The 227,279-nt window shown below is 39.4% G+C and overlaps 7 protein-coding genes across 9 annotated transcripts; 1 reads left to right on the top strand and 6 right to left on the bottom strand.

Moving 5' to 3' along the window:
• Window positions 1–19,077: 19,077 nt before the first annotated feature.
• Window positions 19,078–26,012, bottom strand: and3 (actinodin3). The gene is made up of 3 exons (XM_057856524.1): window positions 25,958–26,012; window positions 24,595–24,734; window positions 19,078–19,713 (listed from the first exon to the last, which is right to left on the bottom strand). Exons 1-3 carry the CDS (start codon window positions 26,010–26,012, stop codon window positions 19,078–19,080), a joined length of 831 nt encoding a protein of 276 aa, XP_057712507.1.
• A 12,545-nt stretch (window positions 26,013–38,557) lies between these two features.
• On the top strand, window positions 38,558–64,822 carry pcyt1aa (phosphate cytidylyltransferase 1A, choline a). 2 transcript variants are annotated; one of them, XM_057857691.1, is made up of 9 exons: window positions 38,558–38,869; window positions 45,926–46,033; window positions 47,941–48,040; window positions 48,128–48,244; window positions 53,331–53,482; window positions 53,575–53,653; window positions 60,828–60,970; window positions 61,034–61,222; window positions 62,410–64,822. In XM_057857691.1, the coding sequence occupies exons 2-9, from the start codon at window positions 45,926–45,928 to the stop codon at window positions 62,638–62,640; spliced, it is 1,119 nt and encodes a 372-aa protein (XP_057713674.1). In that variant the 5' UTR covers window positions 38,558–38,869; the 3' UTR covers window positions 62,641–64,822. The 2 variants fall into 2 exon arrangements, with proteins under 2 accessions (XP_057713674.1, XP_057713675.1); XM_057857692.1 differs by lacking the exon at window positions 38,558–38,869 and adding an exon at window positions 38,886–40,360.
• A 4,786-nt stretch (window positions 64,823–69,608) lies between these two features.
• Window positions 69,609–107,629, bottom strand: LOC130929790 (AP-2 complex subunit mu-A-like). Its single transcript, XM_057857292.1, has 13 exons — window positions 107,397–107,629; window positions 101,646–101,767; window positions 89,140–89,405; window positions 88,946–89,028; window positions 85,885–85,890; window positions 85,676–85,811; window positions 82,613–82,757; window positions 82,427–82,444; window positions 78,422–78,541; window positions 74,294–74,429; window positions 74,133–74,230; window positions 73,948–74,059; window positions 69,609–70,429 (listed from the first exon to the last, which is right to left on the bottom strand). Exons 2-13 carry the CDS (start codon window positions 101,717–101,719, stop codon window positions 70,295–70,297), a joined length of 1,329 nt encoding a protein of 442 aa, XP_057713275.1. The 5' UTR covers window positions 101,720–101,767; window positions 107,397–107,629; the 3' UTR covers window positions 69,609–70,294.
• Window positions 107,630–117,706: 10,077 nt separating this feature from the next.
• On the bottom strand, window positions 117,707–172,243 carry LOC130929563 (segment polarity protein dishevelled homolog DVL-3-like). The gene is made up of 14 exons (XM_057856802.1): window positions 171,703–172,243; window positions 162,456–162,525; window positions 153,941–154,053; window positions 152,887–152,996; window positions 152,541–152,767; window positions 152,366–152,435; window positions 148,074–148,213; window positions 146,378–146,454; window positions 146,226–146,293; window positions 145,996–146,145; window positions 128,025–128,156; window positions 127,784–127,951; window positions 127,350–127,547; window positions 117,707–123,797 (listed from the first exon to the last, which is right to left on the bottom strand). The coding sequence occupies exons 1-14, from the start codon at window positions 171,861–171,863 to the stop codon at window positions 123,445–123,447; spliced, it is 2,037 nt and encodes a 678-aa protein (XP_057712785.1). The 5' UTR covers window positions 171,864–172,243; the 3' UTR covers window positions 117,707–123,444.
• Window positions 172,244–173,651: 1,408 nt separating this feature from the next.
• Window positions 173,652–199,690, bottom strand: copb2 (COPI coat complex subunit beta 2). 2 transcript variants are annotated; one of them, XM_057856801.1, is made up of 22 exons: window positions 199,551–199,690; window positions 199,050–199,187; window positions 198,892–198,978; window positions 195,019–195,145; window positions 187,694–187,842; window positions 187,479–187,625; window positions 187,297–187,396; window positions 187,078–187,220; window positions 184,440–184,639; window positions 184,252–184,362; window positions 182,601–182,689; window positions 182,414–182,520; window positions 182,184–182,327; window positions 180,424–180,554; window positions 180,155–180,362; window positions 179,946–180,056; window positions 178,162–178,376; window positions 177,952–178,090; window positions 177,349–177,486; window positions 177,163–177,240; window positions 174,072–174,212; window positions 173,652–173,997 (listed from the first exon to the last, which is right to left on the bottom strand). In XM_057856801.1, exons 1-22 carry the CDS (start codon window positions 199,551–199,553, stop codon window positions 173,902–173,904), a joined length of 2,802 nt encoding a protein of 933 aa, XP_057712784.1. In that variant the 5' UTR covers window positions 199,554–199,690; the 3' UTR covers window positions 173,652–173,901. The 2 variants fall into 2 exon arrangements, with proteins under 2 accessions (XP_057712784.1, XP_057712783.1); XM_057856800.1 differs by having other exon boundaries at window positions 174,072–174,215.
• A 1,466-nt stretch (window positions 199,691–201,156) lies between these two features.
• rbp2b (retinol binding protein 2b, cellular) lies at window positions 201,157–208,283 on the bottom strand. Its single transcript, XM_057857633.1, has 4 exons — window positions 208,130–208,283; window positions 207,868–208,046; window positions 202,593–202,694; window positions 201,157–202,512 (listed from the first exon to the last, which is right to left on the bottom strand). Exons 1-4 carry the CDS (start codon window positions 208,200–208,202, stop codon window positions 202,459–202,461), a joined length of 408 nt encoding a protein of 135 aa, XP_057713616.1. The 5' UTR covers window positions 208,203–208,283; the 3' UTR covers window positions 201,157–202,458.
• A 4,172-nt stretch (window positions 208,284–212,455) lies between these two features.
• rbp1.1 (retinol binding protein 1, cellular, tandem duplicate 1) lies at window positions 212,456–223,280 on the bottom strand. Its single transcript, XM_057857634.1, has 4 exons — window positions 223,117–223,280; window positions 222,814–222,992; window positions 217,143–217,244; window positions 212,456–212,865 (listed from the first exon to the last, which is right to left on the bottom strand). The coding sequence occupies exons 1-4, from the start codon at window positions 223,187–223,189 to the stop codon at window positions 212,815–212,817; spliced, it is 405 nt and encodes a 134-aa protein (XP_057713617.1). The 5' UTR covers window positions 223,190–223,280; the 3' UTR covers window positions 212,456–212,814.
• Window positions 223,281–227,279: the final 3,999 nt, after the last annotated feature.

Raw genomic sequence — 227,279 nt, forward strand, 5'->3', positions numbered from 1 at the left:
ATCCATTTTATGTTGCATTGCCCTTTTTTCTGTCGCATCAATTCAACAAGTTTTTTTTTTTTGCTGTTCCAGAAAACATGCACATTTGAACTAATCAGAGCTAACCATCTCTGCTGATTACATGTCAGTAAGTCAGCCAATTGAACGGATAAATGAGTTCAGGCGTTTTGCATTCACACGTTGACGTGACTCATCATTGTCCGATAACTACAGCAGCTGGGGAAACCTCCATGCCGTCCGTGAAATAAAATCAATAATAAATATTGGTGGAAACGGATTACGCTACACAAGCACTTTATTATGCTTGTTGTTAACACTTGTGTATGTAAATCTGATGTTGGTAAATTATTTTCTTCTTGGAACTGAAATTCATGTGTGGCAGCTTAGCATATACAGTATATATAAATATATATATATTTTTTTTTACATAGCGTTTTGACAGTTGCTGTCATATTTTTTGGAATCAAAGCACTGTGTACCGGAACAGCATCTGAATCTTACACCGGAACTGCGTTCTGGCCCTGAATCTTATACCGGAACATCGTTCCTGACCGTTCTGGCCCACTTTCACCCCTGGTCCTAACCCCATTGATAAAGCAATAAATTCCTATAATTAACCCTGGAAAGGCATACCTGTAAAGCCAAAAACCATTTTAGGCGACTCCCTCTTATAACTCATCAAGAGAATGGCAAAAGTGTGTAAAAAAGTAATCAGAGCAAAGGGTGGCGGCTTTGAAGATACTAGAAATATTGTACGTTTTTAGCTATTTCATCTTTTTTTGCTAAGTACATAATTCCACACATTCATCCAGTTTTATTACCTTCAGCGAGAATCTACAACGCATATAGTCATGAAAATAAAGAAAACGCTTGAATGAAAAGGTCTGACCAAACTGTTGGCCCTTAGGTTTTCGATGACATACTAATACCAGAGCAAAGATAAAAATAAATCAGTATCAAGTTACAAAAATGAATGAATTTAACATTTTAAAATGAGAATTACTTCTCGGCCTGCACTATATTTCGTTTGAACATCGCCATCGCAATATGTGCATGCACAAATCGCAGGACGTGCAATTGCTTTTTTTTTTTAAACACGTTTTGCTTCATAAAAGCAGCAAGTGTGCAGAGACATGGCCTCCTGGATCCCTTTTACATACTGTACATCAATCTTCATAATTCACTGATTCAGCCCCTTACAGTAAACTGTATTATATGAATACAATGTGGTCATGGTGAGTCAACCCATGTCTTCCCAAACAAAGCTATTCAAGTCATCTGGTGGAGAACCAAAGTCTTTCCAAACAAAGCTATTCAAGTCATCTGGTGAAATTTTTTCTAGTTTTAGTATTGCAATATCTCTCGCAATCAGAGGTGAAAGTGGGCCGGAACGCACCTCATCAAAGCACCGTATGCCGGAACGGCGTTCCGCCATCGTATTTCTTGGCGGAACGCCGTTCCGGCATACGGTGCTTTGATCCCGAAAATATGACGGCAACTGTCAAAACCCAATGTTTAAAAAAAAAAAAAAAAAAAACTGCCACGCTGCCACACACGCATCTCCAATAAGAATAATCTACTAATGTCAGATTTACGTACACAAGTGTTAACAATACAAGCCTAATAAAGAGCTTGCTTAGCGTCATCCGTTTTCACAGATTTTTATTATTCATTTATTCTACGTAGTTCTCCACAGCGTCTCTCTCTATCTAACAAGTCGCATTGCCTGTAGCCCTTTTCACACATATTACCAGGGAATTTCCCGTATAAGGTAACGCAGGATTCACTCTCGTCATTGCTTTCGTGCATGAAAAGATTCCGAGAATGAAGCCGGTTGGACGCTTTCACAGACTTGACCTGTGTTGCCCACTGGAACTCTCTGTGCGTGGAAGGCTGCTGGGCGATTTTATAACCTGAACATTACGTCATTTTTGGTCAGCATTGTCACAATGTTGGTCAAATCCTGTCGTGTTTTTTTCCGGAGGGAGCGTTCCCCGACGTGTAACTGCAACCAATTTAAGGTCATCAAGAGGTAAGATCAGGCCTAAAAAAATCCAGCCCGACCCGACCCGGGTCCGTTGGTATTAATGCCCGACCCGCCCGAGCCCGATCAATTAATTTGATTTGCAGGCCCGAAAAAAACCCAAAATGTTATGTTTTATTTGTAGGCCCGAGCCCGGAAAAAAAAAACGAAATTGTATATTTTATTTGTAGGCCCAAGCCCGAGAAAAAAAAACCCTAAAAATTCTATGTATTATTTGTGAGGAGGCGAGGGAAGGAGGTGTGCATCGGCACTGCCCTCACGATTCGATTCGATTACGATTCGGAGGGCCACGATTCGATTCCATCCGATTCGATTCGATTCAGAGGGTCACGATTCGATTCGGTTCGATTCGGCAATGCATCGCGATGCATTAAAGCCTGGGATGCATTAAAATTCTAAAGCAAAGCATATTTTTCGTGAATCATGAGGCAACACAAGCGGTCAGACATTAAACAAATTTTTATTGGCTCTTGTGTCACTCCTGATTGAAGTCAGATGAAAATAGTATACTTTCAGATATATATATATATATATATATATATATATATATATATATATATATATATATATATATATATATATATATATATATATAAAGATCACAGCATTTAATTAGTGCTTTCTCTTTTTTTTTACACACAGTAGCAGCCTTTCACACAGTGCAACATCTGAACTCCTGTGCAAAATCAGTAATAACAGTCACTGTATTTTAGTCACAACGACCCATCAATAAAAATATTCAAGTAAATATTAAAGAAAACGAAAATATTGTAGTGCCACAGCATCTTTATCACAATAACAATCCAGGGAATTGATTGATATTTGAATGTAAAGTAGCTCCCTCTAAAGTTGAGCCTAGATCTTGAGCCCGAACCTGAACCCGACCCGAACGAATTTCGGGCCAGGTCGGGCCCAAAATGTCAATTTACGTTCGGGTCAGGTCGGATCGGGCCGGACTTCGCTCCCGCTAACGTTTTTTTAAATAAATATATATTTGTATACTAAAAGAATATATGGATGTTAAACTAAGGAATACTTGTTATAAAATAAATAAATCGGATGAAACAGAGAGAAGGCGCTTTTGTAATCACAAACAGGAGCCAGTGCGTTGTTTGCGCCGTGGCCCTGCCCTCCTTTTAATCTTCCCCACCCGCTCTTGGCGCTCTCCGCGAGTCTGCAACGCTGCATCCAGGTATTTCCTTTTTGAATTTCAATATAGAGCCGCAAGAGGTGAAAAGCAAACTAAAGACGGTGGGATTGAAAAGGCAAGAATCCACGAGTGGTGTGTGGAAAGGATTCAAATTGATAGTGGAAGATGTTACAGAAAACTGTCGGCCTTGCCGAATGCAACAAATGTGGCGCTTTGCTCTCGTACGAGAGCAGAAAGACTGGCACATTGACGCTGAGCAGGCATTTTAAAAACTGTACTGGCCTAAAAGATATTAGTAAAACATCGTTATTATCATTTATTTCAAGGGCTGCACCTCTTCGTCCTAAGCGGGACATCGTGGAGTTCGTGGTGTTCCTTAAAACGTCTTTATTTTGTTTCAGTGCTCCTTAAGGCAGGTTGTTCTTTTGTGTGTTCTGATGCGAGTCATTAAAATAAAGAATGTTATTTAAAAGTATTTTAGTTTATTTTTGAATATGCTGCTGTTCCTCTCCTTGTCAGAGAGGCGCGTATAGTGAGCACAATATCCCACACAGAAATATATTTAACAAACCTTTCCAGCGTTATTTCGTTGTGTAAATGCATTTATAATTATAATAAAAATATGTTGATTATTTAAACATCAAGAAAACTTGCGTTTTTTTCTGCCAACTCGAAGAAATTGAAATAAATGTCTATTGCATTTTGCCGAGGAATGACGCATGAACTATCCACCTGATAGAACAGACACACAAATATAAACGATATAAATATTTATTGAATATGCATCTTACAGTCTTGTTTATCTGGGAGAATTTGTTACAAAAGTCCTCACAAATAAAACGGCTCGAGCCTACAAATAAAACGTAAAATTTCGGGCTCTCGGCCTTTAATACACGGGGCCGGGTCGGGTCGGGTCGGGCTGGATTTTTTTAGGCCCGAACTAAGCTCTAATCGAGAGAGCAGAGAGATAGGACATAACATAACAATGGATGAAGCGGAGAAAGTGGGAGCGAGAAAGATTATTGATGCACCTAACACATTAAAAGCAGACATCTGGAGACATTTTGGCTTCTACGAGGTTGGTGGGAAACTTGACCAGAGTTATGCGGTGTGTAAAAAATTAAACATGAGAATAATAATACAAATGGGGAAACCAAATCCATTGCATCACCGGAATTGCGCAGGGCAGATTTTTGAAAGTACTTATATATTTTAAAATGTGCTGAATCGATTCGGCTTGTTGCCCGCATCGAATCGAATCGTCCATGCCCCGCATCGGGATGCATCGCCGCATCGATTATTGTTGACACCCTTACTTTCACCCCTGATCGCAATATATCGCAAACCCCCAAAAAGTCGCAGTGTAAGTTTTTCCCAATATCATTCAGCCCTAATTTACTACGTGTCATATCTGTATGCCTTCTCAGTTGTTTTCTCTTTCCAGCATCTGATTCAGCTGGATGGGCGGGGCCGTGGCCGCACACCTGTGGCGCATTAGGAGCGCTCATTATTTAAGGACTCCTGTCACCGTCTGCGAGTGTCGGACTATTGCATTTGCTTGTTACGGCTTTGCTTACTTCTGTGTGCTCATTGTCACCCTTGGTGCTTCCCGACATTCTTCGATCGTGTTCTGGTTTGATCTCATTTACTTTTGTGTTTTATTGGGATTTTGTAATTGTAATTTTGTACTGTTGTATTCACGCCGTTTTAGCGTGCTCTCTCAGTTATATTTTCTTACCCGCGTTACTTAGCGTGCTCTCTCAGTTGTATTTTCTTACTCGCGTTTTAGCGTGCTCTCTCAGTTGTATTTTCTTACCCGCGTTACTTAGCGTGCTCTCTCAGTTGTATTTTCTTACCCGCGTTACTTAGCGTGCTCTCTCAGTTGTATTTTCTTACTCGCGTTACTTAGCGTGCTCCCTTTGTTGTACTCATTAAATACTAAATTCGCTCTCTGATCTCCTAGTCTGTGTTTTGGATCCACATTAACGGCTTGCCGTTCGTAACAGAATAGTCCGACCATGGATCCCGCAGACTCCGAGGCTATTCGCCATGCGCTTGCCGGTCATGGCCATATGATCAGCAAGCATGAACAATCATTAAATGAATTACTGACCGTGATCACCGCGCTAACCACTAGAATCGAAAATATGGTCCCACCTGCTCAGTCCGGTGGTGTTGATAACGCAGCCGCGGCACCCGATCACTCCGCCCCGCCTCCGGTTGTTCCACCGTCTTCTTTTCGGGAGCCGGTGTTGCCACACCCAGATCGTTATGAGGGAGAACCCGGCGCTTGCCAACAATTTTTGCACAAGTGTTCCCTTGTATTTGACCAACAGCCGTATACATTCGCGAGTGACAGGTCCCGTGTAGCGTATACTATGAGTCTCCTCGCCGGTAAAGCGGCAACTTGGGCAATGGCGGTAAGCAACGCTAATCCCGCAATCCGTCAGTCATTCGAGACTTTTAAAACAGAGTTTGTGAGGGTTTTTGATCACCCGGTTAGAGGCAAGGAGGCAGGCAGCCGCCTGCTGGATTTTTTTCAAGGCGATCTTAGCGTGGCGGACTACTCCATTCGTTTTCGAATTTTGGCCGCGGAGTGCGGTTACGACGAAGCTGCGCTGTGTGGAATTTTTCGACGGGGGCTGTCGTCTGCGGTGAAAGACGAGCTGGCGGCCCGGGAGGATTCTTCGGGCTTGGAAGAACTGATTTCTTTGTCCGTGAAATTGGACAATCGACTGAAGGAGCGCGAGCGGGAACGAGCCTTGGAGCAGCGGGGTCGTCGTGGGTCGTCGTTGCGGAACGGCCCAGCAGCGCTGCGTGCGGACGGCTTCGTCGGATCACCATCTGCCTCTACGCCGACGTGGAGCCCGGTCCTGACGGCGGAGGAGCCAATGCAACTCTGTGGCGGTCGTCTTTCTGCGGAGGAGCGACGGAGACGGATGAAGGCAGGCTTATGTCTTTACTGCAGCTTGCCGGGGCACCACGTCGCCACCTGTGACGCGATCCCTTCACGTCGTCCTGGATCTTCGGCTCCTGGGGTTCCCCTCGCCCGAGGGGGGGCCAGGTTCGTACATAATGGCAATCAGTCGAATGAATTGCCTCGCAGCGAGTTGAATGAACTAAAACAAACTCGAGCTGAAATGAGACTGCAATTGCCGGGAGAAGTTTCGCATGGTGGGGTTCAAGTTAAGTTTACTGCTCTAATTGACTCGGGGGCAGATGACTGTTTTATGGACCAGAGTGTTGTTGACGCTCTTAAATGTCCATTAATAAGACTTGCTAGACCTAAAAGGGTTTTAGATCTCGATGGGCGACCCCTGGCGGACGTGAAATTTATTACGCCCCCGCTCAAAATAAAGTTGTCCGGGAATCATTTTGAGGCCCGTAGCTTTTTGGTTATGCTGTGCAAATCTGCTCCCGTCGTGCTGGGGATCTCTTGGTTAAAAGTGCATAATCCTAATATCGATTGGGCAAAGACTCAAATAATTGCTTGGAGTACGTTTTGTTATGCACATTGTTTACGTTCGGCGTGTCTACTTCCCGGTGAAGCAAAAATGGCTACCGAGCCAGTTAATTTGAAGAATGTTCCCGTCGAGTATCATGACCTCCAGCGTGTATTTAGTAAAGAGCATGCTAGTACCCTGCCACCGCACCGACCTTATGACTGTACCATTGAATTGCTGCCCAATGCCCCACTACCCAGCTCGCGCTTATACCAAGTCTCTAAACCGGAGCAGGAAGCTATGAGGGAATACATCTCCTCTTCCTTGGCTTCAGGCCTCATTCGCCCTTCGTCTTCTCCTTTGGGGGCGGGGTTTTTCTTCATTGGCAAGAAGGATGGGGGTCTTAGACCGTGCATCGACTATCGGGGTCTCAACGATATTACTGTTAAAAATAAATACCCGCTACCGTTGTTGGATTCGGCTTTCGCGCCGTTAAAATCAGCCACCATTTTCACCAAATTAGACTTGCGTAGCGCTTACCACTTGGTCAGGATTCGTGAAGGAGACGAGTGGAAAACCGCCTTTAAAACCCCACTTGGGCATTTTGAATACTTGGTCATGCCTTTCGGTCTAACAAATGCACCTGCAGTGTTCCAAAGCCTCATCAATGATGTATTGCGTGACATGCTAAATGTGTTCTGTTTTGTTTATTTGGACGACATCTTAATTTTCTCCAGAAGCTTGCAGGAACATCGCCAACATGTCCGCATAGTTCTGCAAAGACTTTTGGAAAACCGGTTGTTCGTTAAGGCCGAGAAATGTGAGTTTCACTGTGAGTCAATGCAGTTTCTTGGCTTTATCGTGGAGAGAGGGCAGCTAAGGCCTGATCCGGCAAAAATTCAGGCGGTGGCAGAGTGGCCCACCCCCACTTCACGTAAGCACTTACAACGTTTCCTCGGGTTTGCTAACTTTTACAGACGTTTTATCCGCAATTATAGTATGAGGGCCGAGCCCCTCACCAGGTTAACCTCTAACAAGCGGCCATTTGTTTGGTCCTCGGCGGCAGAGGCCGCATTTTTAAGCCTTAAACGAGCGTTTACGAGCTCACCTGTCCTTGTTCATGCCGACTCCGATCTTCCTTTTGTTGTCGAGGTAGATGCGTCGAGTTCCGGAGTGGGGGCCATCCTGTCCCAGAGGTCTACAGTCGACCAGAGGCTGCACCCCTGTGCTTTCTACTCCCGCCGCCTCAGCCCTGCCGAGGCAAATTATGATGTCGGCAACCGGGAGCTGCTCGCTATAGTCCAGGCATTGCAGGAATGGAGGCACTGGTTGGAGGGCACCGAGGTACCGTTCCAGATACTAACAGACCATAAGAACTTGGAATACCTTCGTGCTGCCAAGCGCCTCAACTCACGCCAGGCCCGCTGGGCATTGTTCCTGACCCGTTTCAACTTCCTGATTACTTACCGTCCAGGGTCAAGGAACGGGAAGCCCGATGCACTGTCAAGGATCCATGAGCCGGTTGAGGAAGGGCCATCAGAGGAGTCTGTTGTTCCTGGGAATCTGATCGTTGGCGCCCTACGATGGGAAGTTGAACGTCTTGTGGAGGAAGCCCTACGAGGTGTTAGGGTGCCTGGGGGCTGCCCTGCCAGCAAGTTATTCGTCCCAGTTGCTCAACGTGCAGGAGTGCTGAAGTGGGGCCACTCCTCAAAGTTTGCCTGCCACCCGGGGGTGTCCCGCACATTCTTCCTCGTGTCCCAGAGGTTTTGGTGGCCAGGCATGCGCAAGGACGTCATGGACTATGTCTCCGCTTGTTCCATCTGCGCTCGGGGCAAGCCAGTCCATCGTGCTCCAGCGGGCTTACTCCATCCATTGCCTGTTCCAGCTCGCCCCTGGTCACATGTGGCGCTCGATTTTGTCACTGGTCTTCCACGATCCAGGGGTTATTCGGTCATCTTGACGGTGGTGGACCGGTTCTCCAAGATGGCACATTTCATCGCACTCCCCAAGTTGCCTTCAGCCCTGGAAACCGCCGACCTGCTGGTAACCCATGTATTTCGTGCTCATGGCATCCCGTGTGACCTTGTCTCAGATAGAGGGCCCCAGTTTGTCTCACGAGTCTGGGGAGCGTTCTGCAAAGCTTTGGGGGCCACGTCAAGCAAGTCTTCAGGTTACCACCCACAATCCAATGGACAGACGGAACGGGCCAACCAGGAGCTGGAGGCCGCCCTCCGTTGTGTTTGTGAACTGCATCCGGCTTCCTGGTCGTCACACCTCCCGTGGGTGGAGTATGCACATAACACCCTCGTTTGCTCTGCCACTGGGAGGTCACCATTCATGACTGCATACGGGTTCCAGCCTCCACTGTTTCCTTCCCAAGAAGCCGAGGTCGTCGTGCCGTCTGTACAGGTGCACCTGCGGAGGGCGCATAGGGTCTGGAGAGACGCAAGGGCTGCACTAGTCCGAACGGCGGCCCGCAACCGGCGGATAGCTGATCGCCACCGACGGCCCGCTCCAGTCTATCGCCCAGGCCAGATGGTCTGGCTTTCGACGCGGGATTTGCACCTGGCTGGGACTTCAAGAAAACTGGGCCCTCGGTTCGTGGGTCCTTTTGCGGTTGACGCGGTGGTGAACCCTGTGACTGTCAGGCTGAAGCTTCCCGGCTCGATGAAGGTTCATCCAGTTTTCCACGTCTCTCTGCTCAAGCCGGTCTCCACCTGTCCCCTGAACCCTCCATCAGTGCCTCCTCCTGCTCCTCGCGTGATCGACGGTGGGCCGGTGTACACGGTGCGTGCCATTCTTGATTCTAGGAGGAGGGGTAGGGGGGTGCAGTACCTGGTCGACTGGGAAGGTTATGGCCCTGAGGAGCGCCAATGGGTCCCCCGCTCCTGGATCCTCGATCCGTCGCTTCTGCGGGATTTCCACTCCCTTCATCCCTCGAAACCAGGTGGTCCGCCAGGGGGCGTCCGTTGAGGGGGGGGTTCTGTCATATCTGTATGCCTTCTCAGTTGTTTTCTCTTTCCAGCATCTGATTCAGCTGGATGGGCGGGGCCGTGGCCGCACACCTGTGGCGCATTAGGAGCGCTCATTATTTAAGGACTCCTGTCACCGTCTGCGAGTGTCGGACTATTGCATTTGCTTGTTACGGCTTTGCTTACTTCTGTGTGCTCATTGTCACCCTTGGTGCTTCCCGACATTCTTCGATCGTGTTCTGGTTTGATCTCATTTACTTTTGTGTTTTATTGGGATTTTGTAATTGTAATTTTGTACTGTTGTATTCACGCCGTTTTAGCGTGCTCTCTCAGTTATATTTTCTTACCCGCGTTACTTAGCGTGCTCTCTCAGTTGTATTTTCTTACTCGCGTTTTAGCGTGCTCTCTCAGTTGTATTTTCTTACCCGCGTTACTTAGCGTGCTCTCTCAGTTGTATTTTCTTACCCGCGTTACTTAGCGTGCTCTCTCAGTTGTATTTTCTTACTCGCGTTACTTAGCGTGCTCCCTTTGTTGTACTCATTAAATACTAAATTCGCTCTCTGATCTCCTAGTCTGTGTTTTGGATCCACATTAACGGCTTGCCGTTCGTAACACTACGTTTTTGACATGGTAAGTTCCACTTTAAAAAGTTGGGGAAAAACAAAATAACGACAACTTTCGGTTCCAGTCACTGGCAGCGCATTAACTAGGTAATTTATGTTTTCATTTTAAATCTTTAATCTTTTTAAACAATAGATTTTTTTTGTTAAAATATCACCATCCTCATCCTCCTGGACCTCACTGCTGCTTTTGACACAATCAACCACACCACTACTCTCCCGACTAGAGTCTCTCTACACATTACTGGCAGTGCACTTTCCTGGTTCCACTCCTACCACACCGGCCGACAACAATTCATCAGCATTAACAACTGCACATCCCCTGCTGTTTCCCTACCACAAGGTGTCCCCCAAGGTTCAGTTCTTGGCCCCCTCCTCTTCATTCTTTACATCCTCCCCCTTGGTCAGATCATCCGTAAATTTGGACTGCAATTTCCCTGCTACGCCGATGACATCCAAATATACATCTGCACAAAAACCATCTCACACAGCACCAAATCTACACTTCACAACGTCCTCAGCGAAATTAAATCCTGGATGCAACTTAACTATCTTCAACTCAACAGCAACAAATCGGACATAATCATCATCGACCCTACAGCTCACATCAAAAACGTTGAATTCACCCTTACCATCGACAACTGCACCCTCCCTCTCTCAACACACTCCCGCAACCTAGGTATCATTTTCGACAATAAACTAAGATTCGACCAGCACATCGACCACATCACCAGAACTGCCTTCTTCCACCTCTAGAACATAGCCCGCTTCCGCCCCTCCCTCACCTGCTATGCTGCAGAAACCCTCATACATGCATTCGTCACCCCCAGACTCGATTATTGTAACAGCATTCTTTTCGGATCTCCCGCCAAACTCCTCAATAAACTACAATATATCCAGAACTCCGCTGCACGCCTTCTCACCCGTACCCCCTATAGGAATCACATTACCCCCGTCCTTCACAAACTGCACTGGCTTCCCATCTCACACAGGATACATTTCAAAATCATCCTTCTCACATACAATGCATTCAATGACTTGGCTCCTCCTTACCTCACGGACCTTCTCTGTCCCCACACCCCCTCCCGTCACCTCCGCTCATCTAATGGAAACATTCTCGCACTGCCCCCAGAAATAACACACTGTACTTGGGGGGACAGAGCCTTCTCCGTTGCTGCCCCCTCACTTTGAAACCATCCGCACCTGTTCTGATCTTCCACATTCCAAAAAATTGATAAAAACTCACTTTTTTAAACTGGCTTTTAATTTGTAATTCTTTTCTCTATTGTTTTGTACTGCCCACGTTGTGTGAGCTTTATTTTTATATTTTTTTCCTCAACTGTAAAGCGCCTTTGAGCACCGGTAAAAGCGCTCTATAAATAAATAGTATTATTATCATTATTATGAAATTTATTACGTAATTATGTGATACTGAACATTGTAATTGTTAAATTGTGGCCACAAAATGTGTGTATGAAGTACATTTATTTAAATGTGTATTTAAGTATAATAATTTCAATAATAACTATATATTACAGTAAGCCTTAGAAAAATAAATGAAGTAGTAATAATTGCTTATTAATTTGGACTAAATATGACATCCTGAGATGAGTTCACTCAAAAAACAAGCACAAGCACAGGAGTTTACAAGGTTTATTACTTGAATGTTACTGTTGTGATAAAGGACATAATATGAACAACAAGCAAAGATTTGTCGTCAGCAATTTGCAAAAACTGGACATTTTGTGTCCAAAGATTAGTACTAAACGGTAAAATAATTCATAAAATAGGTGTACGATAACATACTGCTACCACAGCAAAGATAAAAATTTAAAAAACATCTGTATCACGTTACAAATGAATAAATTTAGCATTTCAAAATGATCATTACTACGTTTTGGACATGATAAATTTCACTTTAAAACCCTGATTATTATTTTTTTTTGTGTGTGTGTGGTTCCTGTGAAAACAAAACGAAACTACAACTTTCTGTTCCAGTCACGTTTGTTTTTAACCTTTAATCTTTTTGAACAATAGATTTTTTTAGTTAAAATGTGAAATTCATCACATTGTTATGTGATACTGAACATTGGAATTTTTAAATTGTGACCACAAAATATGATATGTGGCCAAGAAACAAGTAAAGTAAATATGATATGTGGCCGAGAAACAAGTAAAGTGTGTGTATAAAAAGCATTTGCTTCAAGGGTGTAGGTTTGCATAGGGACAGTAGGGACATAACACTATCAACTTTTCAGGATGCTTAAATTGTCTCCACCAACTTTTATGCCACTTCATTTGCATTATACAATGACTTCAGTTATATACTGTAAGTAATTTTGATTGTCTTCTCATATGTTGTAAGGATAGAATACACCCTACCATAATTAAATGAATTATTTTCATTATGTTCAGACTTACATTTATCCCTTTTCACTTGATGAATGTGCCAGTCCATTTTTCCCCCCTCCAACGCACGTTTGATTGGTTGATGACTTCCCCACCCCCTCCTCCCGCCACACAGACACACACGCACAGTCACACAACCTCGGCGACAGAAATACAACATGCCACCTCCTCCGCCCCCTTCGAATAGGAGTTATATTTTAAGGTTTTTTTCGGCCAGCACAAGCCCCTGTAAGTAATGTAAAAAGATGTCAATGTTGTGGAGGTGGGGGAAACACCACTAATTTAGATACGTAAAGTCCGACCTGCATCAGAGGTCATTAATCTGTGTGAACTTGATAACCTGCAAAACTACTTCGGTTTGTTAGGGGTGCGTGAGCAGGAGGGGTTCCCAGTGCAGACAAACAGGTTGTGGCGAGTAATATTTCATTTGCGAGCACCAGAAAGAGTGTGGCGTGTAGAAGTTGCTTTGCTTGGGGTAGCTGAGCCGGCGTGAGACGTGGAAGCTCGGGAGGAGGCAGGCGTGTAATCTTGGAAGGAGGCAGGCGTAGAATCCGACAGGGAGCAGGCAGAAGACAGGACCTGGGGCGAGAGCAAAACAGTCGTGAGCCGGGAATCAGTGAGGTCATATAAGAATGCAAGAAGCAACTGACGGCGAAACCAGACAACGTGGTGGTGCGTCTGCTGGGCTTTTAAAGCTGGCTGATGTTAACCGCTCTCAGCTGTGGTCGCTCCACCCGTCTGATGTCCAACCTGTAATCAGCTTAACTTCCCTCACCTGAGGCAGAGCTCAGGAAGGAGGGGCGGAGGCCCTAACACGACCCTCATTTGGATCATTGTCTGCATTATGTGCATTACAGTAATGCAACGCGGTGGCTTCAGAGACAAAGTCTCAAGAATGGGTCCAATTCAGAAAGGACACTGACATGAACATAAACTGACATGTAGGAAAAAAAATGTAAAATGAAATGACACATCAGAATTTAATGAGAGTACTTTGGATGTCTCAGATGTCGATCGGTCCTTGGATATCTCGTTTTTTTTTTTTTTTCATGAATTTTTACCCAAATCGCTTTTATATTACAACAAATTAGTTTGAGTGTAGGGGTGGGTGCTCCAGTGTCCCCCAGAAGTGAACTCATACTTGGGTAGCTCCCGTTTTTTTTTTTTTTTTTTTTTAAATAAAAGGACTTCAAAATGTTTCTTTAGTAGTTTTCGAAAACAAAGGTTTGAATCAAACGTTGTATCACGTGAACCAATACACATAAAAGTTAGTATAAGTCGATATAGATTTATTTTTGCTTTGATCATTTTGCCTATCAATTAATTAGACTATTAGAATTAGCAACTATTAGAAATAAAATAAATGAATCACTTCCAATTATTAGGTCTGATAAAGTGCAGACAAAGAATTCGGAATCTCCTATAAACCCCTCTAAAATATTAAATAACTTTACCACTGCAGACCAAATTGATGTAACTTCAATTATAATGTCCTCCAAACCATCAACGTGCCTCCTTGACCCAATCCCAACCAAACTTTTTAAAGAGACCCTGCCTCTAACTATTGACACTATCTTAAATATAATAAATATCTCATTAGTTACTGGCTACGTGCCGCAGTCCTTTAAATATGCAGTTATTAAACCGCTCTTGAAAAAACCTACTCTTGATCCTGATATTCTGGCCAATTATAGACCTATTTCTAACTTACCATTTCTCTCCAAAGTCCTTGAAAGAGTGGTAATTAAACAGCTCTGTCAGCACCTACAGGACAATAGTTTATTTGAACAGTTCCAGTCTGGCTTTCGAGCTCATCATAGCACTGAAACCGCATTAGTTAAAGTAACTAATGACTTGTTACTTGCCGCTGACGTTGGATTAGTCTCGATCCTGGTTCTGCTGGACCTGAGCGCAGCCTTTGACACAATCGACCATAATATCTTATTGCAGAGATTAGAATGTGACATAGGCATTAGAGGAGCAGCCCTCTGCTGGTTTAAATCATATTTATCTAATAGGTACCAGTTTGTCAATGTAAACCAGCAATCATCATCGTACTCTAGAGTTAGTTATGGTGTGCCGCAAGGATCTGTCCTCGGGCCCATCTTGTTTACGCTGTATATGCTTCCTCTAGGTAACATCATCAGAAAACATAGCATTAACTTTCATTGTTACGCTGACGACACACAACTGTATTTATCAATTAAACCTGAGCAGGTCAGGCAAGTAGAAAAACTAAGCGCCTGCGTCCGAGATATAAATACCTGGATGAGCACTAACTATCTTCTACTTAACCCTGAAAAGACAGAAGTCCTTATAATAGGCTCGAAAAGTGTTAGAGACTCTTTATCTGCCCAGATAGTCGCTCTGGACAATGTAAGTGTAGCCTCCAGCGCCACAGTTAAAAACCTAGGAATTCTATTTGACCCTGACTTATCGTTTAAAGCACACATTAAACAAACCTGTAGAACGGCTTTCTTTCACCTGCGCAACATCGCCAAAATTAGAAATATTTTATCTAAAAGCGATGCAGAAAAATTAATTCACGCGTTCGTTACATCGAGATTGGATTACTGTAACTCCCTACTTGCAGCTTGTCCTAAAAGCTCTCTAAAAGGTCTTCAGCTAGTCCAAAACGCAGCAGCAAGACTTTTAACAGGAACCAATAGAAGAGAGCACATCACCCCTGTGCTCCAGGCACTTCACTGGCTTCCAGTCGAGTTTAGAATTAAATTTAAAATCCTCCTTCTTACATTTAAGACCATTAATGGGTTGGGGCCATCTTATCTCACCGATGCTCTGGTTCCATACCGCCCCAACAGAACACTCCGATCTCAGAATGCAGGTCTACTGGTAGTTCCCAGGGTTCATAAAAGTACTGTCGGAGCTAGAGCCTTTAGCCACCAAGCCCCTGTTTTATGGAATCAGCTTCCAGCTAGTATTAAAGAAGCCGAGACAGTTTGCACATTTAAGATTAGATTAAAAACGTTCCTATTCGACAAAGCTTATAGTTAGGCTAGTTGAAGTCGGAATAGACTCATAGTTTAAGTTGCACTAGAAGCTATAATGCTGGGGGGCAGTACAGCCGCTGAGTTCTATCTCCTTTTCTTACTCTACCTACCACTTGTCTTACTTTATTTCTATTTTCCAATGTTAATATCTAGTTGTCTAGTCTCTTCATCACTAGTCACCCGGTGTCCCCTTTCCCCCCTCCCCTCTGGGGAGGGGCTATTTTTCAGCTGCAGCCTCCTGACTGTCCGGACCCCTGGCTGGATAGACGTCCTCGCTGCTACCTCCGTCTCATCTGACTAGAGGGACCTCTTCTTGCTCCTTTACTCCACTGGATTTTTACGGACTATAATTTCGCTTGCTAATTTCCATTAGCCGTTCTGGGGTTCCTGTCTATCCGTCCTGGGAGTGGATCTCTCCTGACTGTGGTACTCCCCAAGGTTTCTCATTTTTCTCCCAATTGACTCTGGAGTTTTTGGAGTTTTTCCTTGCCGGCATGGAGGGTCTTAAGGATAGGGGATACCCAGGACTTGAACTGTATCTATTCATCTTTGTTGCTTCATTTCTAATTGTGTATCATATTGCCTCTGTAAAGTCCTTTGAGACCTCTGTTGTGATTGAGGGCTATACAAATAAAATTGAATTGAATTGAATTGAATTAATTATGTTCATATCTGAGAAATTTGGCCCTGACCCCTGTTCAATAATCTGATCGGTCTTGTTAATGTCCTGTCTCCAGGAAACAGTGTACATGCAGGTTATGCTGTTATATTGTCCCTACCAATGTTGAGACCAATCCTACGCCCTTGATTTGTTTAAATGTGTATTTAAGTCCAAGAATTTTAATAATAACAACATGATATTACAGTAAGCCTTAGACAAATTAATTAAGTAGTGTAACACCATGTTACAGGAAAAAAACATTTTGTTCCCGGCTTGTAATGTTTTTTTTTGTGTTGCTTGGGCTAAAAATAAATTTAAAAGTGCCACTAAAAAGGTAAAAGTTTTTTCTAAAATTAGAGGCCATCACAAGCGGAGTTTAAGGGGGGGGGGGGCAGCAGGGCGAGGCTCCCCCTGGTGGCCGAAAAGTGTCATTGCATGTAATTGACTTTCCTATACGTGTATATGAGTTTAAAATTAAGAATTTTCTGGTAAAATATTTTCCACAAAAGTTGTAAAGCAATAAAACAACAAAAATTAATAAAATGAACCAAAAAAAAATTATAAGAGGCCAAAATTATTTTTCAAACAGATGATGTGACTATTGTAATGATATGAGCAAATCGTATCTGCATGTTCGATAAGTAATGTCTGCTCGTCACAGCACACGGAAGTCGGAGATACGCAGCGAGCTCGAGACAGCTGATAAAAAGTCTGCCAGTGAACAGTTAATGTTGATGCCTCTCTTCTGTTCTTTAACTAAAGATCTGTCAGTAAAAAGCATCAACTCTTTCAGTAAGTTGTCTTATTCAAGAATCCCACAAATACAAAGTAACACAATTAGCTGCTTCGACAGTCATTTGCTTTGCTTAGCCAAAACCACCTGAGGAACAAAGAGGTAAGATGGATATACGTAGATTTTTCAAACCTGAGCTTTCAAAAGCGACCACAATTACTGAGCAAGAACCTAGGATTGAAAACGTGGACCATGAAAAGCCAGAGAGCACCGCCAAAATGGTGAGTGGAGTTTCAATTTGCCCCACTAACGACGCTAATTGTACAACAGAGCCACCACCGGTGTTCTGCCAAATTTTGCACCCTTATAATATTTTGCTCCCAAATGTGTTGTGGTGAATAAGCCCTCTTTTATATTCAGTTGGGACTCTCAATGGTATCCACAGGTGCTAAATAAACAGGTAACATTGTAAACATACATGTTCAACACGAATATGGCGTAAATTAATGCTTAACTACACGGCGAAGACGTAAACAGTGAGAGAGCGGCGTGCAGTTGTGTGCAGCTAACATGGCAGAATGTGTCTGAGGAGAACTTTTGTACATGTCCATCCATGATCAAACATAAGTAAATATTCCTTTATTTAAAGAAAGTTTGTAGTGTTTACTTTGTAACCGCTGTATTCGCGGTCATTTTTAACACGAACTTTAAATTTCTGATGGGGTGCAAAATTTGACAGAACGCCGGCGGCCGTACCATATTCAATGGATGACAATCTTGGTGAAAAAGTACAGCTGTCCTAAGCAGCCTGATTTAGAATTCCCCTAAAAAATGATGGGAAATAAAAAGACGCTTATTTTTAACTTATTATTATAAATATTCTTGTAAGTTAATTCTATTGCTGACACTACGGGGTCATCAACATGTTGTGCCCCCCCTGCCCCAAAAGTCAAACTCCGCCTATGGAGGCCATATTCAAAATTTCTGGTTTTACATGCGAGTTATGCAGAAAATATTTGTTAAATGTCCATTTCTTTGTGTTTCAGGTCAAACCAAGTCTATAAAATAAGGAGGAAAATGTACTGTACATAAGCATTAGAAAGTCCAACAGTAAAGAAAAGTAGAAAATAGAATTTCAAAGTCGTGACAACAAACCAAAACGTTTTGGGAAACAAAAGTGTTTTTACATGTCAATGCAACGACACAAACTAGGAAATACCACTTGGAACCTTGGAACAAAATATGAGTTACATGGTGTAATTGCTTATCAATTTGAACAAAATATGACATCTTGAGATGATTCCACTCTAAAAGAAAGCACAAGCACAGGAGCTCAGAAGGTTTATTACTTGAATGTCATTGAGTTATAAAGGACACAATATGAAGAACGAACAAATATTTCAACATAAATTGTTTGTCAGTATGATGGTTCCATGCCATTGATGGTGATAGACGTACAATCCATTGAAAGTGGAAGGCTGTCAGTGATTAATGAGTTAATCATGATTATTCCATCGCTAATTCACTCCTACGTTTTAAACTTGCGATTAATAGCAAATCTTTGCATATATTCAATTGTTAACTTGCTTTTAATGGCTAATTTGTTACATTTTCGTTATCTACAATTAGTTGTATTATACTCACTTTTTTAACGCATTTTTAACATGAGATTAACATTGGTCACCATTGAATTAGTTAACTCGCAATAAATCACATGACTTGCTTTTTTAATAGTTAACATGAGATTAATCTCAAATTTACCACATTTTAAATACTTAACTCACAATTAATTGCAAATTTGACACATTTTTAAAAGTCAACTCCCAATTAATTGCAAAAACTCACTTTTTTATAATTGCAAAAACAAGATTAAACTCACATTTGTCACCATTGAAATAAGAAACTCGCAATAATTGCAAATTACTCCTCTTTTTAATAGTCACCATGTGATTAAAATCTAAAATCGCAAATTTGTTACATTCTTTAATTGAATGTCAATCGCGGTCAATGCCAGGCAATGGATTCACAGAATTTTTATTCCTGTTCAGGTGCTGGATTGCCATAGCGAAAGGGGTCAAAAAGGTCTCGTTTAAAGTTGTACGGGTCATAGAAAGGCAAGTTCTTGGCAGGACTTTCTTCAACTTTGACCTCATCCACTTTCACCACCTTCTCTTCAACGAATTCCTCTGCCTTGGTGGGGACTTTGGCGGGGCGTGGGGGGTGCTCGACGAGACAGTCGGGGTCCCAGTAGGGGTCGCAGTCATACTCTATATGTTTAACAGTGATGGGAGGAGGAGGCGGAGGAGCTGACTTTTTCGGAGGAGGAGGCAGTTGAGGAGGAACAGCCGCTTTTATCTCCTCCTCCGTCTTGGGCCCGCACGCGGGGTTGTGTCTCGGGTCGCACAGAACCGGGATAGCCCCGGCGGGCAAGTAGACAATCTGTGGTTTGCACAGAGGATCTTTGGGGTGGCACAGGTAGATACGCTGAGCGTGCTGAAGAGGGTCCGGCGTAGGAGCGGGAGTTTCGGGAGGCTGGGCAGTAGTCGTGGGTGCCGCAGTGGTAGTCTGAACACCCATGACACTTTGGTAACTGGAGGCATCTGGCCCGTATGTTAGCTCCAAATGACGCATTTGTTGATATAGCATCCGGATTCGGTCTATCTCGTAGATCTGATAGGAACAGCAAATATTTTTAGTGCAAATAAGAAGTCCCAATTGGACAACGAACGATTATTAGTACTAGGGCTGCCACAAACAAGTAGTCGACTAATCGGTTCATACATAAAACACATGTTGTTTCCTGTTATGTTACTGAACGTTGTAGCAAATGCAGATGTTTGATCAAATTCAAATCAAACGACATTTATTAACAGTGATGAAAATAAGGATTTGAACACCCTGCGATTTTGCATGTTCTCCCACTTAGAAATCATATGCGGGTTTGAAATTTTCATGGAAGGTGCCAGTCCACTGTGAGAGACAATCTAAAAAATGCTGAAATCACAGTGCATGATTTTTTAACAATTCATTTGTGTTATACTGCTTCAAATAAGTATTCGAACACCTGAGAAAATTAATGTTAATATCTGGTACAGTTGCCTTTGAATACAAGTACAGAGGTCAAACGTTTCCTGTAACTTTTCACCCGGTTTGCACAGACTGCAGCAGGGATTTTGCGCCACTGCTCCACACAGATCTTCTCTAGATTAATCAGGTTTCTGGGCTGTCACTGAGAAACACAGAGTTTGGGCTTCTTGCAAAGATTTTCTATTAGCTTTAGGTCTGGAGACTGGCTAGGCCCCTCTAGAACCTTTGATATGCTTTTTACGAAGTCACTCCGTAGTTATTCTGGCTGTCTGCTTTGTGCCATTGTCATGTTGGAAGACCCAGTCACGACCCATTTTCAATGCTCTAACTGAGGGAAGGTGGTTATTCCCCAAAATCTCACAATACATGGCCCTGGTCATTCTCTCGTTAATACAGTGCACCCATCCAATCCCATGTGCAGAAAAACATCCCCAAAGCATGATGCTACCATTCTCAAAGGGTTGATGTTGGTACGTTTGATTTTTCCCAACTACCCTATAAGAGACTCCAAGCAATGAAAGCAGAAGTAATGAGGTTCTGGAGGAGCTGGAGCAAACTCGCCAGTCCCAATTTGGTTGTCAGGAGCAAGTGCCACACTGCGCAGAGGAACGTCACTTTGGGGGATGTTGTTTGGCTTTGCGACCAAAATGCACTGAGGGGACAGTTTAAGCTCGGCAGAGTCATCAGCACCAATCCCGAAGGTAAAAGCATTGTAAGAGATGAAGCTATCAGGGTCTTCCCTGGCTACTGCATCCCTTCAACAAAGACCATGAGCAGAATTAAAGGTCATCCAGTCAACAAGATCCAAGCCACCATCCTTCACAGGGACGTCAGGCGGCTTGTCGTCTTGTTACCTGTGGAAGAACAGGTCAGATCTGAAGAAACCAGTTTGCCTTTGATACCGACGATCTCCCCAGCATCTCTGTGGGAAGATCGAGTGGGAGGTGTCAAGTCAAACTCTGATTAACATCAACAGAAAGCATTGAGCTGGCAACCAGGGCGTGAACTGGAAAATCAACAGCATACAAGCAACGTGGCTATGACGCACAGCTGGAACAGGTTGGCCAAACAACCGATGAGGAATCCAAAGCATAAAAGCAGGAAAGGGAGATGGCAGCCTGGTTTGGCTAGTGACACTTGCAATCCTGTTCAGCTGGCGACGTTAGCAAAAAACTAACCAGAGAGGGAGCCGGTAAGCAGCAAAACTTGAAGTTGCAATGTGCTAGTGGCGGCCATTAGCACAGGGCATGACTCACCAGGTGAAATGTTTGGACCCTTGTAGTTTTTGTTTAGGGAGCCATTTGGGATTTCAGACACTAGTTTAATATTGACATTTGATGTATTCTAGGTTTCACTGTTATTAATTGTGTTAATTGGAAAAATGTAATTTAATGAGTTTGTCTTTTGGTACAAAAGTTTAATATTTAGAAGTGAGGGTTAAAACATTGTGTAATTTAAGATGATAGTTAATTGACTGTGAAATTTGAAATGGGAGGTGGTTGACTGTTCTGGAATGGTCGTAGTGTGTGTTAAATATCAAATGTCATTGTTGAATTGTTTAATTAAATGCAACTAATGATGTTTTCTTTTGTATTGTTCTTTTGTATTGTTTGTTTTTCACCTAATGGATAATGGTGAAAAAGATAGAGAAAAGGAAAACTGTTCATTCATTCGAGTGAATCCCAGTCTGCTCTGGGCTAACGCCAAATCCCTTTTTCAAGTTGGGAGCTGTATGGGGACTTAAAGGAGAAACTTGACACCCATGTTCCCCAAAAGTTCAGTTTTAATCTCATATGACCACATGACTTTCTCCCATTACTCCTCTGGATTATCAATATGGTCATTTGCAAACTTAAAACGGGCCACGACATATGCTGGTTTAAGCAGAACATTCCATTCCATGCATGTTTTTAAACCATAACGTTTTAATTCAGGGGTCGGGAAGAAGGGAACCTATGGCTCACAAGCCAGATCTGGCTCTTTTGACAGCTACATCTGGCTTACAGACAAATCTTTAATTATCCCCCCCCCCCAAAAAGTTTTGTTATACTCCTTTGCACTGTTACCGGCATCCCCAAGGGGCCGCTGTCCCGTTTCAATATGACCGACATTGACAATTTAGTGAAGAAGAAGTGGGCAAGCCCAAGGGGAGAGAGAGACAGGTGTAGAGCGAGAGAGTTGCGCTGGAGCGCTGTATTGAGTGGCTGGGTGTCCCCCACCGTTTTTTGTTTGTGTTAGTAAAGTCTCCGATAAAAAGCCATCCGACACGTCTACGTGTTTTTATACTCCACGCCACCTCCCCTAAGGAAGAACCGGACATAGAAGCGACAACGAACGAGCCACAAAAATCGCCAGTCCACTCCTGACAACGGTTCAGAGTTGAGAGCACCGCATTACCAAACAGTGTAGATTGGTAACAGCGCATTGCGCGAAACAGCAACGGTCACCAGGGACTAGAAAGTCAGTTCGCAGTAATTTTAGTGGGAAAGTGGCAAACATACATGTCGTTGTGTCTATCTATTTAACTATCAATCGCACAGGCAACGCAGATGAGGCAGAGACACTGTTCAAGTGGGGTTGCTGTATTTTGCTGTCGAAAATAGCGGCCGAAGTGGGCATCTGCGTGAGATCAGGAAGTAAAGTTCCGTCGTTTTCAGTTTCGTTTTCTGTGTTGTCACTTGTCAGCTAATTTTAGGAAGACTTTTGAGAATATGACAAAAATTGCATAAATGCGGCAACGTTTTTTTTTTTGTCTTGCTTTGGATGAGTCAACAGACGTAAGCAACTTCTCCCAGTTTAGCGTGATTGCCAGGTTTTGACTGAATGGGACAACAAGACAACGCAAAAGAAAAAAATCTACTGATGGATAAACTTGTTTCGTGTTTCATGAAGAGAGATGCGTCCTAAGTTTCTCAACGCCTGCATGAAGCTTAACCCCACTAAGTATCAACCAGACTACAAAGCCATCAGCAAAAACATGCAGCACCAGAACTCGCATTAATGGTAAGAAATACTCATCATTGATTAGCAACAGCATAACAATGTTATTAGAAAGAATTCAGAGACTTGTCATACTTTAAAAGTGTTGAAATTACATAAAATGCAAACATGTATTTTTATTTTTAAATATATTGTATGGCTCTCACGGAACTACATTTAGAAATATGTGGTGTTCATGCCTCTCTCAGCCAAAAAGGTTCCCGACCCCTGTTTTAGTGTATTACCAACAGTAACCTTGGAAATGGTGGTCCCACCTCCGTTCAGGTCATTGACCAACTCCTCCTGTGTAGTTCATGGCTGATTCCTCACCATTCTTAGGATCATTGAAACCCTACGAGGTAGCTCTTGCATGGATCCCCAGTCTGAGGGAAATCGACAGTCATGTTTAGCTTCTTCCATTTTCCAATAATTGCTCCAACGGTGGATCTTATATCACCAAGCTGCTTGGCAATTGCCCCGTAACCCTTTGCAGCCTTGTAGAGGTATACAATTCTGTCTCTGATGTCTTTGGACATTTCTTTGGTCTTGACCATGTTAGTAATTGGAGTCTTCTTGATTGTATAAGGTGGACAGGTTTTTATATGCAGCTAACTGCCTAAAACATGTCAAAAAGTCTACCTCCACTCCACTTATTTGGTGGACTTTTTAAAGACGACTAACAGGTCTTTGAGGCTCGCAATTCTGGCCAATAGACAGGGTTTCATACTTATTTGCAGCAGTATAATACAGATAACTTATAAATTTAATTAATTAATTAATACAAATAAATCATAGATTTTTTTTCCCTATAGATTGTATCTCACAGTGGACAAGCGCCTACCATGAAAATATCAAACCCGCCCATCATTTCTAAGTGGAAGAATTTTATTTTCCTCACTGTATATGGTCCTTTACAAAAACCCAAAGAGTCCTCCAACAACCTTTACCTTTACAACAACCAAAAATATACTTCATGATAAATAAAAGGCAGGAAAGCACGATACAATAAAATTGAGGGAAAAAACAAAACAATGCATCGTGCTATATGTCAAAACAGCAAATAAAACAATAAAACACATCAAAACCCTTAAGAAATCTAACCACGTTACCCTCCTAAGGAGAAAAGGTGAGTCTAAAAAAGTGGATCTTTAATCCGGATTTCAGGGGGCAGGCTATTCCACAACCTGGGGACAGCAGCCGCAAAAGATTGATCACCACTGATTAAATCTCGACATTGGAAATTGGAAAAGTAACTGGCCAATACACTGTAATCTGTGTATTTTTATTAGCCTTATTGTACTTTTTGTTTTATGTGGTGCACGTTATAGCGACACTTTAAATCTCGTTGTACTCTACAATGACAATAAAGGCGTTCTATTCTATTCTATTCTATTCTATTCTATTCTATTCTATTCTATTCTATTCTATTCTATTCTATTCTATTCTATTTTATTCACAGCAGCCCTAGTCGGGACATTGACTTACCCCTTCAATGTGTCCAATGCTATTGTAGAAGCGATAGTAGGACTGAAAGTCGGGCGTGCCTCTGTACCATTTTGGGTCGACGTTCCTCCTGGCTCGAGAATTAGTCAGGAAATGGTGCGCTTTGGCAGGGTCAATACTGACTGGAGTTCATGGAAATGAGAGCAGACAACATCACTTTTCAGCACTATGAATGCTTTTTTAAAATACAGTCATTCATAGTAAAAAAAAAATGTCACACCATCCCAAAAATATTTACAGTGGAAATGTAAAATGAAAACAAAATACCTGCGGAATCCTTTACTCTCAGTAAAGACGATGCTTCTAGAAAAGCTGGAGGAAGTCAGAAGATTCATAATTATGTTAACCCCTTGAATTTACATTGAACAAACATACAAAAGTGCATGAAGACAGTATTAAGAAAAAAAGGGTACTAAGCAGACAAAATTAATATGGAAAAAAATACAGCTAAAAAGTAGAACTTCCTAAATTAAAACCTCATAAAAAGAAAAATAATAAAAGAAACAAAGGTAAATGAAGACAAAAATAATTAAAAGTAAAACAAAATTAAATAGAAATCAATAAACAATAAATATATTTTTTTAAATATTAAATCAATACATGACTTTAAAAAAATATTTCAGGCATTAAGTTGAATTAAAATTCAACCCACTGTGAATAAATAATTCAGTTACACTTTATTTAAATTCAGTGTCATAATAATGACATGACACGTGTCATGTATATGAATGAGGGTTATGATAGATTGTCATTTAGTCAAATATGTCATTATATTGAGATTTTTTTCAAATGTCTTTGGGTTGGGATTACAGTTTAGGAACTGTGTTAGAGTTGGGACACCTAATGACATCTGTCGTAAGCATTCAATAATGATCATGACAGTGTCATGTCATAATTATGACGGTCTTATGACTGTTGTATGACCCGGAATTCAAATAAAGCATTACTAATAATTCCATTTACTCCTGTTACGTTACTAAAATTTTCAAGTCGATATCGATACGGCAAAAGATACCATTTTCGATGCAACAAAAACAAACAAACAAACTCAAATATTAGCTTTTTATGAACTATGTCTGCGCAATTCAAGACGATAGACGTCCAATCACATGGCCTTCGTGAAGTGAAATTAAGTTTGTCACTTGTCTAGCGCTGCCACTGACTGACGACAAATATGAAAAATATCCTCCATTACTATCAAGAATAGTACAAAATCTAATCTACCCCATGAAAAAAACAAAAAAAAACAAAGTATCGATACTTACAAATAAAAAATTGTATCCGGATTCAACATTTCGGTATTGATACATTTCACAACCCCAATTTCAATAGTTTATTAACAGACCTGGCATGACTAGCAGGCAGCAAAAAGCCTTAAACATGGACACCTGGCAACTCATCCTTGGCATCTGCAAATAAATCATCTTGTAAAAAGTCCCAAACTCAAAAAAAAAAAAACATACACAGATTTACGCTAGGTACATAAATACATCACAAAGAGCGCAGAAACTGCTCACCTAATGCTTAATCTCCTCAGTGCTTCTCTCATCTCATCTGCTCTTCGTAAATACTAATATCAATACCGGAGCGTTTTATTGGCTGCCGAGCTCCAACTCCACCCCTCGCGCAAATCTGCAAAATACGAGAACGCGAGCCACTCCTGACAAAACATGCCTTGAAGGTGAAAATAAACCCCTGTCTTGAAACAGATGGTCAAAAAATAGAGGGGAAGTCAAGCAAACTGCTGTTTAGGTCTTAGAAAACTATGTAGGAATTTTCTACATTTTGCAAGTTGTTGTTAAAAGGATTTAAAAAAAATATATTTTCCACTTTATAACATATTTTTGGCACAATTCTCACATTTCAACGCGATATCGATACAAAAAAAAAAAAAAAAGTAGTAGTGTTGCACCAATACCATGTTTTGGCTCCTGATACCGATTCCAATATGTATTAATGGTGGCTCCAGTACCAATGGCATGTTATTTTTTTTGTTAGAGTAAAAAAAATAATAAACGGGACACGGGACCTTTGCCAATGCACAATTTTCTGGTACGCTGACTCAATTGACGTACACACGAGCTCTGCTAATGGTTACCGAAATAGAGAAATCTAAACATATAAGACGCAAATACAGTTTATATCATGTTGTGCTTGTCTTCACATAATTCACACGCATAATGTTTGCTAAGGTTACTGGAGGTTTTTAACCTTGCACGCCAGATGGAATGTTTCATATATCCACTTCGAATGTATTCCACATACTGTATCCTGGAAAGAATAAAAACTTAGTATACTGTATGTTCTTAACGTCATTTTGTTATTGGGAAAATTCTTTATTTTGTTTTATGACAAAACATTGTTTTAAAGCAACATTAGGTAGCTTTTCAACCGTTATAGAATATTTTCAAAACATCTGAAATATGTCGACTGACAACTAGTTGAATGACACGTATCTTGAGTGGGTCTGTATCGCTTTCACCAGCACAAATTAACTTCACGGCATATGTCACTTTCCCCATTCATTATAAAGTCGGAAGTCTAGGCGAACGCTTTCACGTGAATTCTGCAAAGAAGGCAGAGCAACAAAAGAGACAAAATGTTTTGTCCGAGCAGGATAATAGGTTAACAGGATACTCAAGAATAAACATCGGCTTTAACTCGCTAACGTTACACCCCCCCTCAAATGAACTCGTCCACGCTGACGAGTTTGGATGGGGTGGTGGGCTTAGCCACACGGTTGCTAACCGTCATATGCTATTGTTTAGCCACACCTGGATTCATTAGCGTATTGCTATTCATCCTTCACACAGCCATTGGAAAAAGAAATCGCGTTTAATCCATCTGCAGGCGACAGAGTGATCATAATTTTACGGCACTGTGCGGGTGTGCGCTGGTCCTCATGTGAAACACAGTCTTCCTTGAGGCAAAACACTACCGCAGCACTTATCAAAGCGCAAAATAAATAAAAGAAACTCAAACTTTGGAATTTGATTTTTTATTGTTCTATCGTTCTTTAATTCACAGTTAATGTGCAAAAATAGACAACACTCTTTTTTGAGAGGATCGACTGATGTAACACTCAAAGTCGGGTAGCACTTGCCAACTGGCAACTTTTTTTATCTCACAAATAATTACTACCATCTTCAATATTCGATTACACAGTTAACTGTAAACTGTTACCAGATAATATACATTTCCACATGGGATATATTTCTATTTTCATTTCCTGTCAAAAAATGTTTTTAGTGACCGTCTTCGCTTCACTTTTATTGAGGAAATGTAGTGTATTTCAGAAAAAACTTGGGAAATTCACTTATTCCACCATAATATTCAAGTTGCTTCCTGGTCACGTCTGCAACTCCCGCCTTGTTCCCTTAATTGGCTCGCCATCAGAAGGCGACCAATCAACATTAAATTGGTTCGCAGGAAAGCATTGTGTCCAGTTAAAAAAAAGGTTTTGGACATTCTTTCGTCTACTTTTAATGAGGAAATGAAGTGTATTTCCATCAAAACTTGGAACCGCTTTGTACATTGTATTCAAGCAGATAGTCCTGGTCATGTCCGCAGCTCCTGCCTCTTTTTCCTGATTGGCTGGAACATCAGACGACCAGTCAAGTGGTTGGACAGTTTAGGTTTGCAGGACTTTGCATGATCGATCAATCAATGAATCAGGAAGTACCATCTTGCTTGCAAAGCTTTAAAATAATTGTACTTTTCTGTATATCACTTAGGCAGCACAAGCCTTCCCCTTTCTGTCATCTGCACAGACAATTCCATAATAATGTTAACCATTAGCCACCTGGAAGAGCACATTTAGACTTGCTGTCTCCGTGCGCTCCTTGATTGCAGCTTTGACGGCTGCTTTGAAAGGTGAAATTACAAAGCAACAGTCCAGGAAAAACTTTAAAATGCAACAATTTTGGTTCAAATTAAGTTCAAACAACAAACCTATTTTTTTCTACCATTAAAGTCCTCTGTATTATGCAGTAAATGTTTGGAACACGATGCAAATATTGTAAGGATTTGTGGAATATATTTTATAGAACTTTAATCAAACAGGGCTTTCTATTCCCATATTACGACACAGCAGAAGGATGATCGGATGCCACATGATTAGCCGTCTATCATCATCAATGGCACTGAAAGAGTTGATTTTGTGACTTTAGGGAATTACCCGTTCATTGGTCACTTCTGGTTGATTTCGGGTCACTTTCAGTTGATTTGGGGTTGCTTTTACCCCCCCCCACACACACAGACACAAAAAAAAAAAGAATTTTGTGTCAAAAATAATGATTGCAAATGGAGAAACACGAAAGTGTTAACCCCTTGATGCCAACATTTACAATTAACAAATATACATCAAAAACTCGTGTGGGATACATATAACATAAAAGAAAAACAATAAAATATAAAAATGTAATAAAAAAATAAAAATTTTAATTAAATTTGTATGTATGGATGTAAGTACATATTTCTTTTTTTTATTGCAGATATTGATCGCAATAAAACTTTTGAACAACACGATTCCATTTCTTGTTTTATTTAACCCTTTAAGGTCTGGGCCTATTTTGTCTTATTTTGCATGCCTTTAAAGTTGCCTTTATATTTCAAAGAAAGAATTGTTTACGATGGCCTGATTTGGTCCCTTTTTTTGTGACACCTTGAACTTCATGTCCAAACTGTTGTTTCCTTCACTGACCAATTATAAATCATCATTTTGGGCCCAAAAAGACCAAAAATTCCAAAATCGTTTTGTTAAAATTTTTAATATTGATGTCCAATTGACAACCAAACATGCGTAACGAACCGTTTTGAAACTTTGTAATATTTATTCAACATGTTAGGATGAACATTCAACCAAAAAAACTTAGAATAAATAGTCTTATATTTGACAATTCAACATAAACAACAGGTATAGCCATAGGCGTTTTTTGCCTTTATACAGGCTCTAGTCAAAACAGGTTATATACAGCAGACCAAACAGTGAAGAACAGTGAAAAAATATACCATCTAACACAAAAAGTGTTTAGAGGCCATCTCTATATGAGTTTAGGTATTGCGGCCCATCACCTGATGAAAACTATGTACACACAATCAAGCTTCTTGAACACACATTTATAAACACAAATTGAGAAGACTGATTGTGGGGAAAAAAATATATATATAACATTGGGAAAAAAAGTATTTTCAAAAATATTAACAATAAATAAGTTAATTATTTTTCAGGCATGCCACTCCGAAAAGCAGTTTCGTCCTGGAATTAGACACAGGGCTACATCACACAGCCCACACTTCCATGGGGTGTCGGTCCTCTTTCCACCCTTCCATTTTCATTTCACTTTACTTTCATTGTCACTATAAATGTACATGAAAAAAAAGTCAGTATTTATGAAAATAATAAAGTATAAAATAAAAATATATACAGAAATAAATAATAATGGAAATCTATATGTATGACAATAGAAAGAATACAATAGCTGAATATGTGCTACATCCCTAATCTTCATATAGAAGGAAGACAAATTATACTTTGATCCAATATGCACATTTTATTATTATATACACAAACACACACTTATATTGCATCAAAATTAACTTTGTCTTGCAATATCAAAAGAAACTTTCAAAAGAAACTTTTTCAGCAGCATAAAAAAAAAAAAAAGTGGGTTGGCTTACCTCTGCTCGTCGATGGCGTCACCCACGTGTTCAAATCCGTCACTATCTTCACTCGAGGACTCTTCCGAAGAAGACGATGATGACGAATTTGGACCATCCTCTTCCTCACGTTGATCAAAAAGCTCAATTGCTTGCGCTAAATTTAGTTATCCGTTCATTCTCAAAGTCACACAAAGTCGCTCGCTCGCTCGATTCAAACGGCCGTCGGTCGCCACCTCGCTGCTTCAGAACACTCCTCCCTCTCGTTCGGTGGAACCTCGCACGGCAGTTATATTTATTTAAAAAAAAAAAAAAAAAACGCATGTTGTGCTTCCACTGTGACTTCGAAAGGGTTCGTTTGATTTGTGTTTTTTTCATGGAGCTTCCGTTTTGAAAAAGGACAAGAAATGATGGAAATATAGACATAAACAAATTATCCATGCAGCGTTTTAATGTTTTTTTGAGAGGACAATAAAACTATAAAACTTAAATGACAATATCTCACGTTTTAGTTGGTCGATTGACTTCAAATAACAACGAGAGTAAACCGCAACTTCCGCACTTTAAAACGAGACCAACCAACGGCATGTGGGTGACGTAATTAAAACGCGAGGGCGCTTCAAAGACGACGTGCGCTGAGGACGCGCCGGCGCGTCCTTCGACTCTCAAGGGTTAAAACTATTGGTGCATGTACTAAACAGGTCAATATATCACAATTTATAAAACTTAAAAAATATTAACGAAGACGTAGCATAAGTCGAGCCTTCCATCATCAAAGTAGAATGCACGTAGTCTCGATTTATGTCCATCAACACTGGCGTCACTAGGTTTTAAGAATAGAGGGGGCTTAGCCACCGGGAGATGACAGGATGTAAGTGAACGTAGAGTACAAGCACAAAACTTCCCAAACAGCTGACAAAAACCAATAATTTATTCATTATTATTGTTCTTGTTGTTTATTCAGTCTATTTTTAATACAATAGAACAACAGGGAAAAAATGGTTACAATTGCAAGTTACTTGGTAGATAGAAGTATCAAAGAATGCCTTTGTCATACCGTTTTTAAGGATGGCAAATTGGTCTATTACTGTGCTTTGACTCCTACAGGTCAATAAAGGTGTTGGAGTAATTATTATTAGTGTGTTATACTGCATTATACTGACTATCCACTAATTACAATCATATGTGAGTGAGTTCAGCTCCTGTACTCATCTATACATAACGTGAGAAACACAGCTGATACTCCAGAAGGAAGTCACTCCAAAGACAGTGGTAAAAAGAGTGCACACTTAACTCTATAAAAAACAGGAACTTCACAATGCATTTCAGACTAACTAGCTAACAGCAGTTGAGTTCCGGCGTTATTTTAGAGCTGGGATGTAACTTTTGACCACAAAGCAACAAAGGTAAAACATGCGCAGAGATTGTCTGTAGTGTGCAAGCCAAGTTTTTATTTCTCAAACACAGAGCAGTTAGTTCATTAATTAGATGATACTTTCTGCTGTTAGGCGGGGGCTGGAGCTAACTGTTACTACCAGCATGAAAACCTTCTTATGTCCCTCCTTCATCCATCTATTCACACTCTGCTCTATCCAGACAGCTGTCAAAATCTGACAACTTGCCTTTCATTCAACCAAATTGTAGAAATGTGCCCCTTCACATCCTCAGTCACGGTAACGGCATTGCAAAGGTGGGAAAAGTAATACATTATATTACTTATTATTAGTGTTGCACCGATACCATTTTTTGGCCCCGATACCGATACCTGGCTGTGCAGTATCGGCCGATACCATACCGATGCCACCCCGTTTATATACATATATATATATATATATATATATATATATATATATATATATATATATATATCCATCCATCCATCCATCCATTATCTTCCGCTTGTTCCGGGGTCGGGTCGCGGGGGCAGCAGCTTTAACAGGGAAGCCCAGACTTCCCTCTCCCCAGCCACTTCAACCAGCTCCTCCGGCGGGATCCCAAGGCGTTCCCAGGCCAGCCGAGAGACATAGTCTCTCCAGCGTGTCCTGGGTCGTCCCCGGGGCCTCCCGCCGGTGGGACATGCCCGGAACACCTCTCCAGGGAGGCGTCCGGGAGGCATCCGAACCAGATGCCCGAGCCACCTCAGCTGGCTCCTCTCTACGCGGAGGAGTAGCGGCTCGACGCCGAGTCCCTCCCGGATGACCGAGCTTCTCACCCTATCTCTAAGGGAGAGCCCGGACACCCTGCGGAGGAAACTCATTTCGGCCGCTTGTATCCGGGATCTTGTTCTTTCGGTCACGACCCAAAGCTCGTGACCATAGGTGAGGGCAGGAACGTAGATCGACTGGTAAATCGAGAGCTTTGCCTTTCGGCTCAGCTCCTTCTTCACCACTACGGACCGGTGCAGCGTCCGCATTACTGCAGACGCCGCACCGATTCGCCTGTCGATCTCCCGCTCCCTCCTACCGTCACTCGTGAACAAGACCCCAAGATACTTGAACTCCTCCACTTGGGGCAGGATCTCATCCCCGACCCGGAGAGGGCACTCCACCCTTTTCCGACTGAGGACCATGGTCTCGGATTTGGAGGTGCTGATCTTCATCCCAACCGCTTCACACTCAGCTGCGAACCGCTCCAGTGAGAGTTGGAGGTCACGGCTTGATGAAGCCAACAGCACTAAATCATCTGCAAAAAGCAGAGATTCAATGCTGAGGTCACCAAACCGGACCCCCTCAACGCTTCGGCTGCGCCTAGAAATTCTGTCCATAAAAGTTATGAACAAAATCGGTGACAAAGGGCAGCCTTGGCGGAGTCCAACCCTCACTGGGAACGAATTCGACTTACTGCCGGCAATGCGGACCAGACTCTGACACCGGTCGTACAGGGACCGAACAGCCCTTACCAAGGGGCTCGGTACCCCGTACTCCCGGAGCACCCTCCACAGGATTCCCCTAGGCACACGGTCGAACGCCTTCTCCAAATCCACAAAACACATGTAGACTGGTTGGGCGAACTCCCATGCACCCTCGAGGACCCTGCTGAGGGTGTAGAGCTGGTCCACTGTTCCACGGCCGGGACGAAAACCACACTGCTCCTCCTGAATCCGAGATTCGACTTCCCGACGGACCCTCCTCTCCAGCACCCCTGAATAGACTTTAGACTATATATACTATATATATATATATATATATATATATATATATATATATATATATATAATCAGAGGTTGCGCTAGACTTTTTCGTTGTCTGTCATTTTGACTGACAGGGTCATAAAAATCCGGTCATAATCTATTTTTACCCGTCACTTAAATTTTTAAAATGATGATAATGACATTGTGGTGACCCTTTGTTTGGCATAATTCACCTTCCGTACTTGTGTGTCCATTTGGTCGAGCGCGTTACCGGCTACGACAGTCACGTGACAGAGACACTTAAGAGCCGCGCGCGGTCCCCTCACTATCCACTTGCTCTCGCTATATGATTGGCCGAAGAGTCGAAATGTTCTCCCGTGAAATGCCTGTTTGAAAATGTGTAAAAGCGATGGATGATACTACACACAGAGCGTATTATTAACAAATGTTAAAGTTGTATAATCATATAGCGAGAATAAGAAACGTCACTGAGGCCCCAGTAAGTAGGTAGCCTACCATATGTAGCATATGGAACAATGAAATTAACAGTTCACCTGCTGTGGCCTGAACGTACTCTCACACTTTCCTCCTGGTGCGCATGGACTTGAATTGCGTGCACACTTGTGCAGTCCCTGTTTTTTCACCTCTTTTATCAACACCATCGTCGTTTTGGGGCTTTTTGAAGAAACTTCGGACACTCAGTTGCCTTGACATTTTTTCAGAGTAAGGCCAACGACGTCATGCATCAAGAGAGAAAATAGCTAATTAATATGCTCACTCGCCACCCTGTGGTCTGGGGTGTGAATTGCAACCGGTCAAAATGACGGATGGACTTGTTTTTTCCGTCACCGTTTTAAAAAATCGGTCAACGACGGAAAATATTCGGTTAACGCGACCCCTGATATATATATATATATATATATATATATATATTTTTTTTTTTTTTTTCCCCCCAAAGAGCTAAATAATTGGATGTGAAATCATTGCTATCAAGGCTTTGTCAGGCTGTTGCTTACCTTTGCAAAATAGGAAAAAGACAAGTACAAAGTATAATACTAGCCCAACAGTAAGAAAGTAAAAATAAGTTCATAATAATAAACTCTAAATGAACTGAGTAAACTTTTTTAAACCTCTCAAAGGCCAAACAGTGCAACTTTCATGAAATTATTGTCACATTCTGCTGCTGGTTAGATTGTGTTTTGTTGCTGGGCTGTTAGTGGGGGCGTTCCTGACGTCGCACCTGAATCCAATGCAGGCTCATCAACGCAGCATTTAAGCATGGGTGAGCTCATAGAAGGCTGCCGAGATATTTGCTTTGCTGATCGCCATTTGACATCTCGCACTATAGTCTCGCTACATTTGCTTGTTACGCCCCTGCATTGGGTTTTTTCTGTTAGTGTGCTGCACTCGTTTGTAACCTCTACCCTGTGCAGGTATTTGTGTGTTTTTATTTTGGCTTTTTGGCTCGCTGCCTATCGTCTTAGTTAACCTTCGAGTTCGTAGTATTGAGCTCCGTCGACCTGCTGTCACGGACTCCTTATGTTATTTCTACTATCCCGCGATTGCGTGTTATTTTTTGGTTGCAATCATTAAACCCTTGTACGTATCCCCCGCTTGTTGTCCGCTTCGAGGTCCAACCTTGTTTCCACATTTGCGGACGCTAACAATTATAAGTTATAATAATTGACCACAGCATCCCGTCTCTCTATTAGCCTCCTTTTTTCGGGAGGGGGGGAGAGTCCCTTATTTCTATTTCTGAAAGGTGGCAACCCTACTTTGGAAACAGTTCCCAAATTACTGCAGCATTTCTTTAAGTAAAAGACAAAGTAAAGTTGACGTAGTTACTTGACCAGAGATTGTTGCACCGGTCCAGCGCCCTTCCTCTGGATAGCAGTCCTGCTCTTGCAGGCTCAAACTCGTTGTGTTCGTTCACGTTTCGTCTTCAAATGTTTTATCAAGTTCGGGGTATTGAAAACGGCCGATTTAACTCCACATCTCGAAACTTTCAGGCCGCAAATCTTGCATGCAGCCATTGATTTTAATTGACGGGATTTCTATTTTGAAATATTTCCCGACCGCCGCCATGTCGGCGTTGCCAAGCGGCCTTGTCATTGGTCAGGAGTGGCTTTTGGCCCGTTCTCATTGGTCTGGAGCAGGCCAATAGCGATAGCTGCTTGGTGTTCACGTGTCATCACACAACACAGAGACAGAGTGTAGTGAGCGCCAGGAGAAAAAAAAAGGCTGCGGTCAAATGTTATAATAATGGACCGGTAAATGGTATCGGCGCCAGGGGTTGCGTTAACCGAATATTTTCCGTCGCTGACCGGTTTTTTAAAACGGTGATGGAAAAAACTGAAGTCCAGCTGTCATTTTGACAGGTTGCAATTCACACCCCAGACCACAGGGTGGCGAGTGAGCATATTAATTAGCTATTGTCTCTCTTGATGCATGACGTCGTTGGCCTTACTCAGAAAAATGTCAAGGCAACTGAGTGTCCGAAGTTTCTTCAAAAAGCCCCAAAACGACGATGGTGTTGATTAAAGAGGTGAAACAAGAGGGACTGGTCCAGTGGAGGATGAAGGATGACAACGAATCAAAATCAAGTGAATCGCCGGTTCACTCCTCACTGCGGCGAGCAGTTGAAAACACCGCCAATTACCAAGAAGGGCAGAATTGGTAACACGGTGAAAGCGGCATAAAGCCAAAAAAGCGGACCAGACTAGCCAGAGCCTGAAATTATTTCAAGGAAAATATGGAGGGTGCCACCACTGTGTGTACTCTTTTTGCTAAGCTGAGCTCGCATACCAGCACGTCGCACGTCGGCTATAAACGAACACTTGACGCGCCGTCACCCAGGTGTATTTCGGAAGACAACAGGAAACAACAAGCTAGCGGATTGTAAGTCCATACAACTTTCTAACGATTTTTTAAAAAAACTGAAGTTGCCTTTATGTGCGTCGTATCAACGTGCATTTTAATTTAGTAATCATAATACATTAAAAAAAAAAAATATATATATATATATATATATATATATATATATATATATATATATATATATATATATATATATAATGGAATTATATAATATTTTATTATTATTAAATGTATTAGGATCATGGAAGGTCCCACTTAGGGGAAAAATATATATATATATATATCCTGTAACTACATTATATAATATATATATGGAAACACAGCACTGGCCTGCTTACTGTAATCCATGACTGCACTAATGTTAGTTACTTTATATTATGCATCAAGATATAGTCATTTTAAAAATTTAAGTGACTGGTAAAAATAGATTATGACCGGATTTTTATGACCCTGTCAGTCAAAATGACAACGAAAAAGTCTAGCGCAACCTCTGATCGGCGCCGTCTTTGTCGGTACTCGCCGATACCGATACCACCATTTCGGGCCGGATCGGCGCCCCCTGCCGATACTAGTATCGGTATCGGTGCATCTTTACTTATTATTATGGTACAGACTTCGAGCAAGGTCACAGGGAAAACACGGAGTGGATTTTCAGTGATGTGGGCGTTCTCTATATGAACAAGTGGAATGGATTGGATAATTATGCACTGAAGGGGGTCTCTATCTTACTCTATGAAATGAGGGGAAACTAACAGATTTCTGATCATATTAAGGTTAATAATGATAGGTCATATGGTTATTGATTTATAAGGGCGTAACGGTACATGTATTCGTATTGAACCGTTTCGGTACTTGGTGCTCGGTTCAGAACGGAGGTGTACCGAACGAGTTTCTGACGTAATGTAACCCTTACTTTTCGAGCCTGTGAGTCGATCGGGTTAGTTTCTTTGTGTAGATTATATTTACTCCGTCTTCTCTACTATAATGAGGACCAACACGGTAGGACAGTACGAAATGTCAACGGTGTGACAACGTGGCCGCCGCGAGAACGCAGTTAAACGCGGCCGTTAAAGTCAATCAGCCAATATACACCAGTCGCAGTGCGGCCGCGTGTTAGACCCATCTCAGAAGCGGCTCAATGCGATGCACACGAAAAGAACGGCAGAGTTTATTATTTGACGCGAGATGTGGCCCTCTTGCGTCAATACTACTAGCTAGCAGACCGGGCTGACCGGAAGTCACTCATGTAAAAATACGATGGATCCGGTCGATTTTCAAACTAATATGCAATCGTAACCCACTTTTAGAGTCCATCAGATCTCTTGAGTGGTAGATCGGGGCACAGTTGACTTGTCTTTGTTGATTTACAGTTGTCTTCTCTGCTATAATAATAACCGACATGGCCCCGTGTTCAATACAAAACCCTCCTACCACAACAAAACAAGTAGGAACTAATATTCACATTGGAACTAAAGTTATACAACATAAAATATACAATATAAATGAATACTACATCACATTTGTAAAATATAAACACATAATAAAATAAATAATAGCCCATTTAAATAAAATAAATTGAAATGAGCTAAAACACCTGTAATTAAATAAAAAGAATAATACACAGATCCTGCTTACACAATTAAATTTATTAATTTCTGTGTGGCGCTTTAACTTAAGAAAATCCACCAATAAAGCTTTTGAAAACCGTTCATAAGAAGAAAAAAAAATCATTGAGGCATTTCATTTGTAAAATATATGTTAAAATCTATGTCATTGGGATTGCTTTTCTCTTTAGCACAGGACTTTCTTTTTTGTTCTTTCAGAAAGAAAGCTGACCAATACGCGGGGTCCGAAAGGCAAATTGTTTTTGGATTATTATCTTTAAATACCCGCTACTTTTTTAGCAGAATTTCAGCTTTGTATAGGCTACTGTTCCTATTGTTGAAAGCACAAAACTGTGTAATAAACAACTAGAACATTTATATTTTGCATTTTGTTTTCTTACTGTACCGAAAATGAACCGAACCGTGACCTCAAAACCGAGGTAGGTACCGGACCGAGATTTTTGTGTACCGTTACACCCCTATTGATTTAGACTAATATTCTGGAAACGTCATAGTGAATATTTCAGCATTTTTGTGTGTGTGTGTGTGTTTTTTTTTTTTTTAATAAAACAACACCAAATTATTTAGGGGGGCTTCACCGCAAAACTGGTTCGTTTAACTGTCAATACGCTAGGTGGCAGTACCCTCCTGCAAAAAATGCGGAAATGCAAATCTCCCCCAATCACTTCCGCTAGCAGGCTGTGTCACTTTTGTAGTTCCCGAATTGTTGACCTGTCAGCGTTGTAGTACAATCTGTCAGTGCCGTGCTGTCAAATTGCGTGCCTTCCTTCCCTCGCTCTGTGCACTCTTCCGCCGCTAGCACAGCGAGTTCCAGGGCGTAACAGCGCGCCGCCGGGGAATTCTTTCAACTTGTATCCGGTCGAGTAGCTAACAAGTTGACAGCTAGCAGCAGCTAGCCTGACAGCTTTCGCTTAGGGGTGGAGGACACTGAGAAACCAACAAGTAGCACTCCGGACAAAAGTCAAAAGTAAGTAAATGCTAACATAATGAAAGTAATGAACGTGTATTTGTTAGCAAGTTTTTTTGTAGTAACATAAAGCTGCATAACCAATGTTAACGCATTGAGCTGATTTTGGTCACTTGTTCATCTGATTTTCACCTTGACACCAGTTTTAAAAATAGTCTGCACGTACTAACGTAACGTGTTTGACTGTGAGCGCGTACATTGCAAATAAAAGGATATGCTTTTGTTAATATTATGTACGGCGGAAATTTAACAGGGCTTGGCTGCACAATAAGTAATTATACTACATAGGAATTCAAAAAGGTTTACTAAAAGAGCCGTCCCCGCTAGTATTCTTGCCTACACACGTTTTAACGCTTTCAGGGCCTTTGACGAGGAAAGACGTCCAATCATGTTTTCATTTTTTGAGAATTGAAATTAGTTTATCACACCCTACCACTTAAAATAGATTGGACGACTATCTCGGTCAATGGCAGCCAATGAGCTAAAAATGCGCATGGAAGAGGAAGCACATTTCAACTCCTGCAAAAAAAAATGTTGTATTGGCATAAAAACGTCGAAACTAGCGTTAGGTGCTAGGATACTTTTCAACATTCGTAACTGTGTTCCAGTCAGTTGCTCTCATACAACCCATAGCAACAGTGACGTGCGGTCAGGGGAGGCAGGTGAGGCAGAGCCTCACCTGTCATCATGACAAAAAAATAATTATAGTATCAAATTTATATGAATATTTGTCCATTGCTCTTTATGTATGACTCATTTCAAACATTTTTTATAGTCAAAATCGCTGAATTTGCCTATTTCCTGTTCAAATAAAGAAATGAAACGAGAGGTGCGGCAGCAACGAGTAAAGCCTCACCTCTGATTGCGCAATCCATAACAAACTGGGTTGATACATGGAATTGGAGCGTGCTGGTTGCCGTACATCTGCATGTCGCCGTTATAATGTTTCCAGATACATTTATTTGACCTGATTTTCCACATTCTGGCTAATGTCTTTATCCCTTAAAGTTTAATGTTTGTTAGCGACATATTTAGTTTTGCTGATGGGACATAAAACCGCAGTGAAAAGGCACATGCTGCGGCAGATAGTACTCTGCCACACTGCAAGGGGGCGTACGTGAAACTGGACTTTCCATTAAATGTGGACGCGGTTAACACAACACCGGAGCTAGAAGGTTTGCTTCAAACTACGGGACAGAAGATAACTTGCGCTTTTCAAACGGACTGGTACACCCGAAAAGACTGGCTATGTGGCTGCCCTTCGAAAAATCGCCTTTGCTGCTTTCCCTGCCTTTTCTTCTCAACTTGTGCCAATGTCTGGACTAACACGAGATATTGTGACATTAAAAAACTACGACGAAGCCTCAGCAAACATGAGAGCTGGACCACTCACATTCAAAGCCTGATTGCTTTAAAAACTTTTGGAAGCTCAAGGATCGATTTGGCTTTGACGAACAGCGGAAGCTCACCGGTAGCATCATCAAAGCTAAGGTAAAGAAAAGAGTTTGAAAGACCTCATTAATGCAACCTGCATCCTAGCGAAACAGGAGTTAACATTTCATGGTAACGATGAGCGTGTAAGCTCATCTAAACGTGGCATATATGTAGAACGATTACATGGTTTTGCTGAGAAAGATGAAAGGTTAGCTAGACTTTTGGACACATCCACTGTGTTTTCTGGCTTGTCAAATAGAACACAGAACGATCTAATTGAAGTAATCCTCTCCATTGAGGCGGAGAGATTTTTTTTTATTTTTTAAAGTAAAGGAAAATAAGGAGGACTTTTACAAAAAGGGCGTAGGTTTGCATAGGGACGGTAGGGACATAACACTACCAACTTTTCAGGATGCTAAAATTGTCCCCACCAACTTTTAAGCAACCTTACCTTTTTTGCATGATATAATGTTCAGTTATATAGAGAATTTAGATCTTTCAATAGTTCCATATGTTGTAAGGATAGAATTGACCCTACCATTATTAAGTGAATTATTTTCATTATGTTTATGTTTGCTAATAAAAAACACATTTATTCAGGAAGTTTTCAAAATGTTTCTTTAGTATTTTTTGAAAACAAAGATTTGAATCGAACAGTGTATCATCTGAACCAATGCATGTAAAAGTTATTATCAGAAGATAAGGATTTATTTTGCATTGATCATTTTGCCTATTAATTAATTAGGTTCATATACATGAGAAATGTGGCCCTTTGCCCCCTGCATCCAATCTGTTTGGTCTAATTAATGTCCCGTCCCCAGCAAAAAGTGTACCTACATGCAGGTTATGCTTTTATATCGTCCCTACTGTTAGGATGTGCGTGAGCAGGAAGGGATCCCAATGCAGACAACTTCAGGCGAGCAGTATTTTATTAGCGATCGCGAGAAGAGCGTGGCGGGTGGAAGTTTGCTTGGCTCGGGGTAGTTGAGCTGACGAGGAAGCTCGGAAGGGAGGCAGGCGTGGAATCCGACGAGGGGCGCGCAGAAAACAGGACCTGGGACGAAAGCAAGTTAGTCGTGAGCCAGTGAGCAAAGATATCATGTAAGGAATGCGAGATACAACTGACGTGCGTAACAGACGAGTTGATCGGGCGACGTGGTGGTGCGACCGCTGAGTTTTTAAGCTGGCTGATGATGAGTCACAGCTGGCCGCTCCACCCATCTGACAATTGACCTGTAATCAAGCAAACCCCCCTCACCTGAGGCAGGGCTCAGGAAGGAGGGGCAGAGGCCCTAACACCTACGAATGTTGATACCAAACCTATGCCCTTCCAAAGTAATGCCGGTTTTTGTGGTGAAGGACAGGCGCAAGAGCACAAACAGTTTTCATTTCAATCTTATTAAAAAAAAAAAAAAAAAAAGAGCTTAGACCAAGAAAAATACAATAGAATATTTAAAAACTAAATTTTGACCTTAAATAAAATATTCTTTTTTTTCTTTTCACACTTTTTGTTTAGCAATCTGTAATAAATTGATTAAAGTATCAGAATTAAAAGTTTTAAAAACAACTGAATATTTCACTAAAGGTCAGAATTGAATTATGTGGCTTTGTACACCACTCTTTACTCTCATTTATGTTGCATGAATTATAGAATTGTGACGACCAACACATTGAGGGTGTGGGGCAAATGCATGTTATTTTCTTACTTTTACGTATCGATAATATGTACCGTGTGTGCGTGTTTTGTGAAGAATGCTGATGAGATATGAAATAACCAGTAGCCAATTGAATAAGCTACCGTTTTTGGTTTATATATTTGGAAATCTGACACTAAAGGAGTCAGTGCCTCACCAACCATGAACCTCACCGCACGTCACTGCATAGCAAAAAGTATGGAATCACCAGTGTCAGACGAACACTCACTCAGACATTTTATTATGTAGAACAAACTCAGATAAAAAGCTTGAAAAAATAATGAATTAGTTCAAAAGTGCAACTCTTTAGTATTCAGAAACACTGAAATAGTGGTTCTTAACCTGGGTTCGATCGAACCAACTCTTTAGCAATCAGAAACACTGAAACAGTGGTTCTTAACCTGGGTCCGATCGAACCCTAGGGGTTCGGTGAGTAAGTCTAAGGTGTTCGGTGAAGGTAAAGAAAAGCAGAGCCCTATTTTCGTATGCTGATCAAATCTAGGCAAAGTGGCTTTTTAGACCAGGTTTTGGACTGGTTTGCTCCCAATTTACAGGCTTAATCCATTTCTTTAACAGCTAGTCCTCCATCTGATGGGAGGATGAACTGATTTGCTCAGTGGAAGGTTGACTCACACTTGGTATGAGGAAATACATCAGACCAATGAGCAGCGTGGTGTTAAATTTTGACTTGTTTATAAAACATGCTGTCAAAATGAGAAGAATTTTGAACGGGAATTTGCTAAATTATTAGCTTGCTAGCTCAGAAATATTGGTTTAGAATTTGGAAAAAAAAATATTTTCTCATTCCGGCAGGGTTCAGTGAATCCACATCTGAAACTTGTGGGGTTCGGTACCGTGAGCAAGGTTAAGAACCACTGCACTAAAATAAATGAATAAAAACATTGTGGTGGTCAGTAAATGTTACTTTTATAGAGCAAGTGCAGGGAAATATATACGGAATCATGAGAAACAAAGAAATCATCCAAACACATCTCTGGTACCACCTTTGGCTTTTATGACAGCTTGCAATCTCTGAGGCATGGAATTGATCAGTATTCTTCATCCATTTGGTGCCAACTCTCTTTAAATGCAGTTGCCAGATCAATCTTGCAGGTCGGAGCCTTGCAGCGGACAATTTTTTTCCATTTCCACCACAAGTTCTCAATAGGGTTGAGATCTGGGCTATTTGCAGGCAATGACATGGACTGGATGAGTCTTTCTCCAAGGAATGCTTAGACATTTTTAGCTCTGTGGAATGATGCATTGTCATCTTGGAAAATTACAAACATATTTTCAATTGAAGGGATAAGAAAGCTGTCTAAATTTCAATGTAAACTTGTGCATTTATTGAAGATTTAACCACAGCCATCGCCCCAGTGTCTTTGCCTGACATGCAGCGCCATACCATCAAGGACTGAGGGAATTTTGATGTTTTCTTCAGGCAGTCATCTTTGTAGATCTCACTGGAACAGCACCAAACAAAAGTTCAAGCATCATCATCTTATCCAAAGCAGATTCTTGACTCTTGACACCTTCTTCAATGCAGATTCTTGACTCACTGCACTTGCTCTATAAAAGTAACATTTACTGACCACCACAATGTTTTTTATTCATTTCTTTGAGTGTTTCTGAATGTTAAAGAGTTGCACTTTTGAACTAATTCATTATTTTCCAAGCTTTTTATCTGAGTTTGTTCTACATGATAAAATGTCTGAGTGACTGCTCATCCGAGACTGGTGATTCCATACTTTTTCCTAGAGGTTGTAGTACGCCAAGTACCACTGGAAAAAATACAGTTAACCAATTACCACCATTAAAAATTCAGTAAAGACTTGGCCTTATTTATTGGCTTATATGATTGCAGTATTGTAATGAGCTGTGGTGCTACGTATCAAGTAACTGATTTAAACACGTCCAAACATATAGCTCTTAAAACTAAATTAAAACTCGTTGAATGAGTTTGACACTGGATTTCAATACATGGAAGGTCTGGCAACCCTCCAAGTTCAAATGGGTTGGTGATCAGTGACCGTCAATCAGTGAAATACAAAATTACACTACAATTATGACAGCTTTTTCCCTTATTGACTTTATTTTTGAATTGACATTAAACTGGCCTGCCACAAATGTTCAATGCTAAAAATATTGCTGCAACCTGAAACTGTTCAGTGTAAAGAAACACAAGCAGCATAGTAGCATAAAGATGCTTTACTGAAATGTTAAATCTACTGTCTGTGTCCTGTGTTAATTTTATGTGTTGCTAGTTTCAATGGCATACCGCAAACAACACGTCACTTTTGCTCATTAATATTCATGACGTTAGCAATTGTGGCGAGGCGGGTCAACCTCCCGTTTGTCCCCAGTAGTAAATGCATGGCATAGTTGTACGAACAAGATGTTTTCTGAGCTAACCTACCAATTCTGTCCAAATATGACGTTCCTGGTGCCAATTCACTGGTAAAGATGTGGAAGAACATACAATTGTTCAGTTAAAGAGATGGCTTGAGTGCCGAGGGCTGAAAAATTTGGGAAAAGGGGACCTAAGCTTAGCCTTAGCTTTTTATTGACACCTTTTTCTTACGTCACTGACAATGACATTCTGCTGTTTCAACAATCTACACTTTACCACCATATGCCATCCTTCCTATATATTATATCCTCTGGTTGTCTCACCTCTCTACGAGGGACATCCTGTGGCCGATATTTGTACTATTACGGCAAATTGAACCAACATAGCAGTCAGCACAAATTGGGTGCCATCTGCTGGTCAAAATGTGCATTGCATTGCATATTTATGGCAATCCTGACGATACACACGAAAATGTTGATAGAAGGTTTTTGGCAAGATATATCGTACAGCACTAATTATCACAATTTCAAAATTAATGTCAACTTAATGTTTTATTTTTCAACTAGCAGCAGACTTTGCGGTTTTTCTTGGGCAAACCCTGCAACTGAGTTGTAATTAAATGTCACTTATTAAAAAAAGTTTGCATAATATGAACAGATTTAACATTTCATTCAGTGATACTATTGAATATCAATAGCCTTTCTGTGCTGTTCGTATCCCACAAAATACGATAAATCCTTGGCGAATAAATTTTGCTGGAGAGGACTTGTCCCTGAAAATGAAAGGGTTGATCCCTAAGCATGCAGTTAAACAGGATTTGTCACTGTGATGCAATTTGCAAGCCCGCTGGTGGACTTGGCGGCAGACAGCTGAATGTTGGCACGCCTGCCGCTGTCACTTGTAATTGTGCAGATATTTATGTAACTGGCACAGCTTGAGACACAAACAGGTCGAAGGAATCCCACTTTAAAAAACATAGCGAAATCTCCTCTTAATGCCCTAGAAATATCTTGGAATTGGCCTGTAACAGAAGAAGCTCGTGTAAATGGTCTCGTTTTCCCCTAAAGATTCAGCTAGTTTGAGTACTCGCCTTTGGCGCCCCATCCATTTTGACTGGGAGGGCAGGTAGCAGCCATAGAATGAAGATGAATTTGCCATTAATCATGAGTTAACTATTCAAAAAGTGTGACTTATGGCGAGTTAACTATTTAAAAGATAAATTAGGGATGTCCCCGATCTCATCACATGATCGGAAATCGGGCTGATCGGGCCATTTGTCAGCGGATCGGAATCGGGTGAATAATTAATCATTATTAACTAATTGGCAGCCATTGCCAGCTCTTTCCAGTCGAGCAAGATGGAACGCAAATGAGTTGAGAAACACATGCTTGCCTGGCCAAAAGCAGCATGCGTGTCGAGTCACTCAGCTGACAGTGAGGTCATCCCAAGTCAATAAGCATTTCTCATACGGTTTCACTGCTGACTTTGTGCTGCGTCAATGCGACATGTGACATTAGCGGGACTGGGATCTCGGTCAGGCGCAGCTGTCATAGCGGTTTGTCTTCACCTCTGGCTTAGATGCAAAGCACCAGCGTGACGCTCCAGTCCAGGAAGAGGAAACGAGATGTCTCCAATGTGGACAATGAGATGGGAGAAAGGATTGGGAAAATCCCCAGATGCACTGTGGTGAGTTGTCACAAAGCAAAATGGATTGGACGCCTATTTTTATTCACGGCGGCCAGTAAATTCATCATACTGTACCGGTAAGTATAGTGACAAAAAGTAAGAAAAGTCCGCTAGCTTAACGCTAACACGTGACGCTTTACACCAGGGGTGTCAAATGTACAGCCCACTGGCCAGGAGCGGCCCAAGGGGGGTCCAATCCAGTCCACGGGGATGTTCTGCGTGCCTGACAGGCGTGTTGTAGCTCATTCATACTGTACACTCAAAATCACATGCTTTTCACTTGACATCTGCGGCGTTGATTTGTGAAAAAGTGCGTGCACTACTGCACTTTCGTGTCCGCAGTTAAGGCTGTTTCACACTGGCGGCAGCCCAGTGTGACAAGCAGCCCACGGCAAGCACAAAATGGGAGGAGCCACATATACTGACGTAGACGCGATCAGGAAGTAAAAGGCGGGTGGACTCCGGCAAGCATATTTACTATAGTCCCAATTACAAATGCATTTGTTTTTCATTGTTACACAAGAAAACTCACAAAAAAAAAACTATTTCAAGGAGTAGGGGAGATTATAATAGCCGTGTAAAGGTTTTACTAGTTTCAGTGAGAAGGTGAGTCGTTTATTTATTTATTTATTTTTTGTGTTTTTCGTGAACCCTACTTATTTACACACAAAGGCACATAATCAGGATATTATTTAGCTTAGCAAGGAGAGGTGTAAGAGCCAATTTCTTTTGGAGGCCCTTTAAATTTTCGTTTCGAAAATACTATATTTTAGTCATTTCAAAATGTGTTCGTCTTGCTCTAGTTTTAGTAAACTAAAGCACCGTCCCATTCATGACACGACCAAAAGCTGTTACGATGCTTGCTAACAAACTGTGGCTAACTTTCATCTCGTTCTCATCTTCTCAGTTGAGAACTGGCGTCCATCTCATTATGTGTTAGTCTCCCAAGACACATTTTGAGCTCGTTACATCATCGTCATGAAAAATAGTTTCGTTATCGGCGCCGTTGATGAAAACAACACTGGTAAAAGCCATTTTTATGAGTGTCGCATACTTCGCGAATCTTAGGAAAAGTGCATTTATCAAGTTTTCATCAGCCGTGAATTGTGCGTATCCGTCTGCTGGCACAGCCTGATAGCACCGATACAAGTGCGCCTGCCCTTCTACTCTTGGATGCATTGCTGACGTCAGTGCGGCAACGCTGCGAAACTAGAACAAGTTTCTATTTTGGGCCCTGGCCCCTGGTGAAAATTCACTCAAGACTTGCCGCTCCGTCCAGAACGGCTGCCACCACTCACTTTTACCGAGACGTCCCCTTGCACTGTACGTACACAATGAATAGTTTGCTGCGCACCCATTCACACTTGACTGCCTTGAGGGTGAAACTGCCTTTACATTCATTGATTCGCCCCCTCCTGAGCCAAATGGATCTGACTTATAGCACTGTCAATGGCAGCTAATGAGTTTACAAAGAAGTCACCCAATGTTGCCCTGAAACCAACAGGTAGTGACACCAACAACCATCAATAGGAAGTAGCCAAGAAATGCCTGAAAAATCAACGGGAAATGATCAAAAATGTACCTGAAAGTATCTTAAAATGACATGGAAGTGACGCAAAATGAGTATTGCCTGCCATTGACAACGATAGACGTCCAATTCACTAATACAGGAAGCATTGGCGATGAATGCTCATCTTCCAGTGGACTGACGGCGCTCGACGTCCAATCCATTTTTGACTGGGAAGGGCGAATGAATGTTTCTTTGCCGTCAATGGCATCCAGTGAGTTAACTTATTTGGCCAAAAATAAATTAGTTCGGCCCCCATGATATGTAATTGCCATAAATGTGGTCTGTGAACTAGAATGACTTTGACACCTGTATAATGCTGTCTTTGTGGCTCCTTTAGGGATTGAAACACCCTGCACCTTTCGCGGATGAGCTCGTGCCAGCGAACGCGCAACCCTACGAGAGAGTCTGCATGGAGGAGGCCAAACGGGGAACGCAACGTGAGTCACACTACCATCTTGTTGGTTTTGCATTTCTATTTTTTTGAATAATGCTGATTAGTAATCACCTCATTTCTTTTTCCCCAGCGGAAAGACCGGTGCGGGTTTACGCCGATGGAATCTTTGATGTTTTCCACTCAGGGCATGCTAGGGCTCTTATGCAGGCAAAATGCCTCTTCCCAAATACACACCTCATTGTTGGTGGTAAGTGATGTGGAGAAAAGAAGTGTGATTAATTGTGGTTTTAACAACAGAGTAAAAGCAGCTCATTGTGAGTTTACTATGAAAAAATGCAATTGTTCATGAGGTGACTATGAAAAACTGATTCAAAATTTTAAATTCATCGAGCTTTGTGAATAATCTCATGTTTCCTGGATGGATGAAAAGCGATTAATTGTGAGTTCAGTACAGGGTTCGTTCGTATGGGTCCTTGAAAATGCTTGGATGTGTTGAGCACACAATATTTCATTGCCTAATTTAGAATTATGAATTATTAAATGAAGGAAATTTAAAACATATTTGCTTCAGTGCGACTACACGCTCGTTCTGAAGTTTCTTTGATGTCAATCAATCAATCAAATTTATTTATATAGCCCTTTACAAAACCGGAAAGGTCCCCAAAGTGCTTTACAACAAAGACAAACATGTCTCATAGTTAATAAAAGGCAGGAAAGTATTATACAATGACATTAAGAAAAAAAAAAAAAAAACATCACGATAAAAATCACACAGCAAATAAAACAGATAAAATCCCTAAACATTAAAAACTCTTAAGAAATAAAACCAGGCTAAACTAATCTGGGGGAAAGGAGAGTCTAAAAAGGTGTCTTTAAACGAGATTTAAAAAGGCCCAAATTCGTACTGGTGCGGATTTCAGGTGGACGACTATTCCATAACTTGGGTGCAGCAACTGCAAAAGATCGGTCTCCCCACTGTTTGAGTTTGGACCTCGGAACGTGCAAATGAAGTTGGCCGGTAGAGCGAAGAGTCCTGCCAGAATTACGGATGGTTAAAATTTTCGATCAGTAAGATGATGTCCTGTATGAACTTGTCGCTCTCGACAATACAGTGCATTTGAGTCCATGCATGAGCAGTTTGGAGTTTAATCAAGCATACAATATACAAATGAAGCAGTATTTAAATGCAGACATGAGCATTTGCTGTGGTTTATTACACAATACTTTTATCGCACGACCGGTTCCTCCTTTTGTCACTTTTTTTCCCCACGACCTCCACACCCCATCTGCCAGTTGCCGTTTAATCCGGCCAGGAGCATCTTCGGTCGGCTACGTCGCCCCTAGGACTCGGCCTACTGAACTGGCTCTCAATGGACTTGTTGCACAAGAAAACAGTCACTTATTTTAAGTAGTAGGAGTGATTGTGATAGCCTTGTAAAAAGCTTTACTATTCGAGGTGTGAGAGCCATTTTTCCAAGGGTCTCAAACTTCAAGAAAGCACATTTATTAAAGGGGAAGTTAAGAATTTTTGACATACAGCTTAATGTTCGAGTTAGCGGGGGTTTAATTAATCAGTGGAGTTGATTTCAACAAATTGTGTGCAGTTTGTCAGTTATTTGTTAGTGTCAGGGCTCCGGAGTGGCTAAGCTAGCGATAGTCAATGGTACAATCTTAGCATGCCAATAAAAAACAACACATGCACTCATTAAAATCACCATTGACCCATGCAATCAATACTGTTGGCTATGTTTTCAGGATAGTTATTAAAACTTACCATTTTGAATAATTTTAGTTTGCACAGCAACATTTGTAATCCAGCAGCTGTGCAGTGAGCAGGGTCAAGTGATATCACATTGTCTTTTTCACTGCTTATTTTTTTATGTTGTAGCCAGCAGCAAGTAACCACAGTTTATATTGTTCCTCGTTCTTAATGGGGAATTTGTGGAAATTTTCCTTTGCCCATTTCTTATGTTTCCATAGCCTCTGAATGCACCATGTTGCTGTCCTTCAGTCACGTCAGTAGACTGATGCTGCATTGGAGGAAGGTGGGAAGTCGGACGTTTCTGACCTGGAAATATATCATTGGAACGCCACTCGCGAAGCGCGGGGGTGTGGGGCTACTCAGACAATTCGAGTTGCTTCAATCTGATGTCACTCGACAAAATGGCACTGCCAGTCGAAAGCAGGCTATCAATAGTAAAGCTAAAGAAGGGAGTTTACAGCCTACAGTGCCTTGCAAAAGTATTCGGCCCCCTTGAACCTTGCAACCTTTCGCCACATTTCAGGCTTCAAACATAAAGATATAAAATTTTAATTTTTTGTCAAGAATCAACAACAAGTGGGACACAATCGTGAAGTGGAACAAAATTTATTGGATAATTTAAACTTTTTTAACAAATAAAAAACACAAAAGTGGGGCGTGCAATATTATTCGGCCCCCTTGCGTTAATACTTTGTAGCGCCACCTTTTGCTCCAATTACAGCTGCAAGTCGCTTGGGGTATGTTTCTATCAGTTTTGCACATCGAGAGACTGACATTCTTGCCCATTCTTCCTTGCAAATTAGCTCGAGCTCAGTGAGGTTGGATGGAGAGTGTTTGTGAACAGCAGTCTTCAGCTCTTTCCACAGATTCTCGATTGGATTCAGGTCTGGACTTTGACTTGGTCATTCTAACACCTGGATACGTTTATTTTTTAACCATTCCATTGTAGATTTGGCTTTATGTTTTGGATCATTGTCCTGTTGGAAGCTAAATCTCCGTCCCAGTCTCAGGTCTTGTGCAGATACCAACAGGTTTTCTTCCAGAATGTTCCTGTATTTGGCTGCATCCATCTTCCCGTCAATTTTAGCCATCTTCCCTGTCCCTGCTGAAGAAAAGCAGGCCCAAACCATGATGCTGCCACCACCATGTTTGACAGTGGGGATGGTGTGTTCAGGGTGATGAGCTGTGTTGCTTTTACGCCAAACATATCGTTTTGCATTGTGGCCAAAAAGTTCAATTTTGGTTTCATCTGACCAGAGCACCTTCTTCCACATGTTTGGTGTGTTTCCCAGGTGGCTTGTGGCAAACTTTAAACGAGACTTTTTATGGATGTCTTTGAGAAATGGCTTTCTTCTTGCCACTCTTCCATAAAGGCCAGATTTGTGCAGTGTACGACTGATTGTTGTCCTATGGACAGACTCTCCCACCTCAGCTGTAGATCTCTGCAGTTCATCCAGAGTGATCATGGGCCTCTTGGCTGCATCTCTGATCAGTTTTCTCCTTGTTTGAGAAGAAAGTTTGGAAGGACGGCCGGGTCTTGGTAGATTTGCAGTGGTCTGATGCTCCTTCCATTTCAATATGATGGCTTGCACAGTGCTCCTTGAGATGTTTAAAGCTTGGGAAATCTTTTTGTATCCAAATCCGGCTTTAAACTTCTCCACAACAGTATCTCGGACCTGCCTGGTGTGTTCCTTGGTTTTCATAATGCTCTCTGCACTTTAAACAGAACCCTGAGACTATCACAGAGCAGGTGCATTTATACGGAGACTTGATTACACACAGGTGGATTCTATTTATCATCATCGGTCATTTAGGACAACACTGGATCATTCAGAGATCCTCACTGAACTTCTGGAGTGAGTTTGCTGCACTGAAAGTAAAGGGGCCGAATAATATTGCACGCCCCACTTTTCAGTTTTTTATTTGTTAAAAAAGTTTAAATTATCCAATAAATGTTGTTCCACTTCACGATTGTGTCCCACTTGTTGTCGATTCTTGACAAAAAAATTAAATTTCATATCTTTATGTTTGAAGCCTGAAATGTGGCGAAAGGTTGCAAGATTCAAGGGGGCCGAATACTTTTGCAAGGCACTGTAGTCTGTTACCTTAGCCGTTGTTTTTCCTCCACTATTTGATCGCTTACGAGAAGGCAGGTTTGCTGGAGGTAAAAATATCTTTGATGGCCAAATAAAAAAACGAATATTTTACAAACTACACGGAATTTGTTGAACTTAACTCTAATTAAACTAATTAAACCCCCGCTAACTCGAACATTAGGTCTAATGTCAAAAATCCTGAACTTCCCCATTAGGATTTCCTTGGCCGTGACTTGTGTGTCCATCCACCGAACAGCATGCTATCACTACGCAGCACCTCTACTTTTGGACAGTTTTCCACAAAACGCTCATTGCCGCCGGCAACGCACCCTCCTAGACGGGTTCTGAATCGGCACCTTTCAAACTAAATTTCTTGAGCAAGCCTCTGAGGTCAGAGAACATTTTGGAAGACGTTTGCGTTCTTGTGAGAAGAATCATATTTTATTTCTGACTCTTCATAAAGAAATGAAACAAAAAAATTGGATAACATATAAAATGTACTGTAAAAACTGGAAAATTGGTCTTGAAAATCCTTAGAAAGTGCTTGAATATGGCTGTGCAAAAGGTGTACAAGCCCCTAATATAGAAAAACGAGATTCGTTGTGATTTTACTGATTTTACTTTTTAATTACCAGTTGATCGCAAATTTACTATAGAAGGGAAACAACTCATCGTGAGTTAGCCATTAGAAAAGGCGATTGATTATGGGTTTACCATGTAAAAATAGGGATTAATCACAAGGTGACTATGGGAAAAAAATTGCGATTAATTCTGCATCAACTATGCGGAAAATGCAGTTAATTGTAAGTTTGATATATTTGCAATTAATCACATATTTACTATGGCAGGAATGCAATTAATTGTGAGTTAATGTGATTCATCGTGCGTGAACGTGTGAATAATTCACCATTAATCGCAGATTTACAATGGAGGAAAGCAACTAATTGTGATTTATTAGAAATGCAGTTATAAATTAACTATGAAAAAAGCATATAATTTAGGCGACTGAAAAAGTGAGAAGTGTGTCAGCTATGGAGGGAAAAAGTGATTAATTGAAAGTTAACTATAGAAAAGTTTGATAAATTTGCGAATAATCGCATGTTTACTATGGAGGAAAAGCAATTAATTGTGCGTGGAAAAGTGCGATCAATCACAGATTTTCTCTTTGTGATTTAGCTCTTCAAAAATGTGATCGATTGTGACTTAATTATGGAAAAAAATGTTTCTTCCATGAGTTGAATATAAAAAAATTAGATTAATCGCGAGTTAACTTACGGAAATGTGTGAACGCTAGTTTACTATGGACTAATGCAGCAACTGCTATGGAGTAAAAGCAATTAATCTTGAGTTGAGATTGTGCGTTAACTCTGGGGAAAATCAAAAATAATTTGCGATTAATCGCACCTTAACTGTAGATTAAAAAGCGATTACCGATGATCCTTCACTGGGCATATCATTTCTCTTCCAATTCCAAGTGTGCAGCGACGACCTGACGCACAAGTTCAAGGGCTTCACGGTCATGAACGAAGACGAGCGCTACGACGCCGTCCGGCATTGTCGCTACGTGGACGAAGTGGTGCGAAACGCTCCCTGGACGTTAACGCCGGAGTTCCTCGCTAAGCACCGCGTGAGTCGGGACCGCTTAGCAACCAGTCATTTTGTTTTGTGTGTTGTTTTTGTTTGAATCTGTTGTCTTTAATTTGTTTTTGACCTATCCAGATCGACTTTGTGGCTCACGATGACATCCCGTATTCCTCGGCGGGGAGCGATGACGTTTATAAGCACATCAAGGAAGCAGGTTATACGAGACTTGTGTTTGTCTTGATGATTTAAATTTTTAAAATTTGTTTAACTAGTAGGTGGCCATTGTTGTTGATGACGCAATGCACTCTGGGCGGTGACGTCACTGGACAGCGCTGCTGTACTTCCACAGTGTCACTTGTTAGTTACATAAACATGATGTCGGTTATGCCTTTCCAATTTGAACCCAAGTGTTAAAGTTAGAGCCATGTGAAATTTCCAATTTTTAGATTATTCGCGATTCAGCCGTGAAAGGTTTGAGAACGATTCACAAACATCCAAATTCCGATTATTTAATTATACCAGGTAATGCGGAACTAAAACACAGTCAGCGCGGTCTTCGGGACGCAATGAGGAACGGACTGAGAGTAAATATCATGTTCAACTCATGCCGCTAAATAAAAAAAACAATCATACCTGACTGCAGCTGACAGCCGCTACAAACTACGCCCACATAATGCTACGCTAGATATCACATATGTATAGAACTAGATGCGAAATGAGAGACTCGGCAGCGTTAGTACATGTATAGAAAACTAGATGCGAAATGACTAGGGATACAACAATACTCAATTTTGTATTAAACCATTTGATACGCCCTCTTCGATTCATTACACAAAAACATTCGATCTAAATAAAAAGCTCCCAAAATGTATTTTCCGAACATTTTCATGCTAAAATGTGCTGGTCATAGCCACATTTTAGCATGAAAATGTTCTGCCTTGAAAAACTCAGAGAAACCTCCTCCCTCCCCGCAAGCAGCCCTTCTCCCCTATTTACAACGAAGTCCGCCAAAACATCATTACTGACTTGGCTGCTACGGACATCCTCGCTTTGACAGCAGACAGCTGCACATCCCGGGACACTGAGAGCTACCTCACGGTAACGGCACATTACATGATGAACAATGAGTGGCAAATTAAGAGCGCTGTACTTCAAACTCGTCCTGTTTATGAAAGTTGATTGTCATATGCTTGTGTTGTGCAGTAATGAGTAGACGGGACTTCTGCGGTGTGTGTTAACTTTTTTTAATCCTCCAACAGCATGAGCGCACTTCACACTAGATATCATCAAATAGTTACCTAGATGTTAGGACCCCCCCCCCCCCCCCCCGCCCCCCAAAAGTCCCTACATCGATGAATTAAAAACTGCCATGACTGAATTGAAGTTAAGCAGGCCAAATCAATCCATACCAGTGACTATAGATAATGCTGCAAATATTGTTAATTCAGTACACACACACAGATGGACTCGAACCACAAATAAGGTGTTTTGCCCATGTGGTAAAACCTAGCTGCTAAGAGAGCTGTCTGCTCCGCCTCACTTTACAAAACAGTAAGATTGTTCTCAGTACTTTTATAAAAAAAAAAATCTTCAGATCAGTAAGAAGTAAGTAAATATTATGCATTAAAATGCATATTGCGGAAAACACAGACAAGACTGAAAAAGCCGTTTCTGCTCTTGCACTCTTCTTTAAAATAAATTGCTGTCTTTTAAGCCAAAACAACTGTTGTGTTTGATAGAACAAAATGTGTATATGCTACCAAAGGAGATTCATGGCGCATTAAGCCCCCTAACTATTTTTACTTTGTCCGTTTTACCCTGAAAACGCCTGTTTGCAGACGTCGCACAACCGCTTTTGTTTCAACCGATCCATAAAACGAAGGTAATTAATTATATCTATTATTCAAAATGTCTGCTGTTTTTAGCTTAGAATCATTAATTGATGTCTCATATTTCGTTAAAAAAAAAAAAAAAAAAAACTTTAAAAAATTATTCACTCACATATTTTAAACTTTTGAACAAATGATGTCACAATGAAAAAAATGGTGTCTGTAAATAAGTCACGGATATCTACCTCATAACGATTGCCTAATGGTATTTTTTTGTTACTGTCGCATTTTCGCCGATGTTAGATGATAAATAATAGATCCAAAGAAAGAAAAATTGAAAAAACACGTTTAAAAGGGTGAATACATAAGAAAGAAAATCTTGACCACTCCTTGATGTCTGCGATTTCTGCATCGCGACCCTTGTTATATTACCATGTTTCACCCATAAAATCCCCCAAAAATCCAGCTGTGGCCATTCACAGCTGTGTCTCAACACTCAGTGATACATGCTACATGGAGTTTTTGCATCAAAACAAGGTAAGTACGTGATAATATCTCGTTAAAGTCATGGAGTCTAATTCTGCTCTCGCGTGCTCTCACCTCCAGATAGGGGTTTGCTCTTTAAAAAACATTTTTATAAAAAAAAAAAATGCCCTCCTGTTCAAAATGTTTCTTCCCCCAGAAAATTGAGATTTTAAGCTTTCCAGTGATGAACTTCAAGTCACTTGAGTGTTTTCCGCCATATGTTTATGAGGGCATTGTTATTTTTGCTTCTTAGCAAAATTAAAAACAAATTGGAAAAAAAAATAACACTTGTATTTTTTTGGTTTCAGAGCATTAAATTTATTAAATCGAACCGAAAATCATGTCCCTCGTATTGGAAATCGTACCGAACCTGTATCGTTGCATCCCTAGAAATGACAGACTTGCCGGGGTTAGTGTACAACCAACATCTTAAAGCAGTAGACTTATCTGGAAAGCTGTTGTAGCGAACCTAATTAACTTTTTATCTAAAATACTCCTAAATTGCCAAAATCTTGACTTGAATCTATCTTTAAATGATGAAACTGTTTTAAAACTTTCACATGTCGAAAGTAGAAAGGGAAATTATGGAATAACGGGAGCAATTTCAACAATTTTAATGGTGGATTCACAACATTAAATTGATTGAATGTAGTCTAAAGCTGTTGATACAGAATGGGGACTGAGTATTTTATTTACTCTTTTGAACTATCAACTTAATACTGAAATATTAGTTTAGCCTGAGAGGATTTTTGAACAATTTTGGAACTAATGTACATAAATTTAAAAGCGGAGGTGGGGGAGCAGGGGTGTGCATCAATAATATTTATAATCGAATCGTAGCCTCTGAATCATAATTGTAATCGAATCGTTAGATGCTCCAAGATTCCCACCTCTAGTAACAGCAATGAGCTGGACAGCACTGTCGATATTTCACAAAACGACCAACAAACGCAATTCAATGAAGGTCTCCAGCGGGATTCGAACCCGTGTTTCCCTGTACGACAGACGGGCGTGTAGACCACACGACTATGCTTCCTCATAATGTTACAGTCATGATTTTTCTTATAAAGCAATCGCAACCCACATGCTGTACGTTAAAACCTGAAAGGGAAACGCAACTGAAAAGAAAATGTGGCTAGTTTGACGACGGAATTAGAAAACGCAGCTCACTTCAGACCGTAAGCAGACAACAATAGCATATGGATTGCGTAAAAGGGTTTATTGTACCCACACAAAAAACACGTGATCGTGAAAAGGGTCCGTGACAGTAGGCCGGGATCAATTAGGGGAAAAAAAAAAAAACATGGGAAAACAGCAGTGAGAGGCAGACAAACGAAAAAAAACAAGGAAATGATGCAACTACCAACGAAGGGATATACAAACTGTCGAATGGCAGCAACCCAATATCTTGGCAAGCCGCCGAGGATCGGTTTAAAGACACTCCTGATGAGCTGGAATTGGATGCAGGCACGATTTTGGTAACTCATTCCACAGCTCTAACAAAACAATCTGACCAACAGCTGAATGTGACAAAATCATGCCATCAGCTATTCTCCCAATCCAGACCAAACGCGTCATCACTCCCAGTGTGTATTGTGTGCGTAAAACATGGCACCACCCGTAGGCCAAAACAAGGCATGTCCCGAAATGATATTCTCACGGTATGATAACCTTAAACAAAAATATCACGGTTTTACGGTATTATGGTATTGCTTTTTTCCAATAAATAGGATTTTTATTTTTCAAAACATATTAGCAAATCGGAACATATGTTTAACATAATGTTAAAATAATTTAAAATAAATTAAAAATAACTGAAATACTCTAAATAAAATTTAAATAAATGCAGTCCTTTAGGTGAGCATAAACCCACACAGACAGCTCAACATTATAAGCATCAGAATAAAAATAATTAAATTATTTTCCATAAAAAGCACATGTGTATAACTCGTATCATGTTTACATTATACACACTTTCTCACACAGTTGCCAGAGAGAGAAAAACACGTTTTACCACCGATAGACACACTAAACATGCTAGAATTAACTCTCGTAGCTGTTTTGAAACATTCATGATAGTGTTTACTAACCTTTAATTTAGTATAAATGCGAGATCATGTTTGAGGTATTGCCTCCTCGGCAGCCACCCTCCGCAAACATGTTTTACATGTCGGTAGGCCCTCCACCTCTAAGCGCCGGCCGTCTGTAACTTTTCTGTAGCTGAGCTATTACCATGCCAGCGATTTCGTTTTCTTCGATTTGGGGGGTTCAGGAGTTTCACCTCCTCCAGCCAATGTGTAGCAGAGCTGACTCAATGACACTGAGCAACAACTGGTGGGGGAGGGTTAGGTATTATCTTAGAGACAGTATGACGGAAAATTTTCATACCACGGTATACCTTGAAAACTGTAATCAACATATTTCTAGTCAAAACGTGTACTAAATATTACAGATTTTTAAATCAATGTCAATAGTATGTGTTTCTCATAATATATCTGAGTAAAAGAGAAAAATTGTGGCTTATTAGAGCCTACAAGTCTAAGTCTGAGGTTCCCTTTAATCCTGAAAACCTGTTAGCTTAATGCTAATATACAATGTAAAACACTATTCACGTGCCATAGAAAATTAGCATTGCTGTATTTAACTCTCCAAACAATGATTGTTGACTCCAGAATGCCTCAAGAATATTCCAAGACAGGAAATACATTCACAGGTAGGAGTGGGAACGTCTTGGTACCTCACGATACGAAACGATTTGCGATACAAAGCTCACGATAACGATGATCTGATGATATAGCAATACAATGATTTTCGCTACATTGGTTAGGAAATCATTCTAGGATATGCTACAAAACGCTACTAAACAGAAAAACAAGCTTTTGCTGTGAATTGGAATGAATTTATCACTAGTAGACGTCCGATCTGTTTAAAGTGGGAGGATGGCAGTGAATGAACGAATGTTCATCTGCTGCCATCCCTCCCACTTCAAACGGATTGAACGTCTATAGCTGTCAGTGGCAGCCAATACCAGGCAATGAGTAATTTTGGGCTATTTAAGGTCATTTACCTGTTGATTTTCAGTTACTTCCTGTTGATTTTGGGGTATTTTATGGGTCACTTGGTGTTAATTTTGCGTCACAGAACAGAAAGTGACCTGGGAATCACCCAAATGAATAGGCAGTGACTCAAACGCAACAAAAAATGACCTGTAAATGCTCTAAAATGAAAAGCAAGTGACCTGTAAATTATGGTTGGGAATCTCTGGCATGAAGCTGATTCGATATGTATCTAGATACACAGGTTACGATTCGATTAAAAAACGATACATTTTTATGGCCGTGCAATTTGATACAGTTTAAGAACGATACGGTTTGATACAGAGTGAAAATGATACGATAGTAAACATTTGTTGTGTGTGTTCGTACAGTATTTTTAAACATATAAAAAGGCCACATTTCTAATAGCAAAATTAAACAAACTATATGACCATCATTTTGTTGGGTGGGATTGATAATAAAACTCCAGTGACAGACAACAATAAAGTGCAGTAATTCAATTACTCTATTTCCTGGTGTTTTGAACACAAGAGGTAAGAAATTTAAGTGCAAACTTTCAATGTAAACTTCTTACAAACAAAAAACATTAATTGTATGCAGCAGCTCTTGAAAAAAGAATTAAACCTACAATGTTATCATAAATAAATAATAAACTATGCTTTACCACTGGTATAATTGGGGGAATAAAAATATGGCATTTTAGACAGACAGGTCAATAATCATTACTTTAACCTGATACACAGCAAAATCTTTCACTTATGCCTGTGTTTCCACATTTTTTTACTCCTCATCACTGTCCATATCTTTTTTTGAAGGGCAGATTTTTTTCTTGAGGAAGATCAACTAATCCACATGTTCATGTTTAAGTAGACAGCGTTTCATGGAAAAAAAAATCTCCACTTTCCACCATTTTAGTGGGTTATTTTTCAGGGTTAAAAACTCACGATCTCTGTACCGCTCCACACTTCACACTAGCTCTGTCCCATGCGAACAGATCTGGCTGCCTTCCTCCATTCAAAGTCCGACTTTTGTTTGCCTGGGTGCGTTGAAAATCAATCGCTGGACGTCGCTAGCGTCGGTGCTCAAACTGTCCATTGTTTTAGCATTTTGCTTCGTTGCCACTCCTAGTTTCATTTTGTGCTGTGAAGAAAACGCTACGGAGCGTGCGTTACAGTGGTTTTGTTAGCTCTCGCGTTGTTATGACACGCCCGTGACGATCGGGTAATGACAGCGACTAGTAGCGGTTCTGCCGAAATGCATGGGAAGTTGAGGCAACCAGGACCGTGAGTTGTGCTTGTCCATATTATATCATGCGTGCGGTCTCAATCTAAGTGCGCTGTGTGGCTAATGACACAAACGCAGCATGTGAAGTAAAAGCTAAATTATTATCCCATTAAGCAATGCATTGAACTAGGCATGAGAAGCCGATTCTTGTGCTCGCGATAGCCGAATTCTATCTCTACTACCGGTTCATTGAATATTTAATGGCTAATTACTGTCGAATGGTAACTTTACTATCGATACAGCTGTATCTCTCACCTGTAAAACCAGATATCCGGTCGTATCGGTTTATCGTTCTCAAGCGGACCGAATGACTGTGAATGCTCCGGTTTTGGCCGTCGAACACCGTCAATGGCAGTCTTTTATTTATATTTTTTAATTGACACCATTTTAAAACGATATCTCGATTCTTGACAGGAGCATATCGATAACCTTTTGGGATACAAAGTATCACGATATATCACCATTTCGATATTTTGTCGCACCCCTACTCACATGCCAAAAATTCCCTCTTCTACTACTATTTTGTTACTGTCAGTGCCTACGATGTCTATGTGAAACGCTACCTCGCTTATATAATGGAATAATTGAATTTTTCATATTTTGTTTTTATTTTTTGTTATTGACTTTGTTTGTTAATTCTCTGTATCATTGTGAAGAAATTTTCTTAGTGCCCTTGTATGATTGTCCCGCACAGGCATGTTCGCTCCCACACAGCGCACAGAAGGAATCTCCACCTCCGACATCATCACCCGCATCGTCCGCGACTACGACCTGTACGTCAGGCGCAACCTGCAGCGCGGCTACACGGCCAAGGAGCTCAACGTCAGCTTCATCAACGTAAGAAAAACGATTTCTGTCCGTTCCGAGCGCAACGTGACGCCGCGTGGTCGTTTTTACTAGGAGAAGAAGTACCACCTGCAGGAGCGCGTGGACAAGGTCAAGAGGAAAGTACGAGACGTGGAGGAGAAGAGTAAGGAGTTTGTCCTAAAGGTGGAGGAGAAGAGCATCGACCTCATCCAGAAGTGGGAGGAGAAGTCCAGGGAGTTCATTGGCAATTTTTTGCAAATGTTCGGGCCTGAAGGAGCTCTGGTAGGATTCTCGTATCGTGATGCTACAAGAATGACACAGTGTTGTATTTAGCTGCTGTTGACGTCCATCTGCTCTTCTAAATCACATGGATAAGATTCTAATTTTCTTTTTTTTTTTTCTTAACTTTTCTATTGCTGTCAATGGTAGCACACACCAATGGAACCCCATTGGGTCCATTTTGCAGTAAATAGGGGGGGGTGGGGCTGCGAGTCAGGTCATCACGCTAAATTAATATCTCAATCACATTTGCGCTAGTTGTTGGGACACCCCTCTTTTAGAGAGAGTTGGTACGCTACGACGGAGGTGCTGCAATTGACCTCATCACTCGAAATTAATATCTCTGTATCTATTAGGGCTGCAGTCATCGGATAAAACCTTTTTTTTTTTTTTTTTTTTTTTTTAGGTAAAGAGAGATTATACATGAGAAAAGAAGACATTTAACCTAACATTTTCTGACAATCAATGATGTACAGTGTATCACAAACGTGAGTACACCCCTCGCATTTCTGCAGATATTTAAGTATATCTTTTCATGGGACAACACTGACAAAATGACACTTTTACACAATGAAAAGTGTTTTGTGTGCAGCTTATATAATAGTTTGTTTATTTTCCCCTCAAAGTAACTCAAAATATAGCCATTAATATCTAAACCCCTGGCAACAAATGTGAATACACCCCTTAGAAACTACGTACTCAAATTATTCGAGTAATTATTTCAGCTCTAATATCCATCAAACGCTAGCGGCATAAACGAAAGGTACCATTTGGGATCCATTTTGCAAGAAATCACAGGGCTGCGTGACGTCATCATTCGAAATTAATAGCTCAATAAACGATAGCGGCGCAAACAAAACTTTTTATGGCACAAATATAGTACAAACGATTGACACCATTTTGTAAATCAAAATGAGGGGATGGTTGACTTGTTAATATCTCTAAAATGATAGCAGCAAAAATGAATTTTTGGGGGAAGATTTTCTGCCAACCCTCCCAGTCAAAATGTACCAGATGTCTTGTCATCGATGGGAGTGAATGAATGAATGAATGAAAGTGAATGGGTTAATGGATGAATCCACACAAAAAAAAAAGGCACCAGCAAAAAAATGGACGATGTCAGAAAATGACCACAGATGTTGATTGTTGTTGGACAAAATCAAAGCAGATGTTTCTCTTGGTGTTTGCAGAAGCACATGCTGAAGGAAGGCAAAGGTCGCATGCTGCAGGCCATCAGCCCTCGCCAAAGCCCGAGCAGCAGCCCCGCCCGCGAGGAGCGCTCGCCCTCGCCCACTTTCCGCCTGCCCTTCTTCAACAAGAGCTCGCCACCCCCCTCGCCATCGGCGCACCACAGCGGGGCACGCGGTTACCTCATCAGCGAAGACGACGAAGACAATGACGACCGAGATGATGACAACTAGGATAACCTCTAATATTTTGTTGGTTTTTTTTTTTGTTTCCCTTCGCGCTCAGCTTCTCTATCTTGTCGAAATTTAGCACTTGTTTATCATCACGTTGCTTTTGTTATTTTTGTGCACCACTTCAGAGGAGGCTTACTTAGCAGCCATTGACGTGGACAGACGTCCATTTGAACGAATGTTCATTCGCCAACTCCCAGTCAAAATGGATCGGACGTCTATCAATGTCAATGGCGCTGAAACGTGAGCATTTGCAGACAGTTTATAGGAATTGGACATCTATCCTTGTCAATGGTAGTGAATGGGGAATTTCCATGGGAAATAAAATGTAGCACATTTGAAGAAGCATTGAGCAAGCAACTGCTAAGTCTCAAAAGTACTGCTGCCTCTTTCAGCCAGGTATTATTTTGCCAAAAAGAACTTTTCCTTCAAAAGCAATCTTCATTTTTATACATTTCACTTTTATTCCCATGGAAAAGTCCTGATTACATTGCAATCTTACCGACACTGTTTTTTTGTTTGTTTAGTTTTTGCAATTACAGGTCCTTCTAAAAAAAATTTGCATATTGTGATCAAGTTCATTATATTCTGTAATCTACTGATTAACATCAGACTTTAATATATTTTAGATTCATTACACACAACTAAAGTAGTTCAAGCCTTTTATTGTTTTAATATTGATAATTTTGGGAAAAAAAGTCAAGAAAAACCAAAAATCCTCATCTCAAAAAATTAGCATATCATGAAAAAGTACTTTAAAGAAGCTACTAACCTAATCATCTGAATCAACGAATTAACTCAAAACCCCTGCGAAAGATTCCTGAGGCTTTTAAAAACTCCCAGCCTGGTTTATTACTCAAGACCTGATTGCTGTCCAGAAGGCCATCATTAACACTCAAGCAAGAGGCTAAGACAGAGAGAAAGAAATTTCTGAGCGAATAGGCTGATCCCAGAGTGCTGTATCAAGGCACCTCTGTAGGAAGGAAAAAGTGTGGCAGGAAACGCTGCACAACCAGAAGAGGTGACCGTACCTTGAGAAAGATTGTGGAGAAGGGCCGATTCCAGGCCTTGGGGGACCTGCAGAAACTGTGGACTGAGTTGAGTAGAAGCCTTCAGAGCCACCGTCCACAGGCGTGTGCTGGAAATGGGCTACAGGTGCCGTATTCCCCAGGTCAAGCCACTTTTGAACCTGAAACAGCGGCAGAAACGCCTGACCTGGGCTACAGAGAAGCAGCACTGGACTGTTGCTCAGTGGTCCAAAGTACTTTTTTCAGATGAAAGCAAATTTTGCATGTCATCCGGAAATCCAGGTGCCAGAGTTTGGAGGAAGACAAGACAAATGCCTGAAGTCCAGTGTCAAGTACCAACAGTCAGTGATGGTCTGGGGTGCCATGTCAGCTGCTGGTGTTGGTCTACTGTCTTTTATCAAGGGCAGGGTCATTGCACCTAGCTATTAGGAGATTTTGGAGCACTTCATGCTTGCATCTGCTGAAAAGCTTTATGGAGATGAAGAGTTCATTTTTCAGCATGACCTGGCACCTGCTCACAGTGCCAAAACCACTGATAAATGGTTTACTGACCATGGCATTACTGTGCTCATTAGGCCTGACAACTCTCCTGACCCGAACCCCATAGAGAATCTGTGGGATATTGTGAAGAAATTGAGAGACACCAGACCCAAGACTGTGGATGAGCTTAAGGCCACTATCGAAGCATCCTGGGCCTCCATAACACCTCAACAGTGCCACAGAATGATTGCCTCCATGCCATGCCGCATTGAAGCAATCATTTCTGCAAAAGGATTCCCGGCCAAGTATTGGGTGCATAGCTGATATAATTGAAGGCAGAGGCGTAGCAAGGGGCCCCAGGCAACAAGCAACACGGGGCCCTTCGAGTGTGTGCAAGTAAGGAGGACAGTTCGACTTGGAGCAATAGCATATTTAATAAAAGTATAATAACACCTCCGTCTCATAGAGCGCTTTTTAGGACACACAAAGTGCCTGGCTTCTACTACATGAGGACATAAAACTACAGTAACATGGTATACTCACAGCAGTCTTGCTTCCTTTTCTCCTCTTCTGCTTTTTTTTCCCTTTCTTTTGTCGCTTCCAGAAAGATAACTTCTGTTCATTTTAGATATACGCCAATTTAAAAAAAAGCCAAATCGCCGCTCACTCTTGGTCTGAGTCACGTGAAGGGGGGGGGGGGGGGGGGGGGGGGTAGAGCGGGTGAATGGGTCCCTTCAGGGAGCTCAGACACAAGGCTTTCACTGCAGCAAAGCTGTGTGTGCTAAATCTGTTGGCCCTCTTGGGGGCCCTTGCTGGCTGGGGGCCCTAGACAATTGCCTGGTTTGCCTAATGGGACGTGACGCCTCTGATTGAAGGTAGACTTTTTTTTTGTATTAAAAACACTTTTTTGTATTGGTCGGATGAAATATGCAAATTTTTTGGGATAGGGATTTTTTTTTTTTTTTTTTAAACTTTTTTGCCAAAATCATCAATAATAAAACAACAAAAGGCTTGAACTACTTCAGTTGTGTGTAATCTACAATATATGAAAGTCCGCGTATCAGTACATTACAGAAAATAATAAACTATCACAATATGCAATTTTTTTTTTTTTTAGAATGACCTGTAATTATTATAATAATTGTAATTAATTACAATTGTGTACGAGTTTGTTTTTCCACCACCCATTTTTGTGTGTAACTCCACTGTGAACCGCTAGATGGCGACAATTTACCGACAACGTTCGACTAAAATGGAATGAAATTATACACTACAATCTTAAATTCTGGAGGCACTACTTCAAAATACTCTTTGGGCTCCCTGTTATTTGCGCTATTTAAAGTATACTAGTACATAAACAATAAAATGAATATCATATTTTTTTATATATCCCAAATTCTCCAAGAAATTTCCCTTTTTATTCTTAACCTTATATTTAAAAAAAAAAAAAAAAAAAAAAACAATTGTCCCGCTTCAATAATGAGCAAAAACTTTACCTGTTTGTGTATTAAAATCAGGTGTCAGTAAAACTAATTTCTCCTAATTTGGTTCGTTATGAAAGCTGCACCTAAAATTGACATGGATAATCCCAGATTGTGCGTGTGTACCTGGTGTGTGTTCTCCAAAGCAAGTATTTGAATTGTACGGAATGTACACTTACAGCGGGTTCTGTCAACTCCAGTGGCCACTTGTGTAATAGCCACCACTGTGATGCTAATGTACATGGATGTGTATTTTAAGTTTGCTTCATTTTACTGTTCGGGATCGTCAATGTACACGTTGGAAAGAGTCAGATCTGAGAAAAGTATTAAATGTGTTGGCCAAAGTATGTGCTAAGCGTGTGATCATTTATGTGGTATGAGAAGGAGGTGGAATCGCAGTCACAATAAATAGGTAGAGGTCTAAAATTTCAATCATCGATGCATTTCCACTCAGACATAATCTGAAAAAAAATCCAGAAATTATTATTTTTTTATTTATTTGTAATTCACTGGGGTTCATAAGTATCAGCAATAATTATGAAACGAAAGTCCTAATTTTCCCCATGAGTAACCACTCACGAACTACCTGTTTGAGCTCATTATTGTCACCTGTGCGCCCCACAGTCAGTCATAATCAAATGGCTTCCAAGAGCAAGACCAGAGAACTTTTGAAAGACACCAGAGAAAAAAACTGTTGAGCTCGACAAAGCTGGAAAAGGCAATGGGACAATTGGAAAGCAGCTTGGTGAGAATAAATCAACAGTTGCAGCAATTGTTAGAAAATGGAAAATGCTAAAAAGGACTAATAATCTACCTCGGACTGGGGCTCCATGTAAAATCTCTCCTCGTGGGGGATCACCTCTGATGAGAAAAGTGACGGCTCAGCCTAGAACTACACGGCAGGAGCCTGTCAATGACCTGAAGACAGCTGAATGCAGTTTCAAACACTACGGTGCAATGGTTTCAAATCATGCATTGCTCAGAGGTTTCCCCAGTTAAAGCCAGTACATGTGAAGGCCTTTCTAAAGTTTGCCAGGGACCATCTGAAAGATGCAGAGGGGTCATGATTTATCCCATAAAGTCAAGCGGTCAGATGAGACCAAAGTAGAACTTTTTGGTCGTCGTGTGTGCAAGAAAAAGGATGATTACGATCCTAAGAACACCATCCCCACTGTGAAATATGTAGGTGGAAACCTCATGCTTTTCAGCAAAGGAGATAGACTGTACTGTATAAAGCAGAGGATGAATGGTGAACTGTACTGTGGGATTTTGAGCCACAACCTCCTTCCCTTAGACACTTGAAGATGATTCGTGGCCGGGTCTTCCAACAGACAATGATCCGAAGCACACAGCCAGGCTGACCCCGTCTGGTCTCCAGACCTCAATCCAATAGATCTTATTTGGATGGAACGACAGACCTAGAGAAGATTTGTGTGGAGGAATGGGCCAAAATCCCTGTTTCCATACGTGAAAACCTGGTGAAGAACAGAAACAGAAAGCGTCTGACCTCTGTAATTGCAAAACAAAGGCTTCTGCACTAAATATAAGCACGGATTTCTTCAGGGTACAAATATATATGAACCTCAGTAAATTACAAATATACAAATATTTTTTTAGATTATGTCTCCATAAGTGGAAATATATCTATGATTGAAATTTCAGACCTTTACCTATTTTCTAAATGGGTGAACTTCCAAAATCAGCAGGGGTGCAAATACTTCTGCTCCTCGCTGTACATACGTGTATATTATTATCATGTATACATACACTAAATATGAAGGTCACTGCAAGGGGACTGAATACTTACTGTAGGGCCACACAGCAAAATCTGTAAAGTTGATTTTTTTTGTGTGCCAATGATTTGTAGTTGACTGGTGTTGATTTGGGTGTTTTTTTTTTATTTTTATTAAACAACACAGGCTGTCAGATATTTAACACTATTAATGAGTTCAAGTTACACTTAAAATAGTAACTCAGAACCTGTGGGGAATTGTATAAACTCAAAAAAAGTATTGATTTTGAGTTAAATTAACACTCATGATTTTGCTTTGTATTTTATTTTTATCAGAAATTTGCAAACATTCCTACTTTTTTGGGGGGTCAAGATGGGGTGCCGAGTGTACATTAATGAGAAATAAAATGAACTTTTTCTATTTCGGCAAAAATGGCTGCAATGACACACAGAATGAAAAAATTCAGGGGGTATGAATTTCACTCTGTACACACACACATATATACACATATATATATATATATATATACACACACAGTGGGGCAAATAAGTATTTAATCAACAACGAATTGTGCAAGTTCTCCCACTTGAAAATATTAGAGAGGCCTGTAATTGTCAACATGGGTGAACCTCAACCATGAGAGACAGAATGGGAGAAAAAAAAAAAAAGAAAATCACATTATTTGATATTTAAAGAATTTATTTGCAAATCATGGTGGAAAATAAGTATTTGGTCGATACCAAAAGTTCATAACAATTCTTTGTTATATACCCTTTGTTGGCAAAAACGGAGTCCAAACATTTTCTGTAACTCTTCACAAGCTTTTCACACACTGTTGCTGGTATTTTGGCCCTTTCCTCCGTGCAGATCTCCTCTCGAGCAGTGATGTTTTGGGGCTGTCGTTGGGCAACACAGACTTTCAACTCCCTCCACAGATTTTCTATGGGTTTGAGATTTGGAGACTGGCTAGGCCACTCCAGGACCTTGAAATGCTTTTTACGAAGCCATTCCTTTGTTGCCCTGGCTGTGTGTTTGGGATCATCGTCATGCTGAAAGACCCAGACACGTCTTATCCTCAAAGCCTTTGCTGATGGAAGGAGATTTTCACTAAAAATCTCTCGATACATGGCCCTTCATTCATTCTTTCCTTTACACAAATCCATCATCCTGGTCCCTTTGCAGAAAAACAGCCCAAAAGCATTATGTTTCCACCCCCCATGCTTCACAGTGGGTATGGTGTTCTTCAGATGCAATTCAGTATTTTTTCTCCTCCAAACATAAGAACCTGTGTTTCTACCAAAAAGTTGTATTTTGGTTTCATCTGACCATAACACATTCTCCCAGTCCTCTTCTGGATCATCCAAATGCTCTTTAACGAACCGCAGACGGGCCTGGACGTGTACTTTTTTCAGCAGGGGGACACGTCTGGAGGTGCAAGATTTGAGTCCCTGGCGGCGCATTGTGTTACTGATAGTAGCCTTTGTTACTGTGGTCCCAGCTCTCTGTAGGTCATTCACTAGGTCCCCCCATATGGTTCTAGGATTTTTGCTCACCGTTCTTGTCATCATTTTGACGCCACGGGGTGAGATGTTGCTTGGAGCCCCAGATCCAGGGAGATTATCAGTGGTCTTCTATGTCTTCCATTTTCTAATAATTGCTCTCACAGTTGATTTCATTACACCAAGCGTTTTACCTAATGCAGATTCAGTCTTTCTAGCCTGGTGGTCTACAATTTTGTCTCTGGTGTCCTTCGACAGCTCTTGGCAATAGTGGAGTTTGGAGTGTGACTGACCGAGATTGTGGACAGGTGTCTTTTATACCAATAATGAGTTAAAACAGGTGCCATTAATACAGGTAACGAGTGGAGACTCGTTAGAAGAAGTTATACCTCTTTGACAGCCAGAAATCTTGTTTGTAGGTGACCAAATACTTATTTTCCACTCTAATTTGGAAATAAATTCTTTAAAAATCAAACAATGTGATTTTTTGTTTTTTTTCCCCCCACATTCTCTCATGGTTGAGGTTTACCTATGTTGACAGTTACAGGCCTCTCTAAACTTTTCAAGTAGAACTTGCACATTTGGTGGTTGACTAAATACTTATTTGCCCCACTGTATAAAAAAAGTTTAGCTAGCAGCCCTCCCAGACGTCCATTTCCGTCACTGACAGCCGAAGAGTTAACATTAAACAATGACGGCTATAATAATCCAGCGTGCAAAAAAGAAGAAAAAAAAAAAGCACATTCCAACTTTTTGGGATACATCGTCAGATTTTATTGGACAGAACGTTCACCAGGGCTACAAATGAGGAAGCAGACAGTGGAAAAGATAAACATCACCTCCAAATCGCACTGCTGGGAGAGGGCCCGATTTTCCCCAACTCATCCTTTATAAAGTGATCACGTGTTCCATTTAACACTGGAATAAGTTGGTCTTAGTGCTTATAGATACATTTAGGAAGGTGTCCTTTCTTTTCAAAAATTAAAAGAAAAAAAAAAAGGCGCAATCTAATTTGCAATCAGGTTTGTCTGGAATGTTCCTTTTCCTTACACAAAAGCAGCACGCGCAGTTAAGGTGGTGGACAAGACAGACAAAATGGGGGAATTTGGTGACGGGTGGGTGGACTATCATACACAAGAACTATACCGAAATTCATGTGAAAGCACAACAGCTACACGTCATCTTGCCAGAGAGAATTCTAAGGTTAAAGTGGTGTCTTAACACTGAAGAAACACGTTAGCCCGCCCGCTTTACTCATCACTACGAGATACAATAAGTTCACATTTTGCATATATCTGTGCATTATGCCACATTTACTTATTTCAATTTTTCAAAGGTGGAAAGTCAAGAGGGTGTACGAACGTATGAGAGAGGCGCTAAGAATAAACTGGAGAGGAGACAAGAAAGGGAGCCGGGCGGGGCGGCGACGTTCCTCTTCAGCAGCGCGTCTCGTAGATGCCCGAGCGGCCGATGTAACGAACCCATTTGATCACGTCGTGGTCACTGTAGTTCAGCTTGGACTCGAACACCTTCAGGTAGCGCACCTTCAGGCCGGACGGGGCGAACGGCACCTGCCCGGGGAAGCACAATTTGTCGTCAATGCCAAGAACGCTGCCCGCGAGGCATTTAGCTCAATCGCTAACGTTGAAGACAATAGATGCCCAATCCATATGGAAAGGGAGGATGGCAGTGATGAACTAATTTGCTCCCAAAAACGTATAAATACGTTCTATTTTTAATTGTTTCAGTGTCCCAAAGACATATTTGTACGTCTTATTACGTTGTTGTTTTTTTTTTTTTTCCCCCCCACAAGAGAAATCTCTAGGTTCAGATTCAACTTAGCTCCAAAGCACATGCTGAAAATCCATTTTAAAACAATAAAACTGGCCACTGGAGGGCAGTAGCACATTTGGTAAGACCCCCCCAACCCGATTCAATGGAACGTACGGCCAAGCCGCAGCGGACGATGCCGTTGAGTCCGTGCTGCTTGCAGAGCAGAGCCCGCACCGCCGTGCTCGGCAGCTCGCACCCCCCGCACCCTCGAGTGTCCCGCACGGAAACGCGCACGGCCAAACCAGTTCCCTCCCAGGAACACAAGTTCCCCAGGCAAACTCTGCCATAAGGCAGTGGTCACCACAAAAGAAAGACTAAAAAAAATCCATTTTTATGAGACAGGCGGCGATGAGGGGAAAGTTTACCCCGGCTGTCGCCGCCACAACAGTGTCATCTCTCAGTTAGTTATGTGTAAATAAATTGTTACTTTGCTATCAAAAGCTGTATTTGTCTTGTTGCTTATGTTATTTCGTACAAGGAAAACATTATTCAGATGTTTGGGATGTCACAAAAGCATAAATAGCTGTGTTAAACTCAAAGTTATGTTTGAAATGTATGCTTTTACAAAAAGCTCAATTTCTCAGTTTTTTCATCAGAAATTGGAAAATTGCTCAAACTAAGCTATTTTCTAATGCTGATTTATAAAGAATGGAAAAAGATATGAACTACCTTTTTTTTCCTGCTGAAAGAAGAGTCTAATCTTTCTTTAGGTGGGTTCCATGTTTATATAGCAATAGAACAGAAATTTCTGTTGGCCTTGCAAAATCAGTCAAAATCCAGTCGGGAGCGAAGGGCCTTGCTCCGGTGAAAATGGCTGGGAGTGAATGAATCAGGAATTGACTGTCGGGCATTGCGATTAAACACAACTCGACTATCGGCGTTGATTTAATCGCGAGTTTCATTCCGGTTAATCACGAGCTAAACATTAATGTTCTGATTAATCGCGAGTTAACTATTAATGTAGTGGTACAACGATTAATCGATTAACTCGAGTAATTCGATCGGGAGAAAAAAAGCGAGTCAAATTTTGCCGTTTGGAGGATTGGTTTCATTACAGTGGCGTTGTAATAGTTTGTTTTGAAAGTATTTAGTTTTATTGACTTGGGTGGATCAACTGCCCTCTAGTGGCAACGACACAACTCGTCTAACAGGGCTTAATCCAGCTTCTCTCTGTTAAAACCAACATGTTTTTGTTTTAGCTAATATGTTTGTTTATGCGTTCATCATTTAGTGTATAAGTACATTTGTACGTCTCGGGTTTAAATAAACTATTTCAGTATCAAGTTAACCGTTAAAAACAGTAAATAAAATACTCAAGTCCCCATTCTGTATCGGCAGCTTTAAACTACATTCAATTAATTTAATGTTGTGAATCAACTGTTAAAGTTGTTAAAATTGGTCCCGTTATTTCATAATTTCCCTTCTGTCTACTTTTGACATGTCAAAGTTTTCAAGCTGTTTCATTATCAAAAGATAGATTCAAGTCAAGATTTTGCCAATTTAGGAGTATTTTAGATAAAAAGTTGATTAGGTTCACTCGGAAGGTTTGATACAACAGCCTTCCAGAGAAGTCTACTGCTTTAAGATGGCGGCTGTTTACCAATGCCGGCGAGTCTGTCATTTCGCATCTAGTTTTCTATACATGTGCTGCTAACGCCGCCAAGTCTTTCATAGTGCATCTAGTTATTTATACTGTACATATGATATCGACTGTTGCCTTGTGTGGGCGTAGTTTGTAGCAGCTGTCGGCCGCAGTCAGGTATTATTATTATTATTATTTTTTTAATCTAGCCAGAACCGTGAGTTGAGCATTGATGGTTACTCCCGGTCCGTTCCTCATTGTGTCCCGAAGACCGCTTTGTGTTTTAGTTCCGCTTTACTTGGCAAATTTCTATAATCGCAATTTGAATGTTTGTGAATCGGAAATTTCACACACCTCTATCAGACAAGTGAACAATTTCCGAGAAAGCATTAAGATGTGACCCATTTTCATTTCATCGCAAGTTAACCTTTCAAATGTGACTATTGAATTTGCTTTTTTATCAGGAATAAATTATGAGCTGCCATTGACGTCCAATCCATTTTGAACTACGAAGTTTGAAAGTGAATCATCATGTTTCATTGCCGATAACCGCGATGGCAACCTAGCAGTGTTGTTTCCGTCAACGATAACGAAAACATTTCGGCAACGAACACTTTTTTTCATGGCGATGACGAGACGATAATGAGCTAAAATCGTGATTTGGGAGACAAAAACATAACGAACTTAATGCCAGTTTTCGTCTGACGAAATGAAAATGAGACAAAAATTTGCAATAGTTTCTGTCACATTTTCACAATTTGTGGCATTTTATGTGTTGTTAGCCTACATCGTAGCAGTGTCCAGTGGCCAGAAAGAATGCACAATGTTGCTTTTGCCTTTCAAGTAGGAATGTCCCGATCACGTGATCGGAAAGTGGGAATATCGCGACATTTTTCAGTGAATCGGAATCAGATGAAAAGGATCGGGTTTTTTATTGTTTTTCTGCTTCATGCTTGTACAGCACCAAAGCCTCTCACCCTCCATCCTGCTAAGCAGTGTGACCAAACTGTCCAGCTTGTGTTTGGTACTTAAAGCTAATTGACAGTATTGTCGCAAGCTTGGTAGCTCTACGATCAAAGGCATAGATTTCAATCATCGTTAAACTTACATGAATGTGCTGTGGCAACTCACTATGCAAGTGAGAGGCTGTTCTCAGCAGCGTAAGTGGATTTGAGTGGGTTTAGGGTTAGGTTTCACTCAATGAAGCATTTAATAAATACAAGCATTATTCTGCATTATTATGTTCAACAATAATATACATTACGAAGGCGGCACAGTGGAACAGTAACATGTTTGGAACTTTGGTTCAATAAAACTTTCGGCATCAGATCAGGACTCAAAATCAGGTGACTTGGACTCCAATGCAAAGATATCCTCTCAATACCTAGACAACCGTTTTTTTTTTTTTCATAAGACAGTTCGTGGCATCCGGGTGGGTACAACTGAAAATAATGTTCTATTTTCTTGCTAAGTGTGTATTATCACCAGGTTGGCGTTGTCCTTGTAGACGCTACAAGTGCTCATTTGTCATTGTTCATTCAAAATAGTTGGAAATCTTTATTTTGGAGTAGATATGGTAGGATGTTTCCATTTTAAATGCTAATTTAAAATCAAAACAAAGGTAGTATACAGTATATTTAATATATATTTTTTCTTTTAAAGGTGAATGCCAACCTCAAAGTTCATGGAGATGGGGGGTCGAGCCCACTTCTTCTTGTCATTGGTCGGCAACAGCTCGATCTCGGCACTGATTTGAGACTCTTTCATTCCGGCCATGCGTTTGATCCTACAGAGGAAAACAAGACTTCCTTTTTAGCCCGAAATGATGAGCGCTCCAAACGAAGAGGTGTCGGACTTACTTCCACACGATGGCGTTCTCGCTGGCCTTGTACTTGGCCTTTCCCTTCATGCAAATCACCTGCACACCGCTGGTGTTGAGCGGCGTCGGGATGCGCACCTGAACAACCAAAAGTGTCAATTTGCAGTTTGTTTTGCCGCCGTAATGTGTATGAATCCTCACCTCAATCTTCTGGGCCAAAAGTGAGGGCTTGAAGTTAGACTTGATGACCACCTTCACCTCCAGCTTAGTGCGGCCAACCTCGCGGACCAGAGGGATGACGCGGAATGGCAGGATGATGTCCTTAGTGGTGCGATACCTAAAAACGTTTTGGTTTTGACATTGATATTTCGGGTCCATTTTGCAATAAATGTATGTCGTTAATGTGTCGTACGTTAAATGCAATTTTAAAAAATAAATAAATAAAAATAAAAAATAAAAAAAAACAATCGTAATTTTTGGACTAAATTGCTACTTTTTTCCTTCATTTTGAATCCTGCAGCCTCTAGTCCTGTGCATCTTATTTTTTGATTTATTTGAGTTAACAGGTAACACTTTATTTGACAGCGGCGTCATAAGACAGTCATAATTATGTGATGACACTATCATGGACATTATGTCCAGCTCAGATCTTTCACATCCATTCAAAAGTGAAGATAATTTACCGGATAACACTAGATGACATCTATTATAAGCATTCATTAATGCTCATGACAGTGTCATGTCATGATTATGATTGTCTAATGACAAGTCTTATGGTGCCACTGTCAAATAAAGTGTTACCAAATACCATAACTCGCAATTAATGAAACAACTGTAATAGTACCTGAAACAACTGGAATAGTAACTGAAGAAATAATTACCACAGAACATGACTTTTGATTGTTATTTACATCTGTAGCGCTGCAATGCAAGCTAGGAAGCATGCTGGACAACAACAGTGTTGACAGCAGGTGGAAGCAGAGGTTGACTGTCTCCCCTAAGGCAGCAGTGATGGTTAAATGAAGCAATAAATTTTTAGAGCTAATTGGTTTAAAGCTTCATGGTGGTTTATTTGGTCCTACAACAGTCGTATGATGCAGCTGTCAAATAAAGTGTTACCGGTTAATATCTCTTGGTGTAAATTAGAGCTGAAACGAATACTCGAGCAACTCGAGTAACTCGAGTTTAAAAACTGATCCGAGTAATTTTATTCACCTCGAGTAATCGTTTATTTGGACAGCTCTAAGCATCATGCGTGACAACGCGCTGATGTCACGTGCGTAGAGGAATAAGCAAAAAAAAAAAAACTTACTGCAGCCGACAGCCAGTACAAACGACGCCGACGTTGCTAAATACTAGCCCGCACGATGGTACGTTGGTAGCACGTAGCGTCTGATGAGTCTCATAGAGATCACATGTATGTTGAAATAGATGTAAGCGCTAGTAAAGAGCGCTAAGCGCTAATAAATAAGATTAACGTTACTGTCATTAGCTCAAGTAACGTTAGCCCTGCGGAGGGCTAGGTTTCTATTAATTATGACCACTTTCGATGCGTGGCTAACGTGTCTTACATACAGGATTTAACATAACATAGCGTTGTGGAGTGATGAGGGTGTAAAATTAAAAACTCAATAATGCTAACTATCAATTTTAGCTCAGTAGTCATTGCTGGATAAAACACCAAGTAGCACTGGTCCCTAATGTGCTCCAATACAGCCTGTATCATACATTTATTTTGAACACTGCAAAAACTCAAAATCCTATCAGGACTTACAGTTTAGACTAAATTAAAACTTAACTAGAACTTAAAAATGGCTTGACACAAATAGAAATTCAATTGAAACACGTGGGAAAAAACTTCTAACTTTTAAGTGATGTGTGTTATCAAGCGTAATGGCATTTTTAGGTATATACATATATATATATATATATATATATATATATATATATATATATATATATATATATATATATATATATATACATATATTAGGCCTGAACGATATTGGAAAAAACTATTGTTGCGATTTTTTTTAGGTGTGCAATATATTGCGATATTATATTGCGATAGTAAAAAAAAAATAAATAAATAAATAATTTTAAAGAAATATTCACTAGATGACTTGAATAGCTGTTTGGAAATACTTTGCATGACACACCGTGACCACAGTGTATTCATATAATACGGTTTCATTTGTGAATGATTAAGATTGCTGTATTATTATGAAGGGATCCAGGAAGCCATGTCTGCACAAAATAGATAATTTCTTGAACACAATATTTGACACTTCAACAGCAGCAAATACATTAAATGACAAATAAAAGAGCAGGTGCATTCGTCCCCTGAGTTTTTGACAAAATATAACAATAAATAACAACTTCGGTAAAATAACAACAAAGTTGTAAACATATTTGAACAAAAATATTAAATATGACAAATAAGAGTTGATCACAAACTATAACAATAAATAAGAACCTCAGTAAAACAATAAAGTTGTCAACATATTTGAACTTAAATATTAAATCTGTCAAATAAAAGTGCAAGTGCACTAGTCCCCTGAGTTGTTTACACAAAATATAACAATATAGAACTGCAAAACTGCAACAAAGTTGTAAAAATATTTAAAAAATATTAAGTATCAAAACTTTATGTGCAGCTGTACTATAGTTATTTGAAAAATACGATTTACAGTTAATTTAAATATAAAAGAAACAGAAACTCAATTGAACTTGTAAATAATTGAACTGAATAACAGCAAATAACTGATGAATAACAGAACCATTTTAACTCCCAAATTTATGTATTTGTCTGCATATCGTCCACCTTCCTTGCTCAGCAATTCTCAACTGGGTCTCATAGGTTTTTGGCCAAGACTACTAGTTTATCCACCATTGCAGGCTTGAGACAACAACGTTGGCACGTAACAATGTTCCCACCTGTACTAAAAAGCCTCTGATGGGAAGCTCGTAGCAGGAATGCATAGATACCTGCGTTTTAAATGGTCCCACATGTTCGACGGATTACTTCTTGTTGAGGCAACCATGGCGAGGCACTGTCAACAGGGCTGTTTTTTGTTCCTTATATTCTTGTCGATAGCCAAAATACTTCCAAAACTCCTTTTGGAGACAGTCTTCCCTATTCAACGTGCTGCTTGATTGCTTGCTTTCACTTTGAAAACGGCCCCTCCTCCCTCCGCTCTGCTGTTCGGCCCCTCCTCCTTCCACTCCGCTCTAGCAGGGGAGGGGGAGGAGCCGATGACTGCGAGCTGGAGAGAATGAGAGACTGTGCACTGTCTTTCTCGCTCCTTGCTCAAAACAAACGTTTGTGGATTTAAAAAAATGAAATGAAAAAACTATCGCACGTCCTTGCGATGGGACTATTGCGCATGCGCACATCGCGATGGCGATGTTTAAACGATATATCGTTCAGGCCTAATATATATATACATATATACATATATATACACACACACACACACACACACACACACACACACACACACACACATATATATGACTTATGTATATAATTTTTTTTAATAAGATCTAAAGTTTTTTGAGTGAAAGCAGTGAATTAGTCTTTTTTTATTCTAGTTACATCTGAGATGCAATTGTTGGCTGTTTTCAACAATATACATCGAAAATAAAGACATGGATTGACTGAAAATGGTTCAAGATTATATGAAATGTCTTGTTTTTGCATGTATATTTATAATTGCTCTTCACCTAAAAATATATTTGTTTTATCCGATTACTAGTTTAATTGATAGAATTTTCAGTCGATTACTCGATTACTAAAATACTCGATAGCTGCAGCCCTAGTGTAAATATAAAGTGAGGACAGCTGTGGCTTACAGTCCAGCGCAGTTTATCTATGAACAAATGTGGTTTTCATGTCAAATTTGGTGGGTGGCGGTTTATAGTCAGGTGCGCCTTATAGTTAGAAAATTACGGTAAATATGAGGAATAAGCGGCATGGAAGATGAATGAATGAATACATATGACTGTGCAATTAGTCACAAGCAACTATTAAAATATGACCTATTTTACAATGAATTACGAGTTAATTATTGAAGAATGCTATCAATAAAGACCGCCGTTCGTAACTGCAATAGAATTCTAATGCTTTCGAACTAGAAGAGATGAAAGTGAATGATACGGATTCAGTGCCATTGACGGCAATAAACATCTAATCCGTTCGAACCGGAGGGAACGATTGCTGTCCAAATGAATTAGATGTCCGTCGCCGTCATGGGAGCAAATAAGTTCAACATTTTAACGATACAGTCGAGACTAACTTTACTGACACGAGTCGTGACGGTGACTGACCTCATGAGCTCGTACTCTCCATCCGGAGGGATGAAGCTGATGCTGCGCTCCGAGTCGAACTTGCTGAGGCGCACGCACTGGTGGAAGGTGCAGTCGTCGATGGCGATGGACTGCTTCCCGCTGCCGCACGCAACATAGTCGAGTCAACACGAGCGACCCCGTAACAAAAGTCAGAAACAACGCTAACCGGATAATGATGTTTAAACCACAGACACTTAGGCGCTAGTGCGGAAGGTTAAAAGTTGAGCAGGAAGATGGTGGTGCTTGAAAACACGACCGACAGGCAGCAGAGGTATTGATGAGGTGTTTGAATTGCTTGTGTGGGAGGAGCCACTATGTATGAGATATACAGCAAGGTCCAGAAGTATTTGGACACACCTAAAATACATGTATCTAAATGGGAAGCTGTACTTTGCTGTCTGTCCATTAGAAATGTGTGACAATATATCAAAAAGGTGAAATATCATGACACTTTGTAGCCCAAAAGGTTATCGATATGCTCCCGCCAAGGATCAATCTATTGTTTTAAAAAAGTGTCACTGTTTATTTATTTTTTTAAAAACTAACAGGCCGCTACCAAAATCTTCCATTAGAATAGTGTCTACGTCAAGTTAATGGCTGCCATTGACTTCGCTAGACATCCTAGCGTTGTCAATGGCACTGAAAGCAGGGCATTCACACCCAGGAGAACATTGAGGACATTTACATTTACTTCCTGTTCATTTTAGAGCAATTACAGGTTACTTCCTTTTGATTTTGAGTCACTGTCCTATTAATTTGAGGACATTCTCAAGTCATTTCCTGTTCAATAACCCAAAATCAACCAGAAGTGACAAGTAAATGCCCCACAATCAACAGGAAGTGATTTGTAAATGTCCCAAAAGGAAAAGGATGTGACCGAAAATCAACAGGAAATGACGTGAAATGCCCCAAAAATGAACTCAAGGCCTGGCGTTGGCTGCCACTGACGGCCATAGGAGTCTAATCTGTTTGCAGTGGGAAGGATGGCCGCGAATGAACATTTGTTTCGGGCTGCGGTTAGTTAGTTCGAATAATCAGATTACGATAATTTAATGCGTTGCAGATTAAATTTTAAAATGTGTGAAACAAACAAGTGTTTCTGCTTGCAATAATATTTATTTTGGCTTGCTAATGATACTTTCAAAAGAGCATACAATACAAAATTAAATTGCTGAGTGTTTCTTCAAACTATGCAAAATTACACACCCATTTCAAAAGAGCATTAAATGCTGGAGATAGACCGATTATCGGCGCAGATAGTGCATCTGTATCGGCCCTTTTTTAAATTTTATTTTATTTTATTTTATTTAAAACTGGGTGATTTTGGATCAGATGCAGCCGCGCCTCTGTCTCTGTCCTGCCTGCTGTCTCCTGCACTAGTATTCACCTAGGGGTGTGCCATCGTAAGCAACCCACAATTCGATTTAATTAATATTCAAGGTGCAACGATTAGATGATTGAACGATGATCATGGTATTGACGATGGTCACGATTATTGATACATACAGTACATACATTACTAATTAATAAAGTAGCTAAATAAATGTATGTCCATTATTTATTTAACATGTCCTAATGATTCAACAGCAACAATGGAAACATGCCCAAACAACAGAAAGCTGGCCTTAAGTTGCTTTTTATTTATTTTATTTTTACCAGAAAGTGCAAACAAATTAACCATTTCAAAGACAGTACTTATTTCTTAACATGCCCATAAAACACAGCTGACCTGAAGCTGCTCTTTTTCACAGGAAGGTGGATTAAATGTTTTAAAGGCAAATACTTATTTCTCTCAACAAAACAATAACAATGGAAACAAAGCGCCTTTAGAAATAATAATAATAATAATAATAATACATTTTATTTGAAGGTTCCTTTCTGGCACTCAAGGTCACCTATATAAGGCTATATTTAACCAATATACTTTGTCTTCACAGATTTTGCACTATTTAGCATGTTTATAGTGTTATCGCTGTACTTTTGAAACTTTTGTACACCACCAAACAACGCACAAATCGAAACGTTAGCAAATTCGCTAATTAGCATAGCGCTTAGCGCTATCTAGTAACATGTCAGAAACAACAACAATGAAGGCTAAACAGTACAAGAGGGTTCGTGTACTCACCTCTTATAGACCCACACAGGACTTAGCAACCCACTAGAGACATTTTCCAATCAACACGACTTGAACCTACTGCAGGACAACTGTAAGGCAAAGAGCAACGAACTATCTCTCTTCCCCTCTCACTCTAAAAAATAACTTGCGCACAGAAGAGGACCCAAAGCGCGACCCGGTTCTTGCCTGTCTCATACACAAATGTATTTTCCAGTCTTTTGAACAGGAGTAAATTTCTCGCTCAGTATCTTCCGCCGCAGCCATTTTAACCTTGTGCATCCCTTTAGGTGTCCAGGCGGCAGACGTGTCTTGAATTGCGTTCCTGTCATTGAATTATTAGGGAAAAATCAACGTTTTTGAGCATTTATGAATCGTAATCGAATAGTTACGTGTCGAATCGCCAGTGTTTTTTTGGCACACCCTTATATTCACCCAGTCTTTTGATTGGTTAATTGCTATTGCTAAATGGAGTTACACTTGTATTGCGCCTTTCCACCTTTTTAAGGCCCTCAACGCGCTTCACAGTACATCCTCATCTACCTACTGGTGATGCAGCACCAGGAGCAATGAGGGGTTTAGTATCTTGCTCAAGGATACTTAGACGAGGTCACCAGGGCTTTCTTTTCTGTGGAAAATTTTCAGACAGCTATTTATATAACCTTTTATTCAACTTTATAAGGATGTTTCAGAGTCTAGGAAATTCACTCTTCTATTTGTGTGATTCAATAAAAATGCTTTAAGCATTTCAATTAAGTTCAGTGTTTGCATTATTCAATTTTTCACGCCAATTTTTACTATTTCTACTGCAAATGAATATCGGCGCTATAAATTGGTTATCGGCCCATTTACTAATAATCAGTATCGTTCCTGAAAAACCCATATTGGTCGATCGCTACTGAATGCATTTAAAACGAATTTGAAATACCTGAGCTTAGCCTCAAACAGTATAAATGAGGATTTAAGTTCGACAAAAGAGCCACTGGTTAACTTGAATAGCAAAAGTCTGCTAGCTTAAATGCTATAAAGTGCCCACTTTTTTTTTTCTTTCTTTTTTTTTTAAAAAGCTCTTAACAAAACGTTCAAATGCAGATTCTCACAAAAAACTGCCTAATATACTTCTAAACTAAATAAAGAATGCATAAACATCCATTTGCTCAAATACTGGACTGTCTCAGAAAATTAGAATACACAATATTCTAATTTTCTGAGACAGTCCTGTATATTGTTCTATGTAAAGGACGTCAGCCAAGGTCGGCCCCCCACATTTTTACCACGCCAAATCTGGTCCCCTTTGCAAAAAGTTTGGACACCCCTGCTTTAAATGGTGGATTAATGTACAGGACTGTCTCAGAAAATTAGAATATTGTGTATTCTAATTTTCTGAGACAGTCCAGTATACCTTATGTTGGTCTTAGCAGGGAGCAGCTGGAATCAGCCATGTAAGAGGGCAGTTTATCCACCCAAATCAATAAAACTAAATGCTCTAAACCACATTCAAAACGAACCATTACAAGGTCACTCTAATAGCGTACCGCACAAATGCTATTTTTAGACCGTGACGTCGCCATCGCAACGCAGAAGTGGGACATTATCGACACACTGTCGCATACAAACCATGTTATTTTCTCCGGTAATCTTTCAAAAAAAGAACACGCCGATCAAACACGGTTGATATATTCGCTGCCACTCTCCTACTTCAAACGGATTGGACGTCTACTCATGATAACCTCATTCCTATGAACAGCAGAAGGATACTCCGCCTGTGGCAGCCATTAAGTTGAGCTTCAATTTTTAGAAACTCAAAATACTTCTGGACCCAACTATATTGCGTGAATGTCAGTGAGGACTCATGTCAGTCAATACAGTACCTTCCTCCCCCTAAATCACTGAGGTAGCGCACATAGAAAAGACAGACAGGGACAAAGAGAAAAGATGCAGCCAACAAAAAAGGGGAAAATAAATAGATTTTGGTCTTGTTAGCTAGCAAACAAGACACATACAATGAGTGGTTTCTTCATTTTTGACATGTAAATAAGAACGAATGCGTTGCTGACCTTTTCCCGGCATCGTCAGATGCACCTCCTTTGCCCTGCTTGTCGATGACGATCTTGTCGTTCATGCCGAATTTGCACTCGGGCATGCCGCTCAGGTAGCTTTTCATCACCACTCGGCCGGACACGTGGGCACTCAGGACCTGACCTAAACAGTTTCACACTAGCACGTCAATACTTAAATCTTTTTTGTCAAAATTTGCATGTCAAATACAGTATGCGATTGTGTGTTAACTACAGAAAATGTGAAATTTGCAACTAATTGGTAGTTAACTATTTCAAATTTGTCTGATTTTCCATTAATAACAAGTTGACTGTAAAAAAGTGACCAATATGTGATAACTGCAAATTGATGTTTTCAAACGTGACAAATCTGAGATGAACTGCATGTTAACTAGAGCTGGGAATCTTTGGGCACCTAACGATTCGATTACGATTCAGAGGCTCCGATTCGATTATAAAACGATTATTGATGCACCCCACTCTTTTTTTTTTTTTTTTTTTTTTTTTTTTAATTTGTTTTGTACATTAGTTCCAAAATTGTTCAAAAATCCTCTCAGGCTAAACCAAACTACTATTTCAGTATCAAGTTAACATATAGCAGTAAACAAATATACAAAAATAACAGTAAATAAAAAACTCCAGTCCCCATTCTATATCAGCAGCTTTAAACTACTTTCAATTAATTTAATGTTGTGAATCAACCGTTAAAGTTGTTAAAATTGCTCCTGTTATTCCATAATTTCTCTTTTGTCTACTTTCAACATGTGAAAGTTTTTAAACTATTTTAAAGATAGATTCAAGTCAATATTTTACCGATTTAGGAGTATTTTAGATAAAAAGTTAATTAGGTTCGCTTGGAAGGTTCGCAACAACAGCCTTGCAGGGAAGTGTACTGCTTTAAGATGGCGGCCGTTACTAACGCCCGCATCTAGTTTTTTGTAGATGTGCTGGTAACGATACCGAAGCTGTAATGCATCTAGTCCTATATAAATGATATCTACCGTAACATAATGTGGCTTGTAGCAGCTTTTCGGCAGCAGTCAGGTATGTTTTTTTTTTTTTTTTTTTTTTTTTTTAAATCTCGTGGCATGAGTTGAGCTAGAGCCGTGAGTTGAGCATTGGCGTTACCCGAGGGGCCGGGTAATGAGAAGCATGATGTTTAGCTACTCTCGCTCCGTCCCTAATTGCGTACCGAAGACCGCGCGGCGCGCTGAGTGTGTCGTACTTCAGCTTTACTTGGCATATTTCAATAATCGGAATTTGGATGTTTGTGAATCGTTCTCGAATCTTCCACGGCCGAATCGCGAATAATCTAAGAATCGGAAATTTTGCACACCTCTAATGTTAACTATTACAATACGTCACCATTTTGCAATGAATCAAGTTGACTAACTCGCAATGAACTGCAAATTTGTCACTTTTTAAAAGGCTTTTAAACGCGACAAATTTGAGATGAATCCCATGTTAAGGATCACAAATGCAACTATTCTGCGTTGAATCACAAGTGGACAAAAAAAAAAAAAAAAGATTTGTGATGAATTGATTTCAAACCAGTGCCTCAACGATTAATCGGTTAACTCAAATAGCATAAACCTTCAAATTAAAATTTGCTGCCTCGAGGATTCGTTTAATTACAGTGACATTTTTTTTTTGAAAGTGTTGCATTTAGTTTTATTGATTTGGGTTGATACACTGCCCTCCAGTGGGAACAGTGAATATGACATAATTTATTTAACCTGTTAAGACCAACATAAGGTATGTTTTTGTTTGACCTCATACGTTTGTTTATGCATTCCTTATGTAGTTTAGAAGTATATTTAGCCTTTTTTTTGTTGGAATATGTGCTTGAACGTTTTGAAACGTTTTGAAGAGCTTTGAAATAAAAATAATAAAAAAACAAGCATTTTAGCTAGCGGACTTTTGCTATTTAAGTTAGCCAATGGTTCTTTTATTGAACCTAAATCCTCATTTATTCATTTTTTATACCGTTTCAGGCTATTCTCTTGCATTTTAATTTTGTTTTAAATGCATTTAATGCTTTTTTGAAAGTGCAATCTTAGCAAGCCAAAAAATATTATTGTAAGCATAAACACTTGTTTTTGTTTTACATCTCCTAAAATTTCTTCTGCAAGGTATTAAATGTTTGCAATTCGATTACTCGATAATTCGAACTAATACATAGCTTAATCGATTACTTAAATAATCAAAAGCTGTAGCCCATTTCAAACAAGACAAATTTGAGATCAGTTGTATGTTAACTATTATGTGACTATTTTGCAATGAATCAAGTACACTATAAAAAAAAAAAGAAAAAACTGCAATTCATTGCACGTTAATGATTTTAAATGCGACAAATTTGAGATTAATCCCATGTTAAAAATTACAATATGTAACTATTTTGCGAGTACCGTAATTTTTGGACTAAAAGTCACACCTGAATATAAATTGCACCACCCAAAAAATGCGCAATTTAGAGGAATAAAACTTAAGCCGCAGTACCACGGCATAAGTTGCATTTTTGGGGGAAATTTGTTTGATAAAATCCAACACCAAGAACAGACATGTCATCTTAAAAGGCAATTTAAGATCAAATTAGAGATCAACAAGCCAACTCAGTGTACTGTTTGCTAACGTTACATGACACATAAACAACGACTGAGAATGTGCGGAGTATGTAAACATTGCATAGGTATTAGTTATTCAGATAATATTTGTTCAGCCCTTCTAAGTTGTTTTTATAGGTTAATGCCATGGTTAAAACACAGGCCTTGAGTGCCTTCTTGTGGTTTAGTGTAAAAATACCATTTGAAATGATGTTAATAAATTCACATACAAGTTGCACCCCTGGCCAAACTATGAAAAATATACTGCCACTAGTCCGAAAAATACGGTAATCATAAACTGAGGCCAAAAGTGAGATCTCAAGTTGACTATTAAAATTGTGACTAGTGTGCGTTTAATTGAAAGTTCACTAACAAAATGTGCAAAAGGGCCATTATCCGTCTCGTGCCGTCAAGGAGATCTACGGGCAAGACGCTGTATTACTTTTCCAGCCAAACAAACCTTGCGGTGACATCAGCAGGTTGACGCTCTCCAACACGTCCAGGAAGAGTTCATTGCGGCGATACTTGATGCCCTCGCGACGCCAGCCGATTTGCCCCGTCACCTGGCTGGTGATTTGAGACTGCTCCTCTTTTGTCTGGAGACAGCAGCACAAAGCACGTCAAGTAACTGTATGTGGCGCAGCTGGCAAGGTGCGTCTTTATAATTACCTGGTGCTGGGTCAGGAACAGTAATCCAGACCAGAAGAGGGACAGAAAGCATCCAAAAAACAAAACAAAACATTCTTTTAATCACTCTTAGGAAAATTACGGTACGTTAAAAATGACAATCTGTTAACCCCTATCCTATCACATTAAGATTTTAAACTGGTGGCCCGCCAGGCTTATAAGCAACCATTTTTTGTAAGATCTTGAGACATACACAAGTTTGAAAAGAGGTTTTGGGTGCAGAAAAGTGCCATTAATTCATTGGCTGCCATTGACGACAATAGAGGGGAATAGCTAGAACGAATGTTCATTCAAATACATTGGACGTCTATCGCCGTCAATGGCACCGAAATGTGGTCATTCGACTATGTATAATTCAGTTGGGGAGCTTCATTTAAAGTACAGTAAAATAGTGTACACTGCAAATTTCTAATGTCTTAATCAGATTTTTTTTTTAATCTAGTCTAGTTAAACCTTGGACTTAAGCACTTGTAGGTTGTTCTCTTTTACCAAAATATGTTATGAAAAAACACATAAAATATTGCCATTGATTTAAAAATCTATAATATTTGGTAAATGTTTTGACCTACGGAGGGCGCCATGTTTTACGCGTGTAATGGACGTTCCGGGTGATGACTACTTGTCAGAGTCACTCGAATACTACAGGTTACTGCAATTCCTTCTCCACGGCGAGACGCCCAACACATGCGCTCAGCGGCGAGTACTTACTATGTGTGTTTTTATAGAGTCTTTTATTATCTTTTCATTGCCTCAAAATACTTTTTGCATACGTTTCACTCTCATACTTTTAAGCATTGTGTTTTCTTGTGGTAACTTTAAAGCAGATTGTTGATCTGTTGACCACATTAGTCACGTAGCATATTTAAATCACCCTTATTTGATATTAATACTTTAAGGATTTTCTTAAGGCATCCTTAGTATGTTATGTCTGTATGCATCTAAACAAAACAAGCATGTTTCACCGGTGTAGCACATTTTGGCAGAACACTCCCCCCCCCAACTCTTGTCTCGTCTCATCCAGTCTTTCCTGTTCATTTTGATTTTGTTGCTCGTTTTGTGAAGTATCGACAGTGCTGTCAAAATCATTAATGTTCCTCTTGGGTTCAAATTGAAAGGGTTAAACAGATGACATTTTTATGTCGCTAGAGTCATACTGTGGAAGCCCGGCAGCGTAACCATGTGACGTCACCGCCCTGCGACTTCAACAATAATGGCTACCTACCAGTTAAACTAATTTTACAAATTGTATAAAAACAAAAACATCAAAAGGGGTTTCAATTAGAGCTGGGCGGTAAACCGAAAATTTACCGTCACCGAAATTCTTCACGATGACCGACGTAATTTTGACCATGTCGGTAAATTCGGTAAATTAATAAAACAAGAAAATAGTCTTTTCATCCCGCTTTGACTCTGTGTTGTTCGTCTATGCTCATTCCCCTTTAAGAAAGCAGTGAATGTACTTACGTAGGGAGTCACGTGATCATCAGGAAGCCAATCAAACAGAAGCCCGGTAAGCTAACGCTAGCAGCTAATGCTACAAGCAAAACGTGATGGAGTGTGGCTTAAGGGAGGTTCACCAAACTTTCACCCGACATTTAATAGACTCTTGGTGGCATCCAGACAGGCTTTCACCAGCTGTCCTCCCTTGTTCTCACAATTTCCGGAGATGGTGCTTTCAGTGCTTTCTACCGGTAGCCAGGCCACAGGCTAACGCTAGCCGCTAACGCTAGCGGCCGCTAGCGGCTAACGCTACAAATGAACGTGATGGAGTCGGATAGCGGCTCTAACCTTGTAGAAACGGCTGAATTTAATGAGTGGATTGGGCATGGACTGCATCTAGCAATTACTATGTCGCGTTATTTTGTATCTGACTGTGTGTGATTTCTCTGATAGCTTTTGTGATGGTAAAGCATTCAGCATAGCACAAATGGCCCCAGCTATTTTTCTGTATGTGTTTAATTCTGTGTCATTATTGCTATCATAAAATCTTAAGTGTTTCATTTGCAGAAGATCAATATAGCTTTAATGTGTGTCTGTCTGTCTGTCTGTTTGGGGGTTCATGTATGTGTGCATTTATTAAAAAATGCACTGGGGGGGGGAGACCCTGAAACCATAAAGTAAACACTTGTATTGAATAATTATGTCACAGCAGCCATTAACAATAAATTGTCTTTTTGAAGTGTACTGTTCGAGCTGCAAGTCATTTGTGTTACAATGACATGTTTGCACAGGCATATCGATTTTGACAATGTACATTGTTCAAGCCATACACTCTGTTATAAATGCTCATACTTGAATTCTTATTGTTTACAATTCATTTGTATAAACCTAATGTCTAGACTGCATGTACATTTGTTAAATATATCAAATTGAATGCTGGTAACTTAATCAACAAGAAACTGTTAATCTGTATTTCATGCATTGATTCAGATTTTCAAATTATATAACAGTCCGCTTGGACGACTTTATCGTCATTTATCGTTATCGAGATAAATCTGCTCCATTTATCGTGATACATGTTTAAGGCCATATCGCCCACCCCTAGTTTCAATATCAAATTATTTTAACTCATAATAACTTTCATCTTTTAAGAATTACATGTCTTTCTATCCGTGGATCACTTTAACAGATTCATGCATCAGATTATTCATATTTGTTCTTATTAAGCCATACTGTACATCTAAAAGTTGGTAAATTTTCACCTAAATCAAGAAAAAAATGCTTTCAAATAATGTTTTGAACAATATGTTCTTGAATTAAGAACATTTCTGACAAACAATCTTTCAGATTAAATATACTAATTTATTATTGTAAATCTGTTGATCTTATTTTCAGCTAGCAATTTCAAGAAATCTGAATCAGTCAAATTTACTTGAAACCATAAACATCTTTGTTGAAACATTGGCAAATTTCACTTATTTCTAGTAGATTTACAATGAAAACAAGGAAATTTAACGAGTTTTAGGTAGGTGTTTTTGCAGTGTACTGGCATCACACCGTACAAGTATTTTTACAGTACGGTTTAAAAACTGAGGACACCGACCTGTCCCTTAATGCCCTGCTGAGTGATGAAGGTCTTCAAAGCCCCGGTTTCTGAGTTCTGAGGGTAACCAAAGTCCAAAATCTCTACATGAACAAACACAAAATGGACCGACCAGTAAGAGGTAGGCTTGTTGATACAAAACGAGGTTAAAAAAAAAAAAAAAACGGCATCTGAACCCGGTACGGACTTCTTACCGTCGAGCAGCTCGTAGATAAGCACAAAGTTGTTCTTGATGTTCTCCTCGCTGATTTTGCCAAAGTAGGCCGTCATGACGTCGCACATCTTGTACAGGAACTCAAAGACCATGGCGGCGTTGACATTTTGCTTGGTGACGGCCGCTAGCCAGATGTTGGAGCGCTTCACGTGGAAGAAGCTGGTACGGGCGATGTTGGTCACCGGCGAGCGGACCTGCTGCCGCGCATGGATCACGTTCACGCGGAACGCGTCCACTGCGTTGCGCCTAGGAATCATTTAAAAGGTGGACATGTTTGGTGCAGTAATCAACATGTAGATACAGGAATCCCACATAATTAAATGTTTCCCTTTTTACTTGTGATTAATCGCAAATTAATCTAATTTTTCATTGTTAAACTGCGATTCGTAAAAGTAGCACAAACTATGATAAAGTAACACCTCAATATCATTCAAACTCTGAGTTAATCATGATTAATTGCATTTTTCTATACTTAATTTACGATTAATCCGCAATTATTCAGACGAGAAATATAATAAACTACGATATCAAAACACTTCAATATAACTTCAAACTTAATGAGTTAATTTTGATTAATCCCAACATTTTTTTTTTATGATTTGATTTAACCGTAAACATTTCACACACTAAAATGAAACACTCCTGTCACATCACAAACTCAATAAATTATTCTGATTTCTATCATTTATTTTAATCTCATTTTTCACAGTTAATCACAAATCAATCAACCTCCGTGAAGTTGGGCCCCCATCAGACGCAAATTTATAGAAAAACTATGTCAATCGTGCAGCTCTCGTTTTTAAGACAGTTACAGTTTCCCCACATTTTGATTAAAAATGGCTAAAAATGAATGAATAAATTCATTGGCTTGCTATCGTTTTTGAGGTATGCCGCGCCCCCATCTACAGCAGAACAGAAAAGCAATGGTGCCATTCGTTTGTGCTAGTTTTGTGCTCGTTTGTGCTGTAAAAATGTTCGTTTGCGCTATCGTTTTTGAGGTAGGGATCTTAATTTCGAGTGATGATGTCAATATCAGAGATTAATATTTCAATATCTACAAAACGATAGCAGCCCAAATGAAATTTTTTACAGCACAAACGTAGCATAAACAAATGGCCCCATTTCAGGTTCATTTTCCAATAAATGGGGGGCTGTGTGACGTCATCACTCAAAATTAATATCTCTATCTCAAAAACTAGCAGCGCAAACGAAACCTTTTATAGCACAAACAAAGCATAATCGGTTGACAACATTTTTAGCTATTTTTAGTCAAATTGGGGGCTGGTTGACCTCAGATTGACCTATAAAAGAATTGTGAACTACTTAAAAACGATAGCAGCACAAACTAAACTTTTTACAGCACAAACAATTTACGTAATTTTTATATAAATTATATAAATAAACTGATGGGTGGTCAACTTCACAGAGGTAATAAATCAGACCGTAACTATAGCACAAACTATGACACCAAAACACACCATCATTTCGAACACAGTGAGTTAATCAGGATTAAACCCATTTAATTCACGATTAATCGCATATTAATCTAATTTTTAACGATTAACTCACTATTGATTGCAAATAAATTAAACCATTCAGTGTTTATAGAATATACAATACCAAAATGTCAATATTTCAAATGTAATTAGTTCATGAGGAACCCCATTTTTTCACAGTTAACTCTTAATTAATCGCAAGTGACTCTTAATGTACCTTATTTCGTAGCGAACTCACTATTAATCGTGAATGAATCAAACCATACACAGTATATACAGCACAAACTACCATACCAAACACTTCTATTCTAACTGAATTAATCATGACCAACTCCATTAATTTCTAACTGAATTAATCATGAATTAATCATGACCAACTCCATTTTTTCTACAGTCAACTTTCGATTAATCAAACCGTAAACATACCACAAATTGTGATAGCAAAATAATTTAATACCATTTCAAATTAATGGCAAAAATGATGAGGCAACATTTTTTTCTATAATTTACTTCCAAAGCAATCTCATTTTGTCCTCATAGTTAACTTGCGATTAATCGAAAATTGATCTCATGTTTCATATTTAACCCGTGATTATTCAGACTGTAGATAATTCATCTTATCTTTAAAGTGGTTCTAGAAGGCTTTTGCTTTCTTCCAACAAATCCCATGCGCAAATTCCATGCTAATGCACCAATAGCGCCTTTTCTGTGTACGTTTTTCTTGGCTCCTTTCCATCAGTCTGTGTAGGTGGGATTCGTTTCATGGCAGGTGACTCATGCTTGAGGAACGTTTACGGTGTGAAAATTCATTGGCATGCAAGTTTAGGTTTGGCAGGAGGGTCTTTTTGGTTTATGGCCATGTGAGGGCAGAAGTGTGTGGGAGGGGTCATGCTTTTTTAGGTATGAGTTTCTCTTACCGATTCCTACAGGGGCCAATATGGACAGATGGAGGAAAGTGGTGATTAAAAAAAGGGAAAAGAGGATGAAGAATAGCAAAAATGCACAAGACACATTTTTGTGCATGATGTACACAGACACGTGGTGTTGATTAGGATGTCATAATACAACCATTTTGACAGCATGCTCTGTTTGGATGTGTGGCTGCTCTGTGTATTTAATGGCAATTGCTGGAAATATATATAGCGGAAAACACAGACAAGACTGAAAAAGCAGTTTCTGCTCTTGCACTCCTTTTTAAAAGAAACTGCTGTATTCTAAGCCAAAACAACTGTTGTGTTTGATAGAACAATATGTCTATATTTGCTGCCATAGCAGATTCATGGCGCATTAAGCCCCCGAACTATTTTTAATTTGTCCGTTTTACCCTGAAAACCCTCGTTTACAGACGTCGTGCAACCGCTCGTTTTAACCAAGCCGTAAAACGAAGCTAATTAATTATATTTATTATTCAAAATGTCTGTCGTTTTTTGCTTAGAATCATTAATTGATGTCTCATATTTCGTTCAAAAAAAAAAAAAAAAGACTTTAAAAAATGATTCACTCACATATTTTAAACTTTTAAACAAATTATGTCACAATGGAAAAAAATGGTGTCTGTAAAAAAGTCACAGATATCTACCTCACAACTCTCGCTTAACTGCATTTTTTTGTTACTGTCGCATTTTCTCCGATATGTTAGATGATAAATAATCCATCCAAACAAAGAAAAATTGACAAAAAAAAAAAAAAAAAAAAAACGTTTATAAGGGTGAATATATGAAAAACAAAATCTCGACCACTCCTTGATGTCTGGGATTTCTGCATCGCGACCCTTGTTATATTACCATGTTTCACCCATAAAATCCCCAAAACATCCAGCTGTGACCATTCACAACTGTGTCCTTGACATTCAGTGATACATGCTACATGGAGTCTTTGGATCGAAACAAGGTAATTATGCGATAATATCTCGTTAAAGTCATGGCGTCTAATTCTGCTCTCGCGTGCTCTCACCTTTTGCTGTTTAAAAAAATATTTATATATTTTTTTCAAATTGCCCTCCTGTTCAAAATTTTTCTTCCCCCAGAAAATTGAGATTTTAAGCTTTCCAATGATGTATCACATATGCATATCGGACAACTTTGAAATTTGGCCAAATTGGGGGTCTCAGAGCGGAACTTTTAAGTCACCTGAGTGTTTTCCGCCTTATATGTGGCAGGGCTAAAAAATAAATAAATAAATAAATAAATAAAATTGAACAGCAAAACCCTAACTGGAGGTGAGAGCACGCGAGAGCATAATTAGAGACGTCATGATTTTAACGAGAAATTATTGCATACTTGCCTCTTTTAGATCCCAAAACTCCATGTAGCATGTATCACCGAGTGTCAAGACACAGCTGTGAATGGCCACAGCCGGATTTCATGGGTGAAACATGGTAATATAACAAGGGTCGCGATGCAGATTGCATACATCAAGGAGTGGTCAAGATTTTCATTTTCATATATTTACCCTTTTAAACTTTTTTTTTTCCTTCAATTTTTCTTTGTTTGGATCGATTATTTATCATCTATAATATTGGGGAAAATGCGACAGTAACGAAAAAATATATATAATTAAGCGATAGTTATGAGTTAGATATCCGTGACTTATTAACAGATGCTAATTTTTTCATTGTGACGTAATTTGTTTAAAAGTTTAAAATACGCGAGTGAATGTTTTAAAGTTGTTTTTTTTTTTTTTTTTTTTTTTACTAAATATTAGACATCAATTAATGATTCTAAGCTGAAAATGACAGACATTTCGAATAATAAAAACGATTAATTACCTTTTTTTATGGCTAGGTTGAAACAAAAGCGGCTGCGTGACGTCTGTAAACAGAGGTTTCCAGGGTAAAATGGACAAATTAAAAATAGTTTGTGGGCTTAATGCGCTATGAATCTGCTATGGCAGCATCTATCAAACACAATAGTTCTTTTGGCTTAAAGTACAGCAGTTTATTTTAAAGAGGGGTGCAAGAGTAGAAACTGCTTTTTCAACCTTGTCTGTGTTTTCCGCCATATATATATATTTTAATTATAAATTTCGTTGCAACAGGTTTAATAAACTTTGGATTGGCAAGATGTGCAATATAAGTGTTTACTTTTGGAGAGCAGTGTTGTTTTTGGCAGCCCTTTTAATTTTCGTCTTAGTCCTTTGGACGATAATACTTATTTGTCATATTTCAGTCATCTTAAAATCTGGTTTTGTTGACGAAAATTACAGACTAATTTCATCTAGTTTTAGTCGATGTTGACAAAAAAATGTTTTTGTCTGTAAAATTAAATTTTCTCCAAAAATAAAATTTTCCAACTATTTCGAATGAACACTGACAGACGAGCCCATATTGTAGCGTTTATCTACAAGGACAACACCAACTTGGTGATAATACATGCTCAGCAGGAAAACTATATTATTTTCAATAAAGAAGGTTTAAGAGGACGCTCGCCGTTAAGGTTTAAGAGGACGCTCGCCGTTAATGCTATGCTAACGCTACGAGTTACATTTGGTTTTTGACGATCACTCAGCACAGACCTATAAAGGCTAAACCACCATTAAATATTCGCTGTGGCCAAGAAAAACAAATGTTACCATGTGTGCAAGCCTGCATGGAGACTGGTGACGACACACTGGGGAGTCAGGAAGGGGCGTGGCTTCGCAGCACATCACAACTGATACAATCAGACATGACTACATGCAGGCTAACTACACATAAAATGTCACATATTGTGAACATGTGACGGAAGCTATTGCGCATTTTCGTCTCGTTCTTGTCATGTCTTGTTATGTTTCAGTCCCCCAAAACACGTGTTTAGCTCATTGTTGTCTTGTCATCGTCATGAAAAAAAACGATATATTTTCGCTGTCGTCAGCGTTGACGAAAGCAACACTGTTGCAAAGCTAAAAGTACTTTGTTCGGGGTGGCCTTTTTGTGAGATGCTTTGGCTGCGATTGATGGTGCTCGACGTCCAATCCATTTTGACTGGGAAGGCTTGCAGCAATCATTTACGAACAGCTTCTCCCAGTCAAAACGGATTGGACCTCTATTGCCTTCAATGGCACTCAACCATAATCATTCACGTTCAGGCGTTCTAGTTCAAATAGATTGGACTTCTATTGCGGTCGATGGCAACTAATGATTACTCACGATTGATCGCATTCTTCCATTGTCAAGTGGCGATTAATCACAAATTGGCCGGCCAATTTGTGATAAATCGCCAATCCATCACATTTTTCAAAGTTGATAATTGTCAATTTGTCACCATTTTTAATAGCTACATTGCGATTATTCAAAAAGCCATATTTAACTTAGCAGTTAACATACAACTAATTGCAAATTTGTCAAAATTTTTATTACCTATTGTAGCTATATTTCCTGTTATCCACGTAAACATATCTTTTTATTTCCCATCGTTATACATAACCATTTATTGTCTCATAGCATTACGTTCTGTCTACTTTGTATCGGAGACGAATATTGTTTTGAATACAAGGAGTGTCGTGTCCAAGGTCACTGAGAAGTCAACATTCTTTTTACCAGTGTTCTTCCACGGTTTCTAGAATAACAAAGATAAACTGTAACATCTTGAAGGTTCGTGGCAGATTTGTCCTGGCCGGCCAGCTTTTAATTTTTAATCTTTCTTTTAGAGCTGTCCCGACTAGTCGATGTCATCGATGACGTAAATGCGTCGACGAGCACAACATCCAATCGACGGTTAATGAAGGGTTAAAACCAATATATGCGTGGAAAGTTGAGCATGGCGGACGCTCGGTTTGCAAGCAGGAAAAGCGGCACAAAGCCAAAAAAAAGTGCACCAGTGTGGCTGTTGTGTCCTGTCTCTTCAATGCCAAGCTTGCATACCAGGCAGCACGTCGGCCGTGAAAGAACACCTAAAGCGCCGTCACCCAGTTGGAATTTTGATAGACGACAGGAGACTGGCAAGCTGGCAGATCATCCATCGAACTAACTAACAACAATTTTTTTATTGAAGTTGCTAAGCCTGTTGCGATATGTAATAAGTCCATTTACCACACGGTAAATGAAAATGAGGGTGGTCATTTTCATGGCTGTGTTTTATTGCCGCGTGCGTGCGTGGGTGCATACATTAACGCATGCGTGTACACATGCGTGTTGATGGCATACGAGACTCCAGTTCCTTTCACGGATGTTTTTTTTTGGTCATCAACACGCCGTAGAATTAAAATTCAGACACACAAAATAAGGAAACATCTATATTAAATACTGTAAATGTTAACATTGCTACATTGAGGCTAATGGGGAAAAAAGACAAAACGCAAACTTGCGGTTCAAAGGTGACACTTCAAACATGAAAAATGGCTGGTTAACAGCATTTGCAAATGTAAAAAACTGTATAACTGACATTACATGTTTCCCATGGGCTCACCACCTGTGGGAGGGGCCAAAGGGGTCGGGTGCGCAGAGAGTTGGGCAGCAGCCAAAGGCGGGGGCCTTGGCGGTCCAACCCCCAGCTGCAGAAGCTAACTATTGGGACATGGAATGTCACTTCTCTGGCAGGGAAGGAGCCTGAGCTGGTGTGTGAGGCAGAGAGGTTCCGACTAGATATAGTCGGACTCTCCTCCACACACAGCTTGGGTTCTGGTACCAATCCTCTCGAGAGGGGTTGGACTCTCTTCCAATCTGGAGTTGCCCACGGTGAGAGACGCCGAGCAGGTGTGGGCATACTTATTGCCCCCCGGCTTGGTGCCTGTACGTTGGGGTTTACCCTGGTGGAGGAGAGGGTAGCCTCCCTCCGCCTTCGGGTGGGGGGACGGGTTCTGACTGTTGTTTGCGCTTATGCACCAAACAGCAGCTCAGAATACCCACCCTTTTTGGAGTCCTTGGAGGGTGTGCTGGAAAGCGCCCCCTCTGGGGACTACCTCGTTCTACTGGGGGACTCCAACGCTCACGTGGGCAATGACAGTGAGACCTGGAGGGGCGTGATTGGGAGGAACGGCCCCCCCGATCAGAACCCGAGTGGTGTTCTGTTATTGGACTTCTGTGCTCGTCACGGTTTGTCCATAACGAACACCATGTTCAAACATAGGGATGTCCATATGTGCACTTGGCACCAGGACACCCTAGGCCGCAGTTCAATGATCGACTTTGTAATCGTGTCATCGGACTTGCGGCCACATGTTTTAGACACTCGGGTGAAGAGAGGGGCGGAGCTGTCAACTGATCACCACCTGGTGGTGTGTTGGCTCCGATGGTGGGGGAAGTTGCTGGCCAGACCTGGCAGGCCCAAACGTATTGTGAGGGTCTGCTGGGAACGTCTGGCAGAATCCCCTGTCAGAAAGAGTTTCAACACCCACCTCCGGCAGAACTTCTCCCTTGTCCCGAGGGAGGTGGGGGACATTGAGTCCGAGTGGGCCATGTTCCGCACCTCCATTGTTGAGGCGGCCGATCGGAGCTGTGGCCGTAAGGTGGTTGGTGCCTGTCGTGGCGGCAATCCCCGAACCCGCTGGTGGACACCAGCGGTAAGGGATGCCGTCAAGCTGAAGAAGGAGGCCTATCGGGCCTTTTTGGCCTGAGGGACTCCGGAGGCAGCTGACAGGTACCGGCTGGCCAAGCGGACTGCGGCTTCGGCAGTCGCCGAGGCAAAAACTCGGACATGGGAGGAGTTCGGTGAGGCCATGGAAAACGACTTCCGGACGGCTTCGAGGAAATTCTGGTCCACGATCCGGCGTCTGAGGAGAGGAAAGCAGTGCACTATTAACACTGTGTATCGTGAAGATGGTGTACTGCTGACCTCGACTCGGGACGTCGTGAGTCGGTGGAGAGAATACTTCGAAGCCCTCCTCAATTCCACCGACACGCCTTCCTTTGAGGAAGCAGAGTCTGGGGACTCTGAGGTGGGCTCTTCAATCTCTGGGGTTGAAGTCACTGAGGCGGTTGGTAAGCTCCTCGGTGGCAAGGCCCCGGGGTGGATGAGATCCGCCTGGAGTTTCTAAAGGCTCTGGATGTTGTAGGGCTGTCATGGCTGACACACCTCTACAACATCGCGTGGACATCGGGGACAGTGCCTCTGGATTGGCAGACCGGGGTGTAGGGATGGGAATTGATAGGATTTTTACGATTACGATTCCATTATCGATATTGCTTAACGATTCGATTCTTTATCGATTCTCTTATCGATTCTAATTTGGGGAAAAAGAAGAACAAACGTTTTGATTGGCATCGAGTTTGTTTAATCAGAACTCACAACCTTACAAACTCACAACGAAATCAAAAGAGGCCCAAAGCCTCAATGCTAACTGTGGCAATAAGTGGCAAATACACAAGAATGTGTAACATTTTACTGAAACATTTATCTAATAGAAATAAAAAATATTGGTATATATTGGCAGATAGGTTGTTGTTCTGCCTTTGGCAATATGTGTTAAAGCAGGGGTCCCCAAACTTTTTCCTGTGAGGGCCACATAACTTTTCCCTTCTCTGATGAGGGGCCGGGGTCAGTTTGTAACAGAAAAAGTGTGACGATTGCAGAAGTGCATAAATGTAAAAAATTATTGTTTTTCAGAAAGCCACAATCAAATAACCCTTTCTGGATTCTTCACGGAATGAAAGTAAATAAAATAAAAATAATAATATAATAATGATAATTAATAATAAAAACACTATTAATTAAATAGATAATAACCAAATAACCCTCTCTGAATTCTTCAAGGAAAAAGGCCAGGAAATAAATAACACGATTGAGAAAAAAAAAAAAATTCAAAATGGCCAGACCAAATGTGGAGGCGGGCCGTATTTGGGCCGCGGGCCGCAGTTTTGGCACCCGAAGAAATGCCGCATCCAAGCGAGTGAGCGAGCAAAGTGAGAGAGGGAAACACTTCTACGAGCCTACGTTCTTTGTTAATGTTAATATCTACAGAGGCAACGCCTGTATGTATCATCTTTTGTGTTGTTGTTGTTGTTGTGTTTCCACTCGCGATCGGACACTTAAATCCAGTTGTGTAGTGGTTTGAACGATGTGCTAATGCTAGCGAACGAATGCTAACCATACTGTTATTAGCAGCTAATCATCGCTGATTTACGTTGATGCAAACCTGTTTGTTATTGGGGACGAAATTGATTTGTTTCATTTCTATTCTTAGTTTCACTCTTCAAGTGATGGTTGAATAAAGTCAGCAAATTATACCAACGTCTTCTACATCGTCATTTGGGAGTTTAGCTAGCTGTACATCGTCATTTGGGAGTTTAGCTAGCTGTATAGCCAGAACTGAGCTTTAGCCTCTCTGAGGACAGCGCAGTCGTATTCCCTCCCGATGCAGTTACCTCCACCTTGCAATGACTGCAAGTCGCTTTGTTGTATTTTTTCCTCGTGAAGTGAAGACACACTTTCGAGCGTTTGAACCTACGTGGTGTCATTGTTATGTTTATGGCTGCAATGCTCGTGCTTACCCGTCGTAACCTTTCATTTTCACACTCTTTCCTGGTGAAGTGTAGTCAAACTTTGGAGCGAGTGGTTCTTGGCGCCATGCTAGTTTGATGCGTCTGGACAACAAGACACGTCACGACGCAATACGCGTCTTTAGGAATCGTTAAAGGGATCGTTAAGGCTTTTTCATTGTGATGTCGAGGCCTCGAAACACTCGGAACCGGTTCCGAATTGGAATCGGATTTCGATTCCCATCCCTACCGGGGTGGTGGTCCCCCCTTTTAAAAAGGGGGACCGGAGGGTGTGTTGCAATTATAGAGGAATCACACTCCTCAGCCTCCTCGGTAAAGTCTATTCAGGGGTGCTGGAGAGGAGGGTCCGTCGGGAAGTCGAATCTCGGATTCAGGAGGAGCAGTGTGGTTTTCGTCCCGGCCGTGGAACAGTGGACCAGCTCTACACCCTCAGCAGGGTCCTCGAGGGTGCATGGGAGTTCGCCCAACCAGTCTACATGTGTTTTGTGGATTTGGAGAAGGCGTTCGACCGTGTGCCTAGGGGAATCCTGTGGAGGGTGCTCCGGGAGTATGGGGTACCGAGCCCCTTGGTAAGGGCTGTTCGGTCCCTGTACGACCGGTGTCAGAGTCTGGTCCGCATTGCCGGCAGTAAGTCGAATTCGTTCCCAGTGAGGATTGGACTCCGCCAAGGCTGCCCTCTGTCACCGATTCTGTTCATAATTTTTATGGACAGAATTTCTAGGCGCAGCCGAAGTGTTGAGGGTTTCCGGTTTGGTGACCTCAGCATTGCATCTCTGCTTTTTGCAGATGATGTGGTGCTGTTGGCTTCATCAAGCCATTACCTCCAACTCTCACTGGGAAGGTTCGCAGCCGAGTGTGAAGCGGTTGGGATGAAGATCAGCACCTCCAAATCCGAGACCATGGTCCTCAGCCGGAAAAGGGTGGCATGCCCTTTCCGGGTCGGGGATGAGATCCTGCCCCAAGTGGAGGAGTTCAAGTATCTTGGGGTCTTTTTCACGAGTGAGGGTGGGAGGGAGCGGGAGATTGACAGGCGGATCGGTGCAGCGTCTGCAGTGATGCGGACTCTGCACCGGTCCGTTGTGGTGAAGAAGGAGCTGAGCCAAAAGGCAAAGCTCTCGCTTTACCAGTCGATCTACGTTCCTACCCTCACCTATGGTCACGAGCTGTGGGTCGTGACCGAAAGAACAAGATCCCGGATACAAGCGGCCGAAATGAGTTTCCTCCGCAGGGTGTCCGGGCTCTCCCTTAGAGATAGGGTGAGAAGCTCGGTCATCCGGGAGGGGCTTGGTGTCGAGCCGCTACTCCTCCGCGTTGAGAGGAGACAGTTGAGGTGGCTCGGGCATCTGGTTCGGATGCCTCCTGGACGCCTCCCTGGAGAGGTGTTCCGGGCATGTCCCACCGGCAGGAGGCCCCGGGGTCGACCCAGGACACGCTGGAGACACTATGTCACTCGGCTGGCCTGGGAACGCCTTGGAATCCCGCCGGAGGAGCTGGCTGAAGTGGCTGGGGAGAGGGAAGTCTGGCTTCCCTGCTAAAGCTGCTGCCCCCGCGACCCGACCCCGGATTAAGCGGAAGATAATGGATGGATGGATGGATGGACACGCAATGACGAAAAGTGCACTTTTTTACGGAGTGTAAAGCTTACGGTTAGCGGTTTCGTGAACCTTTCTCTGGTGAACATTTCAAAATAAAAGCACGTTGTGTTCAACAATGATTTCTGGAGTTAATCTCACATACTTCAGAATTCAGATTCTCCACTAAGAATAGTTTTAAAATACACCCTTTATGAAAACTGACTGGCAATGAATAATTGTTTTAATTATTATAGTACTATTACAGTATATATAGTAGTACACTATAATATTTATGCAAGATTTTTTTAAAGAATTGTTTTGAATCATGTTGGAAAGGTGAAGTCAGTGAAGTTTTTACATTCCATTCTTTTGAACTAGTTAATGCTATCAGCATTTGAGCTTATTATTTGTGATTTATTATTATTTACATGTTTATTTGCACTTTAATAATTTCAGTGTTCCAAAATGGTTTTGTGAATTAATAAGTGTCAACAAAAACTTAATTGCTAGATTAGTTTGAAAAAAATTAAATCAAATTAAAAAAAATATTAGATTAGTCGACTAATCGTAATTAAAAAAATGCCGACTAATCAAGAGAAAATAGTCCTACTTTCCTTAATAAATGTATATATCTTAGGTGATTAATGCTTTATTTTTGTCCGTGCATTTTGTGTCGTCATCTCCTGTTCGTTAAGAGGATATAAGAACCTGTAAAAAGAGAAAATCCACTTTTTTTCCCCTTCTTCACTACCTTTACCCATGAAAATTGTGACAAAATTTGCAATTATTTTAGTTTGGGAAGATGATGTAACACAGATATTTGCGAAGTTAAAGGATGTTTATTTGTGGGGCGGGGGGGTTGTTGTTTTGAGATTCTTCGGCTGCCATTGACGGCCCAAGACGTCCAATGTCTTTTGACTGGGAGATGATACTCTCCCAGACAAAATGGATTGAACGTATATCACCGTCAATGAATTAAGGAATAGGTAAATATATTTTTTACCCTATGTCATCTCGGTAGACCCGAGAAATGAGGACCTCCCCCTTGTGGTTGTAGATGAACAATCCTCCGATCATGATGGCTGCGTCTCAGACCCAACAGGCCATGATGAAAACAAACTCTGCCTGAAAAAAGACACAGTGGAGGAAGGAAGGAAAGGGGAAGCCTGCGTTAGAGAACATCATGACAGAGAGACATTTGTCCATTTGACACACATCATTGTTAGCTGAATAGACCCTGCCTGCAGCTGCAAACTACGATCTTACGAGTACGCAGTCTTTAACTGTGAAATGTAATTCAAAGAAATTTCAAGTTAAGTGAGAATATTTTTTAAAAAATAATGCTTTCAGATAGAGTGGTTTTAATCTTTACAGGACAAGTGACTATTTTTGGTCATTAAAAAAAAATTTGAGGAAAAAAAAAAAAAAGTAGGAGTGGGAACCTCTGGGTACCTCACGAAACGATATGCGATACCAGGCTCACGAAAACGATGATCGCACGATATGGGGATACAACAATTATTGATACATAGCTCATGTTTAGGACTGCATATCCATCACTATCTATATATTTCATTCTATTTGCTTTCTATTCTTATCTCCATTGTTGATTTCAATTATTATTAGTAGTAGTGTTTTATTTTTATTCTATTCGTGAATAAATGCAGTTTTTATGTATAATTTTATTTCCTATTTCGATTGTCTTTTTTTTTTTACGTTCTATTAATTTTAATGTGATTTTCATGATCTACATGTGATGTAAAGCACTTTGAATTGCCTTGTGTTGAATTGTGCTATATAACTAAATTTGCCTTGCCTCAGATTTACAATGTATTGTTTTTTTGTCACTTCTTGTTGATTTTGGGGCTTTTCTGAGCCATTTACTGTTTATATGAGTTACTAAACAAGAAGTAACCAAAGAATGTCCCCAAATGAATAGGAACTTAGGAAGTGACTGAAAATCAACAAAGTGACATGTAAATGCCCTAAAATTAACATGAAGTGACCTATAAATGCCTATAAAACACTGGCTGCGAATACTCTGTTTCAGTGCAATCGACCGTCAAAATGGATCGGAAGTCTAGCGCTGTCAATGGAAGCACAGACACTATTCTAGTGGAAGATTTTGGTAGCAACCTGTTGGTCCCCCACCCCTCATTTCAAGGTTACAGTGTATCACAAAAGTGAGTACACCCCTCGCATTTCTGCAGATATTTAAGTCTATCTTTTCATGGGACAACACTGACAAAATGGCACTTTGACACAATGAAAAGTAGTCTGTGTGCAGCTTATATATTAGAGTTAATTTATTTTCCCCTAAAAATAACTTAAAATAAAGCCGTTAAAATCTAAACCCCTGGCAACAAAAGTGAGTACACCCCTTAGAAACGACATCCCTTAATGTCCAAATTGAGTACTGCTTGTCATTTTCCCTCCAAAATGTCATGTGACTCGTTAGTGTTACTAGGTCCAGGTGTGCATAGGGAGCAGGTGTGTTCAAATTTGTAGTGCAGCTCTCACACTCTTTCATACTGGTCACTGAAGTTCCAACATGGCACCACACGGCAAAGAACTCCCTGAGGATCTTAAAAGACGTATTGTTGTGCTACATGAAGACGGCCAAGGCTACAAGATGATTGTCAACACCCTGAAACAGAGCTGCAGCACAGTGGCTAAGATCATCCAGCGTTTTAAAAGAGCAGGGTCCACTCAGAACAGGCCTCAGGTTGATCGTCCAAAGAAGCTGAGCGCACGTGCTGAGCGTCACATCCAAATGCTTTCTTTGAAAGATTGTCGCAAGAGTGCTGTCAGCGTTGCTACAGAGATTGAAGAGGTGGGGGGGGGTCAGCCTGTTAGTGCTCAGACCATACACTGCACTCTACATCGAATTGGTGTGCATGGCTGTCACCCCATGAGGAAGCCTCTTCTGAAGACGGTACACAGGAAAGCCCGCAAAATGCCCGAAATGTCATGGTCTGGGGCTGCATGAGTGCTGCAGGTGTTGGAGAGTTACATTCCATTGAGGGAAACATGAACTCCAACATGTTCTGCTAAAACTGCAGCAGAGCATGATCCCCCCGCCCCTCCAGAAACTGGGTCGCAGGGCAGTGTTCCAGCATGGCAATGACCCCAAACACACCTCCAAGATGACCACTGCTTTACTGAAGAGGCTGAGGGTAAAGGTGATGGACTGGCCAAGCATATCTCCAGACTTGGACCCAATAGAGCATCTTTGGGAGATCCTCAAGCGGAAGGTGGAGGTGCGCAGATTCTAAAATACCCGGCAGCTCCGCAACGTCGTCATGGAGGCGTGAAAGAGCATTCCGGTGGCAACCTGTGAAGCTCTGGTCAACTCCATGCCCAGGAGAGTAAAGGCAGTTCTGGATAATAGTGGTGGCCACACCAAATATTGACAGTTGACATGTTGTATGTTAATATTGACAACTTTCACTAAGGGGTGTACTCACTTTTGTTGCCAGGGGTTTAGATATTAATGGCTATATTTTGAGTTATTTTGAGGGGAAAATAAATTAACGCTATTATATAAGCTGCACACAGACTACTTTTCATTATGTCAAAGTCTCATTTTGTCAGTGTTGTCCCATGAAAAGATATACTTAAATATCTGCATAAATGCGAAGGGTGTACTATCTTTTTGATACACTGTATATATGAATAAATAACTTTAAAAAATATTAAGAAAACAAAAGTTGATAAATAGCATTACTAACAAATTTCCTTTTTTGTTTTTAATTTAAAAAATAACTGCAGTTTTTTCCTTTTCTATTCAAGATGTTTTCTTTAAAAAAAAGAAAAAAAAAGGAAATTGTAGAGAAGTGACCGAAAACTTTTGGCCGAAAATAGTTAAAATTGCATTTTCGGTTTTCGGTTAAAAGGCCCAAAGTTTACCATCGAAAAGAGGGAAGAACCATAGTCCTCTTGTGATGACGTCATCAAAACATAGCGCACTAACACTACTGGCTCACAGCCAACATGTCAGCAGTTTGGAAGTATTTTGAGGTACTAGGGAAATATAGAAATTAGTAAATGAAGGAAAATAAATGTGCTTCATCGCTGCTCCACGCTCGTTCTGAAGTTGCTTTCCATTGATACCCGTGTCACGTTGAGTACAGTGCATTTGAGCCCGTGCGTGAGTACCGGTAGTTTGGGGTTGAATCAAATGAACAGTAAACAATTCAGTAGTATTTAAATGCAAACATGTGCATTTGCTGTGGTTTAGTACAATACGTTTGCAGCACGAACACGTCCTCTTTTTGTCCCTTTTTTCCCACGACTTCCACCCCCCACTCTGCCAGTCGCCGTTTAATCCAGCCGGGAGCAACTTCACCCAGCTTCGTCACCGCTAGAACTTGGCCCACTCGCCTGGATTCCACTTGTTGCACAAGAAAACGCAGTCTTATTTGAAGGAGTAGTAGAGATTGTTATAGCCTTGCAAAGAGTTTTATTAGTTTCATCGAAAACGTTCCACAGTTCTAGTGCTGCAACGATTAATCAATTAATTCGAGTAATTCGATTAGAAAAAAGATTCAAATGAATTTTTTCCGCTTCGAGTATTCGTTTAATTGATTGTAATGGTTTGTTTCAAAAGTGTTTGCGTTTAGTTTTACTGATTTGGGTGGGTACACTGCCCTCTAGTGGCAACGAAGAATATGACATAACACATTTCACATTGCTGAATCCAACTGCTCCCTGTTAAGACCAACATAAGCTAAGTTATTGTTCAAACTAATGTTTTTTTAATGCCTTCATAATATAGTTCATAGGTATATTTAGCTGTTTTTTGCAGGAATATGCGTTTGAACCATTTGTTTAGAGCATTGTAAAAAAAAAAAAAAAAGTATTTGACAGCATTTAAGCTAGCGGACAGTTTGAGGCTTAGCTCTGTTATTTTAATTTTTTATGATCCTTATCTTGTTACTCAATTACTAGCACTAACAAGTTCATCGACTCAACGAATCCATAGCTGCAGCCCAACTATTCATCCTTCACACAGCCCCTGGAATCATTCATGTCGTTTAATCTATCTGCAGGCGACCAGGAGATCAGGATTTTACAACAGTGTGCGCTGGTCCTCAAGGGAAACGCAGTCTTCGTTAAGGCAAAACATTACCAATTTTGTTCACCTGCGTCGCTATCTTGTCGCTAAATCGACCAAAACTGAAAAGTTACTGTACCTAGTGTTGCTTTAAGAAACTCATTTCACATGTCTGAATCCAACTGCTCCCTGTTAAGACCAAATATGTTTTTGTTTGAGCTAATGGTTTTTAATGCATTCGTAATTCAGTTTATAGGTCTATTTAGCAGTTTTTTGTGGGAATCAACAGGAAAATGACCTGTAAATGCCTTAAAATGAAAAGCAAGTGACCTGTAAATGCCTCGAAAATTGGATCAAATGACTGTGAATGCTCTGGTTTTGAATAAACTAACGTTCCCAGTCTAAATGGATTGGGTGTCGAGCACCGTGAATGGCTGCCTTTTTATAAAAAAAATTTTTTTAATTGACAACTTTTTATAACGGTATCTCGATTCTTGACAGGAGCATATTGATAACCTATTGGGATACAAATTATCACGATATATCACCATTTCGATATTTTGTCACACCCCTAGTTATGACCACAAAACTGCATCCTATGGATGCATTTTCGTCAAGTTTAACATTTCACCTGTACTTCACCGAGACTCACGCCCAATCTTGCCCTTGTGACACCTTGTTTACCTCCACTTTGAGATTAACACCAGATTAGCAGTAAACTGTGGAGCACCCTGACACCAACCTGTAATTGGCTACGACTAGACTAATAAAAAAATTGAACACAATCAACTGAATGCAACCTTCCTCCAGCATAACAACATAAAAATATGGTTTCTCCCAATTTCCAGGTGTAATTCATTCCGATATAAAAAGACCGATATCGATGGCATCCCAACCCTGCAGATTCTGGGAAGCCAAAGAAGGACATGCTTTGAATTCCTGCAGGATACAGGCCGTTCAAACAAAACGAGGGGATTCCACTTAGAACAAGGCATCTTTTGCAAAATTGCCCTTATCTGAAAATAATTCCCTGTAGGATTTGAGCAGCGTCGCGACACACATACACACACAAAAATGACCATGTCACGAGTCGACTTTAGTGGTCCTCCTATCGGCCCCGAGTCAAGATGTCTGCTCGCTCAGCCCATTTCCTTACGTTCATTAAAGTTTCATATCTATTCTACTTTCCGCGCCGACAATGGAACGATAGCTTTGTTCGCAAGATTAAAATATTGCATTGATGTCAATACACAAATGTACGACTGACCTTCATCGTCAAATGGATGGACGAGAAGCACCCGAGGAAGAAATAGTGTTAGCTGGCTAATTTGGCTAGCCAAGCTTGCCAACGACCGTGCAACGGTTTCCGGTAGCGCGAAAATAAGACGCAAAAAAATGACAGAGTTTTACATTTCGACATGAATTACAAATGTACTACTATAAACATGAAGCAACATGAAAAAACCGCACAGAGACACAGACAAACTGACAATTACATGACGCTTCACTTCTAATTTGACAGCAAAAAATCCTCCGCAGTTCCGTTCCACTCTCGCTGTCCTACGCTCGCTTGCCGCCTACATATAGCTAACGTTGCTAACATTAGCACGAGTCCTGAATGATATGTTTCGGCGGATATGCACATATTTCTCGATAAAAGACGTTAATTTACACAATCGTATTTTCAGGTGGGCTTACCGTCGTTCTGTCACGGACGCCCCCAGGCACAGTCCCCCGCGCTCGGCCTCCGCGTAGGGTTCCAAGTAGTAGGTTCCCGGTTTACGCCAAAGCCGCTAGTTGGTTTCTTCCTTTTGGTCCTCAGTTATGTCAGCTGACCCGCACACGCACACTCGCACAGCTTTTCCGCCAAGCCAGGAAAAGGCGCGGCTGCCACCGTTGAGTCGACAATACAACCGCACCCAGGCCTGACCACGATAAACTGGGGGGAAAAAAAAAAAATCCTAAACACGACCTAACCACGATAAACTGAGGAAAAAAATCCTAAACATTTAAAATATTGTATTTGTGCCAAGGGCGTAGGTTTGGTCTCAATATTGGAAGGGACGATATAACAGCATAACCTGCATGTACACTTTTTGCTGTGGACGGGACATTAATAAGACCAAATAGATTGGGTGAACGGTGGTCAGGGCTACATTTCTCACCAATATCAACCTATTTAATTGATAGAAGAGGTGTTACGGTACACAAAAATCTCGGTTCAGTACGTACTTCGGTTTTGAGGTCACGCCTCGGTTCATTTTTGGTACAGTAAGAAAACAAAATGCAAAATATAAATGTGCTAGTTGTTTATTACACACTTTTGTGCTTTCAACAATAGGAACATTAGCCTATAAAAAGCTAGAATTCTGCTCAAAAATAGAAAATACAATATTCTGAAATGTAGATATTTTGGAAAAACAAAATAAAAATAAATAACATTGGCTCAGACTTTTTCTTTAAACAAATATCTGATGTGCAAAATTGAACGGTAGCAACACTGAACAGTTTCAAGTTTCTCATATTAACTTTATGACCACAGCCTCGAAAAGTAAGGGTTACATTTAGGGCTGTCAAACGATTAAAATTTTTAATCGAGTTAATCACAGCTTTAAAAAATAATTAATCGCAATTCAAACCATCTCTAAAATATGCCATATTTTTCTGTAAATTATTTTTGGAATGGAAAGATAAGACACAAGACAGATATATAGACCCCACTCACCAACGTCACACAATGACATGTCGCTGTATCCGGCCACCATATTGTCCGTCATTGTTTATCCATATTCTCAATGGTTTCAATTTGTCGTGCAATTTATAGTGCAATTCATGGAAGCTCCAGTGCTTTCAGACGCTGTAAACTCATTGGATGCGTTGCATAAAAGGCGTTATGTGGAAAAGCTTCAGTCTATCCATTCGCCAGATCCGTATTTGATGGCTAAATCGATATTTTTCGACCCGCTGTCTTCGCCGTCTCTGCCTGACATCTGCTACCCTGATATCTACAACTATCTTGTCCACAGAAACTCAGCCTATTCTCACGAAACTTTGAAAAACTTTAAGAGCAGCACTCTAAGCAACATTACCCCGTGTGACCCTATACTTCCAATTTTCTAAAATGGCGACAATCAGTAAAAAAAAAAAAAGTTGACTGCGATGGCCGACGCTTCAAGGATAGGTGGATATTGGACTATTTCTTCAATAAAATACGCAACAACTGTGTCTGCCTCATTTGCAAAGAGACAGTCGCTGTTTTCAAAGAGTTCGATGTGACGCGATATTACCAAACAAGACACGCTGACATGTACGACAACATTACAGGGAAGATACGCAGCGAGAAATTAAAGCAATTTGAAGCTAGTTTAATTTCACAGCAGCAGTATTTCGCAAGAGCCCGAGTGTCGAAAGAGAACGCCACAAAGGCGAGATTGTTGAAATTATGAATTAAAAATAATAATAATAAAGCAAATGTGACACACAGAAGGGTTTGCTAAAATTTGTTTAAATATATTGTTCTACGTAAATCAGCCAAGGTAGCCCCACACATTTTTACCACACCAAATCTGGCCCCCTTTGCAAAAAGTTTGGACACCCCTGCTTAACTGATGATCCGTAGACGAGGCCAGCTTCTTTCACTTGGTACCAGCGAAATATTATTCAAAAAATAATGATGGCGGAAGAAATAAACATCTTGAATTTGAAACTGTATGTTGTCGGCGATAAGCCTCGCAATGATCTTAATTGTGGTTGTCAGCCCAAAACCCTCTAAATATATATTAAATGCATCTTACCAGATATAAAATGACTACTACATAGTCTGTGGTGATCGTTTGGTGCCCAGTTTTCTCGTCAAATTGCAGCAGTCAATCTCGCTCTCCTCTCCGGGTCTCTCGGAATACGGTAGAACTTCAAGTCTCTCCGTCTATCTTCTCTGTTACTGCAACCAACCGCCACACACGCCTTCACCATTTTGATTATTAATGTTAACGAGCAGAAAAACACGCCATAATAGGAGGAATTTACGTAGCGGTAATGCGTAAACACGACGAGCTGACGGACAATATGGCGCGGAGGTGTTGTTGTGACGTCATGTGAGTGGGGTCTATACATTCATCATACTGTACATAAGTACAGTATTTGTTGATTATAACAAATTCACAAGATGGCATTAACATTAACATTGTTTCTGTTGAAGACATTTTCTTTTTCTCTGCAAAAACAAACACACAACAGAGCCTTAGAACAGTAACAAAAAAAGTATTATTTATAATGTGTGCAAAGTGTGTGTAGTGTACACATAAATGTGGCCCTCTTCTCTACTCATCCTCTAGCCAGTCGCTGAGGCAAACCAACTTATTTACATTTTCTGAGAGTTGTTCCATCTATATTCTTTTTTTAATTTGAAATCCCCAACCAGAGGGCCAACCTGCTTTTCTTCCATGTTTACATTTAACCGTTACCCACGCTGCCCACTGCACTTCTGAGTGGTGTGGTCGACTTGTGTGAATAAATTTGGGTCCACTTGCAACTTGTGTGTGTGGCTCGTTTTATGTTACGCCCTTAGCGAGCCGTCTGTGGTACGTAACAGTCGGAGTATAAGATGCATGAGCGAGTCATTTCGCGCTTGCGTTAAATGCGTCAAATATTTTAATGTGATTAATTCAAAAAATTAATTACCGTCCGTTAACGCGCTAAATTTGACAGCACTAGCATTATGTCAGAAACTTGTTCGGTACGCCTCCATTCCGAACCGAGCACCCCGTACCGAAACGGTTCAATACAAATACATGTACCGTTACACTCCTAATTGATACGCTAATTTTTGTTTATTTTATTTTTATTTAGTCTTTATTTTATCAGGCAGTCTCATTGAGATTAATGGCAGTCTCATTGAGATTAATAGCTCTTTTACAAGAGAGGCCTGAGCACAAAGAAACATTCACAAATATCACACAACACAAAATACACTAAAGAAAACAGTTACAATAATCAGTAAAAACATTAGACAAAAGAGATTGAAAATCACCAAGATGATTGATTGACTGTAGTTTAAGAGTAGATTGCAATTCGTTACACTTAAGAGGAGCATAATAAATAAAGCCAGTTCTGCCAACATTAGTGCGTGTGAGTGGAATGTTTAGGGTTAAGTAGTTAGTTGATCATGTTTTGTAGTTACTGGATTTGAATGACAGGAGAGATGTGAGGTCGCCAAGAAGTTTGCACAGTAAAGCCTTATAGATGAATAACATGAGGTGGATATTTCTTCTTGACTGTAGTGAAGACCATCCTACGTTTTGATGAAGGGTGCAATAATGGGTGCAGAAATTGTCATTGGTGATGAAATGTAGTGCACTGTGATAGACCGGGTTTAACTGATGAAGAGTTGATGGAGCTGCAGGACAATACAGGATGTCCCCATAATCAAGAACAGAAACAAAAGATTACACAATGGTTTTTCGGTTAGAAGTTGACAGACAGCCTTTGATTCTATACAGGAAGCTAAGTTTGAATTTGAATTTACGGATTAGATGATGAATATGGGTTTTAAATGATAAATTACTGTCAATCCAAATTCCTAAGTATTTGTATGAGTCAGTGAGAGTAATTTGGGTACCCTTTAGGGATTTGATTCCGGGTAAGTCATTGTCAGTAATGGTAGAAGTGGAGAAAACCATGTATTTAGTTTTTTCATTTAAAACTAATCTGTGGTTATGAAGAGATATTTGTAAAGAATCAAAAGCAGTCTGTAAATGAGTCAGAGCTAGAGCTGGGGAAGAACCGGGTGCATATAGAATGCACTCATCAGCAAAAAAGTGGACCTTACAATATTGCTTAGAAGGAATAATATTATTAATGTATAACGTAAAAAGGAGTGGTCCAACGACAGACCCCTGTGGCATCCCATTTGTAATAAACGATTAATGCAAAATAAATCTGTATTGATTTATACTGACTTTCACACTGCAAATTTTTAACAATTTCTTAATCTGATAATTTTCCTTAAATCTAGTGGAATAATATTTTTTCCATCTTGTTTTGAGTGTTAAAGACTACTTAACAGATTAATGCGTACTGAGAATCTTCCATTTACTGAAAGTAAATATTTTTATTTATTCTTGTTAAGCCCATACATCTAAAAGTTGGTGATTTCTCACCTAATTCAAGAAAAATGCTTTTAAATAAGGTTTTGAACAATATCCGTTTTTCAATTAAGAACATTTCTGACAAGTTTTTTTTTTAAACATTACAAAGACTGTTCTGTCCCAGCAAAAGCCGGGGCCTTATGGAGTACAGTATGTATGCTCAACAATCCCAGTGGTGATAAACAACAAAAAAAGGGCTAGGCTGGTGAGAAATAAAAAAACGTTCAATCAACTCTGCCAACCTGTTAAGCATAGTATGTCATTCCCAAAACTCACCAGTGAATCCAGTCTGGCATCTCCAATTGGCTCTGCTAAATATTAGATCTTTAGCTGGCAAATGTTTCTTAATTAATGATTTTATCAGCAAACATAACCTTGACATGTTGTTCCTAACAGAAACTTGGTTAGATCAAGATAAGAGTTCGACAGTTCTGATTGAGGCAACCCCCACAAACTTCAATTTCTTTAGTGCGCCAAGAACCCATAAGAAATGAGGTGGGGTTGCCAGTCTGATCAGGGACAGTTTTCAATGCACGAATATTTCATGTGGTCAGTTTGATTCCTTTGAATATATTGTCATTCAGCTAAAAAGCCCTTGCAGAGCTGCCTTGGTAACAATTTACAGACCACCGAAGTATAACACAATGTTTTTTGATGAGCTTACCAAAATACTGTCTTCCGTCTGCATGGACTTTGATTGTGTTGTTTTAGTGGGTGACTTTAACATTCATGTTGATAATCCTGAAGAAGGATGTGCTAGAGAGCTTTTAAATATTTTGGATACATTTGGTTTATCTCAGCATGTCACAGTTCCAACACATAACAGAGGGCACATACTGGACTTAATAATATCCAAAGGTCTTAACATCTCTGAGGTCACAGTGAATGATGTTGCTCTGTCTGATCACTACTGCATTATGTTTAAAATGACCACCCCTGTCCATCCTCTGAAAAGGGAAACAGAGGTGATTAGGAAGCGTTACATAAGTGATAACACATGTGCGTTATTCACACAGGCCTATGCCTCATCATTAACCCCTACAATAGCTCCAGTGGAAGAACTTGTAAATAGTTTCAGTTCCAGTGTGATGACTTTAATGGACACTATTGCCCCGATTAAGACAAAAACTTTGTCAAGAAAGAAGAGGTCACCCTGGAGAAATGCCATACTAGCTATAAAACAAAAGCAAGTTTGTAGACGAGCGGAACGCAGATGGCGAAAAAACAAACTCGTAGTTTTTTATATCTACAAAGAGAGTCTTCGCAAATACAACCAGGAACTGAAAAATGCTGGACAATCATATTTTTCAGAGATCATTAGTAGAAACACCAACAATACTCGCACACTATTTTCTGTTGTTGACAAACTGACAAACCCACAAGCATCAATACCTCAGGAATTGGCATCTGAGGTGTCCTGTAATAATTTCGCAGCATTCTTTACACACAAAGTACTAAAGATTAGACAGACTGTGTGCAACTCCGGATTAACAAATGTTACACTAAACGCCTCCCAAAATGTTCCCCACGTCAATCTTAGACAGTTTAGCCTCCTGGACTATGCCACTTTAACAGAAATTGTGTCGAAATTAAAGCCCACAACATGCTGCCTTGACATCCTTCCTTCAAACTTTTTCAAAACTGTGTTTCATTGCATAGCCCCAGACATACTTCAGATTATAAATACTTCCCTCCAAACAGGAGAGTTTCCTCAGACTTTAAAAACTGCAGTAATAAAACCTCTCCTAAAAAAAACCTAATCTGGATGCCTCAACCATTAGTAATTACAGGCCAATATCAAATCTGACATTCCTGGGGAAAATTATCAAAAGGGTTGTGTTTGAACAGATCCAGACTTTTATGATGCAAAACAATCTTTTTAACTCATTTCAGTCTGGATTTCAGCCACAACACAGCACCGAGACCGTGCTTATCAAAGTGCTAAATGATATTCGTCGGAATACCGATGCAGGCAAATCATCTGTTCTGCTACTATTGGATCTCAGCGCCGCATTTGACACGGCTGATCACAACATACTACTCAGCAGATTGGAACAGTGGGTAGGGCTTACTGACACTATTCTTCAGTGGTTCACATCCTATTTACATGATAGAGATTTCTTTGTGTCAATTGGAAACTATCAGTCAGAACGAACCAAATTCACGTGTGGAGTCCCTCAAGGGTCAATTCTTGGACCACTCTTATTTAACATCTATATGCTTCCGTTAGCTCAGATAATGGAACAGTATGACATCTCCTATCACGCCTATGCAGATGACACACAACTGTACATTTCTGTGTCCCCACATGATTATAGTCCCTTAGTCTCCCTGAGTAAATGCATTCGTCAAATCAATGAATGGATGTGCCAGAATTTTCTCCAGTTAAATGTGGAGAAGACAGAGGTGATCATTTTTGGGCAAAAAAAGGAAAGGTCAATGATAAGCAGCCAACTTAGCACAATGTCACTTACAGCTACAAATCATGTCAGAAACCTTGGCGTAATTATTGACTCAGACCTAAAATTTGATAGCCATCTAAAGTCCGTCACTAAATCCGCTTGTTACCACCTAAAAAATATAACCAGAATTAAGGGGCTTCTGACTCAACAAGACATGGAAAAACTTATGCATGCATTCATTTTCAGCAGATTGGACTACTGCAACGGTATATTTACAGGTCTTGAGAAAAAATCAGTCAGGAAGCTGCAGCTAGTACAGAATGCTGCAGCCAGAGTCCTCACAAATACACGGAAGCTGGACCACATTACACCGGTTTTGAAATCGCTACACTGGCTTCCAGTGAGTCAAAGGATAGACTATAAAATACTACTGCTCGTCTACAAAACACCTAATGGCCTTGGACCAAAATAAACATGCTTGACTTGTTAGATTCCTATGAGACATCTAGACCCCTAAGGTTGTCTGGAACGGGTCTTCTGCATGTTCCAAGAACAAGAACCAAGCAGGGTGAGGCAGCATTTAGTTATTATGCTCCTCACCTCTGGAACAAGTTACCCGAACGTCTGAAGTATGCTCAAACTGTTAGCTCCTTTAAATCAGGGCTAAAAACGCTTTTGTTTGGTACTGCATATCCATAACTGTCTACATATTTCAACCTACCTGCCTTCTATTCCTCTTGTGCTTATCTCCATTGCTGATTTCAATGATTATTATTAGTAATAGTTTTTGCTTTATTTTTATTTTTGTTTTATTTTTATTTATTTATTTTTATTCTGTGATTAAATGCGATCATTTGTCTTGGTTTTTACGTTGTGTTGATTTAAATGTGTTTTTTATGGTCTTCATGTGATGTAAAGCACTTTGAATTGCCTTGTGTTGAATTGTGCTATATGAATAAATTTGCCTTGCCTTGCCTTGCCTTAAAGATTAAATATGCAAACTTTTTGCCTAAAATAAATCTGTTAAGCTTAGTTTCAGCTAGCTATTTTCTTCTGATATCTGAGTAAAATTTACTTGATGCACAGGCGGATAATAATTTCACTTATTAGTAGATTTTCCCTGAAAACAAGGGAATTAGTCCCCCCCTCCCCAGTTTTAAGGAGGTGGGTTTTTCTAAATTACTTGTATAACTGAAGTCATTATACAGTATAATGCAAATTGCAAATAAAGTTGCTTAAAAGTTGATGGGGACAATTTGAGCATCCTGAAAAGTTGGTAGTGTTTAGTCCCTGCCGTCCTTATGGAAACCTACGCATTTGATGAATGTGCTATACATTCCATGTTTTCATTATTATTTTTTAAAGCCCTGGTGTATTGTACTTTCTGTACACTGATCAAACAAAATAAAGGGAACACTAACGTAACACATTGTAGAAATAAATGAATGAAATATTTTTATTAAATACAGTACTTTGTTCGTTCCATACTTGAATGTGCTGATAACAAAAGCACACAAAAATTATCGATGAAAATCAATGTATCAACCCATGCAGGTCTGGATTTGGAGTTATACTCAAAATTAGTGCTGCATCGATTAATCGATCAACTCGAGTATTTGATTAGAAAAAAAAGATTCAAATTTTGCTGCTTCGAGCATTCATTTAATCAAAGTGGCATTGTAACGGTTTATTTTGAAAGTGTTTGCATTTAGTTTTATTGATTTGGGTGGATACACTGCCCTCTAGTCTGCTTCATTTCACATGGCTGAATCCAGCTGCTGCATGTTAAAACTAACATAAGCCAAGTTTTTTTTTTTGAGCCAATTTTTTTTTTTTTTTAACGCATTCGCAATTTAGTTTATTGGTATATTTAGCCTTTTTTTGTGGGAATATGTGTCTGAACATTTGCTAGGAGCATTGTTAAAAAAAAAAAAAGCGTTTGCGTTTTACAGCATTTTAGCTAGCGGACTTTTGCTATATAAATTAGCCATTGTTCTTTTGTTGTACATAGATCCTTATTTATTTGATTATTTTTTACCATTTGAGGCTCAACTCGGGTATTTTAATTTTTCATGTTCCTTATCCGATTACTTGTTTATTCGAACTAACTGGTTCATCGATTAATCGACTACTTAAATAATCGATAGCTGCAGCCCTACTCAAAATGAAAATGCAAAAACACACTACAGGCTGATTAAACTTTCGTGTGAACAAGTCAAAATGAGGCTCAGTAGTGTATGTGTGTTTGGCTTTGCCAGATGGACCTAAACACAATGTACCAGAGGTGTTCTATTGGATTTAGGTCAGGTGAACGTGGGGGCCAGTCAGTGCTATCAATTCCTTCTTCCTCCAGGATCTGTTGCATACTACAGCCACATGAAGTTCGGCATTGTGGACCAGGAGGAACCCAGGTCCCATTGCACAAGCGTAGCTTATGACAACGAGTCCAAGGATTTCATCCCGATACCAAATAGCAGTCAGGGTGCCATCATCTAACCTCGAGAGGTCTGTGTGTCCATCCAGCGATATGCCTTCCCTGACAATCACTGACCCACCACCACACCGGTCATGCTGAATGATGTTGCAGGTAGTATAACGTTCTCCATGGGATTTCCGGACCTTTTCGCGTCTGTCGCATGTGCTCAGGTTGAACCTGCTTTCATCGGTGAAGAGAACGGAGCCAGTGGCAGTTGCAAATTCTGGTGGTCAATGGCAAATGCTTCTTAAGCTCTACGGTGATTGGCAGTGAGTACAGGGCTCTAAACAGGATGTCAGGCCCTCAGACCATCCTTATGGAGCCCATTTCTGATTGTTTGGTCAGAAACATTCACAGAGTGGCCTGCTGGAGGTCATTTTGTAGGGGTCTGGCAGTGTTCATCCTATTCCTCCTTGAACAAAGGAGTGGATACCGATCCTGCTGAGGGTTTAAGGATCTTCTACGGCCTTGTCCAGCTCTCCTGGTGTAACTACCTGTCTCCTGGAATCTCCTACAGGACGACAGGTTGGTCCTCCTCAGGCTGTCCAGGAACTCAGTGATGTGCTGGTCCAGATCTGAGTGGAAATCCCTCAGGAGAACATCCGCCACCTAATCAGGAGCACGCCCAGGCCTTGCAGGGAGCTCATACAAGCATGTAGAGGCCAAACACACTACTAAGCTTTATTTTGACTAGTTTAAAGGACATTACATCAAAGTTGGATCAGCCTGTAGTGTGTTTTTCCACTTTCATTTTGAGTATAAATCCAAATCCGGACATTTTCATGGATAGTTTTTGTCTGACTTTGTTGTCAGCACGTTTAACTATGGAAAGAACAAAGTATTTAATAAAAATATTTCATTCATTCAGATCTACAACGTGTTATGTTTGTGTTCCCTATATTTTTTTGAGCAGTATATACAGTATTTCATTTGATGGTAGTTTTAGTTTAGATTTTTTTCTTTTCATTCATGGTTTATTATTGTTTCTCTTTCTTCAATGTATGGATATACGTATGCAAGTACAGCATTTGTCGTTTCAATTAAAAAAAAAAAAAAAAAGCTGTTGTTCTAACAGTAAGTAAAAAAAGACAAACTGCGACGGTGAATTTTTGTGTTATTCGACAGCCAAAATTTAAAACACTCTAAAAAGCACCCGCCCCCCCAAAAAACTACTCAAAAGTGCAATTTTTGCAGTACATAATTGCATGAATTCATTCTCAAAATGCAGTGTCAAATTTTAACCCCATAATGCCTGAATTTCTATTTAACAAAAAGCACTATAGAATGCATAAGTTCATAAGATAGTATTAATGAAAAAAAATACGTATGGAAATTTAAAATCTACGAAAGATGAGTGTCAAGACACAGTGTGAATGGCCACAGCTGGACTTTGTAGGGATTTTATGGTTGAAACACGGTAATATAACAAGGATTACGATGCAGAACTCGCAGATATCAAAGAGTGGTTGCGGTTGATGGGGACCGCCCCCACTGCGAAAATCCACGAAGTAGAGGCGAAACTTATTTACGTTTAAAAAAAAAATCTTTTTAATGCGTGTGTGTTAAATGTATTTAGCTTTAACAGCACTACAAATATATGACTTTTTTTCACTTTTCTTCCCCCAAAGTATAGTTAACAACAACAACAAAAAACATGTATATGGCTGAAAACACAGACAAGGCTGAAAAAGCAGTTTCTGCTCTTGAACCCCTCTTTAAAAGAAACTGCTGTATCTTAAGCCACAATAACTGTTGTGTTTGATGGAAAATATGTCTATATGCTGCCATAGGGGTTTCATGGCGTATTACGCCCCTTAAGTATTTTTAATTTATCCGTTTTACCCTAGAGACCCCCGTTTACAGACACCGTGCAACCGCTTTTGTTTCAACCCAGGCATAAAAAGAAGGTAAGTAATTTTATTATCATTTTTAGCTTAGAATCATTAATTCACTCGAATATTTTAAACCTTTAAACAAATTACGTCAAAATGAAAAAAAATAGTGTCTGGAAATAGGTCATGGATATCTACCCATAAGTATCGCTTAATTGTATTATTATTATTATTTTTTTGTAACTGTGGCATTTCCCCGATATTTTACATGATAAATAATCGATCCAAACAAAGACAAAAATCGGAGGAAAAAAAAACATTTAAAAGGGTAAATATTTGAAAAAGAAAATCTCGACCACTCTTAGATGTCTGCGAATTCTGCGTTGTGACCCTTGTTATATTACTGTTTCAACCATAAAGTCCCTACAAAGTCCAGCTGTGGCCATTCACAGCTGTGTCTTGACACTGAGTGAGACATGCTACACGGAGTTTTTGGATTGAAACAAGGTAAGTACGCTATACTATCTCGTTAAAATCATGGTGTCTTTCAAATTTTTTCTTACCCCAGAAAATTGAGATTTTAAGGTTTCAGATGATGTATCACACATGCATATAGAACAATTTTGAAATTTGGCCAAATTGAGGATTTCAGAGCGGAACTTCAGGTCACCTGTGTGTTTTCCGCAAGATGTATATTTTAATAAATGTTTTTTAAGCACTGCAAATATAAAGTATAAAATGGATATATATAAAAGAAAACTGATTTGTACATGTATATTTGCATTTAGCTTTATTATTAAACATTAACATTATTAAATAAAATACTGTATTAGTTAATTTTTTTATTGAAAAAAATCCTTGCTGGACTGAGGGCGCGAATTAGTGAGGGATCCCTGTACATGAATTTAAAGAAACAATAAAAAACATGTAAGATGCAAATTAGTGACAACAGGCATCTCTGGTTAAAAAAAAAAAGCATTGATGCTGCTTTGATCGGACTAATTCAGAACAACAGGCATTAAAGGGTTAAAAAAATTGTAAAATCAAAATGATGAAAAAATTAAGTATAAAATGATCATTAAAAAAAACATTTAATATGTATATTTTTAAAAATATTTTATAATTTTAGGTATTACATTTTCCTATACATACATCTATATTTCCAAATTATTGTTCATTTCATATACTACACTTCATAAACATATACACATATATGTACAATGCTTTTTGATATTTGTCAAATGTATATTCTGGCATCGAGGGGTTGAATTTTTGCAATCTGTTGTAAATGCCACTATATATCTGGTATGTACTGTACTTAGTTCCCACCCCCCGCAAACAGCACTTTATTTTCAATCCACCACAGTTCAGTTGTATTTAACTTTGAAGCTACTACATACCTGCTCATACAGTGGTATGAAAAAGTATCTGAACCTTTTGGAATTTCTCACTTTTCTGCATAAAATCACCATCAAATGTGATCTGATCTTTGTCAAAATCACACAGATGAAAAACACTGTCTATAACTAAAACCAAACAAAAATGTATGTTTTTTATATTAATGAGGATTGTATGCAAACAATGACAGAAGGGGGAAAAATAAGCAAGTGAACCATCACATTTACTACTTTGTGGTCACCCCCTTTGGCAGCAATAACTTCAACCAGACACTTCCTGTAGCTGCAGATCAGTCTGGCACATCTTTCAGGACTAATCTTGGCCTATTCTTCTCCACAAAACTGCCGTTGTTCAGTCAGAGTCCTGGAATTCTGGGATGAATCGCTGTCTTTAAGTCATGCCCCAGCGTCTCAAAAGGGGTTTTAGTCTGGACTTTGCTTTGGCCGCTCCAGAACGTGTATTGTTTCCTCTGAAACCATTCTGAATTTGATTTACGTCTGCGTTTTTTATTATTGTATCGTTGCAGCATCCTTCCTCTTTTTAGCTTCAACTGTCTGATGGACGGCCTCAGATTTTCATGCAAACCTCCTGATAAACTTTTGAATTCATTCTTCAGTAACATTCAGGTAACAAACAGCCTCAAATCATGATGCTCCCTTTCACCATGCTTCACTGTGTGGATGAGGAGTTGATGTTGGTGAGCTGTTCCATTTTTCCACTACACATGACGTTGTGTGTTACTCCGAAACAACTGAACTTTGGTTTCATCAGTCCACAAAACATTTGCCCAAAACTTATGTGGAGTGTCTAAGTGCCTTTCTGCGTACATTAAACGAGCAGCTTTTTTTTTTTTTTTTTTTTTTTTTTGGTCTAAGACATCAGTGGCTTCCTCTGTGAAGTCCTCCTATCACTTGGACTGGGCCAGTGATTTTTGTAAGTCTTTCGCGCACACTCTAGGGTTATTTTTCAGTATTCTGCACTGGAATCTCCGCGTTATCCTTGGTGGACGGCCACTCTTTGGGAGAGAAACAACAGTGCCATTTGTAGATAAGTTCTTTGACTGTTGATTGATGAACATCCAGACTTTCGGTTTTGTATCCTTTCCCAGCTTTATACAAATCAACAATCCTTGATCGCAGGTCTTCAGACAGCTGTTTAGATCAAGCCATGATGCACATAAGACAATGCTTCTCATCAAGACAATTCTTACCAGGTGTGTGTTTTATAGTGGGCAGGGCTGCTTTAAACCAATCATTGTGTGTACTTATTTTTGCAGCTACAAGAAGCGTCTGGTTGAAGTTATTGCTGCCGGGGGGGCGGCGGCACAAATTATTAAATGTGATGGTTCACTTACTTATTTATCCCCCTTGTCATTTTTTGCATGCTATCCTCATTAAAATATGAAAACCGATAAATGGGTGGTTTTAGTTAAAGCACTTTTACATCTGTGTGATTTTGACAAAGATCAGATCACATTAGATGGTGATTTTATGCAGAAATGTGACAAATTCCAAAAGGTTCAGATAGTTTTTCATACCACTGTAAGTACTCTGCTCCAAAATACATATTTGAATAATGTGGTTTGGCAAACGCACAAATACAAACAAGAGCCATTGTTAAGTCATAAAACTATATTTATAAATAAAAAGGCATTTCCTTGATAAAAGAGTAGTGTGAAAGGCATGGAAAGATTCTTTTGATCACTATACATTGCAACAAGACAAAACTAAAAAAAAAAATGCGGGTTAGGAGATGGCAACGTAATGATGTAGTGTACAGACGACTCTTAAACTCACACCATTTGCATTGTCAAATAAAAAAAATTAGCCGTGATCAACAACGCACGAGATAAAACATTCCCATTTTTTTTCTCCTTCTCTCATAAGTCAAGCAAACATTTAAATCCGAACGTGGTTAGTGTTCGTACGACTTTTGTTCTGTTTAGTTAGTTCTGTCCTGGACTTTTGTGTGAGGTCAGAGGATGTTAAGATAAGGAAGACAGGCAAAGAGGAAAAACAAATGAACATCCACGTAGAAAAGCGCTGAGTCATCGTCGCCATCTGTGTGTACTTGTACTAACTCTTCCAGACTGACAGGCGCTTTGGTTCCATCTTGAGCAAAGGTGGCCTAGTGTTATTGAAAAATCCACACTCGGTCAATTGTTTTTGCACTATAACAGGTCACCAAGGATTAATTTGTTGATTATGCACTACTCTTCATAGTTCTATTTTTCCATTTTCCTTGTTAATTTATCGGGTGTCATTGGCAGTGCTAGACGTTTAATTTGACCCTGAGTGGTCTATCCTGTCGATGACAGGCAATGAGTTATTAATTTTGGGTCAATTCTTGCACATTTTGGGCAATTTCATGTGGATTTTAGGGCATTTCTTGGTCACTTTCAGTACATTAGGCATTTTTGTGTCACTTGTCCTGTTTTGAAGCACTCGTGGTAACGTTCTGATGATTTTGAAACATTACGTGGTCACCTCCAGTACATTTGGGATGATTTCCTGTTGATTTTCTGGCATTTCCGGGTCAGTTGTTGGTCACTTCCTGTACAGTTTGGATCATTTCCTGATGATTTAAGGGCATTTCTGGGTGGCCAGATGATCATTGGTCACTTCCTGTTGATTTTAAGTCACTTCCTGTACATTTTAGATCATTCCCTGTTGATTTTAGGGCATTTATGGGTCAATTCCTGTACATTTTGTGTTGATTTTAGGGCATTTTCAGGTCAGTTCCTGTTCATTGGTCACTTCTTGTACATTTTGGATGATTTCCTGTTGATTTTAGGGCATTTCTTTGTCACTTTCTGTTGGTTTTGGTGAATTCCCAGGTCACTTCTGTTCATTCGCCCCTCATACTCGAAATGGATAAGACATCCAATACTGTCAGTGGCCCTAATCCTAACGATAAGTAGAAAATGCTGATAATAACTTAATTGCCTGCCACTGACAGCGCTAGACGTTAAATCAAATAAAGTGGGAGGGTTGGCAGCTTATGAACTAATTTTCATTTGCTGGCAGACCTTTCACTTCAAATGGACTGGACATCTGTAAGTGATAAACTCATTTAGAGAGCTTTAATTTACCTCATTTTCTGCACTATAAGGCGCACCTAAAAGCCTTAAATTTTTTCAAAAGCCGACAGCGCGCCTTATAATCCGGAAACAAGTTTAAAATAGGCCATTCGTTGAAGGTGCGCCTTATAGTGCGACAAATACGGTCACTTTGAAGAGCCAAATGATTGGACGTCTATCACTGTCAATAGCGTGCTTTTTTTTCAGTATAACGAGTTGACAATTTTAGTGTGACATCAGTAGGAGTGGAAGTGTTTCTTCACTGAAGAAAGTATGACCACAACTACTAAGAAGAGAAGCACAGGAGACTACTTTTTTTTCCTTCTTCCTCACAGCGCGCATACGAACGACAGGATCTCGCATCCACGCTGTTGGGACATCCAGGCCTCGTCCACTACGCTTTGGCTTGGAAGTCACATGACATCCACGAAGAACTCGCCGGCGTTGCCAACAGACATTCGCAAGGACTGGCGCGAAGCGGTGAGCTCGGGTGGGGCAGACGCCAGCTCTCTGCCTGGAGGGGCGCCGGGGGCCGACGTGGGCAGATGCGGCGGCGGCTGCGGAGGCAGACCCGGGGGGCCGTAAACCAGGCCTTGCCCGTAGGCCGGCGAGTGGGAGTTGGCGCTGCGGTGGCTGCGGACGCTTCGCTCGCTAGGGGGAGCCGCAGAGCGCTCGCTTGGGGCGCGGTGGCTCCTGTTGTCGGGCTCGCTCCCGCTGCCGCCGGATTTACGCCCCTCGTTCTTGCTGCAGTTGGAGCCGCTGCTCTCTGCGGGCGGAGGAGAGCAGACACTGACAATTAGTAAGCGTAAATCACAGACCGTCACAGTCACGAACACGAGTCGCTCGCTGTCGCCGGGGGAGCCTGACCTGTTTTTTTTCAAGATTATGTGCTTTAGTTTTATGGTTACACATTCTTATGTGACATTTTATGATTCTTTAACTCTTTGGCTGCTTTTGACGTTGATAAACACTCAATCTTTTCAGTGAATGGTTGGGAGTCGTCCACAGTTTTACATTTCATTACAAACAAAACATGAACTAAACGATTCAAAGTGAAATTGATCACCAGTTAACTTTAAAAATATGCATCAACTTTGCAATTAATAGAGTTAACTATTCGAAATTGTGACAGATTTGCAATTAAACATGAGTTAACGTTGAAAAATGGATCAACTTTGCAGTTAGTAAGTTAACTGTTGAAAAATAACTAAATTGCAATTAACCACAACTGTTACAAAATGACTAATTTGTGATAATAAGTAATTATTAGAAAGTTTAAAAAAAAAAAAAGGGGGGGGGGGGCAACTTTGTGATCAACTTTTTAAAAAATGGGAATAATTTGGTTGGCTTGTGTGGTGGTGAGTTTACTAACCTCCGTGAAGTTTGGCCCCCGTCAGAGGCAAATTTATAGAAAAATGATGGCATTCGTTTGTGCTGAAAAAATTCCCTTTGTGTTGCTGTCGTTTTTGAGATATTCACAACACCTTTATATTTCATTGCATCATTCGTGTGGTGCAGTTTGGAGCACTGGCTCATTCACTTGCACCGTAGCCTGTTGCTCGCATTGACACTGTTGAGTGTTTTACGTTCCCTTTTCTTGTTTTGGAATCTATTTGTAAGTATTTTACATCTATACCAACCTGTATTTATGCAGTATTGTGTTTATGGGGAAAAGCTAGATGAAAGAAATTTGCTAGTTAGCAAGTCCTGCTGTATGGAAGCTAACCTATACTTAGAGCTTGTAAACTCAAGTGAAGTGTGGTGTCTACATGGTATTTGTATAACGGCATGTATTGTGCAGTTGTGCTGAATGCATGCATGTTTCTTTCACAAACTTAAATCAATTCACATAAAAACAAGAAAAGACCAGGCCTTGTGTTTTATGGGAGGACATTCAATGTTAGCAGGCTGTCGGTCAGTGCACAAGGAAAGTCACTGTTTTGGGCAGTACACTTATGTACTATTTTTTTAAGGGCTAAAAAAGTAACAAAATAATCCAGAAATACAATGGCCTTCCGAAAAGAAAAATATACTCATTTTATACTCCGCAACACTCACAGAAAAAGCGGAAGAGGAAAGGGACTCGGTATCGGGAGATTCTCAAAATCAGGTGCAAAAATATGCGACTGGGACATCCTTAGTGTGTACAGTATATACATATACGCTCATATATAGAGATATACAAACGGAAATGTACATATACATATGGCGGAAAACACAGGCAAGGCTGAAAAAGCTGTTTCTCCTCTTGCACCCATCTTCAAAATAAACTGCTGTATTTTATGCCAAATGAACTGTTGTGTTTGATAGAACTATCTAGGTAGTCTAGATGAGGGGTGTCCAAACTTTTTGCAAAGGGGGCCAGATTTGGTGTGGTAAAAATGTGGGGGGCCGTCCTTGGCTGACGTGCTTTACGTAGAACAATATATTTAAGCAACTTTTAGCAAGCCATTCTGTGTGTCACATTTGCTTTATTATTTTCTTTAATTAATAATTTCAACAATCTCGCAATTAGCCTTTGCGGCTTTTTCTTTCGGCTCTCGGGCTCTTGCGAAATACGGCTGCTGTGAAATTAAACTAGCTTCAAGTTGCTTCAATTTCTCGCTGAGTATCTTCTCTGTAATCTTGACGTACATGTCAGCGTTTCTTGTTTGGTAATATCGCCTAACATTGAACTCTTTAAAAATCACGACTGTCTCTTTGCAAATGAGGCAGACGCAGTTGTTACGTATTTTAGTGAATAAATAGCCCAATTTCCACCTATCCTTGAAGCGTCGGCCGTCGCAGTCAACTTTCTTTTTTATGTTGATTGTCGCCATTTTAGAAAATTGGAAGTAAAGAGTTACACTGGGTAATTTTGCTTAGAGTGCTTCTGCCTTTTGGTGGGTAAATGAGGAGCAGCATTTAGTGTGTAAGCTACTTCATATGTTGGTAGCAGTACTGCTGTTTGATTTATTAAGTCTGTGTGCGGGCCAGACGTTATTAATTTTATGACAGGGGCTGGGGGCCGGATGAAATTTGACCACGGGCCGCATTTGGCCCCCGGGCCGGACTTTGGACATGTCTGGTCTAGATAGAACTGTCTATATGCTGACATAGCAGTTTCATGGCTTATTATGCCCCTGGACTATTTTTGATTTGTCCGTTTTACCCTGGAGACCCCCGTTTACAGACACTGCGCAAACCTCTTTTGTTTCAACTCAGCCATAAATAGAAAGTAAGTAATTATATTTATTTATTATATGTCAATTTTAGCTTCGAATCATTAATTGCTGTCTAATATTTAGTTAAAAAAAATAACTTAAAAAAATTATTCACTCGCATATTTTAAACTTTTAAACAAATTACGTCACAACGAAAAAAAAAAGTGTAAATAAGTCACGGATATCTACCTCATAACTATCGCTTAATTGTATTTTTTTTGGTTTCTGTTGCATTTTCCCCAATATTTTAGATGATAAATAATTGACACAAACAAAGAAAAAAAAAACGTTTTAAAGGGTAAATATAAAAAAATCTCCAACACTCCTTGTTGTCTTTGACTTCTGCATCACGGACATTGTTATATTACCATGTTTCACCCATAAAATCCCCACAAAGTCCGGCTGTGGCCATTCACATCTGTGTCTTGACACTAGGCGATACATGCTACAAGGAGTTTTTGGATCAAAACAAGGTAAGTACACAATAATATCTCGTTAAAATCATGGCGTCTTTAAATTAATGATGCTCTCTCATGCTCTTAACTCGAGTTACCGGAAAGCCACAAAAAGACATACATTGCAGTCAAACGCAAGCGCGCGAATTATGGACACAGCAGGCTAACTGACTAATATGCGGTCCATTATATATTTTGTACCCTTGTTGCCATTTAGATTGCTTATTATGGGGATGATATCGATGTATTAGATACATTAGATGCTTTTTTAAAAAATCTATTTTTAAGGTGTCAAAAAATGCCCTCCTGTTCAAAATCTTTCTTACCCCAGAAAAAAGAGATTTTAAGCTTTCCAATGATGCACATGCATATAAGACAATTTTGAAACTTGGCTAAATTGGGGGTCTCAGAGCGGAACTTCAAGTCACCTGAGTGTTTTCCGCCATATACAAACAGAAAAAGTATGCACAGACACACACAGAAAATTATGTTCGTTAATCTAGCAGGTCATCTCTTGAGAAATGTGACTAATTTCCGATTAATTGCAAGTAAATGACAAGAAAAAATTATTTAACTCTTCGGCTGCCGCTGACGAACTTAACCCAATCGTTGTCAATGGCAGTCAAATTGCCTAAATGAAATGTACCGTACTGTACTCACCGCTGTGCTGGCTTCCAGCGCTGCCAGCAGCTGGGCCACCGTGGAAGGGCTGCGGGAGGTCATAGGGGTGAGGGATAGGGAACTGGTAGGGCAGAGGCCAGGGAGCCGCCCCGGGGTGAGGCAGCGGGGGGAGCGTGTCTTGATCTGAGGCTCCCCCACTGGAACCATCATGGTCATGGAGAGACAGGTGGGTCATATCTGTGAGGGCAAAACAGCGGAAAGAGAATGTTTAGTGTGTTTCCAAACATATGACCGCCTGTGTACAGTAGCTTAAATTGAGGTTAAAGCATAGCATGGCCTAATACAAAAAGTGCTTTGCTGCCATATCATAACATCTGGAGGCAATTATAAAAGCATTTGGGTGGAGGTCCATAATTGGCAGCATTCACACCCCCACCACCACCACCACCACAACAGCATATTTCAATACTTACTGCCACAGAGATCTCCAAATACATAATAGCACTGCTCCGAGAAAGTGATCTTATTGACGGTGTGCCGGATGTAGCCGGCCTTCAGCAAGTTGCTTGCGTATTTACGGGCCTCTCTGCGATCTGTGAAGCCTTCCACGTGATGGAAGAGCCAGTCCACCACATCAGAACCTAATGACAGCACATAACCAAATTCTTTCAAGATCCGAGAATCAAGAACATTTGTCTGCTTGCCCAGTCATACCGATGAATGCGTTAGCGATGGTGATCTTTAGCCACATCCTGTCTCGCACTTCCAGGCCTGACTCCGGACAGGCCATGGCCTTAGCAACCGTTGCCATGTCGCTGTGAATGGAGAGGTGGAAGTCATCGAATCCTGAGAGGACAAAAGAAGACGAGTGTTTAAACGTGGGGTACACAAAGAAAAGATTGCGTCATTTTTCAAAGGATTGGAATCAGGTGAAAAAGATCGGGTTATAAAAATATTAGTTTATTATTTATTTATTAGGACACATAAGGGAAAGCCACATTAGAACCTTAAAGGGAGAAGGTTGCATGTTACAGGGGGTGTGCCCCCAGGAGCAGTAACGTTCGAGTGTGTGTGTCTGCGTGTGTTAGGCCAAACATCATTTGTTTGGCAAAGGATCCCTGAATATGTCATCTACTGCGAAGAGACACGCAAAACAAAGACACTGCCACCTACGGTAATTTTTAAGATGACGCTGCCTAAAGAAAAGTTGAGCTACCGTGTTTGATCGAGACCTAGCCGAGCTGTTAAAATTTGGAAACAGAAGATGAGCTTTAATGAATGAAATATTTATTGTCATCATCATCGGTATCATTGACAATCATTGACAATTACAAAATGTGATATGATTTGCCCGAAGGAAGAAAGTACCGAAGAAAAAAGACAAAGGCAGACGGGAGGAAGCATGAGCTTATCATTTTCCCGTCCCCCCATACAGCTAAAGACGCACAATCAGACATGGTACGGTTACATACATCATCACATGGCCACAAACTTTAAAATACACAATCAACAATCTAGGTTTACAATAACTCAGCATCCAGTCAAGCAGCTCTTGTGCACAAGATTAGTGGTCTGAGTTTCCGGGCGTACAAGGTTATGGCTTTGTCATTGTCCCTGACATTCTAGCATCTATTTGTTGTGGGAACATTTTGTTGTGGCTATGTGTGTGGCAAAAATGTTATGTGTTATCACAGCTGGTGTGAGTAGCGACTCAAAATGCTTTTCTTAAAAGTCTCTTTAAAGGGTACATTCCTAAGGTGTACATGGTGGCAACAATTGCCGCACACAAACATCACTGTAACAGTTTCATCAAACATGAATATATGAGGAAAAAAATCAAACAACATGTACATATTTTATCACAAGCTTAATGTCTCCACAACAAAAGACATGCTTATTATTCGTTTTGAACAGTATCTTTTCCATATACTCGGTAAGCTGGACATTTGAATCAGGAGCTCGGTAGACACAGCAGATAATTATGTTTTTACAATTGGGGATAAGGAGCTCAATTGTAATACATTCCAGGAGATTGTCAATCCTAATTGACATGTCATGTAGGATTTCAAACTTAAAATTTTCATTAACAAACAAGGCAACACCCCCTCCCCCCTTAGATGCCCGATTCATTTGTGACATGTTATATCCGTGCAAATTAAAGTCAGAGCCTTTTTTATCTTTAGTAGATAAACCTTAATGTGTTCAAAATTCTTGTAGAGACTCCTGCCGTTGATAAATTTCAGCTTACCGTCCACATCCACAGATATACTGGTCCGCTGTGTAGTATTTCCAGTTACCCAACATGCTATTGTAGAAGTTGTGGTCCGGATCAAGCTAATCCTTTGGGTCATCATGGCACTCAATCTGTTCATCCAGTTTTAATCAAAGTGTGGTTTCATATGTCATCATTAATTTTCGAGTGGGGTCAGCTCTTCAAGACTCCTTATAGCTTTAATCTTCATATCTTGCATCTTGATAAGGATCCTGCAATCCGAGACGCAGGTGTTGGCTATTTTCCCAGCTTTCTTGAGTTGACGTGCTTTTCTTGCAATTTCGGCATTTCGGCGAGTCAAGTTGTCATTCCAAAAAATCTTCGACCCTTTCAGGTGGCGGCGCTGGTTAAGCAGGGCAGTCTTGTCTTGTGGTCTGCCAGCTTCATGAGCACCGTCACCGGTCCTCTCCCCCCAGATGGGAGCAGAAAGCAGCGACGGATGTCCAGCGGTTCCAGGTTTATTCCATACTCTTTCAGCTTAGCGATTGCCAGTTGCGCCACTGTATCACCTGGGCTAGGCGTCAGTTGTAATCCCGAAATGATGAGCTCATTTGCGCGTCGCCACTGGTCGAGATCATCAGCCAAAATTTCCAGCCTTTTTATGTGATCATCTCTCTCCTCGACCGCCTGCTTGAGTTTCTCATTTTCAGCCCGCATTAACTGGAGCCCTCTGATGATTTCTTGATTTCTCCTTTGATTTTCTTGATTCTGGCTTTGAATCAAGCCAGTCAAGGAGACCTCGAATTTCTGTATGGAGGATTTTATTTCATCCAAGTCTCCCGACTTCAAATTCTTTGGAGCCATACTGGGAGTCGAGCTTGCTGGTCCTGAGTTGGCCCTGAGCGCTTATCGTTTGAGATAAGTTGCTCGTGGGAGCTCGGAAGAGTGCGTCTGCACACAGCTTGAGCTGAATCAAGAATGAAGCTTTGAAGGATTTGTGGATTAAGATTGATGTGAGTACTTTGTTAAATTCTTTAATAAAGTACAACTGAACTCAATTTTGTTCATGCTGCCTAAAAAAAAAAAGAAAAAGCTAGCGCACATGCTAGCATATGTTTGTAATGCGCCCAATAATGTGATGCACCTTGTGTGTGTACTAAATACAAAAATATCACCTGAAAACGAGCCTGCACTGTTTAATACGGTGTGCCCTATGGTTGCGAAAATAGTGTGTTCGTTCCCTATGGACACTGAAATGGCTGGGCGGATTTTGACGAAATTTTACACAGTTGTACTTTATTTTTCTGGGAGTGTTCTTTGATGGGTTTGATATCTGTACGCCTCCAATTGGTGCGGAAAATTCAAAACTCCACAAATTAAGATAGAAAATCCCTGATTGTGGAGGTGCGAGCACCATCTTTTGGACAAAGGACTTGTCTCTTGCGATTGCATTGTCACAGTTGGCTTTCAAACTTTATGGTTTCATGTACAAATTTAAATTTGCTATGCTAATACGTTGTGGCCATGGGTACTCCACAACAAGACGCTGGATTAAAAAACAAAAAAAAAAAAAAAAAAAAAAAAAAGTACAATTTCAGGAATATCAATAAGAAATTCATTTTGGCTGGATATCATGATCTCAATATAGGCAAGTATGTCTGTGTTTTATGGACACATAAACGGCTGGGCGGAGTTTGACGAAATTTTACACAACTGAACTTTACAGTATGTGTCTGGGAATGTTCTTATATGGTGGTTCTTAGGTTTGATCTCTATAGGCCTCCCTTTAGTGCAGACAATTTGAAACCCAAAAAATTAGCATAGAAAATGCCAACTTTCACTTTTTCACCCGAGCAACGCCGGGACATACTGCTCGATAAATCCACCTAGCATTCAAACAAACAAACACAAAAAAAAAACCATTGGGAAAGCCCTGATTTTGAGGTTTCTCAGATGTCGATTTTTCCATTCATCCAGTGTTTATATATACCCTACCCACCAACGTCACAAAACCACGTGCTCGCTGTATGGTTCCGCCCACTTGTCCGTCATTTTGTCTCTGTATTAGCATTGGTTTCAATTGATCGAGGAATTTAAATGCATTTCATGGAAGACCCGGTGCTTTCTGATGCCGTAAACTCACTGGATGTGTTGCATAAAAGGCGTTATGTGGAAAAGCTTCGTTCTATACAGTCGCCAGATCCATATTTGATGCCTAAATCGATGATTTTTGACCGGCTGCCTTCGCCGTCTCTGCCTGACCCTGATATTTACAACTATCTTGTCCACACAAAATCAGCCTATTCTCACGAAAGTTTGAAAAACTTTAAGAGCTTGGAGGCTTATAAATGCTACGTTGCTGGTTGGGTGAAACAGGTCCTCGTACACGAAAATTCGGCAGGAATCTTGTGCTCGGAAGGTGAGTTACGAAATTTTCAATTCAAAATCTTTTGTTCTTGCTAACATCCACTGTCAAGTCTAATGTATTTCATGTCATTTGTCAATGGAGCTAGGGCTTTTAATGTTTATATGGATTAGCGATAGCACTCTCACTACATACATACGTGTATGTTGTCGGCGATTAGCCTAGCAATGATCTTAATTGTGGTTGTCAGCCCAAAACCCTCTAAATATATATTAAATGCATCTTACCAGATATAAAATGACTACTACATAATCTGTGGTAATCGTTTGGAGCCCAGTTTTCTCGTCGAATTGCAGCAGCCCATCTCGCTCTCTCCTCTCCGTGTCTCTCGGAATCCGGTAGAACTTCAAGTCTCTCCGTTTATCTTCTCTGTTATTGAAACCGACCGCCACACACGCCTTCACCATTTTGATTATTAATGTTAACGAGCAGAAAAACACGCCGTAAATAGGAGGAATGTACATAGCCGTAACAGGTCAACACGATGTGTTGACGGACAAGTGGGCGGCACCAGTCAGGAGAGCGGAGTTGTGACGTCACGTGGGTAGGGTCTATTGTAGATGCAAGGGACCACCCTGGATCCCTGGGGGATGACGTCGGCCCCCATGCTGGGCTGCGCTGGCTCGTCCCCCCCCCAATTGAATGGGGAAGGGCAATCACATGACTGTTACATGTCGAATGGGTTTCACGCATGACTAGGTGCAATTAGATGCACTCAAGTGGAAAAAATAAGTGTATTAGTGGATTAGCGATCAGGCAGCATAGAATAGGATAGCAACATACACTCACAACATACATACACAAATCTAGTTGTTCTAGTTGTCTAGATTTGTCTGTTTCAACCTGTGTGCCAAGATCGTCAGGTTTGCCGCAAGAAATTATCCAATATCGCTTTTTTTTTTTTTTTCATCGTCGGGCGGAGTTGCAGTAGGAAAGAAGGAGTAGGTAGAAAGTTCTCTGTCATGTGCAGATGAGCGAGGTATTGCTCGTGTGCCCCTGTGTTTTATTCCAACACATTGTCAAGGACAGCAAGGTGGCTGATGGCTAGAACACAGAGCCGTTCTTGAACGCGACACGAGCCAAATGCTCAATGGTGCCAAGCAAGCTTAAACGTCATCTCCAAACGAAACACCCATCGCTTCAAACTATGGACTATTTTGTTCGTCTTTGTGAACAGAGAAACAGGCAACTTTTTGAGAAGGACTACAAAGATAAATGGCAAAGCCCTCAAAGCAAGTTAGCTTGTAGCTGAACTTGTTGCTAAATCCAAAAAGTCCCACACTGTGGCAGGGACATTAATACTACCAGTCTACAAAGTCATACCCTGTGGGGCTCTTACTTCTGGCGCCAAGCATGCACTGCGCTCCCCTCCGCAGGCGGGCCAGGAGCGCAACCTGCTCCGGGGACAGTGGCCCGACTCTGGGAAGGCCGCTACCGGCCTCACACAGTCAACGGGCAGAGCCTCCATCAGAAGGACTAGGTCCCTCCCGGGTGGCGGGGATTCGGTGCTGGGCCGGATCCCTCTTCGCTCGCTGCTACTGAGGGAATCCTGGTTAGTTTCTTTTCCTCCGCTTAGTATTGTTAGTGAGATGCTTGGCCCTAATGTGGTTAAACACATTGCTAAAGTCCTCCTGTCTGATAATTCTGAGCTTGTCAAGCCGAACTGCTACAAAAAATAAAAACAGAGAGCTGTTAAAGAAGATTCCTGCCAGGATATCGGCTTTGTATTAATCCAAACAGACAAGTTTCCCACTGAGTAAGTATGAATACTGAGATTTTATTGTTAAATATACTGTTCAGAAAGTAATTTTGGAACATTTTTGGTTGGCGGTGTGCCGACATTTTTTCCCCCAATGTAGAAATGAGCAGTGATTCAGAAAAGGTTGAAAAACACTGGTCTACATTACTAGATAACTAGTTGGCATGTGTTCTTCACGTCACCTCGCTGATTTGTGTACACTCCACCCCTCCTAATCATTTATCTTTGTCACCCCCCTCCCCCCTCATGGTGTCAGTCGGAAATACCAATAGCTAACGATAGCACCAACATATTTATAGTGAGTGTAGGCGTTCAATGTATTTCTTGTTGTTGTTTGTGCCTCTCTCTCTCTCTCTCTCTTCTTTTCTTCTGTCCCCCCATAACCCCTTTCTTTTCTTCTGTCCCCCCATAACCCCTTTCTGTTCGCTGCTTTCTCCAAATAAAGGGGTACATTGAATGATCACAATGGGACAATGTCATACTCCCATGCGATATATTATAACTGATCAGACAAATCGGACACTCAGATTTTCATTCTCCATGTCAAGCAGCTGAACAGGACAAGTTAAAAAAATCTCATTACCATAGCTGGTTATATGGAGGTTATATGCATAATTTTTGGATGCAATGTAATTTATTAGCAAAATGTTAAGAGCAGAATATCACCTTGAATTCAATTTACATAATACATAATATTTCAGAAACACTGGTACATGCTGTAAAGTTTATTTATTTATATATCTATTTAAGTACGTTTATTTCGCCTTAATATATTGTCGAGGTATGGAATCGGGGAAGTCAGGTGACTCGGGTGCAAAAATATGTGATCGGGCCATCCATAACACAAAGTGTTTCATCTGCTTTCTCTTGGGAAATTAAGATCCAGATGGAGCCACCTTAGCTGTTAGCTATTCTGGTAAATCTACTTTTCCCCTCATTTCTATTTTCACTTCAAATGACATTCGAGCTTCATTGACTATTTGTTCTCGAATGTCCTTGGTGTTGTTCCCACTTGACTGGATTTGTACTCTTAAATATTGACCATCTGTAAACTTTACAATTGACGGTTTGTTTTTCCAAACAGGTTCATTTTTAACACAACACATGATGAAATTTAAGAACAGTTAAATAATCAAGTTTTTGAGGATTTGGGGCAGAAGAGTTGGAATCATCCAAGTGTTTAAATTGTTCCCTCTTTCAAATTTTGAATTTGTGCAGTTTAGAAATCGTAAAAATAACATTTGCTCTCCTGTAGCCTGAATTCTAAAGTAGCTTTTCATGTAGTTATCTTAAGCTAGCTTTGTTAACTTAGAACTTTCATCTTTTACAAACGCATGTGGTAACTGCCATGTTTTTTGATAAATGTTCTCATTGTGTGCCATTGACAACGATGGATGTCCAGTTATTTAAACTGAGAGGAGTGGCTGTGAATGCTCATGTTTAAGTGCCATATCCTAGCGCCATCAATGGCAGCCAATGAGTTAAACATGGAGAAAAGTGTTTCTCTCAATTTAGTTTAAATTTTATACAAGATTAGATGTTTTCCGTGGGTAACTAAATGCATTGTAATCGTTTGTTTTTTTTGCCTCTAATGGGCCTCATGAGCTCCCATTTAGGTCAGTAATTCCTTCATCTCCCCAAATTAAAAATCATTTTCTCTCCCAAATGCATGCTGGGAAGAGTAAAAATTCATAATGGGTTAAATCTTTCGGAGCTAAAAAAAATAAAAAAATAAATTTTTTTAGGCTTGTCACAGTTGAAATGCTTTCCGTAAATGTCAACTTTGTTTTAGTGCATTAAACAAAAATCTGTTTTTCCAGCCTTAGCGTTTCATAAGATTGCATCATGAGTATTTCCTGCTTGTGAATGAGCATGCGCAATCTTAAGAGACCAATAAAAACTCTTGGCCTCACACAAGTTCAAGTCCGAACATAAAATAACATACTTCTGCTCCTGAAACAGAGCCAGAAGTCAGAGGAACAAAAAAAGGTCAGTAAGAATCAATCCAGTCAAGCAAGTGTCAAGAGAAGAACACGTTTCATTTCAAAGGACGAAAAATAAAAGCGCTTCTCCACAAGATTACAGGGGAGATGAAATTTGTGAGTTATGGCTGACTTTTTGACAAGGGTTATTGAACAGATGGGGGCTAGCTATGAGGCTGAACGCAGTAAAAACCTGAACACAGTCAAATCTGGAGCACAGATAGTCGCTGGAGTGTGCCAAGATTTACTAACGCTTCTGATAGTGTTGCAGCTTTCTAGGTCAGGGTGTGGAGGGGACGAGGCCTTCAAAGTTGTATGAGATTCAGATGTTCAAAAGGAACGATAGTCTTAGATATCTGCAACATCAAACTGCAGTATTCCAAGTTTTGAATGTGCTAAAAAATATTATGTACATCACAGGGGATTAAGATCTAAAAACTTCTTAGAGCAATCTTGGTAATCAGCTGTGTCATACTCGAGGGCGGATCTAAAAAATATTCTTGGAGTGGCAAATATTTCATGATGGTATAACAAATCATCGATTCTTTGGACATTCATTCATTTTCCATGCCACTTTTCCTGACGAGGGTCAATGATACGATATTCTACGACGATTCGATTAAAAGGCCTTTGAGCTATTTAATACAAAATTATAAACACATGTAATAATCGGTCACAATTTACCTAAAGCCATAGATATTAGATATCTGTTTTGATGTGTATGAAATTTTTTTTGATGAAACTTATTTTATAAAACGGCTTATTGAAATAATAATCATTTTGCATTTTGATCGGATTTCATTCAATTGTGCTTAACAAATCAATATAATGATCCACATTGATTAGATGTTACATCCCTAGTGTCAATACATGGCAGATCTGTGCACATATTGAATCATATTGAGTTTGCTAAGAAATAATACGTTGACATTTACAAACTGAGGTTCATTCATTGTTTTTTAGATTATTGTCCTAAGGAACCTCATTGACATCACGACTTAATTGATGGTAGTAAATGTCAAATTTACTGGATTGTGCATTGGAGCCATATGATGTAACTATCAGTAAAAGCAGATGTTTGCAAATATCTAAAAAATAACACCATCTTACAGAAAAAAACTTATCATTTTATTTGTGTTGCCTGGGTCCAAACTAAATGAAAAAGTGCCTCTAAAAAGTTTGTTTTTGCTAAAATTAGAGGCTATATTCAAACTTTTCGATTTGACATCCTAGTTATGCAGAAAATATTTATGTTAAATGTCAAACTAAGGCTGTAAAATAAGGAGGAAAATGTACATACATTCATACACATACATATAATATGTATAAAGCCTGTCGCAATATGCAATAATTCCATTTATCGCACGGTAAATAAAAATGAAGGCGGTAATTTTTCCCCTGCGATTTATCGCCTTGCATGCATGTGTGTACTGGACTGTCTCAGAAAATTAGAATACACAATATTCTAATTTTTTGAGACAGTCCTGTGTATATATACAGGACTGTCTCAGGAAATTAGAATACACAATATTCTAATTTCCTGAGACAGTCCTGTATATATACACAGGACTGTCTCAAAAAAAATTAGAATACACAATATTCTAATTTCCTGAGACAGTCCTGTATATATACACAGGACTGTCTCAAAAAATTAGAATATTGTGTATTCTAATTTTCTGAGACAGTCCTGTATATATACACAGGACTGTCTCAAAAAATTAGAATATTGTGTATTCTAATTTTCTGAGACAGTCCAGTATGCGCGTGCGGCCGACGTGCTGTTAAAAGTTCGGCTTCCTTGTTACCAACTAAGCAAAACGCATCTTCGTTCCGGGTCCGGCAAAAAATAGGGCCGGAGCCAATCCGTTCCCATTATGTCCTATTGTTCAATGTATATCCGTTCCCATTATGTCCTATTGTTCAATGTATACTGGCCGCGTCAGTGCTCCGGATTGACTGCGGACCAGCACCGGCGTGCCGGAGCCCACTGGATGTTTTAGGTTATTTTTTATATTTGCCGGAGACCTATCCGTCAAAATGGGCGGAGCCAGGCCTGGAGTCAACAGCCCAGTTGTTTATTCACGGTTTAAACACCAGCGAACATGGACGAAGAACGCTCCATCATGGAGGTGGAAAGTCACAAAGTGATTTATGATGCAGCAGATCATCATTATAAGGACAACATTAAAAAGGAAGCTGTATGGTGTCCTATTATGTATGTTTTTCTGGCAATGATATCAAACACACGACGTGCTGACAACTTTTTTTAGTAACACACGGCGCTAACTACACTTCCTCAAGCTGTGGCTCTCGGCAGGCTGTGTCTCTCACTGCCGCGTCACATGAACAAAACAACATCACCGTTGCGTGCACTTCCGGGTGCCGCGGAAAACATCCAATTAGAATATTACACATGGAACGCCATAGCAGAAGCTATGAGGGGAAAAGTTTTCATTTGCCTGCCCTAGATGCTTAAAGCAGTAATGTGAAGTAATTTCTTCACATGCCAAATAGGGTCACAATTAATTCAACATTGTTCAACAAATATAGCATGAAAAAATAATTTATATGTTGTATATTTGACAAAATAATCGCGTTTCCGAAGTTCGAGCCTGAAAGGGGACGAACCCGGAAGTGATACGTCACACCAGGAACGCGATGGCACCTCCATACATACGGCCGCCATACAAAGCCCTTCAAACAATGATTCAAACAGCGATATAAGTGATAGATCGAGCGCAAGGGAGGAGATCCAAGTTTTTAAGAGTTGGAGGAAGAAGAGGAGGTTGGAATTTTATGTTGGACCTAACATGTATTAGCCAGACGCTAATCAGGATGCAAACAATGTGCCTAGACTACCTGACACGGAATGGATACAAGACCCATCGAGATTACAACATTGGTAAGATATAGGCTGTTATTATTTTCATGATTTGAAGATGCAGGCATTTACACATAATTATATGTTTTTGTCTATCTGATGACATTGTTAAAAATAATAATAATCAGACTTCATGTTCATTTTGGCAGATCCGGCAGCTCTCGTGCATATAAAATAATAATATAAAAACGTTGGGGGGAAAGAAGGAGATGAGTCGTTGTTATATCTTGACCGAGTGACCCACACGACACCTTTATTGGCTTTTACAACTTTACTCAACGTCTTGCCAAGTGACTCTGAACAACAACTTTTCTCTCTTTTAGTAAGGCACAATCTAATCTAACAAACATCTAAATGACATGCGTACCCTCTACTGGTGAACTCGCGCATTACAACTAAATAATATCCACTATATCACAGTCGTCGATGGCTTTCTCCACTTTATTGTGGCAACAATAAGAAATCAAAGTGGGGTCTAATGGCATGAGGAAATGTAGTTTTTTCACACAAGCGAACAGATTACAAAGCACCACTTCAGTGTTGCCCCGAGACTACATTTCCCATGATTCACTGCGTGACCTGCGTGCTCGCTGATTCGCTGCGAGATTGACTCAATGCCAAAACGCTAAACTGTCACCTGTCAGTGGCTCTCGCGAAACAAACTAGAAGGCTAGCAAGCGATCACCGTGAAAGAAACGCCGAACCGTACAAATGCAGTGCAATGCTAGAAGCATGAAGGTGGAAATACATAATACAAATACAAATAAATGTGCACAAACTCACCGGCGGTGTGTGTCTTACTGCAACGTGACCGTGAATTACCGCGACGCCGACCCGCTTATATGCACATCCACAACCCTTTCCCGATTGACAGTGGATTAACCCTTTCGGACAAGATCGTAGATGACGCACAATTTAAACACGCTTAACCTAGCGAACGCAACAACAACTATGATCGGGGATTGCCACGAGTTAACTTTCGGCTAACATCGCTAGCTTATACTGTTCATTCCACAACAGTTGGCAGCTCTGCTTTGACAAAGTCATCTGTCATCTATCCAAAAATCACACTTGCTTTTTGGCAAATCCTTGATCATAAGCAGACCGGTTAAGGAAGCAGGCATCTTCGAAGTGTTTGCAGCAGAGAACACTACTCGATGATGGCATGAAATTCATTCGCTTCGTGCGAACGAAAGATGTCCATTTACGTGCCCTGCTATCCTTTGGCCACTCATATAACTTTTCGTTTGAGTGAGAACAAAACATCGCCACACACCGCCGTGGCATCTTACCGAGAAGCAATGCAACAAACAATACTGTTCTATGGCGGACTTCCCTTGCACTTCCCGGTGTGACGTAATTTCCGAAGATTGCTGAAGAAAAGCATTTTCGTTGTCAAGGGCGTTGCTATGGGTTAAACAAAGAATCTGGAAGGGTTGCGTAAAAAAAAATAATGAAAATATGCTTATAACTGTTTAGCCATTGATATTATTCAAAAACATGGTTGGCCAACCTTACTTCACATTACAGCTTTAAATTATTAGAGGCATGGTCTTTTGTTTTTAGTTGTGATTTCTTAAAAAGTATTTATGAATTTAAGAGTAAACATTTATCGTGTTTAAATGGGTGTACTTGAGCTATTAACATATACTGTATTCTTACTGTGTTATTGTAAATTGGTTTTAAAAAAAAAATTGGGGGGGGCGCAATAATATCGCAATAATAAATGATAAATTATCACATGCTAAAATTTGTTATTGCAACAGGCCTATCGCAACAGGCCTAACACACACACACACACACACACACACACACACACACACACACACACACACACACACACACACACATTAGGGCTGTCAAACGATTAAAATTTTTAATCGAGTTAATTACAGCTTAAAAATTAATTAATCGCAATTCAAACCATCTATAAAATATGCCATATTTTTCTGTAAATTATATATATATTCTGTAAAATAAATTGTTGGAATGGAATGATAAGACACAAAATGGATATATACATTCAACATACGGTACATAAGTACTGTAGTGGGCATTTCACTCTACTGTCATTTAAATCTGTCTATGCTGCCCTCACTCCGAAGCGTCTACTCTTTCCAAAGCTAGACAGCTAGTGAACGACGCCTTAATAATCAGACTTCTTCCTTTTTCATCTGATTTATTAACAAAATGGCCTCAAACCATTGTCCTCTTTAGACCGTCGTAAAACTACAAAAAAAAGTACACAAGCATTGCATTACCAACAACGTTAGCTTAGCACGCTATACAGGTTCACTAAACATAAACAAAAAGCGTCTCATACAAAAAATATAACATTTCGATTACTAACATAATATGTACATTCTTTACAACAACCATACTTACGGACAAATCTTGTCCAAGGATCATATAAGCACAACATTACAACGTAGGCGTCAGCCCGAGACGTCGTGCAGCCATGTTGAACTGGCAAGAAAACAATAAACCATGTCGCAAAGCGACCACAAGAGTTCGCTGTTAGCACAAAAAGCCTTGCTGTAAAACTTACAAAAAGTCAGAATACTGTCTGAGCGGGACATGTGCGTTAATTGCGTCAAATATTTTAACGTGATTAATTCAAAAAATTAATTACCGCGTGTTAACGCGATAATTTTGACAGCCCTAATATATATATACATATATACATATATATATACATATATATATATATATATATATATATATATATATTTATATACACAGTGGGAAGAACAAGTATTTGATACACAGTCAATGGGAAAACCCATTGGCAGTGTATCGAATACTTGCTCTATATATTCATATATATATATATATATATTCATATATATATATATATATATATATATATATATATATATATATATATATATATATATATATATACAGTGCCTTGCAAAAGTATTCGGCCCCCTTGAACCTTGCAACCTTTCGCCACATTTCAGGCTTCAAACATAAAGATATAAAATTTTAATTTTTTGTCAAGAATCAACAACAAGTGGGACACAATCGTGAAGTGGAACAAAATTTATTGGATAATTTAAACTTTTTTAACAAATAAAAAACTGAAAAGTGGGGCGTGCAATATTATTTGGCCCCCTTGCCTTAATACTTTGTAGCGCCACCTTTTGCTCCAATTACAGCTGCAAGTCGCTTGGGGTATGTTTCTATCAGTTTTGCACATCGAGAGACATTTTTCCTTGCAAAACAGCTCGAGCTCAGTGAGGTTGGATGAAGAGTGTTTGTGAACAGCAGTCTTCAGCTCTTTCCACAGATTCTCGATTGGATTCAGGTCTGGACTTTGACTTGGCCATTCTAACACCTGGATACGTTTATTTTTTAACCATTCCATTGTACATTTGGGTTTATGTTTTGGATCATTGTCCTGTTGGAAGATAAATCTCCGTCCCAGTCTCAGGTCTTGTGCAGATACCAACAGGTGTTCTTCCAGAATGTTCCTGTATTTGGCTGCATCCATCTTCCCGTCAATTTTAACCATCTTCCCTGTCCCTGCTGAAGAAAAGCAGGCCCAAACCATGATGCTGCCACCACCATGTTTGACAGTGGGGATGGTGTGTTCAGGGTGATGAGCTGTGTTGCTTTTTCGCCAAACATATCGTTTTGCATTGTGGCCAAAAAGTTCAATTTTGGTTTCATCTGACCAGAGCACCTTCTTCCACATGTTTGGTGTGTCTCCCAGGTGGCTTGTGGCAAACTTTAAAAGAGACTTTTTATGGATATCTTTGAGAAATGGCTTTCTTCTTGCCACTCTTCCATAAAGGCCAGATTTGTCCAGTGTACGACTGATTGTTGTCCTATGGACAGACTCTCCCACCTCAGCTGTAGATCTCTGCAGTTCATCCAGAGTGATCATGGGCCTCTTGGCTGCATCTCTGATCAGTTTTCTCCTTGTTTGAGAAGAAAGTTTGGAAGGACGGCCGGGTCTTGGTAGATTTGCAGTGGTCTGATGCTCCTTCCATTTCAATATGATGGCTTGCACAGTGCTCCTTGAGATGTTTAAAGCTTGGGAAATCTTTTTGTATCCAAATCCGGCTTTAAACTTCTCCACAACAGTATCTCGGACCTGCCTGGTGTGTTCCTTGGTTTTCATAATGCTCTCTGCACTTTAAACAGAACCCTGAGACTATCACAGAGCAGGTGCATTTATACGGAGACTTGATTACACACAGGTGGATTCTATTTATCATCATCGGTCATTTAGGACAACATTGGATCATTCAGAGATCCTCACTGAACTTCTGGAGGGAGTTTGCTGCACTGAAAGTAAAGGGGCCGAATAATATTGCACGCCCCACTTTTCAGTTTTTTATTTGTTAAAAAAGTTTAAATTATCCAATAAATGTTGTTCCACTTCATGATTGTGTCCCACTTGTTGTTGATTCTTGACAAAAAAATTAAATTTCATATCTTTATGTTTGAAGCCTGAAATGTGGCGAAAGGTTGCAAGATTCAAGGGGGCCGAATACTTTTGCAAGGCACTGTATGTGTGTGTGTGTTTATATAGCGGAAAACACTCAGGTGACTTGAAGTTCCGCTCTGAGACCCCCAATTTGGCCATATTTCTGAGGGAAGAAAAATTTTGAACAGGAGGGCATTTTAAAAAAACAGTAGCTGAGAGAGCATAATTAAAGACGTCGTGATTTTAACAAGATATTATCGCATACTTACCTTGTTTCGATCCAAAAACTCCAAGTAGCATGTCTCACTAAGTGTCAAGACACAGCTGTGAATGGCCACAACTGGGCTTTTTGGGGATTTTATAGGTGAAACACAGTAATATAACATGGATCGCGATGCAGAAATCGCAGACATCAGGGAGTGGTCGAGATTTTCTTTTTCATATATTTACCCATTTTAAATGTTTACAGTTTTTCTTTGTTGGATTGATTATTTGTCATCTGAAATATCGGCGAAAATGCGACAGTAACAAAAAAATAAAATTAAACGATGGTTATGAAGTAGATATCCGTCACTTATTTGCAGACACTATTTTTTTCCATTGTGATGTAATTTGTTTAAAAGTTTAAAATATTTGAGTGAAGAATTTTTTACAGTCACTTTTTTTTAGCTAAATATTAGACATCAATTAATGATTATAAGGTAAAAATGACAGAGATTTAAAATAATAAATATAATTACTTAGCTTCTTTTCATGGCTAGTTTGAAATAAAAGCAGTTCTGCGGTGTCTGTAAACCAGGGGTGTCCAAACTTTTTGCAACGGGGGCCAGATTTGGTGTGGTAAAAATGTGGGGGGCCGACCTTGGCTGACGTCCTTTACGTAGAACAATATATTTAAGCAAATTTTAGCAAGCGATTGTGTGTGTCACTTTTGCTTTATTTTTTTTCTCAATTAAAAATTTCAACAATCTTGCAACTAGCCTTTGTGTCGCTCTCTTTCGACTCTCGAGCCCTTGCGAAATACTGCTGCTGTGAAATTAGACTAGCTTCAGGTTGCTTGTCGTACATGTCTGCGTGTCTTGTTTGGTAATATCGCCTCACATTTAACTCTTTAAAAACAGCGACTGTCTCTTTGCAAATGAGGCAGACACAGTTGTTGTGTACTTTAGTGAAGAAATAGTCCAATTTGCACCTATCCTTAAAGCGTCGGCCGTCGCATTCAACTTTCTTTTTTTTTTTTGTTGATTGTCCCCATTTTAGAAAATTGGAAGTAAAGGGTAATGCTGCTTAGAGTGCTGCTGCCTAGTGGGTAAATGAGGAGCAGCATTTAGTGTGTAAGCTACTTCATATGCTGGTCGCAGTACTGCTGACCAATTTATTAGGTCTGTGGGCAGGCCAGACGTTATTGATTTTATGACAGAGGCTGGGGGCCGGATGAAATTTGACCACGGGCCGCATTTGGCCCCCGGGCCGGACTTTGGACAGGTCTGCTGTAAACGGACGATTAAAAATAGCTCGGGGGCTTAAAGCGCCACAAAACTGCTATGGCAGCATATAAACATTGTTCTATCAAACACAACAGTTCTTTTGGCTTAAAATACAGCAGTTTATTTTAAAGAGGAGTGCAAGAGCAGAAACTGCTTTTTCAGCCTTGTCTGTGTGGTACCTCTGGGTACCTCACGATACGATTTGCGATGCAGGGCTCACGATAACGATCACACATAGTTCTGCAACGATTAATCGATTAACTCAAGTAATTCGATTAGAAAAATGCTTCAAATCAAATTTTGCTGTTCCGAGGGTTTGTTTAATTTGAGCGACATTGTAATGGTTTGTTTTGAAAGTGCTGAATTTAGTTCTATTGTTTTGGGTGGATACACTGCCCTCTAGTGGCAACAGTGAATATGCCATAACTCGTATAACTTGGCAGAATCCAGCTGCTCCCTGTTAGGACCAACATAAGTGAGGTTTTAGTTTGAGCTAATATGTTTATGGATTCGTTATTTAGTTCAGAGGATTAGAAGGTCAAAGTTGTGACCACAAACCAAAACCTTTTGGGAAACAAAAGTGTTCTATATGTCAATGCAACGAAACAAACTAGGAAATACCGCTTAAAACCTGTTGTATTCAACTACTTTCATTGAGAATCTGAGAATTGAGAATTTTTTCCATTTTGCTCATTTATTTATTTTACAAAAAAATATTTGCTTTATTTTCCTCCCCAAAACATATTTGCATTTAAAACAAATAAAAAATTACAATGAAAATGTTTTTCCCATTTTTTTAGTCAACAAATTCTCTAAAAGGTTTAAACCACTATTCAAAATAGTTAATTTGATAATCGATTATATGACAAACAGTTCATTCATTGTGTCAATCCTTTACACAACAAATACCAAAAAGTGACATCTTCGTTTTGCCTTTTTTTTTTTTTGTTTGGTTGAGATACAGTGATCCCTCATTTTTCGCTGTCAATGGGGGACCCCCACCGAGGCTGAGCATATTTACATTCAATTGTGTGTGTGTGTTCAATGTATTTATTCAGCTTTAACAGCATTGGAAATAAATACATATAAGACATGTTTTTTCCCTTTTTAACCCCCCCCCCCCCCCAAAAAAAACCCAAAAACATATGTATATGTATATTTTAATAGTTTTTAAGCACCGCAATGTGATGTAAAAGATGTTTTCTATTATATATAAAGAATTTATACATGTACACATGCATATATATCAACATTGTTAAATAAAATACTGTATTTATTTATTATTTTTAAAATAATACTATAAAATCTGCGATGGACTGAGGGCACAAAGTTTGAAGCGCAATATTTTCCTCAATGCTGCTGTTGTTGATCAATGAGGATCAACCTATTGGCTGCCAGCCCTCTCAGTCTAAATGGATTGGGTGTCTAGCACCGTCACTGGTACTGAAACCCGATCTTTCACCGGGATGCCTTTGAATTTACAGACATTGATTGGACTTACGTTCAGTTTCTGGAATGGAGCTGCTGATGGAGGAGCTGGTAGAAGTGACGGTGCTCATGGAAGGGCTCATACCATAAGCAGGATACACCCCAGTCATTGCTGCGGTATGTGACACCCACGCTGCAGGATCAATGGGTCGAATTGGCTCACCTGAAACATCAAATTTAAGATTAAAAAAAAAAAATCAAATTGCTTAGAGCCAGCAAAAATGATCCAAATGAAGCCCTCACTTCTTGGCAGTGCAAAGCAGCTTCGTGGGTTCGGGTCCCAGCACTTGGCCACAGTTAAAGTTATGGGACTAGGAGTGAAAGCAGACAACATGTTTATCTTATAACTCGTATTCGTGTTTATTGACGAGCATGCTGGTGAGTGCGAGTGTTACCCAGGCTTGTGCACAATGTCCCTTAGCACTCGAACAGCATCGTCATTACTCATGTTCTCAAAGTTAATGTCATTCACCTGCACGGAACGAAAACATACATATTACATAAAGTAACGAAATATTACGACTTTAACCTCGTAATAACTCGACATAATTCTCCTAACAATACGACTTAAATCTTGTGGGCCTTTTGTTTCTCTCATTGTGTGGTCCCAATATGCCTTCGTAAAATAAATCATTTAAGTCACTAAGAGCAAACAACAACAAAACAATGACTACAATTTGAACAGTGTTGAAATATAGGATAAGAAATCAAATGTCATTAAAAATCATAGTGTCATAATATTTAGAAAAGATTGCCAGTTATTTTGACCGAGGAAAATCCAGCTGTCCTGGAATGTATTAAAAGTGAATGAAAAAAACCACAAGGCTAACCATTTTATAATTGCCCCACAATGATAGTTTTCCATTCCAATTATGACAACAGAAAATTGTTGTTCACAGCCTCAGAAGCTGCAAAGGCACCCGAGTGTGGGAAGATGGACTGCATAGAGAGGCAGCTAGCTGCAAGTGCTCATTACAATACGTAGCCTGAGATTAACTAGCTTCCACATGTTTTGCGCATATGGCTAATGAAGCACAAGCTGTTAAACACATTAACATATTAACAAGATTAAGAGAAAAAAATGAAACTGGACAGATAATTCAAAGAATAGTGCCACAGAACATGACATTAGAGGCGGGAAATGTAAACAGCAAAAAAAAAAAATATTATAAGCACCTCCGTGAAGTTGCCCCGCTATCAGACTCAAATTTATAGAAAAATTATGTCATTCGTTTGTGCTGAAAATTTGTTGGGGAGATATTAACAATTCCTTTATAGGTCAATCTGAAGGCACCCAGCCCCCATTTTGATTATAAACGGCTAAAAAGTTGTGCCGGTACCATTTTATAAATATTGAGATATTAATTTCGAGTGATGTCAATCGCAGCACCTCCATCGCGGCTGACTGAGCGTACCAACTCTCTCTCAATAACAGAGGGGTGTCCCAACAACTAACGCAAACGTATCACAAACTAATGGCACCCCTTCGGGTCCATTTTACAGCAAATGGGGGGCTGCGAGTCACGTCAGCACTCGAAATTAATATCTCAAGCCTCCCATTTACTGCAAAATGGGCCCAAAGGGGTGCATTTTGTTTGTGCTAGTTGTTGGGACACCCCTCTTTATCAAAAGAGTTGAGCCGCGGGTGTTTCACTGACATCATCACTCGAAATTAATATCTCATATCTCAAAAATGATAGGAGCACAAATTTTAACAGCACTAACCATCACAAACGTAGCAAAAACAATTGACACAAATTTTAGCAATTTTTAATCAAAATGAGGGGCTGGTTGACCTCAGATTGATCAATAAAAGAATTATTAATATCTCAAAAACGATAGCAGCACAATCGAAGAATTTTTTTCAGCACAAACGAATGACATAATTATTCTATAAATTTGCGTCTGATGGGGGGGGGGCAAATTCCCTGAGGTTTTCTAAGCGAAGGAAAAAGAAAATGCAAAATCATCCATAAGAATGCCATGACGGACCAACCGGCCCACACAAATTCCTCAAATCCCAGGTATGTAACCGCACACATTTTCACATTCCCTGTGTGCATTTTGCGCAACTTCACTCAATAAACACACCTGCAAGAGCATGTCTCCGGGCTCGATGCGTCCATCGGCCGCCACAGCGCCGCCCTTCATAATGGAGCCAATGTAAATTCCGCCGTCTCCTCTCTCGTTACTCTGGCCCACAATGCTGATTCCCAAGAAGTTGTACTTCTCTGAAAGTCGTAACATTATATGTCATGTGAGTACAACTGTATGGACAAATAGTATCTATGGTCAGGGAGCCTCAGTCAGGGAGACATGAGCTTGCGTATAATCGATAAATGGGGGGAAAAAAGCAACAAAGATCGCACAGTTCTCTGAAAAAAAGAGGTAAAGTGTTCTTGCTTCAAACTACGTGATGAAGTTTACTGCACAAATCTCCCATAAAACAAAAGAAATGCGTTTAAATTTGAGTGAACAAAAGCCTCCTTGCCTGGTGCTAAAATATAATACAATTTTTTTATAGACAGGCTAAAAGGAATCAGCATAGATGTTATATACAGTGTATCACAATAGTGAGTACACCCCTCGCATTTCTGCAGATATTTAGGTATATCTTTTCATGAGACATTACTGACAAAATGACACTTTGACACAATGAAAAGTAGTCTGTGTGCAGCTTATAAAATCGAGTTCATTTATTTTCCCCTCAAAATAACAAAATGTATCCATTAATATCTAAACCCCAGGCAACGAAAGTGAGTACACCGCATGGCAACTTCGTTCATCCCTAAATGTCCAAATTGAGTACTGTTTGTCATTTTTCCTCCAAAATGTCATGTGACTCGTGACAGGAGTGCTGTCAGCATTGCTGCAGAGATTGAAGGGTTAGGGGTCAACCAGTTAGTGCTCAGACCACAAGCCGCACTCTACATCAAATTGGTGTGGATGGCTGTCACCCCAGGAGGAAGCTTCTTCTGAAGACGATACACAAGAAAGCCCGCCCGTTTCATCAGGCCATAGGACATGGTCCCAGTAATCCATGTGCTTTTTTGACATGTCTTCAGCAAACTGTTTGCGAGCTTAGATATCAATGGCTATATTTTGAGGGGAAAATAAATGAACTCTATTTAATAAGCTGCACACTGACTACTTTTCATTGTGTCAAAGTGTCATTTTCTCAGTGTTGTCCCATGAAAAGATGTACTTAAATATCTGCAGAAAGGCGAGGGGGTGTACTCAATTTTGTGATACACTGTAATGTTACCTTCCCAGTCAAAATGGATATGATCACAGTCACTGAATCATTGTCAATGTGAGTGAATGTTAATGATTTTGGCCTGACCCATTGGCGGCGATAGACCTCTAATAAATTTTGACTGCAATAATTGTTACTTAACTCACTATTAATCACATTTATTTCTTCAATCATTCATTGCTAACCCTCCCAGTCAAAATAGATTGGACTAGGACTGCAGCTATCGATTATTTTAGTAGTTGATTAGTCTATCAACTAGAGGTGGGAATCTTTGGGCACCTAACGATTCGATTACGATTATGATTCAGAGGCTCCGATTCGATGATAAATTGATTATTGATGCACCACACACCCCCAAATCCCCCCCGCTTTTAATTTTTTGCACACTAGTTCCAAAATTGTTCAAAAATCCTCTCAGGCTAAACAAACTACTATTTCAGTATCAAGTTAACCGTTAAAAACGGTAAATAAAATACTCAAGTCCCCATTCTGTATCGGTAGCTTTAAGCTACATTCTATTACCGGTAATTTAATGTTGTGAATCAACCGTTAAAGTTGATAAAATTGCTCCCGTTATTCCATAATTTCCCTTCTGTCTACTTTCGACGTGAAAGTTTTAAATCCGTTTCATCATTTAAAGATAGATTCAAGTCAAGATTTTGCCAGTTTTTTTTTTTTTTTTTTTTTAAAGATAAAAAGTAATTAGGTTAGCTACAACAGAGCCTTCTAGTGAAGTCTACTGCTTTAAGATGGCGCTTGTTTACTAGCACGGGAAAGTCTGTCCTTTCGCATCTAGTTCTTGGTATACGATCTAACACAGCCGTCGATTGTCATTTCATATCTAGTTCTGGATATATGTGATATCTACCATAGCCGGATGTTGAGTATGTTTGTAGCAACTAGCAACTGGGTGCTGTTTGTAGCGGCTGACGGCCGCAGTCAGGTATTATTGTTTTTTTTTTTTTTTAATCTAGCGGCATGAGTTGAACATGATATTTACTCTCGGTCCGTTCCTCAATGCGTCCTGAAGACCGCGCTGACTGTGTTTTATTTCCGCTTTACCTGGTATAATTCAATAATCGAATTAGGATCTTTGTGAATCGTTCTCGAATCTTCCACGGCTGAATCGCGAATAATCTAAGAATCGGAAATTTTGCACGCCTCTGCTATGAACTAGTTAGTTCGAATTATCGAGTAATCTGATCAGGAACATTTAATGCGTTGTAGAATCAATTTTGGGAGATGTAAAGCAAAGGTTTGCTAAGATTGCACTTTCTGAAGAGCATTAAATGCGAAAACAAGATAAAATTCACGAGTGTTTCTTCAAACTATGCAGGATTGCACTTTCATTTAAAAATAATTAAAATACCTAAACTTTAAGTAAATAAATGGGGATGTAAGTACAACAAAAGAACAATTGGCTAACTTGCATAGCAAAATTCTGCTAGCTTGAATGCTATAAAACGCTAACATTTTAAACAATGCTCTTAACAAATCGTTCAAACACATAAACCCACAAAAAATAGCTAAATATACCTAGAAACTAAATTACGAATATATGAAAAACGTGATAACATTTTTTTTTAGCGCAAATAAAAACTTACCGTAATTTCCCGAATATAAGGCGCACCCGTGTATAATGCGCACCCCAAATTTACTTGTAAAGTCTAGGGAAAATTATTGTACTCGTTGATAACGCGCACCCTAATTTTAGCACCAATAAATAGAAGAATACAAGAAAACAGAGCTCGTGTACAGATACAGAAATGTCATTTTACTGAATGGTGAAACACAGCACAAGCATAGCATATTGGTAGTTCAAAACATTACCATAAACTGACAATATTTACGGTAATAATATGATTTGACAACTTCTCCAACTTACCAGAATCTAGGAGAAAACAAAACAGATGTGACTTTTCTTTTAAAGGCTGATGTGTAACTTGCTCGTTTCATCATGATGAATAAATGTTTCTTCCATGGATTGATACGGTAAAATGAAAGTGAGAACGTAAGTCGGAAATCCGAGAGTGCTCATCGCTGTCGACAAGACAGTAACAATAGGATCTATTGTTACTTGGGTTTGAGTTTCCCGAGGGACAGATATAGTTGACGGACACACACAGGAAGTCTGTGTCGTTACGTTTGTTATGGTCCGAGTTGCGGAGCTGCAATAAACGTTGACTCAAATGAGTTCAAGAAACTAAATTCTGTGCTTTATGAAGAGTGAAAAAAGCAGAATTTAACACAGACGAAATCATTCGGCCGATCAGAGTGAAGTATTACCGAAACAAAATGGTGACGTCACGTACCGTAATGGTCGCCGCATATGTTTCTTCAACACAACGCGGCCGTGTCAATAAAAAAATTTTTTTTTAAAATCGGTTTATACATATATATTTCTGTCTCCATCCATGTACCCGTTTATAATGCGCACCATGATTTTACAAGTTGATTTTGGGGAAAAAAAGTGCACGTTATATTGGGGAAATTATGGTACCTTATGTTGGTCCTAACAGTGAACAGCTGGATTCAGCCATGTTAAATGAGTTATGTCATGTTCACTGTTGTCACTAGAGGGCAGGGTATCCACCCAAATCAGTAAAACCAAATGCAAATACTTTCAAAACAAACCATTACAACGTCGCTGTAATTAAACGAATACTTGAAGCAGCAAAATTTGTTTTGAAGCTTTTTTTCTAATCGAATTACTTTAGCTCATCGATTAATCGTTGCAGCACTCGATTGGACCTCGATCAGTCAGTGTGAGTGAATGTTAATACTTTGCCTGACCCACTGATTGCGACAGGTGTTTAATCAATGTTAACTACAATTAATCCTAAATAAGTCACATTTTAAGTTAACTTGCGATTAATTGCGAATTAATTGCATTTTTTTTTAAATTTCACAATTAATCACACATTTGCTGCATTTATTTGACAGCTAACTCGCTATTAATAGCACTTTTTGAAGATTTCAGACGTGATGAATCACAAATTAATCAAATCCATTAAAATATTTTTTACCATGGACTTCTCCAATTATTTGCTGCCAGTCCTCCAAATCAAAATGAATTGGATGTCTATCACCGTCAATGGGAGGAATGTTAACAGTTTGCCTGACTTACCCATATTGAGAGTAACCGTAATAATGTTGAGGGACATAGTTGAGTCTGTGATGCTGCTGAATGATGAGGACTAGACACAAGAACAATAAATAAAAAAACTGAAGGTAAATAGTTTTCCATTGTAATATTTTATCAAAAATTATGGTAACTGTGTGGTTGACTTGTGCGCTCTCACCCTGTCCAGATTGGACGCTTTGGGTTTCCGCCGGCGGCGTCGGTGTCGTCTCATTAAACGAGAGGAACTCTGTTCGGTGGAGCTACTAAACCTGCTGGTAGCGTCATCGTCCTCGGAATCAAAGCAGGAAGTGGACTCCAGCTCGCTGCTCATGAAAGAGGAACAGCTGTCGTACTCGGCTCCTCCACGTCCCGCCGGCCGCGACGAGTACCCGTTTTGCCTCCCGCCTATGGGAGAGATGAAGAATCAGGAGTCAAGTAGTACTTCATTATCAACATAGATTAACAAGTACATGTTTAGCTGCTGTGAAAATTCTGGTCAAAGGCAAAAAAATACTAGTCACGACCTTGGTCGGCATGTTTCCGTCTTGGCTTCTCCCTCTCTTTTCTCTGCGACATCACGGAGCCCGTCTCTGTGTCGTTGTCCAAACTGTCCCGGCCGCTCGCTGCTTTCCCGCTGGGGATGGAGGCAAAGTCAAACAAGGGGGGTTGGGGGGGTGATAATAACATTTTATTTCCATCACTTCATTGAAAAACAGGACATTCTTTGAAATTGATAGTGCAAAAAGTCTCAATGATGAATTGATTCCGATTTACTCTTTTGGATCACATGTGAAAAAATAGGCAAAAATGCTGTTTTTCTCCAAAGTAGAAACAGATGTCAAATGCCTTTGATTAAACAAAGATAAATCTGTTCGCTTTCATGGAGCTCGGCAGGAATCTGAAATAATTTCCTGTTGAAATTCCAACAATTTAGACAATTTGCCTTCTAACACATTTGCTGCCATCGACAACATCAAATGGCTGACACTGAATGAACGTGTTTCCGCGCCATTTACGGTGATGGTCACATTTTTAAATGTTATCTCGCATTTAATTGCGAAACTGTCACACTATTTTATGTTAACTCACAATTAATTGCAAATTTGTCACACTTTCAGGATTAATCACAAATTAGGCACATTTTCTTAAGCGCTAACTCATGATCAATCAACTCATTAAGTGCTGTTGACAGCAATCAACTCATTAAGTGCTGTTGACAGCAGTAAACAAATCCATTTTAACTGGGATGGCTGTAATTGAATTGTTCAGTGTAATTGACTGTTTTAGTCACATTTATTAATGTAATCTTGCTATTAATCGTAAATATTTTATGGTAACTCACGAATAATAGCAGTTTCATCACTTTAACTGTGATTGACAGCGATAAGCATAAATTAGCTTTAACTGGGATTGTTGACATTGAATGGTCATGTGCTCTTTCACCTCTCCCAGTCAAAATGGATCTGACATCTATTGCTGTCAATGGCAGCATTTTTCGAGCAAATTTGGTTATTCTATCATCATCAATGGCAGCCAGTGAGTTGAACATAATGTGCAATGTGGTCTTGATGTACTAACTGGTAAGAAGGTGGTCGAGAGTCTCCGATGCCGCCTGTCCTCTCCATAGGGGGCGTGGCCTCCAAGTCTGCCACTGAACCAGCGTCTGTGTGTGCTCCGTCTCCCGAGACCAGCTGTGAACGGGCGGAAAGGGAAAAAGACAATATATAATAAAATGGAGCAAAAAGGCATCGATCTTATTTTTTTCTCTTTAGCGTCACATCTTCAATTAGGTCAAATGAATCATTTCTAACCACAAAACATTTTCAATTGCTTAAACTGGGGTGTCTTAAACTCAGTTTAATGGTTAGTACAACGATACGTTGTCTTGCGTCATTAGCCTCAATGTAGCAATGCTATTGCTGTACAATGAGTATTATACATTGGTACCTCTACTTACGAAATTAATTGGTTCTGGAAGTAGTTTCGTCACTTGAAAATTCTGTAGAGACTCGTTTTCATAGTAAATGCCGTAATCCAGGGGTCGGGAACCTTTTTGGCTGAGAGAGCCATGAACACCACATATTTTTAAATGTAATTCTGTGTGAGCCATACAATATGTTTAAAACTAAAAATACAAGTAATATGTGCATTTTATGTAATTTCAACACTTTTAAAGTATAATAAGTCTCTGAATTATTTTTAATAACTTAGAAATAATAATAACTAAATAAAAGAATAATTATTAAATAATATTAAAATAATTATTTTAATATTTTGTGTCCACAGACAGACTGTTGTACTTACGGTTTTAAACCAGCAGGGGGGAGGTGTTCGCTACGCGGCGTGCATGGGCAAGAAATATTCGCATTTTACAGCGAATAAGAAGTCAGCCGTCTTGGCAGCAATGTGAGACAGACATTGTAAACTAGTATTTTTTTCTTGTTTGAGGTGAGAAAAAGAGTATAATTTGACTGTGTATATTAGCTGATTGCTTTATTTTATGATGATTGTGATGTGTGCTGTGTGTTAATATTGTTCAGAAATATGATAATCGTTAAGTATTGTAATGTCCGTAACTATTTGAGGGCCCTTAAGGAGGCCATCAGACGGCAGAGTAGTGACGTAGTGGGAAGCAAGGAGGAGAGAGCGTACGGCGTGAGAGCGAAGTTAGCATGTTGCGGATAACGCTGTTATTTTGTTTATTATTTCTATTGTTGTCACGATAAAGTGGGAAAGTCATCACCGACTTCTCTCCCTATTTCCCCATTCGGGGATATTACAGTATGTTTATGTGTGACTGCAGATGTGTTTGTAATGGCGAGCGGATGACGAGTGAATACTAGTCGTGTCTAAAATGCAGAAATTATGTTTTGTCACAAAAACTTGTATTTGTTTAGTAATATAATTATGTAAAAGTCCACATTTTAGAGCGTATAAGCAATGAGCCGTCTGTGTGAAGCAATGCGAGACGGACGTTTTTTTTCCGTTTCAGCTGTACAAGAAAAATGAAAATAAAGCAAAATTAAATGTGAAGCAACAGACTGAAGCATTTCATCCCTGTCTGCACCACTCCACAGATCCATAGCTATTATTTCAACCGACTGCCACACGCATCATCAGACTTCAGACGTTCTCCACTGCCGCACCTGTAGTGTCCCGAATGTCGCCTGATCACTGGGTTTGCCAATGGGAAAAATGTGAGCGCCCCTTACTGGTTGCTCTTTTTAACACTTCCCCTGTGGCTCTTACGCTCGCCAGGTTTCCCCCGAGGTCCTAGCGCCGTTGTCATTACATAACAAAACTTTTATTTTTTTATTTTTTTAAATAACTGAAGATTTGTCTGCGAGCCAGATGCAGCCATCAAAAGAGCCATAGGTTCCCGACCCCTGCCCTAATCCGTTCAAAGTCCCACAAAATTCAGCCATAAATCTTTTATAATGCATAAAAATGCATCAAAACATGTAAGAAATACATGTTACAATTAGATTATTGCATAATAAATAAAAATCAGAGTTGTGAATAATGTAAAAAACCAAGAATAAAGAATAAAAGTTAATACACTCATGTAAAGTTGTCAGAGCACGAAGGAAGAATGAAAAGGACACTGGGATACACACACACACACACACACACACACACACACACACACACACACACACACACACACACACACACACACACACACACACACACACGCATACAGTAGAGGTCCCTCTTAGCCAACTGGATGACAGTAATGCAAGGCAATAGCCAATGGAGGAGCATGAGACGATTGCCAGTTTTCATCTGATGAGTGGAGAACGCAATAAAAATGAGCCATCGTTTCAGTGTTATGTTCACAACTTGTGACATTTTCTTATTGTATGTGTAGTTAGCCTGCATTGAAGCAGTGTTTGGTTGCAAGCATGCTTGCTTGTTTTTAAACATAATGTATGATTTGCTTTCTTATTTTGGCAAGAGAGAATATGCAATGTTACTTTAGCCCTCTAAAGGTCTGTGCTGAGTTATCATCACACACTAAATGGAACTCGTAGTGTTGGTATAGCATTCGTTAGCGTTAGCAAAGCGTGGCGAGCGTCTCTTTAACGTTCACAGACTGTTGCATCCGGGTCGGTATAATTAACTTAAAATAATGTACCGTTTTCCTGTTGAGTGTGTACTATCATAAGAAGTGCTGCGTTTGGTGGTTTTGACATAACTTGGTAGCTGTTTATACATCTCGTTTTTAATAATGGTAGTAGTTTAGGCAGCCCTGCTCCTGAATTAGTGCTCGTATGAACCTGGTTTTGATTATAATAGTTTGCATACATTCTTCAAAACGTTTGCGGTCGAATTTGTTGGAAAAACCTTTGTTTTTTTTTTGTTTTTGTTTTTTTTTGCAGACGAAATCATCATAAGCATTCGTCGGCGAAAACTAGACTAAAACAAACCTATTTTGAAATGACTAAAATATGACAATGTCTAAGAAGTATTTTCGTTCAAAAGACTGACGAAAATAAAAAGGGCTGCCGAAAACAATACTGCTTTTTACAACAATTTGATGTCAAATAGGGACCGCATAACACTGTATTGCCCCGCGGGCTGCAAAGTCAGAGGCCCCTGGTTTAACTCGCATGTTACATTCACAAATTGCCGCTTTAAGTCATTCAATCGACATGCTAAATGCGAAGAGACGGGTAGTGCAAAAATAAAGCATTCATTTGCAGAGATCGTTATCCATGTGACACTGCATCCTTTGTGCAAGTTTGTTTTCAGTGAACTTGATTAAGCTGCGGTAAAAGGGAAACGCTGATTTGATTTATTCAGGAGGTCAGTTGATGTACACAAAGATGGGCTATTAAACAATCATTTGATGGACAAAAAAAAAAAATCAGCTGCCAGAGGGTGTTGGCCTGCTGCTGCTCTGCTGTGGTGATAGCAAGCCAATAAGCAAGCCCGAAAGACCCCGGAGTGCCATCAATCATCTCATTGGAACAACACATCGGCCAGTGGAAGCAAACAAACTGACACATTCTAAACAAACAACACAGACATATTCCAAGTCCGAACACAACAACTCTACACACTAAAACTTGGGAATACTGTTGTCACAATACTAAAATTTTCAACTCGATAACAAGAAGGAAGAAAAAAACAAACAAACACGACACCATTTACCTCTACTGACAATGACAGACGTGCAATCATGTGTAGGGCTGCAGCTATCGATTATTTTTTTAGTCGATTAATTGATGAACTAGTTTGTTGGAATAACGGAGTGATCGGCTAAGGAACACAAAAAATTAAAATACCTGAAACTTTTTTTAAAAAAAATAAATGAGGATCTAAGTACAACAAAAGAACAGTTGGCTAACATAGCAAAAGTCTGCTAGCTTAAATGCTATAATATACTTGCGTGTTTTTTTTCCTCTTAACAAATGGTTCAAACACATATTCCAACAAAAAAACGGCTAAATATGCCTATATACAAAATTACGAATGCATTAAAAAAACACTCAAACAACAGCTCGAACAAAAACTTAGCTTATGTTGGTTTTAACAGGGAGCAGCTGGATTCAGCCATGTGAAATGAGTTATGTCATATTTACTGTTGCCACTGGAAGGCAGTGTATCCACCCAAATCAATAAACCTAAATGCACACACTTTCAAAACAAACCATTACAACCCCACTTTAATTAAGCGAATACTCGGAGGAGCAAAATTGAATTTGAATCTTTTTTCTCATCGAATACTCGAGTAAATCGATGAATCATTGCAGCACTAATTATGGGGCATCCTTCTGCTGTAAACTGAAACGGGTTTGTTGCTAGTAGGCTAATTCTCATGAAGCTATACCTAAACTATGTCTTAGAAGATTTTAGGGATAGCCTGAAAACCTGAAATAGGTAATTTTTAGTTAAAAGATGGTTATGTCTATTCAGTGGTTAAATTGGGATTTGACAGGTGGGGGAGCCCCAAAATTCAGTGTTTGGGTACAGTAGGGAAAATGACATACATGATACCTCTGTGAAGTTGGCCACCTATCAGACACAAATTTATAGAAACATCAAGTTATTCGTTTGTACTATGAAAAAAACATTTACAATTCTTTTATAGGACAAATTGAGGTCAAGCAGCCCCCCATATGATTAAGAATGGCTAAAAATGGTGCCAATCATTTGTGCTACGTTTGTGCTGTAAAAATTTTCGTTTGTGCAGCTATCGTTTTTGAGACATTGAGATATTAATTTCCAGTGACGAGTCATGCAGTCCCGAATTTCTTGCAAAATGGACTTGAAATGGTGCCATTCGTTCATGCTACGTTTGTGCTGTAAAAAATAGTTTGTGCTGCTATCAGTTTATAGATATTGAGATATTAATTTCAAGTTGCCTAGCATCCAAGCTCCTTGAAGTGGGAGGGATAGTAGCGAACATTCACTAGTGATTAACTAATTCCAATTCACAGCAGAATGATGAAAAGCTTGTTTCTCTGTTTATTACTTGAATCGTAGAATGATTTCCTGACCAATGTATCGATAATTTTTGTCTAGCCATATCGTGAGATCGTTATCGTGAGCCTTGTATTGCAAATTTTTTCGTATCGTGAGGTACCCAGAGGTTCCCACCCCTAGCTCAAACTGTTGATGACAAAAAATGACCGAGTCATTATAGCATTCTGCTATTTTAAGCTAGCTTTGGTAAATATCCTTTATTACCGTAATGCATAGCTTTCATGTGAATCACCCGGTAAACGTCCAAGTCATTTGAAGTGGGTGTTCATTCGCTGGCAGCCCACTTCAAGTGAATTGGATGTCTTCTGCTGTCAATGGCAGCCAATATTTTAATAAATGTTAGTTTTTGTATTACTAGTCCATACTTCCACGGCTCACCATCCAATTTATTTTGTGGGGATATTAGCGGTTTTGTATTTTCCGTGTTTTTTTTTATTTTATTTTTTTAATCTATTTATCTTTATGATCTGTTGAACCTGGGAGGACAGGCAGTGAATGCTCATCTTTAAATGCCATTGACGTTGCCAGACATCCAATCCAGGGAGCGAATCGCGCCCTCTTGGTCAAAATGGATTGAATGTCAAGGGGCCTTCAATGGCAGCAAATTAGTCAAAACACACAAAAAAGAGGATGTGGATCATTTTTAAGTCAGTAAAAAACTATTCATCCACTATCCAAATAGTTGTTTGTTAATGTGATAATCGATTAGTTGTGGATTATTCAATCATGGCAGCCCTACACACAATACATTCATAAATGGAATTGTCACTTTAGGAACCTGAGCCCCCATTTTTCTGAAATAAAAGGCAACTGTTTACGAGGACACGGCCTCACTCCATCTCTTATTGACTTTAAAATTGGATTATCAACAAGTGAAATCACAGGACACAATACGTTGGTAAAACAGGGAGGGGCCAGGAAAAAAAAAAAAAAAAAAAGACTGAATGCCTCCAACTAAGCTTAAATCTCTCGGGTAGATTTCAAATGTACGAGCTCGCGCTCAGCAAATTTTATGTGTAAAGTTAAAGCCGATTCTCAAGTAGGGTTGTCAAAAACATCGCTGCAGAATTTTTTATTCAGATCGATCTGACTGCAAAAGTATTGATACGCTACGCAGTTATTTGTTTTTGCACATTACCACAGAATACCAGTTTGAGTTTGCAATATTCTTAATAATATTTCTTTTCTTTATTTGGCCCCAATGCGCCGTCGTAGAAACGCAAATACGTGTTTCCATAGCACAATAAACGTCTCTAAATGTAAAAATTGTCTGATTTGTGTATTCCTCTCACCTTTAATCTAGGTAATGAATCAAAAAAAGATGCATGCAAACATCTGCGCTTTGGCTCTGAAAATCGATACAGCACTAGTAGTAGTCAATAGTAGTCAGGTCCAACTTTTCTCCATGCAGTTTTTGGTTTCAATGCACATTTGCAGCTATAATGTAAAAGCCAGAGTAATATAACGGTAAATATCATATATGCGGCGACTGACTGACTTCCAAGCAAAAGTAATCGGCGATGAGTCAACCGTCAAAAGAACAAATTTGCTTTAAAATGGCTAGAAACATGAATAATTGCTGCATTGGAAACAGCGGCCATTTTGCATGTGCGCTGCTGGGTTCATCATTTTATAATGACATTATCAGGAAGATGCTCTGGAAAGGAAATCCGGTTGTGAGCCAACAAATGGAATTCATTTAGCTCTTTCTCCAGACGCTAACCAGAGAATCAAATTTGTTGTTGAACTCATCTGTTTAGCATACCTAGCTTGCAGGCCAGAAAGTACAACGGCGGTCGCATAAACACTTCATTTGCCAGAACATTAAGTGGGGATGAAATGACAAAGAAACCTTCTTGGACTTGGACGATAATGCACCCTGGCAACCAGAAGTGGGTGGACGCAGGAGTTCAAAAGTTTGAAGAGTTAAGACGGAGAAACTCGCTGACAGTCACACAAACACACATGCGTGCCTTAGCAACCGCAGCCTGGAATGTCAGAGTACTCTTTATTACCTCCAACAAGTACAAACCCAGAAACAGGAGGTTGTGTTTTCTATGTACAGTCCAAAAAAAAAAAAAAAACAAGCTGAATGTCATTCAAGTTGTACTGTTTGCAATCCAACCAAAATCAGAAAACCTTAAGGTTGTCACAATGCTAAAATTTTCACACAGGATATTTTTTTTAAAAAACAGTCGACGGCATTTTCGATGCTGAATAAATTTTAAAAAGCCATTTTGTTCAAATCCATTTGGATTCGGAGAGGGCGAATGAAAGTTAGATAAATTTTATTTTTACCTATTAATACTGGATTTATTTTTACTTAGTATTTTTAAGGATGCCCCGATCCAATCACATAATTGGAAATTGGGCCGACTGCGCCATTTTTCCGAGGATCGGAATCAGGTGAAAAGGATCAGGGTTTCAATGAAAAAAAAAAAAAAGTTTTTCTGCTTCATGCTCGTACAGCGCCACAGCCTCTCACTCTCCCTCCTGCTAAGCAGTGTGGCCAAACTGTCCAGCTTGTGTTTGGTACTTAAAGTTAACGATGATTGGCAGGTTTATAGCTTTGATCTTGCCAGAGAAGCTTGGCAGCTCTACGATCAAAGGCACATATCTGTCAATCATCGTTTGTCTTGCTTAAGTGTGCTTGGCAACTCATTGTGAGAGAGGCTGTTCTCTGCAGCGTGAGCATCAAAGCGTGAGTGGACTCACTCAATGAAGGCTTTTATAAAGAAAAGCATTTTTCTATATTATTTTTGTGTAACAATAATTCACATTATGAACGCAGCGCCGTGGGACATTCAACTTTTTAAATAAAAAGAAAAAAACTTTTTCGGTATCGGATCAGGACTCTATCGGCAGATTCTCAAAATCAGGTGACTCGGACTCGAGTGCAAAAATATGTGATCGGGACATTTACAATTATATTCTTGATTTATTATTATTATTATTTTTATTATTTCACTTTAGATTTTTTCATTCTTTACTTTTTTCATTTTCATATAAATATTGAAAAAATATATTACGTGCATGCCAAACTAATACGACAATCTACTGTTAGAATACTGAAATTCCAAACTCAATATTAATACTCAAAAATACTTGAGACCATTTTTGATACAAACCCAAAATTAAATATTTTTTATTAACTCTTTCAGTGTCCAGCGACGGCACTAGACGTTCAATCCATAGGGCCTTCAATGGCAGCCATTGCTGTGGTAATATCTGAGAATTTATACTTTCGACAACCCTAGAAATCTTGCCTTTCCACATCTGGTTACGCAACACCTCAAGCATCCACAGAATTCATGGTCCGTCTCAGTTTCAGATTCTTCCGACTGCAAACACCCTGAACTTCTTTTTGCTTCCATCGCAAACATTAAAACAAACTTGCTGTTCGCTCAACTTATGTGCACTTTACCATCATCTGGCATTCATGTTTGGTCTTTGCAGAGGCCAGAGACTTTTCCACGGTGGAACCAATTAATGTCCAAGATTTACGTCTAGATCATAAAACTCAGAAGCCTCTGAACCAAACAAATGTGGCGAGACAGAGCCAAAAAGACATTTGTAAAAAAATGATACAATTTGAACTTACCCATGACACCACACGTCCATTAAAGCAGGGTAATTTGGCGTTGTCGTCAGATATTTCCTCTTTTACCACCCTGTAAAGCAAACAAAGATGGGTTTCAGTATTTTTTTACCGACATAAAAGCAGTCTTGGAGTAGTACGATCAGAGGCTTCCTAGAGGCAAGGATGGGCGAAAACATCACTAAAAAATAGGAAAACCTGGTACCGTTAAAATAAAAAATACTTGGCAAAATCACTTTTTGCAGTGCAGTACAGTACTATGTATTTATTGCCAAAACAATATAAACTACCACCGTTTTACATGCTACGGAGCCCCCGAGTCCCAGGGATGAACTTTTTAGTTTTTAAATAGTTTATCTGTTCCCACAGTTTAGTAATCTGTACACACAATTTACTAGAGGTGTGCATCGGCACTGCCCTCACGATTCGATTCGATTACGATTCGGAGGGCCACGATTCGATTCAATTCGATTCAGAAGGTCACGATTCGATTCGGTTCGATTCGGCAATGCATCGCGATGCCTTAAAGCCTGGGATGCATTAAAATTTTAAAGCAAAGCATATTTTTTGTGAATCATGAGGCAACACAAGCGGTCAGACATTAAACAACTTTTTATTGGCTCTTGTGTCACTCCTGGTCGAAGTCAAATATATATTAAAAAAAAAAAAAACAGATCACAGCATTTAATTGGTGCTTTGAATCTTTGAATGAGACCAGGGCTTTCGCCTTTTTTTTTTTTTTTTTTTTTTTTTTTTTTTAAACACACAATATAGCAGCCTTTCACATAGTGCAACATCTGAACCCCTGTGCAAAATCAGTAATAACAGTCACTGTATTTTAGTCACAACGACCCATCAATAAAAATATTCAAGTAAATATTAAAGAAAACGACAAAGAAAATATTGTAGCGCAGCAGCATCTTTATCGCAATATCAATCCAGGGATCAGTTCAGTTGCAAACAAAACATCAACTAAATTGCAATGTAGAACAGAAGTAAAATGTAGGCCTAGCCCACTATATATGAGCAATCAACTTAGAAATGCAATCAGTAACTTCCACATAACAATAAAAAAATAATGAATTAAAATGAAGTGCAGCAGCATTTTAGCAGCCATAACAATCTGTTTCAACATGAGGAAATATCAGTTGTTTTGCAATCGAGAGAGCAGAGAGATAGTAGAAGTTATATCGGGCCTAAAAAAAAAAAAAAAAACAGCCCAACCCGACACGGCCGCTGGTATTGAAGCCTGACCCGGCTTGGAGTGACGCGGAAAAGAAAAACCCCCGTAGCAGCAGCAATTTATTTTCATTCCTTCGAGTTGGCAGAAAAAACGCAAGTTTTCTTAATGTTTAAATAGTCAACATATTTTTATGTTCATTATAAAAACATTTACACAACGAAATAACGCTGGGAAAGTTTAATATAAAAAAAAAAAAAAAAACATGCGATTTTGCAGACACACAGAGGAGAAGATTCAAAAGGATCACATTTGTGTTGCCTTTGTGTGCATTGTTTTGAAACAATTCTAATTGTTTTGAAACAATTCTGATACTGCTTATGATCAATCACAGTATCAATGAAAATGAATTGTAGCCTGGTGATTGGGTATCAGCCTCGCTACTATTCATTTTCATTGATACTGTGATTGATCATAAGCAGTATCAGAATTGTTTCAAAACATGCATAAAAGTGCTTCTTCACAAATTCTCAGTTGGCAGAAAAAAAACGCAAGTTTTCTTAATGTTTAAATAGTCTACATATTTTTATTATCATTATAAAAGCATTAACACAATGAAATAATGCTGGGAAAGTTTAATATATATATAAAAAAAAAAAAAAAAAAAAATCATGCTATTTTGCAGACACACAGAGGAGAAGATTCAAAAGGATCACATTTGTGTTGCCTTTGTGTGCATAAATAAAAGTGTCTTTCGGAACGAATCGCAAGTGCCACAGCGGCGGACAAGAAGAAAAAGCCGGTGGCGCCGTGCACAAGCAAATGAACAATATAGAGAGCCTGCTCTCGGTTTTATCCTTTTTTTAATTTTTTATTATTATTATTTTTTTTAAAATATATATATAATTTATTAGTCCAGCGCGCAGCCCAACCTGACCCGACCCGAACATGAATGCTTAACATTTTGTGCTAGACCCGACCTGTTCGGGTTCGGACACAAGATCTAACCTCTAAGAGATAGGACATAACATAACAATGGCTGAAGCAGAGAAAGAGGGAGCGTGAAAGATTATTGATGCACCTAAGACATTGAAAGCAGACATCTGGAGACATTTTGGCTTCTACGAGGTTGGTGAGAAACTTGACCAGAGTTATGCAGTGTGTAAAAAATGAAACATGAGAATACAAATGGGGAAACCAAATTGCATCACCGGAATTGCGCAGGGAAGATTTTTGAACGTACTTATATATTTTAAAATGCGCTGAATCGATTCGGCTTGTTGCCCGCATCGAATCGAATCGTCCATGCCCCGCATCGGGATGCATCGCCGCATCGATTATTGTTGACACCACTACAATTTATTAATCTGCACCCCCACATTATTAAACTGTGCCCACGGATTAACCCTTTAACACCTAAGCCTATTTTGGCCGAATTTGAATGCATTTGATGTTGCCTTTATATTTCAAAGAAAAAATTGTTCACAATGCCCAAATTGGGTCCCTTTTTTAAGGACACCTTGAACTCCATGTCCAAACTGTTGTTTTCTTCACTGACCAATTATAATCCACATTTTGAACCCAAATAGACAAAAAAATCCCAAAATATTTTTTCAAAATTTGTAATGTTGATGTCCCATTGACAAACAAACATGCTCGACCAAACGTTTTGAAGCTTGATAATATTTTTTCTACTTGTTAGGATAAACATTCAATAGAAAAAAATAAGATTGAATAGTTTTATGTTTGACAATTCAACACAAACAGCAAGAATGGTCATAGGCGTTTTTGGCCTTTACACATACTATGATCAAAACGGGTTATATACAGTGCAAAATAGTGAGAAAAAAAAATATATATATCATCTAACACAAAAAGGGTTTGGAGGATATCTCTTTGTGAAGTTAGGTACTATACCCATCACCTTATCTAAAGTATATACGTACATGCAACCAAGCTTCTCGAACACTCATCTTTATAAAATTTGCAAAGATTATAGTGAAGAAAAAAAATATATAACATTGAAAAATAAGTATTTTCAAAAATATTGACAAGTCGTTTAGTTCAATTCAAAATTTTCTGGCATACGACCCAATAAAGTTTTTTTTTTTTTTTTTGGCGAACTCAATAAAGCTTCTGCATGAACAGGTCACCGAGCTGCGTCTCACACAACGTCACACAGCCTACTCTTTCGCCGTTTGCGCGCTGCTGTCAGCCTGTCACTTCTACTCGCCGAGACGCCAACTCATCCCAGGAAAACAACGACAAATACGGCTCATCTTCTTCTTTGAGTTAATGAAATAATGCATTAGCTTGCGCTAAATTTAGTTTTAGATTCATTCTGCACGTTTCAAAGTCGCTCGCTCAAACTGGCCGTTGCTTGCTTCAGCATGCCTCCTTTTCCTTTGTTGGCTTCTAACTCGGAAATTTATTAAAAATGTCCACATTCGGTTCGTCCTTCTTGACATCACAACGGCTCTTGGGATATATGTAGTCTTTTGTGCTGCTTTTGGTTTTGAAGAATGACAAGAAATGATTGAAATATGGAGATAGATACATGGTCCATGCAGCGTTTTAATGCATATTTATGAGTGCAATAAAAGTATAAAACTCAAAATGACATTATCTCCCGTTTTTCATGGTCGATTCGATTGACTTCAAATAAAAACTGGTGTGGACATCAACTTCCGTACTTTCAAATGAGACCAACCAGCAGCACGTGGGTGACGTAATTACAGCGTGACGAAGCTTCAAAGACGACATGCGTAAACGCGTCGCTGCCGACACGTTCGGTGTTAAAGGGTTAAACAGTAGTGGGTACAGATTACTAAACTGTACCCACAATTTATTAATCTGTACCCACAGTTTAGCATGTCCCGGAAATAGTCTTCAACAATTTGGTTTGGTAAAGACTCCAAATGCCAACGGACCAAGCAAGCAGATGCATACGGCTTGCCCTTCATGAACAAAGTTGTTTTGAATAGTAACTTGTGTGCACATGTGTATAAACGTTCAAATGGATTGGACATCTAATACTAATAAACTCATTCCTATTCACAGGAGGATGAAAAGATCTTCTAATTCTGTTTATTAGTTGTACAGTAGAATATCCTAGAATGATTTCCTTAACTAAGTAATGATAATTGTTTCATCACCATATCACGTGATTAGGGTTTGTAGCTATCGAATATCTACGCTGCTGGCCAAACGTATTGGCACCCCTGCAATTCTGTCATATAATCCTCAATTTCTCCCAGAAAATGATTGCAATTACAAATGCTTTGGTAGTAATATCTTCATTTATTTTGCTTGCAATGAAAAAACACAAAAGAGAATGGAAAAGAATTTAAATCATTATCATTTTACACAAAACTTCAAAAATGGGCCAGAGAAAGGTATTGGCACCCTTTGAAAAATCATGTGATGCCTTCTCTAATTTGGGTAATTAACAGTACCTGTTACTGACCTGTGGCACATAACAGGTGGTGGCAATAACCAAATCGCACTTGCAGCCAGTTAAAATGGATCAAAGTTGACTCAAACTCTGTCCTGTGTCCTTGTGTGTACCAGATTAAGCATGGAGAAAAGGAAGAAGACGAAAGGACTGTCTGAGGACTTCAGAAGCAAAATTGCGAGGAAGCATGGGCAATCTCAAGGCTACAAATCCATCTCCAATGACCTGAAAGTTCCTGTGTCTGCCGTGCGCAGTGTCATCAATAAGTGTAAAGCCCATGGCAACCTCCCGAGATGTGGACGGAAAAGAAAAATTGACTTCAACGAAAGATTGTTCGGATGGTGGATAAAGAACCTCAACTAACATCCAAACAACTTCAAGCTGTCCTGCAGTCCGAAGGTACAACAGTGTCAACCCGTAACATCCGTTGGCATCTGAATGAAAAGGGACTCTATGGTAGGATACCCAGGAAGACCCCACTTCTGACCTAGAGACATAAAAAAGCCAGGCTGGACTTTGCCAAAACTTACATGAGAAAGCCAAATACTTTTTGGAGGAATGTTCTCTGGTCAGAGACAAAAGTAAAGCTTTTTGGGAAAAGGCATCAACAGAGTTCACAGGAAAAAAAACGAGGCCTTCAAAGAAAACACACAGTCAAACATGGCTGAGGTTCCAGGATATTTGGGGGGTTGCTTTGCTACCTCTGGCACTGGACTGCTTGACTGTGAGCATTATGAAGTCTGAAGACTACCAACAAGTTTTACAGCATAATGTAGGCCCAGTGTGAGAACGCTGGGTCACCCTCAGGGGTCATGGCACTTTCAGCAGGACCATGACCCAAAACACACTTCGAAAAGCACTAGAAAACTTCTAAAGTGGCCAGCAATTATTCCAGACCTGAATTCCTTAGAACACCTGTGGAGATATCTGAAAATGGCAGTTTGGAGAAGACACCCTTCAAATCTCAGAGACATGGAGCAGTTGGCTAAAGAAGATTCTAGCAGAGCATTGTAAGAAACTCATAGATGAATACCAGAAGCGGTTGTACGCAGTTATTTTGTCTAAAGTTGCACTACCAAGTATTAGGCTGAGCGTGCCAATACTTTTGTCCGGTTTTGTGTAAAATGATAATGATTAAAAAAAAAAAAAATCATTCTCTTTTGTGTTTTTTCATTGTGAGAAAAATAAATGAAGATATTACTATCAAAGCATTTGTTATTGCAATCATTTTCTGTGAGAAATTGAGCATTATCTGACAGAATTGCAAGGGTGCCAATGCTTTTGGCCAGCAGTGTATATGGTAAAACAATACTGTATGAATTCACACTTCTAGCTACAATCTGCATTTATCCACTCTATTAACAACGCTAGCCACAAATAATGAAGACCCATTGCTTAATAACAATTCTGGTCCCGTGATATTCAATGTGGCAACGGCAACAATTTAATCCCTGACTTTATTTTAGCTGCCGATTATCCAGACAACATCTGCATAGTACTAAGGATTAAGTACTCATCCACCAAGCGCTGTTGAAAGACATACATATAAACACTGACCCTGCAGAAAGTGGAACGACTGCTACGAAAAACTTCTGCTTGACTGACCGCTATTTTTTATTGTGATCCTGTCCAACTCGCAGGTGTATTTACAGAGTATCTCTTTACCTTTCCCCAACATGAATAGTAGTCCTTTCAAAACATTTTGCTCATGTGCCCAAGTTGCTGCCCCACCCTTGTTTGAATTTGACCAAAAAACAACTCAAGGAACCCGGCTAAAGTGCTGAAAATAGAACGTCTGCCACTTCGAAAAGCACACGTATACTTTTTTCCAGTTTTAACACAAAGGGGCACGGCTGTAAATCTGCCAGAATGATGAACGCTACATTCCTAAGTCCAACTCAGCATTCCTCTGACTAATGGACAACAACAGCAGGGGCCGGCTGGACAAACTAGCTTCGACTCCAAGTTAGCGTTTGAACTTCAGCCTGTTAGCACTAGCCATACATATCCCCAGGTGCCGACAAAGGTGAGGCTTGTAATGGGTCATATTTTTGACTGTTTTCAACCTCCTCTAAAAAAAGAAAAGTGGGCGTTTCAAGGGTCATTCGGAATTTTCGGCAGGGGTCGAAAAGCTGCAAAATATCAAATTACGTCTGCGCACGGAGAAATCTATTGGGGCATATATTCCATATGCCTGATATTTTAATTCACTGGCTGCAATTGACCATGATAGATTTCCAATTCATTTTGTCTGAGAGAACTGGAGTTACAAGCTTGAACGGTCATATTGTAGTGGGAAATAAATGTCATTTGTTCGTTGCTCAAAATGTTCTGCTTTTTGCGCAGAATGTCGAATGCCAGTAGAAAAAAATCCCGAGTAAGACATGGGTGCCCTAGTTATTGTAGAAGTACAGTCTAGATTAGAGGTTCGTCAATCACAATCTTCTGGTTGATCACCTATTTTTGAAAAGCCTGAAATGCTGATCAATTTTTCCCAATTCCATTTTCTTTTTCATAAAAAACAGCATGCACCTTATTCTAAATATTAATCTTGTTTTGTTGTAAAACATTGAATCCTGTCTGTTTATTAAATTGTTCTTTAAAAACTACTAAATTCCAATTTCCTTCACCAAAAAAAAAATAAAAAAAATGCAGCAGTATAAAAATCACAAAGTTTCATGAAATTGACATATTTTCTGGAGAAGAGAACTATGAAATAATATAAGGTCATTGTCTTTTTTTGCATCTTACTACTTTTTCCAATGCTGGAAGAGTTAACATGAGCCAAATGTGAGCTTTCACTGAAGAGGGAAATCCCAGTACATTGATGATGATATACAGTAGTACTTTTACATACAAATTTAATTCGTTCCAGGACCTCGTTTCTAAGTTGAAATGGTTGTATGTCGAGCGGGATTTTCCCAAAAGAAATCATAATTATACGATTAATTCTTTCCACAGCCCAAAAATCTATGCTAAGCCCTTAATAACTACTGCTCTTACAATTTCAAATAACAATTACACATCACAAAACAAATAAATTATAAATACAAATCGGAATACTAATAATAATGTAACTAATCAGGTTCTAATGTGGCAGTTGTGTTTTGCACGTTGTTCCAGATCGTAACGTGTGACAACAGAGAGAGAGGAGCGGAAAAGTTTTTACTTTGTTGTTGTTGGCGTCAGCTACGGTTGATCATCGCTGTGTCTTGTTGCACAAGTTCTGAAATAAATGATTAAAAACCTGACGAAGCCGGCGACTTTCTTGCCAATGTTACAATAATAATTGTCACCTCAACTTATAAAGACTGGCGAACGAAGGTCGGAGGATGACTGTCGAGATCTTAAGACATATTTCTGCCGTATTGTCAACACTGTTCACTGACACGGACACCACGCTCATTTTTTCTGTTATTTCCATCTAAATGTCAATGGTTAGAATCGCCTTTTTCCTTTTTTCACCACCTGCACCAACCTTCTTGGGACCCATGTAGATTTCTCTCACAAGAAAATCCGCCGTGCCTCCATCTTGCGGGAAACAATGAAATTGCTACGCTGTCATACATGGTCGTATTTCGAGCACGTTGTCATATGTCGAGACAAATGACGAGTCAAATTTTACGTCGAATGTGGAAAGGATCGTATGTCGAGGTAGCACTACACCTCCAATCATGTGGCTCTTTCTATCCTTCTGTTGAGAATTTAAATGAGTTTGTCACTCGTAGACATCCAGTCCTTTTGAATTTACTGCAGTTTGTGACTAGTAGACATCAATCCATTTGAAGTGGAAAGGCTGATAGTCTATCGCTATCAATGGCAGCCAATGAATTAATAGTTACAGAACGTAGTAGCTCTATTAACGTAAAATCAAACATAAGATATGACATCATTGTCCTAGCAGTAAAAAAGTTACTAGTAAAACTGTCAAACAGGTTTGGAAAAAGACAGTAGCTATTGGAAATATAGTCACTGATATGAAATGCATGCTTGTCCTACTTGATCAGAGAAATGTCAACGTATAGGCGGCAATACTAGCAAAAATACAAACAGCGAAACAGTCGTTAGCCAGCACGCAAAAATGCCACACGAAAGTAGACGGGAAATGTCACTGATAATTCAAAGTTTTGATGTTGTTGTGTTAAAACCTTCTTAGTGACTAGTGGGGACAAAGAGCGTAGTACAAGCACAGTATGACATGGAAACACGTTCCATTGGGGCCTGCCTGGCAAACGACGTATGACGTTAGCCTGTTAGCACTGGTTTTCTGTCCATATCCGCCAGCTGCTGACAGAGGTGACGCGACATAACTGCTTGTTTTTCCAGCGTATCTAAACATGCTTCTTCAAAAGTCTAATATATAATTTGGAACTTTCGACATGAGTTGACGAAGCTCCCACCAAAGCTAATTTAGTCGGTGTACGACAAGCTAAGCTTGCCTTGTAGGCAATGTAAACAAACGGAACGAACGCCAGTGAGGTGTTAGCCGCTAACAAAGGAAAGCTAACGTGGCTCTAGCAAGTGGCCAGGTGAAGTGATGACAAGCCAGCTGTTGGCAAGCCGCAATGATGACACACTAAAAATGGACGTCATAAAGAGTTCATAGAAACAGTTACCCGAAGTCATCATCCATAGATTTGAAGAAGAACTTGTAATTTGGCTTCTTGAGGACATTTTTGAAGTCTGCCAAAGTGACTTTATCCGCCGGTACAGATAATTTCACCAGATAGGGTGTCTCCTGGTCGTCGAGGTGGTAGATAATTTTGGTCTCCCCCATCTCGGAGCGCGACTGAGTCGAAGAAGCAGGCGCGGCGCATCAAGCCGAGGGCCCCGGCAGGCTCCCTCTCGGGCCCCGACTCCCCGTGGCGCTAAGGCGGCTATGCCGTGGTCCTACCCGGCTTTCCCTCGCCGTCCGACTCGCTCGCCTTTTTCCACTGAACGCTTCTTATTCCACTGCGAAAGCTTCGGACATTTTTACACAGGAGGCGTCACGATACTTTTCGTGCGTTCGGGAGGACTCAAACAGATTTGGAAGACGAGGACACACACAAAAAAAAATATACAAAAAAATTGCACGACCGTCGACTCTCGCTAGCTGCCAGGCAGCAAACTCAGCAGCATTGGTAGTTGATTAAAACTGCAGCAATCATCCAAGGCTGTCTTTAAAGGACGCCATCTATTGGAAAGGAGGAGAGGTGCAGCGATCTACGGATGCCAATTTTAAAATTTTGTGGCTACAAACTTTTTATTTAGCAATCGTTTGTCAACTACTTTAACCCTATCAAGGACCGTGGTCACTACTTGAATATTAGCAATTATTAGTTTATTTAATTCTCGTTTTTTATAATTACGAAATTAATACAATTAGTGCTTCAACGATTCGCTCGAGTGATTCGATTAGAAAAAAGATAAGTTAAATTTGCTGCTTTGAGTATTCGTTTAATTAAAGTGGTGTTGTAATAGTTTGTTTTGAAAGTGTTCGCATTTAGTTTTATTGGTTTGGAAGGATACACTGCCCTCTTGTGGCAACAGTGAATATGACATACCTAATTTCACATGGTTGAATCTAGCTGCTCCCTGTTAAGACCAATATAAGCTGTTTTTGTTTGAGCTGTTTTTTAATGCTTTGTAATTTAGTTTATAGGTATATTTAGCCGTTCTTTGTGGGAATATGTGTGAACCATTTAAGAGAATTGTAAAGCATGTTATAGCATTTAAGCTAGCGGACTTTTGCTATGTACGTTAGCCAATTGTTCTTTTGTTGTACTTAGATCATTTATTTTTTCATACAGTCTCCGGTATTTTAAGTTTTTATGTTCCTTACCCGATTACTCGAAAGTGTTTGCATTTATTAATTTGGGTGACTATACTGCCCTCTAGTGGTGACAGTGAATATGACATTTCACATGGCTGAATCCAGCTCCTCCCTGTTAAGACCAACATAAGGGAGGTTTTTGTTCGAGCTAATGTCTATGCATTTTTATTTTAGAGGTATATTTAGCAGCTTTTTTATGGGAATGTTTGAACCATTTATTAAGAGCATTTAAAAAAAAAATAATTATAGCGTTTAATCTAGCCGACTTTTGCTATGCAAGATAGCCAGTTCTTTTGTTGTACTTAGGTCTTTTTTTTTTTTAATATCGTTTGAAGCTCAGCTCAGGTATTTTAATATTCTATGTTCCTTGTCTGATTACTTGATTATTCTAACTAATTCATTAACTAATCCACTACTAAAATAATCGCTTCGACCCTAAATACAATGTTAGTAAAATAAATTCTTTAAAATGAAATAAAATACACAATGGTTTACGGCCTAAGTAACAATACCCCCCCATAGTATTTTACTCGTATGGCATTGATGGCGATGATGTCTTAACCGGGAAAATTGGCTGTGAATGTTTTAGTACTTAAAATCCAATCCATTGACCTTAAAGGGTAAAAAAAAATATATAATTCATCTAGGAAAAATTAGGTGTGAGTCATCTGTTCACCCACCCTGTATAAGTTGAATATAAAAACAATCCCACCCCAACTGCTGTTATGAAAACTTAAAAAGTTGGATATGTACAGCAACTGCAGTTTATTGAACTGAATGCATGGACAAAGACATAAAATGTAGGTCAATGCAATAAAGTGAAATGATCTCCAACAGTCAATAAATGGCAAACAAAATGGAGTCTGATAAAGTACTATTCCTCTGAGGATAAAACAACTGAGATCATCTGTGAGTTGACAATAGAACATTTTTAAGTACAAAAAAAGGAGCAGGGGGTGTTTGGTCTCTGTTTTTAAATAATCTCCGATGTGGTCGATTTCTAGTCCTCCAGAAAGTCATCATCCAAGTTTACGTCGCTGGTGTCTATATCATCGACGTCCAAATTGTCAAGATCTAGCTCCAGCTCTTCCAGAACCTGCACACAAAAGCCATCATATTAAGAGCAGCTGAAAATAAAAGGAATCGAAGCATGAGAAAGATTAATCTTACCTTATCTTTTTCTGACTGTGAGAATGTGGGGATTTCCTCCAGAATCTGTGAAGGGACACTTTCAGGCTCTGAAGGAATGACTGAAGAGTCTGCCGGAACTTCAGGCGCGAATGATACTAAAGGTTCTTCACATTCTTCTTTCTGCTGGATGAGAAGTCATCTTTATTTATTTATTTAGTTTAATCGGAGGCTCTTAAAAACTCAATTTAAACTCTACGTGAGTTTATCACAAGTAGACATCCAATCCATTTGAACTAGGAGGGCTGACAGTCCTGGTTCAAATGGATTGGATGTTGATCACAATCAATAGCAGCCAAAGAATTAATAATCCTTTTTATCAGAATGTAACGAAAACTGAAAAAGTCTTTTAATGAGTGACGTACAACTGTGTATTGAGCCGGGGGGGAGGGGGGGGTGGTATTGCATTGATTAAAGTCGATATATTACTAGAATCAAGTCATACGTTGCAGTACTATTAGGGGTGTAATGGTACGCAAAAATCTCGGTTCGGTACGTACCTCGGTTGAGGTCACGGTTCGGTTCATTTTCGGTACAGTAAGAAAACAAAATGCAAAATATAAATTTGCTAGTTGTTTATTACACACTTTTGTGCTTTCAACAATAGGAACCGTAGCCTATACAAAGCTAGAATTCTGCTAAAAAAGTAGCGGATATTTAAAGATAATAATCCAACAACAATTTGCCTTTCAGACCCCACGTATTGATCAGCTTTCTTTCTGAAAGAAAGAAGAAAAAAGTCCTGTGCTAAAGAGAAAAGCAATCCCAATGACAAAGATTTTAACATGTATTTTACAAATGAAATGCCTCAAAGATTTTTTCCCCCTTATGAACGGTTATCAAAAGCTTTATTGGTGGATTTTCTCAAGTTAAAGCGCCACACAGAAATTAAATATAATTGTGTAAGCAGGATCTGTGTATTATTTTTATTATTTAATTACAGGTGCTTTAGCTCATTTCAATTTTTTTATTTAAATGGGCTATTATGTGTTTGTATTTTACAAATGTGATGTAGTATTCATTTATATTGTATATTTTATGTTGTATAACTTTAGTTCCTATATGAATACGAGTTCCTACTTGTTTTGTTATGGTAGGAGGATTTTGTATTGAACACGGGGCCATGTTGGTTATTATTACAGCAGAGAAGACAACTGTAAATCAACAAAAACAAGTCAACTGTGCCCCGATCTACCACTCAAGAGATCTGATGGACTCAAAAAGTGGGTTACGATTGCATATTAAGTTGAAAATCGACCGGATCCACCGTATTTTTACACGAGTGACTTCCGGTCTGCTAGTTAGTAACATTGACGCATGAGGGCCACGTCTCTCGTCAAATAATAAACTTTGCCGTTCTTTTGCCGCTTCTGGGACGCATCTAACACGCGGCTGCACTGCGACTGGTGTGCATTGGCAGATTGACTTTAACGGCCACGTTTCACTTCGTTCTCGCGGCGGCCACGTTGTCGCGCCATTGACGTTTTGTCCTACCGTGTTGGAGAAGACGGAATAAATATAATTTACACAAAGAAACTGTAACCCGATCGACTCACAGCCTTGAAAAGTAAGGGTTACATTACGTCAGAAACTCGTTCGGTACGCGTCCGTTCCGAACCGAACACCAAGTACCGAAACGGTTCAATACGAATACATGTACCATTACACCCTTAAGTACTATGAGAAAAAAGTCACAATATTACCAGAAAAAGTAACAAGAATAAACAAATACGAGAGTTGTCCAAGATTATTGGGTATCAGGTTTGGGGCAATATGCATATTGCCTTCAAAGTGAATGTAGAAGCCTTTTGCCTTTGTACAGGGGCTGGTCACAGTTTAGCACAACAGCCATTCTAATTGACCATTGGATGTCTCCAAACTAAGATGCTTGGGATTTGTTATGTGACAATTTGCTTTCATGGTGCAAATATTAAATGAACAATAAATGATTAAAAAAAATATTGAATTATAAATTGCCTTACCAAAAAATAGTCACTAAGAAAATGAAAAAAGTTTATATAAATAGTATAATAAAATACAAAAATCTGTGGAAAATCCCCACAAAATGCATTTTGGGAATTGTCATTGCAATGGTATGTCAGATGATTGCCTGCCTGTCTTTGTAATGCGATGGCATTTTAGATTATTCACATGCGATTTCTAAAACTTGAAGTTCTCCTAATTTTTACAGAATTATTTGGAAAGCATTGAAGTTTTTATATTTATATTCGGTTAAAAAGTTATTATCAGACAACTAATAAATATGTTTATTTTATTTTGAAAGCATTGAGGTTTTTACATTTATATTCGGTTAAAAAGTTAGTTATCGGACAACTAATATGTTTCAAAATTACAAGATTAGAATTGCTATGTTACGCATCTTTACGTTATATAATTTGTATGGCTGCAGTTCGACTTATTTACCTCAGTTAGCGGCTTCATACGTTTGTAAAATGAATAAAATTCGGTGCCACAAAGTACTAGTATAAATCCTTATGTTGATAAAAATTTGATGTAAGGGTTTCCTTATTTGAGAAACCAATTGTAAGGTACAGCCTAACAAGATCCTCTCAATATTGTTCATTTTAAAAGAGGGCTATGTAAAGTACGTAGTAGCTAATTTAACTAAATTAGCCACAGTGGATTCCTACGTATATGTAAAGTTATGTCATATTAGGACTTTAATCTCAATTTATGTTAAATTACATCATGTTATTTTCATCTCGTAATGTTACGTCAAGTTACGTAATAATTTAATTTCGAAAAAAAAATTTCTCGTAGTATTACAATGTATGACTCTTGTAATATAACGTAAAGTTACATAATATTACATAAAGATATGTAATATTACGACTAATCTCGTAAATTACGTGACGTTACGTTCTTTTACGATTGATTTCTCAGTATTATTTTTTTTTCTTGTAACATTGCTACTTTTTCATCGTAATATTGTGACTTTTCTCATAGTATTACAATGTATGACTTTATTCTCGTAATATGATGACTTCATTTTTAAACTCCATGGTCTTTTCTTTGTTTGGCCCCAATACCCCATTGTAGAGAAGCAACAAACCTCAATAACAGAAGACTGGACAGTCTCCTTTGCCTCATATCCTTGAGCCTCCTCCAAAATATTCCTGTCTTCATTAAGCTGAAAGGGGAACAACAATTGGTTATCATGTGCTAACATTAAAAAAAAAAAAAAAAAAAAAAAAAAAAAAGAAAAAAACGGTTAAGAGTTTTGTTGTCGGTAACTCACTGTCACCAGAGGATAATCTTTGGCAGGCCGAGAAGTGCCTAGGCAATTTTCTCTGAGGTAACTCTCAGCTGCAAACGCTTCTTTCAGACCAGGAAACAGGTTTTCATACTCTGTGGGGTCTGCTAAGGATTCAGCTGCCTGCGCCGCAAAGATGTGGCTTGAGCAAAAAATTCAGCTATAAAATGCCATTCATTTAGGAGCTTTAGGGTGAAATATCATGTTTTTAGACATCCAAATATGAATTTAATGTTTCGGATTTTGCAATTGCCAATGAGATTCAATGGAATGTAAACGGTGAAAGATGTAAAAAAAAAAAATATGCGCAATGTTTTGTGAACATCCTTAAATGTGAATCAAAAATAAATAAGGAGTGGAAGTGTGTCATTGTAAATTCGCTGCCACTCTCCCACTCCAAATAGATTGGACGCCTACTAGAAATCAACCCATTTCAATTCCCAGCAGAATAATGAAAAGAGCTACACAGAATGGACGTTTATCACGGCCAATGGCTAATGAAGTAATTGTGATATTTTTGGGGATGGAAAATCTACAAAAACGATCAATGAGAAACTTAATGAGAAACATGGGGAAAAAATGGCTAACCTTCTGGTTGACCTTGGCTAGATTTTCCCTCCATAGTTTGACCACACGGGACACCTGGCTTGGCAGATACGTGCGAGCCAGGAAAGCAGCTTCAGGTAGACGGTTGGTTCGAATCAGAAGCTCCAAACATTGATCCAGTCTGGTTGGAAAATGACACTTAATGCTGGGGATTTTCATCAAATCCCACCCTTGAGCGATGGCAGTACTCACTTCCCCTGCAAGAAGTAGGTCATGAAGGCCACGTTGTTCTTGCCGTCTCTTTCGGCGCCCTCGGCCAGCTTGCCCACCATTGGGGCATTTCCCGACGCAGTGGCAAGGAGGAGTAGTCCGCCGTAATCCTGCGCGTGATGAAGACACTCCTGGGCCAGGCCGAATTGACACTTACTAATCGCCAGCTCGGCCAACTGCTTCCACTTCTGCTCCGACTGAGAGTGGAAAAAGAAGCGAACAATTCACAAGTTTGGCTGTGGAAAACTTTCTATTGATAATTTACATGTCTATCATCATTAATGCCATAAATAGACCTGTTCCCACAATGTAAATTTCATGTCCTTCCTAATTACTGTTATTGAAGATGAAACTTATTTAATTTCATTTTTATTTTAGTTCATTCTGCAAGTGCTGATGTCATGAGCAGCTGAAAAAGTCAGCAAACCACACGGACGTCTGACATCGTCATTTCGGAGCTTAGCTCACTGTCTACCTAGTTGGATTTAGCTCCAACGTCTTGGAGAGGACAGCACACGTATAATACATGTTTTTTGGATCATTATTTTGAGATTTTGGGGTTATTTAGGGGTTTTTAAAGGGTTAATTCCAATTTACATGGAAATTCAGGTTACGTCGCCAGCATAGGAAAATAACGCGTTCGTAATCCGGAAACTACCTGTATATCATGGCATAATGTGATATAAAATCGTGATAAGATTTTTTTCTATATCGCACAGTACTAGCATTGGACATGGAGAATGAGTTCAATTGGATTGGACGTCTTTCGCTGTCAGTGGCAAGCAAAGACTTTATGAAGCGTTTACACAAACTAAACGTGTGAACGGAATGGTGCTATTATTTGAAATGAGTGTCACTCGTAGACATCAAATTCTTTTGAACATTCATTCATTCTCTGCCAGCCCTATCAATTCAACTAGATAATAGTCTATTACCTAGAGCAGTGGTGTCCAACCACTTTTGCACCACAGACCGATGTGTATGGGCCTTGTTTGTTTTACAATTACAGTAAATATAAAATAACACAACGGGGCAAAAAAACAAAACAAAACAAAACAAAACATTAAGTGTGTCGAAAATAGAACTCACGACACGCTGAATCAACCTTTTTTTCACCGTGGCCTCTCCTCAAACTTGACGGCAAATATCCTTGATTGCAGGCATAATGAGTTGTTCTCTGATCGTGAAAGGTTTTTTGGCTTTAGCAATACGGTTCGCCATGAGGTATGATGCTCTTCTGCCTTCTTTGCTAGCTTTCGCCACATATTATGGAGAATGGACTTGGTTATAGGCTCCTCATCTGGCTCATCAGGTGGCTTTTTCCACGTAAAACAGCTGTCCAAAGACGACGACGCCCGCAACACACAGCCAATAGCAGCTAACGTTATTGTCTACACTGATTGACGCTGCGCTGCTATAGTTATGAAAAAAAAAAAAGAAAAAAGAAAAAAAAAAACCTAGGGATAATGGCGGTCAACCACAAGAGGACGACATACACAAATCTCTACTCTGATTAGTCAATAGAGTAGACAGGCATATCAGGAGGCACAGGGTCTATTACGGTCGTTTACAAATGACTTATTATTCCTCTGTGGCCCGTTAACAAATACGCCACCGACTGGTACCGGTCTCTGGCCCGGTGGTTGGGAATCACTGGCCTAGAGCCTTTAGACTTAGATCTTTCAGCACCGCTCTTCTGGCGGTCATACAGGATTCATAGAACCGTAGTTACATTTGTAAATTTTGTTTAATGAATTGAGAGTTACCTCTGCCTCTACAGCCAGCTGGTAGGCAATCTTCAACTCTCCCAGCTGCAACGCCAACTCAAACCTGTGCTCAGGGTCTGTGGACACAGCTAACGCCTGTTGCTTGAAACCCTAGGAAAGAAGAAAATTTAATTAAAAACTTAACCAATATGCTAACAAAAACACACACACAAAAAGACGTCAATTATTATAGATATTAAGCTAATAACCTGTTTTTCCAGGAAGTGGGCCACCCTGGTCCGTTGCTCTTTAGGAATTGTGGGAAGCACCTTGTCGGCCATTCCAAAGTCCCTCCTCATGACGGCGGTCTGGTACTCCAGAACCGAGACCAACAGAGAGTAGCTGACAATGTTGAGCTCCTTGTCTCCCAGGTAAAGGCGGTCATCTTTTGGTATGTAACCCAGTAAATACATGGTTCTGTGCAGAGACGAGAAATTTTAGATCATCTCCTATTGCAATGCAATTCTATATAACTGACCTGTCCAAATGAGCTATGGTGACAATTTCTCCCCCGACAAAGTAGTTGAGTCTGTTGACAGAGCTTGTGTAAATGAAGCAATCACCAACCCAGAGGCCGGTCTTGACGATCTCCTGGATCTCTCCCTGAACCTGAATCAGGAGATAATTAGGATACAAGTCTTTCCCCAGTCCACTGCAGTTAAGTATTCACACAAATTACTGCAGATATTTGGACGCTGCGTTTTTAACCCTACAGGAAATGCCTTGACCCTTAAGTGACTATTTTTGGCAAATAAAAAAAAAAGCTTGACTATACCTAATAAAGTTGTCTGATATTATAGAGCAGCCGATAATATCAGCCAATATAAGCATTTTAAAATGATATTGGCTAATATTCACAACGGTTTTTCATTATCGGTTCAGGGCCAGTATGCAAATGGCAGGGCTGTCATGTTTACTTAATATTGCCTGCCTGTGTTTCTGGTGTTGTCGCCCCCTACTGGCGCTTAGGTGTAATTAGTTTTGATAAGTTCTAGCTCTTTATGTTGACGTAATCATTTGTCAACGCGAGCTCATTGTGAATAGAGAGCGCTAAATAGACGAGCTACCATCTGCAGCCAGTGTACCATAGCAGTTCTTGCCATCCCACCACATTGTTGTGCCTTATACAAGTTATAATCTTCCTTTTATATTCATGAGCTTTGTGTAGTATATTGGAGATGTGTATATTTAGTTTTGTTTGCATTTGTGGTAAAATGTGGTTACATTATATCATTGCTTGCAAGCAGTACTACTAGTTGCTATTCAATTCACGTGGTGTATACTTTGCTTTATTTTGTGACTATTTCATATTACTAACACAATATTTTGTTGTCAGTTAAAAAAAAATAAAAAAAGTAAAGTAATAGTAAAGTATTTAACTTTACTCCAGCGTCTGATTTCTCTTTCGAGCCTGATTTGTGCGCTATCCGTCAATTTGTGTACCCACAACATACACATTGAGCACAGAATAAGTACCTTATTGGCACTTTGCACTGATACAAAAACACTTTTGATTTCAACAATAAATATAGTGGTGTTATATAAACACTTCCCCCCATAACGTCAGTCGAATGTTTATTTGGAAAACCTTGACGTTGTTACATTTATCATTATTAAAGCATCCAGTGGGTCATCACCATACAATTAGCCATAATATGTTAAGTCCACAACCGCATATATCGGTATCGGATTTTTGGAGTTGGGCAATATCGGGATATTGGTTGAAAAGTCATTATCAGACAACTCTACCAATTACTATCATACTTTTTTATAAAATGATTTTTAAAAGAAAAATCATTTAAATGAATAAATGAAATAACAATCAAAATAAACAAACAGAAACAATTTATTTCGAAACATTAAAATCATACAATTTTATTATTGGTTTTTATTTTTCAAGCCATTTTGACCTACAGTCAAAATGAATTGGAAGTGTATTAATGTTAATGGCAGCCAACGAGTTATATATCAATTTTACTAACGAGCACAACACAAAGTTAGTGAATACTGTAAATCTACCTGCAGATTTTGAGATGATCAGTTTTTACACTGGAGGAACTGTCTTAACTTATTGGCTGCTACTGATGGCGCTTGACCACCAATCTATTATGACTGGTCAAAATGGATCAGACGCCTGGTGACGTTGATGGCACTATAAGATGAGCATTCCCAGCCATTCCTCCCAATATAAATGAATTGGACATCTATCGTTGTCAACTGAAATTAATAAACCCAAACCTCAAAAGCATCCTCAATGCCATCCTCGGTTATTCCTTCGTTGTTTTCTTGAGAGGCAGCAACTTTGTCGGCCATGTAGCGAAGAATAAAAAAAGACTCTTCTGTAGCTATGCATACCAATTCGCCGGACTCCGACCAGAAGATCTGCACGTGACGTTTCAAAATTCGTCACCATCAACTCATCAAACAACGAACAGAGACATAAAAGACAGAAGATGGCGGGGTCATACATGTTTTGGTTGAATCTCGATGCGACGGATCAGCTCAGTGTTCTCCCAATCGTAAAAGGCCAGACCGTTTACTGACCTCACCCCGAGCAAGAAACCTCCATATATACCTGCGGGGTCACAAAAAGAACATTTAATTTTAATAACGTAAAAAAACCTTAAGTCCATCGGATTGTAGCATTGTCGTTACCCTCGGCTCCAAAATCAGGCTTGAATGATTTCTTTTCTTTGAAATTTTTGAAAATCTTCACAACGCTGTTGCTTTCTCTAATGGCGTACCTGTTTAAAGGGGATATATTAACATGCCGTAATTTCCCGAACATAACGCGCACTTTTTTCCCCCAAACTCAACTGGTAAACTCATGGTGCGCATTATAAACGGGTACATGGATGGAGACAGAAATATATATGTATTACATATATATATAAACCGATTTTTTTTCATTGACACGGCCACGTTGTGTTGAAGAAACGTATGCGGCGACCCGTTGTCGACCATTACGGTACGTGACGTCACCGTTTTGTTTCGGTAATACTTCACTCTAATCGGCCGAATGATTTCATCTGTGTTAAATTCTGCTTTTTTCACTCTTCATAAAGCACAGAATTTAGTTTCTTGAACTCATTTGAGTCGACGTTTATTGCAGCTCCGCAATTCGGACCTTAACAAATGTAAGGACACACACTTCCTGTGTCCGTCAACTATATCGGTCCCTCGGGAAACTCAAACCCAAATAACAATAGTTCCTTTGGTTACTGTCGTGTTGACAGCTATGAGCTCTCACGGATTTCCGACTTACGTTCTCACTTTCATTTTACCGTACCAATCCATGGAAGAAACATTTATTCATCATGAGGAAACGAGCAAGTTATACAGCAGCCTTTATAAGAAAAGTCACATCTGTTTTGTTTTCTCCTAGATTCTGGTAAGTTGGAGAAGTTGTCAAATCATATTATTACCGTAAATATTGTCAGTTCACGTTAATGTTTTTAACTACCAATGTGCTATGCTTGTGCTGTGTTTCACCAGTCAGTAAAATGACATCTCTGTATCTGTACACAAGCTCTGTTTTCTTGTATTCTTCTATTTATTGGTGCTAAAATTAGGGTGCGCGTTATAAACGGGTACAATAATTTCCCCTAGATTTTACAAGTAAATTTGGGGTGCGCATTATACACGGGTGCCCCTTATATTCGGGAAATTACGGTAGATCACCAAATAATTGCTTTACTCATTCACCACTACTGATGACATTATGCGATTACACCAATTTAGGGCTGGCACAAACAGTTTTGATTGTCCACTCTTCACAGATTATTTTTATGAAGTTAAAAATCGATTCATATATAAATTACAAATTGTTCAGAGAATATTTAGCAATTTTTGGACTAATATATGCATAAGTCTTTCAATACCATTGACAATGATAGATGTCCAATCATATGGCTATTTTAATCCTTCTGCTGTGAATTTAAATGAGTGTAACTAGAAAACGTACAATGCATTTGAAACGTGAGGGTTGGCAGCGAATGAACTTTCGCTCATTCCCTACTAATTCTGAAATATTTTGTGAATAACTTCAAATGTGAATTGAACAGAACATGAATAGAAACAATGTGGAAAAGTGATAATGAATATGCCATTGTTATTAATTCAAGGGCAGCCAATGACGGCGCTATCACTCCCACTTCAAACGAATAGGGCATCTACTAGCTATACACTCATTTCAATTCACAGCAGACGATTGGACCTCTAGCATGGATAATCTGCTAGTTGTGGATTAATCGTAGCAGCCCTAAATGGTAAAGCATCCCAGAAAAACCTAAAAGAAAACACTTACTCCGATGAGTCATGTGCCCATGCGAATTCCTGTGCTGATCCAAAGCTCTTATTCCTCAGTGCCATGGCGGTATAGATGATGTACTCTCCATCGCCACATACAACAACAAATCTACAAACCAGAGCCGGAAATTAGATCGGGCAGCTTGGCGAGAGTGAAACTGCCGGCACACCTCCTCTTCGTCATACCTTCCATTGGGATTATGCTGAATAGTTTGAGGGTAGATTTCACAGCTGCCCATGTCTTTGACAGCTAACGGGAGCCTTTCGCCGTCTTTGATTTCTGCATCACCCATTGCCTTCAAGTTGGCTTGCTGGATTTCGCTGTGCTTGGCCCAAATAATCTTGCCGCTGGTGTCCATTGACATGGCTGGCTCCTCACGGCCCACCTTGTGGGGAAAAACAAGAGAAAAAAAATGGAGATTTGCCTTTTTGTTAACACTCAACTCTTAGGCTGCCGATGTCAGCAATAGACGTGCAATCTATTTTGACTGGGAGGGCTGGTGGCAAAGGATTTGAGTAGTCCATAGTATTTATACTTATGGATTCATTTTGTAATTAATCACAAATTAACAGGGATGGGCAATGATTACACATTTTAATTGCAGTAATGGCGTAAGATTAACAACGATGAACTGCATTGGCATACACACAATCAGATAATGAATTCAAAAGTTAGCACGCGTTTATTGTAAAAGCCCAAATAAATACCGTAATTTTCGGACTACAAGGCGCTGCTGATTATAAGCCAACACCCACCAAATTTGACACGAAAACGGCATTTGTTCATAGCCGCAGCTGTCCTCAATGTATTATGGGATATTTACACCAAAAGATTAACCGGTAGCACTTTATTTGACAGCGGCATTATAGGACTGTCATAAGACCTGATGAACCACCATCAAGCTTCATTTGGCCATCAGTGTTCCCTTGGGGGAGACAGTCAACATTTTTTTTGTCCAACATGCCTCCTAGCATGCATTCCAGCGCGAAAGGTGTAAATAACAATAAAAATTCATGTTCTGTGCAAATTATTTCTTCAATTACTGTTCTCCAGTTCTTTCATTAATAGCTAGTAATGGTACTTGTTACCACTTTAATTGACAGTAGGGCCATAAGGCTGTCATAAGACCTTCATAATTATGAAATGACACTGCAATGAGCATTAATGAAAGCTTGTGACAGATGTCATTTTGTGTCATGCGGCAAATTATCTCACTTTTGAATGGTTGCAAAAGATCCGAGCTGGACGTAAATGGAGTTGGTGACACTATTTGCCGGATGACACTTAATGACATCTGTCATAAGCATTCCTCAATGCCCATGATAGTTGTTGAGATAATTATCGATGGTTTATTAAATAATTGCTTGTGCTCATATATAACCAATATAATCACTTGATCTCAGTTCATTTAATCAATATAATCATGGTTAATCATAAATGCTTGCTAGAATAGGAAATGTTTGAAGTAATATTACAGTGTTTGATTACGCCAGAGATGTCTAACGCATGATGAAAATTGCCTTGCCTTTTAGACCGGTTTAGGCCGGTCTGAGTTCCAGGACAAGCCGCAGACATTAGCAAATTAGACTGTCTGGTACATTCAAGAAATCAAGGTTGACGTGCCATTTTTACTTAGACGCCATTGCATCATGAAATGTATTAGCACACATGTACGTAAACCTAAATGCACACACATAGCCAGCACACACATACTAACAAGTCCAAAGGGTGTCTCCAGCTTGCTTCCCCTTCCCTTGTAGGGAGACACCCATCTGTTGCTAGGGCCAACCCCTAAATAAAAATATAGGGTGCAGGAGGGTTTAGGTTTAGAGCAACTTTGGTGACTGTATAGTGTAATCCAGCATTTCACTGTCTAGTCCCTCCTGCTCTCCTTGCGCAAGAAAACAAAAACTGAGTGCCTTCTGTCCTTATTTCTGGTAATATTATAAATGTCTACCTAAGGATTGTGGTTTGAACTTGACAATAGTATCATGATTATGGCAGCCATATCACGCTGCTGTCAAATAAAGTGTTACCTATCAACCCAGATAAATCAACAACTAAGCCGCACAGGACTATAAGCTGCAGGTTTCAAAATGAGGGAAAAAAGTAGAGGCTTATAATCCGAAAATTACGGTATGTATTTTAACTTTAAATACAAACATTATACATTTTTATCGTCATTAATCACACTGTCATTCACACAATCCGATAATCAATTCAAACGCAGTGGAACGTGAATGTGACACTCATAATTTAAATGTACTGCCATATCAATGAAATATTAAGTTATATTAAATCTTTGGAAATGAGTTAATGCAGTTGAAAACAATTTAGCTGTGTTAATTTGAGAGTTAACAGCATTAACTTGCCCAGCCTGTTAATAAAATATCCAACAAATTTAAAGTTAAATATCAATAAACCTGCGATAAATTTGTGATCAATCGCGACTCGACAAAAAAACAAACAAACAAAAAAAAGCCACTTAACTCAAAAAAACAAATTTGAAATTAATCGAAAGACTAATTTGTGGTTAATTGTGAGTGAACAATCATTCATCATGCCAGCCCCTCCCACTTCAAATGGATTGGATGTCTAGTGCCATCAGTGACAGCCGATGAGTTAAACCACACTTTTGCTTTACATTCTATTATATTGCATCATATAAATAGTTAATAAATAACAAAAATATAATAAAATAAAAATAAAATAAAAATAAAATAACAAAGTCACAAACATTTTGTTTTTGTATGCATTTTAACATCTTCAAATTAATGAAATGAGTTCAATGGAGATCATTAGAGCTTGGCCACTTCTACTCACTTTGATAATGATGCTTCCTTCATCATAGCCTAGTGCTACATTGTTGGAGCCCCTCAGACCACATACACACCAAACCCGCTCCATGCCATAATTGAGGGTGCTCTCCAGTCGGTACGTGCTGGAGTGCCAAATACGAACCGTACCTTCAAGCGAGAAGAAATAAGCTTGTAAAAAGCCAAAATCGTAGGGGGGGTAGGGGGGCAAGAAATTCCTACTCACCATCCTCTGACCCGGTGATTATGATTGGCAGCTCTGGGTGGAAGCTCACACATGAGACATTCTGGGCATGACCTTCTAAAGTCTGAACACAGGTCTTGTTCTAAATTGTTAAGGAAACATGATGAGAAATACATTCTTAAGCCAAAAAGCATTTCTAATTTTGCCAAAGCAAGACGTTGTACCTGATAGTCCCAGATTTTGACCTGGCGGTCATCAGCCCCTGATATCAGGTAGGGCTTGTCTCCTCCGCTGTAATAGTCAATGCAATTGACCCCTTTCTCGTGGCCTTCCAAAGTGAAGTTGGGAGACGACGAGCCCAGCTGCCAAACCTGAAACAACGCAATGACAGCTACGACACTGAATTTTCATGAGATTAGATGCAACAAGATTTTCCAACCTTGATGGTCCTGTCTAGGGAGGCACTAGCGAACTGATTATTGTCCTTCGGGTTGATGACGATCTGCATGACGTAGTGCGTGTGGCCCTCAAACACCTGGCTGCAGGACCACTTCTTATCCCAGTCCCATAGCTTGATCAACATATCATCTAAAAAGAAATGGACATGTTGAAGATAGGAGTGTGACAAAATATTGAAATGGTGTTATATCTTGATAGTTTCTGTCCCAAAAGGTTATCGATGTGCTCCTGCCAATAATCAATACATCGTTTTTAAAAAGTATCTCTGTTTGAACAAAATCTTCCACTAGAATACTGTCTCTGTTAACTCAAAGGCTGCCACTGGTGTCACTAGACGTCCATTAGATTTGGACTGGGAGAGGAGAAGGAACATTTCGAAACCAGAGCATTCATAGCTAGTCTTTCTGATTTTCGGGGGTATTAAGAGGTCACTTTCTGTTCATTTTAAGGCATTTACAGGTCACTACCTATTCATTTGGCGAGATTCCCTGGTCAGTCCTTGTTCTGTTATCCAAAATCAACAGAAGTAACCAGAAATGCCTCTAAATCAACAGAAATTGACTGAAAATCAACAGCAAATGACTTAAAAGGCCCTGATTGGTTGCCATTGACTGCCGTCCCTTTGAAGCGGGAGGGATGTCAGTGGTGAGGTGAACATTCGTTTATTCGCTGCCACCCTCCCAGTTGAAATGAATTGGATGTCTAATAGTGATAAACTCAATACAATTCACAGGAGAAGGATGAAAAGAGGTTGTTTTTCTGTTTATGACTTGCATAGTAAAATATTGTAAAGATTTCCTGACCCATGTAACGATAATTGTCAAATTCCCATATTTGTGAGTAGGGTTGGGCATCGTTTAAATTTGAACGGTTCATGTTCCTATTCCATGTTTCAATTCCTGTTGCAAACCAATCTCGATTCATAGTTTTTTAATAGGCCGGGTAAAAAAAATTGCATAGTGTATATTAAGCCTGTCACAATATGCAATAATACCATTTATCGCACGGTAAATAAAAATGAGGGCTGTAATTTTTCCGCTGCGATTTATCGCCTTGTGTGCACCTGCGTGCGCGCGTGCAGCTGATGTGCTGTTAAAAGTTCGGCTTCCTTGTTACCAACTACGCAAAATACATTTTCGTTCTGGGTCCGGCAAAAAATAGCGCCGGAGCCAATTTGTTCACATTATATCCCATTGTTCAACGTATACCCAGCCACGTCAGTGCTCCGGATTGACTGTGGACCATCTCCGGCAGGCAGGCTAGTTTTTAGTTTAGTGCAGTTTAAGTTTAGTACAGGTGGAGGGAAAAAAAGAAAAGGTGACGCTTACCATTGAAATAAAGATGTGAATGATAGCAAAACATAAGAATGGTGTGTGCATCCATGAACTGGGTCGACAATAGGGCCGTGGAATGTCGATCTTGGTCGGTGGTCCTCCTACGTTCCCCAGTCTTTATAAGTTAAGGTGACAGTTCTTATTGTGGTAACATCGCCAAAGAAATCGCCAGCTTTGTCAGGTTTCTAATCATTGATTCCATCAACTCGCCGAGTGTCCACTGCTGTTGACGCCAGGATCGAAACAGAAAGTAAAATAGCGCTCTCCTGCTCACCGTCAGCCCCGCGGTGCGTTCAGGTACAGCAAAAAAGTCAGCCACATTAGAACCCGATTCGTTACATAATTACAGGTACTGTATTATTAATATTATTGCTATTATTATATTATTGTTATTCTGACTTTTATTCATATTTTATTTGTTTTGCTCTTTGTAATTGCCATTTACAATAGTAACAGCAGTATTTATTAAGGATGTAGTGTGGGTTTTTGGGCCGTGGAACGAATTAATGGAATTATAATGTATTCCTGCTCGACATACGACCATTTTGACTTACAAACAAGCTCCTGGAACGAATTAACTTCGTATGTAGAGGTACCACTGTATTACACATGGAACGCCATAGCAGAAGCAATGAGGGGAAAAGTTTTCATTTGCCTGCCCTAGATGCTTAAAGAGCATATGACAGGAGAAAAAAAGTCTTAAATAGCATTATTATATTAATTAGAATCATATTTTGAGACGATTTGACTATATACAACAATTTAGCAAAGCGCAGATGACGAGAAATTAGTCTTTTAATCTGCCGGTTAGCCACGCCTACCATTATAGGGCTCTAGCGTCCCCAACAGGTGGATTACGTCAGTGGGTGAATGGGCTCATAGGTTTTACTATTCAGCCCACTGAGAGGGAATTATTCAGAACGAGGAAAACGCGACGAAGAGAGCCGCAAAATGTCATTGTTTCAGTCTCTCTACTCCAATATTTTTACAGGATATTCTTTTTATCCAAGTATTTTTCCCCAATAGCTAAATAAATGGCTTGAGAAGGACCAGTCAGCCCGTCGAGGGGGAACTATTCACAACGAGGAAAATGCGATAAAAAGAGCTGCAAAATGTCATTGTTTCTGTCTCTTCACTTCAATATTTTTACAGGATATTTTTTTTTATCCAAGTATTTTCCCCAATTGAAAAATAAATGGCATGGTCATGACAAATAACAGTCTTGTGCTAAATGGAATATGAAACAATAAAAATGCACTTATTCAGGACGACATGGCAAAATTCCATAATGGTCAAAACTGTCGACTTCACCTTTACTGTCGCACCTCCCGAACGATATTTTATGACACCTAAATCGGACATATGTCATTTCCCTTCCCTGGCTTCGGAAAATGTAAACAAACCAAGAGGCGTGACAGCTAGCCGACATGCTAACCCGAACCGAGTGATGTTTCAAAGTCTTCGAAGCGGAAAATCACACATAACTAGCCCGGATTATTTGACATGACGACTGGGTTGTCGATTGTCTTCGCGGATCGGCAAACCGCCCGGCGGAGAGCAATTTACAGTTCGTTCCCCGGAGGAGGGCAGCTGCAGTTGTTGTGCAGCTAACGTGCAGCTAATGTGCACGAGGAGAGCTTTTTAAATGCCTATCAATGATCAAATGTAAGTAGTCCTTTATTTAAAGAAAGTCTGTAGTGTGTACTTTGTAATCGCTGTATTTGTATTTGACATAATACAAAACAAGATGTTTAGTCACTTCCTCCTAAGTCCAATGGTCCCACAGTAGTAGGGTTTGTTTTGGCCAATATCCACGGTGATTGGGAACATTTTGAAACTCCAAAAAGGCGCACACGCCTCTCCCTCATAAAGCAAGATTTTTCTGCAGCCGTTTGGCTGGCGTGATGCGAAAAATAAACGTATTAATCCGCACAATCAGCTGAATCCTTAGTACACAACAGTACAGCTGTTTAGTGAAGAGGACGCCTTCACCTGTACACGTCACAGCGCCCTCCTCCTCAATGCAAGACCGAAGCCGGAAGTCACTCATTTTCAAGGCGTGGGATTCAAAAAACTAAATAAATATAGCGATCGCTTCCACACACATCCAAGCCGTCCATATCATTCAGGAGCATAAGATACAGCGTGAATTAGAGCAGGGCGGTAAACCGAAAATTTACCGGTACCGAAATTCTTTACGATGACCGACGTTATTTTGACCATGACGGTAAATTCGGTAATTTAATAAAACAAAAAATATATAGTCTTTTCATCCCGCTTTAACTCTGTGTTGTTCAGCTATGTTCATTCCCCTTTAAGAAACCAGACAGTGTGCTTACGTATGGAATCACGTGGTTATCAGGAAGCCAATCAAACGAGCCCGGTATGCTAACGCTAGCGGCTAACGCTACAAGCAAACGTGATGGAGTGTTGCTTAATGGAGGTTCGCCAAACTTTCACCCGACATTAAATAGACTCTTGGCGGCACCCAGACGAACTTTCACCCGTTGTCCTCCCTTGTTCTCACGATTTCCAAAGAGGATGCTTTCAATGCTTTCTACTGGTAGCCAAGCCACAGGCTAACGCTAGTGGCTAACGCTAGCGGTCAACGCTACAAATGAACGTGATGGAGTAGGATAGCGGCTCTAAACAAGTTGAAACAGCTGAACTTAATGAGTGAATTGGTCTCTGACTGCATCTAGCAATTATGCTGCGTTCCAGAAAAGTGGGATGTCGGACTTTTCCGACCTCCGAGTTGGAAAATATCATTGGAACGCCACTGGAACTGGTAGGCCCAAGTCGCGAAGTCGGAGATAAAATAACTACCCCGACTTCCAAGTTGTTTCAATCTGATGGCACTGGACAAATTGGCGCTCATGAAAACGTATTGAATGATAACACAATAATGAAGTAAATCAAGTTTATTTGAGACGCCATGTATTTTTTTTTCTCATACAGTGAATTATCTTTGTTGTGCTATGTTTTTATATTGACGATCAGCAAAGGATGTAACTAAAAAAAGGCAGTTTACAGTGTGTGCTATAACGCAGCCATCGTTTTTCCTCTACTATTTGATCGCTTATAGGAAGGCAGGTTCGCTGGAGGTCAAAATGTATTTGGATGGCCAAAATAAAAAACACCTCGTCGCGATCAGCCATCTTTGTTGTTTACATTTGCTTGGAACGTTTTGAGATCGGAACTGGTACCATCCGAGTGGGATAAATCCGACTTCCCACTTCTCTGGAATGCAGCATTAGTTTATCGCATTATTGTGTATCTCTTGTCTGTGTGTGATTTCTCTGATAGCTTTTGTGATGGTAAAGCATTCAGCATAAAGTACAATCTAACAGTGAAAATTATAATATAACTGTTTAATGGCCCCAGCTATTTTTCTGTATGTGCTTAATTCTGTGTCATTAGATCAATGCAGCTTTAATGTGTGTGTGTATGTATTAAAAAATGCACTGGGAAAAAAAACCCTGAAACCGTGCAGTAAACACTTGTGTTGAGTAATTATGTCACAGCAGCCATTAACAATAAGTTGTCTTTTTGAAGTGTACTGTTCAAGCTGTAAGTAATTTGTGTTACAATGACATGTTTGCACAGGCATATTGATTTTGACAATGTACATTGTTCAAGCCATACAAGCTGTTTTAAATGTTCATACTTGAATTCTTATTGTTTACAATAAATATTTGTATACTTAATGTTTAGACTGCATAGGGCTGCAGCTATCGAATATTTTAGTAATCGAGTAATCGACTGAAAATTCTATCGATTAATCGAGTAATCGGATAAAACAAATATATTTTTAGGTGAAGAGCAATTATAAATATACATGAGAAAACAAGACATTTCATCTAATTTTGAACCATTTTCAGTCAATCAATGTCTTTATTTTCGATGTATATTGTTGAAAACAGCCAACAATTGCATCTCAGATGTAACTAGAATTAGAAAGAAAAAAAAAAAAAAAAAAAGACTAATTCACTGCTTTGACTCAAAAAACTTTAGATCTTATTACAAAAATATATATATATATCTTACCTAAAAATGCCGTTACGCTTGATAACACACATCACTTAAAAGTTTGGATTTTTTCCTACGTCTTTCAATTGAATTTCTCTTTGTGTCAAGCCATTTTTAAGTTCTAGTTAAGTTTTAAGTTAGTCTAAACTGCAAGTCCTGATAGGATTTTGAGTTTTTGCAGTGTTCAAAATAAATGTATGATACAGGCTGTATTGGAGCACATTAGCACCAGTGCTACTTGGTGTTTTATCCAGCAATGACTACTGAGCTAAAATTGATAGTTAGCATGATTAAGTTTTTATTTTACACCCTCATCACTCCACAATGCTATGTTATGTTAAAGCCTGTATGTAAGACACGTTAGCCAAGCATCGACAGTGGTCATAATTAATAGAAACCTAGCCCTCCGCAGGGCTAACGTTACTTCAGAACAGTAACGTTAATCTTATTTATTAGCGCTTAGCGCTCTTTATTAGCGCTTAGCGCTCTACTGCTTTAAGATGGCGGCTGTTTACTAAAGCTGCCCAGACGCGGCCGAGTCTGTCATTTAGCATCTAGTTCAACATACATGTGATCTCTATGAGACGCTACCTGTACCAACGTAGCATCGTGCGGGCTAGTATTTAGCAACGTCGGCGTCGTTTGTGGCGGCTGTCGGCTGCAGTAAGTTTTTTTTCCCCCCTTCTTCCTCTCCGCACGTGACAGCGCGTTGTCCCGCATTAAATGTAGTCCGAGCAAAACGTGACGCTTAGAGCTGTCAAAACAAATGATTACTCGCGGTGAATAAAATTACTCGGATCAGTTTTTAAACTCGAGTTACTCGAGTTGCTCGAGTACTCGTTTCAGCTCTAAGACTGCATGTACAATTGTTAAATATATTAAATTGAAAGCTGGTAAATAAATCAACAAGAAACGGTTCATCTGTATTTCATGCATTGATTCAGATTTTCAAATTATATAACAGTCTGCTTAGGTGAATTATCGTCATTTATCGTTATCGAGGTAAATCTGCTCAATTTATCGTGATACGTGCTTAAGGCCATATCGCCCAGCCCTAGCGTGAATTATGAAATAAGCATGCTTTTTCGTGTCACATGCACTTTAAATTATTAAGTGGAATTTTATTTTTTTCTTAAAAAACACATTTTATTTATTCTGTGTTTCTGTGCAGTATTAATATTGTTGTCTTTTACTTAAAAGAGGCATGGTCTATTGTTTTTAGTTGTGATTTCTTAAAAAGTATTTTTAAATTTAAGAGTAAACATTTATTGCGTTTAAATGGGTGTACGTGATCTATTTATACTGTATTCTCCCAATGTTATTGTAATTTTTTTTTTTTTTTTAATGGGGGGATGCAATAATATCGCATATCGCTATAATTTATGAAATAAATGATCGCACACTAAAATTTGTTATCGCGACAGGCCTAGTGTATACTAATTTCTTAACTTCGATTATTTTTTAAATTATATGAACTTTCATTCAACTATGAATTTCTCAAAGGTCTATTTTTAACTTGTACATAAATCTCATTCTTTGAACTTGAATATGTCCGTCCATTCGGGTGCAGCTGTATAACTGTGTGAGCCAAACTTTTGAGCACCGCCACACCGTGTCCATGGTTGAAATCAAGCTGCAACACACAAACACAAGCTTCACGTGGCTGCTTCTTCGTGGTGTTCGGCAGCTATATTTTTCCGATCGGCAGTCAGGGTACCGAAAAATTGAATCTAAATTCAAAAATTCGAACAATTCTGGGAGCATCTGAGTGTTAGTCCCGGATCCCATCGACGCTCGATGCCAAACCTTAATTGTGAGATCATCATTATCGTGAGCTTTTTATCGTAAATCCTATTGTATTGGTAGCCAGAGGTTTCCTCCCCTGGTTGAAGAAGTGGCGAAATGACTGCTTTCCCCCCAGTGGATTACAAGAAAAGCATACCGCTGCTGGTGAGGATGTAGGGCTGAGTGGGGTGGACCGCGATGCAACGGATGTAGTCCGAGTGGGCCTCAAACATGTGAACACGCTCCAAGGTGTTGTAGTTGAACACACGGATTTGCATGTCATCCTGCCAAGACACAAAAGACATTTGAAGCTCGGAAAAGAAGTGGCTCGTGCTTGCAGGAAAATAGCAAACTTTACGCAGCAAATTAGGTCTTTCGCTGCCATTGACGATGATAGATGTGCAATAGTTTAGCTCATCCTATCATCCTTCAGCTAGAAATGTTAAAGTTTTCCTCACGTCTATCGCCGTCAGTAGCATTTAATAGAGGCGGGAATCTTTGGGCACCTAACGATTCGATTAAAATTCAGAGGCTCCAATTCGATTATTGATGTACCACAAACAAACCCACCCCTTTTAATTTTTTGTACACTAGTTCCAAAATTGTTCAAAAATCCTCTAGGGCTAAACAAAAAACTATTTCAATATTAAGTTAACCATTAAAAACAGTAAATAAAATACTCAAGTCCCCATTCTGTATCGGCAGATTTAAACTACATTCAATTAATTTCATGTTGTGAATCAACCGTTAAAGTTGTTAAAATTGCTCCCGTTATTCCATAATTGCCCTTCTGTCTACTTTCGACATGAAAGTTTTAAAACTGTTTCATCATTTAAAGAAAGATTCAAGTCAAGATTTTGCAGATGTGTTTTTTTTTTTTTAATAAAAAGTAATTAGATTCGCTACAACAGAGCCTTCTAAAGAAGTCTACTGCTTTAAGATGGCGCCTGTTTACTAGCGCGGGAAAGTGTAATTTCGCATCTAGTTGTTGGTATATGATCTAACACGGCCACCGTCTGTCATTTCACATCTAGTTCTAGATATATGTGATATCTACCATAGCCGTATGTTTGTAGCAACTAGCAACTGGGCGCCGTTTGTGTGGCTGACGGCCGCAGTCAGGTATTATTGTTTTTTTTTTTTTATCTAGCGGCATGAGTTGAAGATGGTATTTATTCTCAGTCCGTTCCTCATTGCGTCCTGAAGACCGCGCTGTGTTTTATTTCCGCTTTACCTGGTATAATTCAATAATTGGAATTTGGATGTTTGTGAATCATTCTCGAATCTTCCACGGCCGAATCGCGAATAATCTAAGAATCGGAAATTTCGCACGCCCCTAGCATTTAATGAGTTAATCACAAAAAAATGACAAGACACTAATGACTACGGTAAATACTTAACTAAGTCGACACTCATAGTGAGTTAACAGAAAATAATTTGACAATTTGGTGATTTAACCGTCAGTTAACAAAAAATAAGGTGACAAATTTGCAATTATCGTCAATTAGCATTAAATAACGCAACCGATTTGACGTTAACAGCAAGTTAACATTTAAAAATATAAGCAATTTGTGATTAATTCCAAGTTAGCGTTTGGCAATTGCACTAAAAGCAATCAGCACTGAAACAGCACTCGTTAAAATAACCAACGACCTTCCTCATGGCAGCTGATTCTGGCCTGCTCTCCATCCTCATCCTCCTAGACCTATCTGCAGCCTTTGATACAATTAGTCACACCACACTCCTCCACCGCCTTTCCACTATTGGCATCACCTGCACCCCGTTGAACTGGTTTTCTTCCTATCTTTCTGAGCGCAGTCAATATATCCAACTAATGTCATTTAAATCCAGACCCTCCCCTGTTACCTCCGGTGTGCCTCAGGGCTCTGTCCTGGGGCCCCTACTCTTCATTATATACCTACTTCCCCTTGGCAATATTTTTCGTAAATTCAACATCCAATTTCACTGCTATGCCGACGACACCCAACTCTACCTCACTTCTGAACCCTCCTCCTCTCTCCCGCCCTCATCTCTGACTGACTATCACTGAAATAAGAATCTGGTTTACCCACAATTTCCTAAAACTTAACAGTAATAAAACTGAGGTGCTCCTCGTTGGCTCTAAATTCACCATACCATAACCATAACATATCCATTACTAGAGCTGGGAATCTTTGGGCACCTAACGATTCGATTACGATTCAGAGGCTCCGATTCGATTATAAAACGATTATTGATGCACCCGACTCCTTTTTTTTTTTAATTTGTTTTGTACATTAGTTCCAAAATTGTTGAAAAATCCTCTCAGGCTAAACCAAACTACTATTTCAGTATCAAGTTAACATATAGCAGTAAACAAATATACAAAAATAACAGTAAATAAAAACTCCAGTCCTCATTCTATATCAGCAGCTTTAAACTACTTTCAATTAATTTAATGTTGTGAATCAACCGTTAAAGTTGTTAAAATTACTCCTGTTATTCTATAATTTCTCTTTCGTCTACTTTCATCATGTGAAAGTTTTAAAACTATTTTAAAGATAGATTCAAGTCAATATTTTACCGATTTAGGAGTATTTTAGATAAAAAGTTAATTAGGTTCGCTTGGAAGTTTCGCAACAACAGCCTTGCAGGGAAGTGTACTGCTTTAAGATGGCGGCCGTTACTAACGCCCGCATCTAGTTTTTTGTAGATGTGCTGGTAACGATACTGAAGCTATAATGCATTTAGTCCTATATAAATGATATCTACCGTAACATAATGTGGCTTGTAGCAGCTTTTCGGCAGCAGTCAGGTATGTTGTTGTTTTTTTTTTTTTTATCTCGTGGCATGAGTTGAGCTAGAGCCGTGAGTTGAGCATTGGCGTTACCCGAGGGGCCAGGTAATGAGAAGCATGATGTTTAGCTACTCTCGCTCCGTCCCTAATTGCGTACCGAAGACCACGCGGCGCGCTGAGTGTGTCGTACTTCTGCTTTACTTGGCATATTTCAATAATCGGAATTTGGATGTTTGTGAATCGTTCTCAAATCTTCCACGGCCGAATCGCGAATAACCTAAGAATCGGAAATTTTGCACACCTCTATCCATTACCATTGACAACTCCACTGGTTCACCCTCCCCCCAAGTCAAGAGCTTAGTAGTAATCCTCGACAACACACTTTCCTTTCAATCGCACATCAATAACATTACCCGGATTGCCCACTTTCACCTACGCACCATTAATCGCCTCCGCCCTTCCCTCACACCACATTCTGTGGCAATCCTGGCTCACAGCCTTGTCACTTCCCGTCTGGACTCCTGCAACTCCCTCCTCTTCGGCCTCCCTCGTAAAACTCTCCATAAACTCCAACTGGTCCAGAATTCAGCTGCCCACATCATAACCCGTACCCCATCCATCCACCACATCACTCCAGTCCTCCAACAGCTTCACTGGCTCCCGGTCCACTTTCGAATACAGTTCAAAGTTCTCCTCCTCACATTCAAGGCCATCCATAACCATAACCTCCTGTGCCCTTAGATCCTCCTCCTCCATACAACTGTCTGTCCCCCCCCCCGCTCGCCTTAGCACCATGGGGAGCTGAGTGTTCAGCCGCTCGGCTCCCCGACTTTGGAATTCACTCCCACCCGATCTCAGGAACACAGATTCCCTCCCCCTTTTTCAAACAAAACTCAAAACTCACCTGTTTAGACTAGCCTATACACAATAATCACTTAGTTCTGGTCTTTTTAACTGCCCCTATATCTCTTTAATATTTTAAATTTCCTTATACGTTATATACTTTCATTTTCTCACTTTTAATATTTTAAATGTTTGTACGGCGACCTTGAGTGCCAGAAAGGCACCTTTAAATAAAATGTATTATTATTATTATTATTATTATAAAACAAGAGCGTTCAATGTCAGCCTTGTCAGTTCAAATGGATTGCACGTCTATCGTCATCAATGGCAGCTAATGAATTAACAACAACAAGCAAAAAACATAACTACAGCAAATATTACATGAAAATACTCAAAAGATGTGCTACTTACTGCTCCAGTGATGACCCAGTTCTTCCTGGCAACAAATTTCGATGCTCTGACAGGCAGATCACACACCTCAAAGGTCTTCACCAAGGTCTGTCCAAAAATGTTCAAATCATTATACATATTCTTCTTCATCGGTTGACATGACACCTCATCAGTTTTACCTGTGTTTCATGGTTCCACACGCAGACGCTACCGTTGTATAGACTGGCCAGCATCCACGGTTCGGTTGGGTGAAGGTCCACGCTCTTCACACGGTCGGACCTGGCTGTCAGCCTCCGCTTAATGTCAAGCCTCAGCGGCTGAGAAATTCAGACACGAATTGCATTTGTGAGCTAACACTTGGACGAGACGGAACCTATCCTACTACGTTGGCTTATAATTCATGACAGTGCTAGCCCGGTCACAATTAATATTAAAAAACTAATTGGTTTATTTGTATCAAATATGTAATAACTTTAGAAATCAGTCGACACTATGTAGTTATTGACGAGCAAGTTATAGCCCATACTTCGCGGATATTCTTCACACAAGCTAGTTTAGCAGCTAAGCTATTCCCAAGAATGCCTTGGTGGATACATTCAAGAAAAACAAACAAAAGGCATAGCCAAATATTAGCTAAGAGAAATAAAAAAATGATATATTGGTCATAAAAAGTGGCTCACCATTTTTAATCGCCGTTTCGTCGACACAAGATGAGAGAATAGTATACAGATATCTGAGTGTTGCGATTTACGTGCAGAGCACTGACGTGGAACTTCCGGGAAGTCAAATCTCGCGAGAGTTGGGAGATGGAACTGTTGTTGTGACGTGGCGGATAGCATAGCACGCACAGCATACCATAAAAATGTAAATGTTTGATGAAGGAAATAAATATTAAACATTTTACATAAAATATATCCAACTAACATTTCTCTTGATAAATTTCTTGATTTTAATGAGGCATGCTCTTTCAGTGGACATGACATGGAAACAAAAATACATTTATTTTTTTGAATGTTGAAAAACAAAACAAATTTGGACTGCTTTTGAGACCTTTTTTTTGCCTGATTCTACCTGCCCATATAATTTGAATTTAAAATACATTATTTGTGACTACATTTACCCCAGGGATAATAGTTTTGAATATTTAATAATTTTTACAATTCTTTATAATATTATGATTCTTTTTTTAAGTTTTTTATTCACAAACTAAAATTTGCAAAGAAACCTCCTATATTTGCATTTTTCAAGTCAGAAGTAGATTATACACTGAAACCAATAAGACTAATTCGCAATTAAAAATAATAAGAAAAAAAAAGTCATACACTGTAAGAATGTATGTTTTTTCCCCCTGAAGTCTATGGTTAAAATTTCTATATTATTTTTATGTTAAATTGCTTACGTATTTTTTTTTTTTTATTACTGTCTTTTTATTTTGCAATTATAATGTAAGCTTGTTGAATGCATCTGTGTCCAAAAAATTGCCCACTGACTGTTTTGTGAAGCTGATGTTTATATGCATGTACCGTAAGTTTACATGTAAGTTCGAATAAATAAATAAATATTTAAAAAATTTAAATATTTGCAACTATAACTTCCGTTACGACTACGGTGGTATTGGGGATAAATTGTTCATAATAAAACACACTTTCTATTAAAATATATGTAAACAAAAACAAGCGGTTTCCCTTATTTTCCTTTCATTAATTTACATATTTAGAGTCCTTACTAATAAAGCATTCCTATAGAAATTGGTCTCTAAATAATTATAAAGTGAAAATTTGTGTGGAAAAAGTCATCGCTACCACTAGCAATTACATTCATTAAAAACAAACAAACAAACATAAAAAAAAAACTTTTATTTACATTTAAAGGTAGATTATTTTGTTGTCATTTTTGTTGCTCCGGATCTTATTAAACCTGTATTGAAGGAGCAAAAAGGAAAAAAAAAAAAAAGCAAATATTTATGTTTTTTTTTTTTTGCAATGACTTATTTGATAAATTATAGATGACAAAAATTCATATTCTTGCAGTGTAACATTTATTAAAATTGATTTAATTAATGACTTATTCAAAAGGTAATATTGATTACGCTTAAAAAATACAAGCTCAAAACACATGCTATTTTGACAATATATCTTAAAGTAATTTTACAAGTACTTTTTTTTTTTTACAAGTAATATAATATAATATAATATAATATAATATAATATAATATAATATAATATAATATAATATAATATAATATAATATAATATAATATAATATAATATAATTAGGGCTGTCAAAATTATCACGTTAACGCGCGGTAATTATTTTTTTTAATTAATCACGTTAAAATATTTGACGCAATTAACGCACATGTCCCGCTCAGCCAGTATTCTGCCTTTTGGTAAGTTTTACAGCAAGGCTTTTTGTTCTGCAGCACAACAGCAAACTCTTGTGGTCGCTTTGCGACATGGTTTATTTTTTTCTTGCCAGTTCATATGGCTGCACGACGTCTCGGGCTGAAGCCTACGTTGTAATGTTGTGCTTATATGATCCTTGGACAAGATTTGTCCGTAAGTATGGTTGTTGTAAAGAATGTACATATTATGTTAGTAAGCGAAATGTTCTATTTTTTTGTATGAGACGCTTTTTGTTTATGTTTAGTGAACCTGTATAGCGTGCTAAGCTAACGTTGTTGCTAATGCAATGCTTGTGTACTTTTTTTTTTTTTTTTTTTGTAGTTTTATGACGGTCTAAAGAGGACAATGGTTTGAGGCTATTTTATTAATAAATCAGATTAAAAAGGAAGAAGTCTGATTATTAAGGCGTCGTTTACTAGCTGTCTAGCTTTGGAAAAAGTAGACACTTCGGAGTGAGGACAGCATAGACAGATTTAAATGACAGTAGAGTGAAATGCCCACTACAGTCCTTATGTACCGTATGTTGAATGTACTGTATATATCCATCTTGTGTCTTATCTTTCCATTCCGACAATTTATTTTACAGAATATATATAATTTACAGAAAAATATGGCATATTTTATAGATGGTTTGAATTGCGATTAATTGCGACTAATTACGATTAATAAATTTTTAAGCTGTAATTAACTCGATTAAAAATTTTAATCATTTGACAGCCCTAAATATAATATAATATAAGCTAGTAACTCATTGGCTGCCGCTGACGGCAATAAACATCCAATGCATTTTGTCTGAGATTGGAGATGTTTTATTTATTTATTTATTTTTTTAAATAATTGGATACATTTTTATTTATTCACTAATTAATAGGGCAATATTAACACATTTTAATCGCAATAATTAGTGTGACATTACCTGCAATTAATCACATTGTCATTGTCACACAATCCGGTAAAGAATTCAAAAGTACACTTTTCTCTAAAAGCTGAAAGAAATATGTATTTGAACTCAAAATACAATAATGACACATTTAATCTCAATTAAAATGAAATGAACCTCGATTAATTGATTTGTCATACACACAATCCGTATAACTCATTGGCTGCCACTGACGCCAAATAGACATGGGAGGGGTTGCACCTCCCAGTCCAAATAGATGAGATGTCCACACCACAATTTGTCTTAATCCTTTTTCTTGAACACTTGTAGACAAACTGCATCTTGACACGTCAACTCCTGTGTGGACAGAAGATTCATGTTGACTTATTATTTTATAAATACACCAAGCAAAGAAATCTCATGCATTCATAACCCACCAGGTACATTTTGCCCCCTTGGATCCAGTGCTTCCAGCCACGATTGGCTTTCTCCCCTTTCTGGATGCAAACAAGCGTATCCCCTTCCCAGGTCACCAAACTCTATAATCAAGATGATCACAAATGCATCATGGGAGATGTAGTTCTTCTTCGAAAAAGGTTCAAACTACTGTATTATTTTCATTTCAGTAAACAATAATCAACCCTTTCATGCACAAATTATGTCAGTTTTTTCTTAAATATTTTTGTTACATTCAGATTGGACAGGGTTGTCAAACATGCAGCCCGCGAGCCGATATTTTGCATCCCTCATTTGACATCCAAGTGTAGTATCAGTGATGGCTGCATGTATTTTGCGATGGGCAGCAACAAAAATATAGAAATAATTTAAAAGAAAATCAGTGAATTCAATTTTTTAATTCTTTGAATAGTAATAAAAAAAAAATATTTTAAAAAGAAAGGATTAAACAAAGTTATCAGCAAAAAAAAAGTATGAATAATTCTAAATAAAATTTTATGAGTAAAAAATGTATGTGCATATGATAGTTTTATAATGTTATGTAATTATTAAAGTTTATTTTTGAAAAATTATTAATTCATTTTTTAAATTACAGTAGATCGAAAACATTTGAATGTTGTCTTAAAACAATTATTCCTTTTTTTTTTTTTTATTATAATGCATCTAAAACATTTTAATGTTATCATTTTTAGATTTAAAAAAAAATAAAAAAATATTAGCTTTTGTAACTAGAGTGGCCTCTAAAGCATTTTAATGTTATGTCATTTTGAGAAATTAAATATATATATATGCATTATTTCATTATTTTAACTACAGTGCTTCTCAGGCTTTTAATGTCATTTTTAGTAGATAAAAAAAATGTTATTATTTTTAAAAATATTTTTAAATTACACTGCATATAAAGCACTTTTATGCTGTCTTTTTTTTAGATTTATGAAAAAAAAAATATTATTAATATTTTAGTTACAGTGCCTCTAAAGCATTTTAGTGCTGTCATTTTCCCAATAAATATCTTTTATTATTATCACTTCAGTTTTGTATCTACAATGCATCTAAAGCATTTTATTGCTGTCATTTTTAGTTGTTTTTTTTAAAATCACTGTTATTATTATTAGTAGTAATTAGTCATTTGTAACTGTAATTAATTATTTTTTAAAAGTAAGAATAACAACACAAAAAGATGAAGTTGTGCAGAGTGAAAAGTGAGGAAAGCGGAGATTTTACTCTGCGAATTTGTTGCCTAACACAATTTGTCCGCAACTATTGCTGATCACTTCTCAGAATTAGCAAAAGAAATGTTCCCTGACTCAAAGATTGTATCGGTAAGTTAATTTTATCAATTGACCTTTTTAATTTAGAATTGAACACACTGACAAACTACCTTGAAGTCAAACTGAATTGCGAGCTGAAGTGCCATGAAGTGCAGCCATCAAAAGACGTGATAGAAATTGCCAAAAGTGCTACATACAATTATAATAAAAGTCACAGTTAAATTATATATTGTTCTTTGATTGCACCAGGTTATACAGTGGGGCAAATAAGTATTTAGTCAACCACTAATTGTGCAAGTTCTCCCACTTGAAAATATGAGAGAGGCCTGTAATTGTCAACATGGGTAAACCTTACCATGAGAGAGAATGTGGAAAAAAAAAAAAAACAGAAAATCACATGGTTTGATTTTTAAGAATTTATTTGCAAATCATGGTGGAAAATAAGTATTTGGTCAATACCAAAAGTTCATCACAATACCTTGTTATGTACCCTTTGTTGGCAATAACGGAGGCCAAACGCTTTCTGTAACTCATCACAAGCTTTTCATACACTGTTGCTGGTATTTTGGCCCATTCCTCTATAAAAATCTCCTCTAGAGCAGTGATGTTTTGGGGCTGTCGTTGGGGAACATGGACTTTCAACTCCCTCCACAGATTTTCTATGGGGTTGAGATGTGGAGACTGGCTAGGCCACTCCAGGACCTTGAAATGCTTCTTACGAAGCCACTCCTTTGTTGCCCTGGCTGTGTGTTTGGGATCATTGTCATGCTGGTTGGTTTGGTTTCATCTGACCATAACACATTCTCCCAGTCCTCTTCTGGATAATCCAAATGCTGCAGAACTGCAGATGGGCCTGGACGTGTAGTGGCTTCAGCAGGGGGACACGTCTGGCAGTGCAGGATTTGAGTCCCTGGCGGCGCATTGTGTTACTGATAGTAGCCTTTGTTACTGTGGTCCCAGCTCTCTGTAGGTCATTTTTGCTCACTGTTCTTGTTTTCATTTTGACTCCACGGGGTGAGATGTTGCATGGACCCCCAGATCGAGAGAGATTATCAGTGGTCTTGTATGTCTTCCATTTTCTAATAATTGCTCCCACAGTTGATTTATTTACACCAAGCGTTTTACTTATTGCAGATTCAGTCTTCCCAGCCTGGTGCAGGTCTACAATTTTGTCTCTGGTGTCCTTCGACAGCGCTTTGGTCTTGGCCATAGTGGAGTTTGGAGTGTGATTGACTGAGGTTGTGGACGGGTGTCTTTTATACCGATAATGAGTTAAAACGGGTGCCATTAATACAGGTAACGAGTGGAGCCTCGTTAGACCTCGGTAGAAGAAGTTAGACCTCTTTGACAGCCAGACATCTTGCTTGTTTGTAGGTGACCAAATTAGGGCTGTCAAACGATTAAAATTTTTAATCGAGTTAATCACAGCTTAAAAATTAATTAATCGTAATTAATCGCAATTCAAACTATCTATAAAATATGCCATATTTTTCTGTAAATTTTTGTTGGAATGGAAAGACAAGACGAATATACTGGACTGTCTCAGAAAATTAGAATACACAATATTCTAATTTTTTGAGACAGTCCTGTGTATATATACAGGACTGTCTCAGGAAATTAGAATACACAATATTCTAATTTCCTGACTGTCTCAGGAAATTAGAATATTGTGTATTCTAATTTCCTGAGACAGTCCTGTATATATACACAGGACTGTCTCAGGAAATTAGAATATTGTGTATTCTAATTTCCTGAGACAGTCCTGTATATATACACAGGACTGTCTCAAAAAATTAGAATATTGTGTATTCTAATTTTCTGAGACAGTCCAGTATACATTCAACATACTGTACATAAGTACTGTATTTGTTTATTATAACAATAAATCAGCAAGATGGCATTAACATTAACATTCTGTTAAAGCGATCCATGAACAGAAAGACTTGTAGTTTTTAAAAGATAAATGTTAGTACAAATTATAGAATTTTTATATTAAAACCCTTTTTAATGTTTTCATTTTAATAAAATTTGTAAAATTTTCAATCGAAAAATAAACTAGTAGATCGCCATTGTTGATGTCAATAATTACACAATGCTCATTGTGCTGAAACCCAAAAAAAATCAGTCGCACACAAGCGCCAGCAGAGGGCGACAAAACACAAAAAAACAAAAGTAGCAAGTAGCCATGACACTGCTGTCATTTTAATCTGTTTGAGCGGGGCATGTGCGGTAATTGCGTCAAATAGTTTAACGTGATTAATTAAAAAAATTAATTACTGCTCGTTAAGGCGATCATTTTGACAGCCCTAGAACAAACACTTATTTTCCACTCTAATGTGGAAATAAAATCTTTAAAAATCAAACATTGTGATTTTCTGTTTTTTTTCCCCACATTCTGTCTCTCATGGTTGAGGTTTACCAATGTTGACAATTACAGGCCTCTCTAATCTTTTCAAGTAGGAGAACTTGCACAATTGGTGGTTGACTAAATACTTATTTGCCCGACGTATGTCATTTTTAGAATTACAGTATTCTTGATGAATTTGATTGTGTACCTCCCGATAAGAGCTCTCCCGCCCGCAGCAGGGGAACGACGAGCTGTAACTCGCTCCCGCCAGGGAGTTGCCGATCAATGAAAACAATCAACAACCCCGCTGCTGTGTGACATGATCCAGGGTAGTTTTGTGTGATTTTTCGCTTTGAAAGGCGAGAATAAGACTTTGAAACTCAGCTCAGTTCAGGTTAGCATGTCGGCTAGCTGTCACGTCTCCTGGTTTGTTTACGCTCTCCGAAGCGGGGGCAGGTAAATGACAAAAGCCGGACTAACTCCGGTGGCATAAAATATCATTCGAGAGGTGCAAGAAGTCGATAGTTTTGACTATTATGGAGTATTTTTTCCATGCCTTACTGGATAAATGCAATTTGAATATTTCATATTCCATTTAGCACAAGATTGATATATGTAATGACCATCCCATTTATTTAGCAATTGGGGAAAATACTGAGATAAAAAGAATATCCTGTTAAAATATTGGAGAGATTGAAACAATGACATTTTGTGGCTCTCTTTGTCGCATTTTCCTCATTCTGAATAATTCCCCCTCAATGGGCTGAATTCTAAATGAGATGAAATCGTGACCCTGCCAATGTCATCTTTCAGCCGGGGACGCTAGAGTGCTATAATGAGAGGCAGGGCTAAACGGCAGATTAAACGACTAATTTCTCGTCATCTGTGCTTTGCCAAATTGTTGTATATATCGAATTGTCTCCAAAAATTATTTTAATTCACATTCACAAATTCACAAGTTTTTTTTTAATTGTGTCGCAGGCACTTTAACATGCTGAAAAACTCCCAAACAGCTTTTTGGCGGATTGCTAGCAACTATCATGTGCATACCGCCACCTACTGTACAAGAGTGTGCAGCACCCATCTGAAGGCGCGCTCCTCTCACTGTTGGTTTTTTTGATTGGTCAACATCATTTTCACCTGCCTAATCCTGCTTGTACTCGTGTTGCTGGCTCTAGTGCTCAATTACGGTATAGTTGCACAGGGCTTATCGATTGCACCACGAGCATGAAAACGAAACTATTAATTCACAATGTGAAAAAAAAAAAAACCAAACAAAAAAAGTGTAACGCAGGTGACAATTTAAAAAGTAGCAGAGTAAAAAGTACAGATGCCAGCTGTAAAATGTAGTGAAGTAAAAGTAAAATGTACCACTTCATTTTTGTACTCAAGTAAAGTAGAGATGCACAAAACAACAACAAAGTGACGCAATACTATCACTTCATTACATTCCACCTCTGACTTCCAAGGCGTTAGACATATAAACTGTTGAACTGTTAAAACCAATCAAAACAGCTCCATGCAAAACTGCCAAACTGAGTCAAAAATAACCCAAATATGATCAACCCACCCAGTGCATTTTTCCTATATCACCTGTTGTTTGTCCGAATAGAATCTTTTCTTTGAATGTCCACTCACCTTGACATGTCTGTTGTCTAGTCCTTTGGTGTACTCGTCAAACTCGACACCCAGTGTAAAGGCCAGCTCATAGTTCCTGAAAGCGCTCAGTGTTTTAAATTCAAACACGTCACCCTGTTGAACAACCACTTTGGTCTGAGCCAGACTGGCAGCGATTTTACGCGTGGCAAAGTCAACATCTGTGAGGAGGGTATATTTATCCTAGATTAAATTAGATGATTTTAAAATGTGATGCACCAAAATGATGTACAGGACATCTTACCCAGCGCTTTCATATAATCGTCAAAATTCTCATTGCTCTCCAAAATCCATTTCCCACTAAAGTCCACAGGCATGTTGGCAGCTGGAGACACTGTTAGTAGAGGTACTAGAATCAGAAATGGTAGGGGGCTGTTCTTCTGCTTTTATTCAAATAGGGCACTGAAGGGGCATGACAACATACCGCTATTGATCGATTATTTTATGACTTAAAAGGGGATTGGTGGAAGTTTTGTCGTTTTGCATGCTCAATAGGAGAGTTTTCTTCGGTCATGCACAGTGGAAGTGCAAACATTGCATGCTAGTAGAATGTAGATTTTGTAACATCGCTGTCTGATAGTAAGTCTGAAGTCTATCAGGAACACAGGCCTACATTTTAGGGTTGTCAATAGTATCAATAACTGAAATTTTGTATCTGGATGCATTAGATGATTGCAAAGAAATTGATGCTCAGTTAGTAATTGGGTTTTGCACAATTACACATCACCAGAAAAAGGGTAAATCGGTCCATTTTTGCACTATTTTTGATAGGAATGGTCATGGAGGATACTGAAAGATGAGCAAAAGCACTGAAAGATGGGCTAGAAATGCTGATTCTTGACTCAACGGCTGCAACAAACTCGTTTCAATTCACAGCGGGATGATAGGATGCCACATGATCTTCAATGGCACCGAAAGAGTTAATAATACAGTAATAGGATTAAAATTAATTTGAGCTATTCAAAAATGGTGGTGTATTTTTTTTTTTTTTAGTATTTTGAAATCTGATAATGAATTGTACACTTTCATTCCAAAAATCAATAGTAATGAACAGTTGCTCTGCTAATCACAATTAATCCCATGAGATTAACTGCTATTAATCGCATTGTCATTCACTGAATCCCAAGAATTCAAAAGCAGTACTTAGTACAAATTTATTTTACTGTGCTGCCAGATTAAAGAACTATTGATTCGCATCAACTCATTGGTAACTGTAACTGTACCCCCTTGTAATTTTGCATGTTCGCACACTAACAACTCCTAGCAAAAAGTATGGAATCACCAGTCTCAGACAAGCACTCACTCAGACATTTTATTATGTAACAAACTCATAAAATAATGAATTAGTTCAAAAGTGCAACTCCTTGGCATTCAGAAACACCAAAAAGAATGAGTAAAAAGCATTGTGGTGGTCAGTAAATGTTACTTTTATAGAGAAAGTGCAGGGAAATAAATATAGAATTACTCCATTCTGAAGAAAAAAATATGGAATCACTCCATTTTGAGTCGAAAATACAGACACACCCAGTCAATTTCCTTTCCTTGATTGGGCCCCTGCCTCAGATTAGATCTGCTCGTTAGTCAACAGTTAATGTGCAGTCCACTCAACATTTTGAGTTTCACAACAATTCTGTTTTATTGTGTTATGTATATATTAAGCATAAAGTGAACATTTAAAGTGCCTGTGACAAGAAAAAGCATGCTTATTTCATAATACACGTTTATGCTCCTACATTAAATGGGCAGCTTGGATGTGTGTGGAAGCGATCGCTATATTTATTTAGTTTTTTGAATCCCGCGCCATGAAAATGAGTGACTTCCGGCCACAGTCTCGAATTGAGAAAGAGGGCGCTGTGACCACAGGCAGAGTTTGACTTTTGGGTCGGGGGGGCAGTACATGTTGATGACCCCAAAACGCAGTGTCAGTAATAAAATTAACTTACAAGAATATTTATAATAATAAGTTGACAATGAGCGTTTTTTGTTTCCCATCATTCTTGAGGGGAATTCTAAATCAGGCTGCATAGGCAATCGTTTTCACCTAGATCGTCATCCATTGAATTTGGTATGAAAATATATATTTTCAACCAAAAAAAGTCGCGTCAATCAAAAAAAAAAAATGTGTTTGAATGCAAAAACAAATTTGAAACTCAAAAATCTAGAAAAAAAAATGCACGCAAAAGCTATTTTTCTTTGATTACCTACTGCCCGTAGTTGGCTGGGATAGGCTCCAGCACCTCTGCGACCCTCGTGAGGAAAAGCGGCATGGAAAATGAATGAAATAATAATTTTTTTTTTTTTTTTTGAGTGAAGCAACGTTTTGATTGAAGTAATGTCAATTTGTGTTAGGCCACATTTTGGCTAGGACATTTTTCTCTTTATTATTCAATCAAAAAATAAGTTGCTCAAAAAATTATAGATTTATAGATTTTCAAAAAGAAAAATCACTTCAATCAAAAAAAGAAAAATTTCAATCATAGAAAAAAAGTTTTTGAATGCGAAAAAAAAGATCAGATTTAAAAATCTGCATTTGAACACTTAATTTTTCATTGAAAAAGTTTTCTTTGATTGAAGCAATCCTTTTGTGTTTGGGCCATATTATGGGTAGGACATTTGTGTCTAAATCATTCAATCTCCAAAAAAGTTGCTTCAATCAAAAAAAATATTTTCAATCAAAGAAAAAAAATCCTTTGAAAAATGACCGTCTAAGGTGCTAGTCACATGATCTGTTCGAAAAATAATTTTGACCCGTTATAAAAAATTTTTTTGTGTTCATTTCATTCATTTTTGTTGCAGTTTTATTGCTTTATAGCTTTCTTTGTATATAGGAAACTCAATTTCATGCAATGACACTTTTCGGCCACCAGGGGCAGGCCCCCTGGCCCCCCCTTGAAATCCGCTTATGCTTAAATATCTGCAGAAATACTAGGGGGTGTACTCACTTTTGTGATACGCTGTGCCTTCAAGTCAAACTGAATTGCGAGCTGAAGTGCAGCCATCAAAAGACATGATAGAAATTGCCAAAAGTGCTACATACAATTATAACAAAAGTCACTGTTAAATTTTAGTAATCATGATGTAGCTGAAGATATTGATTGTTCTTTGATTGTACCGGGTAATATGATACAATATCGCCAATAAATTCATATTATTTTAAAAATGAGTTTTTGTTTCATATTGCACGCTGTACAGTCATAAGTGGATTTTAAGGGGGGATCAGGGGGCCTAAACCCCCTGGTGGCCGAAAAAAGTCATTGCATGTAATTTACTATCCTATATATATAAAAGTTGTAAAGCAATAAAACTGCAACAAAAATGAATGAAATGACCCAAAAACATTTTTATAATGGGTCGAAATCATTTTTCGAGCATCTTAGACGGCCATTTGCTTTGCATATAATATATATAGATATATATTATGTGCATATTATAAGAGGAAAAATTTTTTTTTCTTTGATTGCAAATATTTTTTTGATTGAAGCAACTTTTTTGGGGGATTGAATGATTTAGACACAAATGTCCTTATCATAATATGGCCCAAACACAAAAAGCATTGCTTCAATCAAAACTTTTTCAATGAAATATTAAGTGTTCAAATGCAAATTTTTCAATCTCAAATATTTTTTTGCGTTCAAAAACTTTTTTCTATGATTGAAATTTTTCTTTTTTTGATTGAAATGATTTTTCTTTTTGGAAATCTATATATATATTTTTGAAGCAACTTGTTTTTTGTTTGAATAACGAAGACAAAAATATCCTAGCCAAAATGTGGCCCAAACACAAATCAGCATTACAAAGTTGCTTAAATTAAAAAAAACCTTGACTTCAATCAAAAATAAATAAATAAATAAATAAATAAATAAATTATTCAAAGAAAAATAGCTTTCACACGCATTTTTTAAAATTTTATTTTAGATTTTTAAGTTTCAAATTTATTTTTGCATTCAAACACTTTTTTTTTTTTTAAATTGAAGTGACTTTTTGTTGTTGAAAATATATATTTTGATTAAAGGAACTTTTTTTATTGAAGCAACTTTTTTTTGATTGAATAATGAAGACACAAATCTACCGCCATATGGCTCTGCCCAGGGAATACAATTTTTTTTACTGGGGTAACTACATTGGCACGACAACAGCTGGCATACCAAATTCAATGGATGACGATCTTGGTGAAAAGAATTGCCTAAGCAGCCTGATTTGTCAAATTATTATTATAAATATTCCTGTAGGTTAATTTTATTGCTGACACCGCGTTTCGTGGTCATCAACATCTTGTGCCCCCCCTGCCCTAAAAGTCAAACTCCGCCTATGTATACAGTATACAACTATGTAAGATTAGTCACCAATTTGTAAGGGCATACGTCACTATTTATAAGATTGCCAACGGCCTTGGGTTGACAGGTATCACAATTCCAATTTTACAAGTATACACAAATTTCAAACCTCATTGGTGGTCATTGACGGCGATAGATGCCCAATCCTTTTTTAATGGGATGGAGTGGATGTTGTCACCGTCAATGGTACTGAAACATGATCATTTTGAAATAATAAAAAAATAAAAAAGGCAGATGACAAAACAGGGATGGACATTGTTTTATTTTGTCGATTGATTCATTATACTATGAGTAACACAGTCACAAACGATCCAGGAGGGATATAATTTATTTACACACATTATTACTGACATCCTCACTAGAGACCCCCTTCACTACACTCTTGGCTGTATTTAAATGCATCAGTGCAGTACACAATATGCATGCTACCTCACTTTTTTTTCTTTTTCCTTTGCGATGGCTTAAATAATCATGAATAGACGACGTCAATGATTGATGGAGTAATATTACGGTAGAGAATTATATAAGGCTGGGTGGTATCGGTAAGTGTTTGAATGGACTGAATGGGATGTCAGCTCATTGGATAGCTGTCATTTTAGGACTTCTTGAAGACCTGCTTGGAGACGACTCCTCCAGCTCTCAGCTCCTGTGAACAAGTACAAAAAATAAGGTGACGTGAAAGTAACAGGAATGTTTTGCAATGGTGTTTCTTTCCACAAGAGGTCGCTGCTGCTTGAACATCAAACGCTCAGTCAGTCTGGTGGACCACAACTGCCAAAATTATAAATAAATACATTTAAAAAATTTAAATTACTACGAATATAAATACAAAAATTCGACATAAGATTCAAAGATAAAAACAAATATAGATGCATAAAAATATCAAGGTAAAATAATGAAGAAGGAAACTAAAACTAATACAAGAATAAATGTGGAATATAAATACAAAAATATACAAGTAAAGATAAATATCAGTGTCATGAATACCAATGAAAGCTGTTAGCATTTGCAATTAATGCTAAGGAATAACATAAGCAAATAGCATCCACATTAGCGTAGCGCTAGCCGTGTTAGAATCTACATGGCATTAGCATCTACGTAACCAACCAATAGGTCAACAGTTCAGCCCAAGGCACATATATAGTTCAGATTATTTTAGTATTTTGTATATGTAGTCCTATTTATTTTTGCTGTAAAGGGACCAGCGTTGCTAATTCACTTGGGCTAACTTGCTGTTAAAGTTGTAATTAGCTTCATTTGTCAGGCTGTAAGAGATTTAAAAACCAAAAACATAAAATTCCAAAGTCTACCGCCGTCAATGGCAATCAATGTGTGCCCTTAAAGCAAGGATCCCCAATCACCGGGCCGGGGACCGGTGCCGGTACATGGCGTATTTGCTACCAGGCCGCAGAGAAATACGGTAATAAATAATTTGTTAACAACTGCAATGTGGTCTGTGCCTCTTGAGCAGGGGTGCTAATTATTTTTTGCTCCTCGATCTACTTTTCAAGGAGACAACCAACCGCTATCTACCTTAACAGCGTGGGGAGGGGTGGGTGGGGGGGTTTGGCTAATTAAAAACAAACAAACATTTTTTAAACGTACACAGTTAATTATGTTGTGTCGGCAATTGCCCACACAACATAATTTACTATGAGCATTTTATGCATCGAGCTACCCACACTAATATTGCGATCGACGTAATGGGCACCCTTGCTCTTGACCAGAAGTGGGTAGTAACGCTTTACATGTACTCCTACTGAGTAACTTTTTGAGAAAAATGTACTTCTAAGAGTAGTTTTACGAAGCCATACTTTTTATTTTTACTTGAGTTGATTTGTGAAGAACAAAATGCTACTCTTACTCTGCATCTTTGGGCTACAAAAGAGTTGTGACATTTTTCCTCTTTATTCTACATATTAGATTTATTTTTATTTTTGCCAGCGATGCCAAGAGTAGCTCCACCAATTTTACCAATGAGACGTCGCAACAATAATCACCACTCCATGACACCAATTTGAAACAAGCTAGCCGTTCTATTATCACTCCTGCCTGTTCAATCACATGGCGTCTTTATAGCACCGTAAAAAAATAAAGTATTTGACATAAGGCGCTGCCCTCAACATGACTCAAAAGCCTCTCTCCCAGTTATTTTTCACCGACTGACCACAGAAAACCGGAGATATGATCCTTTTAATTTCATCATAGTAACTATGAAGGAACTATTCAAACTAGGAACTATTTTCTCCACTAGAGGGTCTCATGCTCTTTGGATGAATAATGCTTCATTTCTGTCTTTTTTTTTTGTGACTCTCGTCAAAATTCAATAAATTATTTATTTATTTATTTGGCTTAATGTGGTTATTTAATGGGTTATTGTGCAGTAATATTAAAACAACAGTTCATTTAAATGAGTTAAGAGAGAAAAAAACTATTGTTTAAAAAAAAAACAGTTACTCACAATGTTACTCATTACTTGAGTATTCTTTTCACTGTATACTTTTGTACTTGTACTTCATTTTTTAGATGACTACTTTTACCTTTACTTGAGTAATATTATTTTGAAGTAACGCTACTCTTACTTGAGTAAAATTTTTGGCTACTCTACGCACCTCTGCGCTTGACTAATCCAAGTAGAGATTTGTATACGTCACCCTTTAGTGCAAAAGTGTCAAACCAATTCCACAAAGGGCCAAGAGGGTCCTGGATTTCGTTCCAACCAATGAAGACGTCATGTTTTTACCAATCTGATATCCTACAAGTGTAATCAGTTGATTACAGTCAGGTGCTGCTTGTTTCAGCAGAAAATTCATTGGTCAATCTGTTTGCGTAGTCTTGGTTGAAATGAAATCTAGGACCCTCTTGGCCCTTTGTGGAATTGATTTGACACCCCTGCTCTAGTGGCTAGCCGCCATTACTGGGGTGTTTGCACACCTATAGCGGCCCAGCGTCAATGTAAACAGCAACGTTAGCTGCTGTTGACTGTGTGCTGTTGTCGGCGATGTCTTTGGACAGCTTTTTTATGGGGAAAGGCCACCAGCCTAACCAGAAGAGGAGCCAACAACCGAGTCCATTCTGCATAACATGTGGCTAAATGCTAGCAAACGAGGCAACAAAAGCGAATGCACTGACAGCATCAAAACTTGTGGCGAACCGTATTGCTAAAGCCAAGAAACCTTTCACGATTGGAGAACAACTCATTATGCCTGCGACCAAGGATATTTTCTATAAAGTTTTAGGAGAGGCCGCTGTTAAAAAAGGTTGATTCAGCATATGGTGAGTTACATTTTCACTGCACTTCATGTACAGTTTTAGCCCCGTCGTTCTATCTTATATTGACTGTCATTTTCTGCCACACAATACTGGTCCGGGAATAAAGGACCACATCACACTAGTCCGTGGTGCACTGCTACAACCCCTGGCAAAAAGTATGGAATCACCAGTCTCGGACGAGCACTCACTCAGACATTTTATCATGTAGAACAAACTCAGATAAAAAGCTTGAAAAAATAATGAATTAGTTCAAAAGTGCAACTCTTTAGCATTCAGAAACACTGAAAGAAATGAATAAAAAACATTGTGGTGGTCAGTAAAATGTTACTTTTATAGAGCATGTGCAGGGAAATATATATGGAATCACTCCATTTTGAGGAAAAAAATATGAAATCATGAGAAACAAACAAAGAAATAACAATCAAAACAAATCTCTAGTATTTAGTAGCACCACATCTGGCTTTTATGACAGCTTGCAGTCTCTGAGGCATGGCTTGATGAGTATTCTTCATCAAATTGGTGCCAACTCTCTTTGATTGCCATTGCCGGTTATCCCTGCAGGTCAGAGCCTTGCTGTGGACCATTTTTTTCCCCAATTTCCACCACATGTTTTCAATAGGGTTGAGATCAGGGCTATTTGCAGGCCATGACATTGACTGGATGAGTCTTTCTCCAAGAAATGCTTTAACAGTTTTAGCCCTGTGGCATGATGCATTGTCATCTTGGAAAATGACAAACATATTTTCAGTTGAAGGGATAAGAAAGCTGTTTAAAATTTCAATCTAAACTTGTGCATTTATTGAAGATTTAACCATAGCCATCTCCCAAGTGCCTTTGTCTGACATGCAGCCCCATATAATCAAGAACTGAGGGAATTTTGACATTTTCTTCAGGCAGTCATCTTTGTAAATCTCACTGGAACAGCACCAAACAAAAGTTCCAGCATCATCACCTTGTCAAGAGTCAAGAATCTGCATTGGACAAGGTGTCAAAAGTCAAGAATGATGCTGGAACTTTTGTTTGGTGCTGTTCCAGAGAGATTTACAAAGATGACTGCCTGAAGAAAAAACCCCTCATCATTCCACTGAGCTAAAAATGTCTAAGCATTCCTTGGAGAAAGACTCATCCAGTCCATGTCATTGCCTGCAAATAGCCCAGATCTCTATTGAGAACCTGTGGTGGAAATGGAAAAAAATGGTCCACAGCAAGGCTCCGACCTGCAAGGATGATCTGGCAACTGCAAAGAGAGTTGGCACCAAATTGATGAAGAATACTCATTAAGCCATGCCTCAGAGACTGCAAGCTGTCATAAAAGCCAGAGATAGTGCTGCTAAATACGAGAGATGTGTTTTGATTGTTATTTCTTTGTTTGTTTCTCATGATTCCATATATATTTCCCTGCACTTGCTCTATAAAAGTAACATTTACTGGCCACCACAATGTTTTTTATTCATTTCTCTTTGTGTTACTGAATGCTAAAGAGTTGCACTTTTGAACTAATTCATTGTTTTTTCAAGCTTTTTATCTGAGTTTGTTCTGCATGATAAAATGTCTGAGTGAATGCTCGTCCGAGACCGGTGATTCCATACTTTTTGCTAGGGGTTGTATAAAGGGTCAAGATGATACTGCAAGATGATGATGCATTCTCACCAGATGAAGCTCGTCCCCGTCCACCCAGTGAGTCCAGCCTCTTCCTTCAATCTCTCCTTTCTGCACACATACCAGTTTATCTCCTTCCCAGGTGATGGTGGTCTGGAATTTATAAGCCAAAAGGAGAGACATATTATTCCCTCCGTATATCTGGCCAGTCAGCAGCACTGACGGTCAAATCGACGCTTCCTGTCATTAACACATTCTTGTAAACACGTTGCATGCCGCTCAGCCTGTCAGCATTCCGATAATATCGGCTAATAAAGGACGCATGTGACCTTCACGCTCAGTCTTTAAATAAGCTTAGAGCTTATCTGTAATCAGCCTATCGGGAAAGAAAAAATGCTATTACACTCTCAAAGAATAAAGGCTTCCTTTCAGTATTCAGTGTCACAATCTGATTAAACACACAGTGATTATTTCTATTAATAAGAGTCTTTCTTCTTAAGTTATTACATCATTTGCACATGAATGCTTGGGGCAGTGTGACAGCATTGCAGCACTGCAATATTGGATCATTTTTGGAAGTTAGCCAGAATATTAGCAAAAGTGCTGAGCTCTGTTTGCAAGTTGCATTTGAACATTAGGAGCGTTAAATGATATATTAATATTAAGTTAACTTTCAATTATTCGCATATTAGTCACATTAGGAAAGGTTAACTCGCGATGAATTGCAAACTACAGAAGTCTTTTTTTTTTTTTTAAATGGTCATCTTGCAATTAACAGCAAATTAGACACATTTTTAAAAGTTACATCGCAAACTAGTCAAAATTTTAATAATTAATTGACAAATTGCGATTTAGATTAAAAAAAAAATAATGTTAGCTCATGACTAATTGTCAATTTTCATATTTTTAACAGTTACTGTAAATAGGGATTGAATGTGAATTACCGTATTTTTTGGACTAAAAGGCGCCACTCACCAATTTTGACACAAAAATGGCTTTTGTTCATAGATAAGCCGCACTAAAAAAGCTGCAGCTGTCCTCGCTGTATTATGGGATATTTACACCAAAATATATTAACTGGGAACACTTAATTTGACAGCGGCATCATAAGACTGTCATAAGACCAAATAAACCCCCATGCATTGCTTCAAGAAGCTTCATTTGGCCATCACTGCTCCCATAGAGGGACACAGTCAACCTCTGCTGCCACCTGTTGTCAACACTGTTGTTGTCCAACATGCCACCTAGTATGCATTGCAGCACGACAGATATAAATAATCAAAATTCATGCTCTGTGCTAATTATTTTTTCAGTTACTGTTCCAGTTGTTTCATTAATTGCTTGTTATGGCATTTGGTAACAATTTATTTGACAGTGGTGCCATAAGACTGTCGTAAGACATCTTAATTACGACATGACACTGGCATTAGCATTAATGAATGTTTATGACAGATATCGAAGTGATGTAAAAGATCCGAGCTGGACATAAATGGAGTTTGTGACATAATTTGCTGGATGACATCTTCATGACATCTGTCATATGCATTCATTAATGCCCATGACAGTGTCATGTCATAATTATGACGGTGAAATATAGTGTCACCTATTAAGCCAATAAATCAACATATAAGCCGCACTGGATTCACCACAGGATTCAAACTGAGAGAAAAAGTAGCGTCTTACAGTCTGAAAATTATGGTAATTACATTTTTAAGAGTAAAATTTGTAATTAATCACAAATTTGTCACATTTTATATCAACATGCGAGTTTTAAAGTAGTTAACTCAATATTCATCGCAAATTCGTCACTTTTTAACAGTCTATATATTTTTAATTTGTCCGTTTTACCCTGGAAACCCCCGTTTACAGACATCTTGCAACCGTTTTTGTTTCAACCCAGCCATGAAAACAAAGTAAGTAATTATATTTATTATGTCTGTCATTTTTAGCTGAGAATCATTAATTGATGTCTAATATTTTGTTTAAAAAAAAAAAACGACTTTAAAAAATTATTCACTTGCATATTACAAATTACGTCACAATGAAAAAAATGGCGTCTGTTAAAAAGTCACGGATATTTACCTCATAACTATCGCTAAATTGTTTTTTTTTTTGTTACTGTCGCATTTTCCCCGATATATTAGATGTTAAATAATCGATCCAAACATAGAAAAATGGGGGAAAAAAAGGGGAAAAAAACGTTTAAAAGGGTAAATATATGAAAAAGAAAATCTCGACCACTCCCTGATGTCTGTGATTTCTGCATCACGACCCTTGTTATATAACCATGTTTCACCCATAAAATCCCTGAAAACCCGGCTGTGGCCATTCACAGCTGTGTCTTGACACTCAGTGATACATGCGACATGGAGTTTTTGGATCGAAACAAGAGGTAAGTATGCGATAATATCTCGTTAAAGTCATGGCGTCTGTAATTCTGCTCTCGCGTGCGCTCACCTCTAGATAGGGTTTTGCTGTTTAAAAAACTTTTTTTTTTTTTAAAAAATGCTCTCCTGTTCAAATTTTTTCTTCCCCCAGATAACTGAGATTTTAAGCTTTCCAATGATGTATCACACATGCATATCGGACAATTTTGAAATTTGGCCAAATTGGGGGTCTCAGAGCGGAACTTCAAGTCACCTGAGTCAAATAGTTTTTTGAACACGCAAACTTGTTTTTCTGCTTCAAGCGAGTAGAGCGCCACAGCCTCTAACATCTCCCTCCCTACCAGTGTAGCTGACGTTTGGTACGTAAAGGGAACCACAGACGAAAAGACTTGTAATTCTTAAAAGATAAATGTTACTATGAGTTATACTAATTAGATATTCAAACCCATCTTCATGTTTTTGTTTTTATAAAATTTGAAAAATTAGTTTGTCTAGTACATCGCCAATTGATGACGCAATGCACTCTGCGCGGTGACGTCACTGGGCAGCACTGCCGTACTTCCAGTGTCACTCGTTAGCTCCATAAACATGTCACCGGTTCTGCCCTTTCAATCTCAACCCGAGCGGAAAAAGGATGAGCATGACAGCACTGTCGGGATTTCACAATATGAGAGCAATTAGATGAAGGTCTCCAGCAGGATTTGAACCCTCGTTTCCCATGCGACAGACGAGTGCGTAGACCACAGTACTATACTTCTTAGTGACATTTGAATCATGATTTTCCTTATAAAGCAATCGCAACCCACATGCGTTGTTTGTACGTGCAGTAAAACCTGAAAGGGAAATGCAACTGAAAAGAAAGTGCGGTTGGCATGACCACGGAATTAGAAAACGCGGCTCACTTCAGACAGCAAGCAGACAACGATATCATAGGGTTTGCGTAAAAGGGTTTATGGAACACACAAAAAAACATGCGATCGCGAAAAGGGAGACAAAAAAAGGGTCCGTGACGGAAGGTCGGGATAAAAAAACAAACAGAAACAAAAACCTGAGGGAAAACCGCAAAGCAATGATGCAACTAGCAAGTAAGGGATATACAAACTGTCAAAAGGCAGCAACTAAATATCTCGGCAAGCCGCCTAGGATCGGTTTAAAGACACTGCTGATGAACTGGAATTGGATGCAGGTCCGAGTTTGGGAACTCATCCCAAATCTCTGTAACAAAACAATCTGACCAGCAGCAGAATGTGACAAAATCATGCCAATTGTCTTACTAGCTTCGCTTGCTAGCTAGCCCAGCTATTCTCCCAGTCCAACCCAACCACGTCAACACCCCCAGCGTGCATTGCGCGCGTAAAACATGGCGCCCTCTGTAGGTCAAAACATGTACTAAATATTATAGATTTTCAAATCAATGGCAGTAGTATATGTTTCTAACAACATATTTTAGTAAAAGAGAACAATTGTGGCTTATTAGAGCCTACAAGTGAGAGGTTCCCTTTAAAGTAAATGATGATTGACAGGTTCATAGCTTTGATCTGGTAGAGGATGCTTAGTAGCTTTGCGATAAAAGGCAAAAATGTGTTAATCATCGTTTAGCTTGTTACAGACTAGCGCTGTGGCAACTCATTGTGTTAGTGAGAGGCTGTTCTCGGCAGCGTGAGCGTCAAAGCGTAAGTGAATTTGAGTGGACTCACTCAATGAAGCATTTAATAAAGACAAGCATTTTTCGACGTTATTCTTGTTTAAAAATACTTCACATTATGAAGTCAGTACAGTGGTTAGCATGTCCACCTCTGGGATTGTGGGTTCAACCAGGGCCTAACCTTCCTGAGTGGAGTTTGCATGTTCTTCCCGTGCCTGTGTGGGTTTTGTTCGGGTTCCCGCCACAACCCAAAAAATGTGCATGGTATGCTGATTGAACACTCCAAATTGTCTACAGGTGTGAGTGTCTGCGTGAGTGGTTGTGTATCTGTATGCGCCCTGTGACTGACTGGCAACCAGTTCAGCGTGTACCCCGCCTTCTGCCTGGAGTTAGCTGTGATAAGCTTCAGCACCCCCACGACACCCGTGAAGATAAGCGGTTCAGAAGATAAATGAATGATATGAATGCTATGGAGAATGATTAAAAATATACCATTAAAGGTGATCCAATGAAAAATGTGTGGGCACCTACATTTTGTGCTTGAGCACCTTAAGAAAAAAGTTAGGCGCACCAGTGCAACCAATGGAAAAAGGAAGTATGGCGCCTTGGCAATATATAGTATATCGCCGTTATTTTTTTCCAATATCGTTCGGACTAGTGCTGCAACAATTGATCGATTGACTCGAGTATTTCGATTAGAAAAAAAATTGAATTAAATTTTGCTACCTCGAGTATTCGTTTAATTAAAGTGGCGTTGTAATGGTTTGTTTTTCCATTCAGTTTTATTGATGAGGGTGGATACACTGTTCTCTAGTGGCAACAGTGAATATGACATAGCTCATTTCAAATGGCTGAATCCAGCTGCTCCCTGTTTAGACCAACATAAGCTAAGTTTTTGTTTGCGCTAACATTTTTTAATGCATTCTTAATTAGTTTACAGGTATATTTATCTGTTTTTTTGTGGGAATATGTGTTTGAACCATTTGTTAAGAGCACTGTAAAAAAAAAAAAGTTAGCATTTTATAGCATTTAAGATAGCGGACTTTTGTTATGTAAGTTAGCCAATTGTTCTTTTGTGTTACTTTGATCCTCATTTATTTATTTATTTTTATACCGTTTGAGGCTCAGCTCAGGTATTTTATGTTCCTGATCTGATTACTTGATTATTCGAACTAACTAGTTCATCGATTAATCGACTACTAAAATAATCGATAACTGCAGCCCTAGGGGCCTATCCCAAACAGAACTCTTCAAGTACCTGGTGAAAGTTCTTATGGTTTTTATATCACAATATAATCGCAAACCCACCAAAAACTAAAAATGAGTTTTTTACAATATCGTCCAGGCTACTTGACTTGTAATTAATTACAAACTTGTTACATTTTTAATATATTTCAATCGTGATTAATCACTAATTTGACCCCTTTTTTTTCTAATAGTTGACTCATGAATTGAAAATTTGTCCGATTTTTCAATAGCTTACGATTAATTGCAAATGAATTACCCATTCATTGCAAATTAGCCAGATCTATTCAAAGTCTATGAAAATGGAATAATTTGTCTGTTTTTTGTCACTCTGCCAACGCAATATTCATCTTGTCTCATTGTCATTGACGTTGATTGGACATCTATTACCGTCAGTGGCGCTAAAACATCATCATTCACTGGCAGTACTGGAAAAAGTACTCACCATACACTTCCTGTCATCCACACCAGACAGATCCTCTTCAAACTCTTTACCCACATAGAAATCCATGTTGTAGTTTTTGAAGGTACTGAGAGTTTTGATGATAATGTGATCCCCATCTTGGACGATGTCCTTGTCGGGCTTCAGCAAGGTGGCAATTTTTCGGATGGCGACGTTAACATCTGCAACAAGTCACCAGAAGAAAATGCATTATTTATTTGACATTTCATGTAAAAAGATCATTTATTGGACTTGAAAATAAAAGTTTATTTTTGATCAAGATGGTTTCTTTTCTTCCATACTCACCGAGAGCCTTGAGGTACTCCTCAAAGTTGTCATTGGAAATCATTTTCCAGTATCCGTTCAGATCCACAGGCATTTTGGCAGTTTACTCTCAGTGGGCGAGGAGGTCAGTTATGGATGGCAACTTGTGCTCCAGTGCAAATCTGGCCGCCAGAATCCCCCATTTGAACCAAACTCGACTAATAATCCGATTACCTGCCGATTTTCTTTTTTTCCTCCCCACAAAAATGGTTAAGAGCTCGCACCTCCCCTTTCCCAGGCTCACGTTAAAATCACGCAACACGTCAGTGAGATTTATCCTGTGCTGGAACACATAACCTTTGCAGGCCCACTTAAGATACAATGCAACTGTGTGTGCTTTATTTTGTAGCATGCTTACAATGTCAATGAGGGATTAGAATAAATAAAACTTCCTTCAGGCATACATATATAACTTCATGTTGGCACTGAGCCCTGACACGGCAACTCCACTCAATACAGTATCGTTTAACTCAGGGGTCGGCAACCCAAAATGTTGAAAGAGCCATATTAGAGCAAAAAAAAACAAAACAAAAATGTCTGGAGCCACAAAAACATGGAAGCCTTTTAAAAGTCTTATAATGAAGGCAAGACATGCTGTACTGGTCCTTCTAAAAAAATTTGCAGATTGTGATAAAGTTCATTATTTTCTGTAATGTACTGATAAACATGAGACTTTCATATATTTTAGATTTATTACACACAACTGAAGTAGTTCAAGCCTTTTATTGTTTTAATATTGATGATTTTGGCAAAAAAGTCAAGAAAAAACAAAAATCCCTATCTGAAAAAATTAGCACATCATGAAAAGGTACTCTAAAGAATCTACTAACCAAATCATCTGAATCAACTAATTAACCCAAAACCCCTGTGAAAGATTCCTGAGGCTTTTAAAAACTCCCAGCCTGGTTCATTACACAAAATTGCAACCATGGGCAAGACTGTCGACCTGACTGCTGTCCAGAAGGCCATCATTGACACCCACAAGCAAGAGGCTAAGACACAGAAAGAAATTTCTGAGCGAATAGGCTGTTTCCAGAGTGCTGCATCAAGGCACCTCAGTGGAAAGTCTGTGGGAAGGAGAAAGTGTGGCAGGAAACGCTGCACAACCAGAAGAGGTGACCGCACCCTGAGAAAGACTGTGGAGAAGGGCCGATTCCAGACCTTGGGGGACCTGCAGAAACAGTGGACTGAGTCTGGAGTAGAAACATCCAGAGCCACCGTACACAGGCGTGTGTGATACAGCGGCAGAAGCGCCTGACCTGGGCTACAGAGAAGCAGCACTGGACTGTTGCTCAGTGGTCCAAATTACTTTTTTCAGATGAAAGCAAATTTTGCATGTCATTCGGAAATCAAGGTGCCAGAGTTTGGAGGAAGACTGGGGAAAAGGAAATGCCAAAATGCCTGACGTCCAGTGTCAAGTAACCACACTCAGTGATGGTCTGGGGTGCCATGTTGCTACTGGTGTTGGTCTACTGTGTTTTATTAAGGGCAGGGTCAATGCAGCTAGCTATAAGGAGATTTATGCAGATGCAGATGGAGCACGTCATGCTTCCATCTGCTGAAAAGCTTTATGGAGATGAAGATTTAATTTTTCAGCACGACCTGGCACCTACTCCCAGTGCCAAAACTACTGGTAAATGGTTTACTGACCATGGCATTACTGTGCTCAGTTGGTCTGCCAACTCTCCTGACCTGAACCCCATAGAGAATCTTTGGGATATTGTGAAGAGGAAGTTGAGAGACACCAGACCCAACACTGTAGATGAGCTGAAGGCCACTAAACTGGGGATGGCATGGCTCATTGGTAAGCAGTTGTCCCCCAACCCAGAGGTTGTGGGTTTGATTCTCTGCCTTGAAGTATCCTTGAGCAAGATACTGAACCCCACATTGCTCCTGGTGCTGCGTCACCAGTAGGTAGATGGCAATGTAGTGTACAGTGCTTTGAGCACCTTGAAAGGTGGAAAAGCGCTATACAAGTATAACACCATTTACCATTTAAACTCTATTCAAACATTTTGTTTAGCTCAACAAATACACTGGATGGCAATATTTAGTCACAATATACAAACTATCAGTGGTCTCGTACGTTGTGAAGCCAGCACTCAAATGAACGTGAATCATAACAGAACCAGTCTAAAAAAAAAAACAGGGAGCTACGGCGTCAATCAAGGGACAAAACACACTCATTGGCTTGATTTTTAAGTAATTTAAAACTCGACATTGACACCTTGTGGTGTATTTCAATCACTATCTTACATAGTTAAAGACACTGGGGAAGAACGGCTGTGACATCACCGCTCGGCGACGTCAACAATGGCGAGCTACTAGTTTATTTTTTGAATGAAAATTTTACAAATTTTATTAAAACGAAAACATTAGGAGGGGTTTTGAATCACTAATAACTTGTACTAACATCTATCTTTTAGGAACTACAAGTCTTTCTATCCGTGGATCCCTTTAACAGAAAGAATGTTAATAATATTAATGTCATCTTGTGGATTTATTGTTATAATAAACAAATACAGTACTTATGTACTGTATGTTGAATGTATATATCCGTCTTGTGTCTTATCTTTCCATTCCAACCATAATTTACAGAAAAATATGGCATATTTTATAGATGGTTTGAATTGCGATTAATTACGATTAATTAATTTTTAAGCCACAGACAGTTGTATGGAAGAGGAGGCTCTAAGGGCACAGGAAGGAGTTGTAACATGAATGAGGTCGGACAGGTATGGAGGGGCAAGGTTATGGATGGCCTTGAATGTGAGGAGGAGAACTTTGAACTGAATTCGAAAGTGGACCGGAAGCTAATGAAGCTGTTGGAGGACTGTAGTGATGTGGTGAATGGAGGGGGTACGGGCAGCTGAATTCTGGACCAGTTGGAGTTTATGGAGAGTTTTTTGATGGAGGCCCAAGAGGAGAGAGCTGCAGTAGTCCAAGCGGGAAGTGACAAGGCTGTGAACCAGAATTGCAGCAGAATGTGGGGTGAGGGAAGGGCGGAGGCGATTAATGGTGCGTCGGTGAAAGTGGGCAATCCGGGTAATATTTTGATGTGCGATTGAAACGAAAGGGTGTTGTCCAGGATTACTCCTAGGCTCTTGACTTGGGGGGAGGGTGAAACAGTCACCAACCAGGAGCACCTCGGTTTAATTGCTGTTGAGTTTCAGGAAATTGTGGGTAAACCAGATTTTTATTTCTGTGATACAGTCAATCAGGGATGAGGGCGGGCGAGAGGAGGAGGGTTCAGAAGTGAGGTAGAGCTGGGTGTCGTCGGCATAGCAGTGAAAGTCGATGTTGAATTTACAAAAAATAATGCCAAGGGGAAGTAGATATATGATGAAGAGTAGGGGCCTGAGAACAGAGCCCTGAGGCACACCGGAGGTAACTGGGGAGGGTGTAGATTTAAATGACTTGAGTTGGATATATTGGCTGCGCTCAGAAAGGTAGGTTGAGAACCGTTTCAACAGGGTGCGGGTGATGCCAACAGTGGAAAGCCAGTGGAGGAGTGTGGTGTAACTAATGGTATCAAAGACTGCAGATAGGTCCAGGAGGATGAGGATGGAGAGCAGTCCAGAATCAGCTGCCATGAGGAGGTCGTTGGTTATTTTAACGAGTGTTGTTTCAGTGCTGTGTAGTGGGCGAAAACCAGATTGAAACTGTTCATAAAGGTTATTCTGGGATAGGTGAGAGTGGAGTTGGGAGGCGACTGTTCTTTCGAGGATTTTGGAGATGAAAGGGAGGTTGGGTATGGGGTGGAAGTTATTGAAGTTGGAGTAGTCGGCACCAGGTTTTTTGAGTATTGGAGTGATGGCAGCAGTTTTGAAAGAAGCGGGTACAATTCCAGAGGTGAGAGATGAATGGATGATAGCAGAGATGAGCCGGACCAAGGAGGGGGAGCAGAGTTTAACTGGTTGAGTGGGCATGGGTCCAGATGGCAAGTGGATGATCTGGACTTCCGGATGAATTTGTAGAAGTATATTTCCATTTATTCACATAATCATACAGTATGTGGAAGCAGGCACATTGCTTTTCTTCCATATTCCAGCAGGCTCTTTTGTTATTTGTTATTTTGTATATTATCTGATTATATTTGGGGGTTGCACATTCCAAGCAAGGCTGGGGAGGAAGTTAACCTCCCC

Source organism: Corythoichthys intestinalis, chromosome 14 (assembly GCF_030265065.1).
Source record: "Corythoichthys intestinalis isolate RoL2023-P3 chromosome 14, ASM3026506v1, whole genome shotgun sequence".
Taxonomy (NCBI): domain Eukaryota; kingdom Metazoa; phylum Chordata; class Actinopteri; order Syngnathiformes; family Syngnathidae; genus Corythoichthys; species Corythoichthys intestinalis.

Bases quoted from the DNA above. Each gene is read 5' to 3' on its own strand.
- pcyt1aa (XM_057857691.1), top strand. From the start codon at position 45,926: ATGCAAAGCACCAGCGTGACGCTCCAGTCCAGGAAGAGGAAACGAGAT. The intron at 48,245-53,330 runs GTAAGTGATGTG...TCCAATTCCAAG, and splicing joins TACACACCTCATTGTTGGTG to TGTGCAGCGACGACCTGACG. The intron at 61,223-62,409 runs GTAGGATTCTCG...TGGTGTTTGCAG, and splicing joins TCGGGCCTGAAGGAGCTCTG to AAGCACATGCTGAAGGAAGG.
- and3 (XM_057856524.1), bottom strand. From the start codon at position 26,012: ATGAGTTGCCAGGTGTCCATGTTTAAGGCTTTTTGCTGCCTGCTAGTC. The intron at 24,735-25,957 runs GTCTGTTAATAA...CATGAACTCCAG, and splicing joins CTGCCTGCTAGTCATGCCAG to TCAGTATTGACCCTGCCAAA. The intron at 19,714-24,594 runs GTAAGTCAATGT...TGTTCCTATCAG, and splicing joins GCATTGGACACATTGAAGGG to ATCTACGAGATAGACCGAAT.
- copb2 (XM_057856800.1), bottom strand. The intron at 195,146-198,891 runs GTAAGTAGCACA...GTGTCTTGGCAG, and splicing joins ACTGGGTCATCACTGGAGCA to GATGACATGCAAATCCGTGT. The intron at 174,216-177,162 runs GTTTGTTGCTTC...CTTCTCATCCAG, and splicing joins TCCAGTCTTCTGTTATTGAG to CAGAAAGAAGAATGTGAAGA.
- LOC130929563 (XM_057856802.1), bottom strand. From the start codon at position 171,863: ATGGGGGAGACCAAAATTATCTACCACCTCGACGACCAGGAGACACCC. The intron at 154,054-162,455 runs GTAAGTTCAAAT...GCCCGTTCACAG, and splicing joins ATGGACGTGTGGTGTCATGG to CTGGTCTCGGGAGACGGAGC. The intron at 146,146-146,225 runs GTGAGGGCTTCA...TTGATGTTTCAG, and splicing joins CTGCTTTGCACTGCCAAGAA to GTGAGCCAATTCGACCCATT.
- rbp1.1 (XM_057857634.1), bottom strand. From the start codon at position 223,189: ATGCCTGTGGATCTGAACGGATACTGGAAAATGATTTCCAATGACAAC. The intron at 217,245-222,813 runs GTGAGTACTTTT...TATAAATTCCAG, and splicing joins TGGATGACAGGAAGTGTATG to ACCACCATCACCTGGGAAGG. The intron at 212,866-217,142 runs GTGAGAATGCAT...ACTTGTTCACAG, and splicing joins ACGGGGACGAGCTTCATCTG to GAGCTGAGAGCTGGAGGAGT.
- LOC130929790 (XM_057857292.1), bottom strand. From the start codon at position 101,719: ATGATCGGAGGATTGTTCATCTACAACCACAAGGGGGAGGTCCTCATT. The intron at 89,406-101,645 runs GTAAAAAATATA...AATGATTCCTAG, and splicing joins GTCTACCGAGATGACATAGG to GCGCAACGCAGTGGACGCGT. The intron at 74,231-74,293 runs GTGAGGATTCAT...TTGGTTGTTCAG, and splicing joins TTTTGGCCCAGAAGATTGAG to GTGCGCATCCCGACGCCGCT.
- rbp2b (XM_057857633.1), bottom strand. From the start codon at position 208,202: ATGCCTGTGGACTTTAGTGGGAAATGGATTTTGGAGAGCAATGAGAAT. The intron at 202,695-207,867 runs GTGAGTGGACAT...TCTTGATTATAG, and splicing joins TAGACAACAGACATGTCAAG to AGTTTGGTGACCTGGGAAGG. The intron at 202,513-202,592 runs GTGGGTTATGAA...CTGTCCACACAG, and splicing joins AAGGGGGCAAAATGTACCTG to GAGTTGACGTGTCAAGATGC.